Here is a 288358-nt window from a genome sequence, read left to right on the forward strand (position 1 = left end):
TTGTCACAATAGGGTGAACATTTAAGAAGGACAGCACAGGTCCCAGATCTTGAACTTGATCTCGTGCAGTCAGATTGCCGTCAACCAGGTGGAGGTCTGTACCAACTAGACAAGCCAGATATTAGATCCCCATCGATCTGGAAGAGGTGTTGTGATTCTCCCAGTTTGTGGCCTGTTTTTAATGGACTGTGTTTGACTGTAATTTCATGCCTGGTTAGAAATTGCTGAATGTTAAGACATCAGAAAGTGCATAACAATGTGTTGCTTTAATGTGCAATTTTGCTATGGGATGAAGGAATTGCTCTCTTTATAAGCACAGAATTAGTTGTTTTCTTTTTTTATTTCTGCTAGGCCTGCCATTCACCAGGTAAAATCACCTCATCGCCTGTCTGTAGTCAACTTTCTCACTAATGAGGTGCTTTAGTGTTTATGCAACAAACTCAGTTCTCCATTCATATTGAGTCATGAAGAATCAATTACAATGATGCCAGAAATGATTAATAAACATCCATATACATAAAAGTCTATATACATTATTTGTCTAAAAAAAACATAACCATAAAGTAATGTTTCTTTTGATGCTGATTAAGAAATAAAACTACTTGCAAAAAGGATTGTCAACAGTAACTAAATAAGTAATAAAAGTAGTATTTTAAGAGGCAGATTCAGAAATCTACCCACATTAAGCTTGCATCTCAGTTATGTCCAATAACTGGAATTTTTATGAATATCTATTCTATGGTTGACTAGACATGCCTATGAGAATATCCAGATGAAGCCTAGTATCATGCAAATCTATACAATTGTGGTTATCTCCCTTTTTTATGTGGATATCAGTCTAATGTCCTGGCAGGTCAAAAACAATTTCCTTAGAAGTATTAAATGAAACATTCTAGTAAAAATGGTTATTTGCCATTGAAAATCAAAAGGTCCAAGAGCAAAACAAGGAGCAATCAAAATTATTTCAGTTTTTTCTTTATATTTCCAATTAGATTTAGAAATTGTGATATCGTGAGGAGAAAAGGCATTGTAGAACCTGGGGTTTATTCTAAATGTACTTTTTGCAGAGACGCGCATCTGTTGTATGTGACATTTCTGGAGTAACTGAAAGGCGGGTTTAGCCTTGTGAAAATAGCCATTGTGCCATGTGTGGAAAAATCATTGTGTAGGTTCTAATGCACATCTAAGAATCACTTCACCCATTCAGGGCAACACTAGAGAGTGCCTAGGGCTGTACTCAGATTAGACAACCTTCCCGAAAACCTCATGAAGGCAGAGGACCACAGGACGATGCGCTTTGTGTGTCCTCTTGGGTGTTCTCCAGAAAATGGCCTTTCTTCAGAAGAAATTAAAACTAATTTCAAACCTTCACTGAACTGTGACTTCTCATGTCCTCTACAGAGTAGAGTTAAATCCATAACATAACAGTTTCTTTTATGCTCTCCTGTGTATCAGCCAGGGATGAATCTGTATCACACTTAACTAGTCAGAGGGAAGCCCCACTAAATAACCTTGGGCTTTTTCTAGCAGCAGGAGCTACAGTACTTGAACACGCATTCCACATGTTTTTGAAATATGTGCAAGTTAACCTGGTCCCATTCTTCCAGGAGGATTGCCTTCAGTTTAAATTGAGAGCATGAGAGTAATGGTGTGTGGGATTGAAGTGCACATTCCACTGGTTCCACCAGCCTTCAACAGAAGTGAGAACGGGGGATTATCTTGGCCAGAGCAGGTGATGGAAGCCTGTTTCTTGTTCCTCGAGCCCACTGCACATTGCCTGGCTCCGAAAGTCTATTGTTTCGATCTGGGTCTGTGCATTTCACCCTTAGGCAACCATTACTGCCAATGAAATGATGATAATGCTCTGAAAGCCTATTTAATGCCATGAAGTAAATGAAAGGCAACAACAAATGAATTGTAGGGGGGTCTTTACAGTAAATCCCCACCAAATCATATTTGTTTTAGCTCAGTAAGAATACATCTGCATATACTGTACAGTACCTAATAGAATAGAGTCTGCAGGGCTCAGTACTACATTACAGAACCATCAGCTTCATTTTTTGTATTCATGTAATGGACAATTACTTATCATATTTCTTACCCCAGATCTGGGCTCGATTCCTAGCCTCTGTTCAACCCGAGCTCCAAGACACGGGCAGTGATAGACAGGCTCTCAAGCCAGTACATGTTTCTTGCATCAAAATTAAAAACCACACTAAGCCTCACATTTGAGCTAGAGTACACTCGCTGCTTCTCCTTAGATTCGAGTGTGGTGCTGCATTAGTGTGTCTTGGCTGCAAAGGAACGAGTAAAGATTAATGCCACTCTGAAATGTAGAAAGACAAAGCTGTTTCAGCTGCTAAACCTTCTTCATATTCTGTTAAGGCAATCTACTGTACTCTGTGCCTGGCCAGACACAAAAACTATACCATACGACCAGATTTTATATAAAGTCGTATATTGGGATATCTGATCTTAAATGCTGCAGTTTTTATAAAAATGAAAAATGGGTAGGGGTAGCATCAACTCTTTCCTTAAGCCCCTTTTTGAACAAATGGAAACCTAATCCCAGAATATCAGGTTAAGACAGAATACTGTCCAAAAAACTGCAAAATTCTGACATCAGCCTGTTCTGTTTTTCTTAAAAAGTAAAAAAGTAAAAATTATAAGTACATCACCATTTATCAGACCTTGATCTTAAAGAAACATCCTTCTTGGAGCATCACTGGAAAAAAGCTGTTATATGTAATGTCTCCAGATAAAGTTGAATCAACTTTGTTTAGACTGTGTTATTGGATATGAGAAAACTATGATTTATTTAGAGATATGAGAAAGTATGTTTTACAGTAGCTAGCTAGTGCGATCAAAGCAACAGTTTTCATTTCGTGTTCTGGTAAACTGAGCCGACCAGATTGTCAGGTGTCTTCCACTACTTCATGATCCTGCATACTCATGAAGCAGGGGGAGAGGTGTGTTTGAAGGTTTGTGATTTGCAGGGTATGTTTTGTGTGCTCAGAGCTTTTTATCTGGGGGAGGGAATGGTGGTGGTGGGTTGGGGGAGCTGATGTAGAGATTTTCCACAGCAGCTCTGCTGTCACGTTAATGGGAGTGGAGGGAATCAATATGTCTGCTCAGTGTGTAAAGACCACATCAGCCATCGCTAGAATGTCAAATCTCATGGCCATTCTCCTTCTTGTCACCTTTCGTTCATTCGAGGAGCTCTGCGTTGGTTTAGTTATGAAACTCAGTACTTCCCTAAGGTCGATCTCTATTAAGAACTCCCTTGAGTGTCAGTATGCTTCAAAATACATTCAACTTTTGTAATGTCATACAATTCCAGTAAATAGGATAGTTATAAATCTGCTCTCAACCGTAATTGTAAAAATGGCAAAAGACATTACTGGTAAGCACTGAGCTAAAAAAATGCAAAACAAACTTCTAGTACTTTTGCATTTGGGGTTTAAATGAATTTGTCAAAGTTGTTGCATTTAAAAAAAATATTCTCCATCAGATCCCCTGTGTTGTGGGGCTGCTGGTGCACGATGGCCTGGGTGGGGGGTGCATTTCAGTGGTTGAAAAAGTAGGTCCCTTCCTACGTGTAAAGTGCTTGGGATGAAAGGTGCTGTTCAAGTAGAATTATTGTAATAGGAAATAAAAAACACTTATTCTGGAGTTACTGTACTGTATGTGACTGTCAATTGAAGAAGAAAGCTCTGTTATTGACAGTTTTAGTCCAGTCATTTTGTCTAGGCAGCCCTGGGCTCACAGTGAAGAGCCGAAGAGCACAGAGCACACACAGGCTCTGAGAGACATGAACTGACAGATCATCTGCTTCACTTCTTAATGTGGTTCCAGAATCCAAATAGCCACTTTTGATTTCCCCCGGGACAGGCACATCTCCCTCTGACATTGCTGTTCCTCCGGCACCCTGCCACTGACAGGAATCAGTGCTGCATGGCGCTCTGTGAGTCCCATAGCTCACTGCACCCCAACAAATATCTGCCCAGACAGGCACCTCACTGACATTTCATTTTAGGCTTCTGGTTACAACTGGGGAGTAGCACAGCCTGAATTTGAACCAGCCATTTTCCAGACTGCATAAAATGACAGTCTGGACATTGCACCTGGGAGCTCATACTAATGTTCTTGATGCAAAGTTGAGATTTTTTTTAAAACAATTTAAAAATATATAACCCTCTTTGCTTCTTGCTGGTGTTTTAAAGCATTGCTTTGACTCACTTTGAACCCATGTTACACTAAAGTTCAAAGTATGTTTGCTGCTTAGATTCCAGAAAATGTTTAAACCTTGGGCTTTAAGAGATTCCTAGGGGAGACTGGAAGAAGAAAAAGTTAGGAAGAGAATGAAAAGACAAAAAAGTGATGTCAAGGGGGGCGAATTAATTAGAAAAACAAATTCAATTTGAAAGCATATTTAACCAGCATGTTTTAATCACTATCACCGTAATTAGGAGAGCTCCAGTGTGGCCTGTGGGTTTTTTTCCTGAACAGAAGAGAAGGGATGGAGGCGATGAGAGTGATAAAGAAGAAAATGCAATTACAGCAAATATCACTTCAGATAATGACCTTGGACAAGTACTTTAAGAGGTGTGTAACTGGAGTGAATAGAAAACTTTCTCCCTTCTCAAAAAAGTGTTTTAGGTTTGGGAAGTTCATGATTATCAACATGCAGAGGGATATAGGAACATTGGCAGAAACAGACATACGACATAATACAAATAAACATGGAACCCTCAGGAGAAGCTAAATTATTGAAGCAGATTAGTCAATATTATATAACAAAAACACAACATGCACCAGGGAGTTTTTGGAACATTTCCTGAAGCCTTTGTTTCAATTGCAATGCACAAAGAGTTTGTATCTAGGAAGAATTTTTATTTGTAGGCCACCTGCATTAATAATAAACAGAGGCTGTCAAGGCTGAATGCAACCATTTGTCATATCATTTTGATATAGTGCCTGTATATTTTACATTCTTACCTTTGATTCTCTGAAAACTATTATAAAACTCTTTAAAGATTGTTTTATTGATAAAGAAAACGTTTATGTTTAATCTGAAGACATAAATACTGCTTTGACTTTGGAAGCATTTTTGCTTCTTCAGTGCAAGTGTATGCTGGACTGCTATGCATATTTGTAATGGCTAATAACTATGTTGCGTGCCTGACTGTAAAAGTTATTTTATTATAGTTGTTGTACAGCTCTTATGGTGTCCATTCTCATTAAAATAGCAGTATTATTAGGTACATATTAGTGACAGTTCACAACATACAGGTACAGTATAAGGTTGGCTGATCAGTTCCATGCCACTGAACTGATGTTATGTCCTACTCTACCATTCTAGGAGAAAAGGGGCCTCAGTTTCTCAAGGATTTCACTGTGTGATACAATGCAAGAGAGAGACATGATAGGGGGTGGGTGTCATTGTTTGAGCATCGTGATACTGCAAGCAGTCTTCAGGCATACAAGCAAGTGTTGGCATGTCAGCAGCAGAACTGATAATGCCTGCCAAAACATCAATGAAGTCCAGTGCTGTATGTTGGACCCTTGCCTTACACTGTAAAGACATGAAGAGATATGTAATGAAGTTAGAACAGTCTGTGATGATTGATGCCTACAGTCCTGCAATGTACTGTATATAAGCATATACTGTACAAAACATGCAGGTGGGCATTTGATAAAATAATAGTTCATCTGTACTGGAGTCCAGGGACACACACATCTGCCTTCCCCATTGGGAAATCAAGACTCATCCAATTATTAATAATAATTCATTTAAATTATACTGTGCTTTTCAACCCAATGGCTCATAAAGCAACCTCTATACAGTATGTATAGTAGGAAAGGACTAACATCATCCAAATCAGAAAGATTATTTCGCAGTGTAGTATCATGTACCAACTGTGGGGTCAAAAAAGCCTTGTCTGGTAAAGCTGTGCAATGGTATAGTAGATAATGAAATTTTACAAACGCGCTTCAAGAACCTACAATGCACACATTGATTACACTGCTAATACTGTGGATTCCAATCCAAAAATATTTTATATCTTAAAGAAGATGTCCTTGAAGGCTCACCTTGTATGCTATGACAATGATTCTCAGTCCTGGTCCTGGAGTACTCCAGTGTCTGCTTGTTTTTGTGCTAACTGGTGCCTGTAACTAACTTTCTTGCTGGTTCCAAGTTTTTTTTCTGCACTCAGTCCTTGTTTACAGAAATATCCCAGTTAAAGTACATTATTTACAACACCTTCAGCACACAGAATATTATACAGTCCTTCCTCAGCCTCCTAATTAAGAATTTGCTCCCTTATTTCTGTCTAAACAGCTCTTAACAGATGATCGATTAATGATGAACAGACACAGGTGGGAATGAAATTGTATCGGACAGCTCCACAGTGAGTCAGTGTTTTTCATTCTGCTTAAGTCCAGTTGGTTATACTTCAGCTCACACGCTTGAATAAGGGCAGTCCATGAATTCACTCATTGGCACAGGGTTCTGCTTTTTGAATAGCTAAAAGAAAACCTAAAAAACCACAAGACACAGGCGTTCCTCAGGTCCAGGATTGAGAATAAATCTACCAGTACTGTAGCTCTGCTGACTAAGGGCCTAACTGGAACACAAAGCAACAGACACAGGGGAACTGCAGTGAGCCGATTGAGAACCGCTGCCCAATGATAGAATGTGGCTGTACACCTGTATAATATAAAGAAGCACAAAATAGAATATTCTACTGAACATAAAACGTGAATGTCACATTATAATCCACTCAATATATATTAACTATGGGAAGTTGTTAGCATATACAATTTCAATAATTTTATTGCTCAATTACAATAATTGAATCAATTTTATATTTAGAATAAAAGTGAGACTATGGAATGACATATCGGGAAAGAACAGGCCCATTCTCCAAAATCTACTGTTTGCTGTTATCTACCCTGTTGTCCTCTCTCTCTCATCCACAACCACTCAGTCACTGCTCACTGGCACAAGCCTAATCAGACATGCACAGTTACACACTTTTACAAGGGGGAAATGATTTTGTTGTTTCAAAGTACATTTTAATTTAGAAACTAGAAAGCCTGTAAATCTAAATACTAAATAATGAGCACAGAGGAAAGTAAAGCAGATCTCACCTTTAAGGTGACATTGTTGATAGTGCTGACTTTCCTGTGCTGCTTCTTGCTGCAGTTGGAGAAATTGGTCTGACACAGCTGTCTGGACCAAGAAGATTCAGGCCTGCTATCGCCAAAGCTGCCATCACACTTTTATTAATGAGGCAGAACTCCCATGCTTTCCCAGACCTTAATGTAAAAATTAACTGCTCCATTAGGGCTCAGTGGCTGGGTGATGTTTACAAAGAGAACATTTAATTAAAAACTACGTCTCTATTCAGCTGTGCAAAAGGAAGATAGGGAGAATGCCACTCTACAGTCCCTGACAGAGAGCCCACTCTCATGAGAATAGATGAATTGCCTCCAGTGGAAACTCTTTTTTCCTCTGGTCAATACATTGCATAACTTCCAACAGCTGCTAAAGAGATCCCAGTCTGGAACCTTTATGGGAGTTCAGCTCAGGAAAAATACAACTGTTTTTTTTTTTTTTGCAGGTGTGTTCTATTAGCTCTGCTGTTGAAGGTCATAGATGTATCAAAAAGAAAAAGTGTGAGTTAACTTCAGACACAATTGTGAAAAATGTCATGTGTCTATGTAAAGGGTTTGAATAATGCTTTATTTTCCAAGGAAATCATGCCTGAAATCCATGTACATCCAATCCTGGCACATCTACACCAGTTGTATGATGCTGTATGACTCTCACACATCTGTGCTTCAGTCAGGCTCCATTAGTGGAGCCAAGCAGGAACAGTGCTTTAGCTTGCTTTGGTTATATTGCATCCTTCATGGTCTCGTAACTGGATACTACAGTAATGTCATCTAGACTCTTAACTTTAAATAACTGGAGCTGTCGTCATGCTGTGAGTTCTACCAGATAGCACTTCTAACTCACAAATTACCTAAGTTCAATAGCAAAATCTTACTATACTTGTATATTCTCAACTACTAGGTCATACTGTGGGCTACAACCACTTGACTGCACTGCCTTCCTTATAATCTCTATAACTATGATTACGACATTGTGGACTGTAGAACCATTAGAACCATCAGATTTTACCCTTTTGTACCAAAGACATGCAGTGCCATTTCCACCTGGAATGATGTCCCTTCAAACATTTTGTAATATTTCTGGAGGTATGGACAGTAGAAGCCTGGTTTTGGGTTAAAATTCAAGCTAACCACAAATCCTTCAGAGTGGACTGTAAAATTGACAACTGTCCTCACTCCTCTCTTCCCAATGCATCCTTGTGCTCCTCTCCTGTTCATTTAAGATGTGGATTTCTGATGAAACTGATATACTGTACTTGCTCCTTTAAATCTCTTTTAAATATGAGCTTTTCACTGAAACAATACATCACCTGTGAAAACAATTCGTTTGTAATGGATCTGTCCCTCAATTCTTTGTTTCAGTGAGTGGTTACTTTAGTAAACTGTAAAAAAAACCTTTGCCAAAAAAGAGTTGTATTTTTTATGTTAATTCATGTTCTGATGTTAAATGGAAATGACATTTTCTAGGCATCAGTTATACTTTTGAATTGGGTCATATCTGTAGCAGTAGAGCCATTATTATGGAAGATCAATCCATGGATAATTTTCAGGTTTTAAAATTGCTTTTACTAATTTACAAACTCATAAATTCATCTGTTTTCTAACTGATTCATCAAGTTCAGGGTTGCAGGGGAGCCAGAGACTGAGCCTTTCCCAGCATGCAAAGGACACAAGGCAGGAGGTACCAGTCTGTCGCAGCTCAGACAGACACAGACAGAAACACACACTCCTTCACACCCGGGCCAGTTTCCCTTGCAGCCAAATCATACGCCAGCTGTGAGAGGAAACCCATGCGAACATGGGAAGATGCCGACAGCACCCTGGGAAGTGAAACCAGGCCCCCAGCACCACAAGGCAGCAATTCAAGCAACTACTCCACTGTGCCACCCTCCCCAAGTATTCATATTAATATATTTCAGGATATTTATTCACTTCTGAAAGTGAATCTAGGCTTTCAGAAATCAGTTCAGATATTGGTACAGATATATCCTGTTGTTAAAGGCCAAAATTTCCCTTTGGCCTTTACCACTCATTGCCTCCTAATAATGCCCATCTCTGAATTGGCTTCATTACTCTGCTCTCCTCCCCACTGATAGCTGATGTCTGGTGAGCGTTTTGGCGCACTATGGCTGCCGTCGCATCATCCAGGTGGGGCTGCACATTGGTGGTGGTGGAGGGGAGTCCCCATTACCTGTAAAGCGCTTTGAGTGGAGTGTCCAGAAAAGCGCTATATATGTCAAAGGAGTTATTATAACAATTAAACAAGTAATAATAAACCTGTTGTTCCTTTGCAGCCTACGCATGCTGACGCAGCTACCCACCTGAACTATTATAACAATTATATCTATAGATTTGTTATTAATTTAGAATCAATATCTACAGGAATAGCCTAAAATGTAGTTTTGCTTATTTACTGTCTATATACTGTATATCTACTGTACTGTATATCTAAACTGTTGTGTGAAAGTGTTATTCGGTGTAAACAATCAAGAGTTATAATATATTGTTATATCTACAGTATAAAATAGCATTATTTATTACAATACATTAAAATCAAAACTAACAGAATGATTCACAACTATTACCTGAAGATTTGTATGTCTGTGTGTTTCAGAGTCCCATCTTTCTCTGCTTTAAGGCCAGATATGTCCTATAACTATGTCCTATAACTGATCCATGAAGTCTGCCTTAACGACCTCCATGAGAATGGTTCAGTCACTATTAAATATTCTTGTTCAAAGGGGACTAACTTAATTTTTCAGCATAAAGTTGCTGTAGTTTAGTATGAGTTAACAAATAATATTACTCTTTTGATTATTTGGACTTTTGGCCATGTTTACAGTGTAAATATATGTAGACATATCCATTTCCAAGACAATATCCATTTTTATAAATGTACAAAATAAGGTAATTTGTATATTTTAGTTCATACAATATGTATGTTTGAGTATCAACAATTTCCTCAAAGATTCCACTGATGTTTTCTGCTGTTATAACAACTTTGTTTTAGTTTGGGTAAGAAGAAACAATGATTGTCATCTAACAATTTAAACTTAATCTTCAAAAAAATGTTCTCAGAAAATAATGGTAAATATACATTAAAAGCCAATATCATGTGTTATAGTAGATGATTTAGTAATCACATTATTACTATTTCAATTATATTCTTCATAGTTAACATTAGAACATAAGAAAAGTTAGAAATGAAAGGAGAGCATTTGGCATTTTTATCACTTTTGGTAGTTAGTGGTTAAATAACCCAAGCATCTCATCCAGTTGTTTCTTCAAAGAACCCAGGATATTGACTTCAACAACATGGCTGAGTAACCTTTTCCATACTCTCACAACTTTTTTTTGTTAAACAAATGCAGTTTAAACATATTTTGACTTCGTTTCAACTAAGTTTCTACAGTTCTAGTTTCTACAGTTGCCCACTGTTTCATGTTTCACTGTTATTTACTGTATGAAAAAATGTGCTTGAAAGTTGCCTAAAGCAGATACAGTACATTATTGAAGTAGATACATTACCAAGAACTATGTTCACATTTTTTCATATTTCTAGACTCATACAGTATTTTCTTATTTGAGGAACATTTTCAAATCTGGGGGGCTCAAGAGACATGTTGCAGAATTGCACTGTTGAAACCCCAGCTGGGGTAAGGGTTAGCATTGCACACTACTTAAACAATTTTTGCACTTAGTGCTGGATTTTGGGCCCCAAGTTAACTGTAGGATAAGTGATACTTTGCTCCTATCTGAAATAGTTTTTAAGAGAATTTTGGCTGTACATTTTGTGTATTGCACCGTTCTCCAAAACGGAGTCAGATGTCAAAAAACCTGTTCAATTGGGTGAACTCCCTTAATTTTGTCACTTATTGTGCAACCAGTTTCAAAAAATGTTTCAGATAACAGCAAAATACCACTCATCCTAAAGATCACTTGAGACTGAAAATCCAACACTGAGAGCAAAAATTGGCTTAGTAGTGTGGCAATGCTAACCCTAACCCTACCTGGGGTTTCAACAGTGCAATTCTACAATGTGTCTCTTAAGCCTTCCAGTCATCAGATTTGAAAAAGTTGCTCAAACCTAAAAATATGAATCTAAAATATCAAAACCTTTGAAAAATGTTCTTGGAAATGTATCTCCTTCAATAACGTATCTTCTTTAGGAAAGTTTTCAGTTAACTGAAAAATGGTGTAAAAAAGCTATTAATGTAAGAGTGCATTTCAGGTGGGTTTATTGTTTTGGTTATAAGAACCATTAAATATTGACTCCAGCTATTCCTCTGTTTGCACATGATGTGACACAATCAAGAGAGTTTACCCAGTCAAACAGGTTTTTTGACAACCTTTCATCTGACTCAGTTTTGGAGTACAACTACTGAATGGTTCAATACACAAAATGTGCAGCCAATAGTGTCTGAAAAAAAAGTTTCAGATCAGAACAAATTACAACTCATCCTAAAGTTCACTTGAGACTCAAAATCCAGCACTGAGTGCAAAAAGTGTCTAAGTAGTGTGGCAATGCTAACCCTAACCCTAGCTGGGGTTTCAACAGAGCAATTCTGCGAAGTGTCTCTTGAGCCCTCCTGTTATCAGATTTGAAAATGTTCCTCAAACAAGAAAATATGAGTCTAAAAATATGAAAACCTTTGAAAAATGTTCTTGGAAATGTACTGTATGTCCTTCAATAATGTATCTTCTTGACAGAAATTTTCACTCGGCTGAAAAATGCTGTGAAAAACTAAGTGAGAGTGCTTTTGAGGTGCTGGTAGGGACTGGCTTACAAGATTGAGTCGAGCTACTTTATCTTTTCAGTAATGTAAGACCAGAAGTGTACAGAATATTCTAAATGAGGACTACAACTGTGTTATACAATTTTTACATTACATCTCTTGGTATATATTTTTTTCCTTTTAACTATATATCCAAACATTTTGTTTGCTTTTTTAATTGCATCCACATGTTGTCTAGAAGAGAAATGTAAATAACGTGTCAAGCAGCCTCTTGTACTGTAGCTCAAGATTTCCCATTTTTAGTCAATATTTACAGTTTTTACTACCTGCATGTAATACCCAGAGGGTAGTATGATAAGGTAACACAGGGATTTGAACAAGGAACCTCTTGATCTACCATCAGATGCTCTGAGTTATATAAATGATATTCACATCATCTTTTTTCCTCTCCACACCCGCATAGGTTTACAAAGCTACTTTTTGCATAATATAATACAGCCTATCACATTTAACTCTTAGTCTAAAACTACTACCATTTCAGTAGACGATCACCGCTGAATTGCATTTCTGCATAAGGATGGAAAAATGTCTAAGACTTCTGCACAGCAAGCTTTTGTATATCGATATCTATATCTTCATGCAGTGCAAAACTCAGGCACTGTTTCTACAGACTCTGCACAACATATCCAGTAGGATGCTAGCAACCCGTGTGCGAATCTGAATTTGTATTAAGAGTTAGGACAATTTTAAAGGCAGTGGCATACTTCAAGGGATTGTGGAAAGGACCTTAGCTTGGGGGAGCCGAGTTGATTTTATCCCACTGAGAATCTGAGCTGCGAAATTGAACAAGTACTTCAGCGTTTCCAAGAGAAAGCATTTGACTCACGTATAGTTCTCAAACAGTGGTAGGAGATCTGTACAAGATTAATAATGTGCTTATCCAAGCTTAGACCCCTATCAAGAATAACTCCTAGCAGGAGATGAGAAATAAACGTTTGAGATTTGAAGCACAGCTCTGATTTGATCCTGGATTGATGCGAACAAAAATAAATCTACCTTTTCTTATGAAAGCCTGCTCTTACGGAAAAGGCAATCACCCAGTTTTACTGCTTGTGGATGGGTTTTATTCTTAATTGTGGAATCATTTCAACTGGTCTGAGTAATTGTAACCTTTTATTTATTTTTGATGATGTCTTTTGTCTGTGTTTCTTCTTATCACTGTCATGATTCTACTGCCTCTTTTTAAGAAATACTATACATACTGCATAAAAGCATTCTGTATGAATAAATACGTAAGTGATAATGTACAGTAAACAGTGATATAAAATACAGTGATCCAAATTAAAAAAAAAACATTCCTTTTTACAATGCCACTGGAATAAATACAAGATTGGTGGTTTTTATATGCAAGCCTTTTTCACCATAATAGTGGCATGGCTCAGCTGAAGTGGATTGACTGAAGTGTCTCTGATTTGTATTGAGCATCACAACTGTGCCTCAGCAGTGGAAGGCATGTTAGCTTAGTGTTAAGCTCTAAAGTTAGATTTGTAACAGAACGAAATATTTAGTAAAACCCAGATTTGTGCGGCCAGCCTAAAGATTAAAGTCGTCTTTGTCTCAAAGCCTCCTCTCACGCCCTCACAATTTGTACCGAGAATTGCAAGCTGCAAAGAGTTATACTTGCCATCTGAAATTCTTTGTCAAATGTAGGAAATGTATAAAAGAAAGTAGCATTTTGCTGAAGTAAACATAAGACATTTTGATAGACATTGATAAAAAAATTATTTAAATGTTGAGTTTACACGAAGACTTAAATGTGCAGTGGTTGATAAATCAGATGGCTCGGTGAAATGGCAGATAGCACAGCTGCCTCACAGCTCTTGATTCCCGGGTTTGAGTCTGGCCTGGAGCACCATCTGGGTGGAGCTTGTATGTTCTCCCTGGAGTCTCACGTGTGCCTTCCATTGACTGGTAACCTGCCCAGGTTGTATCCTACCTTTCACCATTGTCTGCCAGGTCAGGCTCCGCCTCACCTTGTCCCTGTTGTGGACTAAGTGCTTAGTAAAAATGGATGGATGCTCGTTAAATTCTTCCACAGATTTAAATGTCAAAGTTTTTTTATATTTTGCTAAATTGGGAAAATGTGACAAGGCTGAAGTTAAATATGTAAAGAAGTCTTAACACTTTCTCATACTTGGCATATCATGTTTTGTTTGAGAAAAAGTTGTTAATGCTGTCCTAATGTAACTATATGAATTGTAATTTCTTATCATGATTCCCTTGATTAATTCAAACCGGTCTTTTCTTACAAATACAGGTAGTAGTAGGGGTTTCACAAACTTTTTCTTGACACAGTGCATGCACATTGTTTAAAACCCTAGTATTGAAGAAAACGCCCTGGAGTGTTGCAAGACATTTGTCCACAGCCTGTTCCAGTTGTCGAAAAAGATGCCATGTCTAATTTTTAAGCTACTAATGATTGCACAGAAAGCTTCCCATCAAGAAAGGGTCGATTTGGAGGATCTCAAAACGCAGCAATGGTCTGCATGGTGTGGATCAGAGGTGCATTTGTGGACGACACACAGATTTCATTAGGTAACCATGAGGAATTTTAATAACACGTATAAATATTAGTTAAAGCACCAATAAGATTAGTAAAGAATGTATGTTTGGATTTCATTTGCAAAAAAACAATATGCAAATGTGTACGATTTTTACACAGAAATATATGTCAGCATAATAAAAATAATATTTTCAGTAGCTGCATCTAAACTGAGATTGCAACACTCAGTAATTTATGTTGAGGGGATGAGATTTTATGTGCTGCATGGTTCTTGTTTCTAATTCATTGACCTCACTGAAAAAGAGGATCTCCTTTCCTGGGCCTCAGTGCTTCTTAAAGTAGGGGGGTGATGGGACTGCTCTGGGGAACAGCATGTAGCTCTGCGCTTCACTCCATTAGGCCCCAGACGTCCAATGATACTTGCTGAGAGAGTGCATTTAATTAAATACTATATCTTCACTCGGCTATGAGACAGTGACAGATGAAAGAGGAAAAGGGTAGTGCGAATGGGACCTACAGTACATGTTTTCATGGATGATTTTAGGATTCAGACATTATTCAGCTTTTTCTAGTGATATTTTTGTGGTCACACCAGGGTGTGTGTAACCCGATAGATGGCACACCCCAACCCCTTCTACTTCTTGACGAATTGTGTGTTTTTGTAAATAAACTCCCTTGTTTTGCATCTTGCATGTGTTACAAGCAGTCATATACAGTATAATGACCAAGGTTGCAGGATTAAATTAAAACGAAGAACAAACATTGTCAAATCCCACATGTAACATTCTTATAGCAAGTTTATATACGATAGAAAAGCCAGGCATAATGTTAAATGAAAGAAAATTGAAACCACCAATATCTGTGCAGGGATCACAAAAATTACCAAGAAATCAAAACTATTTTCTAAGTGCATCCATCCAAGCAGATCAGAATGGAATAGAATTGTGCTGTTTTGCCTTTCATTTCCAGCTAGCAGCTTCTGTGACTGCTAATGAAAAGGTTATCTAATGTACTCAGGCTTCTTAGCTAAAAGGTTATTTTTCCTTTTCACTTTTCACTTCTTAGCATAGAACTATCCTCTACATTTATGTTGTTTACTGGCAGTTTGTACTAAGTTGGAACACAAAGCTTCAGATTTCTCACATTTGATACCCATTTACAATCTTTTCTGTGTCCCTGACCTTGATGAGCACAAATAGAGTAGCACTATTCTGTATGTGGAATTTGTATTGGCTGTTTCTTATTAACACCGAAAAAGCTAATGGAATCAATTCATGAGATTTCTATTTCATTTTATTGGACATTGACAGTGCTTTATAGTTCATACTATTGTTGACTATTTTAGTTTATAATTGATTGAAGTTATGTTTAAGGCTGGTATTTCAATACAGACTGAAGAAAATGAAATGAGTAAGAAGAGGGCGCAAGCTGAAATTTTATATACAACTTCAATTACTTTTAATTTTCTTAATGAATCTGAACCAGTAATAGTTAATTTTGCAAACTGAATCTGAGGAAATGCTGAATAAGATTAAATATAATGGTCATGTGGGAGTGTCATCTTCTTAAATTTACGTTATGTTTCTCACTGTGTAGGTAATGAAAATGTCAAATAATGTGCTGCTTGTGCTTCCTGTGTGTCGAGATGATCATTTTCACATCCTGGTCTCATTCACACTCATTTTCTGCCTGTGTGGATCAGGTCAGTTGTTGGAAGCAGAGCTTGTAGACTCTGGTCCAGTTTTATACTCTTACAGCACAGTGACATGTTTCCATACAGCCTTTCTTATATATTTTACTGGCGTTATGCTTTTGTTAACTGAGAAAATAAAAACAGATCATTAGGTTCTTTTGTACCTTTGGTACAGTGGTTGGTTTGTAGACAGAAAAGTATACTGTTGGCATCTGTTTGATTTAAACATTTTATAACTAGACATCTCATGGGCAAGCTAACATCTTGGAAAACCAGTAACAGATATTGTAAGACTGATACAAAATGAACAGTCACAGGGCTCCGTGTGCACAAGCATTTCCATTCTTTATTACTTAACTTGGGTGTAAATTTACTTGGGAGTCATTTTCATCACATGACTTTTCATTCTTCTGGCAGCTGTGCCCACTAACCGTTATCCAGATGTGGTTGGGTGCTCACATGATATATGCTATTGCAACCCTTTGCAATCGATTAGGCCTGTGTTCTTTCACTGGCTCAAATCTGGGCTGATATAGAGGACAGCTGGTCTGTAACTCTTGTCAACATTTCATGGATCTTCACGTTTTCTATCGATAAAAGGCAAAAAAATAATGTTTTCCAGGGGTCCATTGTGATACAAGCTCAGTAAAGAAAGGTGTCCTAAGATTTCATATTAAAGGAAGCAAGAGTTAATTTGCCACGTTTCTATTTTTAACCAAAGTGCTTGGATCCTGAAAAAGAAGCAAGATCTATTACAAGAGCGTATTATCAGAGATGCTACATACAGTATAAGAAAAAACAGTCATTATTGTTGAGAAATTAGAAAAATAAGCATCCCTGGCAATGAGTTTTCATGTACTGTATAAAGCATTATACGGCATTATGCTGTAAGTAAAATGTATTGCTTTCCAAAAGCAATTAAATGTTCAATCAGAAAAACATGAGAGTAATATGATATAATAATAACTGACAGAATGACATTTTGGCGGTTTTTGTCTACACAACCAGATTCACAATGAACCTTTATAAAGCAGTTTATTCTGAAGGTGATTTTTGTCGTTGATATATAAATAAAAAATCCAAACAACTGTAATTATTATAAATGAAATTTTAGACATACGCCCTGCCAAATGTCATTACCAGGCAAATACAGTAGATGATAGGTTTAGTTTGGATTGCATCAACAGTTGCAAAGCCTTTTTTAGCTTCTCTAGTTGCTCAGGTATAATAAATGTCTAAATAAATATGAAAAAGAATAATAAGGTGGATGACTATACATATTCACTGAATATATTTTATTCGCTGATTATATACTGATTACGCATGTATATTTACCAATATATCTGTATAGAAGAATCTATTTCTGTATTGTGTTGAGGAGCAAAAAGAAAAAAAACAGAATACTTCGCCTGTGCTGTACACACCTGTAGAATGCTTTATTACTGAGTAAAAAGCGGATTGCTGTCTCTAGGTGAGGGGGAGCAGCTTCCCTTAGTGGAGGAGTTAAGGTTCCTTGGGGGCTTGTTCGCAACTGAAGAGGAGTTCAGCTGATGGACTTGTGCAGGACTGGCAGGTTACTGGCAAAATTATGATCCACGGTGGTGAAGCAAAAGCCAAGCCCTCAGATGAGGTTCTCGGTATACCGGCTGATCCACGTCCCCATTCTGGTTTTTGGTCACGAACTGTGCATAATGACCAAAGGGACAAGACCATCGCTAGGTTTCTTCTTGGGTTGTTGGGCTTACTCTCTGTGACAGGGTGAGAAGCACTGCATTCTGGGAGAGTCTCACACACCTCCTCCGGATTTAGTGGAGCCACTCTGCCGTCTTGTCTAAGGAGGGGAGTTGGAACCTGTTTTCTGGTAAAATTTATCTAGTCTTCTCCACTGTACTACATCCTGTCAGCATAGCCCTCACTTGGATGAGTGACCAAGGCTGACTGATAAGCAACAGCTGCAAGTTACTCTTTCTGGGTCAGTGTAGCATCTTCAACAACCCATTATGGAATCCCAGTCTCTACCAATTAAACCTTAGATCAGGGTCCCTCCAACACCTGTCTCACATATATCCAAACTGACATCGTCAACCAAAGCCCTGTGTACCACAAGCTCTCTCATTGAGGGATTCTATTGGATTTCCATTCCTTCTGCCAGTCACATTACACTAATTTGTGATGCACTATCCCTATTATTCCATCATTTCATCACATTAGGGTTTGGCTGAACTACCAAAACATGAGTTTATGGATATACTGTACAGTATATATTGATTTAGTTTGTACTTTGCTTTGTCTACATATATCTATTGGTTCAGACATTGATTCACGAGTATATACATACTGTATGTGTTTATATATACTGTATATTGGTTTGTGGATATATGTATTGATTGAGTCTATCAAATTATATCGATACATCAGTTCATTGAAATTTAATATAGATACTGATTGGTTCACATGAGTCTATAGGTAGAAAGTGTATATTGGTTCAATATTTACAGGTTATCTTTATATAGGTAAATATAAAGACTAGTAGACAAATGTGGAATGAACTGGACAAAAGGCATTGTATATATTTAGAAACTACATTGGTTCCTGAACCACACTGCGTGCACCAAGCACCTACAGTAGCATTTTTATAACTTGAGCACAGTGTTTTGTATCTCAAGGATCAACTCAAACAATCAACAAATCTATCTGCTTGATGCTTAAAACGTCCCCAATGAGCTTATTGTGTATCAGTATAAATGTATAAAAACAGGGTTACTTCCTAAGGGTATTCCTTTTTGGATTCTTAAATAATAATAAGTTGAATATTTAAGAACTCAAACTTTAGATCCAAGGTCCAAACCAAATTCTTAAAACAAACAGACCAGAATTTGTGGGAGCCTTAAATAACTCATGAATACAAAGCTAATTAAACAAATACATATCCTGTCAATGAGGATTCCACATTGTTACTTGCCTGCATTGAAATTAACCAGCTACTCTACACAGATAATGGTTTTGAGCAAAATCAGAATTACCGCTACAATGTTGATTTGCTCCTTTTTGTCTGTGTGATTTACAGCTACAGTAATGAGCTAAAATAATCCCTGACTTGTTGACATAGTATTCAGCCTATCGGGGCTCTGTGACCTTGCCGACTTCTTCACTTCGCATTATAGTTCTCCCTCGGGAGAGGGATTAGAACCCTGCCGTGCCTCCTGCAGCTTTCCCAACATTTTCATCAGGCTTCAGATAAGAGTGATGAGATAGGATCTGAATTTTATCTCCCCCGTCTCAGGTTGTACTGGCTTGATTCATCTCCTGGTATCATTTGAAATGGCTTCTTTGCTTATCAGGTTATAAATGCCGAATCGCAGCGGGGGTAAACGAATGCAATATTTCAAATTTTAAAAGAAGTAGCAAAATAAGAAATACCCTGGTAAAACAGGCGAGGAGTAAGACAGAAAAGCTCCTCTTCTTCCTGAAAGCTTCTCTCGGCATCTTACATTTAGATGAATAATTTGAACATTCTGCTGCGGCATTTTCAATTGCCAGAGTGCTCTTTCACATGAAAGGCATGCTTCATTTAATTTTATTTCCATTATAGACAATACAAACTGTTGAGGGCAGATCACAATTATGTAAATAATTCTTATATTAAGGTTCAGTAGCTCACAGTTTACAAATTACATCGATTCCTCTGCACAAAGATATAAGTTTAAAAACCTCTTCGTGTAGCAGACTACCACGCAGCAATGTTGTCTAAAGAGATCATGAGCTGTAATGATTTTTACAGTTCATTTATGGGCCAAGGTATGGCATAATGTTCAGCTTTATATTTTCAATGATTTAGGAGCTGGCAGGGACATTTGGGGATGCGATGAAGAAATGAATTCATGTAGGCAGAAGACAAAGAATTCCATATAATTTCTCAGACAAATGACTGAATGACTCTTTGGACCACGCAAATTTCCTAAAGGTTTCCTACAGAGTTGTCAGAAGTCATCAGAAGGGCACTAAGCAACTCAAATTACATACAGATAGTTTCTGATGAAGTGCGTATACATTACAAGATGTGCCATTAAATCATTTTTGGGGTGATAGGTGTTTTGAATGGGCCCTAACTTAACTAAACTTTAAGTTAAAAAACAGTTTTCACCAAATTCTACTCCAACTGCTTTAGCTGACAATATGACAAAACTACCATGCAGATTCTCTGTAGAATGTATGTAAAAAGTTCCTACCAACAATATATCATACAAAAACAAATAAAAACATAAGTTTTAGAGAAAAATAGAATGCATATATTATAAATAGTTTGAGTAGTGAGCTGCGTAAGGAACAAGTAAAAGGTTATTCCATGCTGAAAGGAGAAAAAAACACACCAAACACAGCTGTGGAATAAACCTTTACTTGTTCCTTTATAAATAGTTTACACAAGAGAAATCAAAGAGAATTAGAGGGCAAATGGTCAGGTAAATATAAGGAAGAATAGTTAGAGTGGCAGGGAAAATACAAGACTGAAAGAATAGCAAGACAAAGATCTGACAGTAGGAGCCTACTCAGCAAATGCCTGCCATGAAACAGCTCCTGACTAGAAAAGACACCACAGTTTTAAAAAGCCTGGAAGGTGACAGGGATGAAATAACAGAATCAGAATCAGTGGAATCAGAAATTGGTTACTGGCAAAATAAGGAAAACTATGGGAAATTAGAAGGAATGACAATAGAGGGTGCACAGACATTCCCAAAACACCAAAATGCAACAATAAAGAAGGCACTAGGTAAATCCCACCAGCAATTCTGAAGGGAAAGGGATAGTCCGTTTAAACCATGCAATGTGTGGATTCTACTACTTAGATGGCAGTGGAAAAGGTAAAAATAATGTAAAGAATGAAAACCAGAAGAAGGGTGATAGGAATTGAGAAAAAATAAGACAAAAAGAGAGGGGGGTAACTTTGGCACACTCACAAGATGAAGGATTGGAAGAGGAAAAACATCCAATTTGGCTTCCACTTGGCTACCTTCATTCCCAGGTTGATATTATCTTTTGTTTCTTTTTTTTCTTCTTTTTGTTAAAACACAAATATGGGACGAGGAAGTCATGAGGAAGATCAGAAAACAGAAATCTAAAGAAGGATATGATGTGTGAGATAAAATTTGTGCAACCCCTTTTCTCACTTTTGAAGGGAAACATTGAATGTATTGCTTATACTGCACATTGGAGTGCCATTTTTGATGCAACATGGTGTTTGCAATTTTTTCTGTCTGTATAGTAGGTGGAGTTTGTTTTGCTCTTGTAAACATTTGTGCATGTATGAACAACTTGAGATGAGTGGTGAAAGACCTCTCTGAGCAAATGATATACTGGTGAGCAGACAATTCTGTGAAAGAAATTCAAAGATTTAATTTATTTTGGAACTCAAACCTAAAAAATCACCATAGGCTGATGACATTTTAAAGTACATCAGATGTATTTAAAGAAATATGGGAACATGGGATATTATAGGTTAACCCCTACCTAAACTTTTTTCAGTTCACCCCAAAGATGGTAGCTGTACAAACTGGAAGTTTAGCACTAAGTCATAAAATGGCTATCCAGGAAAGTGTACTGTAGACCAAACAGTCTTACTTCAGTTAAGATAATTCAGAAATAATTATATTGTAGGTTCATTTAGCTAGTAAACTATCACTTGAACAAGACTGGGTCTCAGCAATCTCAGTGACAGACAGACATCAGTCACAAAAAACGTGTCTAGGCACCAGCGCACAGTTCTCCCTACATCCACTGAGATTCCCATAATTTCTATCCTTTTATTTCATTCTGTTGATGCACGTTTTTGCACATCTGATGTTGTTTTTGCGCATTACCTGTTTTCTTTTTGTTGTTTTGCACATTGCCTGTTGTTGTTTTTGCACACTGCCTATTGTTGTTTTTGCACACTACCTGTTGTCTCTGTCTTTTCTTTTATTATACAATTATATTGTTGTTTTTTTCTTTTGTACTACTTATCATCTAAGAGCTAGCTAAATAGCATTTCGTTATACCATATACCTATATATGAGTATAATGACAATAAACTTAATCTTGACTTGACTTGATTCAATCCCAGTCTCTTGCAGGCCCAAGGCAAGCACAGTACAGTACCCAGACAATGGATAACTCCACCATGACAAATGACAGGGTCCTCCACCTTTGGGGGAATTCTTCATGACACCAGTGGTGAATGTATCTCTATTCAACTTTTGCTGATTCATGATCACCAGCAGTACAGCGCCAGTTTATAGACAGCAAAGAATTCCACTGTACCATAAGACTGGCTCTACTACCATGACAAATTTTTACTCCATCTAGATTTCAGAGAGGGAAGACATCACTTATGTAACTCGTACACTGCACTGAACCCTGTCACATCTGCATACCAGCAAATCATTCGAAATTACATACCAGCACACAGCAAAAGAGGACAGACAAAATGGGATATGCACACAGAGGAGGAAACTTTCATTCATAAATGGTAAAAATAATTTTATAGTTTTCTTGTTTGAAAAGGTGTGGATGAATTGGTACCCAAAACTCTTAATATAGGTACAGTACATGTATACAAGTGGGACATTATTGGTATATGATATACTGTACTGTATACACAGTAATGAAATTAAAATTTGATTCGAGTATCAGTAATATAACTCCTAACTTCAGTATTTTCCCAGCCTAGTATTGCTAATTTGTTAAAGTTAGAAAAGCTCTTAAATTTCTACACCAAAGCTGCATGAAATTATCTCTCCTCAATCTGGACCTTTCTGTTAATGAAAGCAGTTATCAGAAGTTTGTAAAACCATTAATCTAAGGAGAAAACAGGGGAAAATTGATTCTGCTAAAGAAGGTCTGGAGAGAAGATACAAGACCTGCAAATATGCCCAAGGGTCCTCAACACTTCTAAATTGCCAAGATGCACTTAACTATACTGCAGTCAAGATCTGGCGTCTCTAAAGGCGTGAGGTTATTACAGAGGATTATCTGAACTGAGAGGTGATTGGCAGAGGTGAGGCGATTCATTCTCCTCAGTGAATGAATATAATACTGCAGAAGTTCAGAGAAATTAAATTTGACCAAACCATTAACTAAACTACACAACAATAACATAATCATAGCATGATTCCAGGTGTATGTAACAGAAAAGCTACATTTAGGAGACATTACAGTACCTCTGTCATGTTGTGTGCTTCCATAAAAGCTTTCAAAGACTAAAGTGAATGCCTGGAAAAATAAATAAATAATGCAACTCTGGTATATGTTTGGCTTGTAAACTATGAATCCAAATACTTTCATTTTTGATATTTCTTTCTTCAACCTTAGCCAAATCAGGTGCAGTTTGAATGCTTTGGTCCTTATTACATTGCTGGCCTGTGTTAGTTTTTTGTCCTCCGAAAATGAGCTTGAAAAGGTTTTAAAGGATTATCTGTCTATTGTATAATTAAAACACACTTGAATTGCCCAAGGGATGTTTATCCGAGAATGTCAGTGTTATAATGCAGATTTCCCTCGTTCTTCACTCTATTTCTATTAAGTAGTGCTTCTTTCAGGGTTAGGATGGCTGCATTACAGGGAGCGGTATGTGTGCATGTATGCGTGGATAGAATCTACAAATGTGCCTCTTTGATTATTCCAGTAGCTGCCTGCCTGCTGGCTGATCTGGAAGAACCTCTATTTTGTCTTTGTGTCCATTACTTAAAGTGGAAATAAAGGGGCTTGAGTGGAAATATGGGCCAGACCAAATATCAGCTTATAAAGTTTTAACTCAACAATACAAAAATATTTCATAAATTGCTAAATGTGTAATGTTACATTGTGTAGCTCTATGCATCCATATTTCAGTACCCACTTAGTCCAATACAGAATCATTGTGAGCAGGAGACATTGTGAAGCATTATACATTAAAATATGTCCCATCCATCCATTTTCTAACCACTTCATCCAGTTCAGTGTCATGGGGAGGCCAGAGCCTATACCAGCAAGCTGGAAAGTAGGGTACACACCGGGTGGGACACCAGTCTGTCGCACGGCCAGTTTTCTCAGAAGTCAATTAACTTGCATGTTTTTGGATTGTGGGAGGAAACTCACATGAACATGGAGAGAACATACAAATTCTAAACAGAGAGAACTAAACTCAGGGCCCCTGTGTTGCAAGGCAGCACTGTTAACCACTGCATCACTGTGTCACCCTTAAAATATGTTACTTCCAATAATGTATAATCTTTCTATTCCATTCTATTTTTTTCTGTAAAAAAGTGTATTCAACACAGCTACAGTAGGTTGATAATAAACTTAGATGTTTACCACTTTAAAACGTATTATCAATCAACACGTCAGTTAAAAGAAATCTGTTATAATGATCATAATGTGAGCATCAAAAGCAAAAATCCATTACAAAACTGTAATTAAGAATTGTACAACAATGTTTTAAGATTATTTTTCATACTATACTGTGTAATGCATTTTACACATGGAATTTGTGCTCTGGCAAAACGATATACAGTACTGTAAGACCCAGAAAGGTTACACTTGAAAGGAGACTGTTGGCTCATCTGGCTCCTTCGCTTGGTAGTATCAAAATGATCCAAGGAACTCCTCCTGCCATTTGTTGAAAGAAGCCAAAGCGTCAGCGTCAACAACATGGCTGTGGAGTTAGTTCCAAGAGGAGCATTGATAACCTCTTTTTTCTTATTTATAACCTCGAACTTCAAGGTGACTTTTTCAGCCTGAGCGTGTGGAGTAAATCAGCTTTCATTTCCTGGATAATGTAATTTATCCACACTTGAAAGAATTATTGTCAGCGTGCAGAACCTGTATGCTATGTTCTGGAATTAGAAACACAAAATTGATTATGAAATGCCCACTGCGGATGAAAGGAGTATTGTATAAGAAAGAGTTTAATTAAGGAAAGGGCAGTTTTGTTAGATTCCTCAAAAGAATCCTTGGGGTCAGGGACTAAATGGTTGCATATCAAACTGTGATTTCTATTAAAAAAATAAATTGCAGAAATTCACTTGGAGATAAAGTATTGCTATGTATGCAAAAACTAGACCAAAAGTTAAGCAGCTTTTATATCTTACTGTACATTTTTTATAATTGCAATGGAAGAAATCAAAAAGGACTCTGCTCCTGAGTGGATCTGCTGTATATGTGTATATATTATCTACTGTATATGGAAAGTGTTTGGGTTGTAGATTTGTTCTGAAATAGAAAACACAGGGCTCAGATAATGGTGACTACTCAAGTAGGGGTGACGTAATTAGTGGAATACTGCAGGTGTCTGTACTAGGACCATTCTTCTTCTTCATTTATAGTAATGATTTACAGTAGATTCAGGAATAGGTAGCAAACTAGTTAGTTATCACTTTGCATATGATAGTTTGCAAATTCACAGGATTAGTATATACTGTAGAAGCTGAAAATGAAATTCAAAAAGATTTGGATAAAATCCAGGACTGGGCTAATACCTGGCAGAAGCTTTTTAATGTAGACAAGTGCAGGGTATTGTGTGCAGGTAGCAAAAATATAAATTCTAAATACAAAATGGGAAATGCTGAGTGATAACAGACTACGTAGTAAAGAGACGTAGGTGTTTATGTTGCCATGTCATTTACATCTTCTAAGCAATGTGAGCAAACAATACGATTTTATTAGATATATAATCAAAAGTGTAGACTTCAAATGAATGTCAAAATTGTATAGCACACTAGCTAGGCTTCATTTAGAATATTGCGCACAGTTTTGGTCACTACACTGTAGTAAAGCTGTCCACAAGCTAAGGAACCAAACCGGTTTTGTCTTGACCAGTGAAGACTATGTCAAGACTCAATGCAAGTAAGTATTCAAAATCCTCAAAGGCACTGACTGCTAAAGTCAACCCCAGGGTATTTCTTCAGAGCTAACAGTGATGCACAGACCAGAAGGCACAAGTGGAAACTACGTGGAAGAGTAATGAAAACTTATAAACAGGTGGTACTTCTGTACCCAAAGGGTTGTGTGAGTAAAGAACAAGATACTCAGCCAAGAAACTGCTAAATGAGAGCCTTGGATCAATTAACTTAATACCAAACAAGTTACAGTAGATGAGCCGAACGGCCTCTTCTCATTTAACCTTCCTTTCATGTGCTAACCTGAGAAATGTGCCTGCTCCAAGCACAAGTGCAGCTCTATTGCCATTAATAAACGTGATGAGCTCCAGACTGCGTCAAGTGAAGAGATGATATGTCTGGGTCTCCATACGCAGCACGACAGGTCTCTGATTAGATGGCCCAGATCTCTCTAGGTTTCCTAGCTACAGTAATAGTGGGTAGTGGGTAGCTTAAGATTTGCAGTGAAACTGGAGAAAAACTGATTTGTTTGCAGTGTGTAAAAAGACAGAAGAACAGTCCTCCGAAGGCTTGATTGCTGCAGCTTCTCTGTTTTTTATTTTTCCCTTCCACCCTTCATTTTGAGGAAAACGAAACCATTTTTAAGGATTGCCAGGATTTCATTATTTGACTTAACTTTTTTTTTTTCATCAGCCAACCTAAACTTTGCTTAGGCTGCGTTTTGTGTGTTCTTTGTTAATTCTGTGAATGTATCAAGAGATCAAGGGTTCAGCTGGAGACCATGCTGGAAGAGCTTATCTGGCCTTCCTCAATTTCCCCACGTAGTGTTGCTATGTGCTGGCAAACAGAAAAACAAATTGGTGAGTCCATACCAGGTGAATAAAAATAGATCGTTCAGAATAATTTAAAAAAGTGGGGTGGAGCTTTGAATTTCTTTATGTGCTATGGAAAAATGATTCAAGTTTTGCAGGGATTTTCAGAATCCTAGCTAATACTTGCATTCTAAATTGATTATATATGTACTTTATATATATTGATGCTTTTTTCACACAAGAAAATTACTGTTTGACACAACTTTACAAGCCACACTAAGGAGATAAATGCCTTAAGATCTTTCAAAATTCTGTTCAACTCTGCAATAAGTTCCTTGGTCCATGTTTTACTAATGTCAGGTGAATACATAAAGCATTTAAGTGTTTCAGTACTGGGACAGTATAATCTCCAGCCATCCCATCTTACCTCAGGGAAGCTTCAACATGTCTTTTACAAACATTCAAACATTTCTGCAGTCTACATACAAGACAGTGACACCTGCAGCATCCATTGTCTGAATAAACAGTTACCGTATTGCTTTTCTTCACTTGTAATTAATGTTGTCTATGATACATATAGCAATGCATGTATAATCACAGATAGAATATTGAGAAATGTATTGCATTTAGCACATGGGATTCAGCATCAAAACAAAACATCATTCTTTCTTTACCCCCAGATCATTTATCCATTTTCAGAAAGATGCAGGATGCCAATTCTTCACAGGATGCACTCACAGACAGTTTAGATACTGTATACCAACTAACCTACAGCAGCCAACATGTCTTTGGGAGGAAACCAGCACATCCAGGGAAAACCTAGGAGAACAAGGAAATTCTAGAGCAGAACCCTACTCTCTCAACAATCTATCAAAATAGTAAGACATCTTACCATCTGTGGTTGGTTTGGATCAGGATTATGTTCCATCTTTACTAACACCATCAGCATATTTTAAAGAAATCTAGGACATATGTCTCAGGGTAGACCTAATTAAGATCCTCAGATAGGCCTTACACAGAAGCTAGACTGTTAGGATTTTGGATATAAAGGGATCTAATACAGCAGAGGCCTATTTTAAGACTACCAGGACTGAGTCCTAACAACAGAAACACCCCAATCTCTCGTATCACCCCTGAAAACATTACTGCTTCATCTTTCTGACATCCCTTATTTTCCATTACATGCATCGGGTCAATAAATCTGTTCATCCATTTATCCACTCATCCATTCATCCATCCAACTTCATTTTACACAACACCTTTCACCACCAGACTTAATCTTCTCAAGAAAAGAGAACTCCAATCTGGAGGGTGAGAGGTTAGACAGAAAATGTCCTCAAAAGTGAGAGGCAATCCCCTGGCAGAAAATGTGGACAAGCTCTCCAGCTCCCATCCTTAATGACTGCGGTATCTTTCATGTTTCATTCCTGCTTACGATCTTTAGTTACAGAGAGAATCTAAGTATTATTTCAAATGAATGTATTAATGCCTGTTTTATGTTTGTTTGTTCATTAGACAAACTGGTTTTGAGGAACATTACAAGCCTGGAGAGAAGTGTTAAATTTGTCAAGTGAATTTATTTAGTTACCTAAAACTTGTGAATTGTGTGATCTATTTGGAATAAATGTCAAAAGGCCCCTCGGGTTTTAGAATAGTTTAGGACAATAATATAGAAACATTGACAGAAAATAAAGGAGGGCCAAACAGACAGTAATAACTTCAATATGAGCACTGTGTTTGTTTAGCATCAAAATGAAACACAAAAGGCTTAAAAAAATTAAACTTACGTTTTTGTAATGTTATAGGACAAAACAGCTCAGCACTTACTGCACGTCATTTTTTTCACTTAAATTTCAATTATCTTATTTTTGTGGTGTGAAATAAAAATACATTTGCAGGAGTCATATACAGTAGTATACTGTAAAGAGACATAAAGATTGAATAAAACCTGGCTGTTGCCAGTGTTGCTGTGTTATGGCACAAGAAAAGCAAAATGAAAACTAATTTCGTGTAGAAGCTTTCATTCAGTGAAATGCAATGCCTTTCTGATAATGGGTCTAGTGTCAGCTCTTTCAGTGATGAAATGATCGGTTTATCACGTAACGCAATTAGTAACAGTATCATGCTCCAATAGTGATGAGTACTCTACAGATTGTAAACATGCTATTAACTATGATATTTGCTATCAGTTATATAAAATATACCTTGTAAACAAGAAACATTAAAAAAAATGTAAAGTGAGATGGTGATGTAGTATTTAGAATAATAATGACTTCATTTTAATTGAGCTTATGGAGAAAGTATGTCACAGTAAAGGGAATGATACATGACTTGTGTTTACTGAGGCTGGAATAAGATATAAAGAGTAATCTGTTTCAAACAGAAAATTAAAAGAATGGCACCTTGTTTTAGATAGACAGAGACCCCTGCAATGTAGTAATTTACCCATACCCATACAGTACATGAAATTTAAAGGGGAATTAAATTGCATATCTAACTTAATTGGATTCAGCTCAGAAAATGGAAAAACACGAATGTGCAACAACATGAATAGAAAATAATACACATTTGAAGTAAATATACAAGCATAATGTGATACAAGCTAAGTACATATAGTTATCTTGTAACAAGGTAATGACATGTACTGTATCTGTATTACTCTTCCCTTCTGCTTTCATTTTTTCTTCTTTAATTCTGTTGTATAAAACTGATCTGAGAAACAGAATTGCTGACAAAGTAATTAAAGGGAATTGTCTCATTGCGAAAAATAATGCCACAATGTCTCTGTCTTTTATTCCTGCCGGCTTTTCTTTTGTGAAGAAAGCCGAGTGTCAAGTTACTTATAACATTTCAGGGAAAACTTTCATGTGCATTAGCTCTCGCTGCAATTACAGACCAGTGCTATTAATCAGCACCCCTGGAGTGCTTATGCAAAACAGAAACCATCCTCCATTCATTCCAGCACAACACCTTCATTCCTCATCCTGTCACTGGTCAGGAAACAAACTGCAATCCACAGGCCATTTTAATTTGCTCTGTATATACCCATCGTGTATATGGTTCTTAAAACATGCATAATGAGGAATATGCAGCTTAAAAAGTATATTACTGTATGAACTTTAGTACAGTATGTAATTATTTTGTAGTATATTAAATGTAATTAAAGTACGGTATAATAGCTAATCCTTAGCTAATTGCAAAACTGTTTATTCCTTTAACACAATCATACTGTACGATTACAACTTTTGCTTGTGTAAATGACCGTTTAAATAACCACGTGGTAATTCTTAACACAAGCCACTAACCCTTTGACATATTGTAACTCTAATATTAAAACCTCTGATTATTTCCAAATCATGAATATTGAATGGACAAGCTACCACATGTCATGACAAAATAGCATATACTTACAAATCAAGGTTTAATTGATATTAATTTAAATTAATAAGGAAAAAGACATACCTTCAGAACAAGATAGAAATGTACTGTATTTTAAGATGTTCAGATACGGTACATCTCAGAAACAATGCATATATAAACAAGTGGGGCTTTTAAAAATGTTCTAGTACAAAATTTGTTGCATTTGCCTGGTTTTAAACGTGATTTTCAAGATTCACAAAACTACATTAAATTAAAAAGGAAAATCACTTCCCTGTAGTTACGTCATCTATACCTTTATACCCCCCTTGATTGTTTAAGAAAATAGGAAGAACATTTAAAAATGGCTGAATCGAAACTATGCCACACCAGAGATGTACGCATTTGGTCTAGGAGTAATTCAGTATATTCAGTATCAGTATATAGTTTAATGTTCTTGCTGATTTCAGTTTGGCCTCCTCAAAGCCCCCCTTAATTAATGTGTTAAAGCTACTGTATTTCTCAGTTCTCTGCTTGATCTTCTGTGTAAAGTGCTTTAGAAAGCATGAGAAGAGCTACTGTATATATAGTAAATGCACTTTAGCCCTCAAATGCTAGCGATCACCGTGCCCCCAAAAGCCAACTCTTTAGTGCGGAGAATTGGAACAGGGGGTTTGTGGAGACTTGAGAACGGGGTAATTCCATGAACCCTGTTACATTAGCAAGAATACTAGTTAGTTATCCTTGTTACCACGTAAAAAGAAGAACTGAATTTGTTAGTGTAGCTCTGAGCTAGGGGTCTTTCCTTGTATGTTTGTTTGTTTTGAAAGTCAATATGCCCTGTGTATTTTAGCATATAACAGTACTAACTTGCTTTCAAGCAGCTCATTTCTTGTTCAGCCCAAATAAATATCGGTGTCACCACTGCTGAGAAATAAATCCATCCTGGTTAAAAAGAGATGGGAGCTGTAGAGAATTTCATGAATTTCCAGTCCTGGTAGTAGACCCACCATTACTCAAATTCTGTCAGAAAGCAATCGTGGTTTTCAATCCGGGAGAGCAGGTGCGGCACTCTAAATTGCAGGAGAGCTAAAAATAAAGCACGTAGATGAATAAAGAAAATCCGCTTTTCCGTGTTTATTAAACTTGTCCATTGCCATTTGGAAAATCAAAGGCAGTAGCATTGAATAATAGTCAGTATGTTATCCCTGGGTCATTGGACTAAACCAAACATTTTTAGCATCCAATTTTTATGTTATCTTCACTGCATCATAAAAGACGTTTGGAGCAATTTTGTTATTAACATTTTGATGTATTCTTCCCTCTGTCTATCTGCTGCATCAGATGCAGGAATACATCCAGTCATAAGTATCCACACATCCAGTTTGCATGGGCTGACAGCCACTGTTTACTGTGTCAGACCCTATTTATTTTTAAAAGACATACTGTAGCCCTCACATTCAACTCTCACCTGTAAAATATGTGTAATACAATTGTACAATATATTAGTATTGTACACAAATCACTATATGAGATGAGCTTTTTGAAAGTTCATTAATGCCCAAAAGTGTATCATTTGTTTCACAGATATATGAACAAAGTGATTATAATAATATGCCAACACAACTTTCTAGCAAAAATAGTGAACATAAAAATGTGCCCTAAACAGACATGTCAAAAAGAAGCAGAGAAGCACAATTCTCTGTCAGATCCCTGAAAACTCTATGTAATCCTTCTCTTTTATAGATGTCTGCTTGTACAGACACTCTATAGTCCTTGTAAACAATGGCAGTGTGAACCTGGATGATTTTGGTGTATACTGTATACTGTAAGCAGCGATGGAACAATAAATATGCAAAAATGACCTACAATGATCAGTTTACGCTCCAGGAGATGAGCAGTGAGTATGACTGAGGTCACAAGGAAAATATAAACATGAGTGTCACTAATTACCCAGTATAAGCAGTAAGCCAAGTCAATGAATAATCAGAAAAGGAGTAAAATAAGTACAGGTTTTAATAGGGGGAAACCAAACAAAAAATGCAACAAGAAAAACAGCAAGACAGAACAAAACTCAACCAAAAACTACTACACCACCTACAGTAAGCCAGGTTATATAAGCCCCACCCCTGGTCCTGTTGATGGACAGGCGAACCTCAATTATAAGGGGTGGGTTAACAGGCTCTGTAATATGACCCAAGATGGTGGAACAGACAGAGATAAGACAACATTGTGGATCCGTAACAGGTAACACAACAATACATATAATACAGAAAACACGAGAGATACCTAAGAAACCTGTGTAAATGTCCCATGACAAGGCCACAAAGGCCATCATTATAATGATCAGAGTCTCTTATACCAGCCAACAAGACAACAGCATGCCTCTTACACATATATATTTTGCAAGATTCATGTGAATAAATTACTTCAGATGTTCTGGCCAAAATACTAATAAGTTATTATAATTATCTTGCATGAATCCCTCAGGATAGGTCCTGTAGGAATGATTATACTAAAGTGTTCAGATGATGTTTTATGCAGATGATAATTGATTGTATATATGAATATCACCTGCTCTCTAATGATTTTGGAAATCCTTCTTGGAAATACAGGTCAAACTGGTGAATAGTTCTGAATAGTGGCAACAGTAACAAGAATGGTTGTTAGAATGTTCAGCAATGTTAGCGGGTAAAAATGCATCTACAAGATTGGATGGAGTATAAGTTAGCCTTAAAACACACTTGGTTTGAAATATTGTTATTATTATGGAAATAAGGAAGGCTAGATTAAATTCTGCTGGTGCAAAAGCTGTTCCGGTATTGCCAGAGACATTCTGTTGTCTTCAGAATGTGTGTGAAGTATCTAATGTTTTCAGTTTTGTCAAATTATTAGGTCTGATTGTAGAGTGATAAAAACTAATGACAAAGATACTTCCTCTCTTTCAGTTAACCTCATGTAATAGGGTTGAGTAGCAGAGTGCCTGTTACATAAAGTCACATCAGCCCTCAAGAAACCTGGGCAGTACACTGTCCTTCAGTAGGATTCTCCTGTCCTTCAAGACTGTGTAAAAGAAGGCAAGTTCTATTTGAGTACTGCAGGAGTGTCCAATTAAATCCATAAGAGCTGAGCTGGAATTAAAATCTGTACACACATCAGCCTTCTATGACAAGGATTTGAAACCCCTGGTGGTGTAGTAGAATTTCCTACTGTCCAGGGTGTGGTTTTGTGGCTTTTGTGACTTTGCTATCAAGTCGGATTGATCCCAGTAGGGTCTCAACAGACCACAAATCACCCATACAGTATCAGTATTGTATTATTATATTTGCACGCCTGAATTACAACTTCCTATGTAGCCCCTCTGCTTCACAGGAGATGTCATACAGATTTGGCAAACCACCTTGGAAGAAGCTGGATTACAGAGAATTCACTACCTTCTGTTATTTACTGTATCAGCCAAGTGAGCAACTTACAAGGTGTCATCTCTATAAAACGCAATGCATTCTGCACTATTCCTTCAATCTTACCGTTTGGATGTCCTGTCAGAACTACCCAAAGTGATCAAAGGACGATTACATACTGTAAGATTAAAATAAATGGAGGTCACCTGGCCATGTAGCTTTTTTGTTTGCTAGTATCTGCCATGCTTGTGCCTGGGTTGGGCCCGTTTCCAGCTTCCATAACATCATGGCCAGTGGTCAATCAACAAATTAGTTTTTGCCCATTCCCTTGGCACAACAGTCCCTTAATCAGATCTGATTATTGGTTAAAAACATGACTAAAGAAAATTGAAGAAAAAAAAACAGGAACTCTCAAATTGCAATGGATACCTTTAAAAATATATATTTTGGTCTAAAGGAGCACTTACTGCTTTAACAGAATATTCTGATAAGTAGAAGTATCAGCCAGAATGTATATTATTCTATGCTTTTGTTGATTCTTTTAAGTAACAGTGGTGATTTAATAAAATGGGTATTTTCGATTGGTATAATATTACAGAGTGTCTGCTCTGAAAGGAATGTTTTAGGTTTTTAGTACCAGACACTCAAGGCAATTCTTTGATGGGTGTATGCTCAGGATAGCTGCTATTTAGATTCTCAATCTACAGTATGCATTTTTCGCTTCTCCCTGAGCAATGACTTTTCTCGCCAGGGTGCTCAGAAGTCTTCTGTGTCTTATTGTTGTTTCATGATTGTTGCTGCACTCCAGGAGCTTGCTTCTGTTCTTGTTTTTTAAACATAATAAAAATGGGAATATGTCTATAATTGCTCCCTGAGGGACTTCCCTCCCATTTTACAGCATGATTGGCTTTCAGATGGCACTTCTGACAGATGAGGTAGAAGAGACAGGGTGATGGAGAGGTCTTCAGAATTCCCATTTCTTGATAGACAGTAAGGCCAGGCCTTTGGGAATAAGCTGGCCAGATGTGCCCTGTTTATTTTGAACATAGTGTTGGAAGAATAATTATTTCACCTCTATCAGTTAATTTCTATGCTACTTATGTTACTATTATTTTAGAGATCTTAGGGAACAGGAAAGGTCCTGTTCCTGTAACATACAGTACATTAAACAATTTAATAAGATATAGGTTTTAATTTAATTTACATAATACACTATGTTATTTAATTTTACAGTATAAAACAAGATAGCCCTTAGTGAGCCAGTATGTCACTCATATGAAAAATCGTATCCTTTAAGTTTTCATAGAACATTTAGAAAAACAGACCTCTGCTCTCAGAGAGCTGTGTAAACACTTGCGCAATCTACATTTTAAATTCACACTTGGGATGGTGTAAGTACTCAATTTTCATTTGAGGTGGTGTAAATAGTGCAGGACCACAGGAATTTGCACTAGGTCCACTGCTCATCCTAATTTAGATTTATGATCAGGTACAGTTACTGAACTATTCAAGTTTGCAAATGATACCAGAATAGGTTAGGAGGATTAGCAAACAGTAGATGCAGCAAAATAAATTCAATTTTTCCCTAAACCTCAGGATTGGGCAAACACCTTGCAGATGCTGTTTAATGTATACGAATTTACAATATTACATGCCGGTATGAAACAAACTACAAACGCAAATTCGGAAATGCTAACTTGAATTTATGAATAAGACTTGTTTATGTTGACAAGTTATTATCATCTTATAGAAATCATGGGAAATTTAAAGAAAATGATCAAATTTACCACTAAGACTTTAAAATATTGTGTTCACTTTTGGTCACTGGGATATAAAAAAAGATATCACTCTTGCGAAGACAGTCCAGAGAGGAGCAACCAGATACTGTACCATCTTTATACTGACAAGCCAAAATAAATAATCCTTTTCAGTCTTAGACAGAGATGACTTTGAGAGGACCTGATTCAGGTATACAAAATCTTTAAGGGCACTGATAAAGTCAACCCAATGGATTTCTTCAGAATCGAAAGTGAAACATGAACCCTGGGACAAAAGTGGAAATTACTGTATGTGAAACTGAGAACAGACAGACAGACAGACGGATAGATAGATATAACTTTACTCAGATGGTTGTGGGAGTGTGGAACAAGCTACCCAGGTATGGTGATAAAGCTGATTCCCTGGCTTCTTTCACTAAACTGCTGGATGAGATTCTTGGACGACCTAGCGAAATTTTAGAATTTTAACAAAGCTTTTTCTGAAGTTAAGGGGATTCCAAATTTACTTTAAAAAACTTCCTTCTAGACCAAAGATGCACCAGTGGAGTGATGCTCAATAAGCTGCTAAAAGCAGAACCAGCTGAACAGCCTTTCTTTGTGGTAGTGGGTACAGACATGTTTTGTGTTTCTAATGATGTCTTTGATCAAAGCAGCCTTATGCCAGGGCTGCCAATATTTCTATCTCCACCTTGTCCGACCCTCTTCTTTGAAGTAGATAGGCTTATAAATTGCAGTAGGAGTTGGTGTTTCTTCTTTAATTCCAATAGTGAAACTATATAAAGGCGGATTAGCACTTGCTTTCCTGAGACCATCATTCTCACACAGCCTTTAGTCATCTTTCTTTTTCCATCATCATTTCTAAAAGATCCTTTAATACCCAAATACACACCATGACTCAGATATATTCACCACACCCCCAAGACCTCTTACCAGACACACTTCTTTCAAGCGTATGGATTTTAAGCAAGTCTCAATATATTGTCATCAGATTCCAGAATGACCAAAACTTAAATGCTATTTTAGAATTTTCACCAAATTGTTTTGAAGATTTTTTTTTTACTTAAATGAAGTGGTTCCCATGTATTATGTGTAATTCTCTCCTCTACCTGCCCAGTTCTGGGAGTGGGCCACAATCTCCTTAAGTCTGTTTAGTTTATAAACTGTATAATAGTTGGGAAATTTTTAAAAATTGCAAATGGAAGCAGTTGTAATGCTAATTTATTTCTTATATTATTAAGCAAGTAGTAGGGAGAATTATCTTGCCTCTGAGCATGCTGTATCATGAACCACCCATTACCCTGCTGTTTATTTCATAATAGTGGTCAGCACGTAGTTGAAGCAAAGTATATTTCAACTCTTGTTTTTGTTATTTATTGAGACACTCAGTATGAGAAATACCTTATTTGCATAGGAGACGATAGAGTATGAAAATGTTTTCTTTTATGACAGCATACGGTACATCTTGGAAACACAAAGCTTGCAAAACACCTTTTAATGCTACATTTAATTTGCTGTGTTTATTTAAAATTCAGAATTAGTCATTTTATTCTTTTAATATATAATATGACAAATATAACTCCTCATTTAAAACAGAGTATTTGCTGGATGTGATGTGTGTGATGTGTGATGTGATGCAAATTAAATATTATATGTATAGGCACATGTAATTTTATTTGCTTCTTAATTCATTGGAAATACTGATTGTTAAGAAAAGAAACTGTAGATGCTTCTGGGTAGGTTTAGGAAACTTTGTCTTTAAAAGAGTGACAGTGGCACCAGTTCCAGACATAGACTAGAAAGGTTTGTTGACATGACCTGAAATGCTTTTTTGTGATTAAAAGCATAACAAAAATTCTAGCTGATCGAAAATAATTTGCTTAAGCTTACCTTGTGTCACCTCACCAAAGTTGGTCACATCTGTTGTCTCACAGGGCTTGGCTCTTGGCTTCATTTTTTTTTCAGAATCTGTGGACAGATTTTTTCATTTTTTTTAAAAAAAATGTGGACAGATTCCTAGCAGGTATGGTACAGTATCAGTTTTCATTTCTGCGATGATGACACCCAAATTTATGTTCAGACAAACCTGGCACTAATCAAGCACTGTCTTGTATCCCGGCTTAGATAATGAAAAAAAAAACAGATACAACAAAAAGTTTAACATCTGAACTCTGATCAAATTGAAGTTATACTAATCAACTTTAATTTGGAATTTTTCCAAGTGCTCATTCATGGTGTCACTTTTGATTTGAGGCTTCTGCTTGCAATGCTGTGAAGGTGTCTACACTATATATCCATTTTCATAGTATTGCTCATATCCATTCATAACTCTTAAAGTCTGATGCAGAGATGCTAATTCATGCATTTATTTTTTCCATACTTGATGATTGCAACACCTTGCTGGAGGGTGTATTCAAACATTTTCAAATCAACCTGCAATATGTTCGAAACTCCGCGGCTTGGATTGTAACTAAAATGTCCGAGTGCATTTTCCCCGTTTTACCTTTCATGCAATGGTTCCCTATGGATTTTGGAATAAAATTTAGAAAATCATTGCTTGCTTACATCAGTGAAGTCTTAATCTCCCTGTAGACCTGCCTATAGAGATCACATGATCTCTTTAGATTCTGGCCTACTTTCAGTTCCCCAGACTAGACTACGAACCTAAGAAGACCTTACTTTGCATTCTGTTGCCCCAGGGCTGTGAAATAATATCCTGGCCCATATTACACCTCACAGTTCCATCAGTTCTTTTAAACCATGCTTTACAATTTCCTTTCATTCGATAGTTCTTATGCTAACTCTGTCTTATTTCTTATGTATTATTTTGGATCCAGTGTTTTTGTTTTTGCTTTTGCTTTATTTTGCTGCAAAGCCCTTTCAAATATTGTGTCATGAAAGGCCCTGTAGAAAATAAGGTTATTACTAGTATCATTTTATCAGAGTGCTTCCACTAGATCAACTAGCTCCATTATTTTTTAAGACCAGAAAGGAAACATTCTGTTACTCCTCCATCCACAACAAATTACAATACATAAGCCAGCAACCAACAATGCCAAAGGCAAAATACAGTATGTAGCAAGAAATAAACGCATAATGTATACTGTAAATCACTGTCTTTCACAGAAATAATAATAATAATAATAATAAATAATAATAATAATGTAAGAGGGCCTTACTGAAGTACACTATCTGCAATTTTCTGAAGACCAATAAGCTCTGTATACAATATTTGTGATACTTGGATATTTGCAAGACATTATTGATGAATACCTTCTTCTCATGAAAACTTTTCGAAGTGAGGAGGGCTTTCTTGACATGTTTTTGGGAAGCACATTGACAAGGATTTGAGCTCCTGTCCGAAACTTCTCTCCATGCACCTAAATTGACACATACACCCAGGACGGTAAGGTGGATACTATATGTTGGTAAAACATACATGAGGATCGCTGAGGGTTAGATCAGCCTTAGACATTTTTTCAAAGCAGTCAGCTTTCTAGATGTCATGGAGCGTTTTCAGCTTGGCTGCCTTCCTGATGTTAACGTGAAGCTGTTGCCTGAGAAACTTTCTCTGTGGCACAATCTTATCACTTTGAGTTAAGGTCTGGCACTTTGAGAAGACGTTCCTAAGATGTACGCTTTTTGCAGACATCCTCGTCATTTACCATTTCATTGAGTCTGAGCCTGAGAAGCAGAGTCTTTGTGGCGTGCTCAACCTTTCTGTTTCGGCACTGTTTCATTCTCTCTTTCCTTGGAAAGACACAACTATTGTTGTAGGTTTAAATTCTTTTTTTCACAGAATGTATCATTTAATCTTCATTTACAATAACAAAAGGAAGCACATTTGACAAACAGTGAATGGTGAACTGTCCGTAGTAAGAGTGTGTCCTTTTAAAACTTATTTTAGCCTTACAGACGTCTTGATGATCTGTCTGACCTGCTGCTTTCTTAATTATGCATTTTTCTAACATATTTTAAGCAGAAAGAATCTCAATCATGTAGTGTGGTTGAATGTACTGACAGGCATGGAAAGAAGAACTTGCAAATGCAGTAAATTGGAATATTAGCTATTTGCACAATTACACATTTTGAACTTTAATTTTCCCAGTAGTTATGCTTCCTGTTTAAGATACAGGTCTTTTGAACTTTTCTCCATTTTTAACTCTCTGTTGCTGCAGTTTAATGCAGTTATCATTACAAAATACAAAGTACAAAATGCTGGTTTGTGTAGCAAGGACACTCCAAGACCTTGCTCACATCATATGACCTTTATTGTTCAAAACAACATTTTTAGCCATCATCCACAAGAAAGCTGGACAAAAATCACAGCTGCAATGAGGATTGTATTGAAATCCATATAGTACATACTGTAGCTCTGTTAAACTGCACATTATACTGAAATGCTTTAGAAGCACAACTCTCCATTCAAACGTCCGTGTTAACTGTTAGCATGATAATATGAGCGGCTGTCATATGCCCTTGGAAATCAATACAGTTCTCCTCTTCTACGCTCCTCACTACCTCCTCAATATGAAACGACAAAAGGTTTGACAGCACATGCCTGGCTTGTGAGTTTGTGTGTGGAAATGAACGTGTGCATGTGTTGAAGGCACGCAGGTTAGACAGTTTTTAAGATCAATGCCTGCAACAATGTCACGGCTCAGTGATCAAGAGAGAAAAGCCAAGAGTCCCCACATGGCATGGATTATTCACGGCCTTCTTCATCAGTTTGGGGATCACCATCAAGTGCTGGCTTACTAAATAGCTCGAGCTGAATCCATTCAAGTTCCGGTGCAATTAGCTGGGCTGTCACTATCACCCACCACCAATTAATGTCATTGTTCTGTCTTATCTACAGTTACCAAACATGAAAGCACTACAGTATGTGACCTGTATCAAGCGACCTCCAAGTGGTCTCATCTGAAACTTGTTTGTTAATGATAAAATGCAGTCTGAACAGAAACTGAGTTGATAGGAACTTTATCGCATTTAATATTTATTTTGAATCTAAAATCTAATTTGTGAAGTGTTTCCGTATAAATTAATTTTAAAGGCCTTCTGTTTTTTTCCTGCTTCTTTAGATCTCGATCTGGTAATCCTGATCTGTGCCTGGTGGAGTTTACCTCAGTGCTGGCGACAGCAGAATAATACTGCACCCTAGTCCATTATTATTTTGCTCATCATTCCCATTATAGCTGATGGGGCTGAACCAGGGCTTCTTTCTATTTTGAAAAGCAACACAGGTAGGTGATAACAAAAAAAAACAATGGAAACAGCAAACTATGGCATTGCTGCTACAATTGCAGGTACTGCATATCCAGCCCTTGTTCTGTTTATCTTAATAACGTGTTATATAAAAATTATAAAGCTGAAAAGAGAAAAAAATCATTTCTTTACATAACATGTCATAGGGTTCTGGAGCAAACTGCTCAGCCATTGTTTTGAGGATGACACTGGTGTCATCTATCAAGTGACTAGTTGAGATTCTGTAATTAGCTACCAGCAATTAAAAGTGCGCTGCTTTTTTTCCATAACTTTAAATGCTGTTCTTCCCCTGAGAGACATACTATATGTACTTTGTTTCTCCCAAAAATTGAATATCTGTCAATGTCTAAAATAACTGCCACATAATTACTGTAACATATACTGTACAATCTAAAAAATATATAATTATATAATAAAGTATATAATTTCAAAGCATGTTAACAATCAATTTGAATTCTTTTATCATTCAACTTGTGTGAAACAAAACTGCAGGGACCACAAGATGTATCCCTGGAGGAACCTGAACAGCTGCATTTCAAATTTTGCAAGGATGTATCACGTTATGCCCTGTGATGACCTTAGCACAGGAAATCCCAGATGATCATAAACAAACTGCTCAGCACCAAGTGTAACACTGGCCTGACGTTCTTTTTAAATTTCAATTCTAAAATAGCGCTCAGAAAGTGAAGGTCGTGTTTTGAAATCTTTGAGGTCCTCATCTGTTGTAATTCATGTTCTCCCTGTAACAGATGCCTCCCACTCCACCCTTGTTCACAGCAAACTAAGACGTTTCACTAGGCATGACAATGCCCAAGATCAAAGCATGATGAACTATTGAACTATTATGGAGCGGATATTGGCTTAACCCGCTTGGCTGAGGGCCGACCTCCTGGCCATAGGTGTCACGCCCTCTGCAACCAGAGGGCGCTCCTTCTCTGTCCTGTCCCTAGTTTCCGGTCTGCTGTCCTTCCGGTCCCTCTCTTTCCCTTGGGCTATATATTTCTGGGTCTTGCACTCTGTCGTCGCTCAGCATTGACCTTCGGATGTCCTGAGACCCGCCTAGCACCAGGTCACCCCACGTCCGCTACCTGAGGGCGTAGGTTTCTATACGGTATTTCCTGAACTCTTTGCACTAATGAGCCCGGGCCTTTATCCCCATCTCGCCGCTACGCATATGGGTCTTTTTCCGTTCTCCTGCTGCCCTCGGGTAGTCCCTTTGGACGTCCATGACAATAGGTCGTGGAGGCCTGGATCCCCATGCAGGGTAGCCAAGGGGCAGCTGCAGAGGTGGAGTTGGGGTGGAGGTGGGATGCGAAAGTCGCACGCGAGGGAGAGTAGGAAATCACGTTGGTATTTATAGCGTTTGGTGGAGGAAGGATGATGGGAGGGATTGCTAATTACTGACAGCTGAGTACCATTGAGCGTGGATGTTGTCATCCCTCCCGGACTTCCATTATAAACTCCATTTCTTAGCAGCATGCCAACGGAATAGGAAAGGAGTTTTTGTGTGTGGGTTCAGATGTAAGAAATCTGTAAATCAACACAAAGTTATAAAACACAGTATATCTCTTGGTACTGGAGTAAGTGAATACAAAAAAGAAAGCTCATTGCTATAATTATTTTTTATGAACAATTAAAAGAAACGATGACAGAGTCCAGGAAGGATGGATCGATGACTAAATGTAATTGGCTGGCTGAAATAAGTAACATTATACACTGTTACTTCTCTGTGAAGCGTTAGTTTATTATTTCACACATACAGTAATTGCTACTCGATTCAAAACTGCTGGATTCCTAAAACAAATCTGTCTGTGTATATTTCACTATTTATTTGCTCCAATTAAGAAGACTAAATAGAAAAGCATATAACATATTTAGCTTTGAAATATGTTTACACCGTGCAGCACTGGTATATTCTAAATCTAAAGTAAACACAAGGTAAATACAAATGTATCACAGATACAGTATTCAACCTCATGAAATCTTGTTTGTGTTTCATGTATGGTTCCTACCGAATGGAACCATACTTAACCATACTGATTGAAACCAAACCACACATTGTTGCAATACTACTGAATATGAAAAGTATGTCCAACAATAAGTGATTTTAAGTTTAATGTGGTTAGAAATGGCAGCTAAGATCTTTAAAATCTAGACCAAAAGCTAGAAACAATTTGCAACTATAATTGAAGAATGCACAAATGCCTTGTAAAAGTGTCTCGTGCTTTCTATTGTAATCTGATTTATGAAACTGATACATTTTAAACTTTATATTTTAACAAAACATGAATGCTCAACCTTAGGATTTCTAAGGTTAAAACATGTTACAGTAAATGTCAGCGAAAATTAAAGAGAAAAATGAAATATGTTGATTACATTGGTGGAAACACCTTTGATCCAATTATAGCCACAAGTCTGTTTAGTTATGTCTCTACCTACTATACTTTGCATAGAGCCTGGTGCAGGTTTTGCCCATTCTTCTTGGAAGAGTTGCTCAGCCTCTCTGAAATTGTTTGGATATCACTTATTGACAGTAGTTTTCAGGTCTTTCCACAGATTCTCAACAGAATTTAAATCTGGACTTAAACTGGGACACTCAAGGACATTTAGTTTCTACTTCTTAAGCCACTCCAGTGTAGCTTTCAATCACCTTCCTGCTGAAAGGTGATTTCCTGTCCCAGTTTTTGGTCTTTAGCAGGATGAAGAGCGTTTTCCTTCAAGATTAGCCTATACTTTGCTCCATCTATTTTTCCTTCTGACCTGACAGGCTTTCAGTCCCTGCTGATCAGAAGCAGCCCAATAACATAACGATACCACCACCATGCTTGACTGTAGGGATGATTTATCTGTGTGATTCACTGTGTGGGTTTTATACCAGATGTAACGCTTTGCAATTACATTTAAAAAAATCCAATTTTGTCCAGCCTGACCACAGAAAAACACATTGTTTTTGTTTCAAGCTTCATGTGGGATCGGAGATGTTTGTTTTTTTTCAGTAATGGCTTCCTTCTTTCCTCTCTGCTATACAAGACAGCTTTGACTTATGGACATTTTCTCAGAGCCAGTGAATTCTGTAACTTTTTCAAAGTCACTATTTTCCTCATACTGTTCATCCCTAACTAGTTTCCTCCTTATCTTGCTGCTCAGTTTGGAGGAACAGTCTGAACTAGGCAGTGTCTGGGTTGGACAATACACCTTCCACTTCGTAATATAATGATTGACTTCACCATGATAAAAGGAATATTCGGTGTCTTTGAAATATTTTTATATCCTTCTGCTGATCATTTCCTTTATACAACTTTATCCCTGAGTTTTCTGAAAGGCCCTTGATCTTCATGGTTAAACCATATTGAAATTCACTTCCTTCTTGAGGGACCTTGCAGAGATGTGTATACATTTTATCAAGGTGAACCACTATTATTGCACGCAGATAGTCCACTCAACTAAATATGTGGCTTGTTAAGGTAATTTTGTGCACCTCAATTAATCAGGTTTGAATACTTATGCTATCATGACTTTTACATTTTTCTTTCATTTTAACTTTTTATTTACTTCTTTCTGTTTATTTTTGTTTCACATGTGTGGAGTAGGTTGTGTGTATAACATTCATTGCTACTTTAAAGCATTAAAATGTAAAAACTGTACAAGGATTTGAATATTTTTTGTCAGACAACCCCTAGTGGAGAAAAGAGGAACAGATAATGTATATGGATTGTTAGGTTGTCTGGATAAAGACTTTGTGCATCGTTCCAATTCAAAATGAAATATTACCAAAATTTAAAAGAAATATATCATTGACTGTTTAGTTTTTGTGCGCCTTACTTGTGCCAAACATCAACTAGTATTTTATAACTTAATGTGAAAGTAAAATATTTATAGTTTACAACCACTCAAACTAAATAAGAAATGGCTTTTTACATTGTGGATAAATGATAGGAAGCCTAAAGTCTGACAGAGTCTCCACTTACGTGAGATACAAATACTTTATATATGTTACCAATTATGTCTTATTCAATTATCTGTCTTATTAAAGTAAAAATGATCTCTTAGTTAAAAATAAAGTATGATGATAAGGCTTATGCTTATCATGCTAAAAGCCAGGAACAACAGAAAATTAAATTATCTCCTTCAGATGTCCTGAGGTTAGCCTGTTTAAAATTCTTTTAATGTCGACCATGGCTGAGTCAATCATTTGTCTTGACCGTAACTATCTCTCATCACCTTATCTGTATGCAAAACATCTTTAATCATATCTCACCCTTAATTTACCCCCATTGGAATACTTCCTATTTTTAATCTTATGTCCCTTAAAGACACTGCCATATTTGTCTTCTGCAGAAAAATTAATTAAATGTTTACTGTCATGTGAAAAAAAAAGCTAGAAGAAATACAACATACAAAGGTGTCTTGGCTTGAAAATGCATCTTGCAGTTTAGTACTTTAAGTTTACTGTTTTGCTCTGTTATAGGTCAAAGGAGAGCTTCTTGTCACCAGTACAGACAAGCACCAAATCATAATTATCTTATTTTAAAAAGAAGTCTTTTATGAGCTACATTTATGAAGTCATTCACTTGAAAGCTCAAGGTCTTTAGGACACAAGTGCTATGCTATTCATAACAATGTAAATGCCATTTTAATATAACATATTACATAGTCTTCTGCAGTATACTAAGAAACACATTTTGTTTCTTGAGAAAAGCAAGATCATGCCACTGTACTAGGGAAGAAATAATTTAATCCTAAAGGAAACAGAGAATGTGAATATTGTATCTAACAAATCTACCCTCATTAACGCTCAGTTACTGTATATCAGCATGTACTGCATGACACACAAGAGACCTAATATATATAAAAAGATTTAGTGACATATCTTCGGCAGGACTTCTAACATCAGACATCAGACAAAAATGCATAAAGTATCCTCACTTTTCTCATGAAAGCAAAGTTCTTTTTTTTCTTTCCTATATTGCAACTTAACAGTTCAACTGTGTGTATAATGTAGTTTATCAGTTAAATAGACAGTTTAGAATCCACACATTCATATCTAGCATGATGCCAGATGTTCCAACATAGCACTGTGTTTTTGAATAAATCAATACATCCTTCTAAGCTTCTAGCAAATGTAAAAAGTCATTAAGATCTAAATGTTCATACCGGCTGGTACTGTACTAGCTACACCTAAAAATAAATCTCTAGTATTTCTGCTATTTCATTCCAATTCCTGTATAGGAGATTTGTACCAGAACAGTAAGAATGTAAAACCTAAGGACCGCACTGAAAATACTGTATGTTTGTATTTCAAAATAAAATTTGATTTTTAGAAAAGCGTTTTGTTAAACACATCTGTAAATACAATGACAGTCTATTTAATTATACAGATACAGTAAATATTAGCTATTAGGCTATGCATCCAGGCTCATAAAGGCCCATACTCATACAGGTTATGAGTAATATTTAGATAGTATTCTATTTTAGTAATCTCTCCAATATCTCTCCTAAATGTTGTTTGAAGAGGTTTCTTAGAGCTGTGTTTAGAACTATGAGGTAATTCTGCTTCTTAGGAGAAGATTCTTGGACAAATTTACAGTTATGAACTGTATACAATTCAGTCATGATGAAGCCTTGGGATATTTTTTACGTTGAAAAAGGTTTTCAACTATAGTTTAATACCTTTCCAAAGTACACCCAGTCCAAAGTAACACATTTTGTGGCCCAGCAGTCTGAAATCAAGACATTTTGAATCAGATTTTTTTTTACCTTTATTTACACATTGTAGCACACAACCTCCAAATTAAAATAAAAAAAAACAACAACTACTCAGTCATTCTGAAAAGTAAATACAAATGAAAACCTAGAAAAATGTGTTAGGTCTCAAACCGTGCTACTTTGGAAAGGATGTGTAGCCTTTCTTTAGGGGCTATAAACAGTATGTATGCAGACTGACCATGACTAAAAAGAACACAAACATGCTTGTTTTAATAAACTATATAACTATTTTCAGGACTATTTTCCTGGTGTAGTGACATGCCATAGTCTCACCCCTAAAGTGTTAATCCACCATCCATTGTGCCTTAATGCTCCAATAAGTCACCCCATTTTTTCCTTTAAAGTTCTTCCTCCCTCTTCTGTAAAGTATGTGGATTCACAAGCTATTATATTTTATGAGGATAAATTATCCTGACAAATGCAAATTATACCATTTATAATGAAACTCAGTTAGGGATATTTAAATAAACCTGGAAACATTCCAGAGTGGCCTTGCATGATTTGGCATTGTTCATCTTTTTAAAATTGAGAGTACACAGGCATTTAAGATGACAAGGGTACAGAAGTCTTTCTTTAAACCCTTTAAAGTCTTCACAAGAAAAGTGAAGAACAGATCAAGTAATGAAGTTTTCCTTGTCAGCCAGTTTGGATTTTGAAATGGTACCGGTTACAAATATGTAAAATAATGGAATATAATAGAATAATATACTGGGTATATTTTTATTAAAATGGGGGTAGATTTTATTAACATTTTGAATGTACTACTAAGAGAATTTCCCATGCTGTGGGCATTATTATTTCTTTAATAATGACAATACTTCATAACAGAACATATTAGAATGTAGCAATTTAAAGCAATGTTTTGCTGCAGTATGTTGCAATTAAAATCATATTTAATAAGCAGTTTAAGACACATAACAGTGCATGTGTCTTAATTCTTAGGAAATCTATTACCAGCTGCTCCTGAGGCTCTTTAATGAGCCTGCTTGGAGCCTCTGTTCAGTTGCAAATCCTGATTTTACATTTCTGCTACCATATATACAGTATAGTGGCTTTGTTGCAACTAAGTTGTTTTTTATTTCTATTCACTAGCCCTTTTTTACTCTTCCTCTCTGTTCTGATGTATAAATCACTTATCATTGTATTTGTCACTTATCATGCATCATTGTTATTTCACTTATCATTGTAAATGGCTTTAAAAGCAGTGCTAAGTAAAGAACACTCTCAACCTACTTAGTAAGTAGGCAGAGAGAACTTTTGCTAAATAAAAAAAACACAAAACTTGAGCGTATAGTAAAAATGTCCCTTTGGCATTTTCTCTGCATATGCTGATTAGATGTACAGTAGGTGACCCTTTTTCACCTAGTGCTATCTGGATATTTTTACGACAAGTTTAATTGAAAAGACTATGCAAAAGTAGATCAGCACATTTTAAATGGAAATGTTCCTGAAAGTGCATCTTCACATTAATGTAGTTTATGAAAGGAGAGATACACATTAACAGAGGTTCTGTGATAATAATAATAATAATAATAATAATAATAATAATAATAATAATAATAATAATGATAATAATAATGATAATAATAATAATAATAAAAATAATAATAATAAATGCTTAAACTTATGTAGCACTTTTCTGGACACTCCAAGGGTGACTTTTATGTGCATGCTGACCTTTAAACCTGAAAGAGGGACACCGACTTTGGAAGTTTCAGGAGGCAAATTGTAATGTCTGCACAGAGTTTATAGATAAGGTGGCAACATCTCCTGTGATGATAGACAATTAACACTGAAAACAGACATTCTTCATTGTGTGAGGAGGTATTGAAGGCTGCCAAATATAAAGCAGACATGGTAGGACTACATAAGCACCAGCTCAGATAAGGACTGCAGATAATAGATAGGTGGTAGTGGATAGAAAAGGAACTTCACTAAATCTAGTTATAAGGTCTGTAAGACTGTTAATCATTTAACTGGCAAATCACATAAGGAGACACTGTATCCTCTAAGATAGACTTAAATGACTGAAAAATCCAACACGCTGTTCTGTCACCAGCTGAATTCCTAACTGAAGGTCTGGTAAGCCTCCCAACAACCTGTGCTGTATACAGAGCTGTCAGAATGGATGTGACCTCAAGACAATAGTCAAGGTCCTGACAACACAGTAAACTCTTGCGACGTGCTGCCCCTGTAGGCCTCAGTATGAGCAGGTGGTTACAGCACTTACTGTATGAAACCAAGCTGTTAGTTTAACAACGGAGCCCTGGGTTTTGGTGAATCATGTTATATTAGTACCGTTGTGTTAATATTACGTTTCTATTGGTACGTTTGCGATTCTAGTTGTAGAAAGGCCGTTTGCACTAAAACATGTACTGAACCTTAATTCTGAGCCGCGGTTTGTTAGTACTTCACAACACCCTTTTACACGGGTGTTCGCGATTACGACTCGGCGGGGGTGCTTTTGCCACTAGCAGAACCGCAGACCGGATCGAACTGCTTTTCGTATTAGACGAAAAGAAAACGAAATATATAATGTATACAATTTATGTATATGTATAAATGATAGGACTGCAATGTGCCCCTCATTAAAAAAAGTTCTTCAGGAATCATTAAGCTTTACTAACGGCATTAAGATGCATACAGTAGATGCATTTCAGAAACTTGTTTTCCAGTACTACTGTAAACTGCGGGGCAGTTGTTTACAAACTTTTCACTTTAACTACAGACGATGCACTTGTTTATACATAACCAAATGTATCTAAATCCATATTAAGATTAAATTGAAATGGCCTTTAAAGTAACTTTAAATTGTTTGAGTGCACCTTAAAAATCGTGAAAAAATCTCTTCACTTCTACGATGGTGTATGGATCGAGTCTGTTCAGCAGGAATGCCGTTTCAGATGTGTGTTGTGTGCTGCTAATAACGGACAAGGCTGAAATAACACACACAAATGAAGAGGTTTTCGTTCTCAAATGTGCACAGTCCTTATTAACAGAGAAAGGGTACTCGGGAAATTCGTAAAGGGGAAACGTGCTGTAGTTTATAAAATAGAATCGCTTGTACTGGAGCCAGAGCAAGGTATTGAGAATTAGTACGTCAATATCCTTTGCGCCGGTATACGGTTGTCATTCCCGGCTCCAATCCGTTTCCTCCACACTGCCGTGTTTTAATGTCGACTCGGTTTGCAAGAGAACGGAGGGGAGTCTGCGATTGGACGTTTCCTGCCTGTCAGGAGTGAGGGAGGCTGGGAAGAAGGGATAACGTCTGCATACAAGCCCCCCCCAGAAAGTGGTACACAGTCCTGCTGCTGAGGCTAACGGCTTGTCGGTGAAACGTCGCTGATTGTGGGAGGTACTGAGTGGTTCTGGAAAAAAAAAAGAAACTGAAAAAAGGATTGTGAATCGTTATCAGAAGGCCTCCTCACCGGATTCTTGAGTTCCGGATGTCTTCTTACTTGTTACTTTTCTGTTTTTAGCCATCCGGTTATAACAACAGAAAGACCCAGTGCTATAAAAAACGGACAAGCGAGATATAAGGAAAAGATCCAAGTGCGGTTTCCCTTTCACAGATCTGGACCATAACTGTCCCTTTTCTCCGTAAACGCAGGGCCGTTGCGTGTGAATTAAATGAACTGACCGCCTTTTGTCTGCAGAAAGCTGGGACTAAAAACTAACAGCACATCTACGAGAAGTGTTATCGCCGAAGCCCTCGTGTGGGGATCATTACGATCGTCGCCTAAAACGGGACTGAAACGATAAAGGACTTCCCACCAAGTAGCTAAGAAGCATGGGTGCTACTTTAATGAACGAAACGCCACAAGATCTCGACAAACCGTGAGTAGACCTAACGGAAGATTAGGCGTCTGTTGTTGCCCGGTATTGCCTAGTTGGTTTCTATTTGTGAGTCGGACCTCACCTGACGCAGGACTATATAGTTACTGTTGTACAATTTTTTGTCCTGGCGTGCTCGGGGGGCAGCCGACAAATAAAAAATGCCAATTGTCCCACCTGGAGCAAGGCATCACAAAACACCGGGAGGCACTGACTTCTTAAGTCGGAAACCTTTTCTGAAGTAACAACCTTTCCGCAAAAGGTTCAGTTCAGAATAAGCCGATTTTCACATGTCACAGATTTGCATGCAATTAATTCCTCACTTAACTGTGCCAAAGAAGACTGGGGGAGAAGCCCGATAATGAAATCGCAGAGAATACCTTCTGGAAGCATGGCAATGGAAAAGAGGATTTAATAAGGACCGTTAAGTTACTCTTAAGACCGGCACTCAAGAAGGTGGCAAGCTATTGATTACAGGAAGCTGGGGTTTGTATTTCAACCCCTGCTCTGCCAGTGACTCGGAAGCCGTAGAACAGAGAGAGGCAGTTATCCTCTCAAATTCCTAGGGCACGGCAACTGAGAAACTGTCGGCTGGTCATCGTCGAGAGGGGAAAATATACTTCATGTATTTCAAGCAGCAGGTGGAAGACGGAGCACTGTCCACCAAGTACATCCCCGAGCGTCCCTGCGCCTGACAGGCGGCATCTGGACGTGGGAGCTGTTCAAGCTGGTCGGGTCCTGACGCCGCCGAATGCGTTATTACTTTCCTGGATGATTGAAAATACAAGTGCTACATCATCCAGTCAGCGGAGGGCATACAGTGACAGGGCTGCGGCCCTTTCATCCCTTGTCCCAGAAACTAATCTTAAGGTAAGCTGTCAGCTTTACGCAATTTTGAAACTCGTCAAACTTCATCACAGACAAGCAGGCGGCTGGAGTCGTACAGTACCTTAAACGTATATGTACAGTATACACAGTCAAAATACTAAGTACCAAATGCCTTTTTGCTGTTAGTCATTTCTGCTTGAAATGTTCAGTCACAAAATTGTTCGGTTTCAGCGAAACTCGATCGCAAAGACTTCACGGTTTTCCAAAGAATGAAAAATATAAACGGAAACAGCGGTACGATTTTTTTCAGGAGCTCTTATATTTTCAGGGCGTTCATCCTTGCGAACAAATTCTGTGCACTTTTGCTTTTTGTCCACCTGAATGAACATTTCTAGGGTTTTCTTTCAAGTTATCAGAAGAGGTCGTTCCGATTTCATGTCATTTTTGGAAAACAGTCTTACTTTTTTATGAAAATTATAAGTCACTTCGATAAAACGGTATGCTAAAACTTTATGAAGATGCACTTGATGTTCGGGACTTTCAGCCTGGTAAAGCAAGAGCTTAAGGCACAAAATAGGTAAACGTAACAGAGTATAAAAACAAATTAACATTGTCTGGCCTTCTTTGATACAAGACACATTATGCGATAATCCTAGTGGTGATTAGACACTGTATATCTTGTCCTTAGTTCCAAATGTTTCCTTAGAAAAAGAAAATTCTTGATCAGTGTGAATCACTGTACTCTTGCTAATTATAGGTATTCAACTTTGAAATGAATAACCAGTGACAACAGGAAATTAATCACAATAATAATATAATCTAAATAAATATTAGAATAGGATATTGTGCTTGACCAGGGCTGGTTTGCAGGCTATGGAGCCCAGGATATATTGGTTTCTTTCTGGTTTCATACTCCAAGACGTCTAGAAGACAGAGCATCTTTGATAAAGGAATTTGTGCTAGGGTGCTACAGACGCAGTGCGAGTTTAAATGCTATAGTTGCAAATACAAGATTTTCAGCTTACTGAGCATTAGGTCAATCAATGCTTGGAATGATCTCCATTTATTTTTTGCAGTTATGTTTAACATTTGGTGACCCTATATGTTTTGCTGTCGGTGGGAGACGGAGGACTTTTTAAAAAACAATTGTCCTTGATCTATAATAATTGTATTGTAAGGGGAATCCTTTATCTTCAAAGCATGAGTATTTCAATACATCCACATTCCATGATACTCTTGATCTCATTAAGGGAAGTCTTAGATATTGAACACTACTTTACAACCGTCCTCTCAGCTATTTCTCTTCCTTGTGCGTGTTTGTTTCAGCCCACAGAGCTGTGTTTGCACAGAAATGAGCTCCGCACATTTTTTACATCCATTTTATTGGTTTACTTTTTAATTTATGTAGCAGACATATTTTTCAGGCTAACATACACTTGCTTTTCAATTTGCCATAGAAAACACTGCACTTTCATTGCATTTGTTGATAGAAAGACAACATGTTTTAAGCTAAAGGAAAGTATTTGAAACGAATAATAAATCTGTTGATATAAATATTTGCTTGCTAAAGGCTGAGGTTCAGTTGTTTTTCCAGTTGTGTTTCTTCGAAGACAAAGGCTCAGACTTTGAAGGAGCATATCCACAGTGTGGTTGAAATGAGCGATGAAGAAAGCATAAATAATAAGAAAATTAAGAAAAGCAGTAGGTAGTCAGAGTTAAGTAATTGGATGATTAGTTCATTTCACTAATTAAAGAACTCAGGTGGAATAAAAAAACAGAGGCCCTTTGAGGACTGAAGCCTAGGATCATACTAATACAACACACGAAGATGTTAGTAACTTATGCAAAACAAAACAGAAGACGAGCACGAATCTGTGTTTGAACTAATTACTTCGATAATAATGCATCCGATTTATCCCTCCTGGTATAAAGAAACACAGCCAATAATTACAACTGAGATCTCGCCAGTTTTTTGTTAGAGTGAATTGCTTCTCCAAGTCATGTACAGTGGATCCTGTGAAATACAAAGTGCCAGAAGTAATAATAATAATAATAATAATAATAATTGCTTACACTTATATAGTGCTTTTCTGGACACTCCACTCAAAGTGCTTTACAGGTAATGGGGAGTCCCCTCCATCACCACCAATGTGCAGCCCCATCTGGATGATAAGTAAGTAAGCAGTTCCATGCAGTTAGCTAACTCTATGAACACGGACAGAATGTTACAAAGGCTGTTTTGCTTACACTTTCAAAATGCTTCTTATGGCCTCCGTTGTTGTTAAGGTTTCTGTTTAGGAAAGGGACCCAGTTAATCTCGGTGCAGTTTAATCAGGGCCGGGCTGGACCTCTTGCCCGGGAGGTAATGCCCTTGCTGTGGAAGCCGTTGACCAGTGTGGTTGGCATTTCGATTTCAGGAGAGACCACTGTTCAGTCGTTGTATTGATGAATCACTCTTTCGTTTGCACGGTGGTTCAGAAGGTGGTTCGCATTACTCAGACGGAAACGCCAAGGCCCATCTCTATTGCATCCACTCATACTCCATGCTGGGTATTCTTGAAAAATGTCACAGCAGGCTGGAAAGGCCTTATACATTTTTTACTTCTTGGGGGGTAATCTAAAGCCTAAACCAGAAACCAAAAGCCAGACAATTTGCTTTTATTTGCTTTCTTATTGGGAATTGTATGTTTTCCCAACCTGGGGCAGAGAGGTGGCTGGAAGTTTGCCAGTTCAAATCCCGCAGCCGGCAGAGGAATCCTACTCCATTGGGGCCCTGAGCAAGGCCCTTAACCCCAGCTGCTCCAGGGGCGCTGTACAATGGCAGACCCTGCACTCTGACCCCAGGCTCTCTCCCTATCTGTGTGCCTATGTGTCTCATGGAGAGCAAGCTGGGGTATGTGAAAAGACAAATTCCTAATGCAAGAAATTGTAAAGGGTTAATAAAGTGATGATATTATTATATGGAATTGAATTAAGGCTATGGCCCTTGGCTGCAGCTCATGTCTTGCATGGGGAGAATGAGGACCTGGCGGTCTAGAAAAGGCTCCTCTGACCCACTCACCTGTCAGAGCAGCTCATCCCTGGACATGCAGCGTGTTCTCCAGTCACTTACAGATGGGCCAGCTCCAGCTGGAGGAACAGTGCATGTCTCACTGACATCATTGCAGTCTTCACTGCAGCTGCCCTGCAGATCCCAGCGGTCACTGTTGATCTTACAGCTGAGAGAAGCTGGTAAAGGTTTATTCCCACGCTGAAAGGAAAAGAAAAGACCCACAATGTTTCGGCTGCAGAGCCCTCTTCATGTGTGAAGCCTTCTTCACCCGAAGAAGGCTCCACCTTCAAAATATTACGTCTCTTTTCCTTTCAGCAGGGAATAAACCTATCCCTGTTCACAGATACCTGCTTGATCTAAGAGATACTGGCTGCTGACTGTGATCCATATATGCAATATCTTGTTTATCCATCCATCCATTTTCTAACCAATTTATGGTCACAGGGCACATGAGCCTGTCCTGGCAAGCAACAGGTGCAAAGTCAGATACACCTGGGACGGAACGCTGTCTGTCACAGGGTGCACACAGACACAAACACACATACCGTACACTCACGGTAGGGCCAATTTCCTATTTCCAATGTGTTTGAACTGTGGGAGGAAACCGGAGAATGTGTGAGAAAACCCACACGAACACAGGGAGAACTTATAGACCCACACAGACAGCATCCCAGGTCTGGAATTGAACCCAGTGCCCCATACTAACCACTGTGCTGCCCTGTGGTGTGTTTATTAACATGATAAAAGTTCTGACTGAATTGTATTTTCATTTTTAACACTACTAGTGATGGCAGTATAAGTACATATAAATATATGTTAAGAATATACCTAATATGAACTGTAAGGTCAATATTATTAGGTCTGTAATATACAGTTTATATACAAACTAAACACTCAAATTTGTGGTCTGCTCAGTTTATTTCTATACTAGGCTTATAGGTTTATTTAACCTTTGTAGCATAGATATTGATCATATGTGTATTTATATTTATTGCTGTTTTTAGTAGGGTAAACTATGGCACATATAAACTTTCAAAATATGCATTCAAATCAAGATGGTAGGGTATTTTGGATGTGCTTATGTTCTTCAAATTCTCAAATGCTGGGGGTCATTATGTCTTAAGCTGTACATTTTTCTGTGCATTTAAAATATTTGCTGTTTTTGTGTTCCCCAATTTGCAATTTCCTGTTTTCATACATCCTGATCATAAATCGACTAGAGAGCACTGCACGCACAGGCACTCTTGAGATATTATTAGCACACCTGATAAAAAGTGTTTTTCACTGCTGTATCTTTTTCATAAGCCTCACCATATCTATTCAAAATCACTGGCATTTTTACTCCCTCTCTGTGAAACAGCCTGCGTGCACTCAATATGATTCTTTCCAGAATCATTTTTATTTTCTTAATGGACACAAATTGATGTTGATTTGTACTTTCACTGTCTCCGTGCATCAGACCCGAAATTGTCACTTAAACTTTGCTGTGCAAGTTTCTCTGGTTTCCTTGCTAAAGCAAGAGAATGATTTAGTTGCCAGTATATTGCACTTACAGCTCAGTCAGCTTGTGCTGTCTTTAAAATGTTCCAAAATTGTTAATGCTAAAACTTCACAAGTAATGTTCAGGAATTTAATCTCAAGGTCTCTTTTGGTAATGGCAATTCAAATTTTGTAGATCCTACATTACAAAATCAGTATTTCTCTTAGAAATCAATAAACATATTAACCTATGTTGTAATGAGGCACCACAAGAAATGTATTTTATGGAGTCTAATTATCAGTTTAGTGAATTACAGTTAAGTAGATTTTACTGTTATTCAAACACAGTTCACAGGACAGGAATAACTCATCCAGTTAATACAGATGAAGTCATTTATGTTTATAGTACATGATTAAATGGGGAATATTTCAATTAAGATGATTTTGTTTAGGATCTGCAATGCAGTTAAGATGTATTACTCTGGGCCAGATTAGGCAGCATGTTTTGCGCTGTTATTGGCTGTTCAGTACAGGATAAATGGTGGGTGTCTTCATACTCAGAAGAAGTATTCTGGCAAACAGAAACCGTTGTCTCTGTTCCGACATTCCAAACTGGAAATATAATTAATAGACTATTTCAGAGCTATCACGAGAACATTTACCGTACAGTACAGACACCAAGCTAATATTTGCTCACACCCTAATTGATGGTCCTCTTTATTGATTGTCTGTTCTTGGTAAATGATATTACCTGCGGCTGTAGTTAATATCAGTAGTTAAGTGATTCCTTAAAAGAAATGTGGATTCAAAGTTATGAGTGAAGGTGTTTCTGGTGTTGGAAAGCTCATATAAACTGGGCACAGAATATGCGATGATCAACATTTTATTTTATAGAAGGATATTTCATAGTGTAGATTTAGTTACAAGCCGCTGCTTTTAAAGAACCAATTAGGTATATCTTTATACTGTATGATATACTGTCTGAAGGTATAAAGGATTTTAAAATGCCATGCATGATAAGAGTGCAGTGATATTTGGAAAACTTGAAGCTAGAACAAAGACAAGTTTCCTGAAATTTAAGAAGGGTGGATATTTACATTGATTTGTGGAGCACTGCTGTTAAAACCTTAATAAAGATTCCAAGTTGTCTTGGGTATGAGTAGGGCATGCGATTTTGCAGAACAGTGCAGTGTGTGTTGATGTGGCCTGTAAATGCACCTGCCTTATTGATCCATTATGCTGTAATTTAGGAGGTAGGCTATAGGAAGGCAATAAGACTGAATTGGTTGCAGCACTTCATTAATCTTTACTTTTCAAAGTCCTGCACCTACAAAACGCTTGTATAACTCAAGCACTTCATTTTGTAATTTATAAAGGAAATATATTAGTGTTTTATTAATAGATTGTTGTATTGATTAACAGTGTCTGGGGACTCTACTATATTATTATGGAAGTAGGTGTGGACCTTAAAATATAGGTAAACAAGGTAAGAGCTTAACTGAAACCCCCCAGACTTCAGTAAGTGTTTCAGCAGTGCTGGGGGTAAGAATTAAAGAACTAGGCAATGCAGAGAGGCTGGGTCAGTATGCTCACAGATGAAGCACTGAGAAGAGGCTGTAGCACTTAGCAGAAACATATTTTTATAAACTGAGGACTGTTTATAAAAACATGCGGGTAGAGGTAATGTCAGAAGGAGCACTTTTCCTTCTGCGTCCTACTGTTGAAGCTTTGGATAAGAAGACTGAAGTGGGGCCACTGTTTTCTATAGCAAGTCCTCGATGTTTGAATTCTCCGCTCAATGCAAAAACCACAAAACAAGTAACCCGTTCAATGGGTGTTGTCGACTTTTTAATTATTCCTTTCACAGGAAGGGATGAGCAGTACTCTGTCGCTGTCTCCTTGAGAATTACACATTTGAAATTAGAAGTGCCGTTTTTTTTTCTGGCATTAATGAAGATAAAGTACATTTTGACCTTCTTTCTGAAGAGCTAGTCCACTTTAACTGTTAGTCTAGGCAGTGTAACCTTTCAAAGCTAAAATGCGATACTGTATATTTAGTTCTGTGGAAGAAAACAATATGCACCTTCTCATCTGGCGTGTTATTTTAATTGGGAGACAATGATAATTTAATTGTGATCATTTTAGACAACAGCCATCTCTTTTAATGCAGATCAGCCAAGTAAGGAAACGGAACTGTATGTGTGTGTACAGGACGTGACCATCTTTGCTAATTAGGAAAGGGATACGGGCAAAGCTGCACAAAATAAAATGGACCTGATATTTGATTTGACAAATTTATAAAGCAGCTTATTTTTAATAATGTTTGCATGCCCATAGGAATGTGGTTACTCAGGTCTCCATTTTTATTGTTTATTCTATTTTGCTTCTGAACATTGTACACTCCTGAAGTACAGTTTGAACGATTTTATGTTCCCGTGCATTCATGCATTACTGTACATTATCTGTCACGAAGCAGGACTTGAACAATGCTGACTGTGCCCACTGGGAAGCGTGGTTTTGTACAGCTGGGGAGCAGTCGTCATACTTTCCATTGAATCACCAGTATTTTCAACTATACATTACATCTTCCACAAAAAATCCTAAGAGAGACGCGTGTGCCCTTCCAAATTCAGTTTCAGAACAAAGCGGTAATTTATTTTTGAGGATTTTTGAAGTGGTTGGTAGTCTCAAGGTCTTTTATGCTAGTGAATTGTTTTCATAAAGTTGAGCTAAGCTTGTTCCAGTTTTAGTTATTTTGGTAAAAAAAAAAAGAAAAGCAAAACTTCAAACACAATAATGAAACTTTACAATTCTGCTTTGGTCTCTATGATCTATATGAGCACTTTCTGAAGTGTGACCATTATCCTTTTAAATTCTTATAGTTTCTTTTTGTGCCCTCAGATTATTTTAAACAAAACATAGGCCTCTGTGACTGACAAGAAGAGATCCCCACTCTCTGAATCTTGTGTGCCAGTTACCCAGCCCTAGGAGAAAGTAAAAAGAAATGGAGCAAGAAAAGTATTGACATTACAGGACACAAATGTTAGTAATTACACCTGATGACTCAAAAATAGAACATTTGAGAACCACACGATGGGTGAGTTTGAGAACATGCGTCATGCTTATTGATTTTGCGTTCTGTTCTTCAGTCTTTAGTATTATGTTCAAATTTCCTCTAGTACTGGCAGAAGCCAGTTCCTGGATATCCATTTTACATGTCATTTATATTTCGAACAAACTATTTTACTTTTGAAAAATGACTGAGCACTTCCAAAAAGGACCATGTGATAGACAGTACTGTCTAAGGCTGCCAAACTATTTACAGGAACAGTAACAGCAGCCTACACAGTCAAATGGTATTTCTGTTTAACCAGCCAGATTACTGTTGGGTAGACTAATATAAAAATTAATGCCTGTTTTAATTAGATATTGATTTATCTGGCTGATGTTTTATCCAAAATGACTTTTTCTGTACAACTGTATATTTTAGTGTTGTTATACTCTTGCTTAAGGGTAACAGCAGTGTCCTACCTGGGATTTGAACCCACAACCTTCTAATTACAAATCCAGATTTCTTCGCAGTGCTGCCTGTGACAGAGGTTGGTGCAGAGTCATTTGTTACAGCAGTATATGTTCTGTCAGTAGAGAATCTTTATTTCTGCTATTACTGCTATCTTAGAATGGCTGTAACAAATTTCTTTGGAAACATTAGGTATCAGAAAGATTATCTTTTCAATAATGCACTGTTTGTAAAAATCTTTAAGTCACAAGTGTGTAAAATGGTTGCCACCTTTATGTGTTATAGTTTCCTCCAGAAACCTCCATTCATATGACCAATGAAACAAAAAATATAATTAAAAAGAATGAGTTATGGATTGGATATTGTGTCCTGCTGATATAAAATAAAAAGTCTTGCTGTTAGATTAATAAAATAGCACAGGGTCAAGACAAATCTTTTATAAATAAAAAAGGTCCAGAAAACATGAGGGTCACTTGTTCATTTATTCAATTCCTTGCAGTTAATATTTTGTAAATCCTCCTCTGGCAGGGATTACACACTTACAAGATGCTTCATGTAGTGTGCCATGAAGTTCTGGCTGTTCAGAGGAGTACTTTTTGACCATTCCTCTGGGCAGAATTGCTTTGGGTCTGTCAGACCCTTCAGTTTCCTTTGGTAAAGTGTCAGGTTGTGTTAAATTGGTTTTCAAGGTCTGGAGTTTGACGGCCAGTCGAGAACATTTATTTTGTGTGCAGTCAACCAATTATTATGCATGTTTATGTTGGATCATTGTTACACTGGAATGTCTGATTACCGCCAAACATGAGCTTCATGGCAGAGGGAACCACGTGTTTGGCTGGAGTGTTTTGGCACATGTTGGAGTTCATCATTCCCCACATTTTAACAAAGGCTCCAGGACCCTTGGATGCAAAGCAACCCCAGCGTATAATAGACCCCCCACCATATTTCCCTTTTAAATATTAAAATGAGCTTCATACTTTTTGTGCCAAACATATAGATTAACATAGATATGCATGTCCAAAAAGTTTTTAATCTGCCTGTAAGACATGGTTTCAAACTGATATCCAGAATGAGAATTTTAAGTCGCCTCTATTTGTGTTTCACCTTAGATGTTTCTTTCATGCAAGCCCTTTAACAGCACATTGATAGAGGCAATGTCAAATCGAAGTTTAGAACACTCTGTACCTAAAGGTAAGTTTGTATCTGAACTTTCCACGTTTCCACATTTGGATTTACAGTACTGTTGAAAACTGAACTACTTCTCTCACAGCCCTTGTAGGCAAGATACAGTTGAGTTCTCTTCCTGGGCCACCTTGGGACCAGTAGCCTAAATTCCTAATCATTTCCTAATCTTCTTTAGCAGTGAACTGAAGGAGTCGGCTTCTTACGGATTCTTTTATAGCCATACCCTGTTTTTGGAGATTGGTGAGCGTTTATGTGCAGTCTCTGCAGAGAGCTCTCTGACTTTAACCGTGATGATACAAGCTACTACTGCAATCTTCCATATGAGTTCCTGTACCTACAGAAGCCTTTATAGAGTGAATATTATTGTAGATTGATTTTTGTTGGACTTAATTATTTGGATACTGAGAGGTGTGAATAAATGTTATTTCTGACAATATGACTTTGCCCTGCGTAATGCTAGTAGAGTTACAATACATGTAAAATTATAACTTTTTTAAATATTGTTTGATGTGAGATTCAGTATCCAAAGCGTGACCCTTTCTGTTTTGTGATAATTTTTATTTCTCCTTTGCTGGAGCTATGAATAAATCTGGAGGGCACTGTATTTTAAGACATATAGGTACAGTCCAGGCTGTCCTATTAACTGTTCCTGTCTGCCTCATGCATTCCCAAAATCTAAGGTCCAACCTATTGAGAAAGCATGCTGTCTTTCTAATTCTATTTGTGTGGGGAATATTTATACAGGATAATGCTGAATATAAACAAACCACTCTGTATTTCACTTTTGTGTTAATGAGAGCAGAATATTTCCTGTTCAAGTCCTTATTATCAGTTTTAAATGTGGAAAAACTTTGTGGATGATACTATACGCTCTAAAGGAAACCGAGATATTTCTGAGATTCATGAGCTGTAGGTTCTGGCATGGCCAATAAATTAGTTATTTTTTTACATCAAAGCTAGCCTGCTTTAAGTGCATAATAGACAGTTGCTCATCTGACAAGAAGTGTGATCTTAAAGGACATTGTTTGGACAATGTTATGTGGGAATTTCTCATGTGGTTTCCTATACTGTACCCAGTGGTTTGGACTATACTTGTATATGTATTTTTAGTTAGATATTATTATTGCTATTTGTGTTTATTTGTTAATTTCATTCTCCAGTGATTGGTGAACTGACAATGTTTTTTTGCAAAATCTAAATTCATGGAGCCTGTAACCCTGCAAGGATTTAGTGGTTTAATAGCTGGAACGAGCACAACCTACCATGTTCATTTTTAAATCTCTGCTTTACTATGCATTCAACAAGGTATGTCATTTCTAGGTATGCAATTAAAGTAAGTGGAAGGCACTGTAATACTAAAATTGTTATGCGAGTACATTAATCACTCTGAGAAGGAAGTGTCACAGCATACACTGGGCTATTTATCAAGCATATCAGAGCTTTATAACAATAACTGCTCACCCCCAAAACATTCAAATACAGTAGAAATTACAAAATAATGAAAAATATGAACTTCTCTTGAGTTCTGTATTATCGTGATGAGAAAACGTATTGGTTTCATGCAGCATCCAAATGAGTTGATGTTTGCAAAAAATCTGCAGTGCCTTTCCTACTATTTACTTGCATACCTACTGTAGTCATTCAAGTCAGAGATTTTTCAGAGAAAAAAGGTTTTGCTATACAGATGGTTTTCTGTCTTTTAAACCTAAGATTGTCCTTAAATTTGGTTTGCATTCATAACAAAATAATAACAATTATAATTCCTTAAATTCTTTGTAGTACTTTTCATTCCAAAGAATCTTACAGCGCTTCAGGAAGAATCCTTTGCCTCTGAACTGCAGCACCCACCTGGGTGACGCACAGCAGATATAATGAGCCAGAAGCCCTGCTACACAGCTGATCTGGGGAAGTTTAGTAGTGCTTTACCGATATTGAAATCCAGGGGATTGTTAGAAAGTTCAGATGGTATGAGCCCTGAGTTTACCTAGGGGTCCACACGTGTATTTTTTGAAACGTGACATGGGCTCTTCAGTGACCAAGTAGACAGAACCTCAGTTTAATGTCTCATACGGAGCATGACACATCATACAGCGGTGTCTCCTAGGTATCAGTGGTATCCTCAAGTATCACATAGGGTTATTGGTTTGGAAATTCTGGTTCAAACGGAAGGCAGCATCAGTTCAGTTCAGTTTATTTGCACAAATGCAATGAAATGCTTATTTGCATGTATGCTCCAATACAAAGACATTAAGGAAGCATAATAAAAATCATAAACACAGAACAGCGTTAGCAACAACAAGTTAAATAACATACATCTTGGGGGAAAAACCCCATCAGTGTGAGGCAGTGGTAGGGGTTAAGCTGAGTAATCTGACAGCTTGTGGGAATAAACTCTCTCTAAATCTGGACGTTTGTGCCTTTATGCTCCTATACCGCTCACCAGTGGGAATAGGGGAGAAAAATAAGAAACCAGGATGACTGGTATCCTTAGCGGTACTTCAAACCTTCATGAGAGAACGATGTCTGAAATAGAAGGGAGCCCTACTCCGATGATGGACTGGGTTGACCCGATCACCCCCTGTAATGCCTTCTAGTCAGACAACGAGCCGCTGCCGAACCACACTGTAATACCACACGTGAGCACACTCTCAATAGCGCACCTGTAAAATGTGGTAAGGAAAGTGGAAGTTATACCAAGTGTTTTCAACCAGCATGGTGGCCCAGTAGTTAGTATTGCTGGGCTCAGTGCCTGGGGTGCTGTCTGTGTGGAGTTAGTTTGTTTATTCCCGTGTTTGAGTGGGTTTCCTACTGGAGCTCTCTTTCCCTCCCGTAGTCCAAAGACACAGTGGTAGGTTATATGGCTGGGATGGGCTCCAGCTCCCCTGTAACCCTGTGCTGGATAAAACAGTTAGAAAATGGATGGTTGTTTTGAAACGGAAGAGTATCTCTACTTGTCCACCAGCGCTGCTAGCCCAATACTGCCCTGGTCCAGCCTCGGGTTAGCTTCTAAAATCTGACCTGATTAGGCTGCAAGATGATATCATTACAGCCTGTGGAGGAGTCTTGTTCTACAGAGTAGCAAGCATAATGCAACTGAGTGCCCAGGTGGCTCATTAGGTTAAAACTTCTGTAGGCTGCTGGATGAGTCTATTCAATTGTTAGAGGCTGAGAGCTCTGTTTAGTGGAGCAGAATATACAGAATATACACCCCGGTTACTAGGGTGGAACTTCGTTTCCTTGATTTAGCTTGTGTCATGATGTCTTTTTTCTGAAAGGCTGAACGTTCCAAGAGCTGTGTCTGTCCTCCAGCCGGCACCGGACCTGATTTGCTTGTGTTATTGATCTAGCGGTAAAAAAAGATGACCGGGAGCTTAATGCTGGTGTCACGTCATCTAATATTCATCTCTCAAATACTGGTCTGGAGCTGCATTGTCAGGTTGAGTTTAATAATAATTGATTGTTAAACCTAGAGAAAATGATTCCTTAAAAGCAGTTTTTAAGTTTGGATGGACAATGTGAAGTTTCTTATTAATTATCTGACACAACTACAGTAGTCTTGGTGATTTTTAAAATGACCAAGAAAGAATTGTATTCTTAGAAATACAATTAGAAATGAATGTAGAAATGAATATATGAATTTTCAGCGTGTTCAACCCAATTAACTAGTGTACAGAATTCAGTACATTCACTGTAATGCTCATCAGTTATTCTGGAATTGTCATCTTTGTTTCTTATGCACTATAAAGATGCCAGATGGTTTTCTCTTTTCCCCAGTTATGTATTTTAAGTGTATGTTTTTAAGGCCAAAACCAGTTTCTGTTAAAACAAAATCCTGCATTTTGCAAAATTGTCAATCTCTTATTTGGAAATAGTAAACACTACTGAAAATACTGAAAATTGAGATTCTGGAACGATGAAGCCATTTAATTTGGAATCTAAAAATATCTCACTTTGCAGAAAATAAACGCGGAATATCTCATGCAATTTCTGATACTTGTGGGTGTTGTGCTATACACGGTACCAAAATGTAATTTGAAGCCGAACTTCTAGTGAGAGCATTGATCAGCCTACGTTTGGCAGTCTTTTTAGTGTCATCCTCTCTTATGGGTGTACTGTACAGTATCTTGCCTAGTTTTTGCCTGTGAGTTAGTTGCCATGAACTGATTACAGACTTGAATCCTGTGGATTGTCTTGGGAATGTTTAGAAAATACCCATTCTGTGGAGTCTGTGCATACCACTTTGAATATTTCTTCCTATGCCACCCCTGTTGGAACTGGGCGGTGTTTCATGAGATGGGAGGTACTATAATATCGTTTTGTTCTGAAACTATTGTCTGCATGCCAAGGCTGGCATCACAAGTGTAAGTGGTACTATAAATATCTTTCTGCACTAACCCTTGTGGCTTTTTTAATCCAATATACTAAATATGGTTACGTTTCAGACACATTTATCCAATTTCTTAAATTCCTAGTAAAATTCTGAATTGGAAAACACCAGAAGAATGACAGGTACATCATCTGGTATTCTTCATGGTCTTTCAAACACCCTGACACCTCACCCCAGCACAGACCAACTTCTTCCTGAAATCCACTACAGAAAGTGGTATGTGGCTTCTAAACGGTTTTAAAAGCTTTTCGACAATATTGAGAGTGCGTTTGAATATAAATGTACATTGCTTTTGATGAACTGTTGAATGCAGTCCAGTATGCTTCTGTAGTATATGATTTTCTGTAGCTGCATGCTTAATAAAACCATCTTTACAAAAGATCAGTGTTTGAGTCATTAAAAATGTCAAGTCACAGATGGTATGTACTCTTGAGAGCAACTAGGCTGTAGGGTGACAATGCTTCTGTTGGGGAAAATATGTCAAAATGTGTCACAATCACTGCTTCATGAATATCAGATTGGGTGAGGCTACTTTCCATTTCTAAACATCCAGTGTACATTTGCTGATAGGCTGGGACTGATTATAGATTTTGATGCATGTTAATGTAATTATTTGTCACTGTAACCTCTAGCTACATTTGATTAGTATGTAACTAGCAATGCTTGTGAAGTGCTTGAATCGGAGCAGGCAGGGCATAGCTTTAGGTTTGTACTAATCATGCAGGCGGCTTCCAATTGCATTTTAAGCTACTGCATCGCATGTGAATATTATTGCTTTAGCAGTTTTGTGCGCTTTAAAGAGCTGAAATATCACCCGGCATTGCAGTCCTCATCGCTTCACAGCTCTTCATTTAAGAAGGCACAGAATACCTTTCATTTCTGAACTTCAAAGCGAGTTAACAGGACAGTTCAAATGGCTGTAACTAAAGGACATCGGTAGAGAAAACCAGAAGTGACAGATACAATACGCTATTATTGGACATGCCGAATCGCTTGGGCCGACAACTGAAGCCAAGTTATTGAGATGAAGCTGGTTACCTGCACCTTGGCTGTCACCCTTATATTTGATGTTGTGTGTAATAATAATAAAGAGATAATACGCCTGAATAATCTTTTGTTGCACAATTGCAGTTGTCAAAATGTGTTGATTCTCCCATTTCACTGTGTAGGAGTGCCACAGTGGCGTAGTAGATAGCATTGCTGCCCCGCTATGCTGGGGCCCTGAGTTCAGTTCCTGGGGCGCTGTCTCTGTGGAGCTTGTGTGTTCTCCCCGTGTGTGTTTGTGTGTGGCTTTCCTCTGAGTTCTCCAGTTTGCTCCCACAGCTGAGAGACATGGTAGGTTAATCGGGTTCTGGGAAAATTGGCTCTGGTGTGTGATGGCCAGTAGCCTCGTCCAGGGCCCAGTGCGTGTTGCTTGCTGGGATAGGCTCCGGCTCCCCCATTAGACTGTATTGGATCGAGTAGGTAGAAAATGGATGGATGAATGGATTTCATTTTGCACATTTTCCTAGAGGTGGTTTTTGAAAGGTCCCTGCACTGACAGTGTTACATGGATTATATGATTTTTGTTGAAATACAAATTATGTGCCGTATAGCCAATTTTTAAAAAAAACAAAGCTTGAATGCTACACCTGTACAGTCTCATGGGGAAAAGGCGTTAAATGTCAGCAAAGCCGCAAATCTGAGTTTTGACAACTCCGCAGGTATTATCGCACCGTTCTTAGTCTTTGTTTTGGAAGTTCTTTCTGTCGTTAGCAGATGAGGTTCATGGTTTACTGCAAGCATTAACGCACTGCCCCGAGTGCATTATTTGTGAGTAATCAGAGCTGATGTAATGTGAAGGGCGTCAGAGTGATTGCACAGCATTGCTGACATGAAGACCAGAAACACTGATTGAGTCTAAATGAGTTGCTTTTACCTGGAAATGTATAAACTAGTTTAATTAAATTGAAATGAAATTCGCTAACATTGAAATCCACAACCTATAACTAGAGTGCCTCTGCCAGATCAAATCAAATCACTACCTGCAAATTCAAATTCCAAATCTGTTAACTATTGGTGACTTGACCATCAAATATTAGAGTTGGAATTTGCAGCTCTTATCTGCTGTGGATTAAATAAGTTTTATTGAGCCTTAATTGTATGGCAATTAAATGAGTAATCGATGAGTAAATAAATGAAAATATGACATTATTCCTTTAGATATGTAACTACCACATATCTGCACACCGGGTCATTTCATCTCATATGGTGCTCTGTTGGCGAAGACATTTCCTTGTCCCCACATTCAGTTTATAATGAATTGAACCTAGATGGATTTTGTTTTTCATTAAAAACTAAGAAATGTAACTTTAATTTGACTCTTGTGTTTGGCTTATTCTTTGATACAAGTTACTGCATCTCGTAATCATTTTAGCAATGAATGTTAAAGGTAAATCGATTTAGAAGATGTTCTAATGGGGAGCTGTGTCAGCGTGTGTTGGCAGGAGGGGAACAAGTAAAGGTTAATTCCACCCTGAAAAATAGTGTTTCAGCTGATGAGCCTTCTTCAGAAGGCTTGAAACACTGTTTCTACTTTCTGTTGCTTCAAGAAGGCCCAAAAGGTGAAATGTTGTGTTTCTGCTTTCTTTTTTAGCATGAAATGAACCTTCCTAAATCTAGGCTATTTGTTATTTGTATAATAAATTACTCCTAATTTATTGCTGTTTCTGTTATTATGATGCAGACTATAGTGTGCAATATTGCTTAACATATGGCCATAAACCTGAATAGATATATGTCCATATGCTTCCTGTAAGTCACAGTATTTTGACTTTTTTGTGATTCCTGGTTTCTTGAAGGTAGCTTAATATATTTCAGAAGACAACTGTGTTTTCGTTGTTTGAAGTAATTTTTCTTTACAGGAGATATCATTCTACAAAAACAAAGTGCAACCGCATTACAATTACTGAAATGTATATTACATTCTAAGGATATTGCTATATTCAGTCTGTCCCCAAGATCAGATACTTGATTATTTACTAAAGTGTGTTTCAGAACAGTATAATGTAAACATGGTTACAAATGAGAATAGGGCAATTTTCCAGTCTAATTTGTTCAATTGCTCAATTGCTGAACTATCCAAGAATTTCCATTGAACTTATAGGAAATTTGTTCCTAACACGGCAATGTGTTGGAAAGTTTGTTCCAGATCCCCAAAAAAGCTCTGTGTAAAGAAGTGTCAGCTGCATCCAGTTTTGAATTATCCAGGACTCCATGAATCCTTGTTTCATTGTTGATTTAGGTTCAGGGGATTTCTTCTTTCAGATCAAGTCTTATTGCAGTGTGTTCTGTTTTAGGTTGTTGATAACTGTAAGATTTCATTTTGTGTTTTTTTTTCTCTGCTTGTAGAGCAGTATTATGTTTTAAAAAACTATCAATAGATTATAAAAAAAACACAAGTGTTTGCATAGACCGTAAAATGTGATTTTGTATGTGTAATACATTATGTTCTATAGGAATTGATAAAAACCTTTGAAGTTAAGAAGCAATGATTATTTAAACAGTCTTATGTAGCAGGTAAATCAGATGTGGGGTGTAGCACTGGGACTGTGTCATAGTCTTTAAAACATGTGCATCATGTCTGTGTCCCTCTGTATTGTACAGAATACAGAGACAGAAGAGATATGACAAGAGTGCATAGACAGTGACAGCTGAAGTTTGTAAGTCATCTCTATCGTTTCTTATTTGTTTTACCAGAGTGACCCTTATGATGCATTTTATTAATTCTGTTACACAATTTGCATTTAAATAGCTTCTCTCTCACCCTTCCTGGCTTTAGTCACAGATTGTTTAATTTCTGACATGTTTTTCAGTACACTTTGGAAAAATTTCAGTTCACTTTCCTGAAAATCCTTTATTCCTGAAGATTCATCCTATGACTGGGGTTTAAAAAACTGCTGTTCAACCCCAAATCTCGGGGAATGAGATGTTTTTTATGCTTCTTAGCACAGTAACTTTTGGAGCCACATAATAATTATGTGCCCATTTCTCATCTGACTTATTTCTGGCTAAAATTATATATATATATGTACTACAGTATATTGTCTCTGTTTCAGCACCATTATAAGATATTTATTTCTATAACCTATGTCTATATTGGTTTTTCTTTTGCATTAACCAGAAGTTCTGAACACTTCACAATAAATCATTTAGTCTTGGTTGAAATAAATAACATGTCAAAACCCTAAACATCAAATATAAGGTTGGTAAAATGATATACTAGATTGCGCAAAAAGACAAAACTGTTGGTCTAGTGAAATGTGATGTATTTTCTCTGGGTGTATGTAACCAAAGACAAGTCCTTATAATGGAAACTGTAGATTAATTTATATGACTGGTTAATCCCACAAATATACATCAAATATACATACTCTAAACTGGTGAAAGAGTCTGAGATTGTTCTCTTCTCTTTCATTTTGAATTCAGTTGCTCTTCACTGCTGTCAGTCAGAGGACTTGTAGCTGTCAGCTTTCGTGTGACAGCTCTCTGGTTGTGCCTGGAAGCCCTTTCTTCTGAAAACAAGATCAGCTGTCCAAAGCACTCACTTACTCTCCAGAACACAGAATAATATTTCCTAGCAAGTCATGCCCGTTTCCCTTCAGTGGAGAACATTAAGCTTCCACACACTGTGCTGTAAACTGGAGTGCTGTTAAATGCTGTGCTCTTTTGGTTTTGTACATAAGCATCTGTTTTAGGTTATTAGTAGTGTGTTATGTAAGCTGTGTTATGCAGAGGTGCAGTATCACCACCTGCTGAGATTATTAGAATATAAGAAGGTTTACTGTCAAGAGGAGGGCATCTGTCCCACCTAGCTTGTTTGGTTGCTAGTAGCTAGTTCGTCAGAGGATCTCATACTGTCCATTCCGAACCTCCACAGTTCTCTGTAAAAACGTGCCCCTTGAGTTCAGTGATGTGCTTCCATGTTACAGATAATCTACAGTATGGTAATGAATTTCTTGTTATGGTTGAATGGACAAGATCATGGGTACAAGCAGCTGAAATCAGGTTTCTGTATGAAGCTCTTGGGCTTACTCTGGAGGACTAGGCAAGAAACCAAGCTAAATCTGGAAGAGACCTGGAATACACTGAGTACTCGACTGAGCAGAGAGAAGCCTGGGATACCCCCAGAGAGGTTTTTGAACGCGCTTATCCCCTGGATCAGCTGTTCTGGGAGCACTTGGGAGTTTCCCAGGAGGCTTGGGAAAAGTCTCCGTCCAGTCCATCCTGTTGGACATGCTGCCTTCAAAACCTTCACCAGAACAAATAAACTGAAAGTAAATCAATTCAGCTAGTGGATATTACTTACCATTTTCTTGCCTTTTTCATCCCACACGAGTTGTGCGCTGTCTTATTGCTGTGTTCTAGCAGTACTTGTCTTCTTAGGAAAATCAAACCGCTACAAAGGCACACAAATATAGCTTCTGACCAGAATTGTTGATTATAATGTCCGTCCAATTTCTAACCACTTCATTCAATACAGGCTTATGTCCAATTCATGAGGGATGCCGGGGCATCACCTGGCAGGCAACATGCACAAAGGAGTACACACCCTGGATGGGACACAAGTCCATTGCAGGGCACACACACGCACAGCCACACATACACTTGCCCCAGGGGCAAATTTCAATTAGCCTCCAGAATGTCTTTGGATAGTGGGAGGAAATGGTAGAAACCGGAGGAAACCTATGTGAACCCAGGGAGAACATACAAACTCCACACAGACAGCACCCCATGGATTGAACCCAGTGCCCCAGTGCTGTGAGGCAGCAGTTCGAACCATTAAACATGAACAATTTGGAATGTAAAGTCTGTTTACATTCTATACCCTCTGATGAACATCATTTTCGACACAGATAGAGTAGATTTATCTGTGAGCTGTAGTAAATCCCCCTAGCGGGACAGAAACAGGAAAGGATGTAAATCAAGCTTAAATATGGAAGACATTTTTGCCTTTTACTTTGGTAAGACAGAGGACATTGATTTTATACTGTATGTGTGCTACTGGTGGCACAGTTCTCAGCATTGCTGCCCCTGGACCAAGGGTGCTGTCTGTGTGGAGCTTGTATGTTCTCCTCATGTTTGCTATGCTATTGCTATTGCATCCTGGTGCGCCGGTTTCCTTTCACAGTCCAAAAACATACTGGTGGGTTAACTGGCTTCGGGGTAAAAGGGTCCTGGTGTGAGTGCGTGCCCTGTGATGGACCACTGCCTTGCTCCTGTTTCTTGCCAGGATAGGCTCTGGCTCCCCGGCGACCCTGAATTGGAAGAAGCAGTTAGAAAATGGATGAATGGATGTATACAGCACTACCGTGGCGTTAGACTTTGGAAATACTTAGCCGTATTCTGTGCTGTCAAAAGAGTAGGAATGGTTCAGCACATCGTCTGTTCCACATTGCTCATGTAGTAACACCAGACCTTTTCCTCAGTGTGCTGTGGTGAACAGGGATAAAGTCAGTGACCCCACAAGAAGCATGATACACCAGCAGCCCCAATGCATGAGCATTCATCCAGAGCTTATAGGCAGTGGCAGTGGTGGGCAAAGAAGAAGAAAAAAGATAAAAAGAACACGCACAAAATTCAAGTTGCATGAAGCTGACTGAACCAAAGGGCAGAATGCAGATTACATGTTTTGCGCGATGACCCACTGAGAGGTCCCATATCTCTGTGAACATCTAATTAAACTGAAATGTTGCAGCTGTAATCGCGGCTGGAGGTCAACTGCAGAGTATTCCCTAATATTTCTGTAGTGCAGCGGTAGACCTCTTTCCCAAATGCCTTTGCAGAAGAATTAGCTGAGCAAGTTCACTACACAACATACAGGGTGTAGTATGTAGTGGTTCCTATAAGAAAATGGACATATGGTGATTTAAACTAATCTCTCATTTGTGTCACTCTCTAACTTTTTACCATCTTATTTTAATGTATGACAGGAATGTTCAATTAAATACAGTTACTAATTGCAGATGTGATAGCTAGTCATTTCTTCTTATTAACACTAGAATTCACACACTTTGCAACCAAGTTATGTACTGCAGAGTAGATTAAAATGGTCACAGCTGAAATGATAACGGGCTGCAAAATGATATTTTAGACTGTACATGTTACAGAACACTGTTAAAGGTGCATATGGTTTCTGCAGACACTAGCAATATCTCATCGTATTGTGTTATTAATATTTTCTGAACGTGCAGATTCTTCATCCTTTTTAGGTTCAGTTCGCCGCTTATTTTGCAGAACCTTAAAGAGAGATCTGGCTTAGCAGCATCAGTGTTTTCTGTGGAAAACTGTCTGTTTTTTTCCCCCTGTTGAATACCAAATGTTTGTGGCAGGTAACAAAAGATTTTTGTTCAAAAATAAACACATGCTTGAGGCACACACAAAATAATCGATAGGTCCTTTCTTCTGACACCAGATAGGGAAGACGCAAAGATTTGTCTTCTGTTTCCTAATGGTTCTTGGCATACAGGCAGTAGTATATTATTACACCATTTTTAGCTCACCAGTGTATGCCTCCTGTGGGCAGGCTACTGTACAGTATATGTGTAATGTATGAACTGCAACCTTCAATACCTTATCACTGGAGACAGTGAAGAAGAGCACAAAAACAATACATTTCATTTCACGCAAGCACTCGGAGATGACGGAAGAAATATTAAGTTTGCAAATGGAAATGAACTTTCTTGTGTCCACACGGATCGCCAAAGGCGTCTGGTGAGCTTGACGGAAGTTTCTCGGAGAGACGAGGAAGGGGCTGGCGGTGGGGTTCATTCTTCCTGGGGGGTGGTCAGATCCGCCTTGGGCAGATCTCCTCACACATCACCAGCCCAAGTGCTTTGCAAGGTTGTTCATACCCTTCCAATCCTGTCCCATTTGGTTGAATTAGAAAAGGATGCGTCACCATTTTTCAAGTGACTTTTTACATTTATTTTGACTTTAAAATGAATTTACACGTCGGCAAAAACTGCCAAGGGAAACAAAAACTGAAATCGACAATGGCCGTGTGCATATCTTGGCCTTGTTTGTATGATAACGGCTTTCTTTAAAAGTAAGCGCGACAGTTATGCCACAGGTGCCATATTTGCTTGACTTGAGCCTCACTGAACATTTGTTGAATGACCTGGTAAAATGTGTGGTATCTAGGGCTGAGGCATCTCTTGAACAGGCACACCTTGACCCGCGTTCTATGACTTGAATGGGATAGGAGCCCACTAAGCAGATCAAGCTCGTGGAAGGTACTGCGTGCATTGCAGATATACAACCTGTGTTGCCGCTAATGTAGGCTAGCCTGTGATTATCACTGCAGGCCCCCAGTTAAGGAACCCTGTTGATGCCAAATGCTAATCTGTATAATTAACCTGTGTGTCATGTCAATGAAATTGCAGTGCACCTGCTGCAAAAAAAGGCATTTTCCTGACAAGAACTTTGTGAATTTGTTGGCAGTTGTAAGTGATCATTTTCTTTGGCTGCTTAGAATGTTATTTTTTCTGCCATCGTGCATGCTTGGAAAACCAAAACTTCATAAATAAACAAAGGATGCTATCATAGAAATTTGGCAGCTGTATATGCTGAATAATTCACTGTTATTTTACTGACGCAATTGCAATAAGCACAGCAGTACTATAAAATTATATGATTTATGTTGCGTTTAAATGGGAAACTGCAGTGGAGCACTGTATGGCCCGTAAATGCCAATTTACGCGTATATTTGACCTTTTCTGTTTATTAGCTGAGTGAAAGCGTAAAATAAAATATAATTTATCTACGTTGTGAATATGTTTCATACAAGATTAGAACCAATAATGAAAGATACATTTGACTGATAACGCATGCAGTGTTGTTAAGAAAGGCTATAATTTAATGGCAGCAGTAGTTCAATGGTGCCAGGAGTGTCAGGTTCTGTTTATTTTCAGCTGTAAAAAAAGCCTTACTTTTCACGTAAGCTCAACTGAAGTAAGGTTTTCTGGATAACATAATATACTTCCTTATAGAAAGGTGCATTTTATATTTAGCCAACTGTAATTCTAGGCTGCTGCAGACTAAGACAAAGTGAGGCCACTTATCTTGAAATAATGACTGACTAACCTCAGTTGAATACACACATCTTTAGCTAGTGTGATTCAATTCCGTGAAAAAGAAAAACAGGAAAAGTGGCTCAGCTATGATTCCTTAGGTATGGGAAAGCAAATGTTCCATCGGAGGTAAGAAGATGTTGGGATGCCTGGCGATTATTTGTGTAAAAGCAGAGTGAGATATGTGTTTCCCAGGAGTGATAAGAAAAAATGTGACAATATCAGGTGGGAAAAGCAATGTATTGTCTGACATACTGCTCCATTATGACAATTGCTGGATAGAAGATAAGCTTTTTGTACTTATCCACTAAATTGCCTTGTACCTGTGGGAATGCCTTCCCAAGCTGGTGTAGAAATCTGGAAAAAAAAATGTAAGACTTTCTTTCAGTTGAGATGCAACTTGGCAATATTCGTTTGAATCAACCTTAAATGAAAAGCATTGTGAGCTTGTAAGATTTTAAACGTATTAGAATGAGGACAGTCCACACCACTGTGGTGTTTTTATTGCAAGCTTCATAAATAAGTATAGTTATGTACAGTACATATACAATAATTTTCTATGTAGCCTTCTTTATATCAAATTACTGTTTATTAAGGTATTGGCACCTCTAAAAATGTTTTGCAGAAATGAATAGAGCTATCAGAGTGGAGATTGTACTGTATGTTCTCCCCATATGCTCATGGGATTCCTCTAGGTGCTCCAGTTTCCTTCCATAGTCCAGAGAAACTGGTAGGTTAATAAGGTTCTGGGAAAACTGGCTCTGGTGTCTGTGTGGCTTGCGATGGATTGTCCTATCCAGGACGTATCCTGTCTTGCGCCTGTTGCCTGCTGGGTTAGGCTCCAGAGCCCTCCACGCGATTAGATTGGATTAAAGTGGTTAAAATAGAGAATTGAGTATTGTATATGGGTTATGAAAATAGAGGAGTACAGAAATAGACTGAGTAGGTTGATCAATAATTAAAATAATCATAACCCTCAAATTAAAAAAAATAAATTGTGCCAGGAATATACCAGAGTGGTTGATATAATTAGAGGCATCCACGTTTTTTGTTCTCACTTTTTACTATTTGTTACACTATTTACAAACAAGGTGTCTTGGAGGCCTACGTCCTAAGCAACCTGAAAAAAACCCAGACTGCTACCAAGTATTAAAATCCTATAGAACTCCTAACCGGCCCAAAAATAGATATAAACTTGCCCTCTGAACCAAACGGAATACAGCCTAGAGTTAAATCTCTCTCTCTCTGTAAATCCTGCTGCTACAATATGAAAGAGAACCTATCTCCCTATTGTTAAACTGCGTGAACTAGCCAGGAAAGTCCTTTTTTAACCTAGAGATTCTCTACACAAATAATAATTTTCCTAAACTAAACAGAATGGCAAGCTCTCTTTAAAAGATTCAAGCACTTAAAGGGGAACTGCAACGCTATTTTTATATTTTGGAGTTAGAAAGGATTGGCACCGATGAGTGCATTTCAAACCACAGTGACAGTAAAATGTTGTCGTCATTATCTGGGATTCAGAAGTTAGTTAATTTAATTTGTTACCGCGATTTACTAACTGGTTGGAGAAATTGGGACTGCAGTTCCCTATCAACCAGATCAGAAACTGGTTCTGATCAGAAACTGCAGTTCCCTATCAACCAGATCAAAAACTTGTTCTGATCAGCCTTTAAGACAAGACTTGTCTCTTCTCCTCTTGTGTCTTTCTGTATGTTCTCCTGTGTCCTTGTTCTCTCTTCTCCCTACCTGCCTGTTTTGATCCTGTGTTCCACAACTGTTGATGATTCATCATCATTTATCCAGAACCTAATTAATCAAGGTAAACCACATGATTCCTTTGAACAGTGTGCCTCAGACCTGAATAAATCCATTAGTTCCTTTCTTGCTTCTGAACAAGCATCTGAGAACTATAAATGTTGACACTAGCTAGATGCTAGACTATTTCCCTATATTCTTGAGACACTTCAATCGCCATTTGGAATAGTTAGTATGTATATTATCTTTGTATGTATTACACCATTTCTGAACAGAAAACATCTCGACCAACAGAATTAAGGTAATTCACTTACCTTATGGATCGAGGATCTGAATGCATCAAGTGTAAAATTCTTTCTATGCATTTTAGAGGACTGCTTGAAAAAGCTCTAGATTTATATATACAGTACATCCATAAGAAAGCAAGAAAAGCAAAATCACTCTTCCTGTATTTCTTGAATTGCTCAGTGTTCGTGCGCATCACATTGACTCAGTGTGGACATTTCCTTTCATAGATTCTAGTCTGTTTTGATGCCAACTACATATTTTTGTTTTGTTAATTTTAATGTAATGACAGTGTTAATTGTTTTAATATCAAGGAGCAATAGATGTGAAACTGAAATATGTGGGAACCCTAGAGAGTAATGTTGGCCTGTTTCTCTTTCGCGTGATGGAGTTAAACAGAGTGTTTACCAAAGCTGGTTTTGGGTTAAGGCAGCTTTCTGCTTTGTGATGTGGCAGGGTAGCTTCAGGTCAAATATGAAAATATGGCTTAGATGAGTGCCTTTAATATTTAAGCTGATGATGGTGGATGATGATAATAAATGACATTTCAAAATGAGCATTCAGTGTTCTAAATGTTCATGAACAATGGTCATCCATTAGTAAATATAATAGCAGGTAACCTACATTAATAACATAAGAATGGTTACAAAGAACAAGAGGTCATTCAGTCCATCTAGCTGATTTATGTTTTTCAGTAGTTAATTGGTAATAGGATGTAGAAAGAAGATGGGGTATTGGCTCCAGCAATATAGCTGGGAGACTGTACTACACAATGCTTTGTGTAAAGAAGTGCTTCCTGTGCTTGGTTTAAATTGCAGTTCTCTATAGTTTCTGCTGGTGTTTTGCTTTGATTCTGAAGAAGCCCATAGAATTGGCTAATTCAGTACCTTCATGGATTTTAAATACTTGAATAACAACTGCTCACAATCTTCTCTGTTCAAAACTAAAAGAGTTAAATTATTTAAATCAGTCACTGTTGGATATTCCTTTGAGCATACTGTAAAAATCTATTTGGTTGCAATTGTCTGGATTGATTCCAGACAGTATTTGCACAGTATTCTAAATGAGATCTTATAAGTGCATTGTACACTTTTAACATACAGTTTTCCTTTATTTAAATTCTACTTCTTTAACGTTACTTCATAACATTGTTTGCCTTTTTATTTTTATTTCTTGCATTAAAAGACGGCAGGCTGCTAGGTTTTTCAAAACTTTCCTATAGTGTTTGCTACTTCAGTATCATCTGTGGAATGAAAGACATATTAACTATAGCATAATCTAGATTATTTATATAAATTAAGAAGTGGTACTATCACATATCCCTGAGGCACTCCACTTATGTCACCCTGGTTGCAGTATTTGCCCCTTATCTGTACCGTCTATTTTCTGTCCATTAACCGGTTCTTATTCTTATTCTGACTTCATGCTTTATCTCTCTTTAAATGATTACTGTAATGCCCTGCTTGTTGGGGTATCTAACTGCACACTGAACAAACTTCAGTATGTCCAGAATTTGGCAGCCAGAATTGTCGTATGAAAGTGATCACTCCCATCCTGGAGTCCTTGCACTGGCTTCCTATCAGGTTTCTTTGATTTCAAAATCCACATGCTCTATACAGTACATCTCTACATGGCTTGACAAGTCAGTACCTTACTATCGTCCTGCTTCCCACCTTGGAACCTTCGTTCATCTTATTCTTGTCTCATGTCTGTATATATCAATATAGCATATCAATATATCATATCAATATAGCATATTCCCCAAGTCCTTCTGCACTCTGTGGCTGATGGGCCTTCTCCTGCTGTGCCCCAAAGCTCTGGAATTCTATCCTAAGGATATCCTTTCTGAGCGCTGTCAAATGTATACTCAGAACCCTCTTCTTTGGAGGCCTTTTATTTAACAGGTTCTGTGTCTGCCCCTTTGCTCTCCTACTATATTCAGATTGTAAGTATGTAATTATGCTGTCTCCTCTCCTTGTGTGCTTTTAATCTTCCCGTAAAGCGCTTTGAGACCGCACTTTTAAAGGTGCTATATAAAATAGATTAGAATTACCCTGAATGCCTAAAATTCCTCAGTTTGAGAATGACTCTTTCAAGAGTAACTTTGGCAAAACTTCTGAAAATCTAAACGTACCTTATGCTGTAGTTTTACCCCTATGCTGTTACATAAGAAACTCTTAACAAACTAGATATGTAAGATCTAACTTTTCTAAATCCATGTCGATAATCCCTTAGAATCTTACTGCTGCTGAGGGATTTACAAGGTTAAACCCGTAATCAGTATCAGACAACTGATGAAATGATCACGTTCAGGTGACAACCAAAGACGGCTCAAGTGCAGAAATCTTGTTTCTTTTTTCTACTTTTCCAGCTGGAATTAACCTTTACGTGCTCTTTAATACATTACTTGGCAAGTGTTCTAAGCAGTAAGAGAAGTGAAGTTCTTTTAGTCTTCAGAACTCCTCCTCTTTAGCCTTGACATGACAGTCCTCCTTTGAACTCCAGACATCAATATTTGATTATGTTTTCTGGATCATGGAGGCCTAATTAGGGGAATTTGCATTTCAAAATTGAAATTGCCTCTGTATGTTTGTGTACTGGTCTGTTACTTACCAGAGCATTTGTCTGTTTGGTGATTGCCCCGGTATCTACAAAGATCACATTACTGAAGCTCCTTTTCCCAATACACCCATTTTTTTAGCCCTGTACCACACATTTTGCCATGATGGTGTATCTACTGCATTTCTAATGTCAAGAACCTATTAGTGGTATTTAACATATGTCATTAACTCATAAAGATGAGTCAAGGGACTTCTCCTAAAGTCTTTAAAATACAGTAATACATAACAAATTCGCAAACATTTTAAGATCATATTTTTATGTTCATTTTTAAATTTCTGGTAGTTTTAGCATATGTAGCAGATGAGAGGAAATGGAAGAGTCTACGCAGTAGTTACAGAGAGCTGCAGTCTGATTTTCATTACCTTCTTCTGTTAAGTGGGTAAAGTCAGCTTTTGCAGATTCTTGCGACATGAGGAAATGGTTGTTTGCTCTCAATGACCACTGGTTTTGAGTCCTTGCCAAGCAATTATCATAGAGGATTGAGAGGCTAGCCTGTTTGCTCGACAGACAGCTTCTCAAAATCATGACTATTACCTTGCGTCTGTGAACAGGAACCAGTTGAAAAATCTAACCAACTGGTCATGTTGTTAATACATCCACAATGCACTGAAATATATGAAGCAAGGTTAAACCAGTTAGAGGTCTAAAATAAGATTAATTTTCATGTTTTTAAGATAAATATTGTAACTATTGTGGCTTGAAGGCATGAAAAAATGTTGTCCACATCAATTAAACATTAATAATTTGGGTGTGAATTAACCACATAAATTTACACCCAGAAGTCCCTTTAGCCATTGTCTCCATGACTGTAATTCACACCCGTAGAATTGTCAGACCTGAGGGAGGGTCCCTGCTCCCAGAAGGTAGCCCGCTCGATAAACAAGCTGCCAAAGGTTTTTTTTTTCTAATTGCTTTGATGTTAAAAGCAGAAAATGGTGCGAGATTGTTTGTGCAGCGCCTGACTTCTGTGTCTCAGCTGTTATCAAGATGCTGAAGAATAGTTAAGTAGGAACTGCGGGTGGTGCCGGTCTCTGTGGAAGACTCCTTTACATAATCAGACTTCTTCACTTTCCACCTTTCTGTTCAGTAGGAGGCCTTTCCTCAGCCTTTGTCCTCTCCCTCTGTCTCCAAGCAGCTTTTTCCCAGGAGACTGAGTGGAAAATCTATGACTTAATCTGTGTCACCGCCAAAGCAGCATTCATCTCTCCTGCTTGTGTGCAGTAGTTTGGGAAGCATCATGCCGTCGATGTACATTTCTAACGAGACCCACAGAGAATAATGCAAGAAGGTTAAGGAATCTTCAAGTCAAGTATTCAGTGTCTGAATGTATCCTTTCATAGATCTCTCATGTGTGACAAACCTCACATACTGTAGGGTTCATAATAGTCAGGAACAGGGTCTGTTTTAAAATGTAATCTTTTTAATAAGCACAAATGGAATGGCTCTGTTTATATCCTCTCAGATACTTCACAGTTGTCTGGCCTGCCCAGCATTACAGATAGGCTCACTTTCAGCTTCTTTTTTTCATATGACAGCATAATAATGTTGTGGAGTGGCTCTGTTTCAGAGAAACGCTGGGTATTGAATAAATGTGATCATAAAGGTAGAGTTATTAACATTCTGTAAATCTATTCATTTGCATCCTTCTGTTCTGCTATGAAAGAGTTTTCAAAACACACCTTTAAGAGTCCGACAGGCTGTTGCTGAGAATCCATTATAGCAACTTCATACTGTGCTTTGAAAGCTGTGGTACCCAATTAATAAGATAAGAACATAAGAATGGTTACAAATGAGAGGAAGCCATTCAGCCTCTCTAGTCCATGGTGTAGCTAGCTGTTAATTTATCTAAGGGTCTCCACCCACTGTTTCTTGAAAGGAACCAGCAACATGGCTAGGTAGCTTGTTCCACACTTCCACAGCCTTTTGCATAAAGACGTGCTCCTGTTCTCAATGTTAAATGCTTCCAAAACCACTAATGAGAGTCCTAAGAATAACTACAATAAATCTTAGCCCCACTAGGTATAAATTTCCACTGGCAAAGTAGGCTATTTCATAGCTATTCCGATTCTTAAGGATTGTGGTTATAGACGTTATTTTATTTCGGCCATTTTCTGAATAGCAGAATTTATGTCAGTGAAAACTGTTATTATGTTTTGAGATAAGGTTAGCTGGTCTAATGCTGTTAATCAGTTCTTGTGACTTTGATAAGGCTTTACATTTTCCTTTATTATCGAAGTGTGTGCTGTTCTAACCCAGTGGTTATCAAAGCTCTGGTGGTAACTGCTGCTGTTATGACCTTTTGCTTATTTGTATTATTAGATTTTCATGACCTTTGTGGAGGAACAGAGGTGATCTCAGAAAGTATGCTACACAGATGGCCATAATCCAGTGCTTCCTTTTCTCCTTTTTAAAGCATGCCCTTCTGCAGACACTAGATAACTCTCTTGAGTTTTGTTGAAACTTTTAATTGAGAATGAATAATATTCTTTCTTTTTTTAACACTTTGATATGTTTGGTGTCTGAACCATTCAGCTTGAGAGGACCTCAATTGCTGTTATAAAATTAGGCTTGGTGAGACAGTGGCTTTTCTCAGGGAATTGAAATGTCTAAAGCTAATCACTTTAAGAGCTACAGTACAATTTCTGGGGCTTCTTCAATTGTTTTAGGCTTTAGTGGTGCTCCAATTTAAATTAAGAAAAACAGTTCTGTTTTAATGACGTCTGCATGGTGGTGCAGTGGTCAGTAATCGCTGCTTCGCAGCCCTGGATTCTTGGGTTCTGTTCCTGGGGGTGCTGTTTGTGTGGAGTTTGCATGTTCTCCCCACGTATGCATGGGTTTCCTCCAGGTGCTCTGTTTTCCTCCCACAGTCCAAAGACATACTGGTGGGTTAACTGGCTTCTGGGAAAATCGACCCTGGTTTGAGCGAGTGTGTGCTTGTTTGTGTGGTTTTAGTAGTGAACTGGTGTCCCATCCAGGCTGTATCTTGCCTTTGCCCATTGTTTGTAATGGATTGATGTTCGACTCCCTCACAAGCTTGTATTGGATAAAACAGTTAGAAAGTGGTTGGATGGTACTGTTTAAATGCTTTGTAACTTCTTTTTTGTGCAAGGAGTAAAATGCCAAGATACTATCTACTGTATATTTTTTTGTTTTTGGTTAGCGGTATTTTAATCTTGGTTTTCACTCCTGCTCATTGACAGCTCAGGTAACTCCAACTATTTGACACAATGAGGCAGAAATGGAGGGATTTATTTTTATTTGAAGGAACAAAAAGAATTGCCAAAACAAAGCTGCCATAATTATTGAGATCCATTTAAGTCTGCAAGGAAACATTAATTTCTACGTGGTAGGATTTCCTGCATTCAGTATGTCATGTCTTTTCTGTAGAAAGAGTCACATTCGTAAGCAAATAAACATACTTTTTCAGGCTGGCAGTGCCTGAAATCACATGGATCCACTTTCAAATTTCCATGGTGATATTGAAATTGGCAACTGCGATTTTGTTGCGTTTTCCATTCAGAAGGCGAGCACACAAACATTATTGATCTCATGATGAAAAGCTTAATCACCTGGTGATTCTGAAAAATCCAAATCACATAGTTGGTCTGATTTTTCTTTTAGATCTTGAACTGTCATATAGAAAGTCTAAATACCTGCAGATAAATCTGAAGGAAATCAAAAGGTTGATTTTAATAATAGAAAATCCTCACTGCTATTTCTTATCCAGAATATGTTATTCTTATGAGAACACTTGATTCTGATTAGATTGGTGTTACTTTTACATGATACTTCATCTGGATCAGCTGTGAGTCACCCAGAGGCTTTGCATGTGTCATTAGCAAATTAGTCAGAATTAAACACGATTCCGTACCACATTATACTGCTGAAAACTACAACACTTTAGAGGAAGTTCTACAGTTCTTTGTACTTCTGACACTGGAATGTATTTCTTGACAACAATCAAAATTGTAGACATAACTGCCAAAAAGCACTCTGGTATTTGACACAGACGGGACCGAATGGTTTGATAGCTAGTACTGTGGAAAGGTACTTTTAAAATATGACCATAATTGTGTAAGCAATTGCATTTTAAAGCCACAGGAATTTGGGATGAAGTATGTTTAAAAATCTGTCAGTTACAGTGATCTACATGGTGTTGTGAATACGTATGTAAAGTAATATATTACAGTACCTTATAAAAATAATTTAACTCAATTTCCAATAAATTTAAAAGTAACCCACTACATAATTAACTTGGAACTGTAATAGATTACTTTTAAATAGCGATAGCATTTGGTCCCAATATGTTCCCCAGAGGAACGTTGGATCGGACCCGGTAGCATGTCTTTTTTGGAGAGGTTTAAATGCTGCTTGTGGATTTTATTTGCATATATTATTTTACCTGAGTTTTGTGTGTTGAGGATTCTTAACGATTTCTCTCTTCCCCTCTTGTCCTAAAGGCTGTGCCATGCGCCCCCCTGGCAACCAGCTCTTGCCCACATAGAGGTTGTACCGCACTCTGAGACCATCGTGCGCTCCGCAGAGGATGCTGGGAATGTGTCGAGGGCGCCGGAAGTTCCTTGCTGCCTCTCTAGTTCTGCTTTTCGTTCCAGCTCTCACCTGGCTCTATCTGTCGGCTGGAAACTTCCAAGGTACAGTATCTCATCTCACAAGCGCCACTGTACTTGGAGCCTTGTAGTGAAGGAGATTCATTAGCATCTCGTTTTGACACTTGCAAAAATAAGCTCTTATATGCTTTTTAAATGCTGTAACATTTGTTAGTTTATTAATGTAACATGTTTAAATGTGAGTCTCTTTTGTGAATGCAGATAAGTGACAGCACGGGGTTGGTAATACTTCAATACAGTTGATATCATTCCCCAGAAAACAGCATTTTAGCAATGCAAAGTCGAGAGTAACAATGGCAAAACCTTTACCGTACAGCAGCTCACGACACAGGGTAAAGTAACTGTGTCGTGAGCTGCTGTACGGTAAAGTTCAGCCCACTAATTTCAGGAGTGGTGCTGGTGGAGGAGTTTCCCCGCTGCAAGGTTTTCTCTAACCTAATCACAAATGTGCTCATCAGTTTTCACCAAATATCATGGCGTACCCTGGTTATTATATTTTCACGCACATTAGGTTTAGAGATATGTATTTAATTAAATGAAGATCTTGCTCTTAGTAAATTTGATTGTAGAAACATAAGATACACCAAATTAATGTTTAACTTCAATTAACATTTCTCCTTTTTCGAATTAGTGAGTTAATATAGCCTGCCTAAACTTGATCAGAGCTCGGGGGGGTAGTTGAGTTCAGGGGTTTTGGGCAGCATTGTAATGACTGTGTGAGGAGACTGAATTTCTGCATCCATCAAAATATTAATTATGATTAAGGCTGCAATTTTGGCTTGGAGGTCATGGTCGCCACGGAAACCGTAAATTTGAATCAGGCCCATGAACTCCTGCAAATGGAAAAGAAGCAATTATTTGACTTGGTAGTTTTTCTTTTTCTTACAAATTTTATTTCATAACAGGGAATAGCTTGTGTCCGCTTATAGGAGCATATGATTACATATGATTATGGTTGGCATTTATACCTTACAGACACAACATGTTTCTTTGCAAGAAATGTCTCAGGATGAACCAGGATGCAATACTGTTGCTTGAAAACAAATATTCACAAAAAATTGACAACATCATGTCATACCTTGCCTTTCACCATCACTTTTCAGGCTTTTACATCCCTAAAAATCCCTATGAGATCTAAGTGACGCAGAAATTCAATGCATTTCCACAGCTCTCATCAAATTTGTACCCCTTGTACAATTTGTACCCCTGAAAGTAGCATCGTTTCATAATAGTCTTTTCAAAGTTTTGCAGTCTTTCCTACTTTCCAAAATAGAGGGAAGATAGTCATATTTTCCAGCCCGACAAGGGTAGGCAGAGTGAAAAACTTTTGAAATGGTAGAAGTGACACATTAATGGGGAAATGAATCTAAGTCGTATATTCCTTATACAGTAGTATCTGTTGTGATTTCTGACTGTTACTTCCCTTTTAAAGCAGTTAAGCAGTCAGAGTAATTCCTTCTTGTTTGGAACGTAAAAGAAATTAAGGGGCTTATCACTTGAGCAAAAAACAGACTCCGTGTCTTAGAGTGAGTTGTTCAGTTAAATAGATGCATTATTATTGTGGCTCATAAAAATGCTATGTGCATTTCTTAAGGCATATGAATTTAAAATCAGTCTAATCTTTATCACTTCAGTCTTAACCAAACCCATATTTGAATGTAGCTTTTTTGACATGCACAATTAAATCTCATGCACTTAATGCTCGGTGTGTCATAGTATGTAATTTCAGTGATCATTTGTTGCATATTATTCACTGTGTGGCTTTGTCTTAGTCAGAACACTCACATTCTTCTTCTGTCGATGTTGATCCCTCACAATTGTTTTGATTGTTCATGGAAGAAAAATTGACCATCCCAGAAATGCACATACTGTATTCTCATTTATAAACTATAGTGTTCAGATCATCTTAATTTCGGAGGACCATAAAATAAATAGAATATTTTAATGTCCTTCCCATTAAATAGTTGCTTTCTAAGCAGGGGATGTTGTGATGCACACTGATAAACAGCATCTAAACATTGTGCATCATTTCGTGCCTAGTTTTTCATTTTGAACTGTTTTTGCTGTACTGATGTCTTCAGTCGAGTTAACTTACCTTTTTGGACTGTATGAATAACAAAATACTCACCAATTTATTTGATTATCAGGTGGTATTAGATTAGTTGTCCTTGGTTTATTTTTCATGTATGATGATGCTTTTAAAAAGTCGCCAACAATGCCAGAAGGATATTATTTTTGATGGGAACAAGAACTCTATTTTACAATTTTGGATACTTGATTTGGTTTGCAGTTTTGTGCTCGAGCCTTCGAAACCTTATTAATGTGCAAAAGAGGAAGTGGACTGTCTCAGTTGTCTAGTGGCAGCTATTAAGATAACGGAATGGTACAGGCATTTGACTTAAATGCTAATTACAGATTATTACAATTTTCTAAAAACACAAGATTAACAGGGAAAAGAGATACATTCTGAACATTAGGTTTAAAATAGGTCTCTATAGCAACTACAACAAATGAGAGCCAGAGTGCATCTAAACAAGAATGACATACTGTACTGTGTGCTGTTTACATGGTTCATCAGCTCTGTCTTGATGCATTCAAAAAAGTGCATATATTTGTACTGTATATAAATATACTGTTAATGGACTGATGAGATGCTGTTGTGCAGCAACTATGTCAATTATTTTGCAGAAGACTAAAAAATGTAATCATTCAACTCTTTCAATGGTGTACATACAGTATCTACACCGTAGACAAACTCTTTATAATAATAATAATAATAATAATAATAATAAGATTTATTTTATATAGGGCTTTTAAAGGTGGCTTCTCAAAGCGCTTTACAGAATGACAACAACAATAAAAAAGAATACACAAGGTAAAACACAATTACAATATACAGAGGAGACTGTGGATGGTGGTACTAAGAAAAGCAGAGGGGTGAAGAATGGAACCAGTTAAATAACGGCTTTTCTGAAGAAGAGGGTTTTGAGTCTGGATTTGGAGGAGTTTAGAGAAGGTGACTTTCTGATATCCTTGTGCAGAAAGTTCCAGAGCTTGGGGGCATAACAGGAGAAGGCCCTGTCACCCATACAATGTAGATGGGCTTGGGGGGCAGTTAGGAGACCAGAATTAGAAGAGCGAAGGTTGCGAGGTGGGGAGTAGGGCGATAATAGTTCAGACAGGTACTGAGGTGCCAAGCCATACAGAGCCTTATAGGTGAGCATGAGGATTTTAAAATCCACACGGAATTTGACAGAAAGCCAGTGCAAGGACTCCGGGATAGTAGTATTGTGATCTCTTGCACTAGACCTGGTCAGGATTCAGGCTGCTGAATTTTGGACATACTGCAGTTTGTAGATTTAGATACCCCAGCCAGTAGAGCATTACAGTAGTCAATTCTAGAGAACACAAATGTGTTGATCAGCTTTTCAGCCACAGTTAGTGATGGCATAGGGCATAGTCTAGCGATATTTCTGAGGTGAAAAAAATATGTTTTGACAATATGCTGCACATGTGGGTTGAATGTTAAGCCAGAATCGAATATCACCCCAGTGTTTTTCAATTTAGACTGAAGCTCAAGTACAGAACCATCTACAGATAGGGTTACAGGATTGGCTTTACCAAGTTGATGGGGGGGGTGCCAATAAGCATGACTTCAGTCTCGTCACAGTTAAGATGAAGGAAAGTTTGAGTCATCCAAGTTATGATGTCAGAGATGTAATTAGACAGAATAGAGACAATCACATCAGTGTCAGGTTTGGTATTGATGTATATTTGAGTATCATCAGCATAGAAATGATACCTGAGGCCATGTGATCTAAAAAGCTGACCAAGTGGAAACATGTAAATGCTGAAGAGCAAGGGGCCCAGTATTGATCCCTGAGGAACACCAGACTTAACAAGACCAATTTCAGACCTTTATGCTTTAATAGCTGTTAAGCTGACAACCTAGAGACCGCAGAAGGACTTATTTTCAATTCAGTGATGCTGGAAAATACAGAATGGTAGTTTCAATATGTGTTGTGCCCTACGGTAATAAAATGCACTACATCTTGAAGGAATAGGAAGTAAGGTCTAGCACTTAGTGTTGTAAGACAAACACTGTTGTCAGGATATAAACAGCAATTTAAGGTGGTGAAAATGCTATAGCCATTTGATTTCTACAACACCATGCTAAAATCATAACAAAGGAACAAGTAAAGATTTATTCCATGCTGAAAAGAGAAGAAAAGAAACACAATGTTTCTGTTAACACCCAACAAGGCTCCACTGCTGAAACATTGTGTTTCTTTTCTTCTCTTTTCAGCATGGAATAAACCTTCACTTACTCCTTTACAGGCTGTACATGCTGATGCAGCTACCTACTTGAACTAAAATAATAGCAGTTTGGTAATAATCGGAGTCAGAAACCATAAATATCTGAAAATACTACAAGAGCATGTCATCCTGGACAACTAGATTTCATTCAACTCTTAAATTTTACTTTTGTTTTTCATTCAATTCTCAAAAAGTATACTTCTACATATTGGTTCTTCTATGTGCAGAATTGGAGTATGCCAACTTCATTTCAAAACCTGCTTTGTTTTGACAGATGAGTGGCACAAATTGCATCTGGGAAATCCATACTTTACCAAACATGTATTACAAACTGTATTTTGTCAAGCATATTCTGTCATGGATATATACTTTTTAGATAAAAAGCTTTCTCTTCACTGGAAAATAAAATTGTTTACATCCAGAAGCTAAACATAAAAAGGATTGATTTCATGTCAAGTACATGTATTTATACATTGTTAAAGACAAAGATAAATCCTCCAGATACTCACATAAAATGTGTTTGAAACAAAAAGGTAGACACACTCAGTCATAGAACAACAATGTCTTGAATGTCCTGTCAAAGAAGAGATCACTGCTGAAACTCATTGACCACAATAGCGTGCCTTATACAGCTTTAGTAGAATTAAAAAAGACAAAACACTTCAAACCCAAATATATGGCATATTCAGGGCATAGTGGAAAAAACAACACAATGTACCAAATCTGTCTGAAGACCTGAGAAATAAGAAGTTGAATTACGATTAAAAGAAACAGCCCTTCCATATTGTCTGTTTTTTACAGTTTGACATCTCCACTCAGCTTTGAAATCAGGTTCATGGTCCACCTCGACAGGATTGGCTTGGTACCATTTTTCTTCTGCACAAGTGCCAGATTCCTGCCTCCAGAACACAGGCTTCTTTGGTGAGAGGCAGGTTCACATTGGGAATACATTAAATACAGCAGCAAGAAATAAAATTATCAAGAGCATAACGCGCACACTGTGATAGCTAATGTGAGTTGATTCTGATAAAAACGTTAACAGAAATCTAAAGGCCAGACATGTACTGTAATTTTGGAAACAGACTTGTCAGTAAGCAGCATGAGCATCTTGAATGTTTTTACACTGATGTCCATGGAAAGAGATGGGTTTCCAAGAAAACATTGCAACAACCTGGAAGCTGAAATTTTCAGGATTGCTAAATCCTTATTCTAAAAAAAGTGTTTTTCAGATCTCAACTTATTGAAAATTGACAAATTGCTAATTAGCTTAAGGAGAGATACATGTTTCAGGTGAAACATGTATTGTCATGCAAGGTGTCTTTTTTTCTATTGTAAGTTTCACAATAGAAAATCATACAGTTAAAGCATCAGACAGGGGATAGGCTAGTCACAGCTCACTGCTGTACGGCAAGCCAGAGACACTCCGTCCAAAAAACATCCATCCAAACCCAGAAGATCTTGGCCAAGTGTCCTCTGATCTGTAGAAAATTCACGATGATGACATACTGTGTCCCAACTTCATTGCAAGCTGTCTCTCAATTTAGGGACTTGTATACCCATAGTCCTCCACTGCTGAGATGTCCAAAAACCTGGAATCACTGGGAAAGCTGGAAGTGTTCCAGAGCATAAAGGAATATAGTGCTGTCTTTTGCTTCTTATAACTGATATAAAATGGAATTTACAGTATGTACTGTATGTCCTTTATTTTGGAATAAGTACCTTCAGTACAGTGCCTTTAGAAAGTCTACACACACTGTTCAAAGTAACACATTTTGTAGAGACTAATTAGGTTGTCGTGTGATTTGGCAGGCAACTGGTTACATGAGAGCTAATTTATAATTCCTGTTACCAGGGAGGGTGTGCACTTATCTAACCTATTTTGTAGGTTTTCATTTATAATTACTTTCAGAACAAAAAATCACTTGGAGGTTGTGGGACAGTGTGTAAATAAAGGTAAAATACATCTGATTTGATGCGTCTCAATTTCAGACTGTTGGGCCACACAATTTCACCTTAGAAGCTACAGTATATGTGGTTTTATATCACGTGCACATATTATACTTACTGTAGTAATTGCATAAGCAAAGCTTTGGAGTACTGAATGATTGCATAGCAAAACCAAACAAAATTCAAAACTTAACCAGATACATTAATGTTATCTGTATGGGTATATAAATTCTGTATTTGCATTCCCATGCAGTGTTTATATTTATATTTATATTTTTTCAAGTTGTTTAAATGCCTTGAATTTATATAAAGATATAAGGTTTCACAAACTTAGGATTAATGTGGCTTCACTTTTCAGTTTTAATTTTGTGGATGTCATCTGTACTTACTGAGTTTGGTGAGGTGAAGGGTTCTTTTAAAAATGATTATGTTATGATGGAGGAATCAGTGTGTATTTGCAAGCTTTAGAAGCCCACTGTGACCAGATAAAACACTCGGTCCTTAACCACTAAATAAAGGTTTGCTATTTACCTGCCTTCAAATCTTTTCACACTGCAGCCGAAGCTCTAAGCATCAAAGCAAATTTTAATACTGTCATGCCACAACACTCAGCGTAACATCTAGGGCACTGTCAGACATTTGCAGACAGAACTGACTCAGCTTACTTTTGTTCCCAAAAGACATCTTTTTGAAGAAACTGACAACCACCAATTCAGCTTTGTGAGCCCACTTTCAGTTTTCCTAGATGTCAGATTTCAGAAACAGACCATAAATGTCAATATAAAAGCCAGTCTTGCAGTTGGAAATAAATGTCAAGAAAAGTTTTATATATGAAATACCTTCACCATATACCAGTAATCTCTGCCACCCTGTTTACTGAGCACTTACTGAAAGAAAGGGATCCCACAGAAGGGGATTTCTAATAGGTGAGGATAATGCACTGTATGAATATGAACATAGAGTACTACTGAACATACAGTAAAATATACTGTACATACAAAAGGTTCATGAAGTACTTGAGTGCTTTACTTGTATAAATCAACACCTGAAAGCAGATGTAGAAAACAAGTAGAATATGATAGTCATGTGTCTAAACTTGTGCAGATGCTACAAGAAGCAACAGGTTCTACGTTCTCTCCTTCTCCATCAGTTGCCCCTTCCTGGGTAGGGTCTTACACCACCACTGAGATGACACTCGCCCATTTCAGCATGGGTGTCTACAGCAGGGCTAGCTTAAGAAGGCATTTACTGAATTCTAGCATTTATCAGCTACAAAAAGTCATCTTAGAGTTGATTACTTTTCGCATTTTTTACATTGAATTCTCTGTGAAAACTAAATAAAAAAAAACGGTTCTGACTTTTGCTACAGTATATGTTAACACGCTGACCTGTGGCTTTGGTGATATTTTGTCAAATGTACCAGGAAAATGAATTGCACAAGCTGCAAAATATGACCTTATGTGTTTACTTTTGCAAATTGTGACCCATATCACATTTCACTCAGTGTATTGCTACGCTGCTGAAAACCTCTCTAACCCAATCACTCCCACTCTAACTCTCTCCTTCTCTATCAGTTTTTTTTTTCATCTCCCACACTCTTAGTCTCTGTGGGACCCAATTTAGTCAGCTGTACACATGCCTGGATACAGCAGAAGACATGAAGGCCAAGAAATCAGCTACCTGGCTGCTGGTCAATTTTTCTGCAAAATTAGAAAATCATAATCTGTGACTGGATTCAGGCAGCCGGTTATTCATTTTAGCCTGGCAGTACACTTTTGTCCAGGTGCATAAACATTCTTGTTTCTGTTTTGATTGGGAATGTTACATTGTAATTTAACCTTACCCTTTATAATCTTACAGGTGAATTTATTGGCAGATGAATTGTTTGTACTGCATATATAGTTTGATATAGTTTAAATTATTCCATTGAGTATTGTTAATGAAAAAAAATGACGATTTAATTTCTTAAGTGTCATAGTAAACATTTATTTGTTCTAGAAAGCACACTTTTGCTAAATAAAGGTTTTACATACAAATATTATACATATTCTTGCTAATAAGATTTTCGAGGTGGGATTTAAGGCACTGTTAAACCATTTCAAGATGTTTTTTTCATATTTTGGCAGCATCTCTTCATCTTTCCCCCCAGTTTTATTCTGCAAGAGTTTGACAGTTAAGCGATCTGGGGATTTGAGCACCCAGATCCTATTTTAAAAGATAACCTGAGGAATGTTATACCTTTGACTTAAGTTCTCTCTCTGCTGTCATTGTGTGAAGGACTTCAGCATGTCTCTTCAGCACCCTTCGTAAGAGCTGACGCTGCAGAATAGAATATCAAAAATATATCAAGTCTCTGAAAAATCAAAGCACTTGTTCAGGTCACGGGCCACTGCAAAATCTGCAGTACCCAGGGTTAGAATACATCTGATATTGGCAGGTAATTTGGCAGTGGCTACTGTGCGTTCTGTTTATTTAATCTTTACATTTACCTCACTCAAATATGTGTTTATGCTGGTGGCAGATCAAGGTGGAGATGCTGTCAGTTAATTTGTTGCTCTCGTATGCTGGTACATTTTATTCTGCCATGCAGTGGAAGCACATGCAGTAGTACATTATGCAAATACACTAACAGCACCTTGATATCAGCTAAAGGTGGCAGTGTCCTAAATTCAGGTGGGTAGCTGCGTCAGCACGCGTAGGCTGCAAAGGAACAAGTATAGGTTTATTCCAGGCTGAAAAAAAGAAGAAGAAAGAGAACACAATGTTAAGGCCGTGGGGCCTTCTTCAGTTGTCACCTGAATAAACCTATTGCTTGTTCCAATGTCCTAAATTGTTAGTGTGACATAATTAATTGAAGTGAAATGTTCAAACTATTGAATCGGCCTACCTGTATCTTTTAGCCGAATAACACATTGACAAAGGGGACTAAAGCACACAGCAGAAAGCTCACATAATTCAGCACATGTTCGCTGGAAATTAAAGCTGCTCATTACAATTTCTGCTACCTTTGTTGATTTCAGATTGAATGCTTTCAGTACGCCTGCACTTAATGTGACATGCAAAGGGACCGTTTCGAAATGTCATCTGAAATTAACTCATAATGTGGCTCATCCTTTTACTCGGTGGATTAAGCAAGAACTTTAGTAGATCGAGATGAAAAAGTCTATATGAGGTTACTCCAGCCTGTGTGGGGAGAAACAAAATATGTAGGTACAGTTAAACAATGTACTGTCGTTGTAGAGAAAGAAGACTTTTTGCTCTCCAGCAGCAAAAAAATAAATAAATATTATGCCGCTATGGAAGCACATGCAGCTGCACATTATGCAGATACGCAGCTCTCACCATTGCTCAGGGCTTTTAGGGGAGAATCTGCTAAAGGCAGGTCAGACCAGGACTAAGATCGTTCGTTTGGCTGATGTTTTTTACAAAGCAGTTTAGATTTGTACCCATTTCTAAAAAAACTCTTCCTAGTTGCTTCCATTGAAGACTCGTTCTTGAAAACAAGCAATATTATATAGTTAAATATTACCATTACTTATACTAATATTTAATTTCTTGGACAACAGTTATAATTAGCTTATGTTAACATTCATCGGTTTTACAGTAAGCATGAGTTCTCAAAACTGGGATATACTGTGAGGCAGTTTACTTTTGGAAACTATTTTCTGCTGAATGCTTATAGTCAATACTGTACATCTAGATATTAAGTGAAGGTGAGGTGCATTCTTGAGTTAAAATAAAGCTTCTGCACAGCATCACCGGCTCTTAGCTCTGTGGTTTTGAGGTGCACGTCCTATCTGCTCATTGTTCGGCAATATGCTCCTGCTCACCTGACAGCTCATGCATTTTTTACTGCCTTGGGAGACTGAGTATTGAAGTCAAACTACGTGGTCTGTCAAACACCTACCATGAACTCTTTTTAATGCAAATACCCAAACTCCACAGAATCACATTTCATGTACCCAGACACCTGGGTCTTTCCAGTGCAGTCTTCATTTGACAGTTGCTTTACTTTTCCATGGGTTGGTAGTTTTAATCCTCATATTGAATTGCACAGTTGGTGTTTCCCAGATGGAACAGGGCTCGTGGGAGTTTTCATGGCTTGATTAGTTGAACCTGAATGTGAACGTCTTTGGAGACACACTTGGAGCCCAGACACCCTGCTACACATACGCATGCTCCCCACGCTGCCAGCTCACAGAAGAATGTACTGTATAATGCTGCATAAGGAATGTGTGGCATGATAGTAGTTATTGTTTTACACTCCGTGAACATTAAACTACAGTAAATATCCATCCATTTTATCCAGTACGGACTTGGAGCCTATCCCAGAAAGCAACAGGCACAAGTAAGGATACACGTTTCACAGAACGCCCGTCCATCGCAAGACACGCACAGACACAAACGCACTCTCTCGTCAGGGTCAGTTTTCCCAGGAGCCAGTTCACCTACCAGCATGTGTTTGGACTGTGAGAGGAAACTGGAGCACCTGGAGGAAACCTGAGTGAGCACCGGGAGAGCATCCAAACTCCACACAGGTAGCATCCCAGATAGAACCCAGGGTCCCAGCCCTGCAAGGCAGCAATGCTGACCACTGTGCCACCATGCCACCGTAAATTAAATAGTCAGGAGGAATTGATGGCTTAGATTTGAAAAATGTTCCTTTAAAGCAAGTGCAGGCGAGTTGCAACAAGCCGAGAAATTAGGTAAGATTTAATAAAGACCCAGATGGCTGTATTCTTTGGCCACTGAAACATAAAAATAGAGGGCTGTTTCACCCATAGTTAGGAATCGGGATCAGGGAGACACGAGTCCTGCATCAGTAAAAGTTTTAAAAGTTGTACAAATCACTATATATCAATTTGTTTTTCTCATTGCATCTTTGTTTGATCCAGTTGATGAAGCAGCGCTCACACACGTGCATATTCGGAATAACTTACCTTTCTACTTCCTCTGTTTCTTATGTAAAAGAAGCCAGTGTTTTCTTAATTTTAATTTAGGAACAATCTGTGATCATTACTTTGACTTCATGGGCTTAACAGATGTAGCTTCAGCCATTTCTATTTAAAATGAGATTAGCTGATTATTTTTGTTATACACAACTCATTTGGAACTGCAAGTTGTATGTATTTGCATGAAGCCCATGACCGCACACGGGGAAGAATGAGGAAGCGTAGGCAGACTCCTCCAACCTGGCCACTTTAGGGCCGCTCGTCGTTTCTAACGCTCTGCCTGAAATAGGCACATCTCACGCCGACAGCACCTCAAGTCTGCAAGTGCCTGGGGGGCCACAGGGGTCGTTGTGTCGCTTAGGCCTCACTAATCCCAACACGCCCTCAGTAGCACTCCAGTGTGCGGATAGTGACACGACCCAGACATGCGCTCATGATCGTACAGCTTGGGTGAGTGCTTTTTAAGGTTGTGCCACTCAGAAGGCCATCTTTTCACCGCTATTGTTGAAATCTATTTTCACCGCCTCTTAGTACGGCAAAGGTTCCCGTTTTGTGTGTTTAAATGAATGAGCAAAAGAGAGAGAGTAGGGTTTAACTGAAGACCTTGAAAAAAGAAAGGTATTTATTGGAGAACAGGATCGTCTTTAGGTGCATTTTCAGTATTGTTATGGGTATGCTACTGAATACTGCTTAGTTTCCTTCTTAAACCTCTGAGATTTCTACTGACCTGCCACCCATGCGGTCTGGTGCATAATAAAATACTGGGCCCCTGGAGGTGGTGATGCAGAAGGAATGGGTTTTGCTGTGAGAAAAGTGATCTGCTGGATGATGACAATGATTATACAAAATTTGAATTGGAAAATTGAAACAGAAATGTAAAAGTTGCTGTCCACTTATTTCACTGCTGGAAATGCCTCCGTCTTGAATAGCTAAGCAGCTGACTGATGTGCCTTAAATTTAGGTTGTCTTGTCAATAAATGACTCCCTGCATTTTTTAAATGCCAGAATAATTTGTAAGAAAATTGACCATTCAGTGCTTTGAATCGGTCATTTCCTGGCATTTTGCTTTTGTTAACTGTCTGTAATGAATGGCCACTGCTGAATGTTAAAGCATCTGAAGAGCATTTGCGTTCCTTGCATGAGAGGATGAACTTTTTGGGTGCAGTAGATTGAGTGGTTGTTGAAGTTTGTGGCTCCCATGCTCTGAGTTGTGAGTCTGACAGCATTTTGGATTCTGGGAGTCCAACCACAGATGCTACATATTATTAAGCAATAACAAGAAATACTGTATGTCAACTCACTGAATCTTTCAGGTTGGAAATAAAGTTTAGCCATATACAGGTGTGAGTCAAATTTCTCGTAGAAAACAAACTGCCCCCAGTGGTGGAGGAATCGGGAGGTGGGGGTTTTGACCCACAAATTTTATGATGCCTTAGTCATACTCTACCACCTTGTCTTTTTCCTTCACGGTCTTTAATGTGTTTCATTCCTTCTTTTATCTGTAATGAAAATAGCTTCTCATACACATTTTTCAAGATCCATAATTCAAGAAGAAGATCCAAGAAGCTGTTAAGTACGTACCTGTACAGTAGTAAGCCAGGCACTGCCTAAATCCTGTGAAATGTCATAGAAAAGGGCAATAATGCCTTTGAATTTAACTGTATGGTCTTGGTGCTACAAGACTTCACAGGAAGTTCAGCTGTGTAAAGAGAGCTCTGTTACTTTCGTTTCTGAGGGAGAAACTTCTTTTTCTTCCTAAAACAAATGAACGCATTTCACTGTTTTTAGCTCCTTTCCAATGCGCTCGTCACATGTGGGTTGATGGTCAAGTCTGACCCCCAGGACAAATACTGTCACAGAAGGACACCAATGTCCACAACCCTGATTCAAGCTACCTTTCTCTGACACCCCCTTTGAGACCTCCGATTATGTTCTCAGAATTGTTTTTCCACTTCAACATTCATGTCTTTTTAATCATTGAATTAGTTAATTATCATAATTGCAAAATCCTTAATTTTGACATTTTTAATGCTTTAATGCTCTCAGTAGTAATGGCCCAGTCATCAGATCTGCTTCACTTGATGTACATACTGGTACCTACTGTACTGTAGGAATCTTCACCCATAATGGAAAATGTTGTCAGTTTGTGTTCAGGAGATTTTTGACTCTAAATATTTTATTCTTTTAATTGTTTTAGTTTTATAATATACATCATATTAAACATCAAAACAGTTTGTATGGTTACAATTGTATGGTACCAACATATCCTTTTGATATTTGATTACCTGCTTTACTGTTATTATTTGAGTTTTTGACTTCATACAGTAAGTACTAACTACAAAGGGGGCTACTTGTACATGTCTAGATGCGGCACATCATGGTTATTGCTAGCTTATTATGTATTATTTACTGACAGTTTTGTCTGATGCCTGTTTCATTTGTGCCTATTTCCACAGCTGATCAGTTTCCCAGAGAAATCTGATTGAAGTCCTTTACTGTAGGGTACAAAATTACTCTCCCACATGAGATCAGAGCCCAGAACACTCCAGTCTAGAACCCTAACCAGTTCACTAACCAGACACTCAATAATTTACACCCAAATTTGGAAACTGAGTATCTTCATTTATAAAAAGCTGTTACATTTTAGAGTGTTGGTTAAATTGTGAAATACTAGTATGTGCCAGGCATTCTGTTAATGTAGAAATGATTAAGTCTGAATAATAATCTCATTCCCTTGGTTTGTCTGTCATAATATCAGCTCTGTTTGGAGGAAGTGTTGCAGAAGCTGCTCTTTCCCTTAGTGGTGAACTGTATGTGCTTTTGGCCTGTAAATATTAGGTCTTTTTCTACTTTGTATGCCTCTCAATATTGTGCTCCAGTATACCTTCTAATTTCTTTGTTGGTTCTTTTGGTGACTTACTGTATTTTGTTGGTTCAGTCATTCTTTTTTTGCTTTAGGCAAAGTATTTCTGCCAAACGGAATGTTTTGATTTTTAGAACTTTATTCACTGAAGGCTTTAACTCTCTGCCACTAAATTTATTTTTCTCTTGGATCCCTGTGATCAAATTGTATGGTGTCCATAAGAAGGTAATATATGTGTTTTCTGACTTCAGTGCTGCTATTTACAGTGTTGCTTCATTTGCAAACTATAAAAAATGGGTGGTATCTTTTTTTCATTACATATTGACCTTCTGCCATCATAAATTAGGCTTTAATTTCATGCACTGTGAGACCTTGTTTGGACAGCACATTGGCTTTTGGTACTTTTATGACTTAATTAATAAGTAAATTCATCTCCCAGTGTTTAAAGTCACTAAAACAGTTTTCTGTATTTGTTTTCTAAAAACAAGCTTTCAGAATGATGGAAGAAATTCCAGTTGGGATCATTCACAACTTTAAATTAATTTTCAACCCCCCCAAAAAAAATACTTTCAACTTTATTGCGTCATGGCTTCTGCTCAAAAGTGTTGGTCATACAAATTATTTAAACATCCAACAAAGCTAGTCCACTAGTTTTAGTGGTAAGTCCACTTTAGTAATTAATATATTGATGTAACTTTTGCAAAGTAAACGATATGGATTGTAACAATTTATTAAAGGATTTAACACGTTTGTAGAAGAAGTGTGAAATTGTGGAAATTATAAATTACAACTGCAAGTCCACAGCTGTGCCTCAGTTCCTCAAAGACTTGCCAGACCTGCTGCGATATGAAGTCTTAAGGCGCTGCCGCCGGAGAGCCAGTGTTTTAACAAGAGTGTTTGGCAACAGTATGGGGATTCCAATGGCTCATGACAAGCTTCTCTCTGGATTTCTCATTGAAACCTCTGAGCTGAAGAGTGTCTGTTTGAATCCGGGCTGTGCAGCTTGCATACAGTGAGATGCCAAAGCCAGTACCAGGTGAGGCACTCTTCTTCTCTGCTGAAAAGCTGGTTTGAGCTCTGTTTACCCCCATTTACCCTTAGGTATATATGTTTCATTATTATGACCTAATACTGTACTGGGAAAGAAAAAAAGGTGAAGGTATGAATGCAGCGATGACTCAGGAAAATCATTACACGGAAGGAGAAAGTACAGTAAATGGAAAAACTAAATAATTGGAGAACTGTTTTTGTTATTTTTTTGCAGGGGTAACAGCATAGTAAAATCTTCATCCCAAAATATTGAGACGTAAAGGGTTTCCAGAACGTCTCATTCTGCTGCACATTTCCTACGGGCAGCATAGCTAGACGGCATCTTGCTGACAGGAATTGATTGCCAGCTCAGTGACTGCAATTGAAGAAGCCCAGTCTGAATTTATCCTGCGGTTTTAGGACTTAGATAATGTTTGCACTCAAATCTGTTCACGCCTGTGTATTTTAATCAAATGTTGTTTCCAGAGAGGTGGCACAGGTGTAGAAAACTAGCAGCTGAAATTACGATTATTAGTAATGGTAGTGTGGATTAGATTGTGGTTTTGCGACAAAGGTTTTTTTTTATATCTTTTGCTTCTGTCTCCTTTCGCGAGACAGAGTTCGCCTGATTGTGTTGACAGATGGCAGGGAAAATCCGAAGATAATGAAGGAGAAGGAAGCCCATCATCTTTCTTCTCTTGTGCACTCTGCTCTCGGGCTGCGTATGCTCAGTGAAGTGTAGGAGAGCCCACTACTGCACTGATTCAAACAGCAGGTCTATTCCTCAGACCACTCACATTCCAAAATACAGCAATTGCTACAGTTGATGTTCTCATACACTTTTGAAAAGATTCCCTTCAGGAAATACTGTACATTGTTTTGTTTCAGAAGAACGCCAAGAAATGACCTGTACGTTCTTGAATATGGTTTTTCTGTTGCCGTGAATGTTGCACACTGGGCAGAGATTGGGAGTATTAAAAGCACCCTGGGATTCTGAATAATATATGAAAAACAATCGAAAATGTGCATTCTACGGACAGTATTGCTAATAAATTATATTCAGGTAGCCAGTTAAGCCACATTCGGAAAGCTGACCCATTTCTGTCATTCTTTGGTGACTGTGAGCTACCTCTTTGATAACACACTCTCATGTTTGGGCTAAAAAGCAGAGCTGGAGATCTACAATGTGAGAAGCCGCTCTGTGTGCTACAACACCTGCACCTTCAGCTCCTTCAAGGGTCATGTGCATCCCTCCACTTCTGTCAAGTACCGGACCTGCTGAAGGGCGGTAGAGCTCTTTCCCGCTCTCCGGGAAGCAGAGCTGTGCTGCTGTGGCGCGAGAGTGTAAAAATGAGTGACGACGTCTTGGAGAAAACCATTGATCTCACAAGCCCGATCGATAAGTATAATAATAATAGCAGTGACTCCTGCTGTGGGTATTCTGCGCTCTCCACTGCCATCTTCACTGATGGCTGCCCTCCAGGGACTCCGCTGTGTTCCTATAATTACAGCCGTGGCCTCCACAGGTTATGGTTTTTCCCCTGGACTCATCGTTTCACAGACAGATTCTCCAAGAAATGTGTGGCCATTAGTCACTTCCTTACATCACTCACAAAATACTTTTCCTTTGACATACGTGTATACTTGTGCCATGCTTAGCCAGCTTTATGTGATAAAACAGATCCTGCTTGAAACACTAGTTTGTAATGACCCGGATACTGACAACAAAGCTAGGCATTGCAGACATGATCTAATGTGTTTGTATGTAAAATTACAATGTGTGTACAGTATATACTGTATTATCATATATAATATTTTTGAAAGAAAGTGATGAGACGAATGATCAAATGATCATAGAATGAAAGTAATATTTGATGACACATACTTTAATTGATGAGAGCAAAGCTTAGAGGCATGTGTGTTGTGTTTTTTTTGTGATCAACTTTGTGTTGATCTCTGTCTACAAAATTAAAAGTTTTCTCAATAACATTTCCCCTCTGCATGGTTATAAAAGTTGACTTCTTGGGGGCAGATCCTTTAGAATTTTCTGCTATTCATTGTCTTTCGGATTGGTATTCACTGTGGATAATGCCAGTCCGAGTTCACATGCAGTCTTTGATAATGAACATCGCCCTTTTAACATCTGCTTAATACAGCCATTTTTGTCTCTAGTATAATCATTTTACATTGCTTTTTCACCAATATCATTTTTCACATCAAATTTACACTTGCTGGGCATTGTTAGAGTCAATCCACAAGGAATAATAAAATATGTGAAAAAATACACCGCAGAGCACAGCACAGGCTGAGTGTTTGTCCGTCTATGCATCTATGCTCCTTGACAGGAAGGAATAAGGAATATTTTAAGGGAAAATCACCTAATTACACTTAACCTAAGGTGTTTTTTTAAGCAGGTCATTGCCATTTTCAGGGCCATTTAATGTCTTCTGCCGTTTGACGAGTAGCCGACAGTGGTTCTTACTCTCTTTCTGTTCTCAAACAGTGAAGCCTATTCCACTGTCGCCCATCGAGGCCCAGTCTGCCACGCTGTCGGCTGGCCCCCGGGAACGACTTGCCCTGGAGATGCGGGTTCGAGAAGTGGAGGAGGAGAACCGCGCACTACGCAGGGAGCTCAGCCAGCCACAGAGAGGCCCGGTGCCTAAATCTCACCATGGGCACCATGGCAACCAGTCAAGGGCTTACTCCACGGAGGAGGGCACAGGGGACAGTGAGAGCCAGCGTTCTGGGGCTGCAGGCAACAGCTCAGACTGCGCACAGCACCCCCCGGTGGACAAGTGTGAGGTAAGACAAACATTAAGTAGTATTAAGAGTGTCTTGCGTTCAGGAATTTGTTACTCTTCATGTTGTGTTGGTGAATTTATTTTTTCTGAAATAATCTGTTTTTTAACAGTCTTTTGACACAGCACCCCCCCTCTTTAGATCAGCGTGATGATTTGATGTTGAAAATCATATTGCATTATTATAATTATTGAACTACCTTAGATAGTTCTAAAGTAACAACAAAACGTATTGTTAAGTGTTCTGAGTTTGTCAAACTTTTAGCACATTTTCACTGTTATTTTACTTAATAGTGCACAATATAGTACATTTAATGTTTTCTAGAATAATTCATACGCTGTCAGGTTTGGAGTCCGTTTTATTTAATCAAGCGGTATAATACAAGCTGCTTGTATATACTGTATGTAAAAACAATATTTACCCTCACTCGTGAAGTGCTCTGCCAATAAACAGTTAGATAAAATCTTTTAAATACTGCCAAAATATGTGAAGGTGACATTAACAAGTTCTCAAACTGATGAGAATAGTATCTTACTTTCCTGAGACACTGCTAAAAATATATATTTGGCAAGAACACCATTTTTTTACAAGGTGTTTTAAATCACTTGTGATTAAAACAAATGCACATTAGGAATGCCATGATCTAGACCGGCATAAACAGGATCATGTTAGGATTGTTCTATATGTTTTGGCTGTGACACAATTTTCATAATTTGCAGAAATGCTCCTAAAGAAAAGTGTTTGAAAGTCACATACTGTACCTTACGGGATTTGTAAGGCCAGATAGAAGAAGCTTTAAAAGGCCCGTGAGGGTGAACATCATGGTGTTGAAAGATAAGTGATTCTGCTGACACTGATGCTGCTGTAACAGTGGGTGGCTCACAGGTAGTGAAGTGTTGTCAGCGTAGTGCAAAGTGGTGAAACTACCTTCATCAATAGCAAACCAAAGTCTGTCAAAATCAGTGGCTGTCCACGGTAAATGCACTGAAAATAATAACAGCTGTCAGTGAAACCTCATTTTACATGTTTTGACATTTCCAAACAAAACACAGAACATGGATTAATCAGAAATCACTTTATCGGGGGTTTGTCGTCAATGAGAGGATGATGAATTACAGGTGTAGTGGACACTGGGTGTCTGTACCATTGGAGGGATGTACATATTTGATAGTTGCAGTGACTATTGCTGGGTTTATGATTCTGAAGTTATGCCCCTTTCTGTTTGCAAAAAGGTGGTTGTTTCAGCTAGCCAAGTAATCTGTCAGATAGACCCTGCCAGGTCATTTGATTTGGTTGACCGTGCGTTGTTTGGTTGTGTCAACTATTAGCACTGCTGGTGTCTATCGATGGTGAATGGAATGGCGCATGATGCTTTCATCACTTTACATTATTATATTCCTGCCAGAAACATATTCAAAGACTGCATCATGACGTTTTGCATGTGCAAGCATATTGTGGCCTCACATACCCTGTTAGTAACATTAATTCTTTTTGAACACCCCCCCACCGCATCCCTGGCAATTGATCTGGACAATTTAGAGTTGTTAATCAAACTAAATGAGCATGTGTTTGCATGTTGAAAGAACATGGAAGGCCATGCAAACTCCCCACAGACAGGCACCTCAAACTAGCGCTAAACAGAGAATCCTGGAGTTGTTAGGAAGTAATATCGGTTGATATGCTGTCATGCTGCCCCATTTTGCATTTCTATTTTTTTGTCTTTTTTTCATTTGCATTTCATTTGAAATGTACGTTATCACCGAGTGAATTCAATATACTTCTCAAATTTGGCTAAGGATCAACTTTGAAAGTTACATTAAAATCAATATTGGTGTGATTGATTTTTTTTCACCCTACAGATGTTTTGGTAAGCTATGAACAGAAGCTTGTAGTATAAATAGCATAGTTCTATCTTTAGACCTTGAAAGCACATTGGCATGCTGACAAAAGATGGAACCTCTCAGATTGCTTGTGAAAAACTCTCTTTTCCCTTAAATGTCATGACTCAGAAACATGACAGGAATAAGGACATCAGGATGCTTGAGAATGTAGCAATTTAACATCCTGTCTCTCAGCAGGTAGCCAACTAATGTCAATTTGTAGCCCCAGTTTATAAGGACTTTACAGAAGAGTCACATCCCCTCAGGCAAACTGGAATGTTTAAATTGAATGGAGTTTTTATGCTGTATTTTATAGTAGTTTTTATTTAATAACATCCTTGGAAGAAGTCACCTTCTCCAAAGAACCCTACTTTGCTGTCTTATCAAAAGGCTGGTTTTGGTCTGAAATGCCAGCCTCAAGTCAGTGGCTAGCCCCAGGCAACCCAGAACAGATTCATATTCGCTTGACAAAAGTCTTTCAATTTGGAGCTTATTCACCTTTAAAATCCACTCTAGACTCTTCCACCTCTGTACTATAGCAACACTGTAGCTTCCTTCTCATTTTTTGTCTTCAGGAATTCAGTAGTCTTTAATAAGACAAGCAATAACCAAATTACAATAGGAGGGATATTTAATGGGGAGCGAGAGAAAAAACGGCTAGTGAAGTAAAAAATTACAGCAGAAATTGGGAAGAAGCCGATTGGCTTTCTATGCCAATTTATGATTTCAGATATTTTTTTTTATTTAATATCATTCGTGACAGAATTCACATTCTAGAAAGAGCACCATTATTGCCTTTCAACATGCATTTCTCTAGGTATTCTAACAAGCCTGTAGTTGGCTTAGTAGTAAAAGCTTGGCATTGCAGGTTGTGAACCTTGTTGTTGATTTGGGTGATTTTGACCAGGGCGGGAAGCCATCTGTTTTTGGTCTGGCCTAATTCCGCAAACATCTTATGAAGCATGACAGAGCCTGTGGAGATAGAAATCCGTTGTCTTGTGTTCCATAGTTTTGCCTCGTGACGGATGTAAATAAACCCTTTCATATTCGGCAACAGCAGCCTTTTGCATCTTTTTCTCTTTTTCTATTGTGAGAGCCTCCTAGCTGGGCATCCGGGATCATTTTGGACAATTCAGCTTGTGCAGTACTAATTACTGTACTGTCATTTTTCTGTTGCGACCATAGATGACTGTTTTTTTTGTGTGTGGGGGGGGGATTCTCATGATAAAGTGAAAAAATATACTGATGTGTCTTTATCTGTCTCTTGTGTCTTTTCCTTCTGTAGACTATCCATGTGGCCATCGTTTGCGCTGGGTACAATGCCAGCCGGGATGTGGTTACACTTGTGAAATCTGTACTTTTCCACCGGTAACGTTACCCCTTTCCTAGTTTTCTTACAAAAACACAAAACACAGCAGTATTGTCAATGGTGAATTTCATGTTCTTGCCACAGATTGAAGCTTTCTCCCATCATGTACTGCTAAGCTTCACTGCTACCTTAGCTGCTTTGGCAATCAGTACATACGGTGTTTACTCCTGTCCCCTCTTCATACAGTACCTCTACTCTAGTTGCCAAGCAACATGTCCGTTTGCAACCCAGGCAAAACTGCTCCTTGTCTCCTGCTCCACTGTTTCATCTAACTGCTATTTCACCTGCTTACAATATGAGATAGGAGGCTGTACATTAAATCAAGGATGCCACTTCCACTGTATTTTATTGAGGTGGTATTATTTAGGTGGAAGACTCCTAATATTTAATCTTTTTCTTCATTAACCCTTTGTAAAATGCAAAAGTACAACATTTGTTGTAAGCACCCAATAGGAGTAAAGCTGAGTATGTGTCATCTGATTGACCCTTTTTTTATGAACTCATCCCTTTACGTTTATTCCTGATTTTCTTATATTTTTCTGAATCATTTTTGCCCTTTGTGGCTCACTGTTCCAGCAATTACAGTAAAAAATAGATTCAAAGGTGGGATGAATGCATGGCATTGAGAAACTGATCCACTGTCTAATAACAGATCATGACTCATTCTTTCTGCTCTAGTGCAATGTTTGATATCACCTGCTAAATTGGTATACTTAGTTTGAAAGGCACGATATTTTCCTCTTGCACATATGTACTTTTTGAATTATTTAAGAAATGCTACTGTGTTTTTCACTCCTCTGATTGTCAAAAATATTGTTTTAATGACAATATATTTCTGTTTGTGTTTGCTTAGTTGTTGCTTTTTGTAGAGGATTTGTCCTGCTGATGATGAATGAAACACAGAAAAATGTTAGAAAACTCTATTTTTAATGCGTTCCTCTTTGCAGACAAGTGTGAGGTAACTGTCAAGTATCGTATACTCCATACTTTTGCTAATGGAACTTCTCCATCTGGTTGTCCCCAGTGACTTTCTTTTAGTGCTTTTGCTCTGTGATTAAATACTACTTAAGCTTAATTGTTTGCTACCATGCATAAATAACTCTTCCTTTGCCTCTTGACCTGTATTTAATTTTTCCGTAAGTTCTTAACCCTTAACACTAACTCCAGCTCACTAACAGCTTTTAGATATGACAGCTATGATCTGTCACTTAAATGTATCTGTATTTATAGCAAACATTAAATAGAAAAAAAACACAGGGCTGCGGAGCCAGTCATAACAAGCAACAGGATAGGAAGGCAGGATACACCCTGGACAGGACGCCAGTCCATCACAGGGCCTGTATTCCCAGTAGCCAGTTAACCTACCAATATGTATTTGGATGGTGGGAGGAAACCAGAGCACCCACACAAACCTGGAGAGAACATACAAGCTCCACACAGATAGTGCTCCCAAGACTTGACCCTAGGGCCCCAGTGCTGCAAGGCAGCAATACAAATACCTTGGGAATACCTTGTAGAGTATCAATAGAACTGCCAACGTGTCTAAGATAAAAAAAGGCTAAGGAAAAATGGGGACTCCTATAGGAAACTGTCAGTCTGTCAAAGACTTTGCATGGTTTCCTATAATTTTGGAACAAGCAATGGGTTTATTCCATGCTAGAAAGAACAGAAAGGAAACACAACGTTTTGGCCGTGGAGCCTTCTTCAGGTGTGAAGAGCAGGTGTTTCAGCTGTGAGGGCGTGGGGCCTTCTTCAGCTCACACCTGAAGATATCCACAACCGAAACGTGTTTCCTTTCTTCTCTTTTCAGCATGGAATAAACCCTTAACCCGTTCCTTTGCAGCCTGCGCATGCTGACGCAGCTCCCTACTTAAACTACTTCTTCCTATAATTTTACTGCATACTGTACAGCATGTGTTTCTAGTTACTGTACCATACATCAATGTTGTTGCAGTGTATTCATGCAATTTTGTCTGAATACCCTTGATGAAGCCGTCTCTTGGGCGACTCTGTGAATCGTATATTTTCTGCTACAAGACATGTATGATTCATACAGTGAACTGCAGTCCTTTTGCTGATGTGTGCGAAATTGCTTCACGTAAGTCCTTGTGCTGTAGCTGCGACACTGAAAGGGATCACACAGATACGTAGCTAAGATGAATGTAGTGGACTGGTGTGAGGGCAGGTTGTGATCCCCTGCCTTCTAGGATATGGTCTGTCCCTCACTGTGCCACTTTCCTGGCTTCTCCGATCTTGTTGATCGATGCAGAGCACCTCATTCTCACAGGCAGTTATTTTGATACCAACAAGGTGATCATCATGACTCAAGTGGAGCCCATCCTAAGCTGTTCTTCAGTTGCACAAAATTGTCTTTACAGTCAGTATGAATGGCAGTTTTTCCAGATCTTTAATTATCTCAATTTGGCAATTTCAATGCACTTCAAAAGCCAAACATTGAATACCTTTTGCTTTTATGAAATTGTACAGTATGTCTTGAGCTCAGTATTTTATTATCTGAAGGGACAATACTACAAGAGTAATAGACAAACCCATATGCTTGCTTTAAACATATCAATTACTATGTACTTTATGCATACAGTCGGCTGTTGATGTAACATTTAGACTTGTATTTTTATTGTACATTACCATATAGTATGTTTTTCTTATCCCTGTATTATGAATTTTTTGGCATTAAAAAATGCATTCAAACTGTTTCTGCTTCATAAGCAAAAAGTGAATATTTATTAGGTGGTTGTCGACAGCACTCAGACATCTCCTTTTTACTCTTAAAATCTAGTACACTAATTTAACTGACGCTGATTTATTGTGATGGAAAAAAGTTTTTCTGATTGTTCAAAACAGAAGATTTTAATTTGTCATCATTCCTAAAAAAGATGCATCAGTATGGAATATTTGCCCTCTATTGACCTTCTGAGTGTTTCATGCCAAATAAATACTGCTCAAGTGGTGCAATGCTCTTGGCATTTTCATTCTTGGCAATAACTGCCAAACAAATATTTTTGAGTGTAGCATAAAAACAAAATATTCCCTCTCACTGAGAACGTGGATCTGCCCTTTTAGAGGTGTTTTGGGGGGTCATTGTCTGGACATAAATATTTTTTGTTTATGGTGATGAATAGGTGCCTTTACTCTTGTATTCTGGAATCATTCCACTGGGATTTTAGTACATTCTATTTCAGAACAACGTTTTTAGTCTTCCACAAAACAGCAGGTGGTAGTTTTCCTTGGAGAACAGCCTGAATGTGTGCACTTTGTAACGTAAAGATGTGCTGATTTTAAATACAGGCGTGCTGTTTCTGTGGCGAATGGTGACATCATTAAAAGTAATAAGCATTAAAAAAACACCCTTACAGAGTGTTAAAATAATAAAGCCTATTGGTTTAAAGATAAATGTTATTCTTCAATTATCTTTTTGCTGCTACTTAAAGATTAGCCTGTTTTTTCCTACATTTTGTGGTCCCATTTTGACTTCCTGTGCCAGAATGACATGGATAGACATCAATGAGAAGGTGTTGTGGGAAGCTCTGGGAATTTTTTTTTTTACTCACGTCCTGGGTGTTTTGACACTAGGCAATGTAGAGTGCATCTTCAACATTTGAGAGATGTAAGAGGACATACTCAGAAATTTCTTCTGTGGCTTTAAAGTGTTTCTTGTAGTTTACACTAAATCGTACTGTAATACTTTCTCTTGCCAGGTCAGTATTCAGTTTTGCCTGTTACAGAATTCTGATCTCATGCTACCACAAGTTTAAACAATGGGGAGTAGTAGGATGCTCCTATAGATTTGTCCATTTCTTATTAGTACAGGGAAACTGATTCATCTGACTCCAACACAGGACAAATGTCACATCTAGCACATGGGTGTAGTAAAAATAGGTGTATGCTTCTCAGTGAATTTGTAGTAGTCCATGCCTGGAACTGCTTTTGTGTCCTTCTAGTTTGCCACACATTTATTCTCATCCAATAAATTGGGATCATTCCAGATTAAGTAAAATGTTGGATTAAAATCGAATCTAATAAATAAGATCTTACATTAAAATAATTTCAATTTTCAGACAGGATCTGGCACACTTGCTTTCTTCCTACACATCTGTATTTTTAAAGTAGCTCATAGTATTTCTGTAGTATTTGCTGTATTACTCTAAAAGCTATACTGAGGTAGAGTTCTAGAATCTAAGTCTGACCTGTTTTAAAAAAAATGTTTTGACTTGACGGTAACAAGGAACAAAAATCATTTAAGATTTTTTTATATTTTATTTGAGAAAATATTTATTATTTAACTATTTACACAGATAGCCTCAGCTGCACATATGAGTTAAAGGAAAAATGCAGGTATTAATTCCTGGTAATAAATCAGGAGGATACCTCTCCCACAGTTTTTCACTTTTCCAATGCTGTGCATGAAAAAAATGCTGCCTTTGAAAAAGAAAATGTGTGTACCATGCAAGTGTTATATACTGTAGATATCTCCCCCTCTTCAGTGCATAATTCAGCTTACTTCAATCAAAATAAAAATATTTTACTCTGTCACTCAGTTTGTTAGGCTATTCCCTGCAGAGCAATTTCTTTGAGACAACAGTGACACTTTCAGAATATTTTTCCTTGGCTTGAAATTAACTGTCACAGAGTATGCTGGGGCACATAAAAGTGATGCTAATCTCAAGACGTTTCATGTCTGCCTTCCTCTGCAACTGTGGGGTATCTGTTCAGTTCAAAATGTGCGGTTTCTTTGCAGTTGTTGGAAGTTGTTGCAGTTGTTGCAAGTTAATGGCCTTGTGTCTTTCAGGCGAAATCCCCTTCATTTCCACTTCATCACAGACTCCATTGCTCAGCAGATCCTGGCTTCGCTGTTCCACACATGGATGGTCCCAGCAGTGCGTGTTGACTTCTACGATGCAGACGAACTCAAGGTGAGCCCTCCTGGCCCCCCAGCATGCTCTGTCTTTTTATATTTCCTGTAGGCCTCACTTTACCTTCCTGGAAAAATGTAGCACAGAAAAAGAGAGTGCTGGCCTTTTTTAAGGTTGTATTTTACACAGCATTAGAGCAAAAATTCATATTTCTTTAGCATTTTAACTTGAGAAAGACAGGTAAGAGCCATTGCTTTTTTTTTAGGAAGAGTAAGTTAAACAGGAGAAAAAACAAATTAATCTTTTTATTTGCATTTCCTTGGTGAATGAACTAAAAGCAAATTAAAGGCAAATATTTTAGGTGCATTTGGTAATAACTATTTCTCATGTGTGTTAATGTGATGTTGATCGAGCATAGCTACAAGTGAAAAATATTAATCAAGAATGTTAGATCAAGATGTAAGACTTTAGTAAGATAAAAATGATATTTAAAGTTACTTAAAATGTGATTGAAAAAAAACTTCAACTTCAACTACAAACTGTTATGAATTCCTGTGGAGGACACTACATAATCTGGTATTTGTAAGGACAGTTGTAGTTAATGATGTGCTTACAAATGTTTTTCTTGTTATAGTCAGAAGTGTCCTGGATCCCTAACAAGCATTATTCTGGAATCTATGGTCTTATGAAGCTGGTTCTAACCAAGACCCTGCCTCCAACCCTAGAGCGAGTTATTGTTCTGGACACTGACATCACTTTTGCTACTGACATTGCAGAGCTGTGGGCTGTCTTTCACAAATTCAAAGGTATGTTCTCATGTTTATTTTCAGTCTCTTTTTTTGTTTAGATTTCCTGTTTTCCCTTCTGAATCTGATGACAGTTCCGTCTGTGTTTCTAAAGGTTTCAGGTTATTTTAGCTAGGTTTAGGAAATGGTACCAGTCACTTTTAAGTGCGTAGATCAAAAAAGTGCCATGCCCCTTAATTTAAATTGAATTTAATTTAAACTGCATTTTACTGGACTTGGACAGCCCTGAAATGTGTGTTTTGCCTCATCTTTCCAGCAAGATATCCAGCGTTTTGCTGAGTGAGCTTTGTAAGAAGGCTTCTTTTGGTTTAAATTGAAACAGGTTTATCAGCTCATAGGAATTCAAATCCCTAAGGAGGAAAAGAAATGGAAATGTTCATTTTTCTCCTTGCTAATTGTTTATTTTATAACCTTTCGCTATTAAATTTACTATAAACCTCTTTTGCTCATGACAGTCTGAATACTTTTCACTTTCACATCTCTGCATTTGAAATAATTGCAAATCAATGGTTACAGGAGATAGTAGTCGACATCTATGAAAAGAAAAAAACTGTGTCTACATTGTGAAAATAATTTACAGAGACCTTGAGGTGGGCTGCAGTATGCTCTTGCAGGTCTACTGCAATGATCCTCTGAAGCAAAACTCTCTTCAATAGCTTGTTAATCCATTGTGTTTATACAGGAAGGCACTGAGAACAGAGTGTAAGTAGATCCCATTGGCTTTAATTAGATTGGATAGTGCAGGACATGATGGAAGACGAGCACAGCATGAAGAAAGATTTAGAAAACTTCCCAAGCCATTAGGGGAATATTAAATGCCACGGCCTGGTAGGATCTTAATTAGCAGTAAAACTGAAGAGGTCATATTTTGTCAATTCTCTTCTCTTACCTCCTTCCCTCTATAAGACCCTCCTTCCCCCAACATGTTTTTTGGTTCCCCAGAGTCGAAACTGATTCGTGAATGGCACGCGATGAGTGGGGCCACTGTAGCTGTGGGCTCCCCTGCAGCCATTAACTGTCAGAATTAGCTCTGCGCACAGCAGGGCCAGCTGCTTAATCAGTCACTTGTGAAGAGTGGGCGAGCCCCCAGTGGGTTCTCACAAATGGCTTTGCACTTTGGAATAGATGGTATCTTGAGCTTTAAAGAAGCAGGGCTTACCCAACGAATCTTCAATAAAATCAGTCCTGCTCATATTGAATTTAGAAGATCATTGCTTCTTTTCTCTTCCAACGTCATCATGTTCTCTCTGCGACCGGATGTTTGAAACATTTCATTTTGTCAGACTTACTGTATCACATCGCTTTCGATAACTGCTTATCTATCAGGGTCGTGCTGGCCAAAACTGGCCCTGGGAGCATTGGGCACAAGGCAGGGTACACCTCTAATAGGATGCCAGTCCATTGCAGGGCACCAGGACCAGTTTTCTCAGAAGCCCATTAACCTGCCAGTACAGTACGTCTTTGGACCGTGGGAGGAACTCAGAGCATCCAGAGGAAACCCACATAACACAGGGGGAACATAGAAACAGCACACAGACAGCACCCCAGGAATTGAACCCAGGGCTCAAGTGCCACAAGGCAGTAATTTTAGCCACTCCGCAACAGTGCCACCCACGCCAGGCATACATTATTTTTTATTTTCCAAGATCAAGGTATAGAAGATCATCGTAGTCCAAGGGATATATACAGTACTGTATGAATTATTACTCTTTCCCATAGTGTACCGTTTATGGTAGGACTTTGGGTGAAATAAGTAACTAAGTAAGTCAGTTAAGGTTAAGTGTATCTGAGCATAGAGAAAACCTTTAATGTTTATTTTTAATAGAAGGATAGATTCAGGCCATCAGACCTTAAGTTCAATAATGCCTTGCTAACTTATTGTAAAGCTCTTCTGTATAAAATGTCCTTTTGAGCTCAGATGGACATGAGGAGCTTATTGGACTGCATCCTGAGACTTGTCTTTCTTGAAACCTGATCTGCATGTTATACAGCTGAAAAGATGCACCATTGCTGGCAAGTAACGATGAAATGATAATACTAGAAATTAAAATTCAAAAGCTGAATCTCCACTTGAGTAAATCCACTGCTGTTTTTTATCCTCCTGTGTGAAAGTGTTTTAATATATCATCTTGATTGACAACCCTACCTATACAAAGGATGAAATGCACTATGTAGGCCACAAATGTAGGCGTGAATCCTCAATCTGTTTTTTTTATTACCTGTTTTATGCTCCACACACCATATTTTATATATGTGACAGATGCACAGTATGTCACTCTTAATGCTTTTTTATTTAAGTATCAGGTTTAGTCTTTCATTTAAATGGATTTAAGCAAATGCAGCAAAGGAATATCACAGAATAACACTAAGGAATATCACAGAATCCTGAAATACTGAGCTCATGTAAAAACTGATCTTATCAACTTCATCATTTACTCCAACTCAGTAAAATGGAGGATAATACCAGATCATATATTTTTTTAAATGAATGCAGAATTTGTTTCCATATGGTGAGTTAAGTATTGCATCTGGGGCATTAAAGTATTCCAATTCCACAGTGATGTCTGTATATAATATTAAGTCATTTAACTAGCACTCGAGATTAGTACCCCCTGGCAGTCACATCTAAACAGTTAATAATAAATACAGGGCTCTTGTTTGGAAGTACAAGTGTCCTGCCTGAGCAGACAAATAGTGAGACCATAGGGAGCCATCTTTTGTCACTACTGCTGTTTTTGTGGCCTGTTGAGTTTTGACCTCTTTTGCAAACAGTTACATGCAAGAATCTATCAGTTAAATCATCTCACTTTGATTAAGACTTGTTCGAAATATCATCGGAGATAGGGTATTAGCTGAGCCCAGCCCTTAAAGTTATACAAGAGTTTATGATTACTGTAAAATAACTGAATTTAAAATGTATTTAAGGTAACAAATGCAAATAAGCCAAATGCAAAGTAAAGTACAAAAGAGCAGTGAGAGACTTAAAGTTTATGATTTTAAGTTTTACAGGTGTTTATTTTGTGTGCTGGAATTTCTGCTTTGTAATGGAGTTTATTTAACTAAAGTTCGGGAGGGATGAAAACAACCACGCTCAATCATTCCCAGCCGTCAGTGATTAGCAATCACTCCCTTCGTCCTTCCTCCACCGAATGCTAAAAATACCAAATGCGATATCTCTCTCCCTTGCGTGCGACTTTTGCATCCCAACTCCACCTCTGCAGCTGCCCCTTGGCTACCCTACATGGGGATCCTGGCCTTTTCGACCTATGGCCAGGAGGTCGGCCCTCAGCCAAGCGGGTTAAGCCAAATATTCACTCCACGATAGTTCGTTACGCTTTGATTTTGGGCATTGTCATTCCTCGTGAATTTTAAATATTGTTGTAAACTGAGGTTATACTAGTTATACCAATAAATAGATAATGGCATTGCCATTCAGCAAATGCTAACCACAGTTAGCCAATAACCACAGTTAAGCACAAAATGGTACATTGGGTCCAATGCTAAGTACTGTAGGTCCACTATGGAAGGAGAGTCATGTTGTAATCAGGTCAATCAGTTCTTTTTTTTCCACCCTTTTTTGTGTTCTTTTTTGTTCTTGCTAACCTCACACTGGTGCTTCTGTCCCTCAGTTAGGGGCGTTGACTTTTTACGACTTGCTTTCACACGGTTACAATGCACAGTAAATGTTTAGGACCAGTGTCAAGTGACAAGTAGCTCATTGCGGAAAGCGATCTTAATATAGCTACATCACAATTGTGACAGACTAAAAAAGTCTGTGGGAAAACATAACAAAAATAGTAATGCAGCATTATGTGATTGCAAGTGATAGGTACCATCATGCAGAACCTTTCTTCATAGTATATTACAAAAAATAAAGTCTTGCAATACAAATGTGGATTAATGATGCTTACATTAGCATTCAATGCAAAACTTAAATGTACTTTATGAACACTAAATTATGAAAAAGACACAGCAGTAGGATAAGACTATAAAGTCAGGAAAGTATAGTTAAACTTTAATGTTAATTCTACTTTGTTAATGCAAAATTTGGTTTCCTTGTGCTTTTATCTTAGGGGAATGCATTCTTATGAAATTCATCTATTTAAATCTCATCTATTCCTTTCCTGATGCTCGTATACCTTGAGTCCAAACAATCTTCCCACCAGCCTTTTATTATTAAATAAAATTACTATTACCTGACGCGACTTACAGTATACGTGTAAGCGTTTTTAGAGCTCTGCATTTCACGGAGGTCATTCAGAGTGAAGCATTTTGCTTCCTCCCACCCTGGATGAGACCCCCCCCAGCCTTCTAGTTACAGTCCATATCCAGAATCCTGCACACCTCTCCCCACTGGTGCTTTTTAGGTGTATTCAGATAAACTGGCATACCAAAACCGAGCCCCATGCAAGTTTCTATCTTAAGAAAAAAAAATAATCTCGGAATAATTCTAGGAATTGACATCCTCACTTCATGAGCCGCAGCCTTTTTTTGTCATGAAAATTGAGGCCAGTGAGGTTGCATATCATTTCAGAATCCCATTTTGGATGCCGTGGGAAGGTGTGCTTCTCTTAAGCTGTGGGTGGCAGCTGCTGGTGGAAGCGATTAAGGCTAGGAGCAAGGCTGGGCCCCCTGCCCTGAGCTGATGCACAGATTGCTGTAAATATCCCATTATTACACCGCATCCCTGCCTCTGTGCTCCGTCTCTTCAGACTTGTCCATCCTGGCTGCCTGTTACTACTGTATAGGCATTTAAACAAATCGATTAAGTCAGGGTAAAGCAGCACTGCCTAGCCAATTAGCATCTGTTTTAGCACTATGCAAATCCTTGGTTGAGTGCATTTCATTCCGTTTAGTCCAAGAAGATGGCATGTATTGCATTTGGGCTTTTCTCCTGAAAAGCACCCGAACGTGAAGTTGCATTAAGGTTCTGTGACGTAAGGGAATTTTACGGTAAATTATTAAACAAAATGTGCACATCGACAACAGTGCATATTGAGTATTATACTGTATATATAAAACAAAGTTTTCTTTTACCGTCTGCTTGCTTTTATCTGTGGAATCTGAACTCAAATAGGCAATAATCTTTAGTTAAATAAGTGCCTGTCATTGCATAATGCTGTGCATGAAAATATATGAAAGCAGTGAATCACACAAGAGAAAAATAATTCTTTGAGAAGGCGAGTTGCAACAAACTGAGAAATTAGGTAAGGTTTAATAAAAACCCAGACAGTTGTATTCTTGTATTCCCAGACAGTTGGCCATTATAATCAGGATCAGGGAGACACAAGTCCTGCATCAGTAGACCAAACGTTGCATGTAAAACTGTGAATAAGCAAAGGATCAGTTATATAAAGAGGAGACACACTAGAGATTTAAGGCCTTGAATGTCACATGTAATGTTTTAAAATCAGTCTACTATTACAAAACAAAAGGTAGACTGCTTAATAACATGGTTAATTATTTTTCATCCTTTTCAAATTTTGTTTTCAGGTTTAGATATTTCTCACTAGTCATTGGCAAAATAAAAAAAATGTATACAGCCACATGACCGTATTGCATCAAGCACTTGGTTCCACAGATCTTGCAGGGGAGTTACAATATGATACTCATGAGAGGGGACATTGGGAAAGAGGGTTTGTATTGAAACTGTCTGAAAGCTTATTTTTAGTGGAACTTAAACACTGTGAAGTTTGCAGATTGCAAGGAAGAAAAAGACGTTGTGAAGAAAGTGTTTAAAAGATGACTAAGGACAGATGTGAATTTAAAGGATAAAGAAGGCTGAATATACAGTAGTAGTTAATTCAAATTATGAACAGTGAGCAGAACAAGAGAACGTTACTGGAAAATCGTTAAAAGCTGGATTCATAGGAACATAGTTTGGCTATCCCTCACAGTCAAGGGTGGTTATCTTCCATGAGCCGGAAGGACCAATACAGGATATGCACCCACTCAGACAGGTTGAGCAGGTGTTCTCGGGGCCAGTACTTTTTGATTATTTCACTTTGCTCTCTCATTCTGACACCTTTTGATCTCAAAGTACTGGGCTTCTTCCAGTTCTTCCTCCATCTGCTTCAGTCAAGGGCCATAATCGCCCAGGAGTTGATATCAGTCGCTTATCTCCTGATCTGATTGCCATGGCTAAGATGGGAGAAGCAGAACCTCTTTGGAACTCTGGATTCTGACATCTGGGCAAAATTTAATGAGCAACCCAGCAGAGGTGATGGTAGATGATTCTAGTTTCTGTACTTATGCTGCCTACCTGAGAGAGAATCTGTCTCCAACTTGATACATTAAGTATTCTGCAAGCAGTGCTGATGATGTGATTTTCAATCCTTTTAAATGTCTCTTGTATATTGTCCATCTTTAGTACTCGTACATGAAGGTAGAAATGATGACTGCACAGTAGTCTATCGGTTTGGTTTCAGCTTTTATGTCATGATCCACAAATTTTCGCTTCCTCAGGCAGCAAAAAGCTGCACTTGGAGATTTCAGGGCATGCTGGATTTCTTTGCTAATACTGATCTTCAGTGAAAGATACCTCCCAAGAAAGAAGGACTGTAGATTCTGTTTTTCCAATTATACTGTATACTCTTGCCCTGCTCACGTCTTGTGAGTCCAAATCATTGGTGCTGTGGTGTGTGCATTTTCAAATTCCCTTTCAAAAGTTTCATTTTCTCATACAGTATGTCTCAGTCACTGTATTGACTATTTGGACTATACTCTAATACAAACTATAGTCACAGCTCTTGTTTCTTCCAAGCGGGTATTCATCCTTTACTCAGCTGTGGATTTTGAAATCCTTCTCCATGGGCAGCAGGCAGCAGGCAGATCTGCTCAAAGCACATGCTGCAGCATCATCAGCATATTGGAATTCAGATTCTTGCGACCATTTGTGCAATACAACAATAAGAGGCAAAAATAAAAGTTTAAAATACAGCCCATCATATACAGTATAAATCATGGTTGTTAAGGCAGCACGATAAGCTTTTTAAGACAAGCTTTATATATCTTTTTCCAGCCTAAGATGTGCAAAATGCTTACTATTTGAGGAAAAAAAAGTCCATCTTAATTAAAATACCTTTGTACTCATAAAGGAATATTGAAACAACGAAGAACCTTGACATCTAGATATTAGATTATCAGTTAATTATTTGAGTTAGATTGTGGCACAGCCAGAGGCAGAGATGATTAATCTTCCTGCTCTGGCTGTCTGTACTGCATGACTCCAAGCCCCTTCGTAATCACTCACTGGGGTAGGGGGTCTTGGCTGTGCAAAGCTGTAGACTAGAGACTTGTTTAAGAAATCTCTTTCTTCAGATGATGAGTCCTTTTCACTCGATGTGCAGAACTCAGATGTGAAGAATGACTGAGGTATTTGGATGAAAAATCTTATTTTGAACCACATTTGAAGACTAAAAGTCTCAAAGGTTTTCATGGAGGACAGAACAGAAGTGCCTTTGTAGAAGGCTTAAAGGAAGGCACCTAAGGAGAGTGAAAGCATTGGAGGACTATGGTGTGATAGTACTGTTAATTAAATTAACATAACGTGAACTATAATTCTTCTCCTTTAACCTTAATGGTTCGATGAGACTGACAATGCTTGAATGAACAAGGTAACAAATATAAAAAAACTGCTTAATAGACTACAATGGAAACTAAAGACCAGGTATTCTTTACACCTACTGTATATTGTGTGGCAAATGGAAAAAGAATCACAAAAAACTAGAAGTGATTCTTTTTTGCTTACATTTTGATGTAGGCCCTTTCTGTGTTTGTTTTTTTCTTTAGGTATCTGATTTAATAAATCCATTATTAGTGTTTAGTGAAGTTTTTTATAAAAAAGTCTCTTTTAAACTCAAAATCATAAAACAGGGTGGCACTGTGGTGCAGAGATCAACATTGCTGCCTCGCAGTACTGGGGCCCTGGGTTCAGTTCCTGGAGTACTGGCTGTGTGGAGTTTGTTCTCCCTTTGTTCTTCCAGGTGCTCCAGTCTCCTCCCACAGTCCAAAGACAGGCTGAAAGGTTACCTACTGTACATTAAGAAGAGAATGTGACTAGAGAGTTGAAAGTTACATCCTAGTCCTAGCCAAGGGTGGTGGTGGTGGTGGTGGTGATGATGATGATTAACAATAATACAAGCTTAGCAAATGTGCAGAATTAATTGTAATGAACCCTTTTCCTAATGACTAATTGTAATTTGCATAGCTTAATAAACTGAGCTGCCTACACCACAGAGGATTTTTCCTAACTGAATGTTTTATATTTATACATATTTAACTGGCAGTATGTGAATAAAAAAAATCAGATGCTTAATTTGTTTAAATAATTCATTTTAGACTATCTAATTTGCACACCTGCATTGATTAGTTTTAAAACAGAATTAAAATCAGTGAATAAGATTACCAATCAGTCATTTGTGACTTGAAAAGGAAAACCGCTAATTGCCTACACATACAAACTTGCAAGTGCTCACACAGAAATTACCTGTGTTTTCTAATAGCATATGGCTAGACTTTTGCTATTAACTACTGTAAGAAGAGTACAGATTTATTTTTTCTTAGACCGTCATTAGAGAAGTTGGGGATTAATACTGTTCTCATTTTTAAAATTGTCGCAGTAAATGGTGTCACATCTGTCTGTGCAAAAAAAATTCCAAAGGCATCTAACTGAAAAAGTGCCTATGGATTCCTAGATTCCTTCTGAAGTCGGTCTGTCTTACAGGTTTTCAAAAACACACATCGTCAGCTGTGCTTCATTGCTCTTACTTGCCTACTTGCATTTAAAAAAAAAATGAGCTCTCGGTTTTCACCGTTTGAAAGTTGATGTTGATGCAAAAAGTAATCTTCAGTTTCTTCCTGAAAAGTTTCTCAGTTTCAAATAAGTTATTTAACTTCAGAAGCAAGCCAAACCCTGACAGTGCATTTCCCGCTCGATTACGAGTTAGAAGAAAATGCATTATGATTCTCTGAAAGCTGTGACAAAGATAATGAGCAAGCAAAATCTCCGATGCCAGCTAGCAAGTCCTCAGAAATCTGCTTCCCCTGCTGTGCATCTTCTATTCAGACAAAGAGCTTCTGAAACATTGAAAATAATGAGAAAAATAGTTTATAGCGAATTAACGGGTTATCTGTCTTTGACTGGATTCCAGAACTATGCAATCGAACGATTGTAGAGAAGACTTAAAGTTGATAAGGAAGTATGAGAAAATTGCAAGCCAGGCTAGAAAAAAAAAGGGATCAGCAGATCTGTCAGAACTATTTGTCTTTTGCTAAACTACAGGTTTTACAGTGCCTTACAAGAGAGATGGCATCAATTTTTAGGAATAATGCATATCTCGTAGGTCGCAGCAAGTTTGCAGGGGCCTTGGAAGTCACGACAGTTACTACGATGCTGAAAGGTTGAAAGATCTTGGCTAATTAATGTCCACCCTAGCCTGGTGATTTCCGGCCAAATGTGCAGTGCCTCTATGGGCAATCCCAGTCACTGTTAGCTGGTGGTGTGAGCCAGGCTGTCTCTGCTGATGCGTGGGGCATAGGTCTCATCATACACTGTGAGTGAGCTCTGTTACTGCCTGAGGTGCTCTGGGAGCACTAAAGCTTTTTTTAGTGATTTTAGAAGCAAACAACTTCACACTTTAATACACAGTTCACTGCTGTGTTTCTGTTCCTTTCAGTAAGAATTACACGTTTACTGTCCCCCAAAGTTATTTTTACAGTATCTCATATGTGCTTTGCTTTAATGCTTTCCAAAAGTTTCACATTGCCAAGGCAGTCTTCAATATCAGTTGTCATACCAGTACTTAGTTGAATGACTTTTTAGTTTTCTCTATTTCTCTGTAGCTGCTAGATGTACATAACAATGGAAAGAACTTGTTTTCTGGGGCCAGTCCTGTCACAATCATGTTCTTTACGGAAAGTTTCTCTGTCAGAACAAAGACAGGGAAGACAGTGTTGAGAAACAAATGCTTAATGAAGTTGGAGTCTGCAATCTGGGAGGCTCCTTTTTCAGATTAATTTTTGATGTTTTATTATACATAAGTTTGTCAAACTTGATAAACATGTTAACGTGTCATCTTGGGACCAGGCGTGCGTTATTTTAGACAGTCAGGGCAATGGGTGGGACTTCATATCGAATGGCCCTTCAGGTCTTCGACTTGAAGTCCAGTCTTTCTGTGTCGGTGTTGACATTTTCTTTTCATCTCCCTGCTGTAGGGTAATTGCTGGGATTACTGTCCTGTTCTTTTCTGTATGATGTTTGCTACAGAGCAGTCAAATCAACTGGCAGCAGCATCCTCCATTGGCTTCTTTTTTTCACAGGACTCAGCATTTCAGATCTTGCAGTAGAGGAACGTTCTTCAATTCACTAGGATTAACAAGCAGTACCTTTTCATTTCATTTATAACTGCTGCCTGCAGCTTCTTATTTAATTGTTCTTGTTTTTTTTTCATTCTGTGCATAATGGAGCCCAAACAGCATGAATATTACACACAAATATTCAGCCTGTGTATTTATTGCCCTTTTTTCTTTTGCCTCAGATTGATTCCTGTTTAGTATCCCCTGACACCCTTCTCCTGAAATAATATGAAAAACACAAACACACAGACACACTCACACCAGGGCCAATTTTCCCAGAAGTCAGTTAACTTCCCATTATGCTGTTGGACTGTGGGAGGAAACCGGAGCACCTGGAGGAAACCCAAGCAAACGCAGGGAACATACAAACTCCACACACACAGCACCCCGTAAGGTGAAACTGGGGCCCAAGGTAGCAATGATAGCCACTTTGCTACCCATAAAAAAACATATTTAAAACAATTTTAATATTGTGCATCGTAAAACAATGCATATTTCATGTGGGCTATTAGGTTAATTAAAAGGTGACAAGTCTAACTACCAAACAGACTAGAATTGGCCAAATGTTTTCCCCTTATTTTTAATCATTCTCATGTTAAAAAAAAAACATTTCCAAGAATACCACTTACTACACATGCAGAATTCTTAAGGGAAGTTTGTGTGAAAACAATTCTTCCATGAAGTTAACTTCACCTTTACTTGAACTACCGTTTTGATATAAATCTCCTTTTAATGCCCAAGACGGTGCTAAAGTTTTCTGTTCACATATCTGAATGAGCAGTTTCTAAAAAGCAGAAAATGAATGGCTCCTGAAACGGAGATGTTCAACTTGCCTCTTTTTACCTGGGTTTGAATCGAGGTGCCTGAGTGGAGGCCCTCAAAACCCTTCTAGAATATTCTTGAATTTAAGATAAACTTTCAAAAGGTTAAATGTGTCAATAGTAAAAATAGATTTTGAGGTGAAAAAAAAGAAAAAAAGTTTTTCTTTTGCTTTAACTTTTTTGCCAGTTATTTTAAATGCAAACTTTTGTAGCTTTGAAATTATTTCATTCAGTTCTGTACTGTTAAAATTAATTGTTGCAATGAACAGTGCTGTACATGTGACTGTTTTTGAGACTGTTTGCATTAATGTGAAGCAGTGATAATTTCAGGAAATGGGAATAAACTTCACTTATTCCTACTTTTGTTACCTGTTCTATATTTCCCCAATTTGTTCTGACCCAAAGCGGCATGAGAATGTTCATCATGGCGAAATAATTGCTGGGAACAACCTTTCCCTCCTCTCTCAATTAAAAGAGGGTTCACTTTTGGCTCCTTAATTGTCACACTCTCCTGTCACCTTGAGAGTACAGCCGAGAAGTTGTTTTTAAATTATTTAAAGGCTGTCTGCCTAGAGCTGCCTGGTCCATGAGACACTCATTAATCTTCCTTACAGCTTTCATTAAACCGTTGTCCGCCCCCTCCCTCTTTATCTCCCTCTGTTGCGCTCCCTCCCTTTCTAACCACTTCCACCTCCCCACTTTTCATCTCTTTCTTTGCTCCCCCTTCTTTGCTTTCTAGCCTTTTCTCTTTTTGCAGTTGGGAGTTTGTTTTTCCTCTTTGCCTGTCTGAGCCGCTCAGCTGTTTCTCCTGCTCTCCAACTTAACAGGACAGAACAAATAGAAACAGTGACATCTAGTGAGGATTTCATGACCTTCTCTTACGCTTCAAGCAAAGTACCAGGCTAAGACTTACAATAATTAATCATCATAATTCCTTACACTTCCATAGCTCTTTTCTGGACACTCCCCTCAAAGTGCTTTACAGGTAATGGGGACTCTCCTCCACCACCAATGTACAGCCCCACCTGGATGATGCATCGGCAGCCATGGTGTGCCAGAACGCTCACCACAGACCAGGTCTCAGTGGGGAGGCGAGCAGAGTGATTAAGCCAATCAATAACTGGGGATTATTAGGAGGTCATGATTGGTAAAGGCCAATGGGAAATTTGGCCCGAACACCAGGGTAACACCCCTAATGAAACACCCTGGAGTTTTTAATGACCACAGAGAGTCAAGACCTCGGCTTTAAATCTCATCCAAAGGATGGCACCTTTTTACAGTCACTATTCTGTGGCATTAGGACCCACACAGACCGTAGGGTGAACGCCCCCCTACCGGCCCTACTTACACCTCTTCCAGCAGCAACCTTAGTTTTTCCAAGGAGGTGTCCCATCCAGGTACTGACCAGGCTCACACCTGCTGAGCTTTAGTGGGCTGCCAGATGTGACTTGCAGGGTGATATGGCTCCTGCTGCTATTAGAAACATTTCTTGCATTTGTGTATAGCTTTTCTTGTCAAAGACTTCCAAAGCACTTGTATCAGGAATTCTAAAATGTGTCAGTTGAATTGGTCTCAGAAACTACCTCCAGTAAAAAATGGAATAGAAAAATGTTTCATAATTATTACTTTGTTACTGTAGTGACAGGGTTTGGCTGAAAATTCATAAAAATGTTTTTCCTAATTAATGAGTGCTAATTGAGTGATTATCTAGTAAGTAGTAAGTGATAATTGAGTGTTAGATTGTTGATTTTGTGCACTCAAAGAAATCTTTGGCTTAATTGCAGATATCTTGGGTAAGTTTCTGCGATACCCTGCGGAGCAGTGGCCTAAACTGAGCGTGTACAGTATTTAACTACTTTAAAGGAAAATGCAGTTTGAAATAATACATACTGAGAGCCTGCAAACTTAATATTTGTTTATCTGATTTGTAGATTATCAGGTTAGTAGATCAGCAGCTTATTTGCAAAACAGTTTTGTGAAAAATCTCATTTTGTTTAGTCTTCCTCTGTGATGGAAGTAATTGACCAAGAAGAAGAATGTGTCTTCGGCACTACGGGGAAATAGTTCAGAAGCTCCTACATTCCACGCTTGTTGCTTCTGGATATTCCCTCCACTTTGGCTGAGCACAGTCTCAGGGCTGTGTTTTATATTTAGTGAATGTGGGCCTTTGTTTGCTAAACAAAGTGAACTCATTGCTCCTTACCTTATAACACTGAGAAAACCAAGGGCTATGTAGGTCATAAAAAAGGCTCTTAGGTGCAATTCAGTCAAGACAAGAAGTTAAGGACTTCCCTAGATGGCCCCTCTGTACATCTGTCCCTCCTGCAGCAGGGCTCATTTTCCTTGTCCTCACAGGCCAGCAGGTGCTGGGCTTGGTAGAGAACCAGAGCGACTGGTACCTGGGAAACCTGTGGAAGAACCATCGCCCCTGGCCGGCTCTGGGGAGAGGGTTTAACACCGGTGAGTAACCTCTTCTGTTGGTGAAATGGGTCAAGCAGAGCCAGGACTCCCAGTAGTCTAAGAGACAAAATATACTGTACAGTATATAGTAACATAAGGGTTATCAACACAAGAGAGCAGAGGCTTTAATCTGCTGTGATACACAAAACGTTTATTTAAAAGATGCTGCAGTTCAGCTGGTTTTTAACTTGTGGTCAGGCGGGCTATGATGCACAGAGGCAGATGTGAGCCCTGAGTTAGAATGGTAGCAATTAAATTCATGCTGGTTAAAATCTGCTAACGACTTGTTTTCCAATCTCATCACAGCATTAAAATTTGCAGTTTTTTTTTCTTTTTTTTAGATAATTTTTCTCACCTTTTTTAATTCTGATGTTCACCATTACTAATGTACAGTAAATTATTTCCCCTTCAATAAACACCCTCTGTGATAGGTGTTGTACAAGTTCTTGAACTGATTCTAAAAAAACCTTAAGAATTAACAAACTTAAAGTGACTATTTTATCAGGTAGTCATTTACTGAATAAAACGGAGTGTAATATTCAGTTGTTTCAATCAAGTTAATGAATAAAAGTAAGTTTAAATATAGCAGAAAATACACATTGCCCAAGACAGCTACAATAATACCATACATTGATTGAAAATAAAAATATACAGTATACATCTAATTACAACAATAATTCTTTATATGTCCTTCATAATTATAGTTGAAGGTGTGATTTTTTCTGCTTAATTCATTCTGAATGCATAAATAAATGATTTGAAGTAATCATAAATTCTTAAAAACACCATGTTTCAAAGGCTCAACAGCTGAAATTTTGCTTTGTTACTTTTAAAAAATTAATAGTTTCTTGTTCCTTTGCAGTTGACATGCAGATGCAGCTCCCTACATACCTCAATATGTATTCATAACTTGTTCCATGTATATTCATGTTTTTTAATTTCTTTTTTGAGGTTGTGGAACTGCCACATTGTTTTATTTAATATCTTCCCGGTCTAGATTTGCTGTTTTTATGACTCTTTATAAAAAGCTTTCCAGCTACAACCCTTGTCCTGCACAAGGAGAATAAGGGCTTGTGATCATGCTCCTCTGATATGATATCTGGTTAGAGCTATATGTCTTTTTGATGTTCTGCAAGCTCCGCTGTACCTCACAAGAGAGTTAGTGCAGACTCGAGACATTTGCTGTTTGTTTCTTTATGATCCTAGCCTGGTACATCCCAGATGCCTCTGTTGTAATCAAAGCCAAGAGGAAAATGACCTGGTACATCCCAGAAGCCTCTGTTGTAATCAAAGCCAAGAGGAAAATGGCCTGGTACATCCCAGAATCCTCTGTTGTAATCAAAGCCGAGAGGAAAATGGCCTGGTACATCCCAGAATCCTCTGTTGTAAGCAAAGCCAAGAGGAAAATGGCCTGGAACATACCAGAAACAAGTGTGGGAATAAGTTAAAAGTTAGAAGTTAGTTAGAAGAATCTTCTAAATGGCATTTTTAATTGATTCAGATCTTATGATGAGTGAAGGGACATATTGCTAAGAACTTAAACCAGTCTAAAGATTTGCCACCAGAATGCTAGTTCTTGCGACATGCATTATTTAGGCTCTTGACTCCTAACTTCAAAATCGTGCTTCAATACTTCAAACATGAAATTAAAATATTTGCTTTTTCAGTTCATTAGTTCTTATATTTGTGATTTAATCACCCCTTGTTACTTGAAAGTGAAGTATCATTGCAGTTTTTTGCTTCATCTCCATTTGAAGGTAGCTAATTCTTAGGGTGGCCCTAATTTCAACTGAACTCCTACAGTGAGACAGCTCTCAGTTCTGAATGTCCAATTTTGCTCTCAGCATTTTTAACCTAATTTCTGAATGTACTCCCTTTAACTGAGGGAGTTATGAGGGTGCTATATTCTCACTGTCAGAATCTATAAATACAGTAATTAAACATTCCTAACCCAACCCATAGTTAAACCTGTTGCTAATAATCCAGTATTCCATGTGTTGTCTCTCTTCTCCATCACCCCAGTTGTCTACTAGTTCCTCAGAGTACCAGCTGTGGTCCCCTGAAGGTGGCCTCACAGCCTGTCTTTTCTGTCCCACAGGGGTGATTCTTCTCCTCTTGGACCGGCTCAGGAAGCTTAAATGGGAGCAGATGTGGAGACTGACAGCAGAGAGGGAGCTGATGAGCATGCTGTCTACTTCCTTGGCTGATCAGGTCTGAATGGACTTCTTTTTTACAGAAATCTTTTTTAGAATGCTTACAGATTTAGGAATATAAGAATAGTTACAAACACGAGGAGGCCATTCTACCCAGATGATTGGTGATTAGTAGCTAAGTGATAGAAAATCTGATCCAACCATTTCTTGAAAGAAGCCAAGATAAGACCTTCAACAACATGACATGTTTTATACTCCCAAAATACTTTGGGTAAAGAAATACATACCTCTTGTGGGTTTTAAATGCTCTTTACTGTAAAGTACTGTAGTTTCTACTGGTCCTCTGGTTTAAGTCACTGTTGATTCTGGTGAAGTTCACTCGATTGGTTTGGTTAGATTTATTTGGAACATATTTCTCTCATTGTCTGCTTTTTCAAGACTAAGAAGGTTCAGTTCCCTTTGACTGTCAGTGATTTGTCCTTGTGTTTAATGGAAAGCAGTAGAAGCTAAATCAAGATCAAACATAACTGTATATCCTGGGCATGGTAGAAACAATAAATACTGTACATTGGGGAGACTTAAATGCAGTTATTTTCACTTCTGTGTTGGTGTTGAACGTTCCAGAAACCAAGACAATGGTTATAGATTTGCAAATCACATTCCTACCTTTTATCCTGCACAGTTGGGTACTAATTGGATAATAAAATTCAGTTATACTGGCTTCATTTTAAGATGACATTTAATTGAACACTTTCATTCATTCAATATTTTAACGCTAGAACCTTCCAGAGAATCACTTTCTGCTTTCTTTTACCATTTGCAGTTCCTTCTCCCCACATACTGTAACTGCTTTCACCTGAGAAATCAAGCATTTATTTTTAAATGCATTTATTATTTGGGGCACAACTTTTAAAAGTGATATTTTCAGTGTATTATTCTATACTTAATGCTTGGTGGCCTTATAATTTTCCAGACTTGCTTCTCATTTGCAAGGAATTTACTCAGAATTAAAATCCATGAAAATGAGAAATGATGATACATACTGCACACACACAGTTGTCATGCATAGAAAGTAATTTAAAATAAAATATTCTGTATCCTGAGAAAATTGTTTAAAATTACCATACCACACAATAATTTGGCAACATGCCACTGTAATTTAAATAATTTAACTAAGCAAATTGCTAAAAAAGCAATTCAATCATGCACTACTGTCCCCAGTAGCTACTTAAAAGCAGCCCCTTCTGTAAGCAACTAGATCTTAGGACTGTATGCTGAACTGTGATTCTTCATTGATGCTCCACAACGTCTTGTGAGAATGTGCTCTCCTATCTGCAGTTTTCTGTTGAGTTGTACTCATTGCTTTGTGTGCATATTTACATAACGTACAAATATGTCTGTACATTTCCTTATGGAAAGCTTTAACTTTGAACCTGGCAAACCACACAAACAGATACAGGTATACGGCTGCCTGTTATGATTTGAATGGACAGGTACAGCTTCTTTAAAACAACAAATGCAGTATTTATGCCAAGATTCTTTGTTTTACCTTTGCATGCCTTATGGAGGATGAGCTTCTTTTGCATGTGTTTTTTAGAAAATGATACATTACAAGTGTTATACTGTGCCTGTGGTATATCTACACTATTATATGTGTTAACTACTCCTGTTAAGTAGTACTATTAAAAGTACATGAAGTAATTTCCTATTACACATAAAAGTAACAAATTGTAATACATTTCCCTAAGTGGAATTGTGACTGAAATACACATAGGTTTTCTTTCATTTTTGAGTGATTCATACCTAGTTTGATGTGACATTAAACAATTAATCCTCCTGCGTGCCCTGGGTGGAACCTGCCTCTAAATGATCTCTGTTTTTCAGGATATTTTCAATGCAGTGATTAAGCAAAACCCATTTCTGGTGTACCAGCTGCCTTGTTTCTGGAATGTGCAGCTGTCTGACCACACCCGCTCTGAGAAGTGTTATAAAGATGTCTCCGACCTCAAGGTAGGTTACCCCCCCCCACTGAAAACAGAAAGCGAAAACATTTCTGCTTTTCAGCTCTTCATCTCTTACCTTGCAGTTTCGGAGGAAGAGCAGTTCCAGGCCTTTTCTCACTTCAAAACCACTACAGTGACCTTAAGTGGCAAAATCGTGTTACTGCATAACTTATATACTTGATCCGTCAAAGAATTGCAATGTTCTTAAGAGTTTAGAGTGAGAAGCTGTGTCGTTGTGCAGGCTGACAAAGGAATAGCTACAGTAGAAGTTCACTGAAAAGAAAAAAAATGGCATTTGACTCTTTTTCTCTTCAGCATGGAAGGAACTTCTGATTGGCATGACAGCAACTTTGCTAATATGAACAAATATTATTGATGCAGGTTGTTAATGTTGCAGAATTTTAATTTTATATCCTGGGACCCCATTCTTTGTAGTTCAATCTGTCAAACAAGCTATCTTTTATCTCACCTTCTCACTTGAGTCAGTTGAGGTAGCCAAGCCATTGTATTGTAAACTAAAACGAAACCAATTGCAGTTAAATCAGCCGCCTTTGAGCATCAGTAGAGGTGACAGGATATACAGTTCTGTAAGACTACACTAAATGATAAAAACGTGAGAGGAAGAGCTGAAAGGAGAAGTATACACACTCTGAGAGTGTTTCCTCTTTCATGACCAGGACTACAGATCGATAGGTAATTTGAGCACTAAAGAGACTGGCTTTGGACATTCAGTAAGGGACAGTTGCTTTTGTAGCTGTGGAAATAATAAATTTCCATTTTTGGCATCCACCAAGCTATATCTCTCATTTTGTTTAGTGATGCGCTCTTCTGAATATGGAAGATGGTTAATTTAACACATTCAGGGAGTGCTTTGTCTTTTATCGGATTACCTGCGGGTTCCTTCTTTCCCTATGCATTTGAGCATCAGTTAAAGAATGACTTTTAGTTTTCTTTGTCAATAAAGAGCAGTAATTTTATTTTCCTAAGAGATTTGTCAATATCTATATATATATACAGTAATAGCAGACAGTAGTGTATGTGCATTGGTGTAAATAGGTATTTTTATTTTGTATGTTTTGGTGCCTTGTTTTCACGTTGTTACAGTTTTGTGTCAGAGAGGGTAAGCTGCTGAAAATTAAATTTGCTTGGCTACCAAGCTAGTGGCAGAAATCGATTTTGATATCAGATTATTTATATCTTTTAAATCCCCCTTTATTTAATTCTTCACACTCCCATTTTGTGACACTGCTATGTTTGAGTTTTACAGCTCCGTGTCGGTGAATGTCCGTGTTACCGAATCGTTTATTTTGGAGACCCTTTCGTGTGTCCTGACAATAAGATGTTGCTCACTTCCCTTTAGGTGATACACTGGAACTCCCCCAAAAAGCTGCGAGTGAAGAACAAGCATGTGGAGTTCTTCCGCAATCTCTACTTGACCTTCCTGGAGTATGATGGCAATCTGCTGCGCAGGGAGCTTTTCGGCTGCCCCAGTGAAGCTGACCTCAACAGTGAGAATGTAGGTAGTGTGACTATGGGCAGCTTGCAGAGAGAAAACTCTTCATACTAGTTTTTATAGTAATCACGTTGTCCATTGTTGCCTGACTGTTTTAATGACAATGCCCCTGTACCTTTCCTCTCACCCAGTACATATAGTCACAGTATTGCACTAATACACACTGTCGCTCCGTCCAACAGTGTTGTGCTCTAGTTTTGTCACACACTTGTCACACAAGATTACTTGTACGGTACTTGCGTCTCTTAGAGTGAGCTGCAAAGTGTACACAACACAACTTTCAGCACTGGCGCTGCTTCTTACAGTATTTCAAACCTTGAACGTCCTGGTAAGTGTCTGCTTTCTATGTGAACTTTACTTTCGGTGTGTATTAGTACATATTATGAAGTGTGTCAATCAGAAGAGGGCTAGACCACTCTGGAGCTGGTAATTAGTTTCTGATACTGTACATAGCCTTCAGCTAACAGCCCTTAGGGGTGTTGTATTACAATTAAACAAACTTAAACTACAAACTAAACATAACTACATGTTACTTCCAATTCTAGGGTTTGGGTCATCTGTACATACTGTACCAAGACTTGGTTAATGAGATGGATTGCTGAAAAACTCACCATGAGACGTGCCAAGTGTTCGTTAGATACATGGAGATGCTTGAGACAGTTGCCTGAGATTCAGTCTCAGTTTTTTGCTACATCCCAACAGAGATTTTCACTGGCAGCTAAGCATTGAGCTATTTTTTCTTTAGAGAGATTTGTTGCTAAATACAGTACCTGTACTTCAAAACTGTGCTGAGGTTGCAGAGTGTTACTCTGAGTTACCGTGCTTCCTGGCTACATGCCTGACTGCAGTCGGTATCATTTTCACTTATCCATGCACAGCTCATTTCTACATGTAGTACCTTTTGATGATGCAAAAAAATGATCACTTCCTAATATTTCAATATGTAATGAGAAGGGTTTGCCTGATGCTACAAGAGATGTAATTTCTGCTGTTTTGTGCAGTAAGATATACACTGCATCCTACATGTAACACATTGTCTTATTATATTTTACACTGTTCCAAGTTTCCACTAACAAACAATCTGTCATGGATTTTTTTTGCAATCTTCCATCTCAAATATCCTGAAAAGTATTTTTTTTAGCTGGAATACATGTGAAATACAATCGAAAATAAGGTAGCACACGTATAATTTCAAATAAAGGTTTTTACTGGATATGTTAATACCGTATGGTATTTATTTACAAACATACAGCCATCGTCAGACTATAGATTATTACTAGGATTATACTATCAAGTGTATATCGCTTTATTTTGTTGCCTTTAAAACATCTCCTATTTTCATATAGCCTAGCACAAATATGCAATGTGTCTAATGCTATATTTATCATTTTTGATTTTTGTCATACAATTTTTTCAGTAGCAGAAGGTGAGTAATACTAAAGGGAAGATAGGTAATATAGCAAATGTGATTATATATGGATGCAATTTTTACAGGGTGACTATGCTGAACTCTTGTCTGGGAATCAACAGCTGGTCAGCATTTAGGCCTCATATACAGTAATGTTCAAATAGACGTATAGCTGGAGTCGACATTTAATGGTTCTTTTAATCCAAACCCTACACTCACCTGAAATGCACTCTCACATAAATGCCATTTTTACAGTATTTCTGCAGCTGATTGAACATTTACCTAAAGAAGCTGCATTGTTGTAGAAGATACATTTCCAAGAGCTTTGTTTGGTTTTTGATTGTTTTAGACTAATATTTTTTGGTCTGAGGAACATTTTCAAATCTGATGACTGGAGGGCTTTAGAAACACATTGCAGAATTGCTGTGTTGAAACCCCAGCTAGGGTTAGCATTGCCACACTACTTAGACCATTTTTACGCTCAGTGCTGGGTTTTTTTTTCCCAAGTGAACTTCAGGACAAGTTGTACTTTTCTCCTATATGAAACGTTTTTTTGCCTGCATGTTTTGTGTATTGAACCGTTCAGTAGTTGTATTCCAAAAGTAATTCAGATAAAAAGTTGTAAAAAAACCTGTATTACTGGGTAAACTCTTTTACTTTTGTTATTGTGAAAATGCACTTACCTATACTCACCAGAAATGCACTCACTTCAGTACCATTTTTACTGCATTTTTCAGCTATTTGAAAATTTGCCCAATGAAGATACAGTAAATATGCAGATAATCAGGTCCTTATGCAAAAACATGTCGTAGCAAAGCCGATAATCTGGCGCGACGGCAGTAGTGAAAGATGATATTTGTTACTCAGAAGCGTGGGAAAGCAGGCTGATGGGTGTCAGCTGACATACTGTACAACCCATTCCACACCGAGTGCAAAAACGGATGGCAGAGCTGACCTCTGAGCTCTCTTTCGTCTCGCAGCTGCAGAAGAAGCTGTCCGAGCTGGACGAGGACGACCCGTGCTATGAGTTCCGCCGAGAGCGCTTCACCGTGCACCGCACGCACCTGTGCTTCCTGCACTACGAGTATGAGCCGACCGCTGACAACGCCGACGTCACACTGGTGGCACAGCTCTCCATGGACAGGTAAGAGAACGTACTGTACTTCACAGCCTTGGTGTTCACACGTGGAAAGGTTATTACTCTGCTTATTCATAATGTCGCTTAAAAGGGGACCCGCAACGCTATTTTTATGTTTCGGTGTTAAGAAAGAATGGGCATTGACAAGTGCATTTCAAACCACAATTAAAAGGAATATGTCCACAGTAACGTGTAAAACCAACAATTTTCATCACCAAATTGACAAATATCCAGTTATGCACAGCACCATATTCTGCTATTCAGAATGAGGCAAAACAAAACTTCTGGTGCCATAAAGTGGCCCTATGACATTGTAAACAAGCAGGCTAGTCAATACTGTACATCTCCTTCAATCCAATACAAATTTTGCTCTGGAGTCCGAGACAGTTTTACAGACAAATACAACTTACTTCCAACTATCATGTTGGAACATTTCTTTGGTGAAATGTCTGCTGCACAACCTGTACTTATTCGCTCGTACGTTGCATTGCAGGAAGGGCTGCTTCACATTGCAGTTTACGTAAGCTTCTCTTGCCTGTGGTGAGACCAGGGGTTTTTGAGAACATGGCAAATAACAAGTAGTTTCACAGAGTTCACAATTTTGTGTTTAATTTGGAATGTGTTACATTTTGCAAGACCTTCAATTATTTTATTTTGTTACTGAGATTTAATAACTGGTCTGAGAAATCGGGACTGCAGTCCCCTTTAAAGGCATTATAACGAAAATTATAGTATCATCGGGAGGGATGACAACGGCCAGGTTCAGTCGTCCTCATATGACTGTAATTTGTAATCAATCCTTGCTTCATTTCCTCGCTTAAACATCATAAATCCTGTGCATTATCTCCTCCTCTCCCTCGCATTCTTTTTTCGCATCCCTCCTCCACCCCATCTCCACCTCTACAGCTGCCCCTTGGTTACTCCTCGTTTTACAGGGAGGTTCCAGCCCCCTCGTCCCGTGGCCAGGAGGATAACCCTCAGCCTAGCGGGTTAAGAGAAAATCGTTTAACTTAAAAAACTCAATCAGCCTTTTATATGCCTAATTTGTGGCGGTTGTCATACCTAGTGAATTTATTTGTAAAATGTGGACATTGCCCACTGCATTAGCAAGTTTCAGCTTTTTATTTGAGCAGCTGATTCCATGTCTATGTTTAAGGGATTCCAACAGAATAAAATAACGGGGGGTCTTACTGTCTAATCAGCTTTCCTCAGCAAGAGAAGGAACATTCTGTGCAAATACTGTACGTGGCCAATGAGAATCCAGATATTGTACAAACCTTATCTTGTCTAAATGCTGATCCTTAGTCTGGCTTAGAAGAGATTCTCTTAATAATCTGTTTCCCGGAACGCTTGGTATCTCAGCACCTGAAATAGCTGAATAACGCAAAAGGTTCGATTATAATTTGAATGCTGACATTTGTACTTTCCTTTACTATTGTTGATTCCTTTTTCTATGGTTAGTACAGCAGTTCTGTGACTTGTGTAAGTGACATTGCAAGACTCGAGACAGGGACAATATGAGTCAGTTTAAGAAGCAGCCATTGTGGAAGCAGAGTATAGTGAGAATGTTCCCCGCCAGGGCTTTTTTGCATCCCTGAGCTCTCTGGAGGAGCAGAAGCTCTGACACCAGAGGAGAGCTGCCTCTTGTTGAGCTCCTGAAACAAGCCAGACAAACAAGGCGTCGCCAGCTGTGTAACTGCTGTACGTACACAGTTGGGATCATAAGCTACTTTGATCGGATAACATTTTCCAAAACGATGTAAACGTGCCAGTTGCTTTTCCAGACAGGTAACAATATGCGGCAAACAGTTTATACAGTACTTCTTGTATAAGTGTGACAGTTTTTTTTAAAAAGACTAATATAAACTTTGAAGTGAATAACCTGCTGCAGTGAAAACATTGCGTGACCATCCCAAACGTTTGTCTCGAGAAGACCACACAACCTCTGCTGAGAGAAAGTCATGTCTGGAGAAACGGGTGTATTTAATAGCTTGGCGTCCCCTGCATTCCCAGGTGACACAGATGAGACAAAGACAAACACCCTTGTTAAATATAGAGTCCTTGAAAAGGAAGAACTGCTTAAGCAGCGATTATTTTTCAGTTACCTTGTTGACATTAGAAGGAAGGCTTAGTAAATGCACATCTGTTCCACCTTTAGCCAAACTCATATTTGTGCGTTTACATATGGCTACTTTCTTATTTTTAGTTTGATTTTATATGACATAGTTGAAATTAATAGCCGATAACCTAACTGGTATTCAAGAAAAAAGCCCTACGGTGTTCATTTCTTTACAGTGAAAAACTGTTATACAGTAATATACTAAATACATTATGATAATGTTAATTTTGTATAAAATGGTATAATACTGGTAATGAGTTGGTAGTAAGATTAAAATAACGTTTAGTAGCACCTTTCCCCATTGTATATCTAGTCCAAAATGAAAATTTTTAATAAGATATGAGACTCATTAAATCGAGCATATAAGGAGTTAACATTATTACAGTAAACCCTCACTTTTAACAGACTTTGGTATTAACGTTTTTTGTCTGTAAAATCAGAAATACCCACATGCCAGGAAAGTGCACAAATAATAAAACAAGTTTGCAGATAAATACTCAGAAGATCCAAATATTATATATAGTAGAATGTTTCCTGTAGTTTAGTTTTGCATTTTATTTTATTTTTGTTAAATTTGCCATTTAAGGGACATTTGGCAATAACAGATATACCTTCCCTCAGTAAACTGTGTGTTTACTGTATAGTGGAACCTTTGAAACAAGTCTCGCTCTATTGGCTAAACTCTTTACAAAGTTAATACAGCTGGCTGCTTAACAGTGTTGTGTTTGTTAACACCATCAGGCTCCTACAGTATATGTTGTACAAAAAACAGGTCTTTTCAAAATTCAGATGAGTTAAAGTTCCTGGTTGCTATTGTAATTTCATTTTCAGCTGTGTAGTTTTTGTTTTGTACTGTGATGTGAAATAAATATTTAAATCAGATAATGCAAGGATTGTTGTGGCCTGGATTTTCTGAGGCAGTGAAACTGACATTAGGGAAAAAGATCATGAAGGTACTCTAGAAGATCATTTTGGTCTCCCAGACTGTAGTCCATCTTTGACAGACTGTGTTTGACTACATTGTTACACTACTGTGTTTGCCAGGTTATAAACTGCTGGCTGTGAGCATACCAGACGGTACCAGGTGCTGATGTCATTCTGATGGCAGGAAGGTGTTGTTCTCTTGATATGTGGGAAATATTAGTTCCTTTCTGTGTTTTGTCTGTAACATTTTCAACAGGCTTGATATTCAACATGTTGTTCAATCAGGTTATATCATTCAACAGGTGCCCAATCAGATTTTGCACAATGTAAAGATTTAGTGCGTATGCTGCAGTCAGTCAAATGTATCGGTCAGTCATGAATGATCAATCAAAATGGTCCCTGAAACATTTAATACAGTACATATCCAAAATCCATATACTTTTTTCTAAAAACAAGCAAAAATAAACAGCAGTAGTTTTACAGTATGTACAATACATTAAGACCATCAGTAGTTCTGATCACTACTGTTTTCCGCAAAACAGTTAACAATGTTTTTGCAAAAGTACTTAAATTAAACACTGGTATTTCCAAATTAGAGATTGACATAATCAATATTTTGAAGTTTAGGGTATAAAATATACTTCGTCCCTGCAGATTCTCATTATGTTTTATTTACTCAAATCTCTTACACTTATTCAAACTGCAGTCTAGCCTAAAAAAGATGGGAAACAAACATTCACAAAGCACATATTATGATACAATAAAGCTTATTAAGACAACAAGTGGAATACAGATTTTGCTCCAAAATCTCCAAAATACAGTTGAATTAGATTTGAATGACAACATGCTATTACATACAAGTATACTATGTTATGATTAAATAAGCTTCTTATATTTTAGAATAAATTAAGGAACAGTGTAATGGAAGCAGTTTAATAATCTGTAGCATATAAGTGAAGTGTGTTTTGTTACCTTTTGTGACAAAGCTAATTGTTGGATACTTAATAACTTGCTTTATTTCTTTTATATCAACTTTAATATGTAGTACAGGATGGAAAATAAAGTGGGTTAAGTTGATCAATCTTTTAATTGCATTACATTTAACTGTAATAAATAACTATATACATATTTTTTAAAGCGGTAAGTAACTGTAACCTATTACATTTTTGTGTGGGTAAAATGTAGCTGTAATGGATTACTTTTCCAAAGTCAGGTCCTAGCACTGCACAAACCGTACGCTACCAAGTGTGGGGAAAAAAAAAAAGAATAATGCAAATTGTTAGCTTGGAGATATTTAACCGTATCAATGATAACATAATGAATGTACTGTAAATGGAATTTGTGGTTTCTGTGACAATAACAATGAATTCTATTTTTACACACAGTCATTAACACTAGAGTTTAATGCCGACTTCTTCTAAGCAATGCAATTGCTTTTGGCATGCACCAGAAGACAAAAATATAATACTAATGTTAAATTGATTTGGCCGATGAGAGAAAGCGAGAAAGCTATTAAGTTTTTCAAGATGTGCAAAATCTTTGTGTAATATTCTGTCCACACTGTATCATTATATTAACATTTTGTCCCATCATTAATTTCTGGACACTTTTCTTTGATGGATTAGCTCCAAGCAGAATGATCCGTGATCTGCATGAAATGTGCTGTATGTGGGCAAATTGTTACACTTATTGTATTCAGTCACTTTAGACTCGAATACCAGATTAACCAATAAAGTATCTGAGTTCGTTTGAAAGAGTCTTTGAAGTATGTCCCTTATCACACCTGATTTGTGAAAGTTTCAAGTTTTCAGTGCTCTTCAAAATGTAATACTTTGGTTGAAGCTGTAAAATTATTCCTGATCCTTTGCAGCTTTATTCATATATAAAAGTATATAAAGTGAGTTATAGTATATAGAATCAAGTTAAACTTTGGGCTTTGTTTGAGTATTTAATAAGGCATATGAAACAGAGAATTATGAGAAAACCTCACCAAATTTAATGACAATTACACAGCTCATTTCAGAGAAATCCTTGGCTTTACAATGTTGAAAATCCACCCATTTATAACCGCTTCATCCAAGTCAGGGGAGTTGTAGTGGAGCTGGAGGCTATCCTAGCAAGCAATGGGCACAAGGCAGAGGACAGTGTAGACGGCACACCAGACACTGACACAAACACACAACAGGGCCAGTTTTCCCAGAAGCCAATTAAACGACCAGTATGTTTCTGGACTGTGGGAGGAAACCAGAGCACCTGGAGGAAACCCATGCAAACACGGGGAGAACATACAAACTCCACACAAATAACCCCACAGGTCTGGAATTGAACCCGACTCCAGCACTGCGAGGCAGCAATGCTCACCATTGCACCACAGTGACACCATGTTGAAAATTCTGTTCAGATGAACAATAGGTTTCTTCCCTGCTGAAAAGAGACGAAACAAAAGACATCGTCTGACACCTGAAGAAGGCTCCACAGCCGAAACGTTGTTTCCTTTCTTCTCTTTTCAGCATGGAATAAACCTTTACTTGTTCCTTTTCAGCCTACGCATGCTGACGCAGCTACCCACCTGAACTACTTCATTCCGTTCAGATTTTTAGGTTTTAAGAAGGTGATGTTTAGTTTATTTCGATGCCCTTTGATTGTAAAGATGATGTCGGGCAAGGAATAAAAATCCCCAATTTAAGTATGTGGCACTTCCCATATTTAATCAATCTAACAGCACATGTCACGAAGTAAACTCTTTCCTTGTCATGTGGGAGTAAAATTCTGTACCACATTCCTGATGTTTTTTTATTTTGATGAGTGTTCACTTCACTAACTTTTTGGGTGGTTGATGAATGTGAGTTCTGATGATCTACTTACATTATCACTTCATGTTCTAGTCCTTTTTCTCCCCTTCAGCATTGTTTCTCAGTTATATCATACAAATGATACAAAAGGTATTCAGGCTCTAGTGGTAAACTGGCCAGGGAAAGTGCTCTTGGGGGGAAGCAGATAAGTGGAATCATATTAAAAGGAAGGTTGCCAGAGCTACTTATTAAAAAATAAAATCACAAATTATATTAACTGTTATACAGTAGGTTAACGTATAGAGTATACAGGTGCACAGCAACTGTACAGCTGATACTATTTTTCCATATTGTAGACAAAGAAAAGGTGGGGCTCAAGCAGCAGTAGATGGCTTCCGTCAGACATTAAAAAAGAGACATTAAATTGTAAAATCTGCATGTGAGTGCATTGAGTTTAGACAAGGTTTGGAACGGTTGAAATAATAGTTTGGTAGCTTTAAGTCTTTAAGTCTTGACCTGATGGTCAAGTCAGTGCTGAGAAATTAGTCTAACTGCGTTAAAAAAAGTCTTTGTTCATGCCTTTTAGTTTCTTAACAACAGGTGTTATGTTAAAAAGTGTTTTTTGTTCCCTGAAAAGCAAAAAAAAAAGGAAATTTTCATCATTGTTCATTTTAGAAAGCCTGTTTCCCTTTCTTTCACTGTTATCACACGAACACTTCCAGTGTTGCTAAAGGGAGGAACTGCTCTTGAATGATTGACAGTCGTTAAGGGATCTACATGTGTTCTGTTAGCATGGCCATTCGGGAGCTCATGGACTATTGCCGTTTTGTTTTTCAACCCTCTGCGTTGCCTGTTTCACCAAGAGCCTGTGTGTCTCGGTAAGGTTGCAGATGCTGGAGGCAATCTGCAAGCACTGGGAAGGCCCCATCAGCCTGGCCCTGTACCTCTCTGATGCAGAAGCACAGCAGTTCCTGCGCTACGCACAGGGCTCGGAGGTGCTGATGAGCCGCACCAACGTAGGTTATCACATCGTGTACAAAGAAGGCCAGTTCTACCCCGTCAACCTGCTACGCAACGTGGCCATGAAGCAGGTCAACACGCCGTACATGTTCCTGTCCGACATTGACTTTCTGCCCATGTACGGGCTGTACGAGTACCTCAGGTGAGATGCTTTACCTCGGCCACCTTAGAGCCACCAGACACTAGCTTCAGTAAGAGCCAGAGCAGTTCGCCACTAAAGCTCAACCATCGTCCAGGGAGCAAAGACATTCTGCAGGTTACCATGGACTGATGCAGATTTCCCATACGCTCTGTACTTTAGACTGTTAAATAAAAAAGACTAAAACTTTTCTCTCCTTCAGCTGCCAGCCATTCTGCTATTAAAATTTACCTCTGTTCCTTTTTTTTTCTAAGATCATCACTGCTTAGTTGTATTTTTATACCCTTACCATATTTGTTAGGTAAATTGGCAGAGAAACTTTTTGTAAATGATATTTGAAATGTCAGGTTATCAAGATGCAATTGGTAAAAATGCCTTTCAGCAATAATTGCATATGATTTAATATGTTAAAATCTATTGTAGTGTAGTGGAAGATGAACATCTCTTTTCTTTCCAACTCCTTTCAGTTTACCGGGGAGATCAGGAATTATTTGCCACGTTCTGCTGACTCGCCTTCTCCTGATTTCTGTGTTCCTCTCGGCAGGAAATCGATAGTGCAGCTGGACATGGCCAACACCAAGAAAGCTCTCATCGTGCCAGCGTTCGAGACTCTGCGCTACCGTCTCTCCTTTCCCAAGTCCAAGGCTGAGCTGTTGTCTCAGCTGGACATGGGCACTCTCTTCACTTTCAGGCACGTGTGTTACCTGGTGCACCGGTGTCCCAGTTACAACAATTTAAAGTGGAAGGACTGGAATTTGCTCGCTGGTGGGGTTATAATGTCACGACTATGATGCTGCACTATACTGCCGTCAGTTCTGTTTAAATAGTGATAAAAAGGTTTTAGAACAGTCATCTGCACTCAATACTGTACTCAAATGTATTGGGTTCACCCGTCTGTAGTCACATTTATTTATTTTTTCCACATACTGTACAGTAGAGCTTCAGCAGATCTCCAAGTGCACAAATCCCAGCGGGTTGCTTGTGATGTTCTGGTTTTCCTGTATACCCCAGGTACCATGTGTGGACAAAAGGCCATGCTCCTACAAACTTTGCCAAGTGGCGTACGGCCACAACACCTTACCGGGTGCAGTGGGAGGCTGATTTTGAGCCATACGTGGTGGTGCGACGGGACTGCCCCGAGTACGACCGCAGGTTTGTGGGCTTTGGCTGGAACAAAGTGGCTCATATCATGGAGCTCGATGCACAGGTAGCGTCTTAATTTCCTATGAATCCTGCCGTCGTTAAAAGTGTAACCTATTTTATCCGTCGTAAATACAGTATAAGCCTTTGCCAATTTGGAACTGCAGTTCTTAGCCAGTTGGGCTTACCACTGCAGTCCCTGTACCACAAGGGCGTAATAGGAGCTATACGCACACATCCTTCCAAAACACCCATCTAGCAGAGCTGGAGTTTGGCATTCTTACAGGAGAGTTAGCGCTGATCAGAGGAGAAGCATTTTTGTCAGTGACACTACTGCATATTTGTAGGCACCTAGCAGCTGTTGTTCAGCCAGCTAAAGAAAGCCTGACTGACTCGAGCCCACCAACTCCAGGGGTAATCAGCACATTGTAAGGCACCATGGAGGAATCATGGTCACAGCTGGCTAACGGCACAGTCTTAGCTGAAAGCAGCGACATCTGGCTAGGGGCTTGTTCTGTGGTACAGGCCAGCAACTGGTTCAGTCGTTGGGGGGTCTATTTTTTCTAATTAGCTCTCAAGCTGCAATAAGAAAATTGTGCTTGACCAATTCAATGGAATTTCCCGATTGTGTGGTACTGTACCTGTTGACATGCTGACATGTTTCTCCGTCTGGAGAAGGCAGCGGAGGGAGCTTATCCAGGACCAGTTACCATGCTGCGAGCTACACTTGTCTGATTCCTCTTCTTTGCCTGCAGGAGTACGAGTTTGTGGTCTTGCCCAACGCCTACATGATCCACATGCCCCACGCCCCCAGCTTCGACATCACTAAATTCCGCTCCAACAAGCAGTATCGCGTCTGCCTCAAGACTCTGAAAGAAGAATTCCAGCAGAACATGTCCCGCCGCTACGGCTTTGCCGCTCTGAAGTACATGACTGCTGACAACAACAGCTAGCTGCCCCACCCGGGACGGCCGGCGCACTGCCCTCCAGCTCTTCCTGAAGAGCCAGTGGCGAGGAGGCCGCCAGACGCCAGCGAATCGCGTTTCCCAACACCCCAGGCCCTGGGGTGCTGGGTACCAGAGACACAGCCGGGAAACAGGGGGTCTCTCAGTTAATCTCGCGGCTCCTTCGGCCCTCCACTCGCAGGGCTGTGAAGACAGAAAAACAATTATTTTTTTTCTCTCTGTGTGCTCAAATATTTTTTTTTTCTGTGTGTCTGGTAAAAAAAAAAACAACAAACTGTCTGGAAGAACAAAGCTCATTCTTGGTATCAAGACCTGTGCTGTGGAAGAAATGCTAGCTAGCAACAAAAAAAGAGGCCAGTTAGTGTTCTTTTAAGATCTAGTTGAAATTCTGGAGACATAATGGAGTTCTTATTTTGTGTGCTCCTGTCGCCCCAGGTTTCAGGAGAGAATGCAACGTGGTGGATGTTCTCTTTGTGAGAAAATAAATACGATTCAGCACCCCCCAGCAACCTGCCATCCCCACAAAACATAAAGCCAACAAAACAGCTAATGGTATGTGATTGCCATTACCTGCTTACCTGAAACCAGACCTCTCATCCCTCTGGGAATGAAATGCCGCGTCCAGCTGTATTGAACAGGTTTTTTCTGCTTTCTTTCACTTGTCAAGGGTGTTTGTGCCAATAGTAAAACCTACACAAAGATGTGGCTGCATAGAAAAAGAAGGTAATCACTTTGCTATCAGAATAATTCAGTGATATTCAAAGGTTTCAAAGGAAGATATCCTTCAGTGCGTTTACATGTAAAGCCTATTCAGAATATGCAGCTATTTCAGTGTGAATAGTAATTTCTTTTGCATCTAGAGCGTGTAGAGCACGTTTCATTCCTGAAGGTTCCCAGTGCACTCACGTTGGTGCATTTACACACAAACAGACCCACCAGTATGTACAGTACCTGTAGCCCCACTTTACTACAGTTCAGGCAAGCCAGTGACACAACTGACTTAAGCAGGAACTTTAGGAAGCTCAGATTGTACAAGTCCAGAGCGGGATTTAGCCAGAACATTTCTACGCTTCTGAAAAGTGCCATGTTCGTGACCAGGAAGTCCGAGCCTCTGTTTAACCTCCCGTCTGAAGTATAGAACATCCTACAGCAGTGCTCCTAGCCACCGTTCTGGGGCGGATGGGAGGTTTGGGATTAGGAAAAGAGCGCCACCTACGGGTTCATCAGCACCATGTACGGCAGCAGCCTGATTTTTCCATCGCTGTGCTGACCAGTCCCCGCCTGGCTTGGCTTCTGAGATCTGACTAGATCAGACTACAAGCTGCTATCAGTGCTGCAACAGTGCAGTAGATCTGTTAGCAGTGTTGCATTGTAAACTTTTCAGTTTGTCCTGGTTTCAATTAGGTAAAAATGAGAGATTCAAACCATTCTGAGATTTCACATCAGAAAAAGAGCAATACACTTCAGTTTCCAATGATGAACTACATTGCATATGTGAAGGGATTTATTGCATTTTTTGCAAGTTGACCCTATTTCCATTTAAATAAGTTGTTGGATTTTTTTGCTCTTTCACATTTGCACCATTTAATTTGTTGCAGTACGTTCATTGTGATTTTATGTGAATTTTAGTGACCAAGATTTATATCCAAAAACAGTAAAACACTCGATGGATTATATTGCTCTAATATCCATAGGTTTTTAGATGTATCATTGCACAATATGTACACGTACTTTGTATTTATGAATGCAACATTCCACTTTCTACCTGACACTTCAGATATATTTCAAGGGTATGAATATCATAAAACAAACCTACTGAAAACATACCACTACAGTAAAATGTCCGTTTGCATTTTTTAACAGGGAGAATATTTGCATATGGAATTTTGAACACGTCTGTAAAAAAATATTGAATATACAGATCTTCCGAGTAACATTTTCGGAATAATTTGAAAAACAATTGCCTTTCATGTAAACGTACTGTATGTGATGGGCAAAATTATTTTTTACTTGAATATTGCAAAAACAAACGTACAGGCCTTTAAAGAGCCATGCAAATTCACTTATCGACTGAAATAAAACTTAAGATAGCTCGCGCAGGGCTTACCGTCAGGACGTAAGGAATGTTACATCAGGACACGAAACTGTCCGAATGTGGCAGAATGCCTGAATGTATTAAAGCTCTTATTTGCTGGTCAGAGCATGTAAAGCTGCCATTTAGAGTGATAAGGAACTTACTCGGGAGCTGGACACGCAACATGTTTTAGGCTTAGACTGCACAATGCCAGGTTTCTCGGTCCTAGATTAGCCTTTGGCCGGTTCCGATTACTGACCGGCTGCTTCTGTTGGATTCTCTTTCCTTCCCGCTCAAGTCAGGTGTCCAGTCACAAGTGTTTCGGGGAATTGAGCGGTTTGGTGGCGAGTTTCTTGGCTGCCTCCCTCTCCTCCTGAGGCATTCCCCTGGCTTGTGTCAAGCAGTGTTGCTGTTGTTTCATTGACTACTCTTCCTCTAAAAAAAAATGGCACGTGCTTTGTGTTGGAATTTCCTTTACAAAACGTTTTTTTTTTTCCCTGAAGCAAAATAAGGACATTAATACTCATTTCTTTCTTATTTGTTGGTATTACTTATGTGTTTACAGTTCTCTTGCTAAAAAAAAAACGTCTAAAATGCACTACCCAGACGTGGAAAAAGGGGAACGGCATCTGAACATGTCAAAAGGGAATATAAAAGGAGTTGTTCGTCCTTTTCCTGGTCTCTACTGGTCAGGCCTTTGACTGTCAGTCAGTAGCTGGAGTTTTACGTGGCCCTGCTGACTGGCCCAGCACTGGTTGACACTGCCAAACTTGCACATTGCAGCTCTGAATGAGACCTACTGTAGGTTTAGTTTGTGGGGAGGTCTGGGTGAGTGGGGGCGCGGGTGTAAATGCATGTGTGGCAGTGCGAATGTGGGTTCGAGTCTTTGCGAGGTTTAAGGAGGTTCTGAATGTGTCAATGTTTAGGACAGTGTTAATAGATATGCTGCTACCTAAATATGAATAAAGAGTGGAATCAAGCACTTGCATTGTGTTCACTGCTTTCTTAACTCTTCCGTGCATTGCTCCTGATAACCCTGAGGAGATTTTGTTTTCAGATAGCTTTTGCTGGTTTGAAGGGCTCTTAAAAGGGTAAAGCCCCAAGTTATTTTTAAGAGCAAAATTGAAGAAGCTTCTTCTTGTTCCAAATGAGCGAACATCATGCAACAGCAACTTGCTCTCCTGTGAAAATCACAAGAATGAATGTCTTTTTTTATTTTGAGAAATAAACATGTAAAGTGCAAAACGAAACGATTGGTAATGCTCCAATTGATGTTATTTGTATTGCATGGGAACAAAATTACCCAGATACTGTACATAAATATACAAAAATGACAGCAAGTGGTATAATTTGAAAAACCATTAAGGATACAATGGTTGAAGACACTGTGTGCAACTGTACTTACTTTCTGTGTAGAAAAAGCTTTTAAGCAGTTTCTAATTGTTGTTTTGTCCCTCCTGTTACCTTTAGCCAATGATTCCCCTGCACTAATCCTGACTTCAGGAGGTGCATTTGCAGTCGGGTCCAGACAAAGTCCTTCATTCACTGGTACACCAGCACCTTCTATCTCCAGTAGACATATATGTATTTAGGATATTACCAATTTTATCCCACAGAAATGTTTTTAAATGATTTGATATTCTTTCCCTTTGTGGAATGCACAGAAGTTTAGGAATAGGCAGTTACATCAATCAGAGCAGCAGTAATTGGGCATGTGAAGAAGGGATTTGGCTCCGTACCCTCAACATTCACTTTGCTCTCTCCTAAAATGTAGGCAAATCCCTTTCAAAGATCAGACTTTGCTTTCTTACACCGTATTTGTTTCCATTTTGCTGCCACTCCTTTATCCCCATCTTCACCATCACCGTTTCAGTGCTGGTACTGGAGCCTCCTGATCCCTCTCCCTGTATATCTGGCTGTTGTTCACCATCATAGCACTAGATTGGGACGCAATTTTCTCGGCTACCCAGGAGCAAGATGATCTTGATATCTGAGGTAAAAAAAAACAAACTACTATTCTACTGCGGTTACAGAGGTATTCACAAAAATGTACATTTAAAAAAAAATGTTGAGATGATACAAACGTATTTGTAATTATTTCTTAAAATAAGTGAAACATTTAGCATAAGCCTATAGGAGTACAGAAATGAATGCAACTGTACAAAACTTGTCATGAATTTTTAAGTCTTTTAAATCTTAAGTGCACATACACATTCACAAAAACTTAGTATTTTAAGCAAAATATGTACTTTATTTCCTAAACATTACTTTATTTGAATATTTATCGCTGCTTGTCATGTTCCTTGTTGGGGGCAGCATGGTGGCACAGTTGTATGTTCTCCCTGTGTTTATGAGGGTTTGTTCTGGGTCCTCCACCCACAGGCTGAAGACACACTGGTGGTTAATTGGACTGGTGTGAGACTGTGTTTTCCCTGCAATGGACTTGCATCCCGTCCGGGGTGGACCCTGCCTGCTGTGTTTAATATGACCCCGTTCTGGATAAACTGGATAAAGTGGTTTAGCAAATGGATGGATTGTTTAAAATGATTTTATAGAAATCCCTGAAGTACTGCTGTCTTCAATACTTTTCTCTGTTCTAGTTTCACCTTTGTTCTTTTGTTTAATTTCAACAGACATCCACTGAAGAGCATAACCTGCAATAGTGATGCCACGTTTCTATAGCAAATAATCACCTAAAGATTGCTATCCACTGCAGTAATATACAGTATACTGTATACGAAAAAGGACAAATATATATCCACTATTAAATACTGTACTCATCATAACTTAAAAATAGCCATCTGCTGCAATAAGCTACATGTTGGATATGATAAAAGAGCGTTTGTGCCTTGTAGTTCTGTCTACACCTTTAGAATTACAAATATCATAAAAATACATCAAAGCACAGTACAAATCAAAACTCATTTAACAAAACTTGCAGCAGGTGTTATATTTGCTTTTTTGCTACTAATTCTCACATCACTGTATATCACAAGTACACAAACATCTGTATTTGATGTTTGACAGCTTTGTTAACCAACACCTGCAAATAAGCTTAGTTCTGAAAAAGCTGCAGTTGAACCTATGGGACAATTAAAGCAAAACTGAAATAATTAATAACATGTCTGACAACAAGCAGCCAGAATGAACTAAAAACACTTCATGAATTTATAAAAACTTTATTTACAGAACATGCATGCTTACAATGTGACATCTCAGCATGACTGATGAGCAGAGATCTAATCTCAACAATCACAACTGTACTATATCATGGCTTTTCAAAGTTTTGTCACAGCAGCATTAAACTAAAAAAATGGTTTTGTGCTGTGCAAAACGTATACAATCATTTTGACTGTTTTCAAACACAATACTAATTGAACATCACAAATGGAAGTTTATTTCTTCCAAAAAACATTCAAAGGTCATCATCATCAAATGTCTCAGTACATCTCAGAAAAAGACTCTCTGAATCTTCAGTCTGAAGTACTTCCTGTATGAACGAAAGTGGTTTAAAAAGTCATATTAGGAATATTACTTAGATTAATAAAATGAATATAAAATAATCTAAAGGAAAATACTGCTAGAATGTTTTAGTAAGGTACATAACTGAGGTTGGCACCCTGAATAAGTAGTTAACCTTTAGGTAGGAAGAAGTACAGTTGTTCATATGTTGATACAGTATTAATATTGGAAAGGTCAGAAATTGAGATACAAAATGTACAGTATCCAGGATCAAATCAATGAGATAAGAATAAGTAGCTGGTAAATGGCAATACTGCACTTGTACCTTTGGTGCCAGTATCACTAGTGTAACTTTCTCTTGCTTGGAAAAGGAAACTTCTGCTGACTTTTGTGGAAGTTCATCATATGCCAATATTGCATGAGATTCAATAAGAAAATATTAATTTCAGAGATGTATGCAGACAAGCAGACAGTAACACTTACAGTAACTATTCAATTAATTCTAAATGCAGTGCATATGCTAGGATTAAAAAAAGGCCATATTATGATTCCACACTGCCTAAAGCAACTTCAGAATGAAATCTGCTTTCTCTTCTGAAATTTCAAACAGATTGTGGTAAAAATATGTTTAGCCAAATACTTCCAACCTTTGCAGGTACCATTCTGGAGGAAGAAAAGGAGGCATGAACTGTTTCATTGAAACACTTTTCTCGAGAAATGTTTAAACAGTTCTCTGAACTTGGACCACTTTCAAGTCTGCAAAAGTTTAAGTTGTTTAAGAACATTAACAATGGATACTTAAAATGATAAACACATGCCACAGGCAGGCGTCACTCTAGGGACAGTCAAATTCAAACAGAAAAGTTGTGTTCGTGCAAAAAACCAGGATGGCCACTTGCCCTGTCTTTGCTTTTTAAAGGTGATCAACTCCAAACATGGCTGGCATCATCCCGGAGACAGCAGCTTTGTTGTAATACTGTAGGTCTTGTGAAGTGAAATACTGTGTGCCTGTATGACCTTGAACTCTTATGAATACTTGTGTGCTAGGGTAGACTGATGTGCTTTCTTAAAGTACCTGTCATAAACTTAATTATGTTAAGTATCCTTAATGAAATCACGCCACCACAAAGTGGCACCAGAAACATACCTGGGCCTTTACAAAGTTTATGATGGCTCTGTAGATTTCCCTCAAATCCTCAACACTATTATAGTCAAGAGACTCCAATATTGGCCTGAAGATGAAAGAAAAACAACATGTAATGTATGCAACACACCTTAAAATGCTGTTGGGTGAGCTTTTCTTCTATTCTAAGACGCTTAATTAGAAAACCCAATCTATAGCAGGTGCTCTGACATCTAAGCTGCGTATTTGAATTGGAATAAGAAAACATAGAATACATGTATATGCAGCCTGAGGTTTCTGCCAATTATGTCCATGTCTTAAGACTTTCCATGCTGACATTTTCTCTCTTCATAAAACCCTCCTTCTCCCTTTATGGAATCTGCAGTTAATGCTTTAATGATTGATTAGAAGATGACGGTGTGAAGAGTTGAAGTGTGGCCAGGAAACTCAAATACAATCAATGCCACATTATTATACTAAAGGGAATATAGGGTTTGGTGAAAACGTCAACTTCAAATAAGTGTCATTTTAGCCCAAACCTTCTAGAGTAACTTGCCTCACAGCTGTGTCCACTTCTCTTGACAGGGGTATTAGACTTCAGTATGACGAGGGGTAAGCTATTTTAACTACACTTCACTTCAGCATTACGAGTATGTAGCCAACCTGCTAAATGGTGTTTGATTTAATTTGGAACACAGCTGCAAACTTTTACAATCGAAACACATGCTTCATTTTGCAAACAAAAATACAAAACACAAGACAAAGAAGCACTGCAGCTACTGAGTTCAAATTATGACTTGGTTCCAGATAATCAGAGCCGTTTTCCATAGAATATAGAAGCAACAAGCTCATGTCAGGATCCACCCTGGATGGGCCACCAGTCCATCGCAAGGCACACACAGACACAAACATGCACACACACTGCTTGTATGTACAGTATGTGACCCATTCAATGTGACAGTTGCGAATAATTAACCTAGGAATCTTTTCTTGTAAGAGCTGTATACTTACTCATAAATGTTATGACTCATAAAGGATCTCAATGGCTTGCACTGTCTTGCTGCGTACACTTGTGCTCTGCAGTGTTTTGCAGTTTGCCAGTGCTGTAGAGGGGTTCTGCCTAGGATGAATTGCTCAATCTGGGATAAGCCAGACGCTTCATATAAGAAAAATGTGAAGAGACTTTCACTACCATGGAAGGACACCAATTTTTCCCACTTACTGCTCTTGTCAGTGTGTCGTGCCATCGTCAAAAATAAAGAATTCCAAATAAAATGAAAGGCTAAAGAGTGTGCTTGTATTTAAGAAAACAATACACAAGTCCAGAGCCACTTCCTTGTGTGTGTGATGGGCTACATCATTATCGTCAGATTCTTGAAACCTGGGTACCGGGGATAAAGTACATTCCTGAACAAACTCATTTATGATGCACCGGCAAGGCTTGTTTTGATCTCTGCAAAGTCATGGTGTTGTAAATAGTGTCGACAGATGTTCAAAAGAAGTTCAAATTCGAATGCTGTACTTCTGTTCCCCAATATACTAATACTCCCTGAGTGCACACACTTCTGCTTGCATTCTTTTTTAGCAGCTGGCATTTTGGGGTGTTCTGAGACACTCGCTGTCACTAAGACCGTATTACCGTTTACTGCGTTTGCCTCCTACAAGCAAGGGCCAGAGGCGCTTTCTCGCCCCTCTCAACCTGAATGTCTACAGGGGAAACAAGTGGTGCTGCTCCTGCCATGCCATCTGTGCTTTTCTTTCACTCCTGGTGTCATCAACTCTCCCTTAGAACAACTTAGCCACCTCTCTCTTTTCCTAATCTCACTCGCTCCGTTCTTCCTCCCTCCCCTTTTTTCTCTCCGTTTCTGGCCGAGCATTCAACCCACTGCACCTGCAGAACGACCCCAGCATATCTGTGTACTTTTGCCTCTCTGCTTTCCTCACTCCTGGAGCATGGTTACTAATGCTCACATCACCTCGTGAGCACAGGTGCACGGGGCCAGTCTGCTCTGGTGCCTGCACCCCCAATTGCCGCCTTGGCTGCTATGGCGACATGGTTTTCTCCCACCCCTTTCCCCCTTTCCTTGACTGGTGACTAACTGGTGTAAAGTTGGCCCTCAACTCTTCTCCCTCCTAAAGCTTCCATCTGTGAGTAGAACTGATAATCTGTTCTTCCTTTGGGGGTTTCGCATGACGTACGTTCCCAGCCATTCTGTGCAGCAAATTTCAGCAAGTGATAATAGCTCTCTTCCTATTTCTGTATCGGTACACTTGACTTTAAGATACTATTCCCGCTCACAACAGTGTTTTCTGCTGCCCACTGCAGTGTTCCAACTTCAAGCTTGCGGCCGCTAGTGCTAGTCATACTACCTGTTCGCTGACTTATGTCCCATCAGCCCTGCCATATCATATCCTCTGTCGGGCGAGTTTAACATTAAAGTATTAAGCACGCTATCTCTTTATGTGTTCTTTGGATTGTTTCGCTGTTATTAGAATTTGGGAGAACTGCTGAAATGTCTTGTGTAACAGAGTTTCAGGAGGATGTCAGATTCTAATGTTGCACTTCTGCTCCATTACGTATAAATACTCCCTGGCTGCACAGCAGTCTCACCATGATGGAGTGAAGGGGGCTGTGAAATAGTTGATCATTTCCTCACCCAGGTGAGATAACACCGCCATATTAAGTGCGCTATCCCTTTATATCCGCTGGCTCATTTTGTCGTTTTCAGAATTTGCAGGTGTTGGTACAGATTTTAACAGAATTGTCCAGAGAAGATGTGCTTTGATGAAACTAGTCGGTTACACTGTGTTTGCATTTTAATATGGCAGGACCGTGCAGGAGAAAGGAAAGTGCAGTTACCGTACCTGTTTTGAGAGGATGTTTCTGTTTCCATCCGAATAAAGTCAAAAGCATCTTTAAACAGGTCCTTGAATGAATAAATACATAGAGTGAGTAGAAAAGGCAACTTCATCTTCTTAGCTTACAGTAAAGATGTGCAAACAATTTAAATATAAAGTCTTTTTTTGAAAGCTCTAAAACCACAATGTTTTCTTTACAGAATTGTAAATGGAAAGGTTATTAAAGTGAATCACACATTTGTTGCATGACACATTTTGTTACTTAATGTCATACCATGCTGATTTGGTAGTGCAGGAGCATTATTATTACAAGGCGCTACGTCCTTAAGGGAACCTTACCATGCATCTCCTAGCTATCGCTGCCAAAAACATTCGTTTAAACTGTGTAAGATTTGACACGAACTCTGGAGGATGGATATAACAACTCTGCCTAAGAACGGCTGCATTCATCACTTAAAGGTTTAAATGCAATTAAAGTGAGTGTTTAAAAAAGTCCAATCCCATGAATGCTTACGCAGCAGGACAGTGAGCTCTAAGGAGAAGGAAGCTTTCAGTTCCACACTATTTGAGGGATGGCCAGAATGCCAGAACTCCACCCCTGAGGGTTCTGAGAACAAACAGGCTCCTCCTGCAGTGCTGTCCAATGCTACAGCAGGGGGAATTGTATCAAATGTTCTGTCATTGACGGAAGGAGCTTTTCAAGGCTTTAATTTCTATAGCATGGCATGGATTAAATGATCAAATCTACTGCGGGAACATATGGTCTGCTCAAAAGTGCCTTACTCCCTTTCTGGGAGCTAAACCTTCTGCAGTCTGAAGATAAAAAAACTGCCCCAAGACAAAGATAATCAGCTTTCAGATTAGGTTTGGTCAAAAGAATAGGCATCTTGTCGCTCAGGATATTTTCAGCTCTTTTATGGAAATGCCCTCCTGGCTACCCATAAAAAATGACATTATAAATTTATAGTCACCCAAACAAGCTGTGAGCAGATCGTCTGTGACAGGTAAAACTTGGGGATTTTGTTTAACTACTCTGTATGTACAGGCAGGTGTTTAAGGTTGGTGAAGATCCTATCATTCATAAATTTTACACTGGAAGTGTCTCCACAAACACTTTATCACTGTGCTAAATTCGAACATTGGAAGGTACGATGACCACTTAGCAATCAAACACATACTGTACAGTATATACAGTAGCACAAAATAGTCTGCACTGTGATCTAGATTCTGTTATAGTCCGTACAAAAATCTGGTGGAGGTCTTGGCTGGTTGGTAATTACACCAGTGGTTTCTTTCTTGTTTAGTATAATCCAAATTTTAATTTTATTTTGTTCAAAACTGCTTGCTTTTATAAAACAATATTGTGTACTAAGTACCCAACTACAAACACCCGACCATCAGGAGACAGTTCCTATACTTTGCTCTTCTAAAATAAAGTCAACACTATCAATTTATTTAAATTATCCGATACTTAGGTATTTTACTTTTCGATTGTTATTAGAAATCGAAGCGACACTCATACTTTAGTCCAAATACTTGGGACACTGTACATGCAGATAGTATACATTTACAAAACACTGAGCCTGAAGAAGTTACATTTGAAGAAGACTTTGGTGTTGTTTCTGCGTCTTAAAAGGACCCACCATTTTCATCTTCTAGACAAGTCGGAGAAGCAATACAAAAAGCAAACTGATTGTTAGTTTATACACTGTAAGTGTAGAGGTTTCATCCAGGAATGTTATGTTAAAATTGTAAAATGCAGAGCTCATTTAGAGTCATTGTGTTAAAAAAGCTACTGTAGCTCTGGATTAAGCCCAGAGCAAGAAACCAGATGCATTCCCAAGCTCAAAGAAAGTCCTATACTGACTGGCTAAAAGAACAGAATCGTTTCAGTCTTTAACAGAGTGAACTATGAGGAGGCCTGATTCCACTACTCAAAATCTTCAGAGGGACTGACAAAGCCTATCCACGGCACATTCAACTTCTGAAGAATCCAGCGGTGGACACGCTGAAACTAAGGGGAAAAGCAATTTAGACAGGGAATAGGAGACTGTTTTTTATTTTAAAAATTGTGTCAGGGACAAACCATGCCGTCAAAGCCGATTTCGTGTCTTTTTTTAAAGATTAAAATCCTTTGATCAATTAGCTACTAACAAATCAGACAAGCTAGACGGGTTTGTGGAATGGACTCCTCTTGCATTCTTATCTCCTTGTACGCCCAACCTTGACTTTGACACCCTGTACTTTAATCAAAGCCCGACATACGAGTGCATCATTTTAGAGAAAGCTGGTAAGTGCTGTTGACACAGGAATATCGTGGGCAAGGTGTACCCCTTCCACAATTCAGCCAACCAGCTTCTATTCATTTCCATAAGCCGCGATACCTCATGCTCGTAAGTGCAGAGTGGTTAATGACAGAAGTGAAAACCATTCACCTCTTCGGATGACAGTGAACCTTCTTGGCTCCCGAGCTGACACGAGCTGGGCGGGGAGCCCTGGAGAAGCGGCTCACCCAGCAGGTTCAGGGAGACGGAGGACTCCCGCCCCAGACTGTAGCTCTGGAAGGCAGCCCTCCGCTGTCCTGGCAGGCACTCCCACAGCCCCGAGATGGCCTCCGACACCACGGCCAGGCCGGCCTGCTCCGGGGACAGCACCCCGCCCTTCAAAAGCAAGTCCACAGTCTGTCTGTAGAAGAGCAGGTACCTGCAGAGGAAAGCACACAGCCTCAGTAGGAAACAGGAGAAGCTGCTGTGTGGCATTTTCTCCAGCAAAGTTATCAAAGCATGAATATGAATTAAGTCACAAAAGTAGACTCACTGTGCAATACCAGGATCCTCATTTTTGTACCATCAGAATAGTGAAGAAATCAAGCAGTTAGCTTAATACCTTCTACAACTGGATGACTTCCCCAAACACATATTTGTTGCTAATCTTTTCATCTCTCATTATGAACCCATTAATTTAAAAGCCAAACGCTAAACAAAAAAACAGCACACTACAGATTACATTCCAATGTTCAAAATTAGAACATTATATTATAATGCAACAGTAGGTTAATTTTGAAATGCACAATTTAATGACAAGGTAACTTGTTACCTTTTACTGATTTTTTCTAAAAAAGTAACAAAAGCTTATACTGTACAGTATGCAGGTATACAATAAATAATACAAAGAGAGAAACTTATATTTTGGAAAAATAACTCATATTGCCTTGTTGCTAACAAACACAATATTGTTAATAGTGACAAGTAAACATGAAGCGGACATCCTTCAGGACACAACTGGGTGAGATCTTCAGATCAACCTAGAAACTAGAAACCAAATGGGCTTCGTATGTCAGTGGCCACACGTCAGGTGGAATTTTTCTTAGGTTACTTAAATTACAGCACTTTTTATAAAACACCAACAAAAGCCTCTGAGGCATAGGGTCAGAGGTAAATACTGATATGACAAGAAGCATAAAAATGTGATTTGTGTTACATTAAACGATACATACAGTGCACTGTTTGGATACATGATCCTCAATAATGTACAGAGGAATTCACTTCTGAACTGTGCCTACCCTTCAAACTCTACAATGCTGGGAAAAGAAGCACTTGAAGACTGTGAGAGTTCAAAGGTGTTGTCTGATATTTCTTCTTTATTAGGCCCTGGTGAATCCCAGGCGTCATAATGCTGTTTCCATACCGATCTCTCTTCGGGGTCAGACCTAAGGGAGACAACCAAATCCTTAAAGAAGACTGCACAATTAATAAGGTTCAGAATGTGAGGTATGACTGAAGGCAAGAATGTGATTGACTGTGTCAAGTAACATATCGTGTCACATTCGAATGTACTCTTGGAGCAATACTTCACGTGGCTTTCTGAAAACGATTTGTCCACTAATCAATGTAAAAAAACAAAGCGAAGTGAAGCTGAAATGACTTCGTCTGAAAGACAACTATAACAGGGAGATGGCACCCTGCTTCATTCGGCACCAGCCCTGGACTCACAGATGTAAAGTAACAGAGTACTCCAAGATTACTGCTAATCAGCTTCTGGGAAATTACTGCTCAGTGTCTTTATTAATAGTGGCATAATTATGCAGGTTATGTACCGCTTTCAGTCATTTTTTTATATTGCTTTGTTTTCTCACAATTCTTTTACATTAGCTGCATTATGATGCTTTGCTATTTTAGCACTGATCTGTGCAAAATATCTACATCCCAGCATGCTTTTTTGAAAAGCTGCAATGGACCTAACAACTGTTTTCAGTTTCACACTGTTTTTGTTTCAAACTCGTACCATTCTAACATCTGCAAACATCTAAATTAAATGGAAATGAGTTTCAGAGACTAAGAGTTGGCTTGAAAAAAAGTCATTTTTCCACAACCTCTACAGACATCAAACAGCCAATCACGTGTGCAGCAATCTCTTCACTAGAAGATCCTCACAAGCTTAACCACCTTGGAGAAACATCCTCTGTATGCCTACGTACCCCCTGGCTCACATCTCGATGTGACATTCTCTTTACCAGAGACCCAATACTTCCACATAAAACTTAAGTAGACAAAGAAAGAAATCTTACGAAACAAATATTTATATTATTTTAATATACATATAACCAGAAGATACTTTAACACAATATAAAAAGTTTCTTTTGCAGGAATGGGAATTGGCACACATTACACATAAGGGTATCTAGAAGGCACTATTTCAAAAAGTTACAATATTGTTAACAAACTGCACCTGGACTGCGCAACTATCTTCAGCTCTTTTACTCTTAGCAAGCCATTCAAAAGCTGCTTATTTAAAAAATTCCTTAACTACTGAAAGTAACATTACTTACATTTACTACCCTATTTGCTTTTTATTAGCTAGTTATTAACTGTGAACTGTTGTATTTGTTTTATTTAATGTATATTACTTTATAACATTAATGGGCTTGTTCACAAATTATTTGCTTTTTTCTCACACAGTAGCTTACTTTGTTTTAGGATTCTATGACATTTCTACAATAGAAATAGGATGTTGTTATTTAGTAAGCGTGAACAATCGGAGACGAATGGAAGAACACTCAGAGCCCAGCGGAACCATGCTGCCTGTGTGCCTCTCGCCCTACCGTGCGCCACTATTCATCCCAACACACGTCTGTGTATGCAGAGCATGCCCTGCGTCAAACACCACAGACCACACTGCTGACTGTGGATTCGGCCAGTTGATAGCATCTTCATTTAAGAGGTATATATTCTTGAGGTGTGCTAAACCAAATTAACCAAACATAAAGAACTAAGTGTATTCATTAATTACTTGCATTTATACTAATCCTTTCATGAGAATCCAGAAGGATCAAGTTCAAGTTTAAGTTTATTGTCATTACACTCATATACATGGTATATGGTATAACGAAATGCTATTTAGCTAGCTCTCAGACATAAGTAGTACAAAGATCCTGAAGCTCTTGCAGTTACAGGAGGATACTTTATTACTTTAATTCATTCAGCACTGAAATGCAGCACCAAGGATGATGCACAGCCGCTATTATTTACCAGCAGCTTCACAACATGACTTGCAGAGACGAGGAACATGAGAAATTCTTAGGGGGAGCTTTCGGATGATTGTACAAGCCCAGAGTGCAATTTAGCTAGGACAACAAGATTAACATCCTTCTCTTTCAAAATGTGCCTTGGAAGCTTTAATGGTCAAGCTGTCAGGATCGCAGTTATCACTCATCTGAAGAACGACACCCCCTGTAGCACAACAGCCCATGTCAGCAAGCTGGAGCACTGGTTTGGTCCATCAGCACCACTGGCAGCGGCAACCTGATTCTCACTGGAAGTCTCCCATCCCAGTACTGCCAGGCCCGGCTTTGCCGGTCTTCTGAGACCTGACGAGATCAGGCTAAAACGTGGCAATACTACTGCTGACCCGCTAAAGGGACATTAAGTAAGGGTGCAGATGTTTAGATAAATTAAACAGAAATTCAAGACAAATCTAATAACATAAGTAAAATGTGTAATTCTAATCATTTTTGTCATCCGACTATGTAAAATTGTTTTTATTGTTGCTATTTTAAAACAGATTTTTATACTTAAATAATTAATCAATTTTTATATGAAAAGAAAGAGTTTAGATGGCAAACTGAAGAATTTTGATAATGCTACATTTACATTTGAGACTGATGAAGCAGTACTAATGTTATGTTACAAAAAATGCTTGCAATTAACATAAACCAATTTGCAGAATTAATGATACAAAAAAAGATGACAAAAGCAGATTACTTTTAAGAAGGAAAGTCTGAAAAGTACTCAGAACAGCATTTAGAAGAAACATAGGTCAAATAACACTGATAGTTTTTGTTTTCAAGAAGTTAAATTAAAGTTTTGATGATTACACTCATTAGAAAAGCACAGTTTGCTTTCTGAAACTTCAAAACACAACTTGCTTTATGCAACTAAGTACAAGGGCCAGCCTTCTCGCTGGACAGTGGACAGATGCTGCCACTTAGTGGAGGATGGGTGCATTAACGCTCATTGCGAGCATACCTGCAGAGAACACAAAACCTCTGATATTCTTCTCTCACTTCCTCCACACTGTATGGCCCTCCATCATCCATCTGGAATACCTCTGCAACAACACAGACAACACAACCATCTATTCAGAGTGAACACGGCTGTCACTAATCACTACAGTGTTCACCCCATCTAAATATTGACCTGACTGAGACGGACACCAGGGGCCCTTGCAGAGGATCTGGAATGGCCTTACTGGCGCAGCGTGTACTAGTCAGGAGCTCTACTATTGTACAGCACCTTCCCTTCATCTGCCTCGGTGTCACTGAAAGCCACAGGCGTTGAGATACATTTGTATATATGATGTAGTACGTGCAAAACCACACACCCAAGAGGTAATGACATCACTACACCTTTTACAATGCTGAGGCATCCGTGTGCTGTGTACTGAAAACTCAGGGGCAAAACGACTAAATAAGACCAGCTCTTTCATCCCTCTCTCTACAGGTTTTCACCTGACCTTTCATCTTCAGCAGTTCATTCAGGTGGGCTTCCTGCTGCTGGAGGAATGTCTTTGCCCGTTGCAGGACCTGCCACTGAGAAACACACAAGCATTACACAGCAGTGACAGATGACGCTCGTTTTACCTTATTTACTGGACCTAGAGCTTGTGCAAAGAACTTCTAACGCCCATGCAGCAATGAAATATAATGTGTGTATAGAATATTTAAACCTACACCCGAAATATCCCATTACCATTTCCTCCTCTCCACCATGACGTTTTGTATTTCGCACCAACTGCGAAAAATGTCCCTGGATCACACTACGTGGTCTGAAGGCCAATACGCCATCCTAGTCAGAACCACGGGCTCCAGCATGCCACACTGCTTCCGTGAAGTTTTGAAAAAAAGCTGTGCAGTACCCCAAAGCGAGAAGACCACATCTGAGACTGGAGCGGCATGTGTAGCCCCGAGCAGCTTTGTGTGCAGGACTCTTACCTCCCAAGGAAAACATGCTGGTTCTGTGGGAGGAATATGAAATTAAGGCAATGATAAAGACAGAGAAATAACACATTCTAAATCAACCCATCATTTCCATACAACGCTCAGCAAATATTTCATTCGGGATATTAACAACATCGCAGAATAGAAAGAAATGCTTTCTGGTGCCTTGCATAAAAAAACAAAAGTGCATCCGATTTTTTTATCCATCAACTTTTCTGGTTTTCTAAAATTATTCAAGCAATGTCAATGTGATCATCCTAATTAAAAGAAACACATTTAAAATCTCTATCTTGATGCTTCTCCGATAATAGTTGTTACCATAGTTACCAGCACATGTGCTGCATTATTTTTGTTATTCACATGATATTGCAGTTTTTGTCTGAATTTAGTCTGAAGTAAATGTGATTTATATAGTATTACTAAGGGAACATACTGTTGTGACTGTTTGCACCCCCAGCTTGATTACCTTGCTAAGAAGCTGTGAACAATGGTTATTGTGCAGCAGTATTTACTCAGATGCTGTTGGCATAGGAGGCACGCAAACACGGGAGAAGAAACACACGATCAAAGGGCGTTCCTTAATCATTTACGTGGGTTAATTAATTTCACAGTACATCATTAAGTCTACCTATTAAATAATACACATCCGATAGTGATGGGCCATTCCTACGAAGGGAAGGAAAGGACAACAGACCTTATCGTCACCCCTCAGCATCTCTGAAGCTGCACTCTTGAACAGAGTCACTTTTCCTAACCAACCTGGAAATCAAATTTGAGGCAATCCTGATTTCGTTTACTGTGGACTCCTTAGTCTAAACCTGTTTTCTCCGTGTTAGTGATGTATTGTTAGAACTCCTACACAGGCTTCCTTTCACTTGTGGGCTTCCAATTTTAAGAGAGAGATTTAGATCTGAGCAGAGCACATATTGTTTGGGAGCAGAACATAGGTTTTCTCTACTTGGCCATTTTGTGGTATATTTAGATTTTAGGTCAGGTTCTAGAATTCTCAAGGTCTACAGGAAGGACTCTGAGACCCACTGATTGCACAAATGTACACTGTCATTAAGAAATATTCATATTGTCTTTTGATTTGGGCCTGATTATTACTCTATCATCAGAGCTTTTTCTCAGAGAAAGGACTCATGATTTTGGAAAACTCTGTAATCCCTGACTTCAGGAGAGTCAAATTATTCATCTTTATTATTTGTTTGCATAACAAGCTGGTGTCAGAATCTTAATTTTTAGCATCCCCCTGTAACAGTATATTTACCTAAACACATCATTAACAATATCTTACAATCTGGATATAAAATACATGCTATATTTAGTGTAGCCGTATAACATTTTTTGCATTGAGCCAGTATTCCAGTACCAGCAATTGAAAATATAATGACAGCAGCTCGTGTCCTGTACTGCGCCTGTTGCTTGCCAATGTAGGCACCGGCTCCCCCGCGACCCTGGATTGTGGATGAAGCATCTGGATCACTGGATAATTCAATTTCATCAACATACTGTCAATTAATGAAATTACCTGAAGGACCCCAGTACTCGTTTTCATTATACAATACTAATAACCCATCATTACTGATACTTGTAATAATCGCTGTTCTTACTGGACTAAGAACATCCTCCTAAAGCAGTGAAGTGAAGGAGCAGGCAGGCAGGCAGATGCCAGTCATAAGAACAGAATGGAGGCGCAGTCCAAGCCGTGATCAGGTAACACACAGTTAGCACACAGAGTTTGGCACCGGCAGAGACAAAAGAGCACAAAAAACACCCAGGAGTCTACCCAAGGTACAAATGCAGGTCATGGCCAGAAAAAACACAAAGCTGGGCATAGGAAAAATCCAAAGAGAAGTCAAAACACAGGCGCCATAGCTGAGGATAGACGAAGTGCACAAGGAGAAGATCAGATCACTTTATTGGCCATATTTTGTATTAGGAATTTGTTTTTTCACATACCCCAGCTTGCTCTCCATGAGACATACAGACAGGGAGAGAAGCTTGGGGTCAGAGTGCAGGGTCAGCCACTCTGAGCAGTTGGGGTTAAGGGATTTGCTCAGAGGCGCAACAGAGTAGGATTCCTCCGCCGGCTGCGGGATTTGAACCAGTAACCTTCCAGCCACAGGCGCAGATCCTTAGCCACAGAGCCACCGCTCTGCCACAGAGAAGCCAGGAAGGCCGAGATTAGAGACAGAACTCTCCGAGACTGAGCACAGATGACTGGCAAATCAGGTCTTAGATACCCTGTAGAAACAAGGTAAGTACTGATTTAATAGCAAAGAGGTGGGAATGACTTACTGCCACTTCGCGTTGTCATGATCATTGATTGACAGGTGCCATAGCTGCCTGGACAGGTCTGCTGGTAGTTTGTCGTGAGGGAGTATCATAACGCTTATAACATAAATATTCCAAGAAAATGCTCGTTTCAAGAGCCATGGAACCATACCCTATCCTGTGTTCCCCATACAGTATTAAGTCCCACATCTGCAGAAATGTAACTATGTAAAAATGTAATGTAAGGGAACTAACCCTTGTGAATACTGAGCTTTTACTGTAGCATATTGATTTCTGACTCATTAGTGAGGATGAGAGAACTACTTCCTCCACACATCTGTACTCGCGGCAACACTGATTAATCAAGTCTGTTATTTCTTTCCAAATGCTTTCTAATGTTTGTGACCAGCTTTTGTTTTTTGCTTCTGCAGGGTGAACAGATTTGTTTATTGAACAGTCCAATAAAACCTATTTTTACACCTTTCATGCCAGTAAAATGTATATTTTGCTTTTTTGGCATTTGTCATCTTATTTCATTTATTTTGCTAATTAGGAAATTGGCTATATTTAGGATTATGGAATTGGCTAATGATTTAGTTTTGTGGGCTGAGGAAGTTATCTCTAACTGCTTAGCAGTAGTTTGACATCAGGTACCACTGTTCACAAGAATATATGACAGAGTAGTCTAATACATTAAACTACGCATACTGAATGATTATTTTTACTTACAGTAGTTTTACTTTTTAAACACACATGTTGTATTCACATGAATACAATTACATTACAAACAGATTTAACGCTAGACATTTTTACATCTGAGCCAATTTAGTTTTTTTTTGCACCAGATGTACCAGAAATATAAAACATTTCATGTAGAATTCATGTCCAACGTCAAGATCAGTTGGGAATTCTGGTGGGTGCAAATAATGAGTTAAAGGGAACTGCAGTCCCAATTTCCCAGACCACTTGTTACTGTACATCTCAGTAACAAAATAAATTGACATTATGAAAAAATACAAATTTTGAACTAAGCACAAAATTGTGAACTTTGTGAAGCAACTTGAAGTCGCCATGAAGTCTTGCATTCGAGTTCCCATGAATTGCCACATGATTCGGCCCTTCCTCCTCACCAGTCTCCCTAATGGCTGATGTGATGTGATGTAGGAGTGGATAAGTACAGGTTTGTCACTGCAGAACTGTTCCAATGCGATCTACGTGCAGAGTTAACTGGTAAGTAATGTTTGCTGGCAAAACTGTGTTGAAATCAGAAGCAATATTTCCACTGGATTTTTAAAAAGACACATTCACAAGCCTGCTTGTTTACAACGTCATAGGGCCACACGCGTCACCGGACGTTTTGCTGCCTTGTTCTAAGTTGCAGAACATGTTGCTGAGCCTACCTGGAAATTTCATCCATTTTGTGGTGTAAACTGGACATTTTCACAAGTCACTGTGTACATTTCATTTTCACTGCGGTGTGAAATTCCCACATCACTGCTGATTCTTTCTAACCCCACAATTTGAAAACACGCCCTGCAGTTCCCAACTGCCCACTAAGGCAAAGCTAAAAGCAAGCTAGGCCGAGGCTATGAGCCGCTGTATCACCATGGGCTTGCAGAAAGAAGAATGATGTGGCACACCAGGGTCTAATTACATGGCTTTGCCACTTGTGCTCGAATCAGAGCATTAATGGGGCCACTTTTCATTCAGTAATGACTGTTCTTAGAAAAGAGAGGAAAAAAAATAAATGATTCTAACAGTAACTATGTCTGTTGTAATAGCATGCTAATACTACATTAAGTGTAACTACACTTAATTTACTGGTTAATCACTCTCTTAATAACTTGTTAATAATCCGTTCCTGTTACAGTGTAAACAGTGTCCGTACGGTAATGCCCCCTGACAGGAAGGGGCGGCCAGCAGACGGACAGTACCTTGCTGGGGTTCTTCCTGGCAGCAGGGAAGACCACGCTCCTCAGGGTGTCCATCAGCCCTGCCAAAGTGGCTCGCTGCTGGGCCTGCAGGAGGCGCCGGCGTGTCCTCAGGGGATCCCCCGCCGCCGCACCCTGGCTCGCCATCGCGCCCTGCGGGACAGTCTGTCACCTCCGGGAGCCTCGGTTCAGAGCCTTGTATGAGGCGCTTCTGCCCTACTCCACTTCCTGTCTGTGTTCAATACCTGAACGTACCCTTGACCTCTTGCCAAAACAGGATTGGTAAAAATCCAAAGGTGAGCACTACTCTATTGAGGCTTGGTATTAGCGAGGTTAAATATATCATGAAGGCTATATTCTACTATACAGAATGTAGTCCTATACTATAAGAGACATTTTTATGGTATATATATGTTTGCTATTGGATTCAAACCAGAACTGAGGGACATTCTCTCTAATTTCCAAACTACTGCAGGGGGGGGTCTCACGCTTCAGGTCACTGTCCTCTTCAAAATACCAATCAGTACCAATACACTGAACAAGATCAGAGCAAATGATCTGAGGTTTGTTGAGGATTTTTTTTTTACTATATCCTGGCACCTTAAGCAACGTCTCCAGATCACCGTGCAGTACCCATAGTAGTATGATTACCACCACAGTGTGAGATCCAAATGTTCTTACTAGTGGTACCGAAATTGAATTTCCATTTGAAAAAGAAATGATAGTGAACACAATGCTGCAAATCCAATAGGCCCGGATGAGAGACAGCCCAGGGCTGATGCTGTTTCCAAACAATATATTTTCTGGATGAATGGCACTAGCTGTCGTCTAGGAGAAAATAAACTTTCGCCATGCACTCATCATCGGTATGAGCACTTAAGCACTTCCAGGGCTCATCGAGATGTTAGTGTGTCACTGCCACACTCTTTTCTCATTTCCCGGCCTGATAAAAGAAATTCTTTAGATTTAGATTAAAAAGTTTCGTTTTTTACTCACCCAGCCATTTCATTTTCTGTCACATGAGAGGTAATATTAATAGAAATAATGCCTCTCATAACTGAAATATCTTTTGCAGTAAAAGCTTTTTTTCGTGCTTTGAGGTGCAAGGACTATGACAGCTGCCCTTAGAAGCAAGAGACCCTGGTCCAGACCATGGAAAAAGACTGCCATAATATCACAGTAGTAGTGACAAGTGTGAATAAATCACAGAGAGATTTTTTTTTTTTCCTGTGCCACACAAATGAAGACATCAGTTGCAACGTGGACGAATCCCAGCCCGGAGCCACATGCCAGAAAAGACCTGATTAAAAATGACTGGCATGATTTAGAAAACGCGTCAACTGTATTTGAGTTTTAAAGGATGGTTTCTGTCCTATTTTATTTTGAAGAGCGCAGACTGCGAAACTAGGTACGGCACGGTGGCGCAGTGTTTAGCATTGCTGCCTCACAGCAGTGGGCCCCGAGTTCAATTCCTGGGGTACTGTCTGTGTGGAGTTTGCATGTTCTCCCTGCGTTCACATGAGTTTCTTCCAGGGGCTCCGGTTTCCTGGAAGACATCAGGCCCTGGTGTGAGTGTGGCTGTGCTGGTGTCCTGTCACAGGGTGTATCCTGCCTTGTGCCTGATAAAGTGGTTAGGCTGGAACCAAGGAAAACAATGCATTCTCCAAAACAAGTGCATTCTGTTCCTGATCACCGAATTTTCTCTGCAGTAGTATAGTTTTCATTACTTTGAAATTAGCTTGAACTTTGTATTTTTTTAAATTTTCAATACGTAGGATAAAGATTATAATTGATCCCCTTAATGCATATTGTATATATACAATTTAACAATTGTATATATATTGAAATAAACATTACATTTATTATATAAATGTATTAAATTTTCATTGAATTCTATATTTCCCTATTCCCTCCAGGTGCTGCTGTGCCAAGAACACCAGATATCAACAGCAGATGTGCTACAGCACAAAATCCCCTCGGTTCCCCGTCCACTCAGACACGTCTTCGGCCTTGAAATGTTACATAGATTTGATTCTGACGAGTCTCACAGTGAGCCGCTTTGGTTTCAACGTGTTTATTTCAGGAAAAACAGTCAATTTCTCATACTGTAGAAAGTCACTTTTGCCACTCCAAATGAGCGATGACCGGGTGTTCATGTATTCGGAGAAATCAGAGGGGATCCCACAGAATACCCTGCTCTTCGTGAGACTGAGGGCTGCCGTGAAAACTGGAGACCTGTGCTACCACTTGTCACCACGTGGGGGCAGCGTGGTCAATCTATTCGCCACAGCTTATGGACCCCAGTTAAACTGCATACGCACGTCAATGGTAACTGTCCACTAACTGTAGCAGGTAGCAGAAGAATATTAGATGAAAGGGCCATTGTAATGTACTGCTGGCGCAGGGAGGAGATGAACATGTGACGCCTCTTGTCCGGCTTTTAAATTAGCAATGTCGTGAATGCTCTCTCAGCACGAATTTCGCCAGGTTCAAGAAAACCTTTATCCGCCGGCACAAACTTCACAAATGTTACTGTGAATTACATATAACAATAAATGTTTTCTTGCTTACGTTTTTCCCTTCTATAAACACCAGCCAGAATGTAAGGATAAATTGGCCGCAGTTTATTTTTTCATGTATACTGTTTTTATTCTAGGTATTTTTTATTCCGAAAAAAAACAGTAAATGCACATTTTACTGTCGAACACTGCCTTGACCACGTAATTCAAACCAAATGTCATGGCGGTTAAATAATATGTACGACAGCTGGTCAGGGTGACAAAACATAAATCTTGGAACAATCTAGTAGAACTAGACATGTGAATAATTAAAAATGTGGCTTAATATTAATAAAATAATTGTCATATTTACCCGCTGGAAAAGCCGCTTTCGTACGACAGGACAGCACACAGACCAGCGAACTCCCACTGACAGCCACACCTTCCCGCCAAATTCCGCCCCGCCCCATGACCTCAACCAATCACTGGACCCCAGCGCAGGGAGTGACGTGTCGTAACGCCTCGTCATTGGCCGAGACGCGGAAACTGCGCCTGTTTACTGTCCGCAATTGAATGTTTATCTACTGTATTTGCTTGTTATTAGGCGGTCAGTTCAGCGGTCCAGCGCCTTTGGGATAAACTTCGCGCTGCGGCGTTAAGTGCTGACAGTGTAGATGAATGGGTTGAGGGCGGTAAAAGACGAAATTATATTTGCGTCGCCCTTTTTTTCTGAATTGAGTTTGAACGAAACTTCGCGGGTTGTGGCAGCGAAGGCTGCTGCGTGTTTCGAAAAGACCGGACCGGCTTTAAGGGTCACGTGTTTGTGGAGGACCTTCAGTTGTCAGTTGTCGGTTCGATAAATCAACTGAAGTTTGATTATGAACTGTTTCGTGTTTACAGTTGTATTATTAACAAGTTGCAGCATGTTAAGAACTACAGTAAGTCTGCACGGATCAAACCCCAAATTCAAATTGCACGAACATATATCTCCTGTTTTATTTTCCTCACACCGGCTCCCTGCCGAAAACTTAAAGTGCTGCTGTTCACCCTTACCAGGCTTTAATGGTTTAACCCCCGATTACACCAGTGAACAGTTAATCTGCTACACGGCTGCGCTTTGCATGTGCTCTTGGTCTCTGGCTTGCTTTCAGGACTTAGAATCCTCTTCTAAAACTCACATTTACACTGTACTATTTTAAATAGTACAGACTCAATTCTGTTTAATATATCGTTCTCTTTTGAACATTTTTTATTGTAAAGCACACAGAGATAATACATAATAAAATACATTATATAAACGTATAAATTATTCGTAATTTTGTAAGGTGCCAGTGTCAACAGTCCCTCTCATTCTGAATTGTTACAAAACCACAAGGGGGTGACAGCTGACCAATAAATCGACTAAAATTCGTGCACAGCTAATCTACTTATCATCTATATCAATCTTTGATATACTTGACTCAGTCGTTGCTTGCTAGTGGCATGCCGTCCCGGAAGAGTGTCTATATATACAGTATTGAGCCTCGTAATTCATACTGATAAGACATGTTAGGAAGGTGAACCAGTATTTAGAAGAACAGACCTGTTTCATTTGAATTTAGTTACTTCATTTAGTTTGCTGATGCTTTTATCCAAGAACAGTTTATTTCTATCTAATTCTAAGGTATAACAATGGGAATGGACCCCACAACTATTTCAATGTCCAAACCACACTCCCACTACTACAGTAGGTTAACTAATCTGCCTGCAGCCTGAGATTGAAATAAAAACGTGTTTTTTTAACTAGTATCATATAATTGTGTACCCCCCATATCTAATGCAATTTTAATTGCAAATTAATGCAAATTTATTTTAGAAATAAACGTTTAGACATTTTATTTTAGATAAAATTAAATGTAATGTTCGTTTTATGCATTCACACTTTTATATTAACTTTATAAGTGTGTACTTATGAGAGGGAGGGCCTTAGTATGTTGGAGAAAATCACTTAGAAGTATGAGATAGGTAAGGGAAGGAGCTGAGAGATGTATTTCAGAAATGTGTGCAGAAAAACTACAAAGTAACAAGCTGCAATTAGTAACTAAATGCATGCATAATTAAGTTAATTTAAATCTGTCAGTAGTGGACGATTTTTTGAAAAACACATCACAGAAAATGTAAACACAAATATTAATAGTAGGTTTTCTGTATGAAATGTGCCACTCTGGGGAGAAAAAAAAAACATTATGAATTTAGAACTGGGTGTGACCTCTCCCAACACAAACAGACCTGATCTGGACAGACTGCTGCGGGATGCTCCACCACTCCCAGAGTGAGGATGTACTGGAGCTGTCACTTGTTCATGGTAGTGGCGAAATGCTCTATGGACTCAGGTTATGGGTAAAAGCTGGGTGTGGCGACATTGTTTTCCTGAAGTGCTGCTACTTCAGGCAAATTAGCACTGTCTTGCAATGTCATTCCAAAAAAAACTGAAACTTCCCGGTTAACTTGCATGAACAGAACAACTGTTTGCTCAGGGACTACTGTCAATGTATCCACTGTGCCCCCAGTCTGCACACAGGTGTTCAAGGAGTTTACTCCCCACCTCATTATACTTTCACCAGTCTGCCTGTTGGACCGAAGAGGACAACAGTAATGATAGCACTTACCCTGATGTCTTCATTGTGACACTGTCTTCTGTAACATCTATCAAGGGCAAAACAGTATTGACTGAGGAATAAAACTCTATTACTCTGCCATGATTCCAGATGACTCAAGGGAGATTTTGTCTCAGCTATAAACGTTACTGATGAACAACCTCTAAGTGAGATCATTTCTAAGAACATTTCCATGCAGCGAGCGAGTCACACTTATTCTACTGTTAGGATTCTTATTTTATCTTCATGTAAATGATAGGCGGTTTCATTTTCATTGTGCATAATTACAACCAGGGTGCATGTCACGATCGTCATCCCTCCTCTAGAGGGTGCTCCGACCCTTTTTTGTATTTTAGTTTTATTATGACGTTCACTTGCCCCTTGTTCCTTGTGTATTCTTAAAACCCCATGCCTCCGAAGCTCTGCGCTCAGCATTTGAAGATGGACTCCAGAAGTCTTGCCTATTTTCTGAGATCGCGGGTAGCCCTAGGGCAGGTCTTATTCCGCGGCGTCCTGACCATTTGGGTCTGGAGCTCGGAGCACCCGGCTCCGTTATGATTTTAACTTCCTAGTTCCCGATTCCTTGTCCCCGTTCTTGTTTTTGTTTGGATAGATCTCCCGGCTATGAACTTTTGGACGGCTTCCTGGTTTCCCCTTTTCGGATTGTTTTGGACTGCGCCACGCCTCCCCCGAGCACCGGAACACTGCTGTCACGCCTCCCTGTCAGTCATCCCGACCTGATCCTGTCGTGTTTTTCTGTTGCCCTTCTCCAGTCTTTTCCGGATTTCACCGTCTGCATAGTGTCCGAAATACGCACTACACGGGAGTCAGGACCGGCTCCCATTACAGTGCAAGAGTTTTCTTCTTCTTCTATTATAATTATTTTTTAGTCGTTTATTCACATTGTCATAGTTCCTGACAATATTAGTAAGTGCTAGATACATTTCCCATATATTCCTATTCCTATTTTTCATTATTCATTACTTTTAGGGAAATTTTGCTTACGGTTAATGAAGGATTTTTAAACATTTTATAAATGCTATATTAAACAATACTTTACTGCCGATATCCAACTCTTAATGAACTGACCTGTTTATTTTGTGATGTACAATGATGTGGTTCTTCCATGATAAACTACTTGTCTGTAGACTGAAAATAAAAAAATGTTTTCTAGTAATTTAATGGAAAAACAGGGAGATGATTCTTCATTTAATATGAAATGAAAGTAAAGAAATACAGCAATACATGGTTTGAAGTCTTAAAGGCCTTCAGAACTCTCTTTGGAAAAAAACCCAAAGTAATATGATCACTAAGGGAAGTAAATGTGTGTTTTAAGTCACACTACGCAGGAGCTACACAGGGATGTCTGAGAGAATAATCCTGATTTCTTAAGTTGTAATGATCAGGATAATGACAACTACATGCATACACTATGTTAGGAAGTTCAGATAATTGTTTTTTGAGGGAATATACAAAAACTGTAGTATGCTCAAATGTGTAGTGTCACATAATGTAAAGCTATACCTTACAAACAAACAGCACATCAACATTGATCCCTTATTCAAGCAACATTTTCACACAAAAAAACCCAACAAAATATGTATTTTTTATTTTCTGGCAGTTTGCCACAGAAACACATTGTTTTACAGGGCAGATGATAACTGACAACACACAAGTTAGCTTTAAACAGTTTATCTTGTCTTTACAAATATCACTTACATAAACAGGGACTGAATCACTGCAGATTAACCAGCCTTTGCAAAAATATAATATAAGTGTGCCAAAAAAGTAAATTAACACAATATAACACTGTCAGTGGATAACAACATCTTCAAATGAGTATACTGTAGTAAGTAGGCTACTAAAAAGGCAGTGCCAGTAACATGATAAAGGGTTTGTAACCCTTTAAAGTTTGATGATATTGTTTTAAATATTACGTTTTAATAGTTTTAGTCTGATTATCCCAGATTTCCAAATTCTCAGAGATGCCCTATTTAAACTGAAATCAAATCAATGTTTTAAAGCTACATTTTATCCATGTGGGCAGGAATGTAAGAGTTTGTAGTCTATTTTGAAGAAACTGAGAATCTTATTTCTTCATTCCCTGATTGTTGAGGAGTGAAATGATGAGAGCTGTGGAATAAATTTTGTAAATAAATCACATATTTAATAAAAACATCACATATTTAGGAGCCAACTAAAATATTGTAATTCCAGTCATCTTTAGACTTTCCAGTCGTGTTTGAAAGGCTGGAAGGTTGTGTTAGTATGGATATTTGGTCTTGCATGTGGTTTTATAGCAGAAAAAAGGATTCATATGATCGACACCCACACTCAATTAGAGCACAAAGCGGTGAGGCCTCAGACAGTGCTGGAAGGGCAGGTGAGTTAAGCAATCAGAGAGTTCCCTTCACCACAGCCTCTGATTAACCCACCAGCCTGTCGCTGGGAGGTGGAAGAATCTCCAAACAGAAATGTGCCCCAGACCAGAATCAACTTGAGGACTCTGCAGCTGAGAGGCAGTGACATTATTCACCACACCAATAACATGAATGTAGAATTAAAATGCTTTGGTTTTCCCCAAATGTGTTACATTTCAAAAGTTTTCAGCTGTTTTTATAGTGACTGGTTTTGGTCAGGAAATTAAGCTCCAGCCTCTGATTTTGGCACAGATACACTTATTTTATAGTAATTAGTAGGCATGATAGCAAAAGCACTATGTTTGTGAATGCCTTCAAGGAAGGACAGCGTTTAGTCCATATTGTATTAATATTCTTCTTTAAAATTCTTCTAAAAAATATAGCTTTACAACAAAAAACTGTATTCAATTTCTGGTCAATTCTAAGATCCTCTGTATTGAGACAGGCTTAATATGGAACTAATTGGGACACTTTTACCACCATGCTAAATTTACAGTAGTTTCCTATTAAAAATAATAAAACATGGAAAATTGAATTGAAGGAATATTTCAGTGTGCAAATTTAAGTTCGAACTGGTAGTTAAACATTTTTTTGTGATTTCATAAAGTACCAGTGCCTGTTAACAATGAAGAAAAGTAAGTAGAGATGACAGCAAAACAGGAGAGCAGGCCTGTTTACTCTTAAGTGCACAGACACAGTCCAGACCTGGAAGTATGGATTTTTGATGAACATACTCTTGGGATACAATGTACTATATGGAGTAAGGCTTGGAAACACATGCACAGTAAATGACTAAAGCAAAATGTAAGCCTCTTTTGAGGCTGGCCATTGTGGATGTTCCTCTGTGAAAATATGCCTACACAATCCTCAATAGCTGAATGTACTGTAGGCTTTAGAGTATAACCAGTGGTGAGCTTTGTCTTGCTTCCTTTTGTATGCTTTTCTTATACAACAAATGTTCTGTTTTTTGAAACTCTTATTTTTTTAACCTAAAATCTGTTTCCCAGATTTTAATTGAATGAATCAATTCAGTTCTCCAGTTTGGATATTTTAGTTTGATATGCCTGTATTCATGAAGAGTAATGTGAATGAAATATGAATGTTTATAAAGGAGTCAGGTGTGAGACGTTTTGGCTTATCCCACTTGAATGTGAATGTGGACTATACAGTATAACCAACAATGAGTTTTGTCTCCGCTGGTTGTGATCTGTAAGGCAATATGGCTGGGACCCCCATACAGAGTGAAGAGTTAACCAAGGAGCAGCTGCAAATCTGGAGATGGACTGGATGAGAGATATATAAGAATATAAGGAAGAGAAAGGGGGTTATTATATCATTTATACATTTTTGGAAAAACATGTCATGGATGATTAGGAATTAGGAGTACAGTAGCAGAGGTAAAGGAGAACTTGGTTTCTGTCAGCCTTTCTGAACATTTGTTAAAAAAGCCATTTATGATGAAGTATTGATGGTCTCACTGGCTCTCTTCCATTCTCTCCATACTGGAGACAGCACAATGTAACTGAGGATCAGTGCTAATTATGGCCTTGAATCCGGCCAGCCTTACAATTGATCATCGTGGAAAATGCTGGAAAGATTGAAAAGGGCTGACACTACACCAAATAATCCTTTACTGGCAAAAGGATCTAATACATTCCAGTTTTGTTTGTGCTGCAAATTGAATCTGTCTACCTCAAGTGGATAACATTAATTAATTAAAAAGCCAAACTATCAAACAATTCAGGACCGATTAATTTATTTTTGCTTCTTGCATGTTAATTAATTCATTGATTCATTACTAGAAATCTCTTGGCATTTGTTAATGTAAAGGGTGTTTAGTAAACCTCTGAGCCAGCAAAGCTATTGTTTTTTAAGGGTTTTGCCAGGTTTTGATATTAAATTTCAAGAGAGCATAAAAATAAAACATTTATCGACCGCTGTTTCACAGTAAGCTATATAGCGTGGATTTCACAAACACAGAGCTACAGCAGTTACTTTGAGCATGTTAATGGCACATTTGAAAATAATGTAATATACTACAGGTCCGTTTCCTGAGCCTATCATTTCCATAAATACACATACTGTATTGCTCTGCATTAGTACAACCAACGAGGGGGCAGACAGGCCCAGAACCCAGGGTAATTATACAGTGTTAAACGAATGTAAATGGAAAAACGTGAAGCAAAGTTTTCCACTGTAAAAAAACACTCCACAATACAAGCAAGGAGAACGATCTGAAAGACTTCAGAGAGTAAACATGTAGCATCTTTCCACAGGGCAGGCTGAGCTGATAAAGAAGACTATTTTTTTTTTACATACTGTAGAGTAATAAGACTAAAATTAATTCAGACAGCTGCACTGGTATCATTTGAGAAAGCCACAGTTTAGAACAGCCAGGCATCATGGGAAATATTCAGCTCTTAGTCCACAGCATGTCTTCCTGTGGCCACAAGGGCCAGAGGTGGTCAAAGCAGTGATTTCTCCTACTTCAGAAGCATCCCAAATTGCAGCAGGGTTCTAAGCACAGAGATGCATTTTCCTAATCAGGGCAAGTGTGAGTGAAGCAATTAGGCCATAAAATCAACATATTGTACTGGACACCAGGGAATCAAAACACATCCCGTAAAAACAGCAAAAAAAAGTAGTTTTAGCAAGAAGAACAGGGCATAAATTGAGATACAACACTGATGTAAAGTTTTTGCCTTGAAAAGTATCAGCTCCACATTTAGTACAGTACTTTACTTTTCAACCCCCTCTCCCCTTTTGGTAAACATATGAATCGTAAAATATAAAGTATATTTTTTCAATTAAAATCAAACCTTATGACAAAAAAAGGTCAATCAAACGTTATGACAAAAGGTACAAATCCTTTATGTGAAGTATTTTAAAGAAATGTTCTTATTTTCTTAAGGATGACATAGATATCAGGATAACAGAGCACTATGAAATACAGAATAGAACTTCACCATTTGACCTCCTTATTGATATCAGCTGAAACTGCAGAAGCAGAGCTCAGTCACATGTAATGGGAGAGTTGGTCCACCAGTGGGTAAATGTAAAATAGGACTCCAAAAGTCAAAAAGGAGATATCGTCTTTCACACAGTAGGTGCACCTTTCCTGAATTATTCACTGCAGACTTCAACAAGAAATCACTATAAAAATATGTTCATTAATAAATACATTAAAGGCACAAATTTCCAAATACAATTGATATTTCTTTTATGTTTCATTGACAGCAAAAGCGTATTTCACAAGACAAGGGAGGGGTTTTCTGATAGATATGCCTAGAGGACCCACAGCCAGGACCCTGGAAAAAAAAAGAAAATATTTCAGTCAGAATAATCAACAAACATCGGTTCAGTTCAGTTTATTTGTCACATGCACAAGGGAAATGAAATGCTTATTTACATGTACACTCCGATACAAAGACATTACGGGCTTGCCAAACCAAAACAGCAAAATATTCCGTTATTTTAAAATCAGTAAGTACTGTATGTTCTGTGTGATGAAAGCCTGTTTCTGGCACTTTCTGTGGATGTCAGATCCCAGAATGTGGGTTTCCTGTTAAGCTGGTAAGCTTCTGTGGTTCTGCTGAAGTCTATAAAGGGGCTCAGTACTGTACTTGACATGTCCTGTGTTTGGCCAGAACACAGCAGGGTCATGATGTCAGGTGCCAGGTGGAGGAAGAAATCATGCCGCTCGTGACTACTGATTTCAGCTGCAGAATGTTTCATTCCCTGATACATCACCATGTGGCCAGTCTGCGGTTACATACTGTACATATCTAAAGAATTGGCACAAGTTGTGAAATGGTAAATATCAAGTGAAAAAAACTGCATTGTCATGGTGTTTACAGCGAAAGTTCGGGAGGGATGACAACAACCAAGCTAAATCAGACTCAGCTGTCAGGAATTAGCAACCTCTCCTGACATCCATTCCTCACCCAAAACTCTATAAATACCTACGAGATCCCTATCTCTCTCTCGTGCATGTCTCTTGCATCCCACCTCCACCCCATCTCCACCTCTGCACCTGCCCCTTGGTCACCCTGCATGAGGGTCCTGGCCTCCTTGTCCTCAGCCAAGCGGGTTAAGCCAAAACTTTGCTCCATAATCCTTCCATGACGCTTCAATCTTTGGTGTCATCATTCCTAGTGAACTCCTCATTGTCCTATCAGCTACAGTATTGTGTCATAAGGGCATCAACAGTCTTTGGGCATCTTTCCTTTCAGTTTGTGGAAGATAACTAACTGTACTAGAGTATTCGTCAGCATACAGTACTTTAAAATGATGCGGCTTTGCATTAGAAGGTACTGCTTAATGACAATTATAACTAATAGGTTTTATAATTAACATCGTTGTACAATATGTAATAGGTTTATTTCATTCTGAAAAGAGAAGAAAGAAAACACAACGTTTCGGCTGTGGAGCCAATATACTGTATTCTATTGATGAAGATTTGAAGTCTAACATCATAGATGATAAAAATCTTACTAGTACTGGTACTACCTTCTCTTTTCTTCTATGATTCAGTGGGATTGTTTTATGCTTGTTTGCTGCAAGTGAGCCTCTTTGCCAAGTAAGCATTGTAAATGAAACTGTATTCTCAACTAATGTACAGTATCTGGATCAAGTAAGGATTTTTGACTGACATACAGATCTGCTTATCGAAGAATTCCATAATTCACTTCTGCTGCTTTTAAAGCAGTGCACATTTGTTTTGGCTGTGTTTTTTTGTATTTACAATAAAAAATTCTAAACAGAGAATTGTTTTTCTTCCACCTGACAGACGATTGTTTGGAATATATTTAGCCATTGACTACAGTGAGATGATGAGGTCAGTAATACTGCCAGTGATACACTTTCCAGAATGATCCTACTTGCATTGCAAGCTGATATAAATGCTGAAACGCATAACAAGGTTTCATTTAAAAAGGCTCTCAAACTTTCTGTCTGCTAAGTGCTGAATCAATATTGTATCTCCTTCATGAATGTTGTATATCTCTAATGTCTGCTTGCAAAGACAATTTTCTGCCACTTCATCCTGGTTCTCTTAACAGTACCATTGTGTTAGAAAAATTTCATATAAGACATTTTAAGAAGTTATCACACAAACAATCATAATCTCCTTAATGACATTTATTAGTACACTGTGAACTAATCTCTACATATTTTGGCTGTGAAATCCAGGATCACATAATAAATTAGCTCCATATTTTAAATTACTAAATTAAAAAGGTGGCACCACTGCAATTTAATATTATGTTATTATTTAAGAAAAGGCTGTAGAGCTTTTTAAGGCTCAGCTGTTTCTGAATCCAGCACACTGCTAACTACTGGTGAATCAGATACAACTGTTAGATATTGTACCGCTACAATATTAGATGTCATGAAAGGTTACACAGTAACATATAATTAGAATATACTGTGCATGTGCAAAGGTGATAGAACATTTCTACTGCAGTGATATACAGTAGGAAAAGGTGTTTCTCAAGATCTTTGGTTTATGTTTAGGGAGACATTATCCAAGACAACAGAAAATTAGTGTTCTGTTTTTCCTCCCATGTATTTATTTTAGCTTTGTTTTTTTAAAGGTAAACTCACTCAAAGCATTAAACTATTTTCAACCCCATAGTATCTATGAATCCCAACTCAATTCATTTAAAGATACTTTATACTTAGTGATGTTCTGTATTGTTCACAGCACAAGCCCAGCCCAGCACATTAGAGATCTCAATGGTGGCCAACCACCGTCAGAGATGTAGAAATATCAAGATATGAGTCAAATTCCTTCCACACTTTTTCCCAAGTATGTTGAGTTCATTTACACGAGAAAAGGAGTATAGAGTTATTACTTTTTACACCACTCTCACAATTACTGTATGTACAGTAGAATTGACAGTTTTCTTATATAGTGTGTACGGTAGCATTTTTCTTTCAGCCAATCAGCCTGCTTGTTAGATTCACTACACTCCCTATCTTCCAAGCACCTTGCAGTCTCACACCTGAAATAAAACACGTGGACACTCCCTCGAAGGAAACATGAAAAGGGCCAGTGAGCACTTTTCATGTGGCTTGAGAAACCTTAAAATGTTTTTTAAAAAAAACCCACGGACTGCAGTCACCTGTAGAAGAAAGCATGATTGACTTGCCACTGCAGTACTGACTGTAGATCCTATCACAACCTGTAGCATAAACCAAAGGGGGATGGTTTAGTGCAACAACAAATAGTGTTTCAACATTGACACTGTAGAACCAGACCTGATGGGTTTTTTTATGTTTTTGAGTTTCCAATTTGGTGTTTTTTTCCAATCACTTTTTCCTTTTTCCCTCATCTCTTTTGGATGAGGCCAGCTTAATATTTAATGACCTTGGGCTCATTCCTGACCCTCAAGCTGTGAACTGTACAGTATGTGACATTTCAGGAATAACTGAAGAACGGGGAAAACCTTATTAGAAATAAAAATATTTTGTATGGTTCTAATGCATATGCAATGACCGCTTCTAACTGTGTGTTCAGAGCAATAACTGAGTGTGACCAGACACAATGTGAAATATTTTAATTGAGGAGGTAACATTGTGATGGTGCATAAATAGTTCCTACTGTTCCCCTACTACTAGTTCCACCTGCTACCAAGAGATACAGAATCAGTGCCTTTGTAGGTTTTAATCTAATGCTCCAATGTAAAGAGTGAAATACATCAGGACTTTCCATGGTTTAAAAGTTTTCAGAAGCACACACTGTTCATTACCTCTGTGCAAATAATGTTGGCAATATTAATATCAGCATTCTGACAGCTCCACCATTGCCAGACACTGGCTGGATCCATTTAGGCTTTCCTGGCCATCGAATGTGCTGAGTAAGTGACAGTTTGTTTTATAAAGTGAGCTTACTCTTCTCTGGGAATCTGCAGCAGTCATCATTACCGAGTCTGAAACAATGCCCCCTCTCATACTTGACACAGATTCTCCCTTACTCTCATTTTAAAAGTGACTGAAGACAGAGGCAGCAAAAATGCTTTTTATACCAGTCCCGCAGAATAAGGGCCAGTCTAACTCACTAAAACAGCTTTCGTGCTCACATTCAAGCCAACAGGTGAACTTTGCCAAATTTGATTATTTTTTCCAATCACTTTTGCCTCTTTTTTTTTCCTTCATCCCTTTTGGATGAGGTCAGCTTAATATTTAATAATCTTGTACTTGCAGTGAATTAATAATAAATTGATACCATATTCAAAAAGGCGGTTGTTCCTTGTTTAATAAAATATTCACACTGATGTATCTTTCTTGTATGTAACAGGCTTGCAGGGCTGAATGAGTGAAAGGCAATTCAAAGTCTTATTTTTAAGATCAGCATGGACTACCTACTGAAATAATGATGACATAAATATTAAATGTATTGATGATAATAAATACTAATGTAAGACAGGCTTGCAGGTCTGTTGCTGAGGGTTTTAAAGGAGATTCCAGGATTATGTACAATTGGTTACAATATGTGCTTGTGGAAAACCTAGAAATCTAATGAATGATTTAATTTGTTTTAACTGGACTGTGACAACCTAAGCCATTCACAATGTTTTAAATGCAATGCAATGCACTATTCTGGGAAGACACAATCATGGTGTTTTTAGGAGAACCCTGTGATTTATGCAGCATTTGTTTTGTATTCAGTTATATGCACTTGTACATGAACTGCTTCTTGTAATATATGCAAAATACAGAGATGCAGAATTAAGGTGCTAATGCACATGAAGACTTTGACAGACATGCAGAAGAAAAATGTTTTCTGTTTTCTGACCCATCCTTTCCTGACATTTGGTTGCTGTTGTTAGTGACTCACCTAACATCTGTACCAGCACATCTTAAGTCTTAAAGCTTCTCTGATTATTGCATCCATCTGTGACACTAAGAATAATTTGTACCCAAACATTTCAGAAAAATCAGTTAGATATCCAAAAAAAAATACTTGTTATACTATACTTTAAATAGTTAATATTTATGTATTGTTATGATCTGTCGCAAGTTATCTACAGAGCATCAAAAGAAACCAATCACTTATAACTGCTGCACATTCAAAAGTTTTCAGTTAAATGACAAAACTTTGCACGAATATTGTCTTGAACACGCATAACATTGGTTAATTAATTATGTGAATTAACATTTATCATCACCAGGGTTGGTCAGCAGAGGGTCCTGTGTCAAAGTCACAGCCAAGTAATGTGTTGCCTCTTTGGAAGTGGTACTGTACTGTATATGAGGCACACTGCCACATTCCTCTCATATAGCCTGGATAAGCATCTGAACTCTCGGATTGCCCCAGCTCATCCCTGGGAACAGCAGGCAAACTGAACTGGGAACAGTGGTTAGTGTCCCAAACTTGCAAACTGAAGGTTGTGGGTTCAAACCCCAGGTGAGACACTGCTGTGTCTTGAGCAAGAAACTTTGCCTGGATCGTTCCAGTAAATCACTCGGCTGTATAAACGGTTGACTTGGAAATGTGTCGGGCAACTAAATTAGTAGTAGCTAGTATTATCGGTAATGGGGATGTGGAGCATGCTCAGCGTAGCCAGCACACTTTCAGTTGGGACGATATTCGGTTTTGCCCGAGAGTGTGTATGATCCTGCTGGAATGTTGTCATGTCAGAATGAACCCACGGATAGGGCACTAAGTGAGGACCCAGGCCTTGATCAATACAGTGCCATCAACCTCTACAAGCAGAGCAAGAAGACATTCTTGAAGAAGACCATCACTCTGGGAAGATGATGTGTTCGTCTCGAAGATGTGACTCGCGGTCTTCCGGATCAATACCTGCCATTGATAGACTGTGTTTGGCTATTCTTTTATTTGCTAGGATAGAAACTGCTGACTGCGCACACCCCAGATGGCAAGCAACAGAGTCATGAAGCACAAAGGCATGGATCTGTTGATATACAGGGCATTTTGGTCCCATTCTGAGTTTTTCATTCTTTATTTTCAACAGCGTTAAATGCAAAAGGTTTAATCACCACATCCCCTGCACTAACTCAACTCTCTCCTGAATGGGATGATGTCATGCTTACGCAACAGTCAAACCCATTCAAGTGTATCATGGTCAGACACAAATGATCAATTAATCAAAATGATGCCAAAAACATTTAATCAATATCTAAAATCCATTTACTTTATTTCCTAAACACATAGAGTGATAAATGTATTTTGATGCTCATTATATCTTGATTCGTCTTGATGTTTGTGTATTAATAATATATACTGTATACAGTATGAAAATTCAGTTAGAAGTGAAAGTGAAGACAGAAGATCTATGAGCCAATTGAAATGCCAGTGCAACCAAATATAGATAAGTTCTTGCACCCAGAATCATATACAATACAGTTTCTCTCCTACAACACAAATTGATGTGTCCAAATGTCCAGTCCACTCCAACACACACTAGGCGGCAACATACAGGAGAACCAGTTTATTCAGAAAATCTTAAAACAGGTTCAGATTCAAGGCTTGGAGGATTTCTTTATCCTGGTGTTTGTTCAACCAACATTCTCAGTTACGTAGCTGGTCTAATAATTTAATTAGGTGCACCACTGGTGTTTTATAGGTAACTGTACCTTTGGTGAAGTGAATATGTTGTTCAAACATCAGTAAAAACATATACATAGCATATATGTCTAATTTAGAAAAAAATATAATAATTGTTAATTGACTAGTCATGTTAGAATAAAACCCAGAAGATATATGGCCCATTAGGAGGTCAGTGAGTCTTAAATTGTTAATAAAATGACCACAAATAAGGCTCTTGCTTTACATTAAGGATTATGTTATAATTATTTTTTGTACATAAACTGTGTTTTGCAATTTAAAACTCAATAAGTTCTAGTAAAGTAATTGGGCTTATGAATATCTTACAACTAAAATCGACAAAAACATTCAGTTTACAACATTTTAGTTGATGAGCAGTGAATATATAAGGAATGCATGAGGCCTGAAAAAAGCCAATTTCTTCCAGTTACCTCTAGCATTATCTCCACCAGTAAGCTACTGTACGCAAGTAGGTGTGGAATGCTATGGTTGAAAGTGTACATACTGTACATTGGCCAAGACCACTTAGTAGGATACTGGTATCCCCAAAATGGCCCTGTGCAGTAAGATTAATATAGTATAACAAGGAGCCCTAAGCAGTGATGTGCAGTTGGTTGAGTGACTTAAGAGTAGAACTGGAATTAGGTTACTCATGATTCAAGCAGGGTTATTCCTATAATGACAATATATTCGCTTTGTGTATTTTAATTTTACTTGAACCGAGTCTTATTAGTTTACAGACAAAACACTAAGATACACACAGAACTTAGGCCTCTCACGACTGTATTAAGTCCCATGGGGAAACAAAACACACACTGTAAATTTTAATCCCAGGGCTCATTGGACTTCATGGCAAACATTGACTGCTGTGTCTTGTTTAGTACCTGCGATAACACCTGTAGTAATGTGCCTTCACCTCAATGGGCCATAGCCCTCCTGTAGGGCAGCACATCAAATCAGTGACACTGCAGGTGAGAATGTTTCTGGAACATATCTGCTTGTTTCCAGCCATTGTGGAAGATTGATGCATTGGGTAGCGTGACATGAAACATCACACATGCTGTACTGTACTGTATGTCAATCCCCAGACTGCTGAAAATCCAGAATGTTTTCTGGTTTTATTTTTTATAAAGATTTAACAAAAAATACAAAACTTGTTAAAGAAGTAATCATTAAAGACTTTTGAAAAAAAAAAACAGATTTAGAGAGGGCAGCTACCAAAGTGTCAAATGCAAGTCTTTACCATTTCAAAGGACACACTAACTACTTTTCTTTAACCTAACAAGCTCTGTGAGGAATTCGTATATACACAACCATACCAATTATTAATTCAAAGAGAAAATGGTCAATCCAAACCACTACTCACTTATACTTATCAGTTACTCCTGCAGCATGTACCAGGTAAAACTATAAACTGAACTCTTTGACACTGTGTTGTGGCACTCTCTAATGGCAGTCCTTTCATGATAAATCCACTTTCTGCACTGTGTAATGATACATGCTTTAAGTGATAAGTACTCAAAACATGCAATTTGGTGTTAGTTTTGAGTGTTTGGCTTTTTTCTATCAGATTCATGTCAAAGTAATTGTACACAGAAATAGAGAATTACCCTAAGGTCCAATACTTCTACAGCGCTTTAAGGGACTCTAAGGAAGGATCTGTTCTTAGTCACAGGATTTGGTTCTATTTTGACCTTATTCTAAAGCCTGTAATAATATAGTAGGGCTACCTTAGACTTTAGCTGTGTAGACAGTGGTGCTGCAGAAGAAGTGCTCGGTGAACTTCACACTGCACAGGGACATAAGCCAACAGTGACTGGACAGCAAGGCTCCAACTGAGAAAGACTTTCCTAGCAGTCTTTCGACACGAGGCAGTGACAAATAGAGCCATAATATTGCAGACAGTCTTTGCTTTGTACCCGAAAATGGAGTGTCCAAAGTTCAAAAGAAATACACTGCATATACCGTGCTCTGTTCTACCATCAGAAACAAAAGACTTGTAGAGAAAAAAACACAAAATCCCAGTACATAAAATGCACCTAGCCCTACATTCTTTTTTTGTCTCATTTAACACAAAAGAGTGTATATGCTGTATATATGTAACACGTGTACTGTATATGCTACATTTTCCATATTTAAAATGCACAAAAGTCAGTTCTTTGTCTTGCTAATCACTTATTTTTATCAGAAGTTCAGCAGTGGAGCAGACTGGAATGGGTTCAAGTTGAGTATCTTTACTAAGGAGTATAGAGACATCAGAGCAGGGGTTACTGGTCCTGGAGAACTGCACACCAGCTAGTTTTCATTCCAGTTGAGCTGAATTACATAACTGAATCCTTAACTGAACTAACAAGACCCTTGATGGGAATATTATTTATGTTCTACTCCAAAACTATTAACAAATTAACATTTTTTTATTCACTTATAAAATCCAAAAGTTAAAAGGCAATTGTCAACATGTCTAAGAGCTGAAAATTAAAACTATCATACAGTTCAAATTAATTTAAAATTTCATTACCTTTCAATATAGTAGAAAAGACAGTAGGATGTTACCCTGCTTGAAATTGCCTGCTTCCCTCATTTTGACAGCGTATAAGAAACATGCAGAAATGTTTTCAGAAAAAAAATACAAACAAAAATCATAATACTGTACTTTTTGTTCTTTCATTCTTTAAAAAAATGCTCAAAATGGTAAAAAAAAATCTGTTGTCATGAAATTAAATGGATGATGGTGAAAATGAATGTCTGAAACTGTAGACTTCATCACAAAAGTTTGTTTACTCAATATAAACTTCCTAAATATATTTAGAATTGCTGTAACTTGACTTCAAGTGAATTGCATTTGTTTGTTTGGAGAAGAATTTGACAGAACTTGATCTTACTAGTTACTTACGTAGCTCGTATCCAGTAGATGGCACTAGTACTCCACATTTACACACACATCACAGCTGTACTTGCTAGGATATTGCTTGCTGTTTGCATGTAGGTCACTCAACTATCATTTCTATCATATTTTTTAGTTCAATTTCCTACATCAGTAGAGTGCCAAAATGGTGACAAAATATGCAGATTTAAACACGAATCAATTACCTAATTAAACATTAAAAAACAAATGTAGTACAGTATAATTACAAAATAATGCTTCTGAACAAAATCTCTGAGGAATTAGAGCAGTGGGATACCTTAGATTCATTGTATTTTATCTCTGGGAGTTAATTTGCACAGTAATATGGAGCCTTCCTGTTTCACAGTGCTCTGAATACCAGGGTACCAGGGCTCTAGAGCTCCCAATGAAAATTTGTGATTTTGTCCTGTTGTCACGTTTTGAAAGTATTGCTGGTCTAAAAAGAAAATGTATCACATCTTGGCACAAATTTTACAAAGAATCTGTTAAATTTTCATTAAGTGTTCAGATAATTAGTAAATCTTCCTAAGTTAACAGAAGCATGGAGTTGATTCTGTGGCAAATGTGAGGAAAATGTATTATTTTTGTGGTATTTAATACTATTCAGATCATTTAAAATTATAATTACACCTGCCTAAAACTGATATTTATAGCAGAACACGTAAGTCACCAAAAATAAATTAAATAATTAGAAAACAAATAATGGTTGACATAATTCAGGAACAAATGGTTGCATACAGTGCCTAGCAAAAGTATTTAGATCTTTTTTGTTTGTTCCTTGTTTTTGCAAAGCTTGTAGTCATGATGCTTTGAAGTAGCCATTAATATTTGTTATGTACATAAATAAAGATGTAAGATTCAACAAAGAAAGTAACAATCAGTGATAAGTATGCAGGAGAAGTACAAAACAGATCAGATATACAAACGTTTAAAGTCTCCCTGAGAATCTTGAAATCGATCATTAAGAAGTGAAATGCAGACACTGCCTAGAGATCAGGATGTTCCTCTAAACTGAGTGGTCGGGGAAGGAGAAAACTTGTTACTGTATGGATGCCAAATGAGGCCAAGTTTGACTTTGAGGGCTCAGAGGCTGAGATGAGAGAAAATGTCCACATAAATAAAACGTCTAACATCCCACACGGGGATGATAACAAAACTAAAAAAAATGTGGCAGAAGCTTTTGTCGTCAGACAAGACAAAATTAGAACATTGAAGCCTAAATCCAAAGTGCAACATATTTCATCACTCAATCATCACCGCATCTGCTGTCAAGCACGGTGCTGGCAGCATCATGTTATAGTCCCGCTTCTGCTCAGCAGGGACTGGGAAGCTTGTCAAGACTGATGGGAACTTAGCTGGACCAAAGTACTGGCAAATCTTAAAGGACGACCTGCTTTAGCCCTAAAACTAGGCCGATATTTTCTTTGCAGCAGAACAATAAGCCAAAGCACAAGGCTCCAGCTCCAGCTCCCCCGATACCCTGAACTGGAAGAAGCAGTTAAAAAATTGATGGAGGGATGGTCATTTTACTCCGAAGTTTTCACTTTGAACATTCAGGTTTTCAGTAAAACATTAAGTTTAAAAAATGGGCATGCACTCTTCTGTAGTTTTAATACAGATTTGTTACATGGAACGCCATAGGAAAGGTCTGAACACTTTTGCGAAGCACTGTATATGAAAATATAATGTTGAATTCGATCAATCAGCACAAGAAAAACACTACAACATCTGAAAACAACTGCAGTTACCAACGTACATAGCACACTGAAATCCAAGGAAGGTGCTGCAGCATTACAAATGGACACATTTCAGTGTTATGTAATCTACATTGTAAATATACAGACCAAGTATTGGGCTGTTTCTCTGTACAAAACAGCGACATTTACATTTAATCACAAGCACTGCAGTATTTTTCTCTCAAGTGTTTTTTTTAGAATGGCGGTTTAAAAAAGGCTTTACTGACAAAATCTGCATTTCAATTTGAAGTCGGGAGGGGCTGGCTGCTTTTTGCGTTTTGACATGGCAGAATTAGGTGTTGCTGGAATATATCTGCTTCCAATTGTAATTCCTACCTTTGTCTTTATAAATATTCCTCATATCTATATTAGGACAATATTGCTATGTTTGGCCTCTCGGTTTACCTCTCAGCAATAGACATTTCTCAGGGGATATTTTTAGATTTAATGTAGCATCCATTTAATGATGCTAAAGCAGATTAATTCCTGCTTAACACTATGTAACCAGTCATGTCATGTTGTTTATATTCCAGTATTCTCAGCGACATTGGGAGATGCTGTCTGCCCTTCTGCTGTTCTTCAAAACCTCGATTTATCTACTTACTTTTGGACAGTTATAAGTCAGGAATGACTCCATAAATCCTGTGGATAAGGGCCCTGTGGCAAGTTGAAGCTGAATCCAATGGAAATTCCCCCGGCGTTTATCTGATGGGCAACTGATTAACCAGCTCGCTGAGGTGGAGAGTGCCGTTCTTCACTGGTCAGCTACTCAGTCACTGACCCACCAAGGACCAGGCTTTGGATAAACAGGACCCATGGGAGAAGCCATTTTCATTCACTGCCATCTCAGATGCTTTTATGAGCTGGCATGTTTTCCGAAGAAAGCTTTTCATGGAGCAATTTAAAGTTACCTCTTTTGCAACATATTAACATACAATGCTGATTCAAAGGCTAGAGGTAAAGCTTAGCTCACAACAGTGTGAAATGTGTGGCTTGTGGCTGACTCTTGCCCTAAACAACTGTGATCTCATTTACTAGTTATTAGTCTATTAATAATTATCTCTGCTCTCATACTGTTAGTTGGCTTTCTATTTAAATGGTATAAAAATAATAATTTCTGACAGGAGGAAATGTACAGGGTATATAAGCGGTGCACAAACCACTGATCAAACTGTAACAGTGTGGGGATGCTTCCTCAGTTTTGTCTTGCTCATTTATTATTGAGACTTCTTTTAGAAGACATTCTTTGTTGGAATAGTTAACTTTAAGGTAAATAGGGTTGCTGGAATAGTAAACATGAAGGTAAATAGGTTGAGGAAAAAAACTATTTACATTTTCTAAAGAGGTATACAAGAGAGACTATCATTTTAAAGGGTACCTCAGTGAGCCATGTTTCAGGGCACATAAAGTATTGCATGCAATAACGAAAAGCAGATTTATACACCAGGATAAAAGTGCAAGTGTCTCCTGACATACAGTAATTCAAGCTGCATGCTTATAAACCTGGAAACAAAATGTAGTGCTTTGGTGATGGTCCTGTTTCTCTGGGTTTAGATGCGTAAGTTTATCATTTTGAAGCAAAAGAATGATAAAGCACTATTTTGTACATTTTGCACCTTTGCATTTTTCTAAACTAAAGTGGCTAGATTTGAATCAATTCCTCTAAGCCCATTCTCACTAGGGATGTAAAGATGTGAAGACCATTCTATTTGGTTTAGAGCCTTTTAATACCGTAATAACTGATTTTTCTTCCAATCACAGGAGCACAACAATAGAAATATGTAAAATCTTTGGGACCTACATTGTCTGCTCACTGTTTAGGTTTAGAAAAGGGTTCATAGAAGACTGGCTGGTTTTGAATGCATTGTGATACACTGAAAGGTTGTTAGAGCTGAATCTCTTCAGATCACTAGACATGTGGTACAAGAATACAAGATTCTGAAGGTTAGTGGCAAAGTCAACCCAATGAATGTGAGAAAACGAAGACAGACCAACATTCGAAAGCACTGCAACCACTGAGTAAAAACTGAGAATGAAGCATTAAGAAATGTAAAGCTTTCTTAGGACATTGAGTGAAAGTTTATCCACAGTACAGCAGAAGCGTTTGGTCTGTCCCTCAAGGTTGCATTCAGCCTTCGCCTCAGTGAACGCTGCTCAGTTTGTTCGTTTCAGTAACGTGAGCAATTCCCATCTGTTCCCTCCTCATCAGCTTACAGCTAACCCAGCCAAACTCTAACTCCCTGTGACATTAAAGCCACCGCCCAGCTTGGAGTAGCCAGAAATGTTGTCGGGCTTGTTCCTGTCATTCCTCACCACCATCTTGGCCTGTTATTGCCTCCATATAGCAGTTCTTATGACATCACGTCTTCTCTGACAGAGGCTGGATTCAAGCAGAACAGAGCAAACCGCCTGGAGGAATGTCTGGATGAAGAAAAGTACTAAAATCAATTTGCTTCCAAAAGAATAAGGCAGACAAATCCTGATTATTACAAATCAGATTTAAGACAGATCCATAAGTTCTAAACCACCTCCTGTTTTGCTTCAGTTTTTACATTAAATACGCTGGATTATATAAATATTTTAAGGTTAAGTCATAAGAAGAAATGCAATTAAATCAGTCTTCCCATGCGCAACTAACGCTGCATTTGAAATTCAATTTGCATGGCATCGCCCATGGGAGGAAAGGGTTATGTGACACCAAGGTGCTCCTTCACTTGTTTATAATGCAGCCAGAAATAGGACTTTCCCCTCACAGTTCTAAAATTAGTGCATGCATCATAAATTAAATCTTATCTCCTCATCTTCTGGAACAGGCTGAATTAACACAGCAAACAAACACATTCACACACAGTACAGAATACTGGCACTCAAACCCAGAGAGCAAAAAAAAAAGATGCTGTTAGCACAGCCTGAACCAACTCAGGTAATAACAAGATTATTGGAAAATGACCACTGTTTTTGTTTTGTTCAAAGAGCCAAGCAAAAACAAAGGGCATTCAGATGCCCTAATGCTATCGTGGAAAAAAACTCAAATTGCATTCTGATCCTTTTGTTTGTTCCATGTATTATCACAAAATGAAGCTTTGATCTAAAAACTAAGACTCATTCTTTCATTTCTGCAATAATTTGTTCTTTTTATAATCTGTTTCTGGTCTTAATTCATGCCTGTTTCCGGTTTAATTATTTTTTCCCCCCGCAATCCTAGGCTTCTTCTATTAATGAAGCACAAGCACTGTTGTGATGCTGAAATAAAGTCAGGAAATGATTTTGGCAATACTATGTTATGTATCATGTAAAGACACTATTTTGAATTTTGATTTGTTTCCATTTAAATGCGGGTATTTACATTTAAACCTAACCTCTCTTACGTTTTATCTTGTTTTTAATGTGAAAATTGCAGACTTACTGTAAGTCGAAATCTGTAAAAATCCTTTTTTCCAAGTCTGAGTTCCAGCTAACAAAGCTTGGAACGCACAGGTAAATCAGGCCACATTTTCAGCCACGTTTTTTCCCCAACACAACAGGGAACACTTTGGCCAAAACCTTGATGTGTGACCTCCAAAAATAGTTTTTTTTCATCTCCAAAATTATGTAAAGTGGAAATAGCAATTTGACTTCCACTTCCACCATTTTGTGTAATGGAACAAGCCCTAAGGGGCTATCTTCTACATGCATTCCCCTGTATATTCCCTGAACATGCTGAGAGAGAACAGGTGCAGTAAGAAATCTCCTTTCATACCTTGTTATCAGTACCGTTTCACTTTGCTGCCAGTCTTGGAGTGGCTGAAGGTAAAGCTCCTGAAATATGTTAAAACAGAAAAGGACTGTGAGGCTGTGACCATCTTCCTTTGAAATGCGAACTGTACTTTGCAAATTGACAAATAACATCATTGTCGAATTTAAATGAGAGTTTGGGCATCACCACGACTTATCTACTACTGTCTTTTCCCTGACATGAGTAGGCCTTAACCACAGTGGATTAACACAATGGAAGGAGACACCATTGTCATTTGTGCTTAATTGTTAATCTGATCAGTTCTTAGCAGGACTGACTGCATTCACATTTATCTGCAATAATAACGCAGTTGTCTTTACTTGGGCAAAGGCACTCAGATGCTGACAACTACATCTGTCAGCTTTCGTTCTCTCTTCACTATCCATTCTGAGATCATTTTAGACTTATTCTAACTTCCAGGATTTTTAATGTTCAGTACCTTGTGAAGGTACTCCAATGCTGTCCCAGTTTATGAAAGTACAAAATTACTTTGACAGGTCACACAATTATTTGAATAGCCCTGTGTGCAATAATAATGGTCCATTTAAATACACCTGTCTCTATAATGTTCCCCAGTCACTCAACTGGGACATCGTTGTGCCCAAATTAAATTGCCTCCTGGCGATGAATTAAGTATTTTTATTTGAATTGAAATGGGACATCATCGGGAGGGGATGAATACTTTTACAAGGTACTGTATATTTCTTGAATTGGTTAACTGCTGTGTCCAGTAAATTCTTCAGAAATACAGTTATACAAAATCCATTGCTTACTGTATAAAAGTCAAATGGAAGATATTTATGTTTGCAATAAGCAGCAATGGGTGGCGCAGTGTTGCAGTGCTTAGCATTGCTGCCTCGCAGTGTTGTGGCCCTGGGTTTGATTCCAGTCCTGGGGTGCTGTCTGCATGCAATTTGTATATTCTACCCGTGTTCATGCAGGTTTTCTCCAGGTGCTCTGGTTTTCTCCTGTACTCCAAAAACATACTGCTAGGTTAAACTGGTGGCTTCTGGGAAAATTGGCGCTGCTGTGAGTCTGTGTGCCTGCGTCTGTGTCTGCCCTGCGATGGACTGGCGTCCCGTCCAGGGTGTATCCTGACTTGAGCCCCCCTGACCTTGAGGAAGAAGAGGTTAGAAAAAAAAAGGATGGATGCGCAACAAGATAAATTTACTCCACATGGAAAACTGCTTCAACAGAGAATGGTGCTCAATGTATAACACATTGAAAATCTGTACACAGACCCAAGGCTAAAAGACTGAATCCTTTCAGTCTTGAATAGGGAAGATTACACTGGTTCAAATTCTTTAAAAGCACTGACAAAGTCAACCCATTTGATATCTTCAGATTCAAATTTTAAACCGTGAACCACGAACCACAGGATACAAGTGGAACCTATGTACAGTAGAAGAGCAAGAAGCACAGAGATCCAGTGGTCTACTGGATCCTTGGATCATTTAGTTACTGTATTAGAAGCTTAGCAAGCTAGATGTGCTGAAGAAAATGCAATGCAAGAGATAGATGGGCCAAATACAATACAAAACAATTGTATTCTTCTGTAGTTCTCTGCATGCCTCAGCATCCCAGAATGATTTGACAGAAATAACAGATATATAAACAAAAACAAATCCAGTTATAATTCATTACTGAAAGCACATCTAAAAGATACATTTTTTGGTTTGCTTTTAAAACAAACTAGTGTCTCAGAGCCTCTGATGTGAAAATGGAATTTGTTCCAAAAACAGGTCGAATAGCAGCTAAAAGCCCTAAAACTGAAAGGTCGGTTCTCACTTGTAACCTTTTTTCTGTTCTTATACAGTACAAGTGTGGAAATGTGATCATTCCTACAGTACATTTTTGCATTACTCCTGCAATGGCACTGTTATCACAGTCCAACCATCATAGACTTCACATTCTGAAGCCATATGTGATAAACTTTATATGATTTTGTTTCTGTGGCTCTACAGGCAAAAGCTTGTATACCATATTATCTCAATCCCTAGCGTTTCATAAAAGCAGATGCAATGTGGAAAGATTAGACTGGTGTGATGTGTACATCTGTGTATTATGATAAACATGTGCAGCAGCAATGGGTGTTCAGAGGCAAATGGTTGAGAGGGAAAACGATTACATAATTCTTGCATGATTTGTGATCTACAATAGCTACAGTCACAACAGTCTTTACAGAGGGTATTCACCACCTACTGCGGAGTGTGTGGGAGTTCCAAGCCATGTTGTTCTCTGACCAGCCTCTCACCCTTTAGTGGAGCAGGTTATCATACTTAATACCAAACTCCCAATTCGCAAAAACTGGTCAAACTACTGAATCAGGCTATGGGGATTCTTGCTCATGTCCTTGACCTGTGATATCCATAAAATGTCTATTACAGTGCCTTATCTTCAGTGTAGTTTTCCACACTTTCATTGGAGGCATAACTTAAAATGTGTCCTTTGAATTTGTGAGGTGTTATTTAAAAATAATGTATAGGCACCATCATAGAAGAGTATTTTTTTAATTTAATGGGTCTTGTTTTGCCCTTATGAAATAAATATTTCAAGACTGAATAATTTTCCTTAGCTTTAGCGCTTGAATTGAGAAATAAATATTATTCCAGACATATAAGACATGCTATAAGACATATCCTCCATCATCCAATTGGATTTTTAGTCATTTATTTTGACAGTGGTTAATTGTCATTAATAGACAGTGAACACATGCAAACGTGGAGGAAAGAGTCAATTTGAAGGCTGTGTGCATATGTATGAAGAAGCATGTGCTAATATTAGTCTTTATTAACACAATTTCTGGGTGCCACAGCATGAGAGAAAAGTGTGATATCATGTTGCCATGGCAGCCACACTTATGGTTGCAGGTGAAGCCTGAGAACTGCAGAGGTGGAGTGGAAATGCACGATAACAAATCGTTTGAGTTTTAGCTCAGTCCTCTGAAAAAAAAATTGAAATTCTACACATTATCCTGGGTGATGATGATTTAAAATGTATCATTTCTTTTTTGTACTCCATTTTTTGGTTAAGAAATAAAAAAAACAATTCCTTACATCCCCACCTACAATAATGGCAACTTCTTTGGAATTTCCTGTGTTTCTGTCTGTACCTTTCATGTACCTTTGTGTCCTGTTTTTATTTTGGAGGGATTTAATTCCCTTTACAAAAAACAAGGGTCAGTTCAGGTAATTTCCAGACAGCAGAAAAGTAGGCCAATGTTTCATTTAGAATGCACATTGTAAGTATCAGTTTGAAACGTCCTTTAATGAAGTTAGTGGCAGTACTGTACTTTCAATATGTTGGGGCAACAAGTCATTATTATGACCCATGTAATGAGCTTCATCTCTTGTCCCTGAGGAGTTAAGAGCCATCCTGGGTCATGAGTCAATTCCTCTTGAAACTGTGAAATATGGATTTTCCACAGAAAATGATGTATCATTTTAGACACGAGTCCACCATTTTGCTGGTTTGTATCTTAACAGGGTAAGTCAGTGACAAAAGTGACTCTGAACAGCAGCTAACCAACACTGAGCTACAGTAACTCAGTTATGTAACTCTGTCTTATTCTCATACCACTCTAGCGCGAGAATAAGACAGAGCCATAATGTAAAAGTATTATTCTGCAATTCTATTAGCAGCCAAAGGTTTGCGTTGTCAGAAGTAAATGTGCTTTTATACTGTATCTGTTCTTGCACTTCTGTATAACTTATCACTGCAAAAAAAACACAATGAGAAAAGGCAAGTGCAGCTCTGACTTATGTTTTATTTTTCCTGTAATCTTTGCCACAGAACGTCTAAGGCAAACACAATAATTAGAATAACCCCCCCCCCATCTCTAAAATATTCTTAATTTTGCCTTGAAATGTGATATCCCCTAGTTTTTCTAAATAGCATGACACCATGAGAGAAAACATAGTGTGGGTTGTTTGTGTCTCAGGGTGTGTATGGTTTTGCATGGGAAGGTTTGTGTTCTCGTGAAAGGATATTATAAATGTAACACAGCGAAGCACTGCAAAGGTTAGGCTGAATAGCTTCCTCTCATCGGCATCTTTTCTTACATTCTCATGCCATGTTACGTATCCAGATTGAATTTGGGAAAGGAAAGTGTATCCTACACAATGGCAAAGACTTTAATGGAGTCTTAGGGAAATCCTTCCAATTATTCTGTGCACAGTGCAAATCCTGAGATTATGCATATCTTTATATATAGCCACTTTCTTCAGACATTAACTATAATTATGGATATAATTATGGATATGTTGTAATGAACTGAGCCTTTTTTTAAAAATATAAGTCATAGCTATAATGCATAACTCTAGTAATTAGTCTTAAATTAGTTTTAACATCCACGCATTACAGGATAACATGAATATCTTATTTTGCTTGCTTGTATCATTCCTTTCATTTACAGTTTTCCCTTACAGTATGTACTCTATTTATAGCTAATTAAATAGCAAGATGGTAAATTGTATTTTATGTTTTATTTATTTTTTGTTTCTTGTACATGGAACCAGCTTCCATACCTCATTTTTAATTGTTCAAAGCTCACGTTTTATTTTATATGCTCTCCAAGCAAACCAGATAGTAATATAAACCTGGAAGATGAATCCTGTCCTGTGGTTTGCTGTGTTTAGTTGGTATACTCTGATATGAAGAATCTGTGTGCTCTGAGTATGATCTGAGGATGCGTTGTCTCAGTAGTGCATTTGGTTATTTAATTAATTTAAAAGTTTTGTATTCCTCTAAAATTCTTTGGTCCCAGTTCATTCGTTGGATGCAACTTGGAGTGTATACTGTATATTGTTACAGCCACAATGCTCGCACTTTCATTGGAAAGGAAGAAGGAAAACCAGCTGTATGTTTGTGACAAACAAAAGGCTTTTGACCAAATCACTGGTTCTTGAACAATATTTAAGACTAAACCATGTCTGTGCCAAGGAAAACTATTGGAGATGTAGCTACTGTATGACCAACTTGCACTTTACGTTTATGCTTATCCACCCATATTCAATTCATACTTAGAGGAGCCTAACTCTGCAGGGACAGGGTGCAGGGTGGGATTACACCCTGAGAGGGCTGGACACTCTTGAAGGACGCTTTAGAGAAGCCAATTAAGGTGGTCAGCAGGTCTTTGACCTGACAGAAGGAAACCGGAGGACAGACAGCTAACCCAAGAGCTGTGAAGCAACTGTTTGACCCACCAAGCCACCTCACATCATGCTTAATCAAATATGAATTAAGTCTTCATTCATGCACAAATTATTATGCATTGTAAAATACAGTACTTTATTCCTTTATGTTAGGCAATTCTCTCTGATCAGCTTTAGCAGTGAAAGTTAATGAAGTTAATACAGATGCTGAGGTTTAGGTGAAATTGACGTAGAATAGATATTTTATTGTATTTAGAGCAGATAAATAAAAATGAGCAAACAGTCTTAGGCGTTGTGAGCAGAATGATATGACGAAAACCTTCATCTTTGACAAACCTGACCATTTTTCTGTTTTCCTTATTTCACAATTTCAGGTGTTATGCAATCTTAAAATGCCCTAATGCTTTATATAACAGACAGAAATATGGCTGGAATATGTTCAGAAAAGGAATGAATAACAGACTGACTTTCCCCCTTCCAAAACCTCCAAAAATGTAAAGAGCATGGCTCAACATTGTCTCTCTCTTCACTGAATTTGTATTTTGATCCAATTAATATTACTTTGGATGCAATATCATTAGTAGTAGTACTATCAGTCTCATTATTATTACTAATAATCTTTATCATCATGAAACAGGTCCCATTAATATAAAAAGAGAGCGAGCCAGCAGAAAAGCATGCATAAATAATGACCTCCTCCAGACATCAGAGGGCTACTGCTTCCTGGCACAGCTGTTTATGGAAGCAATGCTCAGTAATGTATGTTGCCTGCCTGCAGTGTGGCACAAGCCCTTTAATGATTAAGATACTGTAAGAGCCTAGTCAAGGAGCCGATGTGTTTCCAAAATGTCCAAATCACAAATGAATCTTTTATTCAGCACAATACAAACCCCAAAATGCTGTGTATAACTCCCATACGAACAAATACCATCATGCCTCTGGTCTGCTAACACGTGGGTCCAGTCTTTCAGGGCAAAACAACAGTCAAACTGCTGTAGATACACAGCTTGCATAACCATCCTTTCTATTTTTAATCACTTTAAATCTTCATAGTAAAAGGCAAAATGCAGTTTCCAGTGTATGACTTTCTTAGTTAACCATATTTTTTTAGTCAAAAATTGCAGATTATACAGTAGTAGGTCATCCCTCATCTACCAACTATTTACAAAAATGCCCCCAGAATATTTCACTTATCCAATAAACAATATCCTGTGACACATTTAAAAAGTAGTACAGGCCTGCTGCATTAGGGCTTAAATTTAGATTGAAATTTAGATTGAATTAGATTATAATTCTAAGTATATCATCAACACTATAGTCCAAAAGAATAGCCTAAAAACAAAAACAAGATATATCAATAGGCTGACCATACTGTAGCTGTATCTAATTTGTATCTCGTTACAAAATTGAATGCCTTGACATTTAACCATTTAAAGATCTATTTTTTTCTTTTAAAAAGATGGCAGCAGGCTGAATTTCTGGTGGACTAAATTATGGTGGAGTAATGGGGCAGCATTTAATTGACTAAAAAGGTACCATTATGGTGGAGTAATGGGGCAGCATGGTGGTTCCATGTTTAGCATTGCAGTTTTGCAGCACTGCGTCCCAGGGTTCGATTCCTGGGGTGCATCTGTGTGCAGTTTGTATCTTCTCCCTATGTTTGTGTGGGCTTACTCTCACAATCCAAATATAAAGTTGGAAAAAAGAAATGCAGCATTTTCTGGAATGAGAATACTATAGTTATAGCTTATGTACTTTCACAAAAAGTTGTCAATTTGTTTTAAGCCCTCAGACCAGCAATACAGCTTGTGCAGAGAGGCATTGCAACTTGCCAATCACACGAAAGCTTGTTAGGTGCACTTTTACCCAACAAGGTCTGGGTGGAACAATGCCTTTAAAAAGGCCTTAATTCAAAGCTTAGGTCACTGCAAGGAAAAGGCCACACTTAGTCAGTTTTTTGTGCATTCCATAATGTGTCCAGTGTCACCAGAAGCAAGGCAGAGGGCCATTGGCATGCTGATGGCAGGCATGTCATGTGCCAGCATTGCCAGACACTATGGAATAAGGCGCTCCACTGTGTCCCAACTGCAGAGAAGGTTTCAGCAGACCGGCAGGACAGATGACTGTCCACGATCTGGTCGCCCTCGAGAGACCACACCAGAGCAGGACCGACACATCAGACTGGTCCATCTGAGAGATCGTTTCAGATCTGCCACCCATACTGCTGCTGAAACTGCCAGCAGACACAAGGCCCGCATCAGTGACAGGACAGTGAGGCTCCATGCTGCTGGCCTTAGAGCAAGGCGACCTGTCAGAGGCCCTCTGCTAACACTAGACATCACACCCAACTGGCTTGGGCCAGACAGAGGCTGTGATTGGACTCGTCAGCAGTGGCATCAGGTCCTCTTCATGGATGAGTCACTCTTCAGCCTGTTCCATGCAAATGGGACAGCCAGACTGTGGAGGAGGGGATGTTGCATTTCTTTTTTCCATCAGCATATATATACTAGCAGGTTAATTGGCTTCTTTGAAAATTGGCCTGGTGCGAGTGTGTGTGTTTGTGAGTGAGCTGTGATTGGTTGGTGTCCTGTCCAGGGTGCACCCTGCCCTGCACCTGTTACTTGCTGAAATAGGCTCTGCTGTGGCCCTTAATTGGAAAAAACTGTTAGAACATGGATAGATGGTGCCACTATATATTCTGAAACAAAAACGGTTTTATACTCCAGATTGACAGCAAAGCAGAGAGCCCAGGTCACTCTACCTGTGTGTGGCTGAGTGGTTGAGAGTCACTGGGGGAGGGACTAAGGCTTTTACAGCAATATTATTTCACATCACTTTGATCTCATTGATACACCAGCAGTCATATCAGGCAAATCACAAATGGCAACCCACTGAAGCTCAGCAGGTGTCAGCCTGGTCAGTACCTGGATGGGAGACCTCCTGGGAAAAACTAAGGTTGCTGCTGGAAGAGGTGTTAGTGGTACCAGTGGGGGACACTCATCCTGCGGTCTGTGTTATTTTTCTAGTGTTCTATTATTCTACCACTCTGCAGTATATATTCCCTGGTTGCTCAATAAGCATACTTATTCATATGAAACATACAATACTCCCCTTGGAACAAATCTAACTGTTCACAAAAACATTTCCTTGCATTTGATTCAAATCTAGGAGATCTGGTACACAAACTTTACTTAAGGCTCTACATCAAAAATACCTTAAAGCTACTATGCAAAAATAAAGAGAGCAGATACAGTTTGTTCAAATATTAAACATCTAAGGGACCACTCAGGCTAGATTTAAAGCTGTATGTGTTTTTTTTAATTACCATAAGAAATGTCTTCTGGCATGTTCTATGTTCTGTTGTTGTACAGATATTTTTTTTACTGCTCTCTCTGTAATGGCAGAGGTTGCTGCAGGTTAGTTTTGAATTGCATACTTGAATAAACACAGACCAGTAGTGCTTTGGTAAAACAGAACATATTTATGTAGATTTATTTGCTAAAAAATCTCCAACATTTACATGTCAATCCTTTTAAAACGCTTACCTGATAAATAACAAAATGCAGTTCAATGAAAACAGCATCAGTGGCTTAGCTGTTTCAGATGACATTTGGCATGTATTTTTATTTATATTTAAAGGTGTGACATCAAAAGAAATATGGAATTCTGATGCATTTGTGACTTACTGTAATATTCTTGTTGTATTCAAGTGTACTATAATGTATCTCTAGATCTATAATGCTATAAACATTCTTTCACTTTTGGCAACTGTGCATGTAAATTTCAAGGTTACTTCTGGATGATTAAATTTAGCTGCAACTCCTCTGTCTGGTCTTCCATCCTTAAATATACAGTTTGCACCCAGAGTCCTCAGCACATGGCGCCTAAAATTGGAATAACACAATACATTGGGACAAGTCAGGCTCTGACTATTGTTTAATTTAGTTAAAATAAAAAAGAAAAGTAAGGATGACATCTTGTTTAAAATATTTAGGTCACACCTTAGTTTAGATGTTCTAGAACTCCTCTGTAAATTGGTAGTCAGACCACTATGTTTTAAGTTTGGGGTATGATTTAAACAGGTGTAGGGTTGAAGTTCTGGAGCTAGTATACAATTAATCTATAGAACAGGTTGGCTTTCACATTTAATCACTTGACTAACACTGCATTGATTTATTCAAATCCATTTTAGAACAAGCATTTGCAACCTCAAATGTAAAGTGTTAAAGTTGATGCAGACAGTCCATGACTTCTGTTGGACAGTCTTGTCTGGTCACAAGATTCAAAACCTGCCGGCAGTCAGATCCAGTTTAAAGGATCATTATCGGAGTTGCCTGGCATGGTGATACAGTCATCAGCATTGCTGCCTTGCAGTGCTGTGGGCCTGGGCTCAGGTCTGAGTCTGGGGTGCTATCTGTGTGGGCTTTGTACAGTACACTGTCTCCATGTTTGCATGGGTTTTGGCGAGCTCTTTGGTTACCTCCACCAGTCCAAGGACATACTGGTAGGTTAATTGGTTTCTAAGAAAAATTGGCCCTGGTGTGAGTGTGTGCAGGTTTATGTGTGGGTCTATGTGTGCCCTGCAATGGACAGCATATGTCCTTGCTTGAGCCTGTTGCTTGCTAGTGTAGGCTCCTGCTCCCCCATGATCCTGTATTGGATAAAGCCATTTAAAATCGTTGCATTATAGGAGTTGTATATCCACAATAATGACTGGGTTTTGAATACTGGGTCTATTCTTTATTTTGTCATTTAGACCAAGGGGAAAAGCTTGACTTTCTGCACAGCATTCTAGGGTTAATGAGGGAAAACTACCCAGCTCCAACGCCAATACAAATCTTTCTCACTTTAAATGGTGCTGGAAAAATATATTCTATCATAAAACAATAGGCCTTTGAAAAATTCAGAGGAGCAATAGCAACAAAATCAAATCAGTTTGGGTGTAAAAAATCCCGTTATATCCCATGGGTGTTTCTTTATTAGGAAGAGGTTGCTAAGGAAGACTTTTCTGAACATTCATGAGCCTGACCAGAGCAGACAGTTTCCAGCAGAGCTGTGCTACAGTATTGAAATGAATCACTGCCTATACAAGCGATGGGGGAAGAATATTTCTGAATCACCATTCTAATGTTTTTCTGTGTTGACATCTTCACCTTTTTAGTTATATAAGTAATGTAGAGACAGTAATAAACTTCCAGCATTTCCTTAGTATGTGATTTTGCGCATACTATTTTGCTCCAGATTGGGAAGAACCGATTGAGTTCATTTCCCATTATTATTGACTGTAGAAAATGAAGAAAAATCAAAGCTATAGAGACAGGAATATAGAAAAATAATGAATGTTTTTTATTGATATTCCTTTTAGTTATGTTAAATTCTAAAGTCTACATTGTGGAATTTCTAATTCAAGCTGAAATGTGACATTTAAGTGAGACAGCCCATCAAAATGAAGACAGCATTGAAGAATGACAAAAAATATTAAAATAAAAAAGGCTTCAGTTAACAGAGAATAATTATGAATGATATACAGTATGTTTTGAATTGATTTCCATCTGCCAAGCAGAAGGTTTCGTATGCATTTATGGCTTATAATGAAAAAAAGGACCTATAAAAAATAAAATCAGTAAAAGCATCCCAGTTCTTTTCAAAGCAGAATGTCTTAAATGGAAGACAAAGTATTTTACAGCAGCTGCAGCTACTGCAATTTACATAAACTGTGATGTGAAGTATTGTAATTAAATTAATGGGGATCATTTTCAAACAGCTAATACATAGTAAATTCATTTATCAGTCACACTTGCAGAATATCTGATAATAATCATCTGATAATAATCATTTTATGCCTTTCTGTCTGTCTTTAGCTGTTCTGTCTTTTAGCCAATATCGCTGCTGTTAGTGCTTCTGTAGTCGCAGGTAGTATTAGACAGTATAGACAATATAGAAATGATCTATATTTAATCTAGTGTTAACTTCGGTACCAGTTTCTAGTGTTCACTGTAGTACCAGCTGAATTCACATAAAGCGTTTTTTTAGTTGTGCTCTAGGAAAACAAAAGTTTGGTGGCTGCAATTTTCGCAAAGTATTACTCCATAAATTTGACTGGTATGAGTGCACATACTGTACCTACTATGAGTTCTGCTTCAATTTCAGAAATTGGTTTTACTTTCCAAAATGATCCACAGAGTAAGAGACGCCAGATGACACTGCGTTACAAATGGTATCCTGCTTAAGATAAAAGGAGGACTGTTTCTGTCATCCACTTGAGTGCATGACAGCATCAGTAACACTCACAACCGTAAGTACAGTACAGCTCTTTGTGTCCACTCTGCCAGCCACTGGAACTCTCCCCAGAACCTCATGCTACCAATTTATAAATCTTTTCATAGAAAACAGAACTATCATCTCCAGGAGGAAGCTTCAGGAACTCTAGGGAATTCTTAGATGTTTATTTAGTGTTCAGAAAATGCTGCTTCTTAAAAACATTGAATTTGTAAGAGGATAAAAAACACAGTTCATCAGCTTATTGTGAACCTGGACAATGAGTGATATAGAGTCAGAACTGACAGGCAGAAGTTTGGAAGGACTCCTTCAGTCCTGCACAATAACTTTGGTTATTGTGATGGCCTCTTAGAATTACAGCTTCCTCCATACTTAGCCAGCAGTGCTCTAGAATAGTTGGTAGAAGACGTACTACCTAGAATAATGCTAAATTATTTCACAGTAATCTGTTATGTTAATCAAACTTGCTCTCAATCATTGTTTGCAGAAGAAGCCATGTCCACAGAAAATCAACACCCAGGCATTGAAGGATCCTCCCATTTGAGAAGGTTCTTCAGAATGCATCAGAGAAAAGCTCACCATCTCAACCGAGAACAGAAGAAACGTGCTTACATTACTTGAGAAGACCTCAAGTCTGATTTCACTAATGCAAATGAAGTCTCCGAGTGCAGATATTTTCCACCTGCAGAAGTGAGTGTTTGAGGAAACACCTTTCTCTCTGAGAATCACCACAGGCACTGAAACAATGATCATTTGCCATCAGCTCTGTTTGGTTGGTCATGTTGTCAGCATGTCAGAGTCCAGGCACTCCATAACAGTGCTGTTCTTCCATTTTAGCCAAAGCAATCACAACGCAGGAAGCAAACACAAAGAACTTCAGGGCGTTTCTGGTCCTCAATTGAACCAGATGGAGGAAGAACAATTTGAAAGGGGCCTGGTACTGTAAGACTCAAAGATGTCAGAACAAGGAAGCAAAGTGTGAGCAGTGACAAGAGCTCTCCCTGACCGGATTACATTGAACATGACATGATATCTCCAGGGACAACACCAACTCAGCCTGCCAGAGAGTGTACAGCTCTCGATCTATCAGTCACCGTCAGGTCCATGGGAAACAATCCTCCTCAACCACGAAGCACAGGCAATCAATGCGTGAAGATTTGTACCCAGCCTCCCAAATAAAACAGAAAATTTAGAGTGCAGTAATGATAATTACACAATACCATCTAAAATGAAAGATAACAATAGTCATTCTAAAATGGATGCTTGCAAAGATAACTCAGGACTTGCTTTTTAAATGAAAACGTCATTACTGCCTACTTAGTATTGTGCATATGAATAAATCTAAAGTGTTTTCAGATCAACATTCAACATCACAAAACACTATGTATTATGTATTATACATATTGGTTGTATAAATAATGAATATTAATTTCCTTTGACCCTTGTACAATGCTATAAAGCAAATTCTAATCTGTTTCTTGTGTAGGTGAGTCAGTTGGTAATACTTAAGCATTATCATACTCACAGAATCAGTTATACTTACTATAAGTTCAGGTGTTGAAACATTACATATTAGATGGATAATAAGGCAGTTTACACAGCACAGATACAACAAACAGCATATTATAACTAAGGCCATTTCTGAAAAATGACAAAATACTATTGCTTCACTGAAAGATATTTTTCAAACTGCTCAGTTGAGTTCATGTAGGTGCTTGGTTCTGTAATTAACTGGCCTGGTTTGACTTGATCTGGTCCATCTATTGTATTTCCAGAATGAAGAAAGGACTAACTGATTCATCTCAATTAGTATGTCCAATAGACACATCCAATATCCAGCAAAGGAACAAGTAAAGGTTTATTCCATGCTGAAAAGAGAAGAAAGGAAACACAACATTCTAGCTGTGGAGCCTTCTTTGGGTGTGAAGAAGGTTGAAGAAGAAGGCTCCACAGCTGAAACATTGTGTTTCCTTTCTTCTCTTTTCAGCAAGGAATAAACCTTTAACTTGTTCCTTTGCAGCCTACGCATGCTGACGCAGCTCCCTACTTGAACTAATCCAATATCCAGTCTTTCCTAGCATTTGTCTTGGGATTAATACAATTTACCCTGCAGCTTCCTTTTATTGCCAGAAAACACATTTCATGAAAAGAAATCCACAGCCTGCAAGAAAAAGTCTAGGTAATAGTCATTACTAGAGTCATACTCGTGCTAATCAAAGATTGTCATTGTCTTGATATACAGTATGTACAGTATGGGCAACAGTGACTTTCAAAGTGAGACACCTGATTAAAAAGCTAAATCTGAATTTCTATTGAAACACTTAACGCAATCATGAACCAGGTCCAAGTGTATCCGAGGAGGAATTAGTAGGTGCTGGATCCTGTCCCAGTGCAAATGGAAACCCCATTTTAGCTGCCTAATTGATCTTGTTAAGGATAACATGCAGAGAACCATGAGCTATAGCAAAGGATGACTCAGAAGTGAGACATGCATGATGTAATGCAAGTGACACATTGCCAGGGCACAGTGGAGGCAAAATGGCTCTAAGCTGCCCTTTGTTGCACCACCTTGCCAGAGAAATCTATTCTCCCATGCTGCAGAGGGATGCTTGGTGAAGGGTTGCTTTAAAGTTAATTCAGTACAGGAGGACAAGGGCACAGTTGTGGAAGCATTTTGTGAAAATCCACAGGAGCGAGCTTCTTCCTGTCCACAAAAGCAACTCCAAACTCCTTGCCTTGTCGGAGATCTAAGAATCTGAGAGTTTTGCTTGTTTTGAGGAAATATTAATTGTCAATGGTTCTTTTTAAGTACACACAATCTATTTCTTTTTTTTTTTCAGGTGAAACACAGCAGAAGACAAGGAGCTGTACAATACGTATTACTTGTCATTAGACCACTGATAAGCTAGACTTTATATTACATTTTTGAAAACAAACATTTTGTTCTCGTGTTTATTTACTCGATAAAGTCACTTCAAAAACTGAAAGATCTATATTGTGAAGTGCAGTGCCTAATTTAACACCGGATGCAATAGTGTTTTGCATGAGATATACAAATAGGTACAGTAGCCAAACCAAAGAGTGCTTAAACATTAGACGGAAAATCATGAATCAACAGATACTGTAGTTTATCAAAAAATAGAAGCCACAAAAGACAATGAGAAAAAAAATAGAAAGATTTGCATAGAAAATGGGGCATATAATATGCTGGAATGTTTAATGAAAGCAAAATAGTTCAAAGATCAACTACACATTATAATTTGACAATGCATGCAGTGCTGTGTGATTTACAGTCCTGCAAAAGTATTCAGACCCTTCCTGAAGTGTGCCATTTTATGAAATTACATAATGATGCTTACACGTTTTTTAAACCCCATATTTAATTTAAATAAATGCCCAAACTAAAGAATACTAAATAAAGGTTATATAGTAGCTTAATCAAAGAAAAATAGTACATTTCTGAAGAATCAAAGAAGAAAACATGGAAATACAGTATATTAATAATGTAAGTATTCAGACTCGTGATGACAGTATTTGGCAGAAGCACCTTGGGTGGCAAATACAACTGCAAATATTTCTGCTGAAGTCTGTACTAACATTGCACACCTGCTTGGTGCTATTCTGCTATTCTGCTCGTTCGTCTTGCCAGATTTGCTCAATCTCTGCCACGTTGCTTTCTCAGCAGCAGAGCTCTGTAACTCTTTCAAAGTCACCCTTGGTCTCACAGTGTTCATCCCTAACCAGTTTCCTCCTTACCCGGCTGCTCAGTTTGGACCTGGCTGATATAGTGTGTGCCTCCATGCACAGTATCAATGACTCATTTCACCACGCTCCCAGACATATTCAGAGTCTTTGAAATGTTTCTTGGCATACTTTCTCCCGATCTAAACTTTAACACAGCTTTTTCCCTAAGTTGTTATGAAACCTCCTTGGTCATAAGGGTTGAATCTACCTGACTACATTACTTTACAGAGATGCATATTTATTCTGACATCATGTGAACCTCTATTACTGCACACAGACAAGGTCACTCAACGAACTGAGCATGTGGCTGTCAAGACAATTGTCTGCACCATTTGATTGATTCCATTTTGCTTTCAGATTAATTATCTGCATGATTCTTTCATTTTGTTTTTTTTGCTTTGAATATGTGGAGTGGGCTGTGTATATGAATACACAAAAAGTAATGAATACTGTACATCACAGTGTCATGAGTGCAAACCTTAAAGCCATAGAATGCGGAAAATTAATACTTTAGCAAGGCACTGTAAAGTTTTATTGCAAGCAGTCTCCTCGATTCTTACAGTTCAGAATGACAGGGATTTATTAGTTCAATAATTATATACATGAAGCATAAGTATAAACACCATTAAAGGAGAGTAACAACATCGATGTTATATAAAAACTTTGAGAGGGCAATTATTCATCAGTTGTAAAATACATCCCAAAAAGAGGATGGTCACTAGACATTTTAACACCGCCTAAAACTACTAGACCACAAGATTGTATAAATCAATGCTGAGTACTTTTAAAATGAAAAGGAGCAAAAATAAAAAATTGCAAAAACAATGTTTGTATCTACGGTATTTGCCGTGTTATTCATGTATTGCTATTGTTACCTCTTGCACACCAAACCCTCTCCAGAAACTAAGCTTAAAAACATTTTTGTTTCACCATTCCCAACTTTCTTGACAAAACACCTTAAAGGGCTGCAGTACATGCCCCTGCTTTTCACTGCTCAGTTCTCTGGCAGCTTCTGTCTCCTTTTAGTTTTGTCTACAACTGTGTAAGTTTATTCTGTGATTTTTATACTGTAACAGAATTTCAAAGCATGTGCTGGAATTGAACAAACTTCCTGTTAAATACAGTACCTTGTTCACTAAAAATTGTTATGAAACACAAAAGTGTCAGTAGTCTTCTGTTGTCCTACAATTCATCCAAAAAAATTATCCTTGGCAACATCTACTGTTTATTTTGATGCGTGGAGTGGAAAGAAGTCTTAAATGTAAATATACTGTAACACTGCATATTTAAAAACAACTATGCTAAAAAATTACATTAATATTGAGTGAAATTATGTGGTAATAATAGATGAATGCACACCACATTTCATGGTGTAGCAGGAAAGGATTAAGCTTTGTTTTGTGTTAACAGTTTCTGTGAAAGTGATTTATCTGTAGTTTATCTTCAAGGCTTAATCAAGACGTCACTTGGAATAAGATCAAAAACACACATTGTGTTTGGGGCCTGCCTTGAATGTACTGCTTTGTTGTCGTATGAAATGACTGTGAGACTCTCTAAAGAAAGAGAGATGTCTGCCTCAACCACTGAACTTTGGATACATGTCAATTAATAAACTTAATATATGACATCTTAAAGCACTGATTTCTAAAGCTAAAAACTGTTCGTTTTAACAACGTGAAGGCTGTAGTGTATGATAAGAAAAAGGCTATTGAAAAATTATGCTGATTACAGATTACATTTCTAAATAAAGAAGATGTTCTGAATTAAATCCGCCAATACACAAGATTCCATAACTCCAAAAACACTTTTACAGACTAGTGCAATTATGTCAAGCAACATCTTTGCTGTTAACATGCAAAGGATAAATAGTTTCTAATCACAATCAGAAAAAGTGACAATTTTATATGATTGCATTATTTCAGCAATATGAGTGAAGCTTTGCTTTATGTTTTATATATTACGGAATTACGGATGTGCATTGCTGCTATCGAGGAAAAAAAATATAGTACTGTATCTCGTTATATGAGAAATTTAGTTTGTTCTTACAAGATAGTCCTTCATTGCGTAATTACGAGATGCAAATGATCATTTGAGTGTATGAAAAACCTATTACATTATGCAATGACAGCGCCTATAGAAGCTACCGATAGCTCAGCTTGAACTGTGTTCGTGACAATGTCCTTCGCTGCGGAACGAGCAGCACGGTCATACTTTAGACGGGTTTAGTCATATTGAAATGTTATATTTTTTAGCTAATGTCAACAATGATTATAAGCACGGCCACACTCAGACCTTATCCTGAAACAAGAAAGACTGTACCTTGTAATCGATTCCATTGCTTAAAACTGAAATTCAACTAATGTATTGTATGACAAGTGTGCTATCACGTGATTATGACGATTATCACATAAAGTACGCGATAATGTACTATCTCGTAATAATGAGATAATGTACTATGCTGTAATAATGTTATAATTTTCACGTATTTATGAGATTCACGTGATTTATTTTGCTGATGGCAGCAATGCGCTTCCGTAGAGAATAATGCACCAGCCTTAGAAACATATGGATCCTATGTTGTGAAATGTAACTGTAATTTATTTTCCAATAGCAGGCATACTGTACTAGACTATGTATGTAACTTTTCCCTCAAGACTAAATTAACCATTCCATTTTAATTATCTTTGGGCAACATACTGTACTAAGCTTCTGTTTGTAAAAAAAAATTAAAGTTTATAAATGCTTGGTGATAAGAAATAAGCTGCAAAACATTTAAAAAAACTGAATATACTCCGAATTCATATATTTTAGTCCTACTAAAAGCACGATCACAAGAGAGAGATATACAGTAGTTTGTGGACAACTGTGAAGTTGCAGGTGCATTTCACCAGCTACTGTAATAAAGATTTAACAAGCAAAAAGTCTAAGCCGTTAACTTTGCTTAATGGATTGAGCTCCAATGTGAATTCTCCATGACTTCTGTAAGTTTTTGCATTCATGTCAGCGGGGGGTGGGGGTTGGGCTGCTTTCATCTCATATCTCCTCAACAGACAGGCGCTTCGGGGAGAACTTTGAAATACAGTTCGCGATTGAACTTGCTACACTCACATGGGGAAAGTTCCAGAAGGAGATGGGAGTCCTGTATATGTTTTTAACCTGACCTAGACAAGCACTAACTACTGTATAAACAAAAGTTGTATGTCAGAATATGATCCTCTTTTTCCGTACACAATGGTGATGCAATTAGCGCAATTAGCATACCACTCCTTATTGTATGCAAAATCTGAGACTAGCATGTTGACAATAGAAAACCACTTTTAATTTTTACCTTGTACCTTTTTCGCGATGAGCATGATCTCAAAGTACACCCTAAAGCAAGTCTACGATAAGGATTGGCGTATATACAGTATGGCACAAGGTTATGCACCCAACCATCTACCAGAAAGTGGCTTTTTCCTGGTGAGAGCTTAGGCAGCCCTGAGCCAACCCCAGAAGCATACAGTGTACGGTAGGTTGTTACAACATCACAGGGCACACACGCATAGGAATAATTTAGAGGCACTAATTACCACAGACAGGGGGAAGCCGGAGCAGCTGGAGAAAAGGAACTAGATCTCTTTAATCTAGAACAAAGGAGATTTGATCCTAATATTCAAAATCTGTATTCAAAAGGAGTATAGACGGATCTTTTCTTTGCGAACGCTGTCTTGAGGCGTTTCAAATGGAGTCATGTTACATCATAAATATACTGCTGAAAACTTTCTGTGCTTCATCGTAAGTACTGTATCTAGAAGCAATCGTAAATCACCCAGTTCCCGCGCTTTTGCTTTTACATACCTGTACATGCAGTACATTGCGGTAATGCAATGTAAATTGTATGGCATCGAATGGCGATTTTAAGAGATGAGTGACTCATGTGAGGGCCACGGTTGTCATAGTTTTAAATTCAAGTGGCCACGCTTCTTTTCTCTTTATTCTCACGTAAACAAAAACAGACGTGGTACATTTAAATGTCTTTACTCGTTGTTGTTCGATACAATGACATGAGATGCTGAAGTTCTAGCGTCTAAAATGCTGCAAAGCCTAGCAGGAGAAATGCAGCCACAAACACGCATTAAAAGTGCATGAAAAACCCAGCTTTACTGATTCGATGCGTGTACAATTGCGAGGGGCGGCTGCAAGACTAATTCCGCGCCCTCATTCATTCTGCAGCTGGGTGTGTTAATGGTTCTGAAAGAACAGCTCCGTGCGTCTTACCTGTACGCTGCGCAAGCGGCCCTGACCGAGTGATGGGACCCATTTCAATCTTTAATTGCTAACGCTAAGTCACGTTTCTCCTCTCCTTGACAATTTTTCTAGCTATGGTAAATGGGGAGAATTGAAAACCATGTGGCGGTTGAATCAGACTCCTCTAAAGTCTTGAAAGTCTAAGGCATTTCTTCCTAAATTGATGGCCACAAAATTAGGATTTACACATAAATTCCTACCAGCATGGCTAATGGTATCAAGAGCGGAAAATATCCAGATAATACCCGCAAAACATGTACCCGCGGTGTACATAAAACTGACCATTATGTTGTCAGAAGATAGCTATCGATGAGACACTGGAGACTTCAAAAATAATTTTAACATTTCATGTACATACAGTATATACAAAACATTTGAAGCACATTTCTAATAAAATTAAAGAGCTTAATATGATACTAACCTTTTGTGTTTGTCATAAGAATGAGGAAGCTTTCAAACGACGTTTTCTTTGATTTTTTTTTCTCAGTTGTCCTCCTTCGCAAATATGAATCTTCCATAAATGTGTAGGAGTTTTCTCCAGCAAATCCCTTGCTCCGATGTTCTTTTTAGTCATTTCCATTCCAGTTTTTACGAAAATAAGAAGTGCTCTTTAGTACAATTTTACAAGGAATCTTTGTCTTAGTATATTATTTCAAATGGGCAGAACCTTGCATGTAGACCTTAACTCCGTAATCCAAGGTCCCGTAAAATATGTCAACGTTCTTGCGTTGCAATGATGGGAACTTCTCAACAAAACCGTCCAATGTTGTCCTGTTTTATGTGTTTATTTTGTAAAAATCACCCAGGACTGAAAAAATACAAATCAACTAATGATAAAACGGATAAAGGGCCAATGACTAGCATCGAATAGAAATGATCTTTTGAAAAAAAAAAAAGCTTATTGAAATGCTTATGGTTAACAGGGTTCTTCTTACAAAGCTTAAACAATAAATAATATTTCTAAATAAAGTATTAAATATTTAAGATTATGTTATATATACCATTTACATATAAATATTGACTTATTCCGAGAAATAAAAAGTGCCTGTGGGCATAACCAGAATAATAAGGTAACTTTGCTTGTATTAGCCTTCAGCATTCAAATTCTATTTATCTTATGTAAACGACATTTTAGTCGGTAATACTTCTTGATGAAGGCCCGCATATTACGATGAATTCTTCATAAATTAAAAAAATGTAAACTTGAATGTTCTTTTTCTATTACACATAGTCTAACATATTTCGTTTTGATACAAAGTATCACATTTATGTAAGGTATGTTTCTTAAAGAACTTCGAAATACTGCTCTTTCGTCATGATAATCACAGCCTGGAATAATATTTTTGATTTTTATAATAGAGTCAACTTCTTCAAACTATTTTTTCAACAAAGTGTTGGTCATATTTTAGTACAAATACTGTATAGATTGACAGTTACTCTGGGCATTTTTTTACATAAAGAGAAACGACAACAAAATGCTTTCAAAAGCAAAACACCAACTAAGCCGGTCACTACAACAGAAAAGGCTCGTTTAGCTACAGGTCTGTTTCTCTGCCTGTATCTAAACAAAGGGCATACAGGGATCTTTTTATGTCCATGTTACTGTTGGCTTTTAAATTAGCTTTTTCCACAGTCCGTCCAACAGAAATCCCATCACTGCTATCGAGGTTTCCCGAGGACTTGTTGAGAGAGGTTCTGCTCCGGCTCCTCTTCATTTCATTACAAGGGGTCGCATGGCCGCTGCTTGGGTCATCTCTGAGAGCTGGCTGCTCTTCTTGGTCCGTTTCCCTATGATAAAAGTAATTGAAGTTGGACACGATAACGGGGACCGGCAAGGCAATGGTCAAAACGCCAGCAATAGCACACAAGGAGCCGACTATTTTCCCTCCAACGGTAATGGGTCTCATGTCTCCATAGCCAACAGTTGTCATGGTTACCACAGCCCACCAGAAAGCATCAGGGATGCTGGAGAAATGAGACTCAGGCTCATCTGCCTCTGCAAAGTAAACAGCGCTTGAAAACAGAATGACACCGATAAAGAGGAAGAAGATTAAAAGACCAAGCTCTCTCATGCTGGCCTTTAGAGTCTGCCCCAGAATCTGTAGCCCTTTTGAGTGTCTGGAAAGCTTGAAAATCCTGAACACCCGAACCAACCGAATGACCCTTAAAATAGCCAGTGACATGGCTTGTTGCCCATTATTGCCTTGTTGCTCAGCTAGTTCTGTTCCGAGGGTGATAAAGTAAGGAAATATGGCCACGATGTCTATTATATTCATAATGTTTTTTGAGAACACAGATTTGCTTGGGCAGGCAAAGAAACGCACAATAAGCTCAAAAGTGAACCATATCACACAGGTAGTCTCAATGATAAAGAAGGGGTCGGAGAGCGTGTTTGACGTCGGAGCCTGAGTAACATTGTTCCTTCTAGCAGAGTGAGGCAGTTCGCTTTCATCTCTGAACTCCGGTAAGGTTTCCAAACAAAAGGTAATGATAGATATGAGGATAACAAGAACGGAAACAATTGCAATTCCCCGAGCAGGGCTGGAGCTCTCCGGATACTCAAAAATGAGCCATACCTGTTTCTGGAAATCATTCTGAGGCAGAGGCTTTTCCTCCTCTTTAATAAATCCCTCGTCCTCTCGGAATCTCTCCATCGCTTCCTCTCCCAGCTCATAAAACCGAATTTCATCGGCGAACACATCTATGGAGACATTCACTGGTCTCCGAATTTTGCCGCCCGACTGATAAAAATAAAGAATTCCGTCAAAACTAGGTCGGTTCCTGTCGAAAAAGTACTCATTTCGGAGTGGATCAAAGTATTTTATCCTTTTGTCTGGATCTCCCAGCAAAGTGTCTGGAAACTGGTTGAGTGTGCCCAGCTGAGTTTCGAACCTCAGTCCAGCAATGTTTATCAGTACTCGCTCATTGCTCTCGTTGTCCAAATCCATATCCAGCGCATCCTCGTCGAATAGATGCGGGCTGTGATCTGCCCGTAAAAGCGCATCAATGGCATTTTCGCTACTGCTGAAAGTGTTGTTCATGTCGTTCATTTTCCAGGAGCCCTGTTGCAAGCTGCTGAAAGTGTTGATCTCTTTCCTGTAGTCGTCGTTGAGCCCAGATTGTACAAATGATGCTTGGGGAAGATTGAGAGCGTTTGTGCTGCCTCCACTCCCTATTGTAGTAGCCCCACCGTTTTCAAAACTTACCAAGGCTATCTCCATTCCGAATCCATTAATTATTCATCTCCTTTAGAGAATTGAGTAGTAGCAGTTATGTTCTAACTCGCTGTCTACACGTTTCTTCAGATAAACAGATCAACTCCAGATTAAACTGGATATAATCCAAAACACTCTCCTCCCCTCGAAATAATATACATATATAAAACTAAGCTCAGTGCAAGCTCCCGCGTCTTTATAAAGTAAATAATACCATAAGAGGAGAGTGGAGACCCGGATGAAAAAGTAATTATTATTCCTGACGTCAGAAGAGGTATTCAACGACCAGGTCTGTCAGGGAATCCTTTGAATACAATATGTCTTGTGGTGTCGGGCAATCTGTTCCTCACGCAGAAATAAGGAGGTGAGTTGAAACAGAATGGAGGAGACCCCGTCAGTGCGTTTTTACGCGTCTCTTAATTCAGCTCCAGAAATCAATTGCACAACAGACTTGTTTTCGCTGTGATGTAAAGAAAAAAAACACTTGGGGTTACATATGTAATATCCTTCATAAGTAAACTGCTGTACATAAAATCTTGTTGTTTGTCAGTTCTGGATTTCTGTTTCATTGATCGTGTTTTCTTCCCCCGATTTATTGTATATTTTCACTATGGAGGAAACCAACAACACAATGACATAAAAATATAAAATGACATCATCTTAAAATAAAGTATTTTGTCTATAAATAATGTCTGACATTGCCTGTGTCTGGTCCCAGCCGTCTTTAAAATTTAAGCGATTTTTCTGGCTCCGGTATTTCAATATTTTAAGAAGTGATGTATTTTCGTACTGTAGTTAAGGAAAGCACAAAATCGCAAGTGTGAGAAAAATATACGACTTATGAAGTTTAATTACCACGAAACGAACAGCAACAACAATAATAATAGAAAATAAGTTAGAAAACGTCAGATTGTGTCCATTTACAGTAGTATACATGGCCGTTTACTGGCAACATCATCATTGACTTACATATTTTTTCTTTGGTTTGTATCTTTATTGCATGAGGATCCCTGCCTACAGGAAGGACAGCAGGTGATGTCCCGGGACCGGAACAGTTGTACACAATGATTAGCGTATTGTTCTGGACCTTTGCACAAGTCTCACTGAAATCTGTCAGGTGGACTACATAAAACCTTGGTTCATCCCTAAAGAGTACTTGGATTCATTCCTGGTAAATCCATCTGAGGTGACTTTCCGATTTCCGACATTCCACTGGCATAACGTTGTTATTCTCTTGATAGGCAGAGTACATTGTTTCCTTTCTTTATTTTTCTTTTGCGGTTTTCATCTCATCATGAGTGCCAACCAGATCAGCATTCTCAATAATGAGGTGATTCAGTATTTAAGCAACAAAGTCACTCGAGTGTATCTTGGTCAGTCTTGAATTATAAATTAATCAAAATAATTCCAAAAACATTTAATCAATATCCATTGATTAAACCCTCATAATTTATTTGTTTGAAAAAATGCATGCACCAATAGCGCTATTAAGTTTCTTTTGAAGCTCGTTATATATAAACAGATCCATGACACAGCTGAAGCAAAAAGGCATTTTTGTTCTTTTGCTGGGAACCACAAAATAATAAACACTCTCTGACATATTCAATCTATTTTTATCTGAAATGTAAAAATGATTGTTTTAATCCCAGTTTGGAAGTCTGGGGCCATGTTTTAAAAACTAAAAGAAACAGATGTCCCATATGTCTGAATTTGAATTCAGCGTGGGAAGCTCAGCTTCCCTTAACTGGATTTTACATTCCCATGGGCTTATGTTGTATACTTTTCCGATCAAGCAAAGAGAAATCCATTTATTTTTTTTCCATACACACTCATAAATAACACTCTGATATTAGACTAGTGGCAGTCTGTTCACTGTCAAACATTTGGAAAAGCTCCCAGTGAATGTGTTGGTCTTGACAATTATCAATAATAATTGTCATACTTTTCTAAATGGAGGTGGATATTCTCAGAAATGCCTGTGAATCTAAATTATTTTCCATCTAGAAATGAAATGTCAGTGATTTAAAGGAGCATGTCAGTTGCTGTAGCTGCTTGGTGTACTTTAGCTGAGGTTCAGTGCATTCACAATGGCATAAATAATTGTGTGAGCTGAGGACTCGATCTGGAATCAGCCCAAATATCTGGGTTTCAGCCTGTGTACTCCTGCACCACCGACTTCATTCAACAGCAGTTTGACTTGCAACACTAGAGTCATGAGAATAGAAATATACAGTACTTTTTTTCTCCCAGAACCACTCACAAATAACTCTCCAGTATTAAAAAAGCAGGGTGCAGTACAACATTTCTACCAGGTTGCCCATCTGGGAGAAAAAAAAGTGGTGTGTGTCAGTGCTTTCCCTAGCTCTGCAAAAGCTCAAATTTTCTAACTTCAGCTCAGCCAAGGTGCAGCCACTTCTTGAATCGGTCAAACATCAAAGTGTCCCATCCTGGAAGAATGTCCACCTGAGCTACACCTGTTACCTGTCATACAGTAAGTCTACCTTTTAAGAGATGGAAAAGAACAGGCAGATCCCCTGCTGATAGAGGGACACATTGGAGTGTCCTGACAGTCCCGTTTGCCACATTTCCTTACGCTGCCAAAAGTTCTGTCATATACTGTACATCCCACCACCTAGCTGGCAAAGGCATCACTGGGTCAAAGATGATACCTGTATATGCAATCAGTAGACTGACTGTCGCCTTAAGATCATGCTAGCGCAGATTCAATGTCTTGCTCCTCTGTATTCCCAGGATTTTGTTGCTGACATGTGAGTAATGCCTTCCATGAGAGACACTGGTCCTAAAAACATTTCAGCACAAGACTCAAAATGTGCATCTTGCGTCTATTGTCTCCCTATTTACTTGGAAAAGACTGTACTCAACACCCAGGTGACACTACTGGTAAACTGCACGTCTGAATGTACAGTATGTACTGTATTTAATTAATTATACCCTATGGAAGTCTGCACAAAAATACAAATTATGGATATAAATCTAAATTCTGATTTGTTTCTTAATTTAAATATATGGTAACATTGCTTGCAGCATCCTTAGAAAAGGTTGTTTTCATCAGTTTTCATAATACAGCATACTGAATATGTGCTTTATTTAGTGGATGGTCATAATTTCACTAATTTATATGACAGAATTTAGAATAAATGTATGCCCCGTAGTACTAGAAAAATGATTTGGTCCTCCATTAGATATCTGTATGATAGTTGAATATGCCCCAAAGGTGTTTATTCATTTAAATTGATGTTATTATTATTAGGGAACAAACCCAACAAGCAAACAGATCTCCTTGTAGCTGCATAGAAAAGGACAAGCTATAGTAGACAATCAAACTTGACCTACAGTATACAGTATGTCTGCCTTTGAGAGGTGGGAGCAGACCAGAGCACCCAGCAATAAGACACAACAAAACAGGGTAGCGTGCAAACTCCACACAGACAGGTGCCCCGAGCTCGAATCCAGCCCAGAACCCTAACGTTGTGACATTATAGTGAATACCATGATACCCACTAGTGTTTAACCAAATATCTATATAAACGGACACAGATGAGCAGAATAATATAGGAGTGCTCAAAACATTTTAAATTGAACTTTCTAATATTCATTCAAAATTACACAATGGTATAAAAAACTGTATAAAAACCAGCCTCTCAGAATAACATACAACTTTATACTGTATATGAACGTCCTGATTTTCTAAAAAGAATATCTTGTTTTCTAAGCTATAAACATTTCTAAAAAAAAACTGCAGGCCATCTTCTGTATAGGTTGTTTCTGAAGGGGGAGGGGATGAAAATGATCAAGATCGCGTCGAGAGAAAACGAGCTAGAAAGGAGGAAAAATCTGGTCCTGTTTCGTGTCAACCTAATCCTCACAGGAATTAGAGCGTTTGAGGCGAGGCGATCTCCCCGGGAGCAGCCGGCTGTCAGCAGGCCAGCCCAGCCTCGCTTGCTGATTGTTTTCATCAGAATATGGACGAGGGCTGCGGGGATTAGCGTTTAAAAAGAGGTTTCCGGGTTAACTCTTTGTGAAACTGATTTCAAAAGAGGATAGAACAGCTACAGTATGAGTCATATGCACGCCCCCCCCCCACGCAACAGACGACGAGGCAAATAAAATTTGCGCGCATACACTCTGTCCATATTTCAGGCTGACGCTAAAATCGTCCCCTGTTCTGGCGAGGAGCTGTCATTGGATTAGCTCGTGAGTATGTTTTCACGTTTGTTTCCTGCTCTCGTGAATACTTAAAAACTACACTTAATAATTAGTTGGGAGTAATGCTATTTCAGCTGTGCTTTACATACAATAGCATTGTTCTTTATTGTTAGCCATTGCAGCACATATTACAAACTGAATAGTAAGGTTTTGTACAGTACTTGGTTCCCTAAATCAGTAGTACAGTACATGTTTTTCTAACAACACAGAGAGGCTTAAATGAATGTCCTGCACTACAAAGGGAAACATTCAGAATCCTCAAATCACCTGAGAAAGTCAACCCAGAGGACTTCAGAGTAAACAGTGAAATATGAACCAGAGGACACAAGTGGAAACTACTTGGAAGAGCTTTTAAAACCAAGAACAGCAGGCATTTCCCCAAAGTGTTGTGGGAGATTGGAACAAGCTGCCTATCTGTGTTATTGAAGCCAATACCCTGGCTTCTCTCAGAAAATGGCTGGATGAGATTCTTTGATCACTTAACTTTTAACCATCAAATGGACAAGCTGGCTTTGTGCCACAGGTTCTGCTAACTTTTGAACAAATGGGAGCATTCAAGATTTGAATACAATGATTCATTTAAAAATGTGTATATATCATTTGTAACTTAACAAAATGGGACTTCATTGGAAGAAGGCGAACGCTTTAGAATGGCACTATACGTATTATCATGTGATTATACAAATGTTTTATTTGTCATTTTATGCCCAACCAATCTGGAATCAAGTTTCTATATTTCTCTTCTTATTAGAGAGTGTCTTGTACTGCACACGGACAGCAATGATGGGAAAAAATGCTCATTGGACCCACCTAAAGTACATATCAGAGCCATTCATATTTTGACATGCTAGTAACTCCATTAGCAATTCTCTCATAATACAGGGAAAGTTGATGTCAACTGAAAGTGTTGAGCTTTAGGTAGCATTTAAATTGCAGAAGTTGCTAACCTAAAACCAGTATATGGATTCATTTAGTGCAATAAACATTGGCATAAAATACTTAGCCTCATAAAACCCATTCAGCTCAGCTGCAGGAAAGATTTATTGGACACATTTATGTAATGTCAATTTGAAAACAATTTTTGAATAACAATCTGTCTTTGTGTCATGAAATTACTTTTAAAGTGCCCTTTAGACCAAAGGATTGTTAGGCCAATTAATATAACTGTACACCCCTTGTGTGAAAAAAAGGTCTGTTCTGATAAACAACTTTATTCCTTTTCCTTCCAAAGTTAAGAACATTTGGTTACACATGTGAAAGGGACTTTTAACTTATTCTGCTTATTTGATTGCTAGTATGTTATTGATCAAGATACCCATCCACCTCTATCTTGAATGTTCCCAAAGAAGTGTCACATACTGTACCACCCTTGGCATAAAAAGTGCCTCCTGTTCTCAGTGCTAAATGCACATTCTTGTAACATTTTGTCATATCTTTGTGCTCCATTGCTGAAACCCACAGTTTTTTCTTAATGTCTCATAATCTCTTCTCAAGACATTCATTTCCTTTGTGCCTGTTTGAGACAACCTCTCAGACCAGTAAATATTCTAGTTGCTCTTCTTTGAACTCTTCCTAGAGCAGAGATATAGCTTAGTACAGCAGATATAGTGTGGTACAGCAACCAGAACTGTACACAGTATGGTATGTCATGTATAGACAGTGCAATATACAGTATAATCCCAATTTTGTTCGTTTGATTTAAATTCTACACTTGACAATATGTATCCAAGGATTTTTTGTGCTCTAATCAATCGGTTCAACTGCTTTGTAGAGGATAATTTATTTGTATCCACATTTTGGATGTCAAAAGCAAAAATGGAAGTTTTCAATTCTAATGTCTTTATGTGTAGCAAGAAAGTAACTTATGCAATAAGAACTCATGAACAAAATTAGGTAAATTTTAGACAGTACAGTCTAGAATGTAGCACTAAGTTGTGGCACTTTGTTCCATTTACATCAGTGTTAGCTGTACGTTTGGTAATCATGCACCACAGAGAGACACAAACTCAGGTACGAAGATATTAGCAGATAAGTGATGAAATCCAAAGTCTTGTTCTTTAAAAGCAGTGTTGTGGAGAAACTACAACCCTGTATATAAGAAAAAGAAACATAATACCAAAGATGCGTGACCTCTTTAAAAGATTAGTTCCTTAGCAATTGTAGATTAGAAGGCTACCACTGCCTATAAACTACATTAATCCCAAACTAATCTTATACTTGGTTTAATCTTGATTATCTTCTTCACCTTTGGTGGTAAATTTGTAAAGCAGCAAGTAATTGCCTTATAAGTCACCTGTGAAAATGGTTTAATGTTTGCATCTGGAACTTTTTAATATGATATTAATTTAGAAAATCATTTCTGAAGAAACTTAAAGATTTTTATTTCCAAACATGTAAATGTTTTATTTATAAAACATTGTGTCATGAATTATTTTGCCAGTTTTAGTAAAAATGCACATTAAATCTTACCATTGTCATGAGCCACAATTACCAATACATACATACTGTAGCATTTTGAAGAAAAAAGATATATACATATATTACAGGTAGCAATATAAAACAATATTTTATATTGTAGGTTTTATTGCCACAGCTGGAATAATAAAAAAATCATGACTATAAGGAATAGTGTATTTAATCTGGTTTTAACTTGCCTGGTTGAGGAAATTACATCTGTCATGATCTCCTTCACTTAGGAGGAATGAACCATGGAGGCAGTTGTAATCATGAAGATAGAGATTACTTCCTTTACAGAATTCTTCGCTGTATCTCCATTGAGTTTGTAATTAATTATATCCCTTTTTAAATATATGGTGTTTTTAAAAATCATTTTATAGAGCGTGTTCTTATTCCTTATAATTTTGTATTTTTTAAAGTATGCCTTTTGTACTACTGTTTCGTTGACATTTATTCACTGTACATAAAAATTAGATAAATCTACAGTATTCTGTGCTTTAAACAGAATATCTTTAACTGCTGCTAACTATACTAAACTTATTCCATGTTTCTCCCATCTCATTCAGCTTCTTATCTCATTCCTTCATAACCTGCCTCTAATTTTCCTAAAAGTGTAAACCTTGATTTTGAATGTCATGTATACACTTAATATACTCAAAATAATACCATACTGGTTATTAATTATTCTCTCAACTTTTTTTTCTTCGCTCTATCTTGATTTTCTGAAAAGACTAGTCAATAAAAGGCATTCCCTAGAAAATGCTAGAAGTGACAAACCACGTAAGAGTAAGGCATCATTAGCCAAGTCTAATTTTTCAGATTTCATTTGAATTGATAGTGTGAGACTATTGTCCCTCTGTCCATTTTCTAACCGCTTCTTCCAGTTCAGGGCTGCGGGGGAGGTGGAGCCTATGGCAGCAGGATAAAGTACCAGTGCACTGCAGGGCACTCACAGTCACAAAGTCAGACATACTGTACACACGCTCACATCAGGGCCAAAACTGCCAGAAGCCAATTAACCTACAGTTCCAGTATGTTTTTGGACTGTGGGAGGAAACCGGAGCACCCAGAGGAAACCCACACAAACACAGGGAGAACATGCAAACTCCATGCAGATAATACCCCAGGTTCAGAATTGAACCCTGGGCCCTGGAGCAGCGAAGCAACTATACTATTACTGCACCACTGTGCTGCCAAGGCATAAGAAAACTGGAAGTAAATTGGGGTGCCGACATAAGCCTCTGTTTCTTTATCTGTGTGTACTGACCATTTAGCACATTGATTCCTGTCAATTCAACTGAATATTTGAGCATTTTTCAGTAGATTCTTTGTTTGCTAACTACTTTGCCAAGCTGTCTTCTCTGCTGAAATATTTTGTGTCTAACAAGCTAAAGCTCGGGCCTGCCTGAAATCATCGTCAGTGTGAAAAGGCTCAGTGATTTAGGTCTTATTACCAGTCACAGAAGGGTACTGTAACCATAACAACAGGTAACCGATAACAACCAGCATTTGCACTGACATTTAAATTAGATCTCCTAATTATAGAATAGGATTGGATTTGGCTAGCCTGTTAATACTGTACATAAATTAATATATGATGATGAATGTGTTGAGCTTTAACATACAGCGCAAGTATATAGACAACAAAAAACATTAAAATAATCTATTCCATTCATGTTATAAATGCGTTAACTAGCTTTAAGAACATATACAGCTCGGAGAAAGACTCAGTATGAACTGAAACATGATGCAAAAGGGAGGTTCTTGAGAACTAACATATGAGTGTTTCTATGGAAGCCAAAATACATTTGTACACATGTACAGTATCCTGAATGGCAAAAGCATGGAAAATGCAAGCTATGAAGATGAGAGTGTTTAGAAAAACAAACCTGACGAAAAAGCATTTGTCTTCTGATTATATTATCTAGCCACAGAAGGTCACAAGGGTAAAGAACCGTGAAACAATAACACTCCAAACTAATCTAATTTGTTGACAGCAGCGTGGGCAGCTGAGATCTCGCCGCATCGCTCTGCCTTTCCGAAAGCTCTCAGTTGTGTGTGACTGTGGGCACCATCCAGCACAAGATGTTTTACTAAAACCTTCCAAAGCTGCCACAGACAGAGGTGGCCTGCTTTAATGCTTTAATGCTTTGGGGTACAATTGCACCCACTGGATGCTTCAAAGGAGCATCCTCCAGGGTTATGGCAGCTTTATTCAAACATGCAGTTTCTTTGTTTGAAATTATACCTGGGAGGAATTCAAAATCTAACCTTACCCACTTCTGCCCACTTACTTAAAAATCTGAGGATTCTAGAGTATCCACTCGCACAGTATCATTTCAACTCCCTCCCTGCCCTCCAACATCACCCTTGCAGTAGCTCCCTGACTCATCCCTAATGAAATGAGGGGGGTTCCCTCAGCCAGGCAACTTCAGTCAATTAAGCAGACTAATTCAAATCATGCCTTGACTTAATCTTAATTGGGGTTTGGCTGAGGGACTGAAGGATTATGAACATAAATTAGCTTGGTCAGTTTTGATGTATAACACTGCTTGGGAATCAGAACCGAGCTCCTGTAATACTGTACATCTGCACTATTTTAATTTCCAGACCCCGCTGTTGAGGTAGAAATCGTGTTTAGAAAAAATATTTCTATGAGTAGTGTTCCTAGGAAATACATGATTTGATGTTTGTTGAATGTCTTACATTTTTATTACTATGAACTTGCACAATTGCCTGCCTAGAGTACCTGCTTGTAAAGGAAAAAAAAACCTTAAATAATTCATGACACTGAAATATTTAAGGAAAGCACTGATGACAACCAATCCCTGTTGTTCAATAAAGAACAGGATGTAGCAGTACCATATCAAAGGCAAAAATACTTTACAAATCCAACAAAGGAAACTTGACAGCAGTGATTCATTGCAATAATACAGTACCTGAAGGACACGAACCAAATGACTAACACAGCAACACATACAGTATGGGATAAAGACTACCTTCCAATACAGCAGGCTGTAGAAGAATATGAAGGAAAAACATTTCTTGACTTAAAAATGTCTTGACAGCAGATGCTCAAATAATCAGTATTTAGGTGTATTTGATAGCAAGTGCTTTAGGGAAACCCAGATTAAATTTGTCACATTTATTTAAAGATCCAGCAGCAGTGGTTGTGCGTGATGAAGACTGGTTATAATGGCAATGCAAATCTTACTGGAAACGGAATATCAGTCAGCAACAGAAGACATTCTCATTCTCTGCACCAGAAAGAAAACTGGGACTTCAAGCACCAGAATTCCAATATTTTTAAAACCTATGTTGTCTTTCTGCTACAAATACAGACTTCCCTAATTGCAGCACAGCCACCATGTCACCTTTGCGTCAGGGAACGAATTGGTAGAATAGGAAGATACTTGTGCGTAACCGTGAATCCCACAGAACGCAGAGAAGCAAAGGGACAATCCAAAAGATTAGATCTAGAAGCTTGGTCGATACGGGAGGCAAAGGGTCCGATAACAAGAGATATCCAAAAGACAATCCAAAAGACATGGTCAAAAGGCAGAAGCAAAGAGTTAATAACAGGAGATCAATCAAAAGGCTTGGAAACACACACTGGAGAATACTACAAGAGGCTTCTCAATAGTAAGCATACAGTAGGAAGGTGTGTGAGGGGAGTTTAAATACTGAAAGGAAAGGGGTGTGGTTGGATAATTGGTTAGGGAGTGAGAATTTGTGGAATGTAGTACATGTGAGAATGTGATGGGTTCAATTAGGAAACAGTGGGCTTGGGAATGCAACGGCGTTTACGAGGGAGAGAGTGGGGCGTGACACTTTGTCTTTCAGAACCCCTCTGGACTCCGAGCTCTTCCTAGTTGTTCCCTCTCAGGGGAGACTGCACGACCCGGCTTTGCTCACACAACTCACAGGATTTCGACAGACTAATGGTGGTCCATTACTCACCAGGAATATTGGTATTCCTAGATTTGCACCTATGTAGTATTTATTTTGACCTAGTTTTATTATTTCCGTTTTCCTTGTTATTTTTCTCCGTTATTTCTGATTTTACAGACAGAATTCTGCTTCATCAGATTTTGCCCGTTACAGCATAAGTCCATTAAAGCAAAGTCCTTTAAACCCTATATTTACTATATAAACCTATATAGTATATATAGGTTAATAGAACATTAAAAAGGGGCACCTCAAAACAATCATTAATTTGCCACTGTAAATTGTGAGTAGTACTAGTTTAAATACAATTAAAGGAAACATAGTAATCCAAAATCTGTTTAAACATAGACATTGCATAATTTCAAGATTTAGATTCAGATTGTATAAATTTCAGCTTTATGTTACTGACTCCGATAGAGTGGTACATCTTTCACTTATTCTCCTGTTGAGGGCTTAGTTGTCAGAGCCCTGTTTTCTGAGTTTGTAGGGTGAAGTCAGACCTTCACCCTACAGTAACTCAGAAACTGAAGCAGCTCCAGGGCTTAAGGAGTCCTACTATGGCCTAATCATGGCCTCCTAATAATCCCCATCTATGAATTGGCTTCATCACTCTGCTCTCCTCCCCACTGATGGCCGATGTGTGGTGAGCGTTCTGGCGCACTATGGCTGCCGTCGCATCATCCAGGTGGATGCTACACATTGGTGGTGGAGGAGGGGAGTCCCCATTACCTGTAAAGCGCTTTGAGTGGAGTGTCCAGAAAAGCGCTATATAAGTGTAAGCAATGAATGAATGATACTATATTTAACCCTGTCAATACTGACCCTACATTACTTATTAACCTTAAGTATTGCCATTAGCAATTGAGATTTCATGGCGAGGATGAGGGGTTAGACTTTTTGAAGTTCTCAACCCCTGGTCTGGTATATGAAGACTGCAGCAGAATGAGAACTCCATTGTAATGGACTCCATCCCATTGGACCAAGGTTGCACTCTAGTTCTGTCATGTTTTGTGGAAACCGGTGTGCATCAATCTTCTCACAGTAAAAGACGTCACACACAGGCTTCCTCCACCCCCCAGCACTTTCTCCACGGCCTTTGGAGACCTGCTGACAGAGCCACAGTGATGCCTGGAAGCTCGCAGGATGCAGAGGGACAGTAGCTGCTGCAAGAGTGGTGTTACTTGGTTTGCTCTGTCCAAGGTCTTAGATTGAGGTAGAAGAGCATTTTGACAGCTGTACTGTAACTGTGGCGGAGCCTAATTTGCAGATCTGCTCTGTTTAGCCCTTTTTGGGAGGGGGTTAGAAAATGTCCCTGATACATAATCTGCCACATAGCTATGCACAACAGGGATGTGTAAGGATGCCCCCAGTTTTTAGACCTCCTGGGAGGGGATGGAAAAATGACATTTAATGGGGATCCAGCACTACACTTCTGCTTCTAGAGACAGTGCTTTATTTCCTCAAAGACGCCTCCCACTCACCATCCTTAACACTTTACGAATCATACAATTTCCACAAACCCAAAGTCTTAGTATCCTGTGTGCCCTGACCAAATAGTAACTGTTTAAACAGCAGTTTCAAAGCGGAAACATTTGGCTTATATTTTAAACGGCTGTTCTGGTCATATACTGTAGTACTCTACATTCTGATTGGCGCTCTGAGCTTCCGTGGTGTACCAGTCTTAAACTGTATTTCTAATTGCACACAGGGCTGGAATTAGTATGATTGGTTCACATTTTACCTTTTCAGAATACACAACCTTTTTACATTTTTCTTGCAGGAATCTATGTGGCAGTGGAAATAAAACTAAAAAAATACACATAATTACAAAGACATTAAGTACTCTCTACTATTTGAAAAGCATTCTTTAAAATTAAAGATAGCCCAGCAGCCCTACATCAACCAGTATTAACTGATTCATCTCAAACCTCCACAGACATCTGCGAACATCTAGAAAAAATCTACTTCTTTAAAACAGGAAACGCCAACAGCAAAACAGCATTATTTTCTATATTACGGCACTTTCCACTTCATTGTTATTTAGTAAGCATCTCACTGTAATTTAGATAACAATGCTGCCATTTTTTACATTTTGTTTTTAAAAAGAAACTATGAAAAAAGAAGGACTCCTTCCACCTACTGTATAAGGTCTTATCTGCTTGCCTTGATTTAAATTAGCATTTTTCATTGAAATAGAGAAGATTTTCCCATGCATGGGAAATTTAAAAATATCTGAATGAAAGCTGTTGTACAATACAAATATCAAAACAATAAAAATATAATATTTTTCAGGAGAAAAGATTAGGTTGAAGTAGAGTATGCTTTTCCAGAGCTTGGGCAAAACATTGTTTTCCATTTGCAGTAAACATACAGTACATATCAGTTTCCCTATGATGTGGTCTGCAGGCACCTGTAACACAAAGATACGGCATAAAATGGGCTTCCTTTCTTCACCCTCATGACTTCAAATAGCACAAACTGCAGTGAAGGCCAATAAAAGCTGAAGATAATGATGGTGTCTCTCTTTTTCTGCTAAGAGAGCATATAGGCCAACTGTACCTCCATCGCAGCCCGAGACGAGATCATGTGTCTGAAACAGCTCCTGAAGGCAGGCTGTTACCATATGAGGGTTTCCCCTCTCAGCATTTACAGAGAATCACCTCCCCCTCCCCCTCCTCTCCTTCTCCTGTGGTTTGTCCTCACAGAGAATTTCAGCTCAGAAGTGCGAGTACAAACAGGAGTGTCTCCACTGCTCATTGCCTTGGGAATTCATGCTGCACACTGGCATAAAAAATAAAATCAAAACAAAAGGCTGAACTAATAAAGGTTTACATCTTAGGGGAAAAACACATAACAGGCTGTTTAATATGTACAAATACTCCTCTGTTTTTCCCACTGTTATCTTAAACGATACTGTACTGTATGTAATGGTTGGATTAAATGCTCTGTTCAGGAAAGGAAACAAGTGACAGGAGTCAGGAGGATTTAAACTGTGCCCGGGGCTTAGACAATCTGATAGCCATGGGAAACATCTAACAGAATCTCCTGTGCATACAGTCTGTAGAAAAATGAGACGTTAAAGAAAAAATGTTATGTAACTCAACGATAATGCTATGATCAACAGCCAGAGGAAGGAACATACTGTACATCGTGTCTTAAGCAGGAGATACAAAAAAAGGACAATAAGGACAATTTTTGATGAGGCAGGGGGTGTGTTTGTGGAAGGGATATTTGTAAATCTCAAGAAGGGAACACCAGACCCCTGTGTAAAAATGCCACCTCATCTTCAGACAATATGGCAAAAATATTCTGAAGAGAAAAGCTGTTCTCAATTGCAAGTATCATATTGTTTAGGGGATTTGTATTTGTTTTAGACTGATTATTCTTCACATTGTAAACATCTTAAGACAACTCTTAAATAAGCAGACATCCAAGAATGGAAATCATTTAGTATGTGCCACCTCATGTCTTATAAAATGCGACAACAAATTCTGAGCATCGCGAGTTGAAAATCGCAATGAAGTCATTTGCATTAATCAACCCATTATGTTGGAATCTGAACCAATGCTTCTTAATAATTCTTCAGAAAGTCCTTAAGAAACAAACTAATATTTTCTCCCTCAAAGGAGTCCTGAATACGGGCACATAATGTACCAAAAAAAGAATACTGTCGCTAGTGAAAAACATCAGTTCACAAATGCAAATTACATGACAGGTTTCCTTTGAAAGCTCAGGCTTTCGTAACAAGCTTTAATCACTAGACACAGCTTCCCTGTATCATTATTAACAGCTCATAGTCAAGACAGCTTTGATTTCCCCATTTTGTTTTAGAGAAGAAAAAACAAACTGAAAGCAACCCTTTTGCTTTTGTCAGTGCTCACCCTCTTGTGTATGCTAACTTGTCAAAGCTCACTGACAAATCTCATTGTTTTAAATCTTGGAAGCAAGAACTGAAGCTGGCACTGTAAAAATGATAGGGAACAACATCCATTGCCTCAAAGTCAGCGCGGCATTATTAGAAGCATTTTTTTGTCTGTTCAGAATCATTAGTGTTTGATGAAGCATTTAAAGACATCAAAGAGCAGAGGTGGTTTTTTTTTACGCATTTGTGCAGAACAGTGTATATGGGTGCACTTTCCATTCCCTAGCAACACTGTTATGACTAAAGGATCTCCCTCATTCCTGCTTCTACGGAAACACTTGTTTAATTGTCAAAACATTTACACTGCAAGGCATGAAAGCTATAACAAGGTGAACCATTAAATCACAAATAAATATACTGTAAGTGACAGGTGCACCTAAACTATTTCAAGGCCCTTTATTAGGACTCTGAAGAGCTCCGATTGTTATAGAGAGCCTATCAGGAGCCATACCTTCACATTGCAGAGAAAGATCATGAATGAATCTCCCCTGGAGATGTTCAAATTTCACAGACACCGTCGAAGACACTGTAGTTGTCTTTGTTGCATGTTTGTTACTTATATGACAAGAACGTGGAAAGTCTAAATTGGTTGTAGGATTCCAGATAACTGCATATAATGCAAACGTTCAATCAAATCTATAGTTAATCTAAATAGAGTGCCTATAGGGTAGAAGTATGGAAGAGTGGTTAGGGTTTAGAGCTCATAAGTGGATGGTTAGGGGTTCAAATGCCAGTATGGTGTGGCCAAGTTGGTACTAGAAAAGAGTTTGGAGACAGATATGGACTGTACAGTATGTGATCATTCGTTCAAGTTACTTAAATGCAGTTTAATGTAATACTGTGCTTAGCTATGTGAAATGATATCACTGTAAAAATGATTTATTCAGACTTTAAGAATGTAATTAATACTTAATTATTTATTTCATTTTATTCATCCTTTTCTTTTCTTTCCATTTACTCTGTACTGAATACAGAACAAGAGGCCATAAAAAGCAAAAGACATCTTTGAAAGGAGTAAGGATCACAACAATCTGAGGTGTATGACCAAAGCATTAAGCACAAGACAGGATGCACCCTTGGGACACCAGTCACACACACAGACAAATTAGAGACATCAAATAGCCCAGCTAGTTCATCTTTAGAGGGAAACTGAAGCTCCTATGGAAGCTGGAAATTGAGAGAACATGCAAACTCCACATGGAAGGACTTTCAGCTGCTATCAAACCCAGACCCAAGAGCTGTGAGGCAGCAGTGAAAATTTCCATAGCCTCATGCCATTCCAATTTCTTTTTCTCTTTCCTGGTTCCTGTAACTACAGTATACAGGCATCTCTTCATGTTGTATATCCTGTATGATTTGTAACTGTTTCTCTTATTTCTACAGCTACAGTAACAAAGCTACCTCTAAAGTAATTTTGTGAAGGGACAAATTACCCATTTTAAAGAGATACAACCTATAGGTTCATGTATTCATGTGAATAGATCACAACTAATTTACACAAAAATACTTAATTGTATGCAGTATATAAAGATATGATAAATATTTTCAAATTTATTATATTCTTATAATGGAAACATCATCTCATATACTAAATTGTAAAAAGGCGCCATCCTTTGAACAAGAGATAAAAGTGAGGCCCTGACTTTCGCATCATCCAAGTGGTACGCATTGGTGGTGTTGGAGGATAGTCCCCATTACCTGTAAAGGACTTTGAGTGGGCTGTCCAGAAAATAATAATAATAATAATAATAATAATAATAATAATAATAATAATAATAATAATAATAATAATAATGATGATGATGATGAGGATGATGAAGAATCACTGATCATGTAAACTGTAAACCAAGTAGCAAGAACAGTAACAGTAATATATCATTTCCTACAGTAACAGCCAGCTATTTATGTAGGCATTCTGTAAATGTCACTTCATTTCTAACTTTTGTCTGTTGCCTGTTAACAAAACCTTTTTTTCAAAATTATTAAAATATCTTATTAAAATGTTTCAGTTCTGATAATAAATTTACATTTTTATATCAAGATAATAATTTGACAATCCTTACCAAACCCAATGAAATTAGTGGTGATTGTACTGTATGATCTGCAGCTTCTGATAGGAGGAAAAAAGACTCCCTTTCAGCTGTACAAAAAAACCGTTATCAATAGATGCTTAAACTGGCCACTGAGAGGCAGTATTGAACCAAAAGACGCAGAAAATGTGTACTGCGACTAATGAATCTGAAATTTAATTCAATATTTTTGGTCTTTATTCCACAATAGCTTAAAAACAAAAGAAATAGTACAATTTTACTGTTCCATGTTCATGAGATAACCTGTTTTCCTTTGTACATTAGAAAAGTCTCTGCAAGAGGTAGAGGGAACCATTTGGGGCTTTTCGAAGACTACACTAGGTGGCAACAGCAGCAGACTCTTTGTCCTTTTCCTCTTGGGTGGCTCACAAAGGCATGATTAATTATGCAGCAGAAGGAGAATGACCTGTTAGAGCAGGATGTTATGAGACATTGTAATACGTATGCTGAACATTTAAGACACATCCCCTTTTTGCCTTCCCTGTGGCTTACTGAATACAAAAAAAACATTAAACATTTAAACTTTACAAAACACCCCAAAAGCAAGGTAAGGTATGCCATTGCTCTGTCATAAATTGTGATATTCCAAGCTGTAGTGTGGAACTTCTACAGTACTGTACATGCTTTGTCAAAGCTAAATACAGCTGAGGAATAATAGTAGTAGCAATAATGCACTAATGCGATTGTAACATTATTATTAGTATTAGTACAAATATCAGAATAATATTTATATTTATAATATAATAATAAATATTGGATCCCCACAATACAGCAGATCAGTTAGAGAGGTGAAAGATTGGCATTACCAGTGGAAATAATTTAGGTTCACCTGGAGAAATAATAAAAAGAATTACTCTGATTTTTGTTTTACTGCACCCAGAGCTACAACACTCCAGTTTGCTATACTGTTTTCTGTAATTATGAATTCTGCTCATCTTTGCTCAAATGGAACATAATTTGTATTATTTAACCACTTTGTCACCCGTTTCCATATCATTTCCTACACTGAATACATAATGAACTACTCCTGGGGATTTGCAGAGGAAAGCACTCCTTTTGAAACAATACTACTTTCATATAAATAGAGCTGGCAAAAAGACCAGAATATGGCCAATCTGAGATTTCTCCCCAATTAACTCTACTCTTTTTTATTGGTTAAACAAAAGGCCCATTTGGGTACAGCATATACTGTAAAGAAAACCTTTAAGATACTCAACAATAGATGTCAAGCCTCAAAATTAAAACAATCAGCACAAGGAATTCCTCTTTAAATCAGCCAACAGCAGACAAAAAGTCCACCACCACAGTGCTCTCTTTTAAGCAGCCCTTAATTGATCCTCCCCAATCTTCAGGTGTGCATCCTGGAGAGAACTGGGGCTGTAGGTTTAAACCTTTGCTTAGCTTCGAACCTGCAGCCAGTGTAACTTTTGGAGATTGCAGTGGCATAGATACCAACGGGAACCTCTACACCTGTGATAAATATAAATATAAATATAAATGCATCTGCAATTAGTTAGATACACATACTGTAGTTCTACTGTCAAAATGTGTCTTTGCAGGTCAGATTTGCTGATTATATACTCAAAAAATCTGAACGCAAGAAAACTATTGCAGGTTATTAATAGTAAATATAATGACTTTCAGTAAGTGCTGGTACAAATATGGTTTAATAACCAAATCTCACTAAAACAAAACATGAGCATTTCGAGCCCTGTCTTGCTGAGCCCTTCATTTTGGATGGAAGTGTTGTCGCAGTGTGTGTTGCTTGTGTTAGAAGGGTATTCTCCCTCGCCCTCTCCTCTCGTGGTGTCCTTGGCTGTGGCAAGCGGGAAGTATTCTAGGAAGGATCACTGTGGCATTTCAAATGCAACACTGTAACCTTATGAGATGCACAGTGGGTGCAGTCAGTCTATTTTGGTTGTGACTTTCCATCTGTGCCAGAAAGATGTAGTGTTAGCCTGTCTCCCATGATACACCTCTTTCAATGAAATGCCTCTGCTTTTGGTGTCTTCAGCTGTGGTATAATTTTTCTTTGAACAGTTCATTCCTGTTGAGGAATAGCATTTCGTACTAAAGTGTAGTTTTTAACTAAATCCACTGTTCCCACCAAAGTCCAGCAAGCACCATCTCCCTGATTAACAACTAAATAATGCCAAGGAAAATATGCTGTTGAACACAGCATAACAACGTGTAACTGGTCTTACATGAATATTGTTCCTCATCAACAAGCTACCTTGTGTCAATCCAAGATGCTCACACTGATTTTTTGCACTTTCTTGTAAAATCGGCCCGCTGTTCATAACAGGGTGTGTTTATGCCTGCCCTTGCTCTTCTCCAGCGGGGTGCGTCACAGCTTCAATGGCCTGTGGCCACGCCTCCACTCTGCCCTGATCGCCGTGGAGACAGATGATGCTGAGCACCTGGCTGTAGTTAGATCTTTCACTGTAGCGGGGGCTCTGAGGGCATGTAAACCCTCCACTGTTCCTCCTCGGTGATCTGGCATTGACATTCATTACTCCTGAACCACCTTCCCGCATCCCTTCTTGTTCGTGGTTTCCAGTTCTATCAGGCTATGCCTGGGCTGTGCTGTCCAGAGGATTCCAGAGGCTGAGGGGGGACCTCCGCAGATCTGTCCATCAGATTGGTTCAGGTGGCTTGGGTATCCGGTTCTGCTTGCTCCCGGTGCTTCCCCGGAGAACTGCCTTTCAGGAGACTGTGCTGTCAGCAATGCAAGAAGGCAATTCTAGACAGACTCTCAGGGGGGTCTCCTCCAAAGACCAATCCAGATGTGTGCCTTGCATTGGCCGGATCCTTGTCCCCTCCATTCGGACTGCCCTGGATCGGAGCGTGCCGAGATGCCCTCTGGACTAAGCTCAGCCCTGAACTCGTGGCTCATCCTGTTTTTCCCCACACTTCCCCTTCCTGTGCTACAGCCTGCTAATTGCCAGGTGTCATGGTACACTGCCTCTGTTTCTTTTCCATCTCCATGCCCAGGTGCATTCGCCCACTTCCTCAGTGCCACCACCCCTCAACTTGCCATCACTTACTCTGTGGTAATTAATGGCCATCTAGTCACACAATGCCAGCTCCATTCAATCAAGATTTCTGTTTGCTGGATTGTGGGCACAGAAGAGAATGAGAACAGAAAAGATGAGACACCACACCTAACCAGACACACTGGCTATTTTATTCTACTTCATTGGATCATAGCCCTCAAGCTGTTGTCCTTCTTTTACTGCCATCAGTCTGTGAGATTATTGATAAGGATGACGAAATGTGTATATGGTGTAACAAACACACATTATCACACAAGAGAAAAATTAAGCATGCAGACAGCATAGTAAGAACTGTGTAGAAACAACTAAGGGATCCAGGAAGATTCAGAGAACCTGAGATGACGAGAACACTTGACAGTAACGACAGTTGAGAAAAGGGCAGTAGTGAGTTGTCTTTCTTCCGGTTGTGTGTCACAATTAGAGAAAAGGCCTGGTTTGAAAGTAGGCAACTCAGAGGGTTGTCTAGTTGGAGTGGGTCAGCCCTGAGTAGAGGGGGTTGTCTAATTTAGGGTGGAGCAGGAGGCTGGCTCCCTTCAGTTGAGCTCAGTAGGTTAGCTTGTGTTTCGTTGGGTTAAAGGTACAGCAACTCTCTGTGGGAAGCCTTCTTAGTATCATTGGTTTTGGTTCTAAAATTTCTTGAAGAAGCTTATGTCCATGTTGGGATAAAAAGACAGGTGTTCTTCGTGAGAAGTCATCCTAACACAATCAGGCTATAAGCTGGAATAACAGGAAGACTGAGACCCATGCCAGGTTCCGCCAGGTAATTTAAAGTTTGGTAGAGCAGACCTGGCCAATGGGAACAACTGAGAGAGGGTTTATAAGTGCTACTACTAGGGCTACAAAGGACGAATAGGCTTCTCTCTCTAGGATCGCTGAAAGCGGCTAGTTCAGCATCACCTTGTTATAAAACCCGGAAAGGATTCATTTACTCTGAAAAGGGGAAAATGACCCCAGTTGGTTACTAGGCAGAAATTGGCCAGTTCTAAATCCTGGAGAAAATTTAAAGGTTCCCTGGTAGGGGACAAGTAGATCAAAGTTCTTCAGGTGGGGAACACAAACATATTCGGTTACAAACTCTGGAGGGCATTTCAGTAAGGAAAAGTAATTGGGTATACGTCTCAAATAATATGCTGAGATTAAAGTAAAGTAATAGGTTCTCAATTATAGAGGCGGACGGACTGGTTTGGAGTATATCAAGGAAGGCATACTGAGTAGCTGGATGGCTCTGAAAGTAAGCAGAGGGAGGAGAAAAGGAAAGCTCTCTCCAGGGGTGGCTCCAAAAGTTGGGAGCCCCAATCTCACCTAGGCCATAGGAGCAGCAGTTCTCATAAGGTACCATCTTAGCACCATAGATAAGGAACTAGAATTTCATTCATAACATTGAAACATGTCTGGTAGGACAAAGTAGGTTTTAAACTGAATAGAACATGAGACTGGTAGTTCAATCCTTTCCCTACAAGGTGGTGGAGGTTAAGAACAGCAGGGTTCCCAAATGCTGGAGGACGTTTGAGGTAGGGTTCAGTCATACTGTAATTCGATCACAGATGAGTGGAGCCTGGCAGCATCCTAAAGCTCAGAGTCCACAAGCGAAGGTCTGGAAATGCTGACGTAAAAAAGTCCTTAAATAGTTGTCATGATCGTAAACCCCTCCCCTTAATGATGCTCCATTCCTTGTTTATTCTTTATCTCCTGCCCCCGCCTCCGGTTCCTGCCCCTGTCCTATAAAAGCCAGGCGTTCCTGCCAATCTGGGCTCAGCTCTGAAAGATGGACGCCCAAAAGCCCACCTACCCGTGAGTCCAGGAGCGACTCGACGGCATCGATTTCACAGCGGCGTCCTGACCATCTGGGTCCAGGACAGGGAGTGTCTGGCCTCGTAACCCCCTTTTATTTCCCTCGACCCTTCGCCGGATCCTGCTCCCGCTTTTAACATTGTTCGTCTGTGTCAGGATGGATCACCCAGCTTTGGACATTGGCTTTCCCAGGATATTCTAATGGTCTCCCTTGGACTTGTTTGCCCTGGACACGCCCCTCCCCCCCCCCCCGAGCACCAGCACACCTTGGACATTATTCTTCCAGCTCCTATCCTAGTCTTTTTTCCCTGTGTTTTCTCACTCCCTTCCGGATTGTGCTGTCTGCATAGGGTCCTAAAACATGCTTTGTGACAAAAGTGAGAGGTGGAGGCAAGGGAATACAGTAGCCCTAGTTTCTCAACAGGTAACTGAGGGATCTGGAATCCATCTAATTGACCTCAGAGCAGGTTACAGTAAGTCAAGAATGAGTACCTTTGCGCTTTAACAAGTGGCCCACAGGACTCTTAATTTTTGGCAGAGTAATGAGTGATGGTGTGGCAACAACAATCAGACTCCTAAAATCAGTTTTAACTAAAACAATGTCATCTCTATACAGTATATGCCTCAACCAATCTTTCATGGTCTCACCTGTGTACACACACACGTCCGCTAGTTTATCATATGATAATTATAATAATAATTGCTTACACTTATATAGCGCTTTTCTGGACAATCCACTCAAAGCGCTTTACAGGCAATGGGGACTCCCCTCCACCACCACCAATGTGCAGCATCCACCTGGATGATGCGACGGCAGCCATAGTGCGCCAGAACGCTCACCACACATCAGCTATTAGTGGGGAGGAGAGCAGAGTAATGAAGCCAATTCATAGATGGGGATTATTAGGAGGCCATGATTGGTAAGGACCAATGGGAAATTTGGCCAGGATGCCGGGGTTACACCCCTATTCTTTTTGAGAAACACCCTTGGATTTTTAATGACCACAGAGAGTCAGGACCTCAGTTTTACAACTCATCCTAAGGACAGCGCCTGTTTACAGTATAGTGTCCCCATCACTATACTACGGCATTAGGACCCACACGGACCGCAGGGTGAGCGCCCCCTGCTGGCCCCACTAACACCTCTTCCAGCAGCAACCTGGCTGCTTATATGAGGCACAGAACTGAGATTCATCAGTAAATGACAGGTCTTGTAAATATGCAAAGGGATGCTCTTCATGTTGATGTGACAGTAACAGTTTTAGAGCCTACTGATGTTGAGTTATAATGTTACTGTTATGTTACTATCATGTTTATGAGTCTTCATGGCACCCAGATGTGATAGCTACTGCAGATGCTTATGTACTGTATTTTGCTGAGCTGTGGATTTGTTGCCATGACATTAAATATTGGGCATAACTATGAATCGCATATACTGTACATTCAAACAACCCCTTTGTGTGTGCAGAGGCAGGAACATAAATCCGTCAACACCCTTGTTGTCACACTGTTTGTCATTCGATAAATCAGAGCTAACAAGGAGTGTAAAAAGAGGGCACACACACTAGCATTTTCCAAAGACAGGTCACACCTCTCAAAACACCTGTCTAAAAATAGGTTTCACAACTAAGTGTGCAGACTTAATAGCGGTATAATTGTGTCCTATTTCTAAGACGTTTCTGCATATTTGTCTTGTATTTATTTATTTCGTCCATGAAAGCCTGCCTTAAATGCTCTGGAATAAAATTACTGAACTTCAAAATCATAGGATTAATGATTAAAACCATACCGCATACAATCGATGGCTCCACCAGCTACTGTGAATTGCAAAACTAAGGAGAAGCAGAACAAATGAGATGCAAGAAGGTTGTATTTAGACTATTAAAAGGGAAATGCTTGTAGCCTGGGTAGGTAATGCTTTATTCATAGTTTTGCAGTTTGTGAAGTGCTTTGACTCATTTTGAAAAGAGCGGAAGGTGGTTGCATCTGTTGGCTTACGTTAATTAAACTATATTCCAACAGCTTCCTCTTAAGAATAATAAGGTGTCATTTATATACTAAGTGCTGCTATAAATGAGTTACATGCTAATGGGGAGCATTGTCTATGCTTGGGATTATTTTGTTCTTTCTCCTTTGCTATGAAATCTTAGCCTTTTTTTTACTAGCTTTGATGTAGGAGATTTTGGGTCTGTGGTAAGGTGAGGGAAGAGGATTTGAATCCTTTTATCATTGAAAAACAACGTCTTTCATTGTACACTAGTTCTAAGCTTTCCAGTTGAAATAGGCTGTTTTATATGTACAGTTACTTAAAAAGGAAAAATCTTTCAACTCATTATGGTTTGCAAAAGGGGAGGCAAGCTGTTATCCATGGTTGTATGATAGGGAATGCATGGAAGGTTTTTCATTGTAAGGGCTACTCAGTCTCAGTCCTCAATCTTGTGTGTTAGTCCTGTAGTGTCTGCTCTGCTCTGGTTTTGTTTTCCCGAAAAACCAGAATACAAAGGCTCCCTGTTGACTTGAAAGGCATTGAATGGCTGAGCCATAATAGTCCGAGCTATTATTACCGAATGCTCCCGGCTGTACACTGTGTTCCCTTGCCCAAGGACTTCTAGCTGTGAACACAGGGTGACAGAGCATTACACTGAGGATTCCCCTCCCAGGACAGTATACAGTATGTCCAATTTCAAGATAAGACCTCTATTGCAATACTCAAAACTGTCATCGCAAAAACTACCTTTCAATCTGTCCCGTCCCATTTACAAAGGTGTAGTTGCTACCATTAAAATATGGAACATGAAAAATGAATCTTTTTGGGCAATTCAGAGTTTGTTCTTCTTATGGAACCTTTAAGCCACTGCTGAAATGTTTTATTTTTTTCTGTCATGCTAATTCAACAGTGTAGTAGTTTACATCAAAGCCTCAAAAACTAAAATCATGTTTTGTTATTGTGGGAGAATATATGTAAATGTTCATTATGCATAAGACTTCTAACTTACTCTGCTTAGAAGGAGTGGGTAGACAAAATCATATCTGTTAGGTGTTCACTAAATATGATTCACATGATCTATACTGTATATATAGAGACACATTAAAGCAATGCTGAGGTGAATGCTTTAATGCTAATCCTAATGTGATTTATTCTAACTTTCCTCTAGTCCTGTGTCCAGTGTATAGAAACTTAGTGACAGGTACACACCCTCAACGTCCTGGAAAGAAATTGTAAATGTTTTGTTTACTTTGGTGGAAAAAATAATCCATGGTCAATGGACTTGCATGTGCCATTATAAGACACTGAAGAAAAAAGAAAGAAAAGACATTACATAAGAAGCTACTGTATAAACCCCGATGTTCTTTATTCTCAGATTGCCTTAAGCCTGCTTTAATCTTGACAGGAAATCTTTCTGATATGTATGTTAACAGCCTTTTCACATACTGGCTCCATTTTGAGACAGACATGCAAGAACCTGTAGTCTTTCCTTCTTTACCTTTTCAAAACACAACATGCAAATGCAAAAAAAAAAAGTAATGGTTACTAAGTATTCACTGTGCTGCTAATTGGATCATAAAGAGATGATCAGCTACATAATGTGGGACACAAGGAGGCACACACTGACCAGAAAGAAGGGTTTTTCAAATACACTACAGTATTTGATAATGTGGCTTTTTAAAAATACACACACTTCACACATACAGTACACTTCTCATATGTATATGTGTTAGACACAATTTCTATACATCCATCCCTTTTCTAACAGCTTTATCCAATTCAGGGATGCAACTATCTCCTGTGTTTTTGTGTGAACAGGAAAATTAAATTGGTCAACCAAATCATACCCTTATCAGAAAAGTTGCGGGTGCAGCCTTTAAGAAGCGAACATTAGCAAACAACTGTATGTTCTTACAAATAGACTTTCACTACCACGTCTTAATACTTCGTATCTGTGTCCTTTTTTAAAAGCTTGAAGAAGTAATCAGTTTCTCATTGTCTCCTTAAATAACATGCGCACCAAGGGACGTGTAAAGATTCGACCCGCCTGTCTAGCCTCGCATTTTAAACAGTTAGGTTTGGCAGCCCTCTGTATCACAAGACCATTGTTTTTAAGTATTTTTTATGCAAAAAGAAAAAAATCATTAATGTGAAAAAGACCCAGGATTTTTTAAAGGGGCACTATACACTTAGTTGACCCAGGTAGTTCATATCTCAACTGCAAAACAAAATTGGAAACCACCATCTCAAACTCGCAGACCACGACAATATTAGAATTTTTTTTTTCAGATAAAATAACTGAACATATGTCTACAAGGATGTTTAAAGGTACCAACACACTCGGTACTTTTAATTGCTCGATGTGATGAAAACAACGGGTTTGCATTTCGTGCTCTTTTTTAATCCAGTGGCGTGGATGTTATGCATTTCAATATAGCATCTTCCATTTGAGTATGACACAAATACAAAAAGATCACGACCACCAGATCTTTCTTTGATGAGATGACCCCAAAGTTGAACTGATTTCTGATATATTTTCTGCATCTCCAGCGAAGACCGATTTGAGAGCTTTATTTGTGGAGAAGGTTATAAAAAGACTGTTACACATGCTAGTGATATGTGAAAAATATTGTTACAGTTGTGAATAAAATTTACAATTGCAATTCGGGAGAAGAAGATTGCACCGAAACAAATTGTAACAATGGTCTCATGATACAGGAAATTGCAGTATGCAATCTAATGACCCAGGACATGTTTGCTTGTCCAGCTCCATGAAGCTGCCCACCAACCCACCCAACAAACAGCACAAACGATTAAATCCACCGCAATCGTCGTAGGGGAACCAAACCGGTCTCATTCGTGAGTGCTGTGTTTGTGCCGTTGAAACTACTTTGTGCTTGTACGTCACAGAGTGACGTCACAGACAGAAAAAGAAGGCGCTATACTGAAATGTAAAACATCCACCCTACCCGACCAGACAGACTCAGAAAACAAATTGCATCCATCGCTTTCATTACATCCAGTAATTAAACTACCGTGTGTTGGTACCTGTAAACGTCCTTGTAGATAGTCACGTGATTACACCAAACCAACAAGCTGCTACAGTATATTTCGGAAACGAAAGCATCATAAACGCTGTTTTCAATGGCACAAACCGGCACAAACGCAGCACTAACAAAGGAGGGGGGGGTCATCGTTTGTACCGTTTGAAGGGAGACCTACTGTACGCCACGGAGCTGGCCTAGCTAGATTGTAAACAAGCGGGTTTGTGAATACATCTCTTTTAATCTAGTCGAAAAATTGCTTTCGATTGCAACACGGTTTGCCAACAAATATTACTTACCAGTTAACTCTGCACGTAGATCGCATTGGAACAGTTCTGCAGTGACAAACCTGTACTTATCCACTCCTACATCACATCACATCAGCCATTAGGGAGACTGGTGAGGAGGAAGGGCCGAATCATGTGGCAATTCATGGGAACTCGAAAGTGAGTTTGCGGCAACATAGCAATTTACAGTGATTTCACAAAATTCACGATTTGCAGTTCCCCTTTAAGTGATGAACATGCTGCTACAGTAAGTGTCAGGAACCACAGTATTTCTTTTATGATTGAAAGTCTGTCATGATTAGATAAAACTTTTTTTATTTGAGCATATTTAGTGTTGCAAACAAAAGAAATGTGATATTCAAGAAGTGTGCCTAATTCACCAGCAAATAAACCTGTAGCAGCCTTAATTTGTGAAACACATATCAGAATGTGACAGCTTTTCAAAAATCCATAATGAATTTATAGCTTTTGATATTTTACATGATTGGTATTATCAGTCTGAAAAATACATATTGATGCTTGAGTTAAGAAAAGTTACATGTGAAAAGTCAAAATATATGAAAACCTTAGTAGGACGCTTCCTACACAAAGAGTTCAGGTGGGAGGCTGCTTCAGCATGCGTAAACACAAAGAATGTTTACATCTGATTTGGTATAGATTTTACTTACTGTACATTATTTACGTTGCTTTGGATTTTAACATAGATTTGTGAATCTTTTCTTTCGGGATGGACACATATGCAGGCCCTGTTCATCACACAAACCGATCGTGATGTTCCCATATGTCCTTCACAAGGTTTGTGCCCAGGCTCTGACGCACAGAAGGAGGAAACTGGATGTCTTGACAGTATGTTGCTTATGGGCACCTGCTACAACACAATGCATTTGATTAGGCAAGCTTGTAAAGAGACACACACCCTTGTGAAAGCATTAAGTATGTTAATGCATTCAGCTTGCATTGCAATTTATGTTAGCAGCCAAGATAATGTTGCTCCTTCTGATGCTGTTTTCCTATCGACCGTTGTATTAGGTATCTTTCATAAGAGTGTTTACAACAATATCAGTTTAAAATAAGTCAGAAAAGTCAGAAATTGCAAGGAGTAGTGTACAGGTTCTGAAGCAAGGCATAGTGTACTGCTATCTATACTTCCAATGTCCTTATGTTGTGTGTGGTCTACTCAGAAAGTATATTTGCTGGCTGAGGTAACATGATATACCGTCCTGTGCAGAAATGAAGAGAATAACAGACCAAAAAAAGCTGTTATTATCAGAAAGCGGGAAAAGCAACAGCTAAGAAGCTGAATGCCATGAACCCGATTGTGCCCCTTTAATAATCCCTCAAGGTGTAAAATCATGCCTTATAATTCTAGGCAACAAAAGCTCTGTCTTCAGCAGCTCCATTTTCAGTCAACTTGAAGTCTGATCTTGTACTGGTTTGGACTTGAATGAGAAGCAGGTGGGGAGGACTAGTTGATTTTGGAAGTGGTACTAGTAGTTCTGTAGGATGCAGAAATCCCCTTCCTTATGTACTCCTGTGATGATGGGAGTAACTGTCTTGTGGGACATGGACATTTTTTAGCTCTTCCGTTGATACATAAACAAAAGTTCACACTATGAAAATGAAAGACCTTAGGGTTCAAATCTTTAGGAAAAGGGTATCTTCATCAATATGGTGTCATCGCCAGATTCAAACTGATTTCCAAAATATTTTTATGTATTCACTGTACTGTATATGCTATCCTCTTAGTTATTTTGTAAAAGAGACTTAATAAGCTGACTTCCTGATTTAATAAAGGTTATCCCTACATGTCAGTCGATGATTGAAGACACTGCTGCAGTTTTGTTTTTGATCCTTAGTTGAAATGATAGGTGCCATGTTAATGCGATGCGTTTGAGTTGTTTTTTTCATGGTTGATCTCATGCACCCTAAGGTGTTGCACAATTTTTGAGGGTCACCTTTGGCCAGCGCAGTACTGCAGGAGAAGTTGAAGTGGGTGCCTCTGGAAGTAACTGTACTTGAAATCTTTGTTCCCCTTGAGATCCTCATCAGAGATGGTTACCAAGGAGTAGAGTCCCTTTGAAGTCATCCTTACTTGGGCAGGTGGGGTGTAAGTGGCTATCCAGAAGCTGTTAAAGCTTTATTTGGGATTTTTTTTTGTCAAATTGTATTAAGGAAATGACTTCCTTGGATCATAGTCTAATCTGTACTACATACACGACAAACCCAGCAATTGTGCTAAATGGCAGAGGGTCTTGGGCCTATGTTGAGCTGCCCCTGGCTCTGAGTGTCTCCAGCAGCGAACAGCAGACACCCCTACAAACCCCTACAAACGACAGCTTCATCCTCTTCTGCATTGTTCGCTTGGGCTTCCAGTACCACTTCACAGAAGGACTGGACAGATGGCTGAACGTTTACCTAACATCACAAAAACGACTTGAATGCTCTCGGCAAGGGAGTAACAAACTGTTCCTGTTCCAAACCATGAAATATGAGATGTAAACAGTCCTGCATTTGCCTAGAATCTCTTAAAATTTCCTCTTTAATATATGTAGAGGATATTTTTCTCTGTCTGAAAAGAATAAACAGAATAGTTAGACAAAACATAAGTATAAAAGATTACAAATATCCCCCATGTGTCCCCCAAGCTTTTATTCCTCTTTCCAATATTTTGAATATTTCATTACTGAGGACATACTGTAGCTTATCCCTTTTTCTGATATTGAGAGACCCACATATTTGTACTGTTTAGCACAGGTCATTATGCATGCAATACTACGCAGCAGGGTGTCTGGTTTCGCTGACACACATGGACACCTACAGTAGGTTGTGAAGGACAAAACAGAAGGGTAAATCACCCCACATCCTTGAAATCTGTAAGCACTCAGCACAAACTGGCACCATGGTTATGTCTTTGATGTGAAAGAAAAAAAAACACAGCAGCAGACCTGGAGGTTTCTGGTGTTCTTGTGCTATTTAAAAATTTTTGCAACAGCTCCTAAAACCATGGATCTGTCGACCAGTCATTGTTTTCCATAATCCAAAAAGTATCTATCTCCCTGCAGTGCAGTATTTAGCTTTTTTATAGAAACCATGGAACTATTTTAAAAGCAACTTTCATGCACACAATTTAATTTTGTTGAGATTCTCATCTCATCATATCTTCTCTTCCCTGTTACTCTTTTTACTGAATAAAACAAATTGTGCAATTTAATGTAGTGGCACTTACTACACACAACCTCATTGAAATTATTAGGGATCTGTCAAGCCCACCTATTGTCAATGTATTGTTTTACTTAGTGCTGGCAACTCAGTATTCCCAAGGCTGATATGATGATAGTGGCAAATGGACACAAGAAACTTCAAGCACCTCACTGGACTTCTTTCTGTGTACTGTGTTTTGCATCCAATGCAATACCAGTGCTATGTAACTCCAGCTACTGTACTCCAATGTACTTGTACCATCTGTACATTTTCTAGACTATACTGTATATTGAGTAGAATGTTGCGGGAAACACCAGAACCTAACCCATCTAGGATCAAATCAGAAGGACACCACTGGATGGGACACCAGCCCAGTGCAGGACATACACAGACAAACACACTCGCACTTTTTTTGTCCTTGACCTTATTTGTTTTATTTATGGATGCTTTTACCATTTGTTAATACAACTTATATTTAATTAGGTATTAAGCAAAAAAAAATGTCACAATGCCAATTGATAGGTGAAGAGAAAGTACTAGCCTTTTTAGATGAATTTAGCACACCACTTTTTTGTTTTGTTAGGAAAGGGAAGGTGGTATTGGCTCTGTTGGAGCTCTCACAGTCCAAAGCTGAAGATAGGTAGCAGGCATAAGATTCAACTGAAACTCCTCACCTTTTAAAAATTGACACCCTAACATGATAGCTTCCCATGACCACCTTTTGGATAAGCAGTGTAATAAAAAGAATTACAGTGAACCTAGCCATTACAAAAGCAGGTAGCTTTTGCAGCCTAAGGGCTAGTAATTATTTTTAATTCCAAAGGTGTATGCTCTTCAAGAGACAGTAAGTGTGTATGACTACATTTTAAGATTCTACATTAATGCCTGAATATATATATATATGGATGCTATTCTATATTCTGTTATCTCTCTGTCCTACAAGGTAGTATGCAGCACATAATTTACCTTTTTTTTTCAATTTTCAGGCACTGTTACTTCTCTTTCTGAAATATTTTGGTAAAACTGTATTCGGTAATGTCCCCACATCGGCAAGTGACTTATTATTTATTTAATTATTGTTTTTAAACAGTGTTGTTGTGAAGTTTTTAGTTTAATTTGCAAATATAACTATGAAAGGACAGGTGATGAAAGTGATTTTTGCCTCTAACTCGACAAAAGAGTTGAACTTCCCAGGAGTTTCCTGGTCCTTTTATACACTGCAGAGAACAAGCTGCGGCATCCTGTTCTTGTGTGTCTGGATCGGCGGTGCTGGTTTATACAAGCAAAAGCCTGACAGAAATAGAGATGCCATTCCAGAGATACTTAGGCTCCAGTGCATCCTGGAGGACTTTTTGCTCTACCAATTTGAGCCCTATTTAAAGTTCTTTATTTCCTGTTGGTCTGAGGGAATCACCCCCTAGTGACTCTTTTCTATTAAACAGACTTAACATGAAACATGAAGAATGCTGTAAGTCAACTATGGTAAAGATTCTTAATGCTTATACTGCGATGTAGGATATATAAGAGAATGTCTCAAAGAAATGTTGGTATAGGAGTTTAAAGACTCACCAATGGGAAAGTTAGACTACTAGTAATTGTGTTAACTAAACACTTAATGTCGTAACACTTTTGATGAGTGATAAGTGATTATTTTAAATAAATAAAATAATTTAAGAGTTAAGTTAACTCTTAACAACAATCTGTCCATTTTCAACAATGTGAAGTGGCAATTAAAAAGTGAAAGCATAGAATTTAAATAAAGGAATGTTATGTTAATTTTGTATAATTCAGTAATTCACAAGGGCATGAGAGGAAACTGCAGTATGTGGAAATCCATTTAATACTGAGAACAGAAAGCACTTCTTTAACCAAAGAATTGTGTGAGTATGGAACGAGCTATCCAGCCATGTTGTTGAAGCTGATACCCTGGTTTTATGCAAGAAAAGGCTGTATAAGGTGGTTGAAATAACTACAAATGAGCACACTAGTTCATAATAATTATGACCTTTCTTCAGTCCTATCATCTATTCCAATAAACTCAGTGTTTGGTTTACTTTTTTTTAACACTATTACCTGCCATATTTGTCTTATTTAGCCATCTCTCTTTACATTTCGATGTCGGCACATATATTTCTAAAAGAAAACAATTAAGTCTCAAGTCTCATGAAGAAAAAACACTCTGTGCTCATTCAGCAAAGCTTACACTTTCTGTATTAACCAGGGACTGCACTGAAAAAAGTTTTCTTCTAAAAAAGGTAGCTCACAAGATGCTTATATTTCTGCAAATTATGTGCAAAAATATAGGCTACTGTATGTATGCTAAACTGTTTTAAGTGCAAAGAGCTTATCAGACAAGATAGAGTAAAACAGGAAATTAATAACACATACTTGTAGGCAGCATTAAAATGATGATACTCTGAAATTACTTTATAAAGCAAACATAATAATAAGAAATATTTTGTGAATATTTTTAAGAACTGAGAAATTCAGTTCTTCAATAAGGCGAGGATGATATTTTACAGGCATGTCTAAAAGACCTCAGTAACAGAAACTACTGTATTTACCTGTTTAGTTTTGTATCTTAATACAATATAAAGCTTTTTTAGTAAAATTAATTTATTTTTTGCATATCTATGACTGTCCTTGAATGTATTTATTTAGAAAAGATCCTGAGACCAAGTGAATAAGCTAATTAGCCAACTCCAGTGTAAAAATGAGGAAAAGATCTACAGTAGCTGCTCATAATACAGTTGCCCAGAAGCTGTGGAGGACTGGTTCTTTATACTAATTTTCCCAGTAAGCCAGTAAGCAGCATCGTGCTCTATGTCTGCCTCCACACAGCTCCATCATTCACTCTTTCGTTGATGAACCTGCATACAGTAGGGGCAGCCTAGTTCTACAGGGATCTCATTGGTTACTGTTCTCCTTCAGAGCAGGGCAGGACTCTCACACGCTGGAGAGATTGTATCCACAATCAAGTGGGAAAGGAGTTCCTTCAACAAAGCTATAGCAGACAAAAAGCTGTTTAATATACAGTACAATATGGCCTGAGTCCTGCCTCACATAAGGGACAGTGTGTTTTAGTGCTTGAGGGCATTGTTTGTGGAAGAAACGAAATAAAATACACAATTCTGAAGACGGCATGGGCTGGAATGGAGCCTAAGTGAGGGAGTCAGTCACCTCATCATGTCTTCAAACAGGAAGATACTCAAGGGGGGAACCGAGTGCATCTGATGAAAAGGGCTCTCAAAGACTCCCCAACAATCTTGATATGGTGCACATACAGGGAGTAACAGTCACACTTTCAGAGAACATTATTCGTAACTTTTATCTAGAAAGGACTGCAGAATGAGCAGGGTTATGACTTCAGGCAATGGAGTGAACCCTGGATGAGTCAGGGATTTTAGAATAGTTGTCATTTACTGTATAAATATAGAGGCGCCATATACACGTTACACAGACACTTTGTATCCTATCAACAAGTAATAGCCACAAGCATGAAACTGACGAAAGTCCCAATTCATACAGTACATGCATTGTGAGCCTGGTAGAACTGACTTAACTTGGGGCACAATTTATCCTGAAGCAGTCAAAGTTTGAAACAAGGCTAGTAAGGGAGGCAGCAAATCCTGGTGCTTCTACTCTCTGCAGTGAAGTGAGCACCATAAGCCCCTTCACTTGACATGATGAAAAACAGGGTTGAGATAATTCAAGAGAGGGGCCTTACTCAACACATCCAACCTCCTAATCCACTCTTCCTCAGAAGCCTTCTGTCAGCTCCTGCTGTTGGAGACTGCTTAGAGAGCAAAAGTCGTGCATGAGACACTCAATAGTGCACACTTACAGAGTGCATGGGAGTCCTGTAAAAGTGGATCACATGGCTTATGGGAAAGAGGAAAAGGAAGTATTGACACATACAGCAGAAAGGCATTGAGCTCATAGAGGAGTGCACAGGTGTGAAAGGCATGGAGATACAAAATTCAAAAAAGCTTGGGGGGTGCACAGGATGGAGGGAGATATAGGTGCATGGAGACACAGGAGCACGAAGGCATGGAGGGCTCAGTGTGCTGTGTAAGAGCACACGATGGAATCCAAGACAGGATCTGTCTGATGAGCCGATTGGCTCATTGTATACCCTCCGGGGCCAAGATAAGGGTTCTCAGGCCTTGCCTTTCCATCATTGTCTCCGTTTTTGGGTGAGAGTGCTTTTGTATTACCTTCAAAGTGATGGATGTAAAATCATGTCTATCTCAAATGTTCTTGTGCTTCCTGTCTGTCCCCGTGTTCCAGGTCTGGTAAAGCCCGTTCTGCAAACCCACATGTAAAGCGCTTACTGTGTGGTAATGAAAAGATGTCTGGAGAAACAGTATGTGATCCAGTCTTTGGGGATTGGCACCTACTTCACAGTTTTCACCAGGAAGGCTTGGAGACCTTGATTAAAGGAGGAGCACACCAACACCTGACAGGACCCATGGCCCTTGTATGCATACTTAAAGTAAATATAGCCCCCAGAAAGCTACCCCACTCCTACCTTTGTCACCATGACATTCCTGCATCATTAAGAAGTACAGTATGGGAGCGAATGAAAGTCACTGTTCATCTCCACATCATTTCATCCTGAGCCCAGCCCTTTCTTTTTCTTCTTCTTTATCCAGTTTTGGCATTTGTTTGGTGTTCTTGTGCAAAAAAGCTGGAGACTTATTACATATAGAAGTAAAAACGTAAGCAGTGTACTGTAGTTAAAGTACATAACAAAGAAATCTATTAAAGTGCTTGGTCTGCTAATTTTTTACTTAAAAAAGTAGAGCACAACAAAACAATTTCCATCCGGTGACCTGCTAAACAAATTTTGCTAAGCGACAACACCGTTTTATATAGTTGAATTACTTCTCTTATTTTAAGAAAATGTTTAGCCTACAGTATCTCCTTCTGTTAAATATGAAATCTCGTGCTTACTGTCGGATATGTTTTACATTTGCAATGGCAGGTTTGTACAATGTGCTAAGTGGCCCTGAGACACGGAGATCCCCCAGCTACTCCGGAATTCTGGAATGCTGGGATCCATCCACACTGCTGAGCAGATTTGAAACACACTCCTCCCTGTGACATGTAACAGTTCAAGCAAAGGATTGCAAGGAATCTACATCACTGACCCAGACTCCCCCTTGAAAAAAATATGGCAAAGTACGAAAGTCAGTGAACTGTAAACAATGGCTCATGTTATGGAGGGGTGCAGATTGTGACAGCCTACCTTTACAATCCCCTGTTATAATTGTGTGTTTTAATTCCGCATCAAAAAATTGAAAGTTTGCCAAGCTTTTCACATGTTTAATTTACTTGCTGAGGTCTCCCAGCCTTGCATGAGACCAACCAAATATCATGAACCCCGACTGGATAGCAGCAAAGAGCAGCACCTTAGAGCAGTGATATCCCACATTTCCCCCACAAGAATTCCTTCTATTAAAATGAGGCTTTTCCAGCTTTTATGCTAAGTATTTAGTCTAATCCCTGATTAGACTGAAGAGCCAGATAAAGTACGCACACGAGAATGGAAACATTTGTGATGTCTGCCTTCAGACCAGCAATACTTTCATCTCTTTATTGTCCCTAAATAGGGCCCACGGATCTTCATTGAAATTTTAATTCCAGTACAATGCCCTGTTATCATAAATACCTTCAACTGGCCTTCCCACCAGGCTACAATTACATCTGTAATTAGTCTGTCTCATTTCGTGTCACCCGGCATGGAATCGGGCATTGCCCTTCTCAGTTTCATTCATTGTTTGCAGTGGGTCACCTCCTCCATTTCCTGGCCCTGACTTACAGCTCCTGGAATTTTTTTTGTTGGTAATGGAAATTTTTTATTGGTCCAGAGGAGGGGAGTGTTGGGGGGGTTAAAGTGGGAACAGTATAGCAAAGCAGAGCAAAAGTGCCTGCTATGCCTTTTTGTATCCGCCGTCCTCCCAGCACCCCGCCTTCAGGCAAGATCGTTGTTCTAAATGGTCCTGTCAACTCCGGGTTCTCAAGAAAATGGAATTTCTCCCCAGGTGACTTGATATGAGAGGAATGTGATTGCAAGCACTTAAGGACTGGTCTCCCCATCGATCAGAAATGTATAACGCGCAAGAATGACTCAGTGTATTAGAACGTCGTTTTGCTTAGGCCTTACCTGTCTTAGTTGCACATGAATATTCTCTCAAGGTGAGTTTCTGGATGTCTAGGATTTTCTACTTAATGTTTTTCTAGACAAAAGTTAAATACTATCATTCTTCACCGATATTCGTTCTCAGAATTAACATGCTTAGTTTGCTCCCTGTTCCCTTGCACAATGCATTTCTCCCCAATTAGGATTTATACTGTATTACTTTTAAACACTGTCACTTCCTCGTACAAGCCCCTTTCACTATTAAACAGAAAATGCAGTGAAGCATGTAGCCTGAAATTGAGTTGTAGTAAATTTGACTCTAACATTTTTTCTGCAGTGCATTTCGAGTTGATGCAGAATAAAAAGGAGCACAACCTATCCAAGCTCCAGCAGAAAAATAACACAGATTGAAAGAGTAAAAGTGAATGGTTTGTGTTAGTTAATATCACTCCTCTTAAGGACACTGTCATTGCATCTTTAATAGCCAAGTAGTCAGAACCTCTGTTTAATGTCTTATCTAAAGGACAGCTTCTCTTTTGTCCCCTGTCGCCAACTAGGGTATTGTTTTGGAAATTCAGGACCAGCAGAAGAGCACCTCCTACTGGCTCACCAGCACCTCTTAAAGTAGCAATTAGCTTGTCTTAAAGGTCAGCCATTCTAGTACTGACCACGCCAGCCTCACCTATCGCTTCTGCAACCCTGAATTGGATGAAGAGGTTAGGAAATTGACGGATGGCTGATAGCACTAATAGCTTGTAAAAATATGTATTTCTATTAATCTGTGAACACTCTGTGAGTCTACATCTGAAAAATGTCTGTCGTTCAACTGCGCTTTTAATTTTGTAATAGTTGTGATTTTAAAATGTGGTGTCCCACAGAATGACAGATTGTTGTATATCTGTATGTATTGTGTTTATGAGATGTAATCTCAGCTGGTCTCACATTGTGTATCTCAAAGAATAGGAAGGTAGAGAAAGTGAATGTCATCTCCTCCCCTACCAGGACACTGTCTTGGCTCCAAACGATTTCTTCCTTGTCTTCACAAAGGGCAATTTTAGAATGATAAAGTTACAAGAGAAGAAAAAAAAATATATATCACAAGACTTTTCTGCTTCAAGACAACACAGCAGAACTTTGCCAAGGGCTGTAATTGGTCTAGCACTAGCTGACAAAAGAGACGTCCACTGAAAGGCTTCACAAAGGCTAGACCATGGAAAATGTACTCTAGTGTGACAATGACAGCACCACGATCACATGAGCAGGCAGGTGATGATAAGTTCCCATGGATCTTTTCAACTTTAGCATTTAGACAATGCTCAAAGAACGTGGGTGTGCGAGTTCAGTCGGGTGACACTAATGCTATTTCACTGTGGATCATTTTCAGGGTCCGTCCAGTCTTGTAAATCAATATGTGCTCAGTTCTCTTCAGACTCATTATAGCTGTACTTATATTACACCAGCCAATGAATTATAATCAGCCAACTACAGAGGAGCAGAGAAGAAAAAAAAAACTTTCTATGTTTTTTTTATCATTACTGAAACAGATTTAGCCCAATGCAATTTCGAGGAGGGACTAATCCGTTACCATGCATCACTTTTAAAAACAAAGGTGTATGATAAAATTGCTTTTGGATTTAGGCATGGTATATTCTTAAAGTATAAAAAACACTAGGTAGAAAGCTCTTCTAGCATTATGGAATTATATATTTACATAATGACACAACTGTCTTTATTAATTTATTTTAAATCTCTCTTTTTTCATTCAGTCTCCATTTTCAATAGCCAAACCTTTGTTTCTGAGTGTCTGAGTAAGCTAGACCTACAGTACATACAATGTCCCTTCAGTTCTCAGGCTTGCCTCCATCCTTCAGTCCCATGAGTTGGAAAGGAAACAGCTGAGCAGACGTGCTAACCTGAAGGCAAACAGAAGGAAGTTTTTTTGTTTTCAACAAGGCAAGGGTGACCTGGCTACATTTACAGGAGACACAAGCTGAATTAGATGACTCAGGGCCTCAACTAGCGATTACATGGTACAACGCAAATTTCAATCATTCTGTAATGAGGCCCTAGCTGATACTTCCAGATTCTAGCTCGCCAGGCATCAATTTGCGAACTGGAGGACTGTGCTTAGGAACTGACCTGTAGGGGGGTCAGGCTTATGGCTCACCACTTCCAGCTTCCTCAGTTGGGCCTGCCTAAAGTTTACCCTTCATTCAGCTGAAGGAATATTCTCTCATCTCCGCCTGATCTGCCGTGTAGCGGAGGCTGCTTGTGGATAATGGCTGTCACAGGTTGCCTGGATGGGAGCTGTGTTGGTGATGAAGTGTATCACCTCCAGTGTGTGAAGTGCCCTTGGACCCTTTGAGATGATAATCTCTGTCCAAATGCGAGCTATTAAATTACTATTAGAGTTGGTGTAGAGCGTAACTCTCTTGGGTTGGTGTTTTGCATGAATCCAATGAATGTCTTTCACCTGTAAAAGGCGTAGTCAAGCATTTTGTTTATTAATGACACTGCATCAAGAACTGTTTGTTTCTTTTTTGCATTTTTATAATATCCACATTAAGTAAAAATCTTTTCATTCACGTGGGAATGGATGATATTGGAAAAGGCAATCCAGAAACTTTACAGAAGACAAAATTCAGGGATGTTCTGCTACTAACTGTTAACCTGTTCTTGTATACAGTATATAACCAGTGCTCTGTCATGTACTCAGCTGGCCAAATTTACGGAAGACCTAGAAAAAGCATTAACATTGAAAATGACCAGCTTTTTTATGTTTGTACTTCCTCCATCTTTTAATTTGAATCAAATGATGTATCTCCAGGCAGGAAGAACTGCATTTCAATGAGAGAGCAGCCAACTTACCTAGATTGAAAGACAAGAGAGAGCCCACACAAAATGTTCAAATTCTCACATGTATACAGGACAATCACTAGACGGGTCCAGTGAGCTTAAAATGATAAACAGTGTATAAGCATTGTAAGTGCTAGAAACATTAAATGCTAAATAATGGAACTGAAAAGAAGATCAATGTATACTTCTATGTAAACACTACAGTAATAAAGTATTTATCACAGGAGTGACTTTCTTAAAATGATATGAGGAAGCAATAAATTCCTTGATTATGTGTTCCTATTTATGTGCCAAATCATTCATTGGTTCTAGAAAGAGACTCCTGTTCCATTGCATCTTCAGAGAGACCGGTCATTGCTAGAACCATTTGTTTTTAATTTTCTATTTGAGACTCAATAAAATTTACAAACAATTCACATCACAGCACAAATCTTTGAAAATCATCAGAATAATTATTTTGATTAATATTGTGTATTCTGGGCAGATCTTTTAAATGGTGAACGGTTTTGCAGTACAGTATGTATCATATTAATTTGGATAGAGTATGAGAGTAAGAAACAAGTATTTTGTAAATATGGAATGTTGCTTAAATCACACTGTTAGCTGTCTTAATTAACTCCTGAGCAGAAAGAAACATTGCTTTACTGATTGAGGTTCAGAAACCGATACTCACATGGGCTCCTGTCAATGCTCAGTGTTAAAATCTTGCACTCAGGAAAGCCGAGAGGTTTACTACAGACGCACAGCGAGAAGATGTGTTACAGCACAGGAATAAAACCTCAGTATTTCAACACTGTGTGTAAAGGTCAGATGTGGGTCACCCAAGGTAACGTTTAAAAGGTTTTTCACCAGTCTGTGAGGATGTCCAGATTTGATTCTAGTCCTGTATTGGATGTTTAATACTACCTGCTACATGTGAATGAGGGAGAAAAATATCAGTCTCACATCTGATGAACAGCTGCTGATCTTGCAGATGGGTCTGATGACCACCCTGGGAATTTGAAGTAAATGAGAAGAGCTTTTGTCTGACTGACCAGAGTTTTTCCCGACACTTGCTCACTTGCTCTAATGTAGTCATACTATGGCCAACATACTGGCTCACTACTTCACAGAGCATCTTCTCTCAACTCTGGCAATACAACCCTGGCATACCTTCATTGCCACTCATTAGCATACATTAATTACCCTTGTGTCCTTAGCAGAAGAAACCACCAAAGCAGGTGTTATCATTTAAATTATGCAGAAATGAACTTCTTAATGAAGAAAAAAAAATCCTTACACTTACATAGCGCTTTTTTGGACACTCCACCCAAAGCACTTTAGAGGTAATGAGGACTCCTACAGTATCCACCACCAATGTGCAGTATCCAGCTGGATCATGTGAATGCCGCCATACTGCACCAGTCCACTCACCACATACCTGTTATCAATGGGGAGGAGAACAGAGTGACGCAGTCAGTTTGTAGATGGGGATTATTAGTAGGCCATGATTGGTAAAGACCTGGGGGAAATTCGGCCAGGACGCCAGAGTTACACCCCTACTCTTGTCAAGAAACGCCCTGGGATTTTCAGTTTAGAGTCTCATCCGAAGGACAGCGTTTTGCGGTATAGTATCCCCAGCACTATACTGGAGCAGGGTGAGCGCCCCCTACTGGCACCACTAACACCTCTTCCAGTAGCAACCTTAGCTACTGGTGTATCAATGTGATCAATGTGGTGTGACCTAATAATGCTGTTAAAGCCTTAGTCCCTCCCCAATGACTCTCAACCAAACGCAGGTAGAGTGACCTGGGCTCACTCCCTCTCCTCACTGTATACTGACAATTACAGTATTACTGTAGGTGAACGTGAATGATCAACATGAAGTAACACATGGCAAGATGAGACTCCCATTCTCTTTTGGGAACCTCTGTGACAGACGGATATGGTGAAAGTGAGGTGCAGTTTCCACCCAGACGGTCAGATGCTAGGTTCAGTGAGATTAGGCTGCAGTGTCCTGGTGTGGCTCCATACCACATACAGAAATTCAAGAAGCCTTGAGTCATCCGTGTAGTATCTCACAGGAGAGGGTCATGGGTGGTAAAGGTGTGAGACGCATCAGATGTCACTTGAACTTCAGGTCTGAGATACTTTGCATATAAATATAATGCAAGAAGAAACAAGACACCCAAACTTGGGGGGAAAGTTTCAGCCACCACGGCAGTTCATTTGTAGGACAAGTGGTTATATTTACACAAACAGAAGCCATTGTGTTTCTCTAGTTCCAAAGAGATAAACAAAAAAAAAGCCTTTACATAAAATGATCGGGACATTATACTTCAAATTCAGTGTCGAAATGGGAAAAAAGTATGATCTGCTTATACTGAAGGTCACTCTGAATTTGTCTTTTGTCCTGAAAATGTTACAAGTTATAACATGCTACATACTGCAAGTCAAACCTCAATGAATTCTGCATTACAGCAAATCAATTTTAATACAATTATTGTCCACATAAAGGAAAATGTACGTTATAAAAACAGATGACAGTGATGATAAGTAACAGTGATCATGAATTTGATTTTATATAGCACCTTTAAAAGCAATCATTCAAAAATGATTCAGTTGTTAAAAACACCATTGCACAATGCAAAATTAAATAGGATTGCAAAGGCAAGAAAACAACCAATCAGAAGTGATAAACAATCACAGAAAGGAACTTTCTGGAAATGTAAGTTCATAGTACCAGGCTGCATCCCTAATTTCTTATGGATTGCTGTTCCATAGCTTGGTATCATATAGTAAAGATGAAAAGTTGGAAAACACAATAAACCAGAATCAATTGGGCAAAAGTCATAGTACAGTCTCTGGAACACATCCTGGTTTCTTTCAAGGAGCTGTAGGATGGCATCCTCAGATCTATTAGCTACAGTACTCAACCAAATGAGCTTGATGGCCCAAATTCTGTAATCTTTCTTTTTTAATTACAAGCTTTCTGCACCTGTTCAAGAGGACAGCAATATAAATGTGATTCAGGGGCGTGGTTTTTCCAGTCCATTGAAATGACCGGATAATATTCGTTTTTTTTTTAAAGAAATGTGAGCCTTGCACTTTTCTTGCAGTCAACGCACTATGAGATCCATGCTGGAAGAATGTAAACTAATTTGCTCTTCTCTGTGGGTTGCTAACAAAATTAACCAATTTCAGCTTAATTATAGCAAACCCCAAATGCATATGAAACACATAATACCCACAGTGCATTTCTGACAATGTATCTAAAGGTGAATGAAATAAGTCTACCTTATCTTGCAAGCTGTTATACCATATGGATATCTTGCTCAATTCTGGCAGTATTAATCCTTAGTCAGCAGACTGCTAGAAATGAAAAAGGGTAAAAATCTGGAAGGGATATTTATCTAGAGTTCAGGAAGCATACTGTGTACCAACCAAAATAAATCCCACTTTAAAAGGCAAGGCATGTTTTCTGTTTCTATGGGAATGCATTCATTAAATGTTTATTTACTCAGACCCTTCCACTGCTCACCAACACCTACATACAGTATGTACCTTGGGAACAGGTTGTAGGAAACAAAAGTATACAGTAGTTGAAATGGCAGCATTTTCTTTTTTTGCACGCCATCTTATGAAAGGCTGCTAAAGCACAACCCAGAATTTGATTTCTTGACTCCTCACCAACACCTGAAAGTTTAAAAGTTGCAAAGCGAAAAGCAGTTTGCCTTTTGTTGTTTCCGACCCTTGCAGTGAAAAGGCTTCAGTTCAATGCTGTCGCCGAAATCTGCGGTGATCAGGATGTTTCACCTTCCTTCGTCTCCAGCTCAATCATTGTTGCACCCAGTCAGGTAAAGTGACTGCAGCCGCTGAACAAAGCTGTGCCTTGACGCTTCAGCAGGTAGACTGCTCAGTTCAAGCAGGTGTTCAATCACCGAGGGCGATGAATCAGAACAGGCTGCTTACCAATCCAAGAAAACACGTGAGAGAGCACTATCTTCAGCACTGTAATCCACTAGAAAGACAGTCTGCAAAATCACGACACCACAAAGATGTTTCAATAAATCGTAATGACCTTCTGAGATTACGTAAAGAGACTGTATAATTACTAATAGTCCCATCCCCTTAGAATCTTAAAGTGATTTTCTTTTGTTGGGTCAGTGGCATGCTGTGTTTTGATACAGACTGATTATTATTTTATAAGACTTCATGAGGTTATTTTCAAAAACCAAATATTATAACATAATTAAAGATGATTAATTATGAAGGTAATATAAGAACTGTGACATAGTAAATTTGGCTTCTGTTTTTTAAAGCTTTTCCCTGACTCTTCTTGTACATTTGTTCAGTATATTCCCTCTTTACCTTCACTAAGTTGCAGAATGTTCTGGAAACTGCCTTGTGATGGACGGGGCGTCCCATCCAGGTCGTATCCTTCCTTGTGCCCCTTTCTTGCCAGGATTGATTCTGGCTCCCCAGTATTGTAAAAATTCACTGTGGAAATACATCACACAATGCACAGAGCTGCACAGCTTTGCTGTCTAATTAACATACCATAGTAGGACTGAGCAACATCAACACCTGCTGCTTCACACTTATGGCACCTTTCAAGCTTAAACAGAGAACCAAGAAATGCAAATGGTACCATAAAGTGGGAGATCCAAGCTTGTGTTTAAATTCTGTAGCACTAAACCAAAGTTAGTTCAGATAATGTAACAGAGCTCGAGGAGACATTTGCACTAAATGTCACAAATTATTATTATGAAGTAGTTCAAGTAGGGAGCTGCGTCAGCATGCTAAGGCAAAAGAACAAGTGAAGGTTTATTTCACGCTGAAAGGAGAAGAAAAGAAACACAACATTTTGGCCGTTGTTCCTACTTGTTCCTAATTATTAATATTGTCACCTAGCGTAAATCATTTAGAGACATCTCAGTATTTTCTTGGCTAAGACTTTTCTTTTCAGAATCCCACATGCTAGATCCCACAGAAATGTTTCATATTGGCACCCAGATCTTTGGCATTACAGACAAAATCTATGTCAACAAAATTACTGTCTTTTCATCTGCTGAAGGGAGACATATGTCAGGAGCACCTGCAGTGCTTGTTTCTTTGGGCCCTGCTGGTCTTACCTAACCTTCACAGAGGGTGTTCTTGACTGCTGCACAGGGCACCCTGACCACTAGGATATAAATGTATTTTCCAGGATGTACAGCTCCATTTTACAGACTGTCTTTGTATTTAATTAGGAATCTTCTAAAACACTAATTGCTTGCTGTAAGGTTGATCTGAGTAAAGCATACTATTTCTTCAACTAGTCTCAGAATCATTATTATTCATATTAACTAGTCATTAAAAAAGCTTAGTGTAAACATTCACACACAAATTATAAAATGATTAGAAAAGTTTAAAACCTACAATACATCTTTCTTACCCCAAAGGTGTATTCTGTGATGTACATCATCATCTAAGTCATAGTCCCCTAAACAAGTCATACTCACATCATAGACAGTGAATGTTTTAAAACGTGCTCAATATAGACATGAAAAAGTACAAATGTTTGTGTGTTACTTGTTTAATCAGATTGTTTTTATCTATTATTAGGACTTAGATGAAGTCACAATTTAGGAGCAATTAACGCAGAAATTCAAATGATTCCAAAGGGTTCACAAATGTTTTCTCACAATTGTACAGTACTGTACAGTATGTAGGACGTTGTGTTACACAGTGCTCTCTTGTACACATGTATACAGGACATATGCTCTTGTCACATCAAAATATGAAAATGGACAATTCATTGCCTTTTCCAACCTGTTAAATTTAATTTGAATATGAATAATCAAAGGTATACAGTAGGTGATACTGTACGTATCAGACCAAGATCACTGATGTGTATGGATTATTTGCACACTTAACAAATACTGTATGCTACAGGACATTTGTTAATCAAACAATGCCTTAGCCCTGCATAGTACACACTTTCTTCAAACCAAACTACGTACAAGGAGCACACAGTGAGTGTGATCTTAGGAATTACATTTCATGAAAAGGCTCCTATGAGGGGATCCAATATTTTGTAGCCACAGTTCACACTAGAGGGATTTTTACATTCTGGAAGATTCTGGCTGGGCTACATATCGTTGCAGGAGACGTTCCAATCAAACAAGGACACTGTGGTAAAGTGTTCTTTCTGCAATGACTCTTGTGTCTTTGAATGGGGATTGAATTTCTCATGATTATTATTACAGCACATTACAGAGACTTCACACATTCTTCCCAGCCCTCATCATTTGCGTGATGTCTTGAAACAAACCTTTTTTTTCTCTGTCTGGATGAAGAACTGCTTATGAATGACACCTACTGTATTATTGCACCCTAAGGTGGTTCTAACCAGTATTAAGACCATTCAGCTGGTGCACTGCCTTTCCAGAATAATTTCTGACCCATCAAAATGTGGCCACACAAATTACAGCTCAAGGCATTTTTTCTCATTAAAGACCATCTTTGCAAAATCATTAAAAATCACATCCAAGGTCACGAAAGCATTTAATGTCACATGAATCATTCATAAACCAAGCAGCATTTAAAATAAAAATAAAATCTGGCAAAAGATAGTTTTACTTCAATTCAAGCAGTTGCAACTTAACTTAAATAAATTTGTTTTCCCGGTCATCCACAAATATTTTCCAAGATTGTCTTGCAAGAAAGGTCTAGAGCTAACCCAGGATCAACGCATTATTTTAAACTCTGGATGCATAACCTTTGTTGTGTCTTAATAGAAATGAGTGACTGTAGATGTTGGCATGTCACTTGCTTTGCCAACAACACAGATAATAAACTGACATAATGCGCTTGACAATTTCAGTTTCATTAAAAAATACTGCAAATGATATCTAGTAAAGGAAACTGATACATATTCATAAGACTCAATCTTGATACTCAGTACCCTATATTTTCACACATATTAACACAACAAATGTCTTTCCTTCGTCATTGTCACTATGGTAAATGTGCACATTGTTTTAGAGGAATAAAGGCACAGAATGACTGAAACACTGGAAAAATGTGTGGACTTTGAGTTTCCTGCAGTGCTTTAAAGATGGATGGTTGAAGAATCTGTCATAATTATACTAACAGTTGTGTGAAAGGGCAGACACATTTCTGTTATAGTTTTATAAGAAATAATCCATATTGGGAAGGAATACAGATTTATAAAGAAGGATACAACCGAAAGAAATGTAAAGGCAGACTTACACTAGCAGTCACCCAGAACGTCTCACTGCTCCTCCTACATGACATCCAGTAGTGAGACCTTATGGTCATGCAATCTGCCCAGACCTTATTTGAGTTTATAATGATGACTGCCCACATAAACCAAGGATGATCATTGACTTATTGCTTTTTGTATTTAACAGTCAGTGAGCAAGATTCTCTGACACACCAAGGACATGGTACTGTACATAGTGTGATGATGGCTGTTCCGAACACAGCAGTTTACTGTAATGGCTGCAGTAAATAATTAACCAGCAGTTGAACAGCCCAATATGAAACACCTCTGTGTTTAAAGGTTTTGCATGAACATGCAGCTAGTATCCTTTCAACAACAATTCTTAAGAGCAATATACGTTAGAAGAAAAACGTAAAGCTGTATACCTGTACAGTATGTGGAGATAACAATTGTGCTAAAAAGCAAAGCATTATTGTAACATAATAAAACATAATATTATAATTTCTTGGTTATAGTGTTATTATAATGAATCAGCCCAAGGCATAGTTTAAACCAATTCTTTATAAGAAGAATATAAAGGAACATTTGCTTTTTAACAAAAAAAAGTGATGTTGACTTCTTGCTAGGCTTTTCAATAATAATTCTAAATCTTTGCCAACACTGAAGAGAGAAAAGAGGAAAAATTATAATACTGTACTGTACAAGGTTCTTAGATTTCCAGTCCTGGCTTGTGTATTAAGACTGTTGGAGGGCAAAAGATCAAGTGTTTTCTCTGTCATTTTGACAGTATTAACCTTTTGAAGAGCACACAAGCTTGAAAATAGCTGTACATAAACACATGACCTTCTTGTGATTAAATATAAGCTTCTTTCCCCTTTTGTTTAACAATGTGACCTAGGAGGATCAGTAAACTGTACAGTGTTACTCCACTGGGATATTCTTAGCTGTCACTTTTCACACTAGATAGAGGGGCAAAGGTGGCCAAAGGTGGAGTTACTGTGATTTCTTCCTAGCGAGGAGCAATTAGTAATTTCCCATTAGTCATTCAAAACTGAAATCAGGATGCACTGTTTAAGTGACATATGAGACCACAGCAAGTGTTTTGTTTTTATATTTATTTATATTTTGAGTGTTATTTTTTGGATATTCTTACCTAAGGCAACCGAGACAGATGTTTTTTCTTCTTTTCATATTATAACTATTCCCCTTTCTTTAGAATGACATAGCTAAATGTGTATATATTATATAAATATTTCATATTTTTATACAGTAAAACTGAAAAATATATAGAATAGCTTGTTCTAAGTTCCTGGAGTGTAGTGTAGTGAGGATGCCACTTGAAACAAATACAGTATGTGTAAAAATGTTTTTTTTTGTTAAAAAAGGATGATATAAAACTCTGGGCTCTGAGTGGCTTTGAGGTAGGCAGGGATGAGCAATCTCTTGTCCCCAAGGCAGGAGGGATCCTAGGCTTATAGGCATTGTGCTGAGACGTGATAAACACACAATTGTCTACTCCACTTCCAGTGGATGTTTAACAAAATAAAAATTGCTGCAAGTGCTTTGCTCATAAATCAGCGCTGCACCATAGCATAATAAAAATAATCCATTAGTAGACTAGGGGAAGAAATGACCTGCTTCGTTTACCAAAGACCACATGAAGATCTACTGAGTTAAACCCACCACCTCATACTGTACCACACAGGCATTTGCTTTTCTGGATGAAAAGAACCGTTAGTTGTTTTCCCCTGTGCAAAGAACATTTGCCACGAATGTCCGGAAGTACCAAGCAACTGCCATGATTTGAAGTCCATCTACTAAATATAGCACATGCCTGTCATTATCAGACTGAGCAGTTTGTTCCTGTTGCAGATCCTCCAACTGGGATAGTGAGTTATGGAGGACCTACATAAATAATACCTTGATTTTCTTGAGTGGGGAAAGTAGTTATTCAGCTAAGGTCGTTTAAACAGTATTGATTCACACCTTCCATCCCTGGTATGCTCCTCATTTATTCTACTTTCTCTGGGACTATAACCTTAATTGAACTGTCTGACATTGTTTGCCCAGGGACAGGTATTTAACCTGTCATTTTTCTGCCCTGTCATTTTTCTGACAGAAGCAGCAGTCAGAATTGAAAAGAGGTTATTTGAGTTCCAGCAAACTTGTAATGTTTTTGCCTCAGAACCTATCGACAGTCTTACTTTGGTCTTGTGCTGAAACTAGTGAGCTTCACCTCAGAAACAAGCACGAGGCCACACACTGGTCATGCCTGCCTGCCGAATGAGAGCTTCTAGTCTCTTTTATAGTGTGAGGTCAGCTGGCTGACAGCTGAAGCCAGTTTCTATATTACTCATGAGGAATGTGAACCCTGACTTATCCTGCTCTCTGTTTTTGGACTGTTCCTACATCGCTTTCTGGTGTTCTCCTGTAGCTACACTCCAAGGCCTTATGCCCTGTTATAGTTCCCAAAGCCATTGCACAAAATCCTCAAAGATCCTGGGCCCAGAAGGCTTAGTCTAGAGTTATGTAGCTGGTCAGCAAATGATTTATAATCAGTATTTCTAAACATATCCTAATTATATGACATGCCTACCAAGGGAAAGAGTAGTTAGGTTTTTGAACATGAATTTGTGGGTTCAAATCCCAGATAAGAAACAGCTGTTATATCCTTGAGGAAAGTATTTCACCCAAATTGTTTTGCTAAAATATACAGTTATGTAAATGTCTGGAAATGTACAGTAAGTTACTTTGGATAAGATCGTTAATTAAATTGGTATTTGGTAAACCTAGTAATTGTCAACTGCTGTATTACCGCTATGATTTCCTCCTGAATTTTCAGCAGAACATATACAGTAACTAAAACAAGTTGTGAGTAGTAAGTTTAGCCTTGTGTACTAAATGTTGCTGTTCTTTTTTTACTGCAGAGTCACAACAAAGCTGACTTCATCACACCTTCAAACAAGGCTTCAAATTCACATTCCTGGGAAGCCTTGTTTGACCTACAGTATCTATCTTGTTTGGTGTCATCCTTTGAAAGAGGCTACTTTATGTCAGAAGAACTAATTTCAGCTATAAAGTACTGAATATTCCAGAATGAATTCAAAAGTTGATAGATGTCTTACATAAAACACATTTCTGGGTCATGGCAGTTTTTTTAAGAGCAAGCTGAAATGGCTATGGAATTTGCAACAAATGGTGTATATTTAATATGGTGTAAACCTACGGTTACTGTTCTCTAGACTCAGTAAAATTACTGATGCTAGATGGAAGATAGACATACATAAAAAAATTAAAAAGATACTCCTCAATATATTTTTGACATGTTTATGACTTCTTCCATTGGCCTTTAAATCACCTTGAAAGAAAAGTGACTATTTACCATAGGAATCAAATACCTTTCGCCATAGTTTAGATAGTAATCTACTGTTATTGTTCTATAGGATCAGTGAAATAACAACTGTTGAGGGCTATCATATGTCAGTGCATTTTTTTCTGTGTTTATTTTACTATATTTAGCCAGCAGTGGAGAAGCAAATTTATACCAGATTGAGTTTCACGAAGATCAGTTCACAGATTTCCATCTCGACAATACAATGATGGAAGTGCTCTCAATTATTAAACAGGTCTCGCCTGCAACAGCAGGCTGTATGTTTAGAGATTATGTAATAAGTGAGTGGGTAGAAAAGCCAGGAGTTGAGCTGTGAAGTGGACCAGGGGTCCTCTTCACTGAGGGACAGTGGGAGGGTGGGGGAGTGTGTGGGAGGTGGAGGGAGAGGGAGAGGGGGATGGGGGAGGGGGAAGTGGGGTGGAAGTGAGAGTGCAGATACCAGAATTTTTGCTCTTTGTACCCCTGCCCTACAGTAGACTTGTACATGTGTGAGCTCTAAAAATATTTTCAGATCATAATGTTGGCATGTGGCTAGTAAACATGCTGGTGAAACATCAGAGGATGAACGTCTTTATGGGTTCATTTTTAGTTGCTTCACGCCGTCATCACTGAAGAACAGGTCGAAGCCCAGAAAAGTCCCCCACTATAACAGAGCATCAACAAAGGAACGTGGAAAATGTTTGTTAAATACAATTGAGAGCGTATCACAAAAGAACAAGATCCAAAATCCTACCGTTACTTTCTAGTACTCTCTTTCCTTGAAAACATTGACGTATTGACATCTGTCATTTCCATATTCTCTCCTTTGGAATAATCACTTCATAAAACACCATGTATAGTACGTCTTCCAAGGAAGATACCCTTTCAAAGTGTACAGTTCTGAAAGGAACTGAAAGGAAATCTGGTATCACACATAGTACATTTACACCCACATTACCAAGCTCAGCTTCTAGGGATGAGACTGTATGATTTGGTGATGTGATCTAGTGTCACATTAGGGCTTGTATTAAAATACATTGTAAAACATTGAATCATTAACTAATTTTACATCTGTATTCCAGATTGGAAAATCCAATTACTATAGAGTTTTGATATCACGCTGTTATATTGTTCCTCTCAAATCCAAAACAAATAAGTTTACTGTGGCAAGGTATTCAGCCACTCAATTGCTTACATACAAAGAAGGGAAACAGAAGGTGCAAATCTTAAGGGAGGAGAGCACATTTCCTTTCTCACTTTGTTTTGTAATGGACCATGTTATGCTGTGTTCTGCATATTCATTTCTCAATAGATACTGTATGTCTCTCCAGATTAGAAACCATGGCACCTTCCCAAACCTCATTGCTAGCCTCTTTTCCAAAATAATACTTTCTTACTTTCTCTAATTCACATATGAAAAGTAAGATCTAAAGCTAATTTTGCATATTTACAGTACCTTTTTGGCACAAATTATCCATAAAATATTAACATCAATAAATCCTGCAGTGCATACACTGTAGTTTCACATATTTCAAAGTTGCATTTGAGAGTGAATTTGCTAGGTAAAACTGATCTAAAATTACTGTAGCTATTTGTGTGTCTGTCAAATGTCTTCTGCAGATTCAAACAGCTCCTTCTGGGAATCTGGGAACATTTGAAATGATTTTCATTACAAATTAATTTCAGATCATTTGGTGCTCTAAAAAAATTTCTCAAAGTAGCTACTCAGTTAATGAGATCTGTGCTGTGATTGTGCAGAAATATCGTGATGGGTTTCCAGCCAGCTAATCTGAGGGCCGCTGGAATTTTAACTCTTGAATTTAAACAGTCCTTAAAACCTCTACCAGATGAAATGCCTTATGGTCACTTTTTGATAAAATGCAGTAAACTTTAAGCACAAGTTGTATAGTTGATTCTGTGTTCAGCGAAGCTCTGGCTCTTGGTGAATGTAATCTGAGCTCCTAATAAACTGCTGTGGTTTAAGACAGTTAGTCTATGTGGTATGATAATGGTTTTGCCAATAGCTATGGATGTTTAAATTTAAAAAAAGATGCTAAATGCATTCATGAAAAGAGGCACAAACAATATTTTTGTTACCTTAATAAGTTTCAATGGACGTCTATAGAAATAACATTTATCGACTTGAAAAATGAATGAAGTCATCTTGAGTATTTTTTTTATAAAACTATTACTCTATCACCATGTTACGAGATTCTGTTCGTTACAAGTGCTCCCCTTAAACAACCCATAGTGTGTTCACGGCTTTAATGGTCGTGATTTAAAACAACCATGTTCCATGATATATGCAAGAAATGTGTGTCAAAATTTCAAGAACATGTACAGTTAAGTCTTTTTGAGGATAACAAAATCTGTTTTATAAAGAGACACCATATCCCCTAATGTCTGTTTAGGGAAGCTGCTTTTTCACAGTGAGGGAGCTCCCTTTTCAGGCTATAAAGGCCCATGGGGGAATGGGGGGGGGGAGGCAAGGGCCACCTTTGTTCTTGGACATCCAGCACTGGAGGTGAAGGTGATGTGGTCAGAATCACCCTCCAGCTGGCATAGTACTCCCAGAAGAACTAACCCCCAGTACTCATTTGGAAAGCAGGACCTGAGTGGAGCTGGGAGCTGCCTGGAAGGAATCATCACAAGCTACATCACTTGCCCCTTGCCTGGGATTGAACCTGTGACCTTCCAGTCAGGAAGCTAGACGCCCTTGCCATCTGAGCTACCATGGCGCCGAACTTTCACAGGGCACAATAAAACTCTGTCCGCATTCAGATGAATTCCATCTCAGTCTCCAGAACTTCAGGCATGTGCACAATAACCGCTGATGTCAATCTCTGTCTGTGTGCAGCCGGGGGTGGGGTGGAGTTTCAGCATCAAGCTGAATCATTTGCTTCCCACCCACATATAACCTTAAATATTGTTTTGTTCAATAGCTCATCCAGCAGTTTCGTCAAGCTGTTAAGTCGGCACAAGCACAACAGGGCCACGCTGCTGCAGGTTTGTACATGAACAGCAGGGGGGGTTGTTTTTTTTCCCATGAGACACCCGGTCTTCAGGGCTTTTGTTCTCACGAACATTGTTTTGCAAAGTAGGTGAGGTGGAGCTTGCCGTTTTCAGGGGTGCCAGTTCTGTGGGTGCTTGCAAACACCCTACAGTTCAGAATGTGGGTTCAGAGCTTTCCTGAAGTCGGGACATGAAACACAACCAAGCAATGTGTACAGTAATAGAAGTAAGGAAGAAACGGAGGAAAAGCTATATACTGTACAGTAATAATCATGAGAGAAAAACCTTTTACATAATGGAATAATAATGATGACAATGATATCTCTCTCTATTGTATTTATGCTGAAATTGTAAAATAAGGACAAAATAATATTGAAAATGCTTCAGATAACATTTAGGTCCGCATCATCATTACTGTAAGAAGAATAGTATGAATACTCTAAAACTAGGAACCGATTATGGATAATTCTCAATCAAAAACAAAAGCACATTCCCAAACAGCAGTAAGATGCTCTTGTCTCAGTTCTGTCTATATTCAGTTGTATATGCATGCAACTGTTTTCATGTGAGATTAAACTGATTAAACTATTAACAATATTAAACAAGAGAGGAGGAGGTCTTCAGTTAAGTGTACATTATGTTTGCTGATATTTTGGTCTACTTGACTATGTAATTAAATGTGAGCTGAAGTACAGGGTGGAACAAATTCTCTGATAAGCTGTAAGGAGACTCGATAAAATTTCTGGGATTCATGAGTTACTGTATTAAGAAAATATTAATTACAGCATTATTATGCAAGTTTGTATCCTTGCTAACATACAATGAAAAAAACATGTAAGCAGGACACATCTAACATACAGATTTTTTGTCTGTGGTTCTGTAAAACGTCATCTGGGTTCCCTTAAAATGTACTGTATATGATTCAGGATATTTACATACCCATGTTTAGCACTGCTAAATAAACTGAAATGAACTCAACTTGCAAGGATACATTTCCATTGGTGGTGTTTTAATCCTAACATGCATTACAGACCACATTAAATTACAAATAATTCCTTTCCCTTGCAAAGTGTTTCAGGTCCTTCCTACAGGGACCAATTCCATGAAATTACAAAATGATTGTCATTATCAAAAATGAATAGTTTAAACTTCATATTTTATTCAAAAGTTGAGATACGCTACTGTAAAATCAGGCAAAAACTTAAAAAATGTTGATAACTGTTCTTGTATTCAGAAGTATTCATAACCCAACAATTTTACAACCTGAAGTATTTTGGGTAAGTATCTACTGTAAATTGTGGGTAACTCCTAACCGGCTTGATGCAATATTCTCCTATTCTTGTTGGCAGCTTTGCTCCAGCTCTCTAAAACCTAGGGATCACTTATGGCTAGTGGCTTTGCAAGTTATTCTACAGACCATCAATAGGAATAAAGTCAGGACTTCTATCTATTTAAACAACCAATTTTGAACACTTTTGTGTAATAGAATCACGCAATTTTTAATTTTGATTGTTGGCTTTGTGTTACTTCAAAACTCTTATGAACATGGCCTACCTGAAGTCACCTGAGGTGTAAAAGACACTGAATACCAAAGGGTTTATTCATCTTCCTTGCAAGCCTGTAAGTATAGATTCCTAACAGGCTAAGGCAACTAATGAAAAGGCTGTTTGTATACCATATCTGTTGACCCTCAAGAGTTCAACACTAAAATGATGAGGAATTATCACATCAAGGGATTGATAGGGGATTATCACATTTAAAAATCAGTTACTTTTTTATTATTTCTTGTTTTTTTGTTTGTATTCTTTGTGTTTGACTCACATGAAAAGGTTAAACATGGAATCTAGATTGTATATGAGTGGTTTAAAGGGAACTGAGGGAGAAACCTTTAAATCGATTTGTGGTCATTTTCAACAGCTGTTCTCTGAGAGTGACTGGTACCGAGGTCAAACCATTCCAAAAACAACAAAAGAAAAACGTCTTTATTTAACCAGCATTCAGCAGATTATTCAAAAGCAGCTAATAGCTCTGGGATTATATCAAGTAATTTCTGTAAGAGTCAATTACGGGAGACTAAAAACTGTGTCAGGCACGTCCCCAATTACACTAGCAGGAGGTCAGTAGATTAACGCAGCAGTCACAGCAATTGTAATCACACGTTTAAGAATCATGCATGGAGCAGTCAGCTAGACTGGCTTTCACCAGATTCAAAGAATTAATTTTAACCATGATCATTTTAACCACGGTGTTAATTAAACGCCAATGTGGTACTGCAAAAAATATATATTCACACAGAGAGTCGGCATTAAAAGACACGTATCTCTCTGGAGAAGATGGAGAAGAGGCATGAGGGAAATAACAAGTTTTATTGAGGTAATTCCAGTCACTGAGGATAATGACAACCCAGCCAGGGCAGGGCTCTCCTAATTTGATGAGGGATGATCTTGGGAGCTAGTACAGTACAGAAGATTAATCAGAGGGAGTGATGGGAAAATCAAATATGCAAGTGAGTAACCCAGGCACTGTGGCTGAGGATCTGTGCCTGTGGCTTGAAGGTTGCCGGTTCAAATCCTGCGGCTGGCAGAGAAATCCTACTCCGTTGTGCTCCTGAGCAAGGCCCTTTACCCCAACTGCTCTAGGGGCACTGTATAAATGGCTGACCCTGCGCTCTGACCCGAAGCTTCTCTCTCTCCCCATCTGTGTATCTCATGGAGAGCAAGCTGGAGAATGCGAAAAGACAAATTCCTAGTACAAGAAATTGTATATGGCCAATAAAGTTATCTTATCTTATACACAGTACATGTAAATCGGTGGAAATGGATGAGATTAGGGTTCGACAGAGATGCTAGAATCCCCAAAATAAACAAGGGAGATCCCATAATCTAAACCACTTCCTAGACTGGGAGATTGGGATTTCTAGATGAGTAGTGAAGGATACTGCACCAATTCAAGACATGCAAGGAAAGCACTCAGTGCTGAAGTCTGGACATGTCAAGAGCGTGGTTCAGGAATCAGTGACATGTCACTAACTGTCCATTTGTCGGAGAACAGCGAGTTGGGAGCGATAGATGTCTGAGACGCATGTACAGTAACTGGTAGAAGAAAAGGGAATTTGCAGGGACTGTAAAGAATGACTGGAAAGCTACAGTAGGAGTGCGAGGCTCTATGGAAGCGATTTAAGAAGGTGATGAAGTGTACAGATAGAGATACTGGATTAATATTTACGTAAATGTACAAAACTGGTGTTTGAGGCCCTGAATTTCTTAAAAGTGTGAACCACCAAATTAATTTGAGAAACAGGGAATATGAACTGTGCGTATAAAGACACATAGAAACCCTGATGAGATGTATTGGAAAACTCATGAAATGCAGAGATGTTGAATGCCTCTATTTATAATAGGGGTCAGCATAACATAGTAGGTAAGTCATAACCTATGAGTTGTGATCCAAGTACCCACTGCAAACACTGCTATTGTCCAGAGCGGAGCCATGTTCTCTCTGATTGCTTCATGCCTTACAAAACCAGAATAAGTTCTGGCCCAAAGAGTCATGGTGTGAGGTTTGAATATAATTACCTGTGTATTAGATGCAATGGACATGTATACGCTGTATACCTCCTGCCCCCCAGCCATACAGAGATGGCATATACCGTACAGTAGTACAGTAGGTTGTCTCTAATATTAGTAGAGAGTCCCTTTTTATAGTCACAGGCTGTTCACAGATCAGATCAGACAAAACACAGAACTAGATCTATGTTCATATTAACTGAAAATGCCATTGTAATGTGACAAATGTACTGCCACCAGATTTCTCAGGAAGAAGCAGAAAACATTACTCTAAAAGCCCCATGACATTAATACACGCCCACATCCAACTTCTAGGTCTTCCAGCGTGGGCATGAACAGACTGCTCAGCTGGGCTTGTTAGAGGAAGTCACTTGTGACACTTGGAAATGTAAAGCAATTGGCAGGCTGGTTAAAAACTTGCTGTGCAACAAATTAACCATGCAGAAATGTTATCCTGCTGGTTTTCTCAGATGTATTAGTGAAGATCCTGAGAACATCAGAACTACATGAGTCTTACATGATACATATCACCTAGGCGCCTCTTTCAATGGAGTGTACAACAGGTGAAGAAGCAAAGTGTAATAACATTTAAATATCCAACAATCTGATATCAGAACATCATTCACTCCTATTAAGGGTCATGGAAACCCAGGCTTTATCCCCCAGGAAACATGATGGGACCATGCCCTGGATAGGAAGTTAGTGCATTGCAGAGTACACACACCTTAAACACACAGACACACAGGAACAATTTAGAGACACCAGTTAACCTACAGTATATAACCAGATCCAGAGCCTATCCAAACAATCTAAAGGTCCTGTACGAGGCAAGATGTACCCTGGAGATGCCATTCCATCACAGGACACACACAGACAAGTGTACACTCATACCAGGACCAATTTTCCCAGAAGCCAGTTAACCTGCCAGGATGTTTTGAGACTGAGGGAGGAAAGTAAGTGCACCCAGAAAAATCCTCCGCAAACAAAGGAAGAATATTGTTTGTCCCCCTACCATCTGGTAGAAGGTTCCAGATGCTCCAGTCGCAGACAACTAGACTCCAAAATAGCTTCTTCCCCAGAGCTGTCAAGCTGGCGACACCCCCACTTCCTCCCATCATACTATGATCTCTCCTCTTCTTCCTGTACCCACAATGACTGTACTCCAACACCATACATACACGATAACTGAATGCAAGCGGAAATTGTACTTAAAACTGTACAAGTTGTACTATTTATTAATTGCTGAATTATTTTTACACTGTTTGCCAAATTACTTTTGCATTGTTTTTGTCCTGTTTGAATACTTTTCTCTGTTTGTGTATTTGCACAGTTTTTGACTATTTTGCACTGGCACCATACTATTGTTTACACTGTTATTGTTATTGTATTACTGTCTATTGTCTTGTCTTCTATTCTATTGTATATATGTATACTGCACCTGAGAGACTAATGAGAAACACTTTTCACTATACTATGCACCCATGTCAGTATAATGACAAGCGCCCCAGGTCAGGAACTGGGCCCAGGGTTCCAGGTCTGCAAGCCAGCAATGCTAACCACTGCACTGAACTTAACGTGCTGTCCCAGTGTTGATATTCATGTATTAATTGAACTAATTATTTGGATCAGAAGTCAAATTGCAACATAATCAGCTGCTGATTGCAAAATATCTGTAAAACGGCAACAATGAAACCCTTGAAGAGTAGAGTTGTATGTAACACAATGTCTGTTATCCTGTTAAATTTCCATGCTAGAATATGAATAAAAAACATAAAGAGCAATGCATGACTGTGTGGAAATTGAACAGAAATTATAAGCAGTGCTCTGCTGAGCAAACAGTCAAGCAATCCCAGACAAATTATTACAAACTATTTATTCTGTCTAAACAGTAATCTAAATGGAGTAGGGGGTCATACTGTATGCTCTCCGTTCCACCTTGTGTCTTTTGATTTTGTTATAGGCTCTGCCTTGCTGTAATTGTCACCAGGATAAGTGACAGATAATAATGAATGGAAATATAACAGTAATATGAATATAAAGGCTAAACTACAAAATTGTTTTTTTTAGTCTTTCATCAGTGGAGGTCATTTCATTTTCTTATTATTTCTCAGATTCATATGATTAGCTTTTAGGATCTCTACATTTAGGCCAAACTGCAGTACTTATACTGTGACTACAGTATTTCATTCCAGCTTTCTGAATAGTCATTTCACTTTGATTGTTGTTTTTTAAATATGTTTTCCTAAATTTCAAGTTTTACTGCAAGTAAAAACGGAGACAGCATATAACATTTCACTAATATTTTTGGATTATTTTGAAAATACAGCTATCTATTGTATCTGTACTGGACTTTTTCTTCAAATATCACATTTCTCTTTAATGTGTAACACATTATACAAGGGTATATTTATATCATCTGCAATCTTCAACAGGAATTGGAGAGCTGTAAACAAAGGGATCTTATGTCAGTCTTGCTGCAGAAATTGTGAAGCCCTTTCACAGACTGAAAATAGACCAAGAAAGCCAGAATATGCTGCAGGTTCACCTGATGACCGTCCAGTACATATTGTTAAGGTCAGTGCTTGTTATTTTTTGGTATTTTGAAAAACAAGGACAGAAATCAGAATCAAAACATAATAAAGATGGAAACTATGATAGTAAATATCCTTAACTTGAAATTTCAGAATGTTTGGCCAATTTTAATCAGCTTTTTGTTGATGTTATGATTTATCATCACAAAAAAGTGAGAATATCTGGTTTCACTCTTTGAAACATGGTTACTTTGAACTGATGAGAACATTTATATTTACATCTCTAAATTCACTTCTGTCTGCATTTCAATCAATTGTGGCCATTCTTAAGAAGGGATCTTTGCTTACTTCAACATCTTCAACACAAACCAAAAATGAAATCCCTGTGCATTTTCTCCTGGGATGGCCAACATTTTAATTTAATTCACCTTCACTAACACCACAGTGTACACAACAATGCAACTATATCTAAGAAAATAACCCCTCCCTCTCACTACTGTAGCCAGGGTCAAGTTAATTCTTTCTGATCTCCTTGTATTTCATGAGTTTCATCGACTATGAATGACGCTTCTGCACTTTGACCTAAACGCCATCCACAGTCCAGCTGCGGCACAATTCCATGCCATTGCTCTACAGTAGATTTTCAACAAGCCCTGGCGACAGTACTTTGAGTATTGGCCATTATGGCAGGGCCTTGCTTTCTTTTCTCCAATCTGCCTCCCCTGTGACACTTTTCCATCCAGTTTTTGCTCTGGCTATATACTGGACAGTAGCTTCCACTGGTGTTACAGTACTTCACCAGTTGCCCAGCTTGGCTCCATTCCAACCAAGCCAGAAAACATAGTGTGGCTCTGTGGGATTCTGCAGTAGGTTTTCATTTTCCACCAAATACAGTGCAGCTGCCCACTTACACTCACTCATTGGCTACGTAGCCCAGTAACAACTCAGGATGCAGTGTGGTTTTACAAATTCCTTATTTTTCATCCTCTCCCTTCAGTTTACCTCAGTAAATCTCACTCTTCCTTACCCCTGCTTGTTTGTTAAACACACAAACAGTGTGCTAGGCTTTTTGAGTTTGATCTTAAATTTAATATTTACTGTACTGTATATATGCTTGTAGCTTTTCAGAGCAAAGCAGTGGTTAAAACCTGTAGTGACTGACTTTTATCACTTTTATTCTAGCTTGTTCCATTTTAGCTGTCTTGTTTTAATGGCTAATATATACAGTAAGTGGCAGACCTGATGTTCTACTTTTTCATAGAAATGTATAAAGTTTTAACACAAAACTTTCATACTATGGTTTATTTATCATGGTTATTTCATAGCAGTAGCCAGGAAATACACTTCTGGGACAATTCTGATGGCTGCTGCATTCTCGCTATTGACAGCTGTCTTTGTTAAATGCCCTGCTATTTTAGAATGTTATCCAGCAGATAATATTTAAAATGTTGAATATGTGATGGAAATAAAGAAATGCAGCCTCTTTATAATTTCAAGAATGTTACATTTTTATACAAGTAATAGGTTTATTCCATGCTGAAAAAAAGAAGAAAGAGAACACAACGTTTCGGCCGTGGAGCCTTCTTCAGGTGTGAGCATCTCACACCTGAAGAAGGCTCCACGGCCGAAACGTTGTGTTCTCTTTCTTCTTTTTTTCAGCATGGAATAAACCTATTACTTGTTCCTTTGCAGCCTACGCATGCTGACGCAGCTACCCACCTGAACTACATTTTTATACAGCCGCACATATCATTCAACTGAAGATTTGAAAAGTCATAGATCCTAGTACTGTAGGTTGACTAAGGTTGTGATGTTGGTTATTGTTAGTTCATTTGTGAAACTCTTTCTTAACTGGTTTCATTACAATGTTGCACTTTTCTGTCCTGCTTATAATAATAATAATTAATAATTACTAACACTTACAGTATATAGCGCTTTTCTGGATACTCCACTCAAAGCGCTTTACAGGTAATGGGGACTTCCCTCCACCACCACCAATGTGCAGCCTCCACCACAGCCATAGTGTCACCACACATCAGCTATTAGTGGGAAGGAGAACAGACTAATGAAGCCAGTTCATAGATGGGGATTATTAGGAGGCCATGATTGGTAAGGGCCAATGGGAAATTTGGCCAGGACACCGGGGTTACACCCCTACTCTTTTCAAGAAATGTCCTGTGATTTTTAATGACCACAGAGAGTCAGGACCCTGGGACCTTTAATTATCAAATTGAAAGGTTATACATTGTATTTGCCTGCAGGTTACTGAGCTGGCCATATGCCGATATGATAAAGAAAAACATTTTAGTCCAAGTGTGCAGACTTAACTCCAAAAGTTTCAAGGACCACCACATGCTATTAGTATCTATACATTGTTAAGATAGCTTGCCATTGTGATGTTTACAAAACTCTGATTTCCCATAAAGAGAATCCCTAGATTAAAAATGTCCTCTTCTGGTTAGTGGATGCATTTTTAGAACAGAGAGACAGCTTTTCCATTCACATTATAGCTTCTAGTTTTATATAGAGACAATTTTTGTTATTCTGTTTACTTCAGACTATGGGTTTGTCTCCCTTTCTGGCCTTTGTAGGTTTTATATAGGATCTTTAAATACTTGGGTTTTTTTTTTCTGGTTGGTCAGGAAATATGCCTCTGGAATGCTTTGTTGGTAAATCGTGAAACTTATATTTTGTATGTTTATGTTGTGTATTGTTTAGTGTATGTTTCATCTTTAGTAATAAATATTTGTTTAACTCGGTGTTCTTGATGTATTATTCTTTTTACCAAAGCTGTGTCAGAGAACAAAGAACTCAGGTGCCTCAAATTCTACCAACCACTCAGGTATATTCTTGACGAAATCTTTACAATTTGGGGGTATGGTTAGTTCATTTACTTATTAATTATACTACTCATTCTATTTCAGCATTCTACATTTTTCTATCCCTATTTTTTTACAATATCGATGATCTAGATTTTCTTGTTGAAACTGTATCAGACTATAGAATAAGCTTCTAACTGGTGTGTTTAGCCAGTTAAGTCCATATTTGATCATCCTGCAGAAAATGTAATTATGATAGTCTACAATAATCCATCCATTCATTTTCTAACCACTTCGTTAAATTTAGGGTCATGGCCAGAACCTGCCCAGCAAGCATAGCCCTATGTAAATCAACATGGCTGCCAAAACATTATCGACTGCTTGTGCTATTTTATTGTGAACATTCAAATGGCTTCTGGTTGAACAGTATTCATTCTAAGGAATTTGGGCAATGAATTTCCAGAAATATGGTGCTGAAGAAGAGAATACTCTGTCACATGTTATCTGGAGTCTGGTCTTTGGTAGAGAAGGAAGACCTGAATCAGTATATCTTATTTTCTGAATTATATCTATGCAATAAAAATGTAATATACGCTGCAGCTAAACTGTTCTCTGCTTTATAAACAAATAGGAGGACTGTAAAGTTCACTTTAAATTTCATAGAAAGCCTCATTGTATGTTGTTTATTTTATACATTCATTTTTGTTCAATTTCATGAAGGGTGCCAATAATTCTTGAGTTGACTGTACATAGGACTGGACTTACATGTTAATGCAAAGTGGTTTTAGTGAGCACAGGAACAGCAGCATTCTGGACATACTGATTAGTATTAAGTGCCTTAGTATACCCCAGCAAAGGGGTTACAGTAGTTTAATTTTTAATGAAATAAAGGAACGTATCAAATAGAGAAAGGGCCTTCAGTGAGCAGTGTTACACAGATGGAAAAAAATACCCTTGTGACCTTCCTAACATGAGCTTCAGATGACAGCACAGGATCAAAAGTAACTCCAAGGTTTCTGGTTCTCTCAAGGACTTAATTTCTAAGCACCATCAATAACAACACTGAAGTCACCAATGTTGCCAAAATGGTGTAGGGGACTGTGACTGTAACCTCATTCTTGTCACAGTTTAGCTTAGTAGAGTCCTGTGCATGTATACTGCATCGCAGTCCTAGACAAACATCTGTAAAGTGCAGAAAACCACACCAATTGTATCTGATTAGTTTTGCAAGTAGATCTGAGCGTCATCAGCATAAGTGAAAACACAGTCCACAGGAGCTGGTGATCTGACCGAAAGGTGAGATGAAAATACTAAATAATAAAGATCCCAGCATGAAACTGCGGAACATACTGACAAAGACAACACTGGTTTAAAAAAAGTCAAGACTTATAGCTTAGTGCCTAATAGAAAGATAGGAGGGAAATTAACCAATGGAAGAACTGGGGATGCTTACATACCTTTTTACATGCTCCAGTAGGATGTCGTGAATAACAGCAACAGATACTGCTCTCAAATCCAGAAGGAGGAAAATATTAACTTATTAAAAAATAAGTAACTGAGTGAGAAATCGTCAGCAAATCATCCAGTACCTAAAAACTATTAATTCAGTAGTATCTTTGTCTAAACCCAGCTACAGTAGAAAGATTCAAAGGCTCTTTAAATAAAATATGAGTTTTTAACTGTGGTGTCATTTCCCAGTTAAAAAATGCTGGATAAAAAAACAAAGGTGAACAGAAGTCATTACTGTAGGTACTTAAGATTTAGGCACACAAAAGTGTGATAGCAACAGACATTAAATCTTCAGCTACAAGACCAGATTTTGGGTTATTTGTTACTGCTGTCATTGGTGATGTTAGTAACAAATGGAGAAAGAACAGAGAATCTATATTTTACTTTGAATGTACAAAATGCTCGGTGCCAGTTTCAGGTATTAGTTTTCATTTCAGTGATCAACTCAGTCACATACAGTACAGTATGTTGCATCTACAGCAGTACGTTGAGTGAATCTCAAACTTGTAAGAGTGGGAGTGGGTGTAGTTGTCATGACTGCAGGAGCTGAGGTCAGAAACTGGTATAAATATTATGCATTTTGTTGTGAAAGAATTGCATGAATGTGTTATATTGTTCCAAAGTAGGTGTTTTACTGGTTTGAGGTTTTTACTGATGGTGGATAATTAACGTACATCATCCTTCTCAACAAGATTGGAATAGGGAAATCCCTGCAGGTCTGCTGCTGCTGTTCACTATCCTGCAGATGAAATGCAAGCCCCGTCTTTAAGTCACTTCTCGAGACAATGCCCTGCTGCCGTCACAGAGCTCAGTTCCCTTTTGTACAAGGGAAAGAATGAACAACACAAATGAGACAAACTTTAGATGTTGTGATCTCCACCAAACTAGTTGAATTCAACAAAATTCATTCTACTGTTGGCTGTATTCCATTTACAATTAATGGAAAGTAGAGGGAATGTGAAATCCAGTAATAGCAGCTTTGTGGCCTGAAGTGTACAATTCAAGTGTAATACTGTATGTTGGAAATACTCATACCATGACAACTTTTAAAGTATTACAACTTTTATGTATTGGGAGGAAAATATGCTGATTAAAACCAAGACAATACAAAGAACCATACTGTATGTCTTTTGAAATTCCCAGGAAATAAATGTCTGGGTTTGGGTGAATGAATTGCACAAAGCAGTCAGTAGATCTGATAACACAAGAAAAAACCTATTAGTAGGTTACGTGGCATGGTAAATAAGGACCATCAGCAATGGCTGAAATCCTGTTGGATCACGAAAGCATTGTATTGGGGACAAAAGACATTTTGCAGTCAAAAATAAACTGATTAAGAATCTGTGTCTTGTTAAAATCAAGTATTCAAGAGACCAAATCTGAAAGAGATCCTTACTAAAGAGAGGTTAGATTTAGAAATGCAACACGTGGCAGTTTTGGAAAGATAGTGCAGATATCCATGACCAATAATGTGACCCTCAGATGAACACTGACAAGAATGGGATTAGGTCGCACTGATATTGAAGTTAGAGGTGTCATTATAGCCCATAGTGAGATCAGATCCCCATTTACTGCAGAAATCTTAGGAGGTCCCCATTCCAGTAATAACCAGGCTCCACCTTACTTTATTTCTGAGATCTGGAGAACTTGGGTTTAAAGTGGTAATGCTGTTGTCAATACTACTGAGATGTGGTCAGTGTAATTTTGTAGTGTTTTTTATCTAAATTGGATTTAGTGTCTTACTAAATATTTGAGATGTTCAGGACAGCATTCTCAGTTATATTGCTAATTTACATATACTGAACAAATTATCAGTAAATGACCTGAATCAAAAGTCATGTTTGACACAATTGCTTAATATATTATAAAATTATAATAAAATATAGCTACATGCAAAGATGACTTTCTTGCCTTTGTGAATTTAGAGAAATTATTCTGGTGAATATTATGAGCCTGTGTAAATGTCAGGGAAAGCATTTCAAAGTCCTGTGCAGCAGCACAGTCTGATGTCTTGTGCAGTAGCTCAGCTCCAGAGCAGAGAAATGTAGGCAGTTGTGACACACAGACACGTGGTTATGTTACTAGAGTTTAAATAGTTACAGTTTCTAAGTGACTAACATGTTCAAACAGCACCAGTCACGATGAGAACATTTTACACCCCTGGAACAGTTCTGCCCCCAGGAAATGTAGGAAGGAAACTAAGCTGGTTTGCTTGTGCTCAGTTTTCCAGGGCCAAAATCCTGTAGCATCTCATGTGTTAAAGAACATGGTATCCAAGGAGGCTAACAAGTAATTGATTCAACACCCTAGGGAGGGATAAGTGTTACACAGCACTCCTTCCTATTGAAACTTTAATTAACTCATTTGTAAGGCCTTGCTTCGGTTTTTAGTTTTAGGATCCAGACAAGTCTGTCAACCTCAGCGGCATCCCAACGAAGAGTATCGTCTTAAGCAAAGAAAAAACAACTGGAATGAAGGAGGTCTTTTCTTTAAACAGTAATTACTACAAAGGTGATAACAATTGTTTGATTTTGCTTGGATTCACTGTATATACTCAGCTTAATATCGTGTTTAACTCTGCTTCAAAGTCATAACAGAAATACCGTTTTTATCTTAGTCATACCGCAGTGGAGACTCACTCCGATGTGGAATTGTGTTGCAATAAGCCCTCACCTTCCTAGGCTGTGCTCCTCAGCCTTTCCTTTCCCACTTACACAGATATAAGGATTTTGCGGCTCACCACTCCCTCCCCCCACATGTCACCGAACCCCAGCTCATCGTTGTTAATATGATGACCAGAGTGTTTACTCTGAGTTAGCCTCAGAGTGCGCAGTCACCTTATCCTGGTAGGAACAGATGACAGTAAAGCACAGAGCTGCTGCTCTGTCGCTCTCAGACATTTTCAGTTTTGTTTTTTTCTGTACATCACCCTCGCACCAGATGAGATTCTCCAAGTAGGTGGCCCCTGTCTTGTGTGTATACAACACACATTCAGCTCAACATTTTGGTTACTCTACAAAACTGACATATTGTAACCAATGCTCATAGTTCCGTATCGGTGGCGAGGGGAATGACTGGGCTGGAGACAATTCTACGGGCTACCTGACAGTTTTATTGCCCCTTTCAGTGGAACATGCTGCCTCCGAAGCAGGGAAATAGCTGGGAAGGCAGAGAGAGAAAGAGCAGATGCAGAGGAAGGAAAAGAAAGAAGATTCCTCCACTCTTTTATTAAGGAAAGGGAGTGAGCTGAGGTACTGTATAAAGGGAGACACCATGGGGAAAGGACCAATGCTTTATATGGGGGACTGTGGAGGGCTACAATATACTGTATAATCAATGTTATATTTATTATTTCTTTATTTTGCTCATACAGTATTTGATTTTTCCAAAACTTCATGTCACACCCAATAATGTCTGAGTGCACAGCACTGTGCTAAAACACAGCGGTTGAAAAACATTGTCCTTTGGATTTCCAGAAAAAAATAAAACCTAACTGAAAAATAGAAAAAGTCAAATTAGATTTAATTCTTGTAAATGTCAAGTAATAATCTCATGGATTTATTGCAGTAGCTGCAGTTTAAATGTACTGTACGTTTCCCACTGACCAGGCCTTTATCCCCCTGTGTGCTTTTTAATTGTGTATATCCTGTGGTGTAATTATGTCCTACAGTATATGCAGCAAGCAAAGGCATACAGTACTAAACCTTACAGTGGCTAACAGTAAATTTAAATTCCCATGCATCTGCTCACTTCTCACTACTCCTGAACTAATTACATCCTGAGTGTCCCAAACAAATTTGACTGTTTTGCTAATGACACCTTGAATTATGTTATCAACCATATACAGTACATGATACAGTTCATGATACAGTAAGAAAGTGAAACCAGGGATTTTGAGAATTTCCAATGTATCTAACCAGGATTTTCACAAACAAACTGGAATATTTAGGATTAATATGGATTTTGTTAAATCTATGGTTAAAAACATAGAGATTTTATTATATTCTTGGTTTCACAGTCGTGATTTAACAAGTTAAATCCATCTATAGGGTGTGACATTATGTCCCACAGTCTTTAGTTTAAGAATGGGTTTCTCATTAGAAACCTCAAAGGCTAAAAAATCAAGTACACAATGTCATGCTGTAAGTATCAGAGTTTTCTATTTTTTCTTAAGAAAATAAATTCTCTCAAGCATGGTCTCTTCTACAGAACTCTTGTTGACTTTCCCCAGTACTATTGTAACAGAGCCTGCTGCTTTATGGAGTTCTGAGGACATCCAATACATAAGACACAGCTCTAAGTAAAATAAAGGCATGTGTGCCATCTTTATTGACACCAGAGATAACCTAACATGGAGAAAGCACTGCAGAGTACAACCAGACTGTCACATCAACAGAACTCCCAGATGGAGGGAACCAGCCCCTTACCATCTCCCCTCAATATGGTGACTCCACAAACCTGGGGGAAGACACCCTCGTCAGCACACTGGGGACTGGGGGGTCCCTTCACCACACTCTCCAAGCTCCCTACAGATGCTGGTGGAGCACTGCATGGCTACAGTTACAGGCTTGTGTGCTGACCGCACGCCACATCAGCCTCAGTCCCCTGCACCCACACCGTCACATACATGGACCCTGGCACAGGAAACAGAGCTGCAATGTTTCTGTATGATTCACCCCCGAAGTGTTGTTCTCATCACATCTTGGAAATCTTCGGAGCGTTTCATGTTGTTTGTGCCATTTTCCACTGACAGGACCCAAAAACACCACATGTGCTGACTTACAAAAATGCGTCATCCCCTTATCGTGCCTCTTATTTTTTTCATGGAGGGCCAATGGGTGCATTTAGCAAATGGTTAAATAAAACACAGTATAAGATAAGAGAAACTCCTATCATTTGTTCATAACATATAAACACTCTGGTTGGGTCAGAATAGAGAATGGCTTTCTTCCATACAGTTATGCAAGACGTGACATGAAATGCATTGAATCAGTGTAATGTGTGCATCTCTGCCTGCCCCTGGCAGGATTCAATCTCAGCCACTTCCAGGCTCTGAGCACCTCTCCTTAGACAGGAGTCTGAAAGAACATGCTGAGAGGTCAGTAATCAGATGTAGTTTATGCTTCTGCTTGCAACCTGCAACTTTTAGGAATCTAAATCAATGAAAATATCTCTTCAAGTTAATGTGCAATAACTGGTCAATAAAACAACCTAAGACAGAAGTCAAATATGCACACATTGAGATCGCAAAGAGAAGTGTTAGGAAGCTTCATTATTGGAGCTTGGTGTTGCTCAACACAAAATAAATGATATTACGGATCACTATTATTAGAATAGAAATTACAATGATTTAAGATTTTTTTATTTCAATGTTTGCTAGCTCTGTTTTGAATCAATATATAAAAAAGAAGATAATGACTTCACACATATTTATATTACATATTATACTAAACTCTGATGAAGATGCAAAGAGCATGGCAAAAGTAAGAATCCAGCAGCTACAGTATATCACCCTCCAACTCACAACTGGCAACCCACTGAAGCTCAGCAACTGTGAACCTGACCAGTACCTGGATGGGAGATGTTCTGGGAAAAGCTAAGGTTGCTGCTGGAAGAGGTGTTAGAGAGACCACTATGGAGCGCTCACCCTGCAATCTGTGTGGATCATAATGCCTCAGCATGATGGGGACACTATACTGTAAAGAAAAGTGCTGTCCTTCTGATGAGACATAAAACCAAGCACCTAGTTCCCTGTGGTCATTAAAAATCCCAGGGCGTTTCTCAAAGAGTAGTGGTGTTAACTCCGGTGTCCTGGCCAAATTTCGTCCTGGTCCCTACCAATCACGGCCTCCTAATTTTTCCCATCTTTGAATTGGCTTCATTACTTTGTTCTCCTCCCCACTGATAGCTGGTGTGTGGTGAGCTTACTGGTGCACTGCCGTTGTTTCATCCAGATTGGAGCTACACAGTGGTGGAGAGTAGTCCCCGTTACCTGTAAAGCTCTTTATGTGATGTGTTCAGTAAAGGACTATATGGTATATGTCTAAAGGATTATTAATTTAATTTTTTTGATGAATGGATTTTTAAAACAACAGACATGTCTAAGAATCAAGATAAAGTTTATAACACCTGGAAATGTAAGCATTTCAAGCTTCAAAGCAGAGGGAGCTTTAGAGAGTCTGTGATCAAAGCAATCATTATGTCTACCTTAATTAAGTTCTGGCTAAATGATCAGTCCAGAAAGACACCATATAAGATCTTGTCTGTAAACTTGTAAATAGAGTAGCTTGTGTGTTGTATGTGTATGTTGTATGCAGTGTAGTGCTTGTATTATAATTGTTAATAAATATATGTTTAAGCTAGTGTGGCTAAATTATTACACTTTTCACTAAAGTTACAGTGTATCAGAGAATAAAGAATTCAAATGCCTCTAATTATACCAACCACTAGGGCAGAAATAATTTATTTTACTTATTAACTAATCTGCTTGTTCAATTCCTTTTTCTCCATTTTAATGACCCACCATTAGTAACAATATTTTTTTAACACCTGCAGAATACTAGTAATGGTGTAATTTGTATTTGTTTTTGAAGTAGCAAATTCTCGTAAAACAAATCTCAGATGTGTAAAAAGCAGATCGTAATCCATCTAATCCAAAGGAATGGGCATAAGGGAAAATCTAATTGACTGCTTTTGGGGGGCGAGGGTTGTAGAGGCAGTTAGTGGTCAAATGTACCCTAGAAGTGAAGGAATTAAAAGACCCGATAATCAATCTTTAAAAATGTCTTTAATTGGATGCTCTTTAAGAAGAAATTAGAAGTGACAAAAACAATGATTACCTTTGCATAGATCTTAGTCTATGCATTCAACAACATATAACAAACTCATTTAAATTGCAGTTTCCTGAATGTAGAAAAAACAACATAAGATAAAAGGTACAAATATTTAACATCCTCCCAGAAAGTGCAATAACTTACAAAGTCTCTCATGAATACACCAGGTACAGATTTCCTGAAGTTGAAGTGCTCTAGGCTCCCTGGCAACACACTGTGAATTATTTGTTTGAATTGCCTGGAATTGCTATTTTAGAAAGGATTTGGTTTTTTAAATGGATTTATATGGACCCAGGACAATCATATCGCCATCAGTTCAAAAAAATCTCTGACTGTACCATGTTTGTGGAAAATTGATGGAGTCTTGCTTTTGGGGTTTGAAAAGATCAGCAAGGTTATAAAATAATGGAAATATTCGAGATATTTTTTTAGCTATCATAATAAAGTGAATTACAGTAAGGAGAAACTGTAACTGTTTTGACAGTTGACAGCTGTCATCTGTCCTTGGTTTTGGATAGAAAATCGCATGCAGTGTTATTTCAGCCATGCAGTTCTATAATGTGCAGGATGCTATTAAGATTTGAATAAAAAAGTAGTGGTTATGAGCAGTTGTTTTATGTAATAAGAATATACAATGAAAATTAAAATTTGCAGTTTAAATGTTTTGAGATGTAACCTTTTCTTCAGCTGTAACTTAAGGGACAAAAAGAAGCAGACAGGCTTGAGAGAGGTTTTACAGCAATTAGATTATGAACATACACATATAAATTAAACCTCTGTCTGCTTTTTTACCTGACATTAAAAATGCACAGGGTCTGTGTTGGGCATAGCTTTAAAATTACAATACAGAACAGAAGCTTTTGGTGTTTCTGCTGATCACAATTTTTCAACTGTACAGTATATATCACCAACTTTTAAACAATTCAGTGACCAAATGCCATCAATTAAATTACAGAAATATGGAAATGTAACATTTTCACTTTGCAACATCCTCTTTCTTCAAAACCCAGAATATACAAGTTAGACACAATCATTACTGTGATATTTAAAAGCTTTTAACACATTCAATGTAAAGGGATATGCTGGATTTCAATTTCAGCTGAGCAAGCATATATTTTCTTAGAGGTGTATTTAAAACACAACAAATGTTACTGGCTTCAATACTCATTTGTTGCATTTTAAAGCCTCTCAGTCTCTCAGTACACAGTATCTTATTTTTACTCTAATACAATGGTTTTGAGTTACTTATTATGTAACATTTTTCACATTTGTTTCTAATAATCAAAAATAAAAATGTAACTAACATATAAAAATATTGTTCTATATCATTTTCTATTTTGTTGTTTCCATTTTTTACTAATTGGAATATTAGAATTTTAAATTTTTAAAAACATTAGAGATTCTGTGCTTTATTATATCCTAACTCATATACACTGTCAAGATAATCCTTTCATATATTTACAATTAAAGTCATTATGAATTATCTAAATCAACATTTTAACTCATTTTACAGGTTTTATGGTTGTACCTTACATATGTAGCAATTATGGTAAAATAAAACTATTAACCCAGACTGTATTTTCTTTTATAAAATAAAAATCTGTTCAGTATCCGTCTTTTTAAAAAATGTTAATACCTCCTTTCACAACCAGAAATAATTTAATGAATTAACATCAGAATAAACATTATTGTAATAAAATATTGGGATATACTACTGTACTGTATATCACAGATATGTATATATCTCTATGTAAAAATTCTCTATAACCCTGTGAATTAAATGGCATAATGCTCTGATAATCATAATGATATTATAACTTTATAGTTGCATGACTTTAAAGGTATTCTTAGGGGGAATGGGTCCTCTTGAGCAGAATATATGGTCAATTATATTGAGGTGAATTACTCTGTAAACTTTCAAAACATTTCTGGGCTGACTAAAAGGGACATCTGTGTACAAATGTTACATTTTAGTATATTTTGTGGAAAATAGTACAAATGTCAAATACTTTTTAGAATGCTTGCCCATCAAATCTACTGCATTGAAGGCTCTCCTAAATACACGGCTTCTTTTAAAGTTGAAATAGTTTGGTGATGGACCCATATCAACAGGTAAACCCATACAAAGACAAAAGTGGTGTATGTAACTGCAAAGGAAAACACCTGATAGCTCCAACTTCTGGAAGATATTGGTAGCAGTGCGTTATTAATGGGCAATTGATTGAATATTTTACAAAACATTGATATTAAAATTTAAAAAGGGTTGTAATTCAAGTGCAATATTTTACTTACAATATTATTTTGTTGTATTTTATTTCTTTTAAGTGTGGGTAAATTTGCAATGTCTTTGGGTTTGTTAATTGGATTTTGGATTGTTCATAGTATACATTTCATTTTAAGCTTTTGATTAAATGAGCAACTAAATGGTTTCATAATATAACTTTTAGTTATTTAGAAATGGAAATCTACTACTGTACATAATTTTAAGATGCATATCTTACTCTAAACCTTAACTTCATTATGAATTAAAACACTTTATGGGGTAAATAGTGCTTCTATTATTAATACAGTATATCAGGTGTACATTTAAGTCCCTGCAACATTTGAACCTCTGTAGTGCAATTGTTCAGCGCTTTTGCCACCACTGCTTCACCAAGGACACATGCCTGTTGTGCACAAGAATCAGATTATTTCATGACCAATGTCTCATTTTCTCCTGTGCCAAAAATGTATGAAAAAGTTACAGCTTCATCTTCTACGGATTTCCTTATCCATATCCACATCCACACCAAACACAATGCATTCTTATTTAGATGCAGCCAGCTCTAACCTATCCTGAGGTGCAATTAAATACTTAATCCAACGAGAGTTTGTGAGAGATTATTATGGCTCTCACAGCTTTGGACAGGTCTTTTTAAAACTATTGGATCAAGCGCGGAAATCAAATAAAAATTAGGCTTTTTCCAATATTCAGTTTTTTCCAATATGTGGACAACTAGGCCATAGGTTTATTGAAGATTTTTCAGTGAAACTGGCCTTATTGTCCTCTTTTATCCAGTAGTTTCAAGCATTCGAAAGGTTTGTGATTTTCACATCCATACTCATCATCACTTAGCAGACGTGAAATCACAAGTCAGGTTACCCTCCATCACTCACAGCTCTTCACTGTGCTCCGTCAGGAGACGTTAATAATTGTTGGATAAGTGCTTACTAAATTAAATATTCTGGGTAAACCATAGGTTCAATTGCAGTTGGCCATCAAAGGAAACATAAGTGATTAAAATCACAGATGAACCCAGTTTCTACATTTTACCAAGCGGAATCACATGCACTGCACTGTCATTCATAACCACATTGAGGTAGACAACAGAAAGGCTTAAAATGGTATGATGCAAATCAAAAGGGTGGATGCTGGTAAGCACATGAGCATTTACTGTATGTTTGTTTTAATTAGGCCTATTTACAAGGAGTCAGTAAAACGGTGCATGACAGTCACCGCAACATGCTAAGTAATTAAAATCTAACTGGATTCCTCAGTCAGCCATTCAAATGATCCTGAATCCAGCCCTTGGCTTCTCTCCGGTTCTGTGTTGTGTGTAGACATCCTGTGTCCTGTCTGTCTCGTGCTTGACACGTCTGAGACGACACATTCATCAATTCTGGCCTTTGTTCTCAGAACTGTTGAGTGGATGTACTGTTTTATTTCTGTCATTCTCTTTAGGATATAGATGGATCTATAGTGCATTATACAGTAGTTAAAGAAGAAACTGAGACAGGACTGCTTTGCTTTTTTTCCCTATTGTACATGGAGGCACTTTCAATGATCCACTGTGTAAGAGGGTTAAAGGCACTAGCAACTAACTCAAGTAATGTTGCCATTTTCTTTTCTGCAAAGTGTATTGGGGAACAAAAATTCAAATATTGAACTAATGAATACTGTAAAATCAATTGCAATATGGATGCATCATTTACATAATACAGTATATCTAATTTTTGCATTCTGAGAATGTCCATGCACGACACCACTGAAGTAATATTGAATGTAGTTTACCAAGTAGTGCCAATTATGAGTATAAGTGTTTTGATTTGTTCTTCTCTCATTAAAAAAGTCTGCAGTCCCAGGAAAGTCTGGGATATGTTCAGCCACAGTTCAGACAAAGTGAGGACATGAACCCACTCATTTCCCTGACAATAACCAGGAAAATCATCCGGTCCTTCGGAAGTTCCTCTATTACAACAAGCTGTTTAATACTGACGTCATGCATTAAATATACTAGGATACATAGTACCTTAGTCAAATTGTCCATAATGCTGAGTATTTTAACATGCTATGATCTCCAAAAGTTACTGTACCCATAAGGTTTAACATTCAGCACTTAAATTCTTTAAATTATTTATAATTTAAATAATCAATAACCAGTGCACTTTTGGTGAAAGCAAATGAGGAAAAAAAAAAACTCAGAAGGTCGGGATCAAACTAAAACCTATTTCCCATTATATGAGGTAATGTTTCACGCATGCCAATATTAAACGAAGAGTATCAGAACATGCTTACATTTCATTTTTTTTCCATTGTGCTGTCTTGCATCTAAAGGGCATGTCATTGTACCCATTTTGTAAGATTTGAGTTACAGCATCTGCAGGAAAATAGCAGCATTGCAGATGTCCGGGAGACTTCTTATACTATAAATTCGCAGCAACAGACCAGTCTTTTTTTCGGATAAGGTGCTTTGCTGGTCGGTATGTCTCAAGTAATGACATCACCTATCACAAGGGAATAAGTAGATCGATAACTGCAGATGCTTGCATGTTTCAGCAGAACTGAGAATTCTGATGCACTTTCCTGGATGCACTGTGCAACTTGCTGAAATTTACTGTAATCCATGCATAACTTACTTTAAAATGATCACGTTGTTTGTTTTGACGAGCAAATAATGGAAGTCCTTGTTAAGGGTTGTACAACTTCTTATAATAAACCTAGTTAAAATATTTTCCCATTGTATATACCAACTTGAAGAATCCCATTTAAAAATAAATGAAAATATTAATCTTTCACGTATCCTGAAAGCTTGTTGTTGTTGTTTTTTTTTTGTCTTTTTCTTTAAATCGCTGAGCATAATAATCGCAATGCAAGAACGCATTAACGAGGTAAATAAAGCATTCAGATATGATTACAGTATCTACAAAGTGACAGTGTCACTTGGGTCCGAGCTGCTAATGTTTCTTTTTTTTTAAACGTCAGTTAGCAGCTTGCTTTTGTTAACACAGTTTTGGTTGGCTACGGTGCAGTTGCCAGTTCTGAGGTTTGCCTCTCTAAAATTGTCTATGCTATTGTTTATGTCCTCATCGATTTCCATGTACTCGGACTTGCTGACAGTAGACGAACTACGGCGACTCGAATTTGTGTCAGATGCGATGTTCGGGTTGCTAACATGTAGCAATTGTGCCTGTTCTTCCCCTTCCGTCTCTCTGTGATAGAAGTAATTAAAGTTGGACACAATTACAGGCACGGGCAATGCAATCGTCAGCACTCCGGCAATGGCACACAGCGACCCCACGATTTTACCCCCAATTGTAACAGGGTACATGTCCCCATAACCCACGGTTGTCATAGACACCACAGCCCACCAGAAAGCGTCCGGGATGCTGGAGAAGTAGGAATCCTTCTCTTCTGCTTCTGCAAAATATACTGCACTGGAGAACAAGATGACACCGATGAAAAGGAAAAATATCAACAGTCCCAGTTCCCGCATACTGGCTTTGAGAGTCTGTCCCAAGATTTGAAGTCCCTTGGAGTGTCTGGAGAGTTTAAAGATTCTGAAAACTCTGACCAGACGGATCACCCTGAGAATTGCTAGAGACGTCGCCTGCTCTCCCTTCTGCTCTTTCCCGTCTTGCTCTTCTGCCATCTCAGTGCCAAGCGTGATAAAATACGGGATAATGGCCACTATATCAATGAAGTTCATTATGTTCTTAAAGAAGTCCGCCTTGCTGGGACAAGCAAAAAACCGAACTACCAATTCAAAAGAGAACCAGATAATGCAGAGAGTCTCCACAATGAAGAAAGGGTCAGTGAAGATATTTGGTTTGTAGTAGAAGGTACTGTTCCCTATAGTTTGTATCCTCCCTGCAGGGTCGTCTTTTAGTTCAGGTAGAGTCTCCAAACAAAATATAACAATTGATATCAGAATCACCATTACAGATACGATAGCAATCCCCCTCGCTGGTCCAGAACTCTCCGGGTGCTCAAATAAAAGCCAGATTTGGCGTTGAAATTCCTTCTCGGGCAAAGGGCGTTCTTCCTCCCTGATGAAACCCTCATCCTCGCGAAATTTTTCCATTGCCTCCTCCCCGAGCTCATAAAACTTTATCTCTTCAGAAAACATATCCAAAGGTACGTTAACCGGTCTTCTTAACCGGCCTCCCGATTGGTAATAGTACAGGATGGCGTCAAAACTAGGACGGTTTCTGTCAAAGAAATATTCATTTCTTAGGGGATCGAAGTACCGCATCCTTTTCTTGGGGTTACCCAGTAAGGTGTTGGGGAACTGGGCAAGTGTTTTTAGTTGAGTCTCGAAGCGCAGCCCGGCTATATTGATAACCACTCGCTCACAGCATTCGTGATCATCGTGGTCTGGTGGGTAGCTGTCTTGTGGGTGCCCGGGCAAGGCAGACGTCTCATCCATGTTATCTCCTGCCACAACTGTCATCCTGGCTGTCGAATCTTTTAATACTGCAGGAGATACGTCTTCTGTTCAGCCCGCGTCAGCAGGCTCCCAGTTTTTATTATATGTGTCGTCTTCGACTTGCTCTTTTGTTTGCGGGTTCCCCTTTTTAGGGGATAGCTTTGCTTCGCTTCAGTGCGGTTCCCCAGCTATCCGCGCTGACTCGACCATTGCTTCTCTGTGCTGCTGCTCCTCCTGCTGCTGCTGTTACTGTCACCCAGTAGGAGAAAAAATGGATCGAACAGAAGAGATCTTTGCCAGATCAGCAGTTTCGGCTGCCTGTTTTTTTTTTCTTTATGCTGTAGACCTAAGGTGGCCAAAGCGCAAACTGTACAGGATGCTGCGGAATACAAAAAATCGGAGAAAAAAAAACATTTATTTCTTCTTCTTTGAAAGACGTCCAAAATCCCATACAGTTCACTGGAACGAGCCGTGCATATTTTTACTGCATAGAGCTCTGCACAAGTTTCAGATCTACAGCCCACCCACACTCCTCAAACTAAATCCCGCATATGCTAACATCTCATTTTAGCCAAACAGCTGCATCATCGTTAGGGACTTCAGGGTAGTACAGAAGTAAGGTCTCTTTTTGTGCGTTTATTATTATTAATATTAATATTATTATTATTATTTTGTCATCATCCTTAATTCACCTTACCTCCGGTTAATCTTGTAAGACACTGTGCAGGAATGCGTCGACTCCGTGGACACCGAAAGCCAAAGCTAGAACTTTGCACTCCCTGCTTTGTTTTAATATGGCTATCGCTTTACACTGCGCTATCTAGGAGCTTTACTGAAATATTAATAGACTATATTGTCTTAGTACATGTCTACGGCATTTTAACGTCATTATTTCCTAAGTTTAATCAGAACAACCGAGCCACCTCACCGGTAAAAGTATCGAAGTGTTGCATCTTACATTAAGGCAATATAAAAGCCCGAGAGACAGACGAGAGAGCAGAGACAAAACCAAACATGAAATCCACTGGATCTATTGACCTCAGCCCAGCTGCACCATTTTAGCATAATGTCCTATACAGCGAGAGAAGTGATGATGGTGCGATTGGGAAGGCTGAATACATTAAGGGCAATAAGCGAACTCTTTTGCCATTTCTTGACGTTGCAGCATCAGCAGAAATTGGAGAGCTTTTCCTGTTTGGTGCAGATAAGATAACGAACGTCCCAAGGTACTGTACACCGATATCTCAGTACAGTTTCAGAAGGTGAACGAAAGCGGGACTTTAAAAGGGAACGGATTGAGAGCAAAAATAAAAAAAATAAAAAGGCATTTATAAAGACAGTCTACCGCATTACTTAACATACAGTATACAGGACTATAAAGTACTGGGGAAAGAGAGTGGTGTGTGAGCGAGGGATAGAGTGCGTGAAATTGTGTGTTGGGAGGGGGGTGGGAGGGGGGTTAGACGCAATGCAGACCGGCTGTGCTAAACACACGTTG

The 288358-nt window shown here is 38.4% G+C and overlaps 4 protein-coding genes and 1 long non-coding RNA gene across 11 annotated transcripts in view; 2 read left to right on the forward strand and 3 right to left on the reverse strand.

Annotated features, from left to right (window-relative positions):
- Window positions 1–49634: 49634 nt before the first annotated feature.
- large1 (LARGE xylosyl- and glucuronyltransferase 1) lies at window positions 49635–143926 on the forward strand. 2 transcript variants are annotated; one of them, XM_006633491.3, is made up of 15 exons: window positions 49635–51102; window positions 82919–83110; window positions 100698–100996; window positions 104159–104241; window positions 109050–109173; window positions 109748–109919; window positions 123452–123556; window positions 125655–125767; window positions 127594–127719; window positions 129073–129228; window positions 131614–131777; window positions 138490–138768; window positions 139310–139456; window positions 139777–139972; window positions 140661–143926. In XM_006633491.3, the coding sequence occupies exons 2-15, from the start codon at window positions 83005–83007 to the stop codon at window positions 140856–140858; spliced, it is 2268 nt and encodes a 755-aa protein (XP_006633554.1). In that variant the 5' UTR covers window positions 49635–51102; window positions 82919–83004; the 3' UTR covers window positions 140859–143926. The 2 variants fall into 2 exon arrangements, with proteins under 2 accessions (XP_006633554.1, XP_069048438.1); XM_069192337.1 differs by lacking the exons at window positions 49635–51102; window positions 82919–83110; window positions 104159–104241 and having other exon boundaries at window positions 100773–100996.
- Window positions 143927–144796: 870 nt separating this feature from the next.
- LOC107078045 (stimulated by retinoic acid gene 8 protein homolog) lies at window positions 144797–165409 on the reverse strand. 4 transcript variants are annotated; one of them, XM_015352839.2, is made up of 9 exons: window positions 164963–165409; window positions 162095–162244; window positions 157400–157475; window positions 156913–156994; window positions 153951–154097; window positions 152824–153091; window positions 150395–150456; window positions 147554–147638; window positions 144797–144934 (listed from the first exon to the last, which is right to left on the reverse strand). In XM_015352839.2, the coding sequence occupies exons 1-9, from the start codon at window positions 165116–165118 to the stop codon at window positions 144806–144808; spliced, it is 1155 nt and encodes a 384-aa protein (XP_015208325.2). In that variant the 5' UTR covers window positions 165119–165409; the 3' UTR covers window positions 144797–144805. The 4 variants fall into 4 exon arrangements, with proteins under 4 accessions (XP_015208325.2, XP_015208327.2, XP_015208328.2 ...); XM_015352841.2 differs by having other exon boundaries at window positions 162095–162355; window positions 164963–165046; XM_015352840.2 differs by lacking the exon at window positions 144797–144934 and adding an exon at window positions 146108–146434 and having other exon boundaries at window positions 164963–165404.
- Window positions 165410–170013: 4604 nt separating this feature from the next.
- On the reverse strand, window positions 170014–210651 carry LOC107078052 (potassium voltage-gated channel subfamily A member 5). Of its 3 annotated transcripts, XM_069192338.1 has the most exons (4): window positions 207520–210651; window positions 187600–187658; window positions 186174–186281; window positions 170014–172953 (listed from the first exon to the last, which is right to left on the reverse strand). In XM_069192338.1, exon 1 carries the CDS (start codon window positions 210317–210319, stop codon window positions 208634–208636), a length of 1686 nt encoding a protein of 561 aa, XP_069048439.1. In that variant the 5' UTR covers window positions 210320–210651; the 3' UTR covers window positions 170014–172953; window positions 186174–186281; window positions 187600–187658; window positions 207520–208633. The 3 variants fall into 3 exon arrangements, with proteins under 3 accessions (XP_069048439.1, XP_069048441.1, XP_069048440.1); XM_069192340.1 differs by lacking the exon at window positions 186174–186281; XM_069192339.1 differs by lacking the exons at window positions 186174–186281; window positions 187600–187658.
- A 72617-nt stretch (window positions 210652–283268) lies between these two features.
- kcna1b (potassium voltage-gated channel, shaker-related subfamily, member 1b) lies at window positions 283269–288233 on the reverse strand. Its single transcript, XM_015352742.2, has 2 exons — window positions 287558–288233; window positions 283269–287239 (listed from the first exon to the last, which is right to left on the reverse strand). The coding sequence occupies exon 2, from the start codon at window positions 286882–286884 to the stop codon at window positions 285406–285408; it is 1479 nt and encodes a 492-aa protein (XP_015208228.1). The 5' UTR covers window positions 286885–287239; window positions 287558–288233; the 3' UTR covers window positions 283269–285405.
- The window catches only part of LOC107078033 (uncharacterized), a 12127-nt gene continuing 10259 nt past the window's right edge, over window positions 286491–288358 (forward strand). Inside the window, exon 1 of the long non-coding RNA XR_001479016.2 lies at window positions 286491–286568. This is a non-coding gene — a long non-coding RNA (uncharacterized lncRNA). The remainder of the gene's footprint in view (window positions 286569–288358) is intronic.

This window comes from Lepisosteus oculatus, chromosome 7, assembly GCF_040954835.1.
Source record: "Lepisosteus oculatus isolate fLepOcu1 chromosome 7, fLepOcu1.hap2, whole genome shotgun sequence".
Taxonomy (NCBI): Eukaryota; Metazoa; Chordata; class Actinopteri; order Semionotiformes; family Lepisosteidae; genus Lepisosteus; species Lepisosteus oculatus.

Bases quoted from the DNA above. Each gene is read 5' to 3' on its own strand.
- large1 (XM_006633491.3), top strand. From the start codon at position 83,005: ATGCTGGGAATGTGTCGAGGGCGCCGGAAGTTCCTTGCTGCCTCTCTA. The intron at 104,242-109,049 runs GTAACGTTACCC...TGTGTCTTTCAG, and splicing joins AAATCTGTACTTTTCCACCG to GCGAAATCCCCTTCATTTCC. The intron at 127,720-129,072 runs GTAGGTTACCCC...ACTTCCCTTTAG, and splicing joins AAGATGTCTCCGACCTCAAG to GTGATACACTGGAACTCCCC.
- LOC107078045 (XM_015352839.2), bottom strand. From the start codon at position 165,118: ATGACGAGGCGTTACGACACGTCACTCCCTGCGCTGGGGTCCAGTGAT. The intron at 154,098-156,912 runs GTATGCTCGCAA...TGTCTCCCTTAG, and splicing joins AGGTTTTGTGTTCTCTGCAG to GTCTGACCCCGAAGAGAGAT. The intron at 150,457-152,823 runs GTGAATGGTTTT...TATTCATTCAAG, and splicing joins GTTCACTGTCATCCGAAGAG to GACCTGTTTAAAGATGCTTT.
- LOC107078052 (XM_069192339.1), bottom strand. From the start codon at position 210,319: ATGGAGATAGCCTTGGTAAGTTTTGAAAACGGTGGGGCTACTACAATA.
- kcna1b (XM_015352742.2), bottom strand. From the start codon at position 286,884: ATGACAGTTGTGGCAGGAGATAACATGGATGAGACGTCTGCCTTGCCC.